The 247,491-nt window shown below is 40.8% G+C and overlaps 3 protein-coding genes and 1 long non-coding RNA gene across 10 annotated transcripts; 2 read left to right on the forward strand and 2 right to left on the reverse strand.

Annotated features, from left to right (window-relative positions):
• The first annotated feature begins 6,956 nt into the window (after window positions 1-6,956).
• Window positions 6,957-141,604, forward strand: cap2 (cyclase associated actin cytoskeleton regulatory protein 2). Of its 4 annotated transcripts, none has more exons than XM_052016565.1 (14): window positions 7,050-7,257; window positions 15,509-15,602; window positions 32,786-32,874; window positions 35,844-35,944; window positions 65,491-65,568; window positions 90,454-90,597; window positions 92,878-92,963; window positions 96,927-97,032; window positions 118,232-118,388; window positions 129,162-129,337; window positions 133,657-133,780; window positions 134,229-134,311; window positions 136,030-136,170; window positions 140,272-141,604. In XM_052016565.1, exons 3-14 carry the CDS (start codon window positions 32,796-32,798, stop codon window positions 140,353-140,355), a joined length of 1,359 nt encoding a protein of 452 aa, XP_051872525.1. In that variant the 5' UTR covers window positions 7,050-7,257; window positions 15,509-15,602; window positions 32,786-32,795; the 3' UTR covers window positions 140,356-141,604. The 4 variants fall into 4 exon arrangements, with proteins under 4 accessions (XP_051872522.1, XP_051872524.1, XP_051872525.1 ...); XM_052016563.1 differs by having other exon boundaries at window positions 7,051-7,257; window positions 32,786-32,919; XM_052016562.1 differs by lacking the exon at window positions 15,509-15,602 and having other exon boundaries at window positions 6,957-7,257; window positions 32,786-32,919.
• Window positions 129,136-167,137, reverse strand: LOC127570753 (uncharacterized). Of its 2 annotated transcripts, XR_007956389.1 has the most exons (4): window positions 166,922-167,137; window positions 133,432-133,535; window positions 133,173-133,269; window positions 129,136-129,307 (listed from the first exon to the last, which is right to left on the reverse strand). It is a non-coding gene; the product is annotated as an uncharacterized LOC127570753 (long non-coding RNA). The 2 variants fall into 2 exon arrangements; XR_007956390.1 differs by lacking the exon at window positions 133,173-133,269.
• A 298-nt stretch (window positions 167,138-167,435) lies between these two features.
• Window positions 167,436-189,537, forward strand: fam8a1b (family with sequence similarity 8 member A1b). Of its 3 annotated transcripts, none has more exons than XM_052016906.1 (5): window positions 167,436-167,928; window positions 179,783-179,903; window positions 181,546-181,669; window positions 182,836-182,975; window positions 184,257-189,537. In XM_052016906.1, the coding sequence occupies exons 1-5, from the start codon at window positions 167,481-167,483 to the stop codon at window positions 184,285-184,287; spliced, it is 864 nt and encodes a 287-aa protein (XP_051872866.1). In that variant the 5' UTR covers window positions 167,436-167,480; the 3' UTR covers window positions 184,288-189,537. The 3 variants fall into 3 exon arrangements, with proteins under 3 accessions (XP_051872866.1, XP_051872864.1, XP_051872865.1); XM_052016904.1 differs by having other exon boundaries at window positions 167,475-167,928; window positions 184,204-189,535; XM_052016905.1 differs by having other exon boundaries at window positions 167,480-167,928; window positions 184,411-189,537.
• A 2,784-nt stretch (window positions 189,538-192,321) lies between these two features.
• On the reverse strand, window positions 192,322-238,800 carry nup153 (nucleoporin 153). Its single transcript, XM_052017045.1, has 22 exons — window positions 238,416-238,800; window positions 232,328-232,532; window positions 229,040-229,291; window positions 227,703-227,842; window positions 227,470-227,598; window positions 225,888-226,004; window positions 222,543-222,587; window positions 221,818-221,871; window positions 219,558-219,704; window positions 218,717-218,772; window positions 218,483-218,603; window positions 216,359-216,496; window positions 215,155-215,247; window positions 214,883-214,958; window positions 214,663-214,791; window positions 212,544-213,152; window positions 206,052-206,231; window positions 204,171-205,028; window positions 198,885-199,250; window positions 197,618-197,896; window positions 194,205-194,367; window positions 192,322-193,418 (listed from the first exon to the last, which is right to left on the reverse strand). The coding sequence occupies exons 1-22, from the start codon at window positions 238,575-238,577 to the stop codon at window positions 193,325-193,327; spliced, it is 4,413 nt and encodes a 1,470-aa protein (XP_051873005.1). The 5' UTR covers window positions 238,578-238,800; the 3' UTR covers window positions 192,322-193,324.
• Window positions 238,801-247,491: the final 8,691 nt, after the last annotated feature.

A 247,491-nucleotide genomic window follows, 5' to 3' on the forward strand; every position in this document is an offset into this window, starting at 1 on the left:
ACACTCGTTCGTATGTACAGGGTGTCCATAAATCGGGTGTTCATAACCTGAGGAGGCCCTGTAGGTTAGATTCATTCTGCTCTTTCTTGTAGGAGCCATGCCTGAGCTATTTTCCACACTACTGGGGAAATGCCTACGTCATAGCTGGATTAGAACAGATTTGCCCAGGTGGTAGGTGGAGAGAGGAGTGGGTGGCTGGTTAATCCACTTCTGGTTCTCAAATTTGAAGCAAGATGAGATAATTTTGTCACATACAAGCACAGGATGCTGCAGCACTTCAGTAGAAAATAAAAGGATGCAAACAGATGGTAATGCTCAAAAAACATTTACTGGGAAATGCAAAATATTCTTTGTGCCTCCAAATAAAGAAAGAAAATTGCATTTATATACAGCATCTTTCACAGCATTGGGTTTTACAGCCAATCATTAATGTTAGCATATGGTCCCAGTTTTAGAAAATTCACCAGCCCTTAAAACAGATTAAGCAAAGCTTTGACCAAAGGTAGAGGTTATCACGTCTAAATCAACATAAAAATAGAAATCATCCTGTCAGCTACAATAAGTGGAGAGGCAATGTCATATGATTTGAATATCTGTAACTATGTCACGTAGTTCTATTCAGTTCTGCTTCCTTTAATCGATGATTTAATCCAATAAATTAGATGACAAACCCTGGAGTAAATTGCATTGATAATGGAAATGTCTTGAAGCCTTGGGTGATTTAAAGTCCTGCAAAGTGGCCAGAGGAAGTGCAGAGTGAATTTATCATGACTGCGATCAATTAAATGCTGTTTCAGGCTCCATAAAGAAAGTTTAGGGCTCCATTGCCCTGGATCTACCCTGCATCATTCTACTGCAGTAGTACAAGATACTCTGGAGCTGTGGGAGTACCAGCAGGCATCCAGGGTCTGCCTGAATTTGCTCAGGTGCGTACAGTAAAACTCTGATAACCTGTTTTCCTATTGCATGGAAATCTCAATGGTTGGCAATTTCCACACCTGGTTCTGTTTCCCACACTCTCTTTAGGCTCACTAGGACCCTGTTCCCACTCTTCTTTTAAACTCACCAGGGCTAGATTTATTTTGCAACTGTGTAACATCTAAAAAGAAGTGAATTGAATCAAATACCAGAGGACATGCATTCAAGGTGAGAGGCGGAAAGTTTAAAAGAGATGTGCAGGGAAAATTTTTTACATTGAGAGTGGTGGGTGCCTGGAATGGGCTGCCATGGGTAGTGGTGGAAGCAGATACGATAGTGGTATTTAAGAGGCTTTTAGATAGACACATGAATGTGCAGGGAATGGAGGGACATAGATCATGTGCAGGCAGAAGAGATTTAGTTTAATTCAGCATTGTGTTCAGCAGAGACATTGTGGGCTGAAGGGCCTGTTCCTGTGCTGTGCTGTTCTAAGAGTGTGTTGGTGTGTTGACAGAAGTAATATCCAGTAGTGTGAAAAATCTGCCATTCCACACCATCAAATTCCAAACAGTGCTGGATTATTGGATCTTCATTGGAGTCACTTAATGCTCACTTCCTATAGATTAGTAAAGTGATTGGCTGTTACTACCTTGCTGAGCTAAGTCACTTAACATTACAATGGTCTCAATCTACTCCTTTGTGTGCAAAAGTTTATTTTCATTGCTGTTTCTCTGAAATCCGGTGTGAGATAAAATCTGCCATGACACATTAACAATCAGTGACAATTCTGAGACACTGCAGGCTTGAACCAGATCTTTGCCAGTAGTACTAAATGGATGCTATCAGTGGCCACCTGTTACAGTCCCCAAGCAATGCTCACTTCCAATGAATATTGCAGTCAGCTTGGTAAACCCATTTTAGTGCCGTTACTCAAGATGAACTTCTGGCTTTTCAGATAAATAGGAGAAATGATGAAATCGATGACTTTCCAGCTGCATCTGACAGGACTGTGCAGCTGGACAATGATAGAGAGATACTGGAAATCAAATGTGCCAAATGCAAGCAGGTTGACAAGTACAAGGAAGGATGGATTACCCAGGGATGGAGTAAGGTGCAGTCACATCAAAATTCCTTATAATGGTTACAGTCATAAAGAAGTCCAAAACAAACTGACGATTCATTCTCTGCAACATGGGCCAGGTACAGCCACAACTGCCATAATCTGTTGCATCGCCAGAAGACCCCACCCAAATGGCAAACATTGCTCCTCCATCCACGTGCCAGATGCCACAATCCTTTGAAATTCAGTGAGTTGCAGATACTAAAAACCTCCCCACTCACCAGGACCTCATTGATGACTCAGGCCATGTTTTGTAATACTTCTGGATTCATGCACACTCAATCTCTTGAAATACAAATTCAACCCCAATGAAGACTGGAAAACCAACTCACAAAAGCTAACAAAAAAAAACACAGTGAAAGATCAACGTAGAGGATCCATGGCTTTGATCTTCTGCATAGATTGTAGTCACCTCTAAATCACATCTACTCAAATCGTGGAAATTAAGAACTTCTCCAATATGTGAATTTGACAATAAGGAGCAGACTATGGTGCAGTCATGAACAGTGATACACTCTGCTACTCCAGATGCAATTATCTGGCTTCAACATCTAAAAAAAAGTTGTTGGTCTACAATAGCAGTAGAAAGTCATACAAAAGAGAGAGAAAGAAAATACAAGTCAAGCTTATACAACCCATCCTTGTAGTTTAATCCTTTATGCCCAGGTCTCATTTTGGTTCATCTGAACTGGAACCCACTTGACACCAATGTATCCTTTGAGGTGTAGTGCCCAAAAGTAAATGCAGATTTTCAGTCAGGGCCTGACTAAGGCTCCAAGCAACTGAAACATAACAAACTGTCAGATGATGAGCACTTAGATTTAATGAACAATTTGGCTTGAGAAACATTTCCATGTAAAACAATAGACCATTGTGAAAATGAAAATAGGTTTCACACAATGTAATCTGCACATTGTCAGGCTGTAAAGAGTCAACAGAACGTCAAGACTAGTTTAAACTCTCCACAATTTGGGTGTTTGCTTTTGTCACTAATTATCCTTTCCTTTATCAGTTCTTTACGTAGTCTCATCTGGAAGTTGTGTGGAAACAAAGGGGTATTCATTTAGAGCCAAGTCTGGATCTCCTTTGAGCGTCTGTCTGCTGTAACTGGATCGATTGAATTCAACCATTCATTTGCATTTTCCAAATGAACTCTTGCTCAATGATATCAATAATTTGGACAGGGGGGGCTATTCGTAACGACTTAAACAGATACCAGTCATAGAAGAACAATTCCAATGATAACCGAATCAATCAGATTTCAGCCTATTTAGGGAAGTTATGGGATGGGGATGGTCAGTTGGTCATTGGCGTACCAGCATGAGCTGACTGATGGAGGTCCTTTCACACAATGACACCAGTTTCCTTCTCAATCAACTCTGGCAATAGTGAAAAATAGTTTTGCCGATTTATTATTATTGTTGCCTGCCATTTATGCCCTTCAGCCTACAGGAAAAGTCCACGGTATTACCCAGGCAGGGAAAGCTCACCTACTTTTCTTGTAAAAGGTGCTACAGATCCTTTTACAAGTATCTCAGAAGGAAGACAAGATTTTGGTTCAATGTCTCAACTTAAAAGATACAGTGCAGCATTCATTCAGCATTGCATTGAAAAGTCAGCCTGGATTTTGTGCGTAAGTCTTTGCAAAAGGACTAAACCATACAACCTTCTGACCCCATGTGAAAGAATGCTACCATTGAGGCATTGGGGTACAGCACGGAGTGGAGACAAATCTATTGTCGGATGGACCAAAGACATAAGAGATTTTGTGCTAATCCATGACCATGGCAAATTACTATTGCCACATTGAACACTATGATACAAAAGTAATACTGTACAAAGAAGGTGGTCCAAACCTTAACCTTTCCTAATGCAAGAAATGGAGATGATGAAACTTCAAGCAACTGGACACCGTCAGCCATCTCTGCAGTCAACTTTCTAAAGGTGTGTATTGTGTGGAATTTGGTAGTGTCTAGATCATTACATATTGGAGACCTGAGGTAAAAGCAACAAACAGGGCCACCCACTTCATTGAAACACTTAACCTCCCAAAATCTCTGAATTGAACATTTGGCCTTTGACTGAGCAGAGAATTTCAAGATGTGCACTTTTCATTATATGAGCAAACACACTCCCAACCTGTTCAGTTACTTTAGCTTTGGATGCTGTTTATGACTCATTACCTAGCCTTCAGAATGCCTTCTTCTCTCCAATATTGCCTACGCCTAACTTTCTAAGAAAGCCTCACTTATGGTCAGATCTAAGCAAGGAGGTATCATCTGAGTGGTTTGAATGATTCTGCCTAAAAGAATAAAGAGAAGAGAGAAATTTCATTGACTTGAATTATGAAATAAAGAAATAGCACGATAAAGTTTCCTAACATGCTTAAGTTTACACAAATCTGCCAGATCTAATGGTAGGAGAAAGGAATAAACTGTAAATGACTGGATCGGATCCTGAAATGAAACCAGCAATGGGGTAAACTAGATAGGTGGAATGATGCTTTTTTAAATCTCTATTCCTATCTTCTTGATCAATAATAAAGCAGGATTGAAATGAAATGAAAAGATTACATGCAGCAAAGGCATTAATTTATCCAATATCTGATTTTTCAGTTGAGGATCGGGGCATGAAAATTGATTTCCAAACAGCACTGATCCTTAGACAACATTTTAAAGCAGCATTGCACTTTAAAAGGTGTTAAATTGAAACTTTTAAAATGTTGGCCAATACTTGGAATAGTTGAACCTTTTCCTGGTGCAAAAGTGCAGGACCATTTTTTTCAACATTGCTTTCTTATTTGCTTGAATTTTGTGCAGCTGTTTGGACTCAGCCACATAGCTGTGAAATTGAGGTCCAACTCTTAAAGGGACCCATACAACTGATGCAATTGGTAGCCATAGAGGAAGCTCTGTCAGGCAGTGGTAGGACAGTGAAGCCAACATTGAAGCTCATTGATGGCCATTTTCCTTTGTGCAAAGTATGACTTTGACTATTAGAATGTTTTCCCTTGGTGTCTATTGTCCATTGACCTCAAGTCTTATCAGGGCCAGACTGGGTAAGAATGGCTGATTTCCTCCCTTGAACAGCTACTTGGTGGTAATCAATACTAAGATGGGATTCATATTATAAATTCCAGATTATTAATTGAATTTAAGATCCATAGCTGCCATGGTGGTACTTGAATTCATGTCCCTGGGTGTTAGTGCAGGCTTCTGGCTTGCTGATCCAGTAACTTTAATCACTCTAATAGCCTTGGGCCAGGGATTCCCATGAGTCAGTGAGGATGTTACATTTTCTTGAGGAGGTTTTGAGAATGTGCTTGAGTCTTTTCCTCTGTTCACCTGGTAATTACTTTCTGTGATGGAACTCGGAGTAGAAAGTCTGTTTGGGAAGTCTGTGTTCACCACGTCATGTCCTTGGTCTGCCAAATGAGTGTACCTGGAGCCTCGGTACTGGGGATGTTGGCCTGGGAGTGAATATTGATGTTTGTTTGTGTATCCTGCCAGTGAGGGTTTTGTGAGGATACATTGATGACATCTTTCCAGTGCATTACCATGTCTGTAGTAGGTAGACCATGTCACATAAATATACAGGAGGGAAGGGATTACAGTTGCCAGTAGATCATGACCTTTGTGCTGCTTTATATGTAAAGCAATGAGAATTGAAAATACAGTACTGGCTCGAACTGCGTGAGAGAATTATTGGACAAAAATGTATTGGTGGGATATTATTGTAAATTTGAATGTTGAATTGATATTTTAAAGTTTCAATTTAACACATGCAAATGTGACAGGAGGCTGAAGTATGTTTTGCAAAAGATCCATTGTTGATAGTGAGGATGGTAGTCATAGGCTATAGAATGATATTCATCAGCTGGAAAATTGGGCACGGCAATAGCAGATGGAATTTAATCCAGAAAACTGTGAGGTGATGTGTTTTGGGAGATCTATCATGAATGGTAGGGTCCTAGGAGGTACTGAAGAACAAAGGGACCAATGTGCACAAGTCCAAAGATCCCTGAAGGTGGCATGCAGGTAGATAGGGTGGTGAAGAAGACATAATTGCCTTCATTAGCTAGGGCATAGAGTACAGGAGCAGGGAGGTCTTGATACAACTTTATAAAACATTGGTTAGGTCACAGCAGGAATATTGTGTGCAGTGCTGGTTGCCACACTATAGGAAGGTCATGATAGCACTGGAGAGGGTGCAGAGGAGATTTACCAGGATGTTGCCTGGGAGACTGGATAGGCTGGGTTTATTTTCTCTGGAGCAGAGGAAGCTGAGAGGGGGACCTGAGTGTACAAAAATGTAGATAGTAGGAAACGTTTCCCTGTGGCAGAGGTATCTAAGACCAGAGGCCATAGATTTAAGGTGAGGGTTAAAGAGATCTGGAACACCCTGCCTGAGAAGGTAGTGGAGGCAGAGACTCTCGCAACATTTAAGAAGCATCTGGACGAACACTTGAGTCATCGAGGTTATGGATCAAGTGCTGGTAAGTGGGATTGGTATAGATAGATGCTTAATGGTTGGCATAGACACGATGGGCCAAAGGGCCTGTTTCTGTGCTGAACGATTCTATGACTCCCTGCTGATGACCCTATCATATTTCACTATTGGAGAGATAGTTTTCAACCTTCGGGTTCCTGGAGCAAAGTAACATTGCATTAAGGAGCCAAAATTGTAGTCATGATACAGGGATGACTCACAAGGAGTTTCGAGCTATCTGACCTCAATTCAGTGAGTAAAATGGATGCTAATATCCATTACAACGCCTTTTGCATCGTGCATTTAAGGCTTTGGCTGTAAGTGGTGGTTTCCATTTGTAGCTGCAACGCGAGTGCAAAAATAAAGGAGAGTGCAATGTAAATGATTTCTTTTACTGTTTGAACCAGGCATGGTCTGAAATGCTTTGGAATGCAACCAAGCAACGCAGCCAACACCTTTCCGAGCCTCGCTCGCCCCTTCGGCCCTTATTTGGAGACCGCGCGCGCTCCGGGCCCCAGTGCTCCCCCGCCAGAGCCGGGGACCGGTGCTCGTGCCTTTATTTGGAATGGAGCGGAAGAGCGCGCGCGTTCCCCTTGGATTGTTTCGTCAGACGCATCAATCACAGAGCCCGGAGCGCGAGCAGGGCTGCGGCTGTGTGAGAGACGCGAGCTTGGACGAAAGGCGGCGGGACCTGTACCATCTGTAGATACAAACTGCTCCGCATACGGCAGGTACTGCACCAATTTCGTGCTCTGCTTTTGTCTTTCTTTGTGCAAATGGGTATGGTAATGCTCTCCTCAAAGTGAGGTTTGATACGTTCCGAGCAGAACTGATTATGTAGCAGTGCGTGCTTGTTGATGCAGTGTCGTTTCTTCCTCTCCATCATTTAGTATTTGTTGAGGTCTGTTTGAATCCTTGCTAAAATTAGGAGATGGAAGTCACCATTTGTAATGTCATTTATAATATTAAATGATGTTTTGATTTGTGCAATGGATTGAAAATAACCGTTTCTTGCAATGTGGTACTTTGTAATGGAAGTGCTAAATGTGACCTACAGATCTCCACCTTCCTTTAAATAACGGCATTCTACATGCTTGTTACAGTGGGAATAATTATATGCAGGTAGCTTATCTGGGACTGAAGGCCTTGTCTACAGACGGCTGGTACTGGGAACCTTGAGAAAAATGCAAAGTTTCCGTTGCAAATCTGACATTTTTATGCAAATGTTCCTTTCATTATCCTTCTCTCTCGTTCCTTCATTCCCAAGCCTGCAGGAGCCGTGAATACACTTAACGCAATGAAATTTGGAAGGCGCGACCTTTCGAAATTCGGTTGCCAGTTTGAAGTCTTGTAAGAAGTGGTTTCAACTACTCCTAAAGTTCTTTAGAATCTTGGGGATGACTTTCGACATACTTCGTCATGGCAGTTTACATGTAAGAGCACAAATCTCATGGGAAACTTAAGTGGGCAATTTTGTGTCTCAAGAGACTAAGTAGCCTTAAAGTGACAAGCTGGTACGCTTTCATCTGGGTTAGTGTAAATGTAGTTTGCTTCAAGGAATATTGAGTGCATTACACTTTGTGAAAATTGTATAGCTTTACTATTGAAGTCTTAGATATATTGGATGGAACAAGTCTCTTTATGCAAAATGAAAATGCATATTTGCCTGATTTTTTTTGTGCAGTTTGAGGATTTCAAACCTACCTTGGAAGGAAAAACATTTTTTTTCTTTCCCTCTTTGATTAGCACATTATTTAAAAAACATTCAATTTTTTTGTACGGGGGTGTCAGTCTCAGGGTTTGCTGAATCTTGGTAGCCAGTGGTGATATTCACTTCTTGTTTTGGATCCTTTCCCCAAGGGAAGGTGGTTCCATGGATACACAAGCAATTCTGCAGGTGCTTTCAAAAACAGTGCAATGTAAGGCCACTTGTCTGATTTCTGGAGTGGGGAGATTGTCCATGAGAAGACTATAAGAGACCAGATCCACATTCACTAGAATTTAGAAGAAAGAGAGCCATTCTCATAGTTGCATAAGATTCCTCAATGCTTGTGTGGATAGCTCCTAGGAAGGTGGTTCCCCTGGCTGGATAAGTTAATACAAATAGTTTTAAAGTCTCAGGATTATGAGTCGGCCATGCAGGAGTGAAATGGGGTGAAATTTTAATGCAGATGGTTATGAATCTTCAGAATTCCTCTCCCCATAAGGCTGCGGATGCTGAATCATTGAGTAAATTCAAGACTGAAATTGATAGGTTTTGGTAATAACTGGAATCAAGCAATGTTGGAATGGTATAGGAAGGTGAAGTTGAGATAAAAAGATCTGTCATGAACTTATTGGATGTTGGGGTAAACTTGAAAGACTGTCCTAATCTTGCTCCTGTTTCTTATGGTTTGGAGCTGCCAACATTTCCAAATAACCTTTGAGAGATTTGCATTAATGCTAATCTTTTGAGACATCATACATAGTTTACCTGATCGTTACTATTCCATGAGCATGTCGCATACACACAAAATTACTTGATTCACAAGGTCCACCTACGTGGCAACCAAGTTGCTAATTTGTTACAGTGTCATATAGTAAACAAACAGCATCTGGAAACATCATTGAGTAATTTGTTGTGAGGTAACGCATTTATTTGAGGAAACCACAGACAAAAATAAAAACAAATGTTGTAGAGCAACTGATGGTGGAAGAAAAATGCAGTAGCTTTTGTATTTGAAGATGTTCTCCAGCCTTCTAAAATATGAGTGTTTTTACACAGCCAGCTGTATTGATCCCGATGACAATATCCAGAAAGGCTCTGAAAGCACGTAGGTCACATCCTTAAAATGAAAAAAATATGCAGGGCAGTGAGGAGGAGCAGGGGAGAAATTGGATAGCTCCTTCAAAGGGCAGGCATGTGTATGATCGCTGAATAGTTTCCTGTTGTGTGATTCCACATAAGGAAACAGATTTTAGACATTTTGAATATGTTGCCTTTTTAATGAACTTTATTGTTTTGTGCTTAAAATGTTGGGACTTTATCATGTATGTATTTTCAAGTTTTCACCCTGTCTGCCTAGTCTACAGTGGCTCACTTCCACTTGTCAATAACTAACACCTTGGTCAGTGCATTCAGAAGATCACTCATAGTCACATTTACTCCCCCTGAATTGCAGGTAGGCAACGTTACTGAATTCATTCATTAGTCCAGGGTGTGAGTGCACAAAATTCAGTCCACGTGATCCATCTTTCAACTGCTCTGGAGTCTTCAACTTGGCAGTGTGGGCCCTGCTTATGGAAGACTCTGCTTCCTTCCACATAAGTACTTTGAGTATTAATAGTTTAGTACCTAGGAGAATGGAGGGATATGGATGGCACATGGGAAGAGGACATTTAGTATAAATTGGCATCAAGATTGGGACAACATTGTGGGCCAAATGGCCTGTTCAGTGCTGTACTGATCTATGTTTGAGATGCATCTTTTATTTTAAGAGATTTGCAAACCTTCTACAATGTAGATGCACAGGACATCTGGTAATTAACAAAATCTACCAAAAGCCAACTTGCAATTGCCAATGATCGGTGCTGGTTGGAAGCACTTGGATCATGACATTTGTAATTTTCATTGATCCATTGACTATGTAGTGTCTGTAACTTGAAGCACATCTCCAAATAATTACCTATAAACAGCAGTAATTAATCGTGATAAGCTGTCAAGCATAACTCCACCCCATTGCCCCAGCAAAGAAAGAAATATGATTAGTCAAATTGGTTTCAGGCGTGACTTAGATGGAGGTCAGCTGAAGAACTCCTGTCCATTTACTCAGCGCAGGAAGGATATGTTGTAAATGGATTAGATGCTATTGGTTGGTGTCTCAGCAGATGGACAGGCAGTTAGAAATTGCAAAGGGAGTTGGAGAAAGATAAAGTAACATTGGAAAAAATTCCTTCTGGCTTCTCATAGTGCCAGCCTTTGAAAATTATGTTTGGTGTTTGGGCAGTTTGAGGTTTTGAAAGGGCTCTGGTGTGATGTTCTGGGGTGTGACGCTGACGCTCCTGTTGGGAATTTCAATGGGATGGGGGTGGTTCTTCCATTCGCCCCCTGCACTGTTGACATTAATTTGTATTTTTTTAAAAAAGTTGGCTTCTTGTCTCTCTGACCACAAAAAAAATTATTATTTAAGAGTCTACAAATCAAGCTGTAGCAGAGTCTGAACTTCCAGAATTCATATCATGGGGATATGCAATACAGAAACGGGTCCTTCAGCCCACCATGTCAGTGCCAACCATCAACCACCCTTTTACACTAATCCTACATTAATCCTGGTTTATCATTCTTCCCACATTCTCATCAACTCTTCACCTTCCCCCCCCCCCCCCCCCCCCCACCACAGATTCTATTATCCTTCCCAGAAGCCACAGTTGAAATTCTTTGTACTTTAGGTGGTGTATCCAAAGAGAAATCTTGAGGAAATTTCCCAGCTGTATTTTAATGAAAATGAACTCCTATTTCCAAAGTAAGTGGGTTATTCTGCCCTTTGGCCTTGCAAATTCATGAGTGCTGCACTGAAGTAAGATTTTTTTGGGGGGGTTAGTTGAACACCATTGAGCCCTGTGAATTTGTTTGTAATTTGGTGGGTTCTACTGAGTAAGCATGAACTGTCAGTTGGTAGTAATTTGGTTTTGATAGCAAGGAATCTGAGGATTTGTTGGGGGGGGGAGGTGGAGGAAGTGTACAGCATTTTGGACTGAAAAATTTTCAAGTTTTGATAGCTTTATTTGGAAACAGTCATGTTTTTTATAGTTGGACAGTTAAAGGGGCAACAAAACAAACTGAGATTGGGGTGGTGGCAGTGTACAATTTGTATTGCTTTAATCATTAAAGCCTTTAATCTCAAAGCAGTAATTGTATTAAAAATCAATGATAGTTTTTTTTAGTATAGTCATAAACTGATACCGATTTCCCCAAGACTTCAAATAAAACCACAAGTCATAATTTCTTGAATTTTAAATAAGGAAACTTCTTTTTGCTTGCTGTTGTTTGGTTGCAATCTGAACATAAACTATGCTGTTAACAAATTCTAGCAGCAACAAACAATCTGCTGGAGGAATTCAGCGGGTCAAGCAGCATCTGTGGGAGGAAAGGAATTGCTGACATTTCGGGTCGAAACCCTGCATCAGGATTTCAACCCAAAATGTTGACAATTCTTTTCCTCCCACAGATGCTGCTGGACCCGCTGAGTTCCTCCAGCAGATTTAGTTCCTCCAGATTCCAGCATCTTCAGTCTCCTGTATCAACAAATTCTAGCGCACATCCTTCAGACTAAATATATTAAAATATGTTTCATGTGAATGGTCCTCAGAAGTGATTAGTATTGTCACTATAAGGTGCCACCTGAAAAATAAAAATCAGAAAAAAATTCCTTTTACTACCAGTTGGGCAGGTCTGTGAAAAGCAAAACAGCAGATCCTGACATCTTGGTGCAAAGATCTGGAAACCCTTCAAAGACCTGTCTTCTCTTGCCATTGCTCTGCCCTTTTTTCAATATGTTTTAAATGTTTAATATTCAAATGTTGCTACTTCCCTTTTCAAAATGCTAAGTTATGCATTTTCTTGCACTAATTTTCATGGTATGATGTTAAATGTTCTAACAGGCTTCTGTCCAAGTATGTGTGCAGATAAAACTTCCTAACCTCTTACTATTCTTAAGTTCATGTTTTGTTTATGGAAATAATTCCCTTACAGTCTGAACATGTCATTAGATCAGTTCTTCATTCTCCAATGAAGACTGGTCCAATTTCCCTACTTGTTTCTTTATAACTTGGGCTTCCTTTCCATGTCCTTCCCACAGTCTTTGCATTCTTCCTGGATTTCTAGGTATGGCAGGGTTCACTCCAATAAATTATTTTCAGGGAGGGAGGAATGGATGAAAAGATGCTGGAGGGAAGAGGTTGGTTGGCTGGGGAGAGGGGAGGAGGTGAAGGAAGGGGGGGTGGGAGGTTATATAATTGGTTTATTTTTGTCACATGTACTGAGGTGCAGTGGAAAAATTTTGTTTTGCATGCCATCCATACAGATCATTTCATCACATCTGTGCAGGTGGTGTGATTTGGCAACACTGAATTGGAAAGTGTAAAATAGAGAACCCATCACTTTGAATTTAAGGCCACTGAGAAATGTATTTCCCCTGGCTTTGGACTAAAGTAGATTGTTCCTCGTGTAAGTCAGCTCCTTTGAAAGTCTTGACTAGCTGCACTGTGATTTTTCTTTGTAGATGGATTGTCTGTTTACATAGTTTTTCACTCTTTCAGCAAGTTTCAGGTGCAGCATACACTGGCATTGCCACTCAAAAGATGATTGGGAAAGCCAAGTTAGAACCCATGGTGCTGGGCCTTCCTACCTTTTATCAAAAGCTCTACTTGAGCTGTAAGGATTGTGCTATGATCAAGTGCCTGTGATAGCTGGGTTTCTCTGTAAGTGGTATCATGAGATTTTCTTATCACCAACTAGTATAGAGTACCAGACATTTTGTTGTTGCAGGCCATAAGAGTGTATGCCATGGAACTTCAGATAAGTTGATTGAAACCTGGATATTGTGATTTTAGTTTGTTCACTTTTCATCAGCTTTCATGGAATAGCAAGTGAGAAATAAGTACAAACAGGACTAAATTTCTCAGGCTTCAAGGGCTGCATTGCCAGGACAGAGGTCACATGTGACCAATGAGGTGCAGTGTGACAACTCCTGATCTAGCCAATTTCTGTTCTTGGTGGGGGGAGGAAATCCCATCAGGATGTTTTGTAAACCTTGGATGGTGATGGTAGTGAACAATGAGGAATTGTGAAGGGGTTACGGCCCTTTTCAGGTAGATCCCTCCTGAATGGAAGGAGACCATTTCAGTCCATCGAGTCAACACTAGCTCTTGATCAATCCTGTTGTTTTTTGTTTTTGCCCCCCCCACTGTTAACTATTGCCTCGCACCCCTCACCCATACCAATTCTTCTCCCCAGCACCTAGACTAGGAGTAGTTTACAGTGGCCTATTAGCCAACCATCCAGCACATCTCTGGGATGTGGGAGAAACTGGAACACCAGAGGAAACACATTCTCTCAAACTGCACACAGAAGCACTGAAAGTCAGGATCAAACCAGGATTGTTGTAATGTAAATCAGCAGCACTACCTGCAACACGAGAGTGCCACCCCAACTTGGACTGCAGGCACCTGAGTTTTCCCTTCACCGTCAGCTATGCTGGTAGGAGGATGAGATATACACATCTAAACAGCCACTGTACTTCAATTACTTAAGTGATAACATTTCATTTAAATGTATTTTTGTTGCTTCTCAGTTTTTTAGGTCACTTGGATTGATGAGTGCGGATGAGAGTTTGCTGCATTCTAGTTGTACCACTGTATGAGCCTGCACTTAGCAGAAACGCATGGCAGCAAGCTGTTCATCCTCTTCACGACTAAATTAATGGCCCTGGTAGATTTTCATGAATTACCTTGCTTGATATTAAGCTGTTCCAATCACTCTAATTGAAATGCAATTTTTAAAAACTCGGTAGTTATTTTAATTGTAGACTTTTACAAATCATTCTTGAAGGTGGGAAAATTGTAATTTATTTGCATATTTTCAGATAACATTGTAACTCAAGTATGAAAGGAGAAATTACAGTAAAACTTTGATAATGACCTACTGGAAATCCAGAAATTCTGCTTTCTTATCTGTTCATCAGATAATGTCTGCTGCATTCCCTTTTTGCTCTCCAGGGCTCTGGTTCCTGTACTCCCTTTCAACTTGTCTGTTTTCACTGAAAAATATATTATCACTGACTTTTTCTTTAAGATGTTACACAAAGAAAATACTGAGGTATTAATAGAATTAATATTCAACAGTGCAGAAAATCTGTCACTCTGGCACCACAAGTCTGCACACTGCCGGATTATTGGAGGTATACAGTTAATAACTTCCAGCAAATCTTTATTACCTCTTGTGGATCTCCTGCATGTGGGATCATAAGTCTGATTTTTGTTTTGCATTTCTTGATTAATGATAGAAAGAGTTAATCGAGTTGACAGTTGTGAAGAGAGGCAAGCCTTTTAAAATAGCTTGATCAATTCCCACTGGTGGTAAGTTCAGATCTAAAGTTATGTAGGCTTTTGATGTCCAGTAACTTGAACAATGGGGCAGGGTGAGGTAGCGTAGGAATATAGCTGTCTGCAGTTCCTCTAACTCCACACTGTGTGAATCTTCAATTGGCAGAGCTGCTTAAAGTTAGAATGCTATAAATGTACTTTTATAAAGTGGTTTGGCCATGCAGACATTGATGATAACTAACGATAACGCACTGTTCCTCCTTGAAGAGACTCTGGGGAAAGATATTGACTGCTTTGGTTTTCCACTGAAGTCCATTTTGATGTTGTGCATCAATTTCCTTGTAATATTTCCATGATGTGTTTGTTTGTGTTGATGCAAATTGCTTTGCAGCCATTGAGCATTTGATAAAAGGTAATATCTTTAAGCAAAACTCCGTTTTGTTTTAACAGGCCTGCAACAGTATCTTCAAACCTAATTTAGTGAGTAGATGTATTATGTTCTGAAGTATGGTGAAATTCTAGACCACTTCTTAGCCTGATGGTGTTCAGGGGTGACCTCATTCACTGTCACTAATGCTCTCTCTGTTAAATAATTAAGAATGTGGCAGATGTATGCTGTGCATTATGAATCAGTATCAACTTCTGTAACCAAAGTAAAATTACAAGGAAGGTTGAAAATTCTCTTGTGGTTTTGTTTTTCACTTTTAACATTGCTCCTCTTATCCTCTTCAAAGCCTTGGTCATTTCTGGTAACTTGCAGGGGTTTGTGAAAGCATAATGTTTAACTTTACTGGATTTTCACACAATTTTGTTTTACCAGTTGAAGAATGAGGACATCATCTAAATGTGTTCTTTTTCTTTCCTGTATCCCCATGCTTGCCTGTTTTATCCTGCTGCTAGATATTATCGTGCCACTTACGGCTTGTTATTCAGACAGAAAAGGAAGCAGCAGCAAGAGTTGCAGAGGCTTGTGCATTTTTACACCTGCTGTTAGGTAATTTGCTTGCTAATTACTTTTGGCTTGGTGGTATGTGTTTTAATATAATGAGTGGATAAAAGGGTATTTCTTTATGTTTGCCCAATTGTTAACAGAACCATGAGTGAGCTATGTCACTAAAATGGTTAGTGTAGAATCATTAGAGCACGGAAGGAGGCCATTCAGTCCATTGAGTCTACTCTCTGCAGAGAAATCCATTCATTGGTTCTGTCCTCACAAGGCAACAAATTATTTTCCCTCAGTGCTAATATCTTTGGATGTAAAAGGGGTCAAGGGGTATGGGGTTAATAAAAGAAAATGGCACTTGGGTGAAATACCAGCAAATGATCTTATTGAAAGGCATTTCAGGTACAAGGAGCTGAACATCCTACTCCTACTTCCTTTACGTGTACCCATGCATACATCCAATCCTCTCCTTAAGGCTTTGATGGACTCTGTTTCTGCCATTCTCACTCAGAGCTCCAGATCATAACCATCCTCTGCATAATAAGCTTTTTGTCACTGCCACCCATTGCTCATTACTTCAAATCAGTGGCTCCTGGCCCATGAGCCATCTGCAAAGGGGATGTATTGTTTACTATTTGACCCATCTAATCCTGCCATGATTTTTGTATTTCTCTATCAAATCTTTCATCTCCCTTTTTTTTTGGTTCCAAGAACAACCACAACTTCTCTATTCTAACCTTGCAACTAAAAATCCCTCAACCTTGGAACCATTCTAGTAAATCTCCTCTGTACCCTCACTAAGACTTTTTCACATCCTCCTTAAAGTTGGTGATCATTTTTGAAATTGATACTTGTAGCCTAACTAGTTTTTAAAGTTTCAACATAACCTCCCTGTTCATTGTTCTTTTTTAATGTTATTGGTTTAGTTACTGGTTTAGTGAAGTTGAGGCCTCAACTAATAAATACCAATAATGGGAATACAAACACTACCAGGTTACTTTGAGAATTTGTATTCAATTTCTATATTTAAAAAAAAATCTGGAGAAGTGAAGTTTGTCTAAAAGTCCAACTCGTTTCCTAACGTCACTTAGGGCAACATGAGAGTCCAATGTGCGAATCTTAGCTGTCTTCGGAAGTAATCTCACAATTTGTTCAGTTGTACACAGTAATTAGGTACTTAACAGCTGACCAGGCCTGTGGAGAGTGTATCCCAAGAATGATCTTGTAAGAACTGTAGAGTACAACATCTCCTGGTTCAGTCGTTAACCTGTGCAGCATTTGTTGTCCCTTCAAACCCTGCTTCTGTGTATGCTAGAACAAGAAGCTGTTAGTAAAATATGATGAAGGAAGAGTTTGAGTAGACTTCAGGAAGAACTTTACATAATGTGAAGGATTATAAGATGGGAATTTTCTGAATGGCTGAAAATAAGATGAGTTCATTATTCATTGTGAGGTAGTTTAGGATATTATTTTCTGGAGTAATACTGTGCTGATCTACTATCCAAATAAAATCAAGGTGTTCACGAACACCTTGGCATTATTAACTAATATGAAGCAAAGTGTTTTTTTCTGAGTCTCTCTTCTCCCACTGTGTAATAGAATTTCAGTCCCCTGATGTATGTTAGAGCCATTTGTGGTTTAACACAGAATATTCAGGGTGTACAGAGCTCAGTTGGAGAAGGTGTTGTCTGATGTAGTTTGGTGTCATGCAGTTTAGGAAGCTCCACAGTTAGCTCAGTGCGGTAGTGGGGTGTAACCATTGATATCTATGTTACATGCTAGGAAGGAGAAAGTCAGGTGATGTACCCCTCTCAAGAGGCATGGGCCGTGATGTACACGTTGAATTGGGGAATCCTGTGATGGGCTTTGATATCTCCATGTTGGCTACACTAATGATACTTGCTGTTTGGGATTATAGACTGCAAAGAGTCACCTGATAAAGTAACATGGGGATGTTGGAACTCTTTGATGCATATCTTGACCTGACTTATAAAAGTATACACCACAGAAGGATGCCACATGGCCCACAATTCCTGAGCCAGCAGTTTGCAAGAGCCCAGGAAGTAACCTGACCATGATCTTTAAGTCCTTGTCTTCCAAAATACAACCACAAGATTGATATAATTTATTGAAGATTTATTTTCCTTGATGAAATTGGTGTGGTTTCAGTCTTCATAATGAACTTGTATGAAATGCAATTCTTAGCAGCTTTTTTTTGGTGCTCATAAATAGAGATGTTATCATCCATTAGTCTAAAACTAGTGAACTGCTGTCTAGATAGGAATTTTTTTAAATTAAAGTTTATAAATGGAACTGTGTAACGTCACTGCCATCTGATAATCCAACCAGTTTGATACAAAGGAAAGGATATTAGATCGAATCTGACATAGAAATAACTTCTACTTGGTATTTTAATAATCACAGGAAGACTAAAATATGTCCCTGGAGTTTGTCTGAAATTGACCATTTTGAAAATGTAGTTCATTTTCCCAAGTTTTGCACAAAACAGAATTGGTGTGGAGTGGAAACCTGCATTGCTGACTACATCAGAAAAATTTCTGGTTTGTGCACACCTGCTTCAGCTGCTGTGGGTGATCAACTGCTTTAGAAAATTGTTGCAGTTTTTTGTGAAATGTCAGCAAACATGAAGTGTGGTGCTATTGATGTTCACTGTACAGTTCAGGGATATATGTATTGGATGTGGTCCCAGCAGAATCTTTATCAAGATGGGTTTAAACAGAAGGTTTACTTGAACAAAATCAGTTCTAAAGCTTTGGGATAAATGATATCAAGACTGCAAAACTCTGAATTAGTGCCGCTTCAAGTCTGTCAAGTTTGCCATTAGTCAGGTGGATTGGCATTACTCATATATTTCTAGTGTTTACAGGAGTGAGCTATTGAAAATATTGTGCTTTGTGTGCATAATGGGGAAAAATTGCAGCTTCTCTGTGCTTAATGTGCTGTTACTTTTAATGGCAGCTTTTTTTTTCCCCTCTTGTGGACTCCTGTCTTCACATTTATAATTGAAATTACCTATGTGCAATCAATGTTTATACTCCACTAGACCACTCCCACGTGGTAGCACTGCATCTCCCATGCAGGCTGTATGGCAGAGAGATATTTGTATCTCCCAAACCTTGGTTCAATTTTGCTTTTCTTGAAGTTGACACTTTGAGGTGCTTTCCTTTTGTGTAATGTGTCAGGAGATTTATTAGAATGTTTTTGGCTAATTTGTACTACTACTGCTGACTGCAGTGATTGAAATGATTAAAGTAAACTGATTCAACTGGAAATATTGAAATTTTGCCTTGAGTGTCTCTTCATAAAAATGCTAAAACATTTACAGAAGAAGACTCCAGGATATTTATTTATGGATACATTTTTTTAAAAGATCTCTTTTCACAAAAGATCAACCTTTAATTGATTCGGTGAAGATCTATGTGCTTTTTTTCCCCTTGCTATGTTCTTGCTTCAGGAGTTGCTTAAGGACTTTTCCTATTTTATTTCTTCATTCTATCCCTTAGTGAGGTCATCCAAAAGGATATTGATTCAACATTTATATTGGTGACACCCAAACTTAAAAATTGGATTGCTTCAAAATTGGTTCCATGTGGACTAAAACTCACCAGTGATTGTTTCAGGTAAAATCACACTAACTACAGAATTGGATCAGGCACTTCTGTGTGCAGTGCATGTTAATAGGCATGATTTATTCCTGCATCAGGTGTGGATTTAATGATATTATTCACTTAATGCACATTTCCGCTCACAGTCACATAATGAAGCTCAAAGCTCCACACAATAAGCATCATAGAAATGTCTCAGTAGAATTAGGAGCAAGTTGTGCTAAGTTCCTTTTTTTTATTTAAAGGGACACTGCCAACTTCAGGAAACCTTGCCTTACCATGTTTGGAACTAACTATAGACCTAAATGCTCTCCAGAGTGTCATAATAGATGGGGACTGTTTCTTTGCAGTGTTTTGCTGCTAAGACACTCATTTAATGGGTTCCTTGGGCTTTTTTATTAGGTGTGTTATATTGGAGCTTCAGGGAATTGGTGAGAATGGTAAAGATGCATACATTTGAGTAGAACCTCTTCCTGCAGATTCTTCAGAGACCCCACATTGTAACGGGCCTGTCTGGCGAGCAATGAATTCATAGGTTCAGGCTTTCTAAGGCATCGATCATTGAGGTAAATGACATCCTGTGATGTGACCTTAAGCTGCACACTCTTGCCTAGACTGCTCTCTCTGTGCAGCTCGAGGTGATAGTGACTTTCAAACTTGAGGCCACTTGACCATTCCAGGGTGGCTGCGAATGATCAATGCGGTTTCTCCCAAGTGCTTGCTCGGTGCACCATCCGAGAGATCACTTAGCTGCGCTACTTCTGAGGTAGTTATTGCATTTCACTGAGGAGAAGGCAACATGTTGGACACTGGGATTTGTCAGCATTGCTAGCAATGGAGGTAGCCATTGACTGCACTTGTATGTTTTCTAGTTGCCTAGATTTTTTCCATCAATTGAAAGCATTTCCACTTCCTCAATGTGTGCTGGCTGTTAATCTCAAGAAGAATATTTTGATTGTGGAAGCTACTTGTTGGCATCCATGACTTCTTCCCAAGTGTCCTATCTAAATTTCCTGATGATACAAAGCTGGATGCCAGTGTGGCTTGTAAGGAAGATAGAGAGAGGCACTTGGGGAAATATCAACAGGCTAAATGGGTATGGCAGTTGAAATATAATGTGTAAAAATGCAAGGTTGCCCATTGTGGTAGAATAGAAAAGTGGGGTATTTTGTTTTTTAAACAAAGTTTTTTTTTAGAGAGACTTGGAGGCCCTTGTGCACAAATCATTACAAGTTAACATGCAGGTACAGCAAACAACTAAGAAGGCCAAACAGTATCTTGGCTTCATTGCATAAGGATTTGAGTATAAGAGTCTTGTGCAATTATAAAGGTCCCTGATGAGATCACTTCAGAAATATCGTGCAGTGGGCTGGCTTCCCTAAAGAAGGAAAGATGCACATTTGATGGAGGGAGATGAATGAAAATTCACCTGGTTGATTACTGGGATAAAGGGACATTAAACAGACTGGACCTCCACTTTTTTTGGGTTCAGAAGAATGAGAGGTGGTATAATTGAAGCATGCAGAATTCTTCTGGGGCTTGACCAGATGGATGCAGGGATGATGCTTCCCCTGACTGGAGTGTCTTGAGCTGCAGGTCATAATCTCAATAAGAGATCAGCCTCATAGTGTGGTTACAGGAAGGGACCTGGTTATTGGGTCAAGTTGTACACTCTGATGAAACATGTAGGTTCAGGTTGGGTTGGGCCATATTTTGCTGGCCTGGCTTGGTACTTTATCAGCTTTATCAGCAGAAAAAAGTTCTTTGCAAAGGGGTTAGTGAATCTGGAGTTCTCTAGCCAATAGGTTTGTGAAGGGTGGGTCAAGACAGTGATTGATAGCTTTATAGATATTACAGGAACCAAACCAGAAGCCCTGGATGAACCAAGAGATTCGCAGTCTGCTGAGGGTTGGATCTGTGATAATCAAGACTGGCAATCCAGAACCCTACAAGAAGTCCAGGTATAACCTACAGAAGGCAATTGTGAGAGCAAAATGACAATTCTGCGTGAAGTTAGAGAGACAATTGGATGCACGACAGCTGTGGCAGGGTTTACATGCCATTACTTCCAATAAGGTGAAACCTAACAGCATAAATGGCAACAATGCTTCACTCCCTGATGAGCTCAACGCTTCTTATGCACGCTTTGAAAGGGAGAATAACATTACACCTGTGCGAATCCCCACAGCATCTGGCGACCCTGTGATCCCTGTCTCAGAGGCTGACGTCAGAACATCCTTCAAGAAGGTAAACCCTCACAAGGCGTCAGGCCCCGACGATGTAACTAGCAGGATACTGAAAATCTGTGCCGACCAACTGCCTGGAGTGTTCAAGGACATCTTCAACCTCTCACTGCTGTAGTGGGAGGTTCCCATCTGCTTCAAAAAGGCATCAATTATACCAGTGCTCAAGAAGAGCAGGGTGAGCTGCCTCAACGGCCATCGCCCAGTAGCACTCACATCTACTGTGATGAAGTGCTTTGAGAGGTTGGTCATGGCTAGAATTAACTCCTGGCTGAGTAAGGATCTGGACCCGCTGCAATTTGCCTACCGCCACAACAGGTAGATACGATAGATATTTTTATTAGTCACATGTACATCGAAACACAGTGAAATACATCTTTTGCGTAGTGTGTTCTGCGGGCAGCCCGCAAGTGTCACCGCTTCTGGCGTTGACATAGCATACCCACCTCGGACACAGCAGTCTACAGCGGACCCAATCTCACTGGCTCTCCACTCTGCATTGGAGCACCTAGACAACAGCAATACACACGTCAGGCTGCTGTTTATCAATTTACAGCTCAGCGTTCAACACCATCGTCCTCTCAGTACTAATCAACAAGCTTCAAAACCTGGGCCTCCATACCTCCCTCTGTGACTGGATCCTCGACTTCCTTATCGGGAGACCACAGTCGGTGCGGATTAGCGATAACATCTCCTCCTCGCTGACAATCAACACAAGCGCACCCCAAGGATGCATGCTTAGCTCACTGCTCTACTCTCTCTACACTCATGACTCTGTGGCTGGGCAAAGCTCAAATGCCACCTATACATCTGCCAATGACACCACTGTTGCTGGCAGAATCTCAGATGGCGATGAGGAGGCATACAGGAGTGAGATCGATGGCTGTTTGAGTGGTGTCACAACAAAACTTCGTATTCAATGTCAGCAAGACCAAGGAATTGATTGTGGACTTCAGGATGAGGAAGACGGGAGAACACGCCAGTCTTCATTGAGGGGTCAGCATTGGAAGGAGTGAGCAGCTTCAAGTTCCTGGGTGTCAGTGTCTCAGAGGGTCTCTCTTGGGGCCCAACACATTGATGGAATCATGAAGAAGGTATGCCAGTGGCTCTACTTCATTAGGAGTTTGAGGAGATTTGGTATGATATTCAAAGACTTGTAGATTTCTACAGATGTACAGTGGAGAGCATTCTGACTGGTTGCATCACTGCCTGGTATGGAGGCTCCAATGTGCAGGATCTAAAGAGGCTGCAGAGGGTTGTAGACTCAGCCACCTCCATCATGGACACATCTCTCTCTGCCATTGAGGGCATCTTCAAGAAGTGATGCCTCAAGAAGGTGGCATCCATCATTAAGGACCCTCGCCACCCAGGACATGCCCTCATCACGTTACTACCATTGGGGAGGAGGTACAGGAGCCTGAAGATCCACACTCAGTTTCAGGGGCAGCCTCTTCCCCTCTGCCATCAGATTTCTGAACAGTCCTTGAACCCATGAACACTACCTAGTTATTCCTCTTTTGCACTATTTATTTTTGAAACTTATAGTAATTTTTATGTCTTTGTCTTGCACTGTATTGCTGCCACAAAACAAAGAATTTTGTGAGATATGTCATTGATAATAAACCTGATTCTGCATCGGGGGATGTGGGTCAGTGCAGGAAAGTGGCACTGAAGTAAGAGGTAAGCCATGATATTTCCGTGAAGCATCTTGGCAGTATATGAATCCATATCATTGATGTAAACAGTACAGCAAGTATTAGAAGCATTTAAAATGGCCTGTCTTATCATTCATTGCAAAGTAACAGCAGCCAACTATCATTCACTGACCCCCAACACCCTTGCCCCCTCTCTCCCTGCATTGCAAGGCTATCCTAATGTGACCACAGGGCCTTGCTCTCCGTAAGCACAGGGAATGCTGTTGACTGTGCATTCAGGATACAAGTTGCAGTCAGTTCATGCCAAGTTTAACACTTTCTGTGAAAGCAGAGTACCCAACACAAGAAATGGAAACTTCTTGTGATTGCTCCTTGGTGTTATATCTTGATGCAATTTATTGTAATTTACAGGCGCTGCAGGAACTCCTTGTTGGCTTAGTGTGGCTGCAGGATGGCACTTGGCTATTTGGGTTAGATGTACAGTCTGATAGAACACTCAGGTTCAGATTGTGTTGGGCCATGTTGTACTGGCCTCGCTCTGTACTTTATCCAGGTCAGTATGACTTGCATAGTTTAAAAAAAAACAACTTCCAGAAAGTTCAAGGTTTATTTTGGAAGCATTTATTTCTTTCATCCTGTAGCACGTTTATGGTGCTGGTTGGGTCAGGTGTGCGAAAAGTTACAAGTCCTCAGTCTTGGGTTAGGTTCAGATTGGCTGTGGTTGGTTGGGTTGGGTTTATATTTTGCATTCTAGCAGATTTCTGCATTGGCTCAAATATGGGAGGCATTCCCCAATATTCAGTTTGTAATAATTTGATCATGATGAATTTCAATCCACAGGAGCTTTTTGAATTGGAAATTTTCCTTAGTGATACTGAACAATTCTAAACCATTAAATAACAATGCAAATGTGGCTTAACCCAGGGATGTCTCTTCATTTGTGCAATGCAGTGTTAAAAAGCAAGTAAAAACATAAGATTGCAAATATATCTGTGCACATACTTTGTATCAACTCCAGTTTGACTCTTCAAAATTAAATGATACTTAGTGAAAATGAAATGCTGAAACCATTTTGCTGGCATGCAAAGCTAACAACTGCAATGAGAAAGCTGTAATTATAACACATTGTCAGCTGATTCCCTGAAATAACTTGGGATTGTTAAAATAGGTCAAAGTGAAGTATCACAACTTTCAGCCAATTCAGGATTTTCAAAATAAAGCAGCAGATGTATAATGTGAAAATTGGACTGAATATTTACAGGTTTCCCCTAGTTAACAAAAGAGTTACATTTGTAAAGAATACTTTATTATGGAAAAATTCATAAAGGAGGACATAGGTTTCTATTTCTCAAGGATGTAATTCAGCTTGGTGCAACACAAAAAAACGCTGGAGGAACTCAGCAGGTCAGCCAGCATCTATGGAGGAAAATGGACAGTTGATGTTTCAGGTGAAGATCCTTCATCTGGACTTTCAGCAGAGATCAGTGAGAGAGGGTGTCACAGAACTCCCGTCAAAGAGAGGAGGAAAGCTTCTTCAACTTTTCCCTCCATAGGTGCTGCCTGACCCGGTGAGTTCCTCCAGTGTCTTGTGTGTTACTCCAGATAACAGCATCTGCAGTCCCTTGTGTCTCTAATTCAGCTTGGTACCTGGTGCTGTGATTTAATTAAACTGAAGTAAAAAGAAATGTGGAAAACAACATCAAAATCTTGGATTTAGTGGCCTAAAACTAACGCTTGGATGTAGTTTTTACACACTTTTGCATATTAATTACATTTAGAAGACACAGGGGGCAAAAACAAACACTTCTACCCCAGAAGGTGGTGCAAGAGGTGGAGAGATGATCTACAGTCTGGCATCAGACTTGGGGAATTTTGAGAGAAGCTTGCTGGAGTAGAGGATAATTAACTTGTGTTGCCCAAGGACTTGGATGAGGAACGTGATTGGGATGCTGTCGTGACCAAGCTGATGTAGATGCATTACAAGATGGTTAGCATGTTGTCAGGTCTGCCTGGTTAATTTTGGAGATGAGGAGTTTGGAGCAGTTGATCTCGATGCTCTCACAGGAGGTTGTGCAGAGCCAGGAGACTATAAACTCTTAATGGTTTTTACTCTGAGACTACATTTCAACATTGCTATTGTTTTGAGAATTGCTTATTTTAAAAAAAAAAGCAAAATAAGAACAGCACACAAATGAAAAATCAGGACATTTGTGTCTGAAGTTACACCAATATCTTTATCATTTGATAAACTTGGAGGTGTGTTCTTTTGTGTTAGGATATGACAGCAGTCTTGCTGCTGGAAGGCTGCTTCCTTTCACTTTGTGTCTGCAGCGATAACCTTGATGATCCACGAGCTTGTCCCAGATATTCCAGCATATGACAGCTGGGGGGGGGGGTAGGGGGAAGAGAGGTCATCAATATCTCGAATTTGCATATTAATGTTCACACAAGGAACTAGGTAGATTGGTGCAGCATTCAGACTGCATTATTCTTGAGATGCTGAAAATTCAAGTGTGTTCTCAGTTATGACAAGTGCAGGTAGTTCTGCTATAATGCGATTAATTTATATTCCTAAAGAAGCCTTGTGTTATAGAAAGTTGCATTGTAGCAGAACAGGCTGTAGTTGCCTTCAAAGCACAGATTTAAACAGGTTTTCTGGATCACTATTGCACTAGAACCAATGCAGCCCATATAATGCGAATAGTGTTCCTCAGTCTATCAATCATGTTATAACCAATGAGCATTATGGAAACGCATTATAGGAGAACTGCCTGTAATGCATGCCACTGCAGTGATGAGTAACACTGTTATGGTACTGCATGCAATGCAAACCTTGCAATGCCCCTCCTGCAGACTACACCTCAGGCACTTGGTCTGCGCTACACTCTTCCTGAAGCACCAGCTGTTGTCTTTAATCACTGCGCAACATAAAGCGCACAGCAATGATATCTTTCACCTGGTTGTCATCCATTGCAGGGTGATTCCAGATCAGGAATTAGTGTAGATAGGCAAAATGGGTGGTGTGGATATGGTGAGCTGAAGGGTCCGTTTCTGCACTGTACATCTCTGAATATGCGGCAAAAACAAGTCTTTAGACCACTGGCATTTTCCACTGCAGTTGGATGGAGTGTTGTTCGGTTGGGGCTTAGCTGCTGTGGTTGGAGTCCAAACTGGTGCGAGGAGCCAAGAGTTAGAGGTTCAAGCATTGAACTGTCTTATGGTGCTGACTGCTAGAAATGTATGGTAGTGTGGTCTACCTCTGGATAAGAAATAAAGCAAACCATAAATAATTACAGGGAGAGATATTTACTCTTGTGCGTATTCCTCTTGCAATAACATCCAATATTCCATTTGCCTTCCTAATTGCCTGTTACATTGCATGTTAACTTCCATGTACAAGGATACCCAGGTTCCTCTGATTACTAACTCTCGCAATTTAAAAAAATACTCCGCACTTTTATCCCCCCCCCCAACAAACCGGATGACCTTGCATTTTTCTTCATTAGAACACAGAACAGTACATCACAAGAATGGGTCATTCGGCCCATGACATTCTGCTGAATTAATTAAGCTAATGATTTATAATTACACTAATCCCTTCCTTCTGCCTGCGCTTGGTCCGTATCCCTCCATTCTCTGCATATGAATATAAGATGCACATGAATATTGGCTCAAAGAGCCTCTTAAAGGCCTCTATTGTATCTGCCTTCACCATCACCCCTGGCGGTGCATTCCAGGTACCCACCGCTCTGTGAAATTTAAAAAAAACAACTTGCCCCACACATGATCTTTGAACTTTCCCCTTCTTATCTTAAATGCATGCCCTCCAGTATTATACATTTCTACCTTGGGGAAAAATATCAGCTGACTCCTCTATCTATGCCTCTCATAATTTTATAAACTTCTATCTGGTCTCCCCTCAGCTTCTGCCATTCTAGAGAAAACAACCTTAGTTTGTCCAACTTCTCCTTGTAGCACCAAAATCTTTCAAATTCTGGGCTTTTATTGACTTTCAGCCCCATTTAATTTCTCCATTAAACTAATGCTAATTTCTTCCATTTTATTCATACCAGATCTTTTGCTCTTCACAATTTCCAAAATATTTGTTTAATTTCTGTTATTTTCTTATTCCCCAATATATTTTCCTGTCTCTGTAAGGAACCTACGTTAACTTTCACTATTATTTTTCTTTTTGTACTTCTATTGAAACTTTTGCAGTCTGTTTTATGTTTTGTGAATGATTATTCTTGTATTCTGTTTCCCTTATCAATTTCTTGGTCCTTTTTTCCCCTGAATTCTGAAATGTTCCCAATCCTCAAGTTTGATGCTCTTTTGGCAATACAGTTTAATCAAGTACTATCTTCTGTTAGCCATAGTTGGACCACTTTATCTGTTTTCTTTAAGTCTTACAAGGCTGTATATTTGCTGTAAGATATTTATTCTTTAATCCATTTTTAAAAATATCCTATGCTGGTAAAGGTTTGTTACTTGTCCAATGTTATAATGCAGCAGTCCAATTTCTTTGACCATATTACACCTTCCTTTCACACTTCCATGGAAGCTATTCATATACATGCCTCTTCTTCTATTGCCTTGGTGTTCTAATACAAGTAGGTCCCTGCCCCATTAGGTGCAAAGATATCCAAGAAAATGGGAGCAATTTTAGAGAAACATTGGTTCTTCTGTAGCACTGGATTCCAGCATCCCCCCATGTGCTTTTGTTTATTGCGGTTCTATAGATCACACCAATATATTGCCCCCAATTCCAAGTGCAGTAGTTTTGTGAAATCATGTTTGATGAGGTGCCATACAGAAGGCCTTCTGAAAGTCTAAATGAAGCACCAACACAAGTGCACTGTGTTGAAGTGAAATAATAGAAACTTTCATTTTCGCAATTTCTGATGTCGGGCCAGGTGATCTATAATTCCCTGTTTTCTCTCTCTCAAATAATGGGATGATATTTGTTACCTTTCAGTCTGTAGGAACTGTGCTAGAATCGGTGGAATTTTGGAAGAGGACAGTCAGTGCACCCATTATTTTTCATCTTTTAAAACCTGGCAATACAGGTCATCAGATCCTGGGGATTTAAATTTTCAGCCCCATTAATTTCTTTAATACCTTTCTCCCCACCCCCAACTAATGCTAATTTCTTTCTGCTCCACATTCGCTCTTGATCTGGTGCTTTTCTACATTCAGTCTTGTAATTGTTAATTCATAGAGCTGTACAGCACAGAAATGGGCCCTTTCTGCCTGCCTCATCCATGCTGACTGTGATGCTTATCTATGCTAATTCCATTTGCCTGCATTAGGCCCACACCCCATTACATCTTTCCTATCCAGGTACCTGTCCAAATGCCTTTTTAAACATTGTGATTGTATCTGCCTCCATCCCCTTTGGCAGCTTGTCCCAGGTAACCATCACCCTCCTGTGTGGGAAATCTTACTCCTCAGAAATTTCTCCCCTTTCACCTTAAACCTGTGCCCTCTAGTTCTAGACGCCCGTGCCCTTGGAAAAAGATGCTGACTGTTTGTCCTATCTGTGCCCTTGATTACTTTATAAACCTCTGTCACTCCTAGGCATCCTGTGTTCCAATAAGAGTAAACTCAGCCTCTCCAATCTAATTATTATTACAGCCTTCCATTCCAGGTAACATCCTAGTGAATCTCTTTTGCATTCTGTCTATTGTCTCCATATCCTTGCTATAGTTTGGCAATCAGAATTGCACACAATAATCCAAGTGTGGTCCAACCAGAGTTTTGTACAGCTGTAAATAATAGCCTATGAAGATAAACATACAAAATGCCCTTTTCACCAGCCTTAGACACCTGTGTCGCCACTTTCAGTGAGCTGTAGACTTGTGCCTCAAGGACCAAGCATCAACACTCCCAAGGACTCTGCCATTAACTCCATAAGTCCAACCAGAATTTGACTTCCCAAAGTGCATTACCTTGCACTTGTCTGGACTAAATTCCATCTGCCACATCTCTTAACTTTCTAGTTGATCTATGTCCCACTATGTCTTTAGACAACTTTCTTCCCTCTCTATGACTCCATCAATTATTATGTCAGACCTCTACCCACTGCAATTTGCCTACTACCAAAATGGGTCTATAGTGGATGCTATCTCCCTGGCCCTACACTCCTCTCTGGAGCATCCGGACAGTAAAGACACATATGTTAGACTATTGTTTATTGACTACAGCTCTGTCTTCAATATTATAATTCTAAGCAAACTCATCATCAAACTACTAGACCTGGGACTCGACTCCTCCCTCTGCGACTGGATCCTTGACTTTCTGACCAATAGACCGCAATCAATGAGGATGGGCAGCAACACATCCAGCATGATTATTCTCAACACTGGTGCCCCACAAGGCTGTGTCCTCAGCCCTCTACTCTACTCCCTATATACTCATGTCTGCATGGCCAGATTCTGCTCTAACTCCATCTACAAGTTTGCAGATGATACCACAGTAGTAGGCTGTATCTCGAATAACGATGAGTCGGAGTACAGGAAGGAGATAGAGAGCTTAGTGACGTGGTGTCATGACCTTTCCCTCAATGTCAGCAAAACAAAAGAGCTGGTCATTGACTTCAGGATAGGGAGTGGTGTACATGCAACTGTCTACATCAATGGTGCTGTCGTTGAGAGGGTTGAGAGCTTCAAGTTCCTGGGAGTGAACATCACTAATAGCCTATCCTGGTCCAACCACGCAGATGCCACAGCCAAGAAAGCTCACCAGTGCCTCTACTTCCTCAGGAGGCTAAAGAAATTTGGCATGTCCCCTTTGACACTCACCAACTTTTATCGATGCACCATAGAAAGCATCCTATCTGGATGCATCATGGCTTGGTATGGCAACTGTTCTGCCCGGGATTGCAAGAAACTGCAAAGTTGTGGTCACAGCCCAGCACATCACGGAAACCAGCCTCCCCTCTACGGACTCTGTCTATATCTCTCGATGCCTTGGTGAAGCAGCCAGCATACTCGGACCCCACCCACTTGGGTCATTCTCTCTTCTGTTCTCTCCCATCAGGCAGAAGATACAGAGGACACATACCACCACGCTCAAGGACAGCTTCTATCCCACTGATAAGACTATTGAATGGTTCCCTTATACAATGAGATGGACTCTTGACCTCTCAATCTACCTTGTTTATGACCTTGCACCTTATTGTCTACCTGCAATGCACTTCTCCGTAGCTGTGACACTTTACTCTGTATTCTGTTATTGTTTGTACCCTGTACTACCTCAATGCACTGTGTAATGAATTGATCTGTACGAACAATATGCAAGACAAGTTTTTCACTGAACCTTGGCACAAGTGACGATAATAAACCAAAACCAATCTGCAAATTTACTAATCTTGCCCCTACATTTTACAAAGGTCCTAGCACCAGTCTTTGAACTACACCACTTTCAGACTTCCAGTCAGAAAAACACCCATCCACCACTACCCTTTATCTCCTTTCATCAAGCCAATTTTGGATCCAGTTCGCCAGTGCTCCTTGGATCCCTTGTGCCTTAACCACTTAGACCAGTCTACCACGTGAGACCTTGTCAAAAGCCTTGCTAAAGCATACGTATACCACATCTACCATCCTGCCTTCAGTTTTCTTAAGTGGCTTTCATCAGTGGTCCTGATGAGCATTTGCCCCTTAAAAGGTGCAGTTGTGAATTCATCCAGGTCCACTTTGGTTGTAGTTGGTATTAGTGACTCCTGAAGTTAATCCTTGTATATACGTGGTAATGTGCTGTTGTTGCTGCCTGAATCCTGCAATCTGCTCTGAGATGAGGGAATTAATTTCAAATTTAAACAATACTCAAATCAATCTGGCAGCTGGGGTGGTGGTGAGGGCTCGTCATCAAAGTTTCAGTGCACGTTCCCCAATGTCATCAGATTTCTAATGGGCTTTGTTAGGGATAGTTGTAACCTGGTGATCTAGCAGATAAACTTCTCCAAACCTCTGCCTATAGTGCTATATGTGCGTCAGCCTCTAAAAGGGTCTCAACCCGAAATGTTGATTTGAAAGGTCTTGACCCGAAATGCTGACTGCCCGTTTCCCTCCATAGATGCTGCCTGACCTGCTGAGTTCCTCCAGTTTTGTGTGTGTTGCTCTAAAAATGCTCAATTTTGATGGAGAAGCAGTTGAATATTATGACAAGAGTGTCTTCTGGGGGGAAAAAAAATTGAACTTTATTCTAATGAATAAAACCTTTTCGTTAAAACTTCATTTATACAGCACCGTAATAGGCCCTTCCGACCCAACGAGCCTGCGCTGCCCAATTATACCCATGTAAATGCATGTATTCAGATTATTTTCATAAACATGGAATGGCAACTCACGGATGAAGGTGGTACGCTAATAGAACCCATTATCAGTTTCCAGATGCCTGGTTGGTAATTTCATGAAATGGTTTTTCAGAAGAAGTGTAACTAACTCAGATGATTTTATTTTTAGTAGGAGCCTTGATACTCGAGTGTGGACTTGCAAGCTGCACTGTGGGATACCTTACCTACACGTGATGAATGTGCTCAAAGCTGTCCAAATATTGCATTAGAGAGAGTGAATATTGTTTGAATGGCATTTGCGAATGTTCTTGGCTTCTGACTTGATCTGGGCCAGATTAAAGCTAACTAAATTCCTTATGAACATCTGGAGACTAGTAACAGTTAGTTTGCTGCATAGAATTCATTAATCATATTTTGACTCTCTTCTGATAGAAATGAATGCACAAAGTGTGTCAAAGAAGTGGCCAAGGTTTAAATGTCCTTTAGCAATGCTTGGTTTCACTGATAATAACCTTTCTTAATTTAAATGCATTATGAAGACAAATTTATTCATCCTTGTCACAACAGAGTCAAAATACAGTAAATGAATTCCAGGCAACAAATAAGCTAGAGCCTGTTACTGGTCTCAAGGATGTTAATAGAGTTTGGACAAACTACCAAGTTGTACAGATATGATGATGGACATCTTGTTTCCTCTGTTATTGATCAGAATTAGTTGTATAGATGTAAAGGTGGTGGGAGTGGACTAGAAGTGTCTGATTTATGAACAGACTTGCACTGTAAAGATGTTGCATGCTTGCTCTCTAAATCATTTACTACTTCCATTATTATCTATAACTTTTGCTCTTTAATAACCTACAAGATCTTAGCGATAACTTGTATCACAATTTTCTTAATTTTCCTTTTAAAGCAAGTCTTCAGATGAGAGTAATGCTTGGGTAGCTCTGCATTGGGTAATTCTTTAACAACATTTTCAGGTTCTCTTTAAATCTACCTTAAAATTAGATAATGTTATACTAGAAAATTATTTTTGAAAGAAAAAAATAATTTCCCATCAACTTAACATTGCATTTTTTTGGCTGTTGTTCTTATAATTTATACCTGAGGCAATGATGTGAAAAGGTTACTAATTTGCTCTTTCACTATAGCATTAGGTATCTGTTTAATAACTGAACATTTTTTTTTGCAGGGAATGCAACCTTCAAAATAATGCAAAATGTGGGCCCTTGCTATTCTCAGTCCATAATGCAAGGGGAGCTTCAAAACTGGGGCTATGAAATGTTTATCTTGAATATATTGGTCATCAATTGTGTTGCTGAACTTTATCCTTTACTACATAAGCATGACATCACAGGTTCCTAATATTAATTAATTGCTTACCGTGCCCATTTCATATTTTGTCTATTTCTTTCAGAATATCCATAATGTCAGAGTTGGAAGACTTGGTGGAACGTTTGGAGAAGTCTGTCGAAAGACTGGAATTAGCATCTTTAAAAGTACCAGGTGTTCTGACCCCGGGATCTGATGCAGTGAATGGAGACAATGGAAGTACTGTGTGCAAAACCTTACATTTGTTCTTGTACAATTGTTAGTGACCAGAGGACAACTACTTAAAATAATTGTCAAAAGAACTGGAGAAGCGAGGATCTTTTTATGACCAAGATTGCATTACTGAAAAGATGGAAGCAGCAGATTCAGTAGAAACTTTCAATAGGATGTTAGTTATATATTTGATAAAGAAAACTTTATAGGGCTATGGGCAAACAATGGGATTAACTGGATGGTCTTCTAAAGATGGCTAAGGCATGATAAATGTTTGGTTAGCAGCTTGGAAGTATGAATGACAAAATAGGATCCTGCTTAATTCCATTAAAAATTACTTGAGGGAACGGTAGAACATTGTGGCATACTTGGTGCCATTTAAGGCTGAGTGTAGTGTTGCCATCAAGAATACAGTATAGAAGGTTAAGCATGCAGAGCAGTGTAGGTCACCAGGCATTATCTACTTATAAATCCTGAAGCTCTTCCTTCCTACCAAAGACCCAGTCCCTGGGGTCACTATTCTTCATGATCTGCACTTCCCATATCTTTTGTGATCTTGCTACCATTTTGTCCACATGAATGCTGACCACTTCTGATATAAAATGCAGCACTTTTATACTTCACCAGATCGCGGGGACATCAACCTATTCATAGTCACCACAAGAACAAATCCTTTATTTTGCTAATCCTCAAGTACTATGTACAGTTCTGGTCACCACATTACAGGAAGGATGTGATAGCACTAGAGAGGGAGCAGAGATAATTCTAAGGATGTTGCTAGGACTGGATGTTAGTTACAAGAAGAGATTAAGTTGGTTGTACTGTAAATATCTGTGAACGGCACATTCTCTGACAAATTGCACATTAGTCCCCTTGCTGTTTCTAGTGGAGATCTGTGCTAAATTATGGGCTGGTTCTTTCTCTCTGTGATGTTTTGCCTATTTGTTTATATACTCTGTCTCCTATCTATCTTTCCACTTTAATGGAGCTAAAACAAAGATCAATTCTTCTAAAATGAGGCTGCTGGAACAGAAAGTTTGGGTTTCCTATGTAAGAGTACACTTTGCCAGTTTCAGCACAAATATTCATTGCTCCATTGCAAGATCTTGCTGATGCCTGTACTTCATCTTGCAGCTGTGATTTTCAGAGTTTACCCTTAAAATGACATACATTAATACAAGAGGTGCTCTTTGGGCTATTGAAGGGTGATGCTGTTTTAAGAGTGGATGCCACAATGATAGGAGAAGTGAGGGAAAGTGCTTCAGGGATCAGGTGAAACTGGGCAAACAGGTGGAGAATATTGTCTGGGGCATTTTTTTTGTGTAAGGGGCCACGGAGACCCTCTAAGGTTATGGCCAGAAGGTTTCCATGTAAGGCCTTCTTTAGGCTGAATGAAAAATAGATAAAGTCTGTTCTTCTGGAGGATTGAGCTTCGTACCTCCATGAAGCAGTAGTGCCAAAATATTGAGATGTGGCAGTGATTAGCTGCAGTAGCCTGGAATGATCTTGAGGATAGGAAGCAGAGAGACATTGACCTTGACCATCAAAGGCAAAGCAACCTAGGCCTATGTGTGAAGCCACGTTTGAGATTGCAGGAGTTCATAGATCTGTGCGAGGACTGCCTTATTTGAAACTTAATCTTCATAGACATTGCTCAAAGACTTTTCTGTGAGGTGCATAGGTCACTAAATTCTGAATGCACAAGGTTTTGAGTGATGATCCCTTCCTACACCTGCATGGCTGCTGTCTTCTTGACATGTATCTGATGCCATGAAGTATTAGGTGGAGTAATCCCCCTTTTGGGATTCAGTTTGGAATGCAAAAGATGCAAGCAAGGTCAAGGTTTTGAGTGATGATCCCTTCCTACACCTGCATGGCTGCTGTCTTCTTGACATGTATCTGATGCCATGAAGTATTAGGTGGAGTAATCCCCCTTTTGGGATTCAGTTTGGAATGCAAAAGATGCAAGCAAGGTTGGTTCTGAATGTCGCTGGTGGGTAGAATAAACAGAAAAATGCTGTGGAGCAACCTAGCAAAGAATGCAGTTGAGGTTTTGCTCTTCAAACAGCATGTTTTTGCAGCAATCTGTTGGTCAAAGCAGGTGTGCAGTTAAACAAGATCTCTTGCTTTTTCAGTCCAGCAAGGTTGACTATCATGCTGGAGATGAATATTAGACATTGCACTGTTACTAGTATTTTGGCAAGTCTTATGCTGAGCTATCTGGCTGGCACTAATAGACTTCCCTGATAGAAGGTCACGTGTTGTGTCCCATTGGGTACTTAGAATCCCAAAATGGGTGCAATTTTGCTCTACTCTAGATTGAACCCATTTTCAACAGCATGGCACATTTAGTGTTGAGAAGTAATTTCTAGGGTTGCATCTTTCATTAATCCAGCTATGTAGTTAAGTGTTTAATTTTTCTCACTGCATGTGTCCTAAGTATGAAAGGCATCCTCTATGACCAGGTATTGGTAAATTATTCCATAAACTTCCCACTGGCTCTTGAATGAAATGAATCAAACTCCTTTAACCTTAGTGTAATTGAGCTGGACAATGAGGGCCAGCCTTTGGATAGTTCCACTCTTGCCCTTTGCCTTATCTATCCCTCCCATCATCAACTCTGAGTTAAAATGACCTTTTTTTCATCTTTTTCCCAGTTCTGATGCAGAGTCTCTCACCTAAAATATTAACTGTTTTCCTCTGCACAAATGCTGCCTGACCTGCTGAGTGTTTTCAGCATTTTCTGTTTTAAGCTGAGAGGGAAATGCAGGCAAGATGAGAAAAGTTAGATGGTGAAGCAAGAAAGGAATGTAGCACTGCTGGTGGTTCTTCCACAGCAAAGCCTCTAAGTTCAATTCAAACAGTAATGTTTTTAATCAATGGAAAATAATTGAAGGATTGACTTTTTTTTTAACTTCTTGAACTTCAAGATGTGGCACCATATGTGGAAGCTTTCGATGTAATGCTGATGGGGGCTGTTGCAGACTATATGAAGCACAGCAAGATCCTTGGGGAAGATGTGGAGCAGCATGTAAGTAGAGAAGTCTGCATTATTCTCGAAGGCTGATCTTTTAATTGAACATCCATAGCACTTGGCTTAGTTGCCACGTATTATTGGCATTTATTTTAATAGTGTCGATCATTAACAAAATGAAATTCTACTGCATTCTAGGTACTTGGTGTTGGAATTGGTTTATTATTGTCACATGTACCGAGATACAGTGGAAAAACGTGGTTTTGCATACCATCCATACAGATCATTTCAAAACATAAGTACATTGAGGTAGTATAAGGGAGAAACAATAACGGAATGCAGGATATAGTGTTACGATTGCAGAGAAAGTGCAATGCCTATGATGAAATAGATTGTGAGGTCAAGAGTTCATCTTCAACGTACAAGATGTCCGTCATTGAATAGTTGTTGTTCCATTGTTGCTGAATCATAGAATTGTTCCAAATATATTATGATTTCCAATAATTTGATCTGTTTAATGATGTTTATTATCCAGAAACCATTATAGTTTTGAGTTTACCTGCTTCCAGTCTTCAGAATTAATTACATACTGAAGAAGTTGATTTGCATTTGTTAACCATTTAACACTTACGCAGAATCTACAGCATATTGAGGCCATTTGGTCCAGTGGTCTAAGCCTGCATCTATATATACCACACAGGAGCCTCTTCCACTTTAATTAGCAGAGTGGGATAACTTCACAGAAATCCCCTTGCATATTGCATGTTTTTTTTTGTATGCTACATAATTGAAATGTAAAGTCAGTTGTGAAATGCCCCTCCAGTTGTACTTGGTTTGCATTATAACTTTGAATTACATGCTTCTGTATGATGCTACTGGCATACAGCGACAACTTCATTCCTTGCAGAATCAGAATCATTATCTCTGACTTTCATGGTGTGACATTTGTTTTCAGGCAGCAGTACAGTGCAAATATGTAAAAATTACTATATTTTACAAAAATAGTGCAAAAAAAGGGCTAATTAGGGCGTGTTGATGGACTGTTCAGAAATCTGATGGCAGAGGGGAAGAAGCTGTTTCTGAATTGTTGTAAAGGTCTTCAGGCTCCTGTACCACCTCCCCAATGGTAGTAATGAGAAGAGGGCATGTCTCAGACGGTGAGGGTCCTTTAGTGATAGATGTCACTGCCTTGAGGCACCACCCCTTGCAGATGACCTCTGGTGTGGAGGATTGTGTGCATGATGGAGCTGGCCAAGTCCACAACCTTCTGCAGCCTCTTGCGATCCTGTGTATTGGAGCCTCTGTACCAGGCGGTGATGCAACCAGTCAGAATGCTCTCCACTGTACATCTGTAGAAATTTGTAAGAGTCTTTGGTGACTTTACAACATCTTCTCAAACTTGTAATGAAGTAGAGCTGCTGGTGTGCTGCTTTCATGATTGCATCAATGTGCTGGGCCCAGGATAGATCAAATTGCATATTGCTTGTTTGATGTTGCAACTGTAACTTTGGGGTGCAACTACATGCCAGTGAAAGAACAGGAGCATCCACCAGGAAAGGAGGCCTTAACTGCAAAAAAAAGGTCCAACAGTCAATCCTTAAAGTGGCAGTCCTTATCACTGTGGAGAGGTCTCTTACAGAGGGCAATAGTAGATTCTTTCCCAATGCATGGATAGATGAGTTTTCTCGGTGGTTTGCAGGGCTTTAAACTTTATTGGCATAGGATCTGATCCTCCCCTCGATCCGCATCACAACATCATACTGAGGACTGGAGAATTTCAAATGTTGATAACTTGTTGGTTAGTTTTTTGCAGAATTCTGTTGTAATCTCAGTGAATTATTGGAGAGATTTGCATAGTAATCTCCCTAAGTTCTTCACAGCACTCCTTCAAGGCATTCCTTAAAACTTGCATCTTTGACCAAGCTTAGACCATCTGTGTCAATGTCTCCTTTTTAATAGACACAAGAGATTCTGCAGATGCTGAAATCTGGAGCAATACACACAAAATGCTGAAGGAACTCAGCAGGTCAGGCAGCATCTATTGGAGGGAAATAATAGTCGACGTTTCAGTCGAGATCCTTCATCAGGACTGGAAGGAAGAGGGCAGAAGCTGGAATAATAAGGGAGGGGGAGGAGCACAAGCTGGCAGCTGATAAGTGAGTCCAGGTGAGAGGAGAAGTAGATGGGTGGGGGGAGGGGGATGAAAGGGAGTGATGCAAGAAGCTGAGAGGTGATAGGGAGAAGAGGCAAAGGGCTGAAGAAGGAAGAATCTGATAGGAGTGGACAGTCGACCATGGAATAAAGGGAAGGAGGTGGGGGGAAAAGAGGGAAGTAGTGGGCACGTCATGAGGGCGGGAGGGGAAAGAGAAGGGGTGAAGGGGTCACAGGAATGGAGGGAAAATGAAAGGAGGGGAACCCCCCCCCCTCCTTTTCGTTGAGGGGTTACTGGAAGATAGAAATCAATGTTGATATCCTCAGGTTGGAATCTACTAAGGCAGAATGAGGTGTTGCTCCTCCAACCTACGTCTGGCCTCAACGTGGCAGTAGAGGAGACTGTGGATAGACATGTCGGTATGGGGATGGGAAGTGGAATTAAAGTGGGTGGCCACAGGGAAATCCTGGCTGTTGTGGTGGATGGAGCAAAGGTGCTCAACAAAGCGGTCACCCAATCTGCGTCGGGTCTCACCGATGCAGAGGACGCTGCAGTGGGAGCACCAGATGCAATAAATGACACCCTCGAATTCACTGGTGAAGCGGTGTCTCACCTGGAAGGACTGTATTGGGCCCTGAATGGTGGTGTGGGAGGAGGTGTAGGGACAGGTGTAACACTTTGTATGGTTGCAGGGGTAAGTGCCCAGAGGGTTATTGGTGGGGAGGAAGGAGTGGACAAGGGAGTCATGGAGAGGGTGATCCCTGCGGAAAGCAGGGGGGGAGGGGAAGATGTGCCTAGTGGTGGGGTTCTGTTGGAGGTGGTTGAAGTTGTGGAGAATGATGTGTTTGGATGCAGAGGGTCCTTTTTATTTTAGTTTTGATTATGTTCCTGTAAATATTCCAATGTAGAGCAAAAATCAAAACATTGTGGCTCAGATCATGTTGTCTGAAATGTATGTTGACTTCACTCTCTAACTGGTGAGATTAATGTGCTAATGCAGCATATTCTCAAAAGTAAAGGGTTGATGGTGAAACGCTCTTTGTGGGAAGAAAAACAAACCACAGAGCAGCCTAAATCAACTGGCAAGTTTGGAGATCCATAATTTAGTATGTCTCTTAATCCACTGAATGTGCCAGCCAGTTTGCATTTTAATAAGTGTCTTTGCTTTTTTCACCAAGGTTTGGCTCATTGTTTGTATTTGTGCATTTATTATAATGCAATATCTACTGTGGCTGCATGGCAGATCAAGCACGGATCATCTTTAGACCAACCTGAAGCTTAAAAGTTTTGGAATAATTGATTATCATTACTTTCAAATCAAAGTAATCCATAGGATTGAATCCGTAGGATTGAATGATCATTACAACTCATCTAGGATGTTAATCTTTCTTTTAAAATTTCTTCTATCTGCTTTCGGGGAAGTTCTTCCTTTGATTTCAAATTGATGGATACAATCCTTGCTGTATAGCATGGTGCTCTTCAATATTTCAGGCCAGTTTTGGCTTTTGCACCAGCATCTGGTCTTGTTCACTCAGTAATCTTTCATTTTGGCTGTACGTGGACGTAAAAGAATAATTGTTAGAAGCAGTTCCAATGGTTACAGAGCCTTGCAGTGGAAACCAGCTAAAGCTGCAACCAGTTGCTTGTACATTTCCTTTTTCACACAACATTGAGAAAGATTTTAGTCTCTGGTTTTAATGAATTATTTAGGTGCATGTTAGTGATCCATCCACCCCATAGTTCATGTGGCTTACTTGAGACTCCTCCCAACTTCTGAGTCAGAATGTTTTGACGAGTAAAGTCCTAAAGCCAAAACTGGAGCTCAAAGTCTCGGCTGAAACTCCAGTGTTCCGCTCAATTGCCACACTTTCCAAAATGTAGTCTTTAGCAAGAGATCTTAACGTTAAGACCCTGCCTGTGTTCTCGTGGTCCTGTTTGAAAATGAACTGAGGTGTTCTTCCTAGTGTTCATCCCTGAAGTAAAATTATTCATAGAAGTAGATTATCTAATCAATGTGATTTTGTCATCTTGTGAATATATTTCCCATATTAGACTAGAGACTACATTTCAAAAAAAAGTTATTGCTTGCAGAAGTTGTCTGAGGTTTATTCCATGCTAGATAATTAGCTGTTTTGTTTTGTCTTTGCATATTGTGTATTGTTTAAGGACTAACTTTGTAATATCATTATCTTTTGGAGTTTGAATCAACATCGCTATTGCCACAAATTTATTCAAAATAATTTCCTAGATTTACTACTGATTTATCTTCATAATTATTACCTTTGACACCCTGGGTCAAACTTGTAACTCTTCTCCACAATGTTTCCAGTGCAAATTATATCACCAGGAGGCAGAAACTTGAGAGTTCAATTTCTGCAGGAAAAAAACTTTCAAATAAAATAAGACCAGAAGAGAGGTCCTCAATATAGGCATCTTTCAATCAAGTGTGGCTTCTAGGAGCCTATGTAACACTGCAACTAATAGGTGTTGAAAGAGATGTTACAGGCAAAGGCAGATAGTTGTCCAGACCAATTACAATTGAACTAGAACATTACCGCAAGTGTCCTCCGGGAAGCATCCAAGACAAAAACATCTTGTATGTCCAGCGTATAGGCCCTTCTGCAGAAAGGAGATCGATTCTCCTCATCTCTCATAGTGAAGCACCTTCTGGCAGTCAGGTAAGGTGTTCCCTTTGGTAAGTAGCAGGGTAATTCTAGTGCTACACAATGAGCCTTTTGATCAAGGGAAAGCTCTCACAACTAGGAGTTGGCAAGCTGAGTTAAAATCTGACAAGGTGTTTGCAAATCCAGACTAACACTGTGATCGGGCCACTTTAGTCTTGTGTATCCTTAATTTTCAGGACACCCTTCTCTCTTGAGCCTGTTTCCATGATCCCAAGTCAAAAGCAGGACCTCAAAGGTAGTAATCTCTAGATTGCTGCTTGTGCCACATGCCAGTGAGGGTAAGATAGGTAGATTTGGCAGATGAATTTGTGATTCAGGAGTTGCTGCAGGGGGGCAGGGTTTCAGATTTGTTGATCATTGGGATCCCTTCTAGGGAAGGTACGACCTGTACAAAAGTGATGGGTTACACCTGAACTGGAGGGGGACCAAAATTCTTGCGGGCAGGTTTGCTAGACCTGTCAGGGAGGGTTTAAACTAGTTCGGCAGGGGAATGGGAACCCTAGTGATAGGTCAGAGGTTGGTGCATTAGTGTACAAGTAGATGCAGTGTGTAGAAAGACTGTGAGGAAGGATAGGCAGTTGAAAGGACAAATTGCAGTTAGTTGGATGGACTGAAGTTTGTCTACTTTAATGTGAGAAGTATTAGGAACAAGGGTAAGTACGTGGTGGCCATTACAGAGACTTGGCTGTCACAAAGGCAGGAATGGCTGCTGGATATTCCGGGGTTTAGATGTTTCAAAAGGGACAGGGACTAAGGTAAAAGAGGTGGGGGAGTGGCTTTGCTGATCAGGGACAGTGTCACAGCTGTAGAAAGGGAGGACGTCCTCGAGGGATTGTCCACTGAGTCAGTGTGGGTGGAAGCGGGAAGGGAGCGATCAATCTATTGGGAGTATTCTACAGACCCCCCCCCCCAGTTGCAGCAGAGACACTGAGGAGCAGATCAGGATGCAGATTTTGGAGAGGTGCAAAAATAACAAGGTTGTTGTCATGGGTGATTTCAACTTCCCTAATATTGATTGGCACCTCCTTAGTGTAAAGGGGCTAGATGGGGCAGAGTTTGTTAGGTGAGTCCAGGAAGGATTCCTGACATAGTATGTGGACAGGCTGACAAGAGGAGAGGCCATTCTGGACCTGGTACTGGGCAATGAGCTTGATCAGGTTTCAGATCTCTCGGTAGGAGAGCATTTTGGAGTTAGTGACCATAACTCCTTGACCTTTACCATAGCCTTGGGGGAGGGATAAGAGCAGACTATATGGGGAAGTAGTTAATTGGGGGAGGGGGAATTATGATGCTATTAGGCAGGAACTTGGAAGTGTAAATTGGGAACAGATGTTCTTGGGGAAGTGCACAGTGGAAATGTGGAGGTTGTTGAGTGGTTCTGGATAGGTTTGTCCCATTGAGGCAGGGTAAGGATGGTAGAGTGAAGAAACTGTGGTTGACAAGAGATGTAGAATGTCTTGTCAAGAGGAAGAAAGAAGCTTACCTGAGGCTTAGAAAGCATGGATCAGACAGGGCTCTGGAGAGTTGCAAGGTAACCAGTAGGGAGCTTAAGAATGGACTTAGAGCTAGAAGGGGGCATGGGAAGGCCTTGGCAAGTAGGATTAAGGAAAACCCCAAGGCGTTCAACGTGTATGTGAAGAATAGGAGGATGACTGGAGTGAGGGTAGGACCGATCAGGGATAAAAAAGGAAACGTGTGCCTGGAGTCGGAAGAGGTAGGGAAAGTCCTCAATGAATACTTTGCTTCAGTATTCACCAGTGAGAGAGACCTGACATTGTGAGGATGGCCTATGACAGGCTGATATGCTAGGGCATGTCAACGTGAGGAAAGAGCATGTATTGGAACTTCTGAAAAACATTCAAATAGATAAGTTACTGGGGCTGGACAGGATATATCTAAGGTTATTACAGGAAGGGAGGGAAGAGATGGCTGCACCTTTGGCGATGAGCTTTTCATCCTTACCGGCCTCGGGAGTAGTGCCAGATGATTGGAGGGTGGAAAATGTTCTTTCTTTGCTTAAGAAAGGGAGTAGGGATAACCCCGGGAATTACAGACCAATGAGTCTTACTTCAATGGTGGGCAAATTACTGGAGAAGATTCTTAGAGGTAGGATTTGTGGGCATTGAGAGGCGCATAGGCTGATTAGGGACAGTCAGCATGGCTTTGTGAGGGGCAGGTTGTGCCTCATGAGCCTGATTGACATCCTTGAGGATGTGACAAAGCACATTGATGAAGGTAGAGCAGTGGATGTGGTGTACATGGATTTTAGTAATGTGTTTGATAAGGTTCCTCATGAAAGGCTCATTCAGAAAGTCATGAGGGATGGGATGGAGGGAAACCTGCTGTGTGGATTCAGAATTGGCTCGCCCATAGAAGACAGAGGGTGGTGGTAGTTGGAGCATATTCTGCCTGGAGGTCGGTGACCAGTGGTGTTCCGCAGGGATCTATTCTGGGACCCCTGCTCTTTGTGATTTTTATAAATGACTTGGATGAGGATGTGGAAGGATGGGGTAGTAAGTTTTCTGATGATACAAACGTTGGTGGTGGTGTGGATAGTAATTGCTGTAGATTACAACAGGATATTGATAGAATGCAGAGCTGGGCTGAGAAGTGGCAGATGGAGTTTAACCCGGAGAAGTGTGAAGTGATACACTTCAGGAGATCGAATTTGAAGGCAGAATACAAGGTTAATGGCAGGACTCTTAGCAGTGTGGAGGAACAGAGGGATCTTGGGGTCTATGTCCATAGATCCCTCAAGGTTGCCGCCTAGGTCGATAGGGTTGTTAAGAAGGCGTATAGTGTGTTGGCCTTCAATAGTCGGGGTTTTGAGTTCAAGAGCTGCCAGGTAATATTGCAGCTCTATAGGACTCTGGTCAGACCACATTTGGAGTATTGTGTTCAGTTCTGGTTGCCTCATTACAGGAAGGATGTGGAAGCTTTAGAGAGGGTGCAGAGGAGATTTACCAGGATGCTGCCTGGATTGGTGAGCATGTCTTAGGATAGGTTGAGCAAGCTTGGGCTTTTCTGTTTGGAGAGGAGGAGGACGAGAGGTGACTTGATAGAGGTGTACAAGATGATAAGAGGCATAGATCAAATGGACAGTCAGAGACTTTTTCCCAGGGTGAAAATGGCTAACACAAGGGGACATACAGTAATTTTAAGGTGATTGGAGGAAGGTATAAGGGGGATGTCAGAGGTAAGTATTTTTTTTCCCCACACTGAGTGGTGGGTGCATGGAACACACTGCCTGCAGAGGTTGTGGGGGCAGATACATTAGGGAGATTTAAGACAATTTTAGATAGCCCTTCATTTTTCTATCATTCATGTGGCTATGTGGGAGGTAAGGGTTAGATAGATATGAGGCTTAACCAAAGAGCAGAAGGCTACATGCACATTCTCTTATTCCAGATAGCTTTCTGCATTCTGTACTTCTTGACTCCAAATATGTTTTGGACTTCTGTTTATTTTGTTTATACTTCATTAATGAAAAAGCTCTTCTTTCCCTGCGTGGAAAATGACATCAAGAAGGATGTGGCAAGCACAGGTTAGGGCCCTTGGAGCTGGGCTGGTTATGCGATTAGATCAGCAATGCTGGAGAATCTCAAGCGTGAGATTTGGATCACTTAGTTGTACGACTGATTGGAGATGTTGGCTTGAGGAACTGTAAATGAAGGAAGAGGTCAAGCCTTTAAAAGTAGTTGCAGTTGTATCTGAGGTGTGGCTCCATTTGATAGGAAGTATCATTTTTACAGCAATATGTGTGTAGCCCTTTCAAAAAGAAAATACAAAACTGCAGATGCTGGAAATCTGAAATAAAGATACAAAATGTTGGGAATATTTAGCAGGTCAGGCAGCATCTGTGACACTAGTCTCAGATGTGAAACATTAGCACTGTTCCTCTTTTCGCAGCTGCTGAGTGTTTCCAACATTTACTATTTTTATTTCATTTACTGGTGTGTTGGGTGGGAGGCAACGATTTGAGGATACACTGCCCAATAACATCTTTCATCTTCCAAAGCCTTATTTTTATGACAATGCAAGTAGGATCCAGTTCAACACTTGGAGAACCATTCATTTAGGTATTGAACCAGCTTTAAAGGCTAGTACTGGGTGCCCTGAAAAGATTTTAGAAGGCTTTGATTTTCATTTGAAGGAAACTTAACATAAACTGGAAATGAAGCCATTGTAATAATTTCCATAAAAGCTCAAAGTTCTTGTACATCTGTGGAAGTATTTAAGCTTTTTGTTTTGTCCATATTGTAGTGTTAATAAGAAATAAAAGAATATTGGTGATATTTGGCATTTAACCTTTTTCCTTCTCTATTAAGTTCATCACTGATGTTACTGATGTACAGTATGTTGATAATATGTTATGTTAACATTCAGACCACATTTTTACCTGATATCCAGTAACACGTACGTTTTCTTTTCTTTATTGAATATAATATCTATTTAGTTTTAGTAGAATTGGGGGGGATAAAAAGAAAAACAAGAGTTTTGAAATGCCTTTTTATATTGTGGAGTCGTATAATAAAAACTCAATGAAAACATGAAGCAACCACTTTCTTAGTTTCTACATTTCCATTTTATCTTATTTAATTAGTTTTCTTATTACAATATTTATTTTAATGAGTTCCTCATATGGATGAATACTTTCTCTTTCACCATTTCTGTCTCCCGTTCTGTTTCATTTTGCATTTTCACATTTTTATGTTTGAGCATTCAATTACTGCTTTATTTACCTTGTATCTTGTACCATGTTGCTAAATCAGATATTTAGTCAATTGCAATGTTTAAGGTGAAATGAAAGCTTCCAAGTGAAGATGAGGCATTGGAAAATAAAAGTTGTTACTAGGCAGGGTATCTTGAAATAATCATCACCTCTCACCAATTACAGCAAAACATATATTGGTGTAAAAATGATGCTTCCTTTCAAATGGAATTGTATAGTTGACTTGTATAGCATTTTGTAGTCAACATTTTCCATGGTGCCTCTCAGGAATGAATTCAAAGACCAGTTAATTTTTTTTATCAAAATTATTTTTTTTGTGGCTCCCTGATTTGTCAATGCAAAGAGATCTGGAGGTGCAAGTACACAAATCTCTAAAAGTAGCAATCCAGATTAATAAGGCCTTCTAAAAGAAAATTGAGCACTGTGATTAATTTCCAAAGAACAGAATGGAAATGCAAAGAAATTTTGTTGTATTTGTATGGAATTTTGGTGAAGTCCACCCTTGGAGTATCATGGTTTGGTGTGTGTTGTAAAAAGAAGATTAAGGTATTTGTAGGGTACACAAGGCTCATACTAATGCTGAGATGTTATACTTACTAGAAAAGTTTTCGAAAATGATGCAGCTCTTTCTTTCTCAAATAGAATGCTAAGGGATGACCTGAAAGAGGTCTTAAAGATAGAGTTAAATAGGGTAGAAAATGTTTTCTCTAGTGCAGGAGACAAAACCTAGGGGCATGTTATATAATATAGTCACTATTAAAGCCAATAGGGAATTCAAGAGAATCTTTTATTCTCCAGCAAGTGGCGAGAATATGAAACTTACTGCTATAAGCAGTAATTGAGGGGTGTTGCATTGATGTATTTGAAGGGGAGATAAATAAACAGTATGAAGAAAGGAATCAACAGATATGTTGGTTGGATGGTGTGTTAATCCTGGTTTGGACTGTGTGGCTTTGGGTACAACAAGCTGAGTGTTGCATATTTCCATACTGGAAAATCGTTAACTGGTTCTCCTTCACTGAGCTGGGTTCACAAGCTCATTGGCCATGAAGCCATTCCCCTGGCCAGATGTTGGGGAGTAGTGGAGAGGAACATCAGAGAGAGATTGAGGAGTAGTGGAGGGGATGATCAGAGTCTAATATTTAGTGGGGTGGTGGGGGGAGCGAGCAGCATTTCAAGCTGGTGGATCAGTGTCAGGAGAAAGAAAACTGACAGAAAGAAAACTTGGGATTGAGGGGAGCCTTAAATCAGGGATATGGCTTGGATCACAGGGCCAATGTGGGTACAAATTGGTAGGGTGCTGAAGGAGGGTCCACTTGGAGGGATAGGTCAAAGGACAAACTTATCTGCAGACCACCCAGTTTGGTTTGATATTCTCTTAGCCATCTGGCATCCATGAGTGTTGGTTGCATGAGAATTGCTCTATTTTTCTTAAAAAAAACCTTGCTCTACATCACACACTAGTTTTCTATGCATAAACTTTTAAAACGAATTGCTGAACTATATTCATCATCTTACCCATGTAAATAACAATGTTTTACACTGCATTTCTATACTTTGAGGCTAAATAGCATTAATGAAAAATACAGCAAAAACAAATCAAACGGATGACTGACTGACTACTCACCGTCACATGAAGTGTCAAACCTTCAAAGAGGAGGATGCTGCTAATCAGCCTACAACTTCACTGCCCTTGTATGTAAACATAAACTTAAATGTCTTTTCACATTTATTTTGCATAACACTTGGGGGAGGTGGGGAGAAATTTGAACTTTTCATAAAAACACAACAATTTTATGCAGGCTCTGCTTAGAATCTGTATCCTTTATACCCATTTACTTGCATACTTCCTTCTCTCGTGCATAAAGTCTGAATGGAGAAGGTGTAACTGCATTACAGTTTGAGCAGAAATGCAATTTCATCGGTCAGCAAGTTTCAAGACATTTTCAAATCCTTTGGTATCAATTTTCTAAGAAACCTTTTCCTTGGGGTCACCGTCATCACTTTCCTCTCTTTGAACTTCAGGTTTGTCATAATTCAAAGCATTTCCTGAAATTTCATCAATACTTAATATCAGTGTAACACAGACCAGTACAGCACAGGAACAGGCCTTTCCGCCCGTGATGTCTGGCCAACCATGACGCAGATTTTAAAATGCACATCTCTATATCCCTCTATTCCCTGCCTGTTCACGTGAGTGTCCTTGTGAATTTCCAGCCACTCATCTAGTTCATCTCTAGGAAGTTTTTTTTCACTGGATTTTCAACACCTAATTCTATGATTTCATCACATGCAGTTGCTATCTGCTTACCTTTTACGCACACAAAATGCTTCAAAAACTTCTTCAAAAGTGACGAGAGGCCACAGTTTTCACCAACATCTTCGCAGTGTTTCACTCTTCACCTGTTTTCATGTGCAAGAATTAAAAATTGTGCCTTGGAATATTTTGACTGCAAATCTTGAATTTTCCCTGTGCATTTTGTGAACTTTCTCATAAAGTCACACCAGTGCAACATTTTTTTACGTATCATGCCCTGATCCAACAGTTGAATTAAACTTGTCCTATTGGCAGGAACAAAAATAACAAAAATATTTCCATTGACAAGTCCTTCTGTAGGAGGATGGGTGTGGCAGTTATCTGACAAAAACACAACCTTACTATCTTCAGGCTGTCCTTTTTATTCATAAATGTTCTATTACATTTGGTACAAAAAGTGATGAAACCACCAAATAAAAGTTTCTGCATCTATCCGGGTATTGCTGAGATTCATAATCAATGGGGAGATGAGTGACAAATTTAAAACATCTTTGCTTTAAATACTTCCCAACAACAAACAATTTCAATTGATGGGTTCCTGTGCCATTTGCACATATAAGCGGGCTTAAGCAATTTTTGTTTTGTTTAAAACGATGCACAACTTTTGTCATCACACCAGCTAAGGTTGTGTTTGGAAGGCAGCACCAGATTAAGAGAAGCAAAGGACTGCAGATGCTGGAATCCAGATGGAAAAAACAACCAGATGCTGGAGGAACTCAGCAGGCCAAGCAGCATCCCTGGAGGAAAAAAAGGCGGTCAACGTTTCTGGTCAGGACCCTTCTTCAGGACTGAATCCTGAAGAAGGGTCCTGACCCGAAATTTTGACCATCCGTTTTTCTCCATGGATGCTGCCTGGTCTGCTGAGTTCCTCCAGCATCTTGTTGTTTTTTCAGCACCATATTAACCCCGTTTCATCAGTACTATAGACTTAGTTGGCAGTCAGATCGTGTTCAATAACTAAATTCTTAAAAGTTTCACAAATTCCTTTACTGCTTTCGCATCAGGTTTGTGTTCGCTGGAAACAACTAGTGTTCAAGTCCCCAGCTGAATCTTGAAGCAGGTGAGCCATGCTTGAGAAGAGGCACATGGTTTTGCCATTTTCATTTTTTCATAGAATTCTTTTGCTTTTTCCGCTAGCATTGGCCCTGAGGTACATGTGGCCTCTGATTTCTTTAAGGAAACCAGTCATATAAAGTGTGATCGATGTCATTAAGCTTCGCTGAATGTGTTGTATGGAGCTTTTCAACACTTTGAGTTCAGAAAGAACTCTGAGCTTTGCATTTGAGAATTTAATGTCAAATCATTGAAAAACCAGTGTTGAATCCTTTCATAAGAATGTCACAGTTTTCTCCTTTTTCCAGTCTTCTACATATCTTCATTCCCTTTTTCAAAGTTAGAACAACACGTTTTCCCTTAGTACATTTTGGTCAGGAGTATTCTTATCCAACGTAGTGGATAGATGGGAGAAATACGGCACACTCTATGAAACAGAATTGTGCTGAAGGCTGATGGGAAATAGCTCATGATCCTCATCAGAACCTGGCTCTCAAAACTAAAATTTGTTTTTGAAAAGATTCCATGAAATTACCTGATATTCTTAGAAATTTTTACCAGTTACATGAGAATTCTGCGTGCATAAATAGCAGATAAATGAGAACTTACTGTACTGTGTTCTCCGAGGGGCATCAGAACCCTAGGAGAGGGTAGACCACCTGTTTCTCCAATAGTTCACAAAGAGCATGTCATCCAATTCTGATGCACAAGTCACATGCAAAGGTTGGACAAGGTAGGAAGTTCCTGGTCGGATTTTTTGAGTGACACCAAATGATGTAGAAATGACTGCAATTGTATTTTAATCCAGAAAAGTAAATTGATTTTCATCCATACGATGCTGAAGCAACATTGTCTTTCAGTTGAATTTCCAGCTACTGCATTTCTCCTCCAACGCAGAATTAACTTGATTTAAATATATTATATTAATTAAAGATGATTATGGTGAGAAGCTGGTCAGTTTGGCTATCCAGTGATTTGTTTGCTTGCTTTTCTAGATATTTGGAAACTATTGACTGTATAATGTGGAGAAAGTGAGGAAATGAGACGTGAAAAATTAGATTTGAAGCACTTGGAGCTATGATTGCATCAGTTTTGCCTTTATGTTCCAGGTACAAAACATATATGGTCAGAGCAGAAGCTTGATCAGCTGGTTTGGATCTTGCAACAACTTGAATCAAATCTTTGGCATAGAGATGAAATGGTGGAAAATGCTGTCAAGAGTCATCTTGACATTTTCTTTTACCACAAAAGCCCAAAGTGTGTTTTGCTTTGTTTTTAATGTTTTTATCCTTGTGCCACGTTCCCTGCTTAGTTGCTGCAGTAATTTAGAGTGGAGAATAGCTTGTCTTTTTGTTTGGGAAAACAAGTGCAGTCAGCAGAAGTGTGAACAAAAGGGTCAGAAGCTGGCTGCTCAGCTGAGTTATCATATGAATGCAGTTTAACCCAATCAGCTGTATTGGTAATGGAGGCAGCTGCTTTAAAAACCAGTGTGCAAAGGCAGTATCTAATTCCAATGAAAGGATCAGCTAATCCCAGTGCTCAATCCTCCTTGTAACAGACAAACCAAACCACAAATTACGTAAGTGTTCTGTGCAGAATAGAGCTGGTTTCACATTTCAGATAATAGTTTTGATGCTTTGTTGGATCGCCTTCACATTAGCTTTACATAAGCACCGATTTTGCATATATTTATATATGTATGAACGTGGACATGAATTAAGAGTTGCAGTAGACCATTCAGCCCCTCAAAACTGATTCTTTATTCAATAAAATCATGGCTGATCTGATTGTAACCTCAACTCTGCATTCCTCTGTACTCCCTGGTGACCTTTCGCCCCTTGCTTATCATGAATCTGCCTATCTCTGCTTAAAAAAAATCATTCTACTTTCATTCTCTGTTGAAGGAAGGATGTGATGTTGCTGGAGAGGTTGTAGAGGAGATTCACCAGGGTGTTAGCTGGGATGGGGCCTTATGGATATGGGGAGAGGCTGGGTCTGTGTTCCCTGGAGGGGAGAAGGTTAAGACAGGAAGTGATTGAGCTATATAAAACTGAGGGGGTATAGATAGAGCAATAATCTTTTCCCCTTACCAGAGGTGGATAAAACTTGAGGACGTGGATTTAGAGTAAGGGGTAAGAGATGCAGAGGGGATTCGGGGGGGGGACTTTATTCATCCAGAGAAGGGTTGAGAACTTGGAATGAGCTGCCAGAGAGAGTGGTGGAAGCAGATTCATGAACAGCTTTTAAGAGGAGAGCACTTGAATCGCCTTGGCATTGAAGGCCAAGGGCCAAGTACAGGAAGATGGGATTGATATGGATGAATGGCCGCTGGTGAGTGCAGACCAGGTGGGCTGAATGCCCTGCTTCCCTGTTGCATGAATCCATAACAGCACCTCTCAACAGTCAGAAGAAATTTCGCTTTCTCTCTGCTTTAAATGGGTGGCCCCTTATTTCTAAACAGTAACAACTAGTTTTAGATTCTCCCGCAATAGGAAACCCCCTTTCCACGTTCATCCATCCTGCCTAAGCCCCTCTGGATTTTATTTATTGTTCAAGGGTTTTATTGTTCAATGTGTTGAAATGTGTTCTGATATTTTCACTTTTGCTTGTGATATTGGAGAACAACAAGGACAGTTTTGGCTCAATTGCTGGAGCCTGAACCTTGGAATCAGAGAGTTAGGTGTCAAATTTCAAATTGAAGCTTGAGTGTTGTCAATCTAGAATGACATATCAATACTGTACTTGAGGGAGTTCTCTGTGGTCAGAGGTATCATCTTTTGGACAAGATGACAAAGTCAAACCATAGGCCAGAGTGTCCAATCTGCCATTTGCCACATTCTTATTTTAACAGCCCCAATGCCCACTACTTGACAAATCTGCTGAACTCCTGCAGAACTCAGTGCAAAGGGGCAAGGGCTGGTGGTAAACCAGAGGACTGGGAATTTTACAGGAACCAGCAGTGAGAGACTAAAATGTTAGAGGGAGGAAATTGATCATGAGAGAAAACTGGCAAGTAACATCAAACCAAGCAGCAAGGACTTCTAAGAATACTTCAGGTTAGTTTATTGTCACATATAGCAGGGTGCAATGAAATTCAGTGCTCGCGTGAAGCTCACAGTGAAAACGGTGTACATTGTAATAATAAGTAGAGCAATAAATACAGTGACAAGTGCGAAAACAATAGAATGGTGCAAAGTATAGTAGTGCATACTGAGGTAATGCAAAAAGAAATGCTGAAGTGACATAATGGAATGATAGAATTAAGGGTTTTAGGATGTGGTAGCACCATCAGGAAGGGGATGTGAAAGAAGTGATTGATTCAAAAATCTGATAGCGGTGGGGAAGAAGTTAGATCTGAGGGGGCAGGCTATCAGGACCCAGCAACTTGTCCACCTTTGATCTCGTTAGTTTTTCTAATATCTTGTACCTTGTGAGAGTGATTGGGTTGGGGTGAACACGACCCTGTCCTCGTCAGCAGAGCTGCTGTAGAGATGGTCGACGGCTTCAAGTTCCGAGGCACCCATATCACCAGAAACCTTTCCTGGTCCCTCCATACTAATGCGGTGATCAAGAAGGCACATCAACATATGTACTTTCTTAGGCATCTGAGAAGATTCAGCTTGTCCACAAGGATTCGCTTGAACTTCTACTGATGCGCTATAGAAAGTATCCTGACAGCTTGCATTTCAGTCTGGTATGGCAACTGTTCTGCTTTGGACTGTCAGAACCTGCAGAGAGTGGTAAACACAGTCCAGTCCATCACAGGCTTGTCACTTCCTTCCATCGAGTCTGTCTTCACAGTGTGTTGCATCAGGAAGGCTTACAGTATCATCGAGGATGCCTGTCACCCTGGTCATTTTCTTTTCTCTCTTCTACCTTCTGGGAGAATATACAGGAGCTTGAAGGCCTGGACGACCAGACTCAAGATCAACTTCTTCCCCACTGCTATCAGATGTGTGAATCAATCACTTCTTTCAGATTCCCTTCCTGGTGGTGCTGGAATTATTGGTTGACGTTTTTCAAAACTGAGTTCTGGGAACGTACCATTAGATTCGACAACTGCAAATGTGACACCATTGTTCGAAAGGGAGGGAGACAAAAAGGTAACTATGGGTCTGTTAGCTTAACATCTGTTGTTGGCAAGTTACTGGAATCTAATATACAAGAAAGAAATAGCTAGTGTTTTATAGAAGCGTAACGTAATCCAACCAAGTCAGTGTAGTTTCATGAAAAGTAAATTTGTTAGTTTCTTGAGTACAAGTTGATAGAGGTGAACCTGTATCTGTAGTGTATTTGGAGAAGACATTTGACAAGGTGTTATTTACAAGGCTGGTACACAAAATAAGAACTCATGGTTTTGGGGGAAGTGTGTTGACTTGGACTGAAGACTGGTTATAACATCGAAGACAGAGAGCTGGAAGAAACGGATCTTTTTCAGGCTGGAAGGATGTAATTAGTGGAGTGCTTGGCCCTCTTGGGCCTTGATTATTTATTCTTGGCCCATAATTATTTATGAATTATATTAATGACCTGAGGAGGTGCAGGATGCAAGGTATATATGTTTTCCAATTACATGAAATAGGTGGGAGAACATGTTATGATGAAGATATTTGCAACAGGATAGAGATGGGTTGAGTGAGTGGACAAGAACCTAGCAAATGGAGTTTAATGTGGGCAAATGTGAGATCATGCAGTTTGGTAGGAGGAATCTAAAGGCAGACTATTATCTAAATGGAGGAAAATTGCAGATGAGCAAAGGGGTCGAGGTGTTCTTGTGCACAAATTGGAAAAAGTTAACAGGTAGGTGCAGCAAGGCAAAAGACACATTACCCTTTATTTCAAGAGGGTTGTAGTTTAGAAATAAGAAAGTATTGTTACAATTGTACAGAACACTGGAGTACAATGTGTAGTCCTGGTCACGTTATTGAAGGTGGCATTAGAGGCAGTCCAAAAGAGATCCACTAGACTAATTCCTGGGATGAGATGGTTGTGAAATCAGAAAAGTCCTATTGGTTTGCTTCAAAATAGATGAAAGTTCAATGTAGGGTCTAAACGAAGAAGCCGAACTGCAAATGTAATAACCTTTGAATTGCCATGAGAGCCATGTTCACTTTGGCAAGGTCACAGACTTGAATATATAGTTGACAGAAATGGACTCAATTCTTGGAGCGCTGGCATCAGTACTGGAGAAAGAGGGAACTGTCTGTTAGGGGCAGACTACAGTTGAGCTGGACTGAGACCAGTGATCTGGTGAATTAAATAACCAGGCTGCAGATAAGGTTTTAAAGCAAATAATGGTGGTGTGTGGAGGGGGGGGGGGGGGAACGTTCAGGTGAAGGGGAAATTTAGAAAAGTAAAGAGAAAGGAGAGGCAATTTGTGTCAATTGTGGTATGGGTAATGGTTAGCAGAGTTTGTCAGGAAGGGACCGATGGGGAAAAATAGTAAGGAATCAAATGAAAGGTTCTTTATCTGAATGCACACAGCATCCGTAACAAGATAGGTGAATTTCTCTGACAGCAATTAGGGAATTGGTTGCAAGGTGACCAACTGAAGATTATGGGTTACTTTTCTTTCTTTCTTTCTTTTTCGATCTTTTTATTAAATTTCAAATTAATAAACATAGTAATTATACATATGATACAAAGATCAGGATTACAATAATATACAAATACAAAGAGTAAGATATATAATCTGAACCTCCCAATCTCTTGATAATTAAACATGAGAAAGATTTAAAAAGAAATTTGATTATATGAAAAAAACCCAAAATTAAAAAAAAGTAACAAAACAAAAATAAATAGTAATAATAAACAAAAACTAACCAAGAACTAAACAAAAGCTGGGCTGTCGTATTTCTTCAGTTAAAAGCATTATTATGTCATTAACTCCGCTCCTCTATATTCGAATAGAAAGTTATTGAAAAGGATTCAGGGAAAGGTCAACTTACATATGAAAATGCTGGCTAAATGGGCTCCAAGTTTCTTCGAATTTAACGGAAGGATCAATAGTACCACTCCTAATTTTTTCTAAGTTTAAACATATTATAGTTTGGGAAAACCATTGGAATGTAGTAGGAGGTTTAGGGTCTTTCCATTTAAATAGAATGGATCTCCTGGCCATTAATGTAACGAATGCAATCATACGACAAGCTGAAGCAGATAAATGGCCAGAATCCATCATTGGTAACCCAAAAATTGCAGTAATAGGATGAGGTTGTAAATCAATACTCAATACCACTGAAATAATATCAAAAATGTCTTTTCAATATTTTTCCAAAAGAGGGCAGGACCAAAACATGTGTCAGGGAAGCCACCTCAGAATTACATCTGTCACAGATAGGATTTATATGGTTATAAAAATGAGCTAACTTATCCTTAGACATATGGGTCCTATGAACCACCTTAAACTGTATCAAAGAGTGTCTAGCACACATTGAAGAGGTATTAACTAATTGGAGAATTTTCTTCCATGTCTCTACAGGTAAAAGTATCTGAAGTTCTCTTTCCCATTCGTTCTTAATTTTATCAGATATCCCTAGATCATGGGTTACTTGATATTTTGGAAAGATAGGCAGAAAGAAGACACAGCTGGTATAGTTCTGTTCATAAAGCATGAGATTAGTGTTTGAAAGATCAGGGCATAGAACCAATTTGGATAGAGCTAACAAATAGCAAGAGAAAGAAGTCATTGGTGGGAATAATGTATACACCCCCTAACTCTTGCTATACTGTAGGATGGAACATAAATCAAGAACTTTTGAGACTGCCGTAATTGTGGGTGACTAATCCCTGTATGGATTGGATAAATAAAATTGGCAGATTTAATTTTAAGGACTGTTTCATAGTGTATTTGAAACAGTTTCTTAGAACTAACCAGAGGACAAGCATTTTAAATCTGGTAAAATGCGATGAGACAAAATTAATGGTCACATAATAAATGATCCTCTGGGGGAAAATGGATCATAATATAACAACATTTCACATTTGAGAGTGAGAAACCTAGCTTTGAAACTGGTGTCATAAATTTAAATAAAGGCAGTTATGAAGTAATGAAAGCAGTGTTGGAAATTAAAAGGTAAACAGGTAGATAGGCAGTGGCAGACTTCTAAGAAAAGAGTTCGTAATTTGCAGCAAAGATTTATTCTGCTGAGGACTAAAGACTCTATTGGGAAAACTTTAGAAACCAGCAAAGAATGACTAAAAGATCAGAGGGAGAAAATAAATTATGAGAGTAAACTGGCAAGGAATACAAAATTGGATCATATGGGTTTCTACAAATTTTTTTTTAGAAAAAAAAAGAGGGTAGCTTCCATAAATAAAGTGGTAAATGCAAGAAATACTTAAGTCAGGCAGCATCTATGGAGAGAGGAGCAGAGTTTACATTTCAGATGAATGATCTTACCTCAAAACTGGGAATATTGATAAAATAGGCAAGCATAAGTGTGCAGTTTAAGTCAATGTTGGTGCTTTGACACTGGGAAATAAGTGACTTTGAGCAAATATTTTGGATTTCTTTTCATGGTACAAGATGCTAAAAGCATCACAAATAATGGTCAAAATCAGGGGTAAAAAGGAGGGAGGAACTTAAGACGGACAATATGACTAGAAGTCTGTAACAAGTGGTGTACCACAAGGATTGGTGCTGGGACCTCTGTAATATATATAGATGACTTGGATGAGAATGTAGGATATATGATGAGTAAGTTTGCAGATGACACAAAATTTGGTGGAGACTTGGATAGCAAAGAAGATTATTTAAGGATACAGCAGGACTTGGATCAGCTGTAAAGTTGGGCAGAGTGGTGGCAGATGGAATTTAATCCAGACAAGTGTGAGGTAATGCACTTTGGGAAGTCGAATTCTGGTAGGACATCTGGCAGGGACCTTGGGAGCATTGGTGTATGTAGAGATCTTGTGGTGCCCCTGAACGTGATGATGTGAGTGGATAGAGTAGTGAAGAAGTCATTTGCTATGGTTGCTTTCATCGCCTAAGGCACTGAGTATAAATATTGGGACGTCATGTTGTGGTTGTACAAAACATTGGGTTAGATCACACTTAGAGTACTGTATGCAGTTTTGGTTGCCATGCTACAGGAAGGTTGTGGTAGCAATAGAAAGAGTGCAAAAGAGATTCACTAGGATGTTGCCAGAGGGGAGAAAATTAAAGGATATCTGAATGGTGAATATCATGAACTTCCTGCCAGAGGAGATGGTGGAGACTGATACATTTACAACCTTTAGAAGGTGTTTGAACAGATATTTGGATATGAAAGGCATAGAAGAACACTGCCTAATGCAAACAAATGGGATTGGTGTAGATGAGCATCATGGCAGGCATGGATGAGGTGGGCCCAAAGGGCCCGTTTCTGTGCTGTACATTTGTGATTGTATAGAAAGCCTGTTTGACAAACTAAAGGCTAACAAATTCCCAAGATGACCAGCATCCTGGGGTCTTAAATGGATGCAAGTATTGTGGATTGTTTTTTGAGGAGAAATTAGCAGGTTCTGTCTATATTCAGTGGAGTTTGGAAGAATAAGAGGGGATTGCTGTGAAAACATTTAAGAATCTGATGGGTGTTCACAATTTAGATTTTGAGAGGATGTTTTCCCCCATGGGAGGGATTTAAAACAAAGGAGCATGGTTTCAGAATAAGAGGTTGTCTGTCCATTAAAGTCGGGGATGAGGAAGAATTTCTTCTGAGGATCTCCTAATAGTACTGAGTGGCAGAGCAGGCTTGGAGGGGGGGGATGTGTGGCTTGCTTCTGCTTGTATTTCTGTTTTTATGTTTCTGTGGAAAGGTGACCAGAGTTGGTAGAACTACCTAGCTATGTCGATTCCAAAAAGGCATTTTGTCACTATCCAGAAATTATAAGTTCCTGGATGTTAAAACTAGGCATTTGAAATATATGGGTTAATCAACTGAGGAATAATTTAATTTGCTTGCTTTTGCAGAATCATTCAGGGCACGTATTTACATTAAGACCAAGCAATATTACCGCATTGAACTGCTTCCCCACAGTGAGTTCTAGTGAACTCAAAGGTTGCTTGTGAAGTTCAATTCCATAAATTTCCATAGAAATAAATCATAGCTTTGATTTCTCAGCTTTGGAGTAATCTGAGATCATGGATCGGAAATGAACATCATCCATTTGTAACTTTGCACATTTAAGATCTGTTAAAGACTGTTTATTATGTTACTTAAGAAGTCTAGGTATTTTAATGACGTGAGCTGATTTTAATTTTTATTTAAATTTTTTACTTTCAGTAACTTCCCACCACTGTATGTTCTTCCTGAAGGCAAATATGTGTTTTAGACTTTGCACTTGAATCTGATGGCTTGGTTTATATTATCTTTCCTGAAAAGAAGTAGAATTTGGTATTTCATAAACTCTTTTTGGTGCATCATAAATAAAGCCTAAAGGGTAATTATCAAATTCTCAGTATACTGCCTCATTTATGGTGCAAATCACTTTACAAAACTGCATATCTGTGGTATTTAATTAAAATCAAATAGATCTTGACGACTGATTCAAAAGCAATGCATTAGAGCTAGGGCAGAAAAGCAGCCCTTGCTATTGAAATTTGCATTTCCATATTTTTCACTTATTTGCTGTTGTTCCCAATCCTTGTATTAAAGTGTGAAATTAACTCTTTAGAACTTGGATTGTCCCCAACCTCGAGACTGAAGTGGGTTTCTGGGTGATGGGGTGATGGATGGAATCCCTGATTGGGTATTTTTTTATATATAAAAAAAACTGCTGATACTAAAAATCTGAATTGAAAACAAAATGCTGGGGGGAAAAATAATCAATGGGTCAGGCAACATCTTTGGAGAAAGGGAGTTTAATATTTTGGGCTGGTGGCTTATCAGAACTAGGAAAAATTAGAAATCAAGGATGTTTTTAGTTACAGGGAAGGGTGGGGAGAATAAAATGTTTGTGAAACTGCAAGACCAAGAGACTGACTGATGCAAATAGTGGTGATGACTGCTGAGGAGGGGATGAAATCTGTTAATCGTATTGGATCTGTCTTCAGCAGGTGTAAATAGAGATGACTGAGGATGAAGGAGGGAGGAAGAATGCTGCTGGAACTGTGAAATACAGAAAACTGCAGCTGTTGAAAATATGAAATAAAAGAGAATGCTGGAAGTACCCAGTAGGTTCGGCAATATCTGTGTTAACATTCATCGGAGCTGGCCAGTTTTTTTTACACAAAATGAAAAGGCTGGTTATCTCATACTGTTGAATTCATTGAGTCCTGTAGGCTGTAATGTGCCTGGTCAGAAAATGAGATTCTGTTCCTTGAGCTTGCGTTGTGCCTTGTTGGAGCAATGCAAGATATGTAACTGTGTGAGTTTCCACTGGGTGCTGTGGTTTCCTCCCACGTTCCAAAGAAGTGTGTTAGTAAGATATAGGCAGTCCCCGTGTTATGAATGCCCAACTTTACGGACACCCCTACATATGAAAGACCTCCCATAGTATTATTAAATTCAGAAGTCCGAGGTGCATATCTGCGTTCATTCCTATGAACGGCAGAACTAGTTCCCCCTCACTCCCCTCTCTTTTTCCATTTTTAACACTTGTTCTTTCATATCAGTCTTGTGTTTTTGATGCCATTCATTACAACACTGGAGGTATGGTTAAAATATTGAGTGATTTTGTGTATTCTCTGTCTTACGGACAAAATTGACTACGAGATGGTTGTAAAATGGAACCCGTTTGTACCCAGGGAGGGACTGCAAGTGGCTACTGTGAATTGCCCCTGATGGTGGAATGGGATTGATCTGTGAGCTGGCATAGACTTAATGGACCAAAGTGATCTCCTTCTTGGTCATGAGGAAATATGAATTAGGTCAGAGTGCAAGTGGGATTGTGCATTAAAATGAGGGGCAACTAAAAGCTCAGGGTCCCTCTCGAGGACTGAACAGAGAGGTTTTCAAAGTATTAGTTCAATCTGCATTTTGTTTTTTGCTGTAGAGCAGATAACATCATGAACACCGACTGCACTGCACTAAATTGGAAGGGATGTAAGTGAATCATTGCTGCACCTGGAAGGACTGTTTGGGTGGGAAGGGAAAGGGTAAAAAGACAGGTGCTGCATCTCCTGGGGTTACCTGGGAAGGGGAGTGAATGAAAGTAGAGATGGGAGAGTGAGCCAGGGAATTGCAGAGGAATGGTCCCCTTGGAATGCTGAAAGGGGAGGGTAAGATGTGTCCAGTGGTGGAATCTTGCTGAAAGTGGTGGATGTTATGGAGGATGATCTGTTGAATGTGGAGGTTAGTGAGGTCAAGAGGAGTGAGAGCAGATGAGGGAAATGGAGCTGGTTCATTTGAGATTCCTGGTAACTACAGTGGAGGGGATGCCATTGTTAAGGCAAAAGGGAGGCATCACAAAAGCAATGGTGTGAAAAGTGTCATTGTTAGAACAGATACAATGGAGCTAGAGATATTGGGGAGATGTGATAGAGTCCTTGCAATTCCCTTTTACTAATTTTGGGGTGAAGGGTCCTGAGGCACATAATTGCAAAAACTTGCATTTTAAATAGCTCCTTTCAATGTAGCAAAATGTTTCATAGGGTCATTAACACGTTAAAACTAAGTCTTACAAGGTGATATTTGGACTTGTGACTGATGGCTTAGTTTAGTCCTTTTAACGAAGAGTGAGGGGTAGTGAGGAGAAGAGATTGAGAGAGGGGATTCCAGAACTGAAGACATTAACACGCAGGATAACCCAGAATCCTGTCCTTCTGTGCACCTCTGCTACTTGCTGGATAAACTCTCAGATACTTGGGGAATATTTTTACAGTCTGGGATAAATGTTTGGTTGAAAGCAGGATGCACCTATAGATGATGATTTACTTTTGGTTTCAAACAATTTAACACTGAAGAGTTGGATGATCCAAAAAAAAATTCACTTTCATTGCCCAAATTTTTGGAGTTGTTGTTTGCTTTCCTTCAGTTAATTTGGAAAGCTGTCTGAAGAGAAATTGGGATGGTTTCTGTTCTTCATAGCCCCAACTCAGTTTTTCTGTATTAATGTACTGTAGTCTTATAATTTCATGTGCATATTTATGTGAAATAAAACTCATGTCAATTACATGTAGAAAAGTCTAAGGGGTACATTGTTTTCAGTGTTAATTTACTTTCCAAATGCTAACCTGAATGGGATGGATACAACACAGAGGTGCAATTCACAGTTGACAATGTATTTAAGATAAGGCCATTATTGCATTAGGGTAGAAAACTGTGGGGTGTACAAAAAAAAATCAGACTGGCTTCTCAAGCAATTACACACTTGAAGCTTTTTAATTACATCTTTGACTCTCCTCAAACCCCACTTTTTTTTGGCTAAACTGTTAGTGCTCAGAATCAAATATTTTTTGCCGGTGGTTCTATGTACCATAGGTCACTTGCTGTGTCAGTTGCACAATATAAATTCAAGTTGTTGATGTTGTTACAGTGATATGTGAGCACAATAACATCAGAACTAGCAGGAGTAAGTTGTATGACCCTTCAAGTTTTCCTTGGCATTCATTCATAACTTTGCGGCTGCTCTGATCTTTGGCCTCAATTCTACTGTCTAATCTCTATAATCTTGATTTCCTTGCAGTTTAAGTATCTGTTTTAGCCTTGAATGTGCTTGATGACTCAGCATCTGTTATTCTCTGGGGTAAGACATTTCAAAGATTCACAACTCGATGAGAAAAGGAATTCTTCCTCATCTTAGTCTTAAACAGGCAATCCTCTACATGGAGACTGAACCCCCAATTTCTAGGCTCTCCAATGAGAGGAAACACGGTATTCACCCTGCCAAGCCTCCTCAGTCTCATATGTTTCAATAATATGTCACTGAAAGCAGAATCTTTAATGGCTTTTGAAAAAGGAAGTGAGTAAATATTTAACAGAAAAATTGTGGGAATTGTGGGAGCTAAAGCAGGCATGATAGGAATTCTATGCTGTTAAATATTTAACAGAAAAATTGTGGGAATTGTGGGAGCTAAAGCAGGCATGATAGGAATTCTATGCTGTAAAGTTCTAACTACTAACCAGCTGCAGGTTGCCAATGGTTGCAGGAGAACAGAAACCAAAAGTAAATGCTCATCTATCCATGCATTCTTCTAACTTTAAATTCTGCTTTCAACCAAACATTTATCCCAGATTTTTTAAAAGTAGCTCATATAGCCTTGACTATTAATGGTAGTCAACTCCTCATTCTCCAAATTCTTTCCAATACATCAGTGTCCCTTTGAACAGTGCACAAAATGGTACACTGGCTTCTAAATATGGTCTCAGCCATGAATTAGCAGCTAAAATAACGTTCTTCATCAGCAAATGCTCTCGTATGTCTAAGTGCTTGATCAGCTTTGCTGACAACGCTCACTGGCTGTTTTTTTTTGTGTGGCTAGTTGTTGATAGTCAGCAGGCATCCATTTCTTGCTAAGTGTTTTCTTTATCACGGCATGTTATTTTGCATTTGGCTAAGTTCAATTAATTGGACCCATGTAATTTGTCCCAGATAAATCTGATCTCATGAACTACCCTGTTCTCATCACCTGGTCATATACTTGCAACCATTCTGTAATATTATAGGAGCAACCTTTCTATGTGCTGCCTACACTGATTAAAAGATTCTGACAGGCTGAACCTGCACAGCTATGCCTGAAGACTTTGTGCCTTGAAGGTTAATGAAAGTTCTCTCGACTTAGTGTAGTCCATTTTTAAAGGGCCTAATTTTAAAGACAAAGATGGCACCTTAACCCTCTGACATTTTGAATAAGTGTAGGGGACATTAAAGTTAAAATTTTCAATCTCAACAATAAAACAAGGTACTGTGACATAGACTCTGAGCTCTGTGGAACTGATGAAATGACCATGAAGCCTACTGCATTGCCATATTCAATGTTGCTGTAGCCAAATAATTCTCCTATTCACACATCCCATGCATGTGAGGAAGAATTAAAGATCCTGATGCAAAATATTCAAGGGTGTCGTCGATTTAAAAAGTCATATAGGATATGAGATACAGGAGACCATAGATGCTGGAATCCGGAGCAACAAGATGCTGGAGGAACTCTGGTCAGAGAACTCATTTTCACATATTAAAATGGTGAGATTTGGACTTGTGTTTTCTGGGTTATTACTTTGGGCACCTAGAAGATTAACCATTGCATAACTTCCCCTAAGTGAAACATTTGGTCCAGTACCAATCAGATGGTAGAAGTTTCACCACAGAAACAAAGCCTTTACCTGTGCTTGGTCCGTATTGATGGTTCTAACCTATGACCTTACATTTGGCTGCCCTTTCACTGCACCCTTGAATACCTAATTGTTCCTCAAATGCTGGAGATGAGTTTATTTCATTAGTCACTTCAAATAGCAGTTTCCAAGTTCTATTAATCATTCCTCTTAATATAATTTTTCTGTACAAGCGGCACAGCAAATAGTGCTGCTGCCTCACAGCTCCAGTGACTCAGATTTGATTCTGACCTATTGTTGTTATAAGAGTCTTGAACAGACTTCTTGTATGATACAGATGAACTCTTGATATCTCAATCTACCTTGTTGTGGCTCTTGCACATTTGTCTACCTGCACTGCACTTTCTTTGCAACTGTAACATTATATTCTGCATTCTGTTACTGTTTTTCCCTTTGTACTACTGTGATGTAATTATGCTTGGAATTATCTGTCTGGATGGCATGCAAAACAAAGCTTTTCAATGCATCTTGGTACATGTGACAATAATAAGCCAATTACCTCTGCTGTCTGTGTGGAGTTTGCATGTTCTTTTTGTGACAATGTGGGTTTCCCCCAGTTCCTCCAAATTCCCCTCATGTCCCAAAGATGGGCTGGTTGGAAGGTTAATTGGCCACTGTTAATTACCCCAAGTGTAGGAGGGTTATAGGACAATTACAATATGTAAAAGAGAATAGATTACAGGGAAATAAGTTTGGGTATGGGGGGGGGGGGTGGAGGGGTGGTGGGTAGAGAGTGGGATTGCTCTGATGGCATAGATTCTATGGCCTGAATGGTAGCCTCCTACATTGTAAGGAAAGGTGAAAAATAACAAAACAAAGTTCTTTATAAATACCATGTTTTGTTTCCTTCTCCAAATTTGCACCACTTTTTATACTGAGTCACAGATTAGTGATAACATTATTTTCACCATTCACTCCCTAAACACACCGAGTTTGAAATTTACTGAATTCCCCTATTTATACCTCCTTTGTGTTGCAGTGAGCCCTGTACCAGTCTTTTCAGGTTTTCTGTCTTTATTGTGTGATTCAATAAATGAGGAATCGAGCTCTGTATGATGGGTTTTAAGAATTGGGAATATGAGCATAGAGATCCTTACGTCTGATTCATATACTCAACTAAAAATTAATGGAATTCCATTAATTCACTCACCCAATAGCTGTGGCTACCTGTGAATCCAAATGTGAGAAATCTGAACAGAAAATATGTGATGGGTGTTGACTTTGGTATGTGATCTCAACAATCATTCAGATGACCTACCCAGTTTAACTTGAATCACCTTGTGAATTTTTTCATAAAATGAAAAGACATAAAGCAATATGCATGCTTTATTTCCCTGCTTGCTTCTCACTGGTCCTCTGCTGAAAGTGTAAGTGATAAGGACTTCGAGCACCACAGCATCTTATGAAGAGTTGAGTTGCAGACATATCAGTTTGACTATTTGGAATAGTCACTCCAGGCCAGCAGAAGAAAGCAACCCCTGCTAATAGGAAGCAGCTGAAAATGGACACGTGTTGGCAATGGTCAGGCAGCAGTGTAGGTGGGTCTAAATGGGGAGCATTGGACATGAAAACACTCGGGAACCAATTGATTGGAATGCATCAGTTGTCTGGGTCAAATATATAACATCATCTACTTTGTGTCGGATATTTTGTCACCACAATCTTGATTTAGGCAATCCTGTATTAAATGGACAAGTTGGGCTGAGAGGCTGTTTCTATGCTATATGGCTCTATGACTCTAAATCCTAAATTTAGCGCTGTTCTCTCATCCCTGCTACATATATTTTTAACAATATTGCTGGCTGCTGACACTGCTTTCTACACTGACTTTTCAAAGGTGCATAAAAATGAACAAATATTCTTAATTATTATAAATCTAGTGATGTAATTCTTCTCACCTTCAGTAGAAACTGTAGAAGTATGACCTGTTCAGACAGACTTGCAGGATGAATGTTGTGTACCTATTTCACTGGTTCCCAAATATGTGCCAAGTGCTTGTTGTGCCATACTGTATCTGAAACTCATTGACTAAAAGCAAATGGCTTTAGTATTGAATCCAAATGAAAATGCCTTGTTCTTTCAGGGTACTGGTGCTGAAAGGTGCAAGTGTGGACGATGAGCTTTCACATTCCCAGCTGTTTGTGCAGCCTTTTCTAATCTCACTGCAGAATGTGGTATCTGGTATAATTATGCCCATCTGTGGTCCATCAAGAATAATATACCAGAGGCAGATGCACAGTAGCTTTAACTTTGTTCTACGCATCTGAAATGAACTGATGGAAAAATTGCATTGGTTTGTGTTGATAGGGTAAACAACTTAACCCATGATGATTTTTTTTTCTTATTATTACATTGTTTTTATGCTCCATTATTTCCTTTGTTTGATGTGCTTTTTTTCTCTCTCAAACAGGCAAAGATGTTTAAGGCAGCTTTTGATACCCAGAGAAATTTCCTGTTGATGGCCTGTAAGCACCAGCAGCCCCTGGAGGTGGGTAACTGTATGTGTAGAACGAAGTTCCAAAACCACTCATGTGAAAGTTAACTAAGTTGCCTTGAAACTGATCCACTGTAGCCATGAGATTTCCATGAATTAACTGACTGTTGAAAAGACCAATAGCATTATGTATGAAGTAGGTTTCTCTACATGTCTCTGACTGGAAAATGCAACTGAAGGTTTCTTCTGACAGCTAAGCTCTTTAAGTGCTTAATATTGAACCTTTCACAGTGTCTCAAAGTGTTTCACAGCTAAAGAAGTGCTCTTTGGAAAAAAAAATGACCCTGTAATGTAGGAAATGCAGCAACTAGTTTGCAAACAGCAAAGTTGCACAAGCAGTTAGATAATGACAAGATAACCTTTTTTTATTGATGCTGGTTGAATAGAGACTGGCCAGGTCACCATGGAAACTACCCCATCTCTTATTCTTTCCATCTCTTCCCACCCATCCCCCAGAGTGTAATTCTTGAAATATGTTCTGTGATAGGATATTGCAAGCACAGCTATATAAAAAGTTTTATTTTGAAATAGTGCCTCACATTGGCAGAAAACGAGCAGCAAAGCTGTCTACAGCTATCTTACAGAACAGTGTTTCATTGGCTGCAGCTAATTTACAAGACCCTTTGTTTAACATGTCATCTGAAAGACAGCGGTGCTGTCTGACTACTGCACTGAATGTCAGCCGAGATTATGTACTTAAGTATTTGGAGCGTGTCTTGACCCCACAACCTTCTGAATCAGAGGCTAGGGTGCTACCACTAAGCAACAAATGACACTTAAATTACATTAAGTACTGAATATGCTTGGTGTTTCATCACATGTGTTTTTGAAATTAGTGAACTCCCTTCTCCTAAACAGCAACATGACTGCTGGTTTTGACCTTGTGAAATCTATATCTTGACCCGGCACTGTTTTTTGCACCTGCTAAAGCATATGATGAGCAGCAGCAAATGATTTGAAGATCAGATGGCGTTTAGATCTGTCTTGGGCAGCTGAGTATAGATGGAGGGTGATACCATTGCAGTTCCATTGGTGAAAGTCCTCCTGTGTAGGAGGATAATGCTGTCTATATTTGCAGAAACTCTTGTAATATTTTCCATATTCATTGTGAGGAAGTTAAGCTATTGTTTCATGGTATCCAGAATAGTACACAACATCAGAGATGCTTACATTTCTGGAAGGGAGACTCAGACCACCTTGGTGGTGACACATTTATAACATGTACATCTGTCCCATAAGTATAACAATATTGACTATAGCATAACTTGAGACATCTGTTATTCGGGAAAGGTGCAAGTCATTTTCTCAGATTGGAAATTGTCTGAGCAGGGGCATTGCCAAATAATTCATGCATGTTTACTTGTGGACAACAAAAAGGGGAAAAATAAACTAGGTTTTGCAGTTCTAATCAAAACTCAAAGCTAGCCATACCTGCCGTAAAATGGCATCTCACTTGATTGTTTGAAATTTATGTTTGGATCCCAGATTTCTTTGTACTATTCACCCGGCCTTAGACATTTATGAAAACTTCCCTGGTGTCTGTATCTTCTTTTAGAGAGATGGTAGCCTAACTTTTACTTAGTATTCACTGCTTCACTTCAATAGAAATTTTATTTTATGACCTGTAACATGGGGAACTGTGGGTTTGAGCAAGTATCTAACATATGAATTAATGTGCTGTGGTTCCATTATCACCTCTGCCATTAAACCTTTTTTTTGAGTATCAGGGATAGGTCTCAATTTGATTCTTGAAATATGTTCTGTGATAGGATATTGCAAGCACAGCTATGTTAAAAGGTTGGCCAGAACTTGCAGGGGAAATGTGATGGTCTCTGTGATACAGATTCAAAGTACTCAGTACAACTTTTGGATCCTGTTTTCAGCTTCTGCAAAAGTTGAAAAGCCCTTAGAAAATAGACACTTACATACAATTTTTTTAGCTATTTTCATTGTGAAATTTAGAGCATCCGGGAAATAAAACGTTTGGATTAACTTTGAATGAGTATCCTTGTTGGATTGAGAGGATTAAGTTAAATCTTTTAATAATTTTTAAATAGAAAAGCAGAACTTATTTTGTTTCTTGCTGAATCATTACTATGACAAGTAATAATTTCTTTTAATCAAGATGATAATCACCTTGCTAGAGCAGTTTATGACTTTGAACACATCCATCCTTCTCTTAACCCCCTTTGCCTTCAGGAGAACAACCCCAGTTTTGCCACTTTCTGCATGTAACTAAAGTCCATCTTAGCTAGTGCCAATGTAGCAAAATGCCCTGACGACATCTCTAAGGTCTTGGTATCCTTCCCAAAGTCAATGCCTAGGATTAGACACAGTACTCTAGCAAACATGTGCCTGTGTTTTATTACCCTTTAGCATCATTTCCTTGGTATGTACTTTGTACCTCTAATATGTGGGGCCCAGTTTTCTCGACTTTTCTTGGACCATGATAATTTTGAAACTTACAAATCTCACTGTCTGCACCTACTTTAAAATTTGTATTATTTAATATACATATATTTCCCTTCCTCACTTCTTTGTCTAAAATTAGTCATTTCCTGGTTCTCTTTGCTAATTTTAAGATGCTATTATACACACCCGATTTGTCTACCATAGTTGGTGGAAAGACTGGGGGGGAATTGAGAGGAGAGTCACTCAACATTGAGCTCCCACTTGCTCACCTTGGTCTTTTTGCTATGGTGGTTCTTACTATTTCGTTTCTGGTAGTAATGCAAATATAGTGATATTCGATGATGGCAATGTGAGGGTGATTAGCCTTTCTGGCCTGGCAATTAAGTGGTACAAGTGTTATTTGCCGCTTGTCAGCGCATACCTGAATCATCATTCATATCTTGTGGCATCTGGGCATGGGCTGCTTCACTCTCTGAGCAGTAACGATCTGGTCTTGCTCCACCTTGCTGAATCTGCATATTGCCAGATTAAGTTCTTACCTGCCCAATCATAATCGGAGAGTTATCTACAATTCTTGGGTCACCTGCCATGGTAAATGTCACAGTGGCATGGCAGATAGCGCTGTTGCCACATGGCTCCATTGACCTCACCTGCTCGCTCTCTCTGCAGTTTGCATGCTCTCTCTGTGATCATGTGGGTTTTCTCTGGGTGCTGTGGTCTACTTCCATGTCCCAAGACCGTGCTGGTAGTCAATTGGCTTCTGTAAATTAGCCCTTATGTGGGTGGCAGAGGATTCAGTGGAGAGTTGATGGGCATGTGAGAGAATAGGTTTACAGGGAAGTAATCAGGAGAATGGGATGGATGGGATCGCTCTGAGAACCAGCATGGATTTGATGGGCTCAATAGCCTCCTCTTACACCATAAGAAAATATAATTAAGGGCTTCTCTTTGCACTCTCTTGCTGTTATCTCAGTCCACTGACAATCTATGTTTGACTCTTTTGTGCTTTTCATTGACGTGCTGTCCCATAGCAACATTATCTGAAAGTGTGTCATCCATTTCCATGTGGACACGGATACCCAGCTCTACTTTGCCAACTGTTCCCTTGACCCTTGCAACCTCTCTAAATTGTCAAATTGTTTGGTATCCAGTTCTAGTCCAGCACTAAAAAAAAATTTCCTACAATTAAATTCTGGGATGATCAAAGTCTTTCTATTCCACTGAGACCATCCCACTACCTGACAACTATCTGAGTCTGAGCAGATCATTTGCAATCTCAGTATCATATTTGACCTCATTGTGAGCACTGATCATTTCTAGTTCTATATCATCACCCAACTTTTCCCCTGCTGCATCCCATCTATTATTCACTCCTATTTGCTATTAACCATCTATTTTCTGCCCTTCAGAAACTGAAAGCCATCCAAAACCCTTTGCTGCCTGCACCCTATATTTTGATGCCCATTCATATCTCAGTAGTGTTCTGGCTCTTGGTTAGACATTGATTTTATATTACTCTTCTTTGTTTCACATTTTTCTGTGGTCTCAACTTTCTCACCTCAGTAATGTCCTCCAACTCTACAACCCTCTGAGATATTTCCACTCCTCCTCCAATACTGGACTCTTGATCATTTCCATTTTAATTATCTGTCCTAGCTCCAAAATTCCCTCATTAAAGCTCTCTGCCTCTATTTCCTTCTTTTAAGATGTTCCTTTAAACCTCTGTCCCAAGATCACCTTTTGTAGCTCATGTTTTGCTTTGTAAGATTCCCAATAAAGTTGACTATTCCCAATAAAGTTGACCCAAAATGTTGACTATCCCTTTGCCTCCACAGATGCTGCCTGACCCACTGAGTTCCTCTTTTTATTTGCTTCAGATTACAGCATCTGCAGTTTCTTGTGTCGCCATAAAAGCCTAACTGGTTCACTAATGTTCCTCAGGGAGGACATCAACCACCCTTCCCTGGACTTGGGGTATGTACAACTCGGAGCCACCCATTCCATGTGGTTGACTTGGAAGTGACCTGCAACCAGTCAGTTGTAGGTAGCTCACGTCCATCTTCTCCAAGGCAATTACAGATCAATAAATGTTGGCTTTGCTAGTGAAACCCAGATCCTGTAAGTAGTCTTGTGCTGTGTACTTTAACCAAGCAAGCAGGTTATTCTTGCATAACATAAGAATCCTGAAAGTAGAAGGAAGCCATTTGGCCTGCCTTGTGAATCTGGTTGCTTCCAATTTCTAACTCTCCTTCCACAGTCTTGTAGATTACAGCTCTTCAAGTCTGATGCAGGGATTCATCCCGAAACATCGACTGTCTATTTCCCTCCACGGATGCTGCCTGACCTGCTGGGTTCCACCATTAGTTTGGTTTTTGATCCAGATTCCAGCATCTGCAATCTCTTGTGTCTCCGCAGCTCTTAAACCACTCAGTCAGTTGTGTCATATCATGAAGAGCAGTTCTTCCTTCATCATTCTTTATGGCAGTGAGATCCAGACCCTGCTATTCATATTGTAAAAATGTTTTCCTCAACTCCCTTCTAATCCTCCTATCATTTAACTTAAATCTATGACGTTTGTTGACCTCTCTGCCAAGGGGAAGTAGATACTTTCCGTTCACCCTGTTTAGACGTCTCAATTTACACAGCTCATTTAAATCTCCCTTCAGTTTCAAAGAAGATGTCTCTGCTTGTAACTGTAGTTCTCTAACCCTGGCAACATCCACCACCAAATCCTCTGCACCCTTCCTGATGTTGTTGTGTGGTGACCAGAACTTTACAGAATACTCATTGTTGCCAGATTAGAGTCTTATATGGTTCTACCATGATCTTCCTGCTCAGCAAATATGCCCTATACCACCTTAACCACCTAATCTTTGTGCCCTGTTAGCTTCAGGGATTTGTGGACATGTATGCCAAGATCCTCTACACTTCCTGTTGCTTCTGGGAAACAGAACCTTTTATACTGTGCTGTTGACCACCTTCACCCTTGCATCACATTTAGAGAAAGAGTATGGTAACACTGGTGTCTATGCTGCAACGTATGTTTACTATTGGTACTAAGTACATTGAATTTCCTTTTCAGGACTTCTTGACCAAATATGCCTAATTCAAACATTCAAATGCTAATTTATTAGGGAACCTGTTTTTAGTTCATTCTTCTGATATGGCTGTTGCTGATGTGACTGGCATTTATTGCCCATCTTGAGTTGCACCTCAAAAGGGTTGACATGCCACTTGAGATCGACAGTAAGCATCCGTCAATATTCATAGGATAACTGATTTCTTTCCTTAAAAGTCATTAATGAACTAGTTGGATTGTCTGAATGATTCAAGAACTTCATGAGCAGTTTTACTAGTGCTATCTTTTTGTTTCCAGACTTCATTTAAACTAAATTCCAACGCTTAAATTGGTATGATGGGATTTGAATAGGATTAGGCCAAGCCTATGGATCAATTGTCCAGTAATGTAATCACTGAACTATTAAATCCTGTTTAAGCAGGAAAAAATGATTAGTTTGTTGTAATGCATACTAAGGGAGAAATGGCTATGAAAGGGTCAGATGTTACATGAATGAATGAGGAGAGAGCACATGTTACTCTCTTACTACTAGACTATTTTGCTTACACAAAGTTATAAATCAATAGTTTTGTTGTTATTAATGCAGAAGTGGCTTTGTAGAAAAAGCATTCTGCAGTCTGATAGGATTTGGATATTTCCTGTTACATTGTTAAAGCAATGACTATTCTGTAATAATACTGAAGGCAAAGGACAGTTGAGTGTGCCTTTTTATATTTTTAACAAGTGTTACTTTTCATTTCATTGGTTAGTTTGAAATCCTGCATAATGCAGAATCATCAAGAGTAGAGCCTGAGGTGGAGATAGTTCAGGATGATGTCTAAATCATTATCAATAGCGGGTGAAAGAGGTTCAGTCAGTCATAAATATTTAAAAGTGAATATAAACTTCTGAGGGCCCGAGAAGGTGAAAGTGTCGGATTTGTTTTTTGTGTGGTTGAACTGTGGCTTAGTTTTGAAGCTTTTTGATGTTGTTAATGACTTGTTGAGTTTTAATGAGATCAACCAAAGGACAATCAGCTTCATCTTTCATTGGCTGTGTTACCTGGCAGAGGTTGTGTTGCCCTGATATTGAATATGCACTCACTTTTTTCTCCCTCATCTGACAGATCTTCCTTAACAGTTCAAAAAGAACTTGGATGTGGGTCAGAGCCGAGGCTTAAGAGTCCAAACCTATGCAATATATTTGCGGAATTAAAGTTGTTTAATGGAAGATTCTCTCTTCTATTTGAGTCTATAACTCAATGACATATGCATGTGAACTGCTGCCGCACAGTCATTGTGAATTTTATTGCTATGTGTGCCAGCTAAACACGTATTACATTTGTTTGTTAGTTTGATTGAGTTTATATTTGGCTTTTGGGAGCACTTCAATTTTTATAACAGTGTATTTAAAGGAAAAAATTGTTGAGACCTAAACTTTTTAAACATTTGCCATAAAAGGATTTAAAAGGAAGGGAAGCTGTTTTAGTTGTTCACTTGTTGGATGTGGATATCACTGGAAAGGCCATCATTTAACGCACATCTTGCATTATCCTTGTGGCTGTGTTGGAGAGTTGCCTCCTTACACTGTTGCAGAGATTGACCTGAAGGTTCTCCATGATGCTGATGACTTTCTGATGCTGATAGGATCGTTGCCTAGCTGCAATGAAGGAACAGTGATACTTCCAAATCAGGAACATGTGTAACCTGGAGGAAACCTGCAGGTAGAAGCTTTCCCATGCATCTACTGCCTCTTGTCCTTCTAGGTAGTAGAAGGACTGGATTTGGAAGACGGTTAACAAAAAATTGGGATAAGTTTCCTTGGTGCATGTACAAACGTCGTCCTTTCTTGTGCCAGTGGTAAAGGGAGTAAATATTCAGGGTGTAGGCTGGTTTGCCAGTCTAAAATTGCCTTGTCCTGGTTAGTATTGAGGACTTTGAGCATTCTTGGAACACAGTCACCCAGGCAGGTGGAGAACATTCTCACTCTTGTTACCAGCTGAACTACTGGAGTACCTACTCCCTCACCCAAGGACCATTTCTGTTGGAACATTGTTTGCACCAAGAGGTGTGAGCAGACCAGTGTGGGGGCAGTGACTGGAGCATGGGCCACCATGAGAAAGGAGGCAGCAATGGAGCAGTGGGTGAGCAATGAGTGGCAGCAACTGGAATGGCGAGGAGGTATGGGGCGGCATTGAGTGTACAGGAAGGAGACAATGAGTGGTGCAATGGGAGCATTGGCATTTGTCTTTTAACATGACTAAAAACGTCACTTACGTACCGGTAAAATAAAATGCATTTCTCATGAATGACCTTTAGAAGGGTTTGAATTGTAAATCTGACCCCACAAAAAAGTTGTGCACCACAGTGTATGTTGATGAGTTGACTGTTACAATTTTTGCTCCAACTACAGAACTGTGTGTTGGATGCACATTGTGGGAAATTCCCTTTGACCTTGGTGCCCTTGATGAAGTTTTCTGCAATCCAGAATTAATGGGCTAAAAATTCTGGCATGAAATTGGGCTGTGCAACATAATTCCTGATCTGTTCCATGGCACTGCAGGCTCTTGTACCAAAAGCAGGAAATTTGTATAATTTATTACTTATTTGATTCCTCGTGTGATGGCATTATCTTCCTATTGATCCTTAATAATCTCTGGTTATTTTTAGAGCTGTTGATGTGCTGTCATTCTATATCACAATAAATTAATTAAAGTGTCTCACCAGCTGCTGCTCAGCACATCAACAACACCCGTCATATATTCCAGGCACTAGGTATATTTCAAGCCAGCAGAGTGTGGCATCGCTCAAATGTGTGGAAACGAGAGCCGTAGATCAAATACGCATAGAAATGATAGATGTGAAATTTACAGTCGTGTTTTACAATTGAATCTCTCAGTTGTACCAAGCACCAATATGGGTAAATGTAACTAGAGGAACAAATTATGTTTGTCATAGAGGGATAGCCAAGTGACACTAATTCTCTGTGCTTAGTTCTGTTTCTCACCCTCTTTCTCTGTCTTGTAATACAGGGGAGTAAGACAGCCACAGAAAGACAACTGTATCACTAGATGTGAACACTCCCTATTTGAAAGGAATGGGACCTATAATACAAGGATTTCTACTGTGATTCTGAATATTGGGAAAGCAACAGCCCTATGCATTTTCTTAGTCACTTGTGATAGAATGCCTCCATTTCCCAGGCTTTCTATTAAGGTCAACACCTGTAGGTAGGCAGGGTTAAGCATTAATCTCGTGCAAAAGAGCCAGTTACATAGCCATTCAGAGTGGCTTCTCATTCTATACCATTAAAAGCTGAACTATGTATATTAGTGTACCTTAATTACAATATACAAATATACAGTGGACATATAAACTCCATGTTAAAGTGAAGCAGTAAGCCTCTGGAGCAAGTGTTAACTTGCTAATCTGGGTCTTGGTGGTTTTCTGCATTGGAGTTTGGAGTATTTAGAGTAGTAATAATGATACTAATCATCTGAAACTTGATGGGCAATACAAACTGAGTTATGATTAATTGTTCCCTAAAGGAAAGTTATAAACATATTGTCTTTGAAATTGGATAAATGGCAGATGCTGGGAATCTGAAATAAAAACAGAAAATGCTGGAAGCACTCAGGAGATCAGAGAGCACGTGTGGAAGAGGGAAACGGAGATAAAGGAGGCTCTAAGTGGAGCAGCGGATGGGCAGTGAGTGACAGCAACTGGAGTAACAAGGAAGTATGGGGCAGCATGAGTACGACAGCAAGGAGACGATGAGTGGTGCAAGGGAGCATTGGCATTTGTGTCTTTTAACTTGACTATAATCATCAGTTACGTACGAGTAAAATAAAATGCATTTCTCATGCAATTGTTCGGATTGTAAATCTGACCCCACGAAAAAGATGTTGTTTCAGGTCTGAGATCCTTTGTTAAAACTGGGAAAGAGAGATTAAAAGATGATAAAATTACCTTTAATCTCTCTCCCAAATTCTGCAAAAGCATCTTTGATCTGACACATTAATTATTTCCCTTTCTACAGATGCTGCCTGGCCTGCTGATTTGTTTCTAGTATTTTCTGTTTCCATTCGCATTGTTCTTGTCTCAGTTGCCCTGTGCTCCAGATTCTAATAACCCTTTCATCTCACCACCTGGTATGTTTATTCCGTGAACTCTGAGCAATGTAGTAGAGGTCAGCTGGATGGGGGTGGAGCAACACAGTAAAACCTGGAACTTATCTGCAACATGGTAACTACGGGGACTGTTATTCGTACAGCATATTTTGGGTAAAGGAACACCAAGTTGCTCTACAAGGGGAGAGATTTGTATGGAGCACCATATTGGAGTTGAATTAGAGAAGGGTAACCAAAAGGTTAATTTGATGAGAACCATTTTTGAGGATAATTTTGAAGGTTGGGAGAGGGAAGAATCCAAAAATATTCAATATGGAAATTCCAAAGGCCAGAGAACAAAGACCTGAAGAGTTGGATTCTGTGATGATTTGGAGTGGTTTTTTAAGAGCCGCTGTTGGAATATGGGTGTGGTCAGCAGTTGTGAATTTATTGTCCACCCCAATAGCGATTGCCTTTTTGAGTTTCTGTGTGCAGTGAAGGTAATTCCACAGTGCCATTAAGCAGGGAGTTCCGGGACGTGTGGATAAGTGTGGTTATGTGGAACACGATATGGACCACGGAATTTTGAATGAAAGTTACTATAGGATAAAACTGGAGATTAGCCAGAGAATTTGAAATTTCAGATGATGCAGACATGGTTTGGTGATATGGAACTTTAAGTAACCTGTCTTGACTAGGGACTAAATACATCATTCATAGTTTGTCGAGCTGAAACAGGGCATGAAAATTAAGCATCTTAGCAAGCAATTGGGAAAGAGGACAGAATTGTCATCAATGTAGCTTTGCTGCTGCATCATCAGACTCCTAATGTAGATGACTAACAATAAAAATTCCTATGTATTTTTTACCCACTAAAGGTAAGCCTTGGACTGATGTATAACGGCTAAGTCCATCCATGAAAAGCATTGGGCTGGACAGCAAGGAACAATAAAGTCAATACTGCTAAGAGTAATAACGAGAAAACATCCAAGATCCTGAGATTTTCACTTCTGGCAGCAGCTTTGTTTCCAAAGGAGTTAAATTCTGCTTACTGCAAAAACCCATTCTGTCTCTAAGAATATCGGGTGCTTAGACAGTAAGTATAGCAAGAGGTAGCAAATTGAAAGAGAGCTTAAGAGAGGAACGCAGAAGAAATACTCCCTCATTTATCAACATTGTGCAAACATGGCTGTGAGGTCTGCAGTCTTTGTACAGGATACACAATGATGCAACATTTAACAATAATGCCTTCATCTGAATGCAACAAGTTTGCCGTTTGACCAACCAAGAACCAAAATCCAAAAGGGAGCCAATTCACTAATAATGGTTCCCAGCAATGAGTAGAATATTTGGGGAACCTGTAATGTTAAAAGGACGTTAGTGTAACTGCCAATCATACAAGCTGTAAAAAGACTTCCCTCGTTGTTCGTCGCCCTTTAACAAAATGAAAAGCGCAGTGCAATTCCCTTCAGCCACTGATTCTATATAAAAGATTTTCTGTGATGCAGTTTGTTTATCCTTACAGTCCAGCTGCTGCTCTGTGTACTGGCACCAGTAGCAAGTCATATCAGTCATGTGATCTCTCCCTCTCCCTCTCCCACCTCCAGCTATCAAGTATTTATATATAGAACATCTCCATAAAAAGCAACAGATGACACTACCCGTGGAAAGCTGTAATTCACTGCAGTTGCAAAAGGATTGGCAGAGCCCAGAATAACTGTGTACTTCATTTTCATTGCTGTTGATTGCACATTCTGTGCTGCATGCTGTTTACAATATATCCCATTCTTGAACAGCCAACTGTGCTCTATAAGAAAGTGCTAAAGTAAACCGGCAAGAAAAACAAGCAATGTGACCAAAACATCTTGTGCTCTGTGAGCTCCAAAAAAAAAGTTTCAGCTGGGTAGACCAGGAGAGTTGTGGTTTCCAGTATAAAAGCTGAAAGTGCTGTTCACTTCTGGTCAACCAGAGGAAGCAGAAGCTCAGCAACTGTAATTCTTTACAAGGTGTAACACCGAAAGCACTTTCTGGTTTTCATTTTCTCAATGCGGCAATTCTGTGTGACACTGTTTCCGTGACTACTTGTGACATAAATGTTTAAGAGCCTTTCTAAATTCATTTCTCTCCTGGTTGTAATTTCTCTTGACATCCTAGCATTTGTGAATTGCATTTGGAAAACATTATTTATGTGCTACAGAAGTCCATAGAATTAGATGGCGAGAAGACCTGGGAACAGGTTCCACTGGGCGAGCACAGTTGTCGACAGCCTTCTAAGCCACCCAACAGAGTTGACCATTTGCTAAGAAATTGGGTTTTGTTAGAATTCCTCTGTTTTTCCATCATTGTGTGAAGGACTGATGGGGTCATGCTCTGGTGATTTGTAAAGCCTCCGGTGCCTGGAATATTTAGCATGTGTGCAGCAGTGGGCGAAAGGACAAGAGTGGAGGCCTTTGGGTAGAATTCCTCCACAGTAACACGAGAATCTATTTGTCCACTTTCAGCCATTACAGGTGGTAGAGTGTTTTAAAAATTTAAGTCCTTTTTTTTGGTACTCTACAAGATAGAAATGTTGGACTTTAAGCAATTTATCTCCTTCACTGAGTTACCAAACTCAAGCCTCTGAATTGATCAAATTCACTTCCATATGCTCTGAGACCTGAACCAGTTCAGAATTTACCCACCCCCCCCTACATTGGTTTTCCTCTATTAGGTAGAAAGAATTTTTAAATCTCTTACAAAAATACTCACGTTGATCCACAGGAAAAGCCCTAATAATCCCAAACACAGAACATGTCAAAGGAAAAGTGATAGTTCTGGGCTTACCTGCAGTTTGATAATTTGAGGTCCTGCTTAGGGTTCTGGCCTGCAGTGACTGAATTAGAGTTTGAATCCAGGACCTTACTTAGGTTTCATCTTGTGAGGACTACCGTGGGTGTCAGGGTTGAAGTCTTACTGGCAATAAACTTGAGGGCTCACTGTCCTTTGAAATCCTGAGATAAGGAATTACATGAGATTTTAAGGTTCCTTGCTCAGTACATAAGTAACAAAATCCTATGCAGCTTAGAGCAAAATCCTTGAAGGTCAGTTGCTTGTTGTGCTGTGGCCTCTAAGATTGAGAAGGCACTGACTCTCTCCCTTTAGTCAGGGAACCTTCCTTCAAGTGGGATGAGCATCTCAGCCATGTATATTAACTCATATATTGAGTGTTAACTTCTACCTGTGTGCTCAGACCATCAGGTCTATCACTGGTAACTCCACCCATGTTATATGGTTTGGATGCTTTTCAGTCCAAGTCCTGTGTGAGGCCACATTTCTTTACTACAACTTTCAATTGTTCCAGCATTGCCGAGCTCCCCACAGTTTAATCCCATTTGACTAGAAGCTTAGTTGGCTGAAAGTTGTAGGAAAGAATCTGGATGGTCTGAGCACATGGGAGGACTGGCTCAGATCTTGACTTCTAAAAGCTGCTTAATCATTCACCAGCATCAAGAGTGATGAAATGGTGTGAATGGGAGCAGTAACATTCCAGAAGCACAGCACCACCTAGGAAGGAGTGATTCCCTTTTGATTTGCCTCCTACACTAGTGCATTGAGGCTGTAGTGTGGGACAACATGTCACCTCTTTCCCTTGTGACATTATCACCAAAAGAATTGCAGTGTTATCTTCAGTTTCTCCTCCAAATCTTATGCCAATTAGGTATGGGCATACTACAGTTCAATTGTCGTTGCTAGAATTCCTTATTGATGAGCGTATCATTGGTAGCAGGAGATACAATTGTTCACCTACCAGCTCTACCACTGAAGGAAATTTGGGATGCAGCCGTGTCACCATTGGCCATGTCCTGAGAACAAATAAATTATATTAAGTTCTCCCTAACATCTAAAGTTTATTCTGAGTTTGGAGAGACAAAAGACTGCAGATGCTGGAATCTGGAGCAATAGACAATCTGCTGGAGGAATTCTGTGGGTCGAGCAGCATCTGTGAGAGGAAAGAAATCATCGACGTTCCAGGTCAAAATGGTTTGACCCAAAACATCGACAATTTCTTTCCTCCCACAGAGGCTGCTCGATCTGCTGAGTTCCTCCAGCAGATTGTTTGTTTGTTCTGAGTTTTTTTTTTAGAAGAGTCTTGCAGCAACGAAGTGCCTTTAATGTGTGAGGATGTAGGCCACCCAGGATCAGCAGAACATCTCCTGACACTGCTGCTTATGTTCAGATATCACAGGGAGATGCCTAGCCGGGCTCTCCACTGAGGCAATAAAACTGATGACTCTAACTCTTCTGTGGTTACAATTCTTTTCTCATTAATTTGGGGATTCTGAACAAGAGGAACTGACCTCTCTCTCCCACATACTTTTCCTTTCCAACCATTTTATGCTGTTAATTAGACGCAAAGATGCGCATCCCTTTAAGAATAAGTGGAAGGTACGTTCATTCCAGAATACAGTCTGCATTGTTAACTGTTGTCATGGTAGTTAGAAACTTACAGTGGCTCCTTGTCCAAATTTCTTTTGCAGAAACAATGTCTTGTGTTGTAAGCCACTGAGCAATCTATAAACACTGGTGGTCCAGTACTACCTATAGCAAGACACAAACACTTATATAAGGGAAGGCTGTAGAAAGGGAGGATGTCCTATAGGAATTGTCCAGAGTCAGTGTGGGTGGAAGTCAGAAATGGGAAGGGAGTGATCACTCTATTGGGACTATTCTACAGACTTACCCCCCACACTGCCCACCCTGCCCCAGTAGAAGCAGAGATGCTGTGGAGCAGATCAGGAGGCAGATTTTGGAGAGATGCAAAAATAACAGGGTTGTTGTTATGGGTGATTTCAACTTCCCTAATATTGATTGGCACCTCCTTAGTGTAAAGGGGATAGATGGGACGGAGTTTGATTGGTGTGTACAGGAAGGATTCCTGACACAATATGTGGACAGGCCGACTAGAGGAGAAGCCATACTGGACCTGGTACTAGGCAATGAGCCTGATTGGGTTTCAGATCTGTCGGTGGGAGAGCATTTTGGAGACAGTGAGCATAACTCCTTGACCTTTACCAAAGCCTTGGAGAGGGATAGGAGCAGACGATATGGGAAAGTATTTAACTGGGGGAGGGGGAATTATGATACTATTAGGCAGGAACTTGGGAGCATAAATTGGGTACACATTTTCTTGGGGAAGCGCACAGTGGAAATGTGGAGGTTGTTGAGTGCGTACTTGCATGGGGCTCTGGATAAGTTTGTCCCGTTGAGGCAGGGTAAGGATGGTAGAGTGAAGGAACAGTGGTTGACACGAGATATAGAATATCTTGTCAAGAGGAAGAAAGAAGCTTACCCAAGGTTTAGAAAGCATGGATTTGACAGGGTCTGTAGAGTTACAAGTTAGCCAGGAGGGAGCTTAAGAATAGACTTAGGAGAGCTACAAGGGGGCATGAGAGGTCCTTGGTGAGTAGGATCAAGGAAAACCCCAAGGCGTTCTACATATGTGAAGAATAGGAGGATGACTAGAGTGAGGGTAGGACTGATCAGGGGTAAAAGAGGAAACGTGCATGGAGTCAGAAGAGGTAGGGGAGGTTCTTAATTAATACTTTGCTTCACTATTCACCAGTGAGAGAGATCTTGATGTTTGTGAGGATGGCGTACGACTGACTGATATGCTAGGGCAGGTCGATGTGAGGAAAGAGAATGTGCTGGAATTATTGGAAAACATCAGGATAGATAAGTCACTGGGGCCAAACAGGATATATCCAAGGTTATTACGGGAAGCTAGGGAAAAGATTGTTGCGCCTTTGGTGACGATCTTTGCGTCCTCACTGGCCACAGATGATTGGAGGGTGGCTGATGTTGTTCCTTTGTTTAAGAAAGGGAGTAGAGATAACCCTGGGAAGTACAGACCAGTGAGTCTTACTTCAGTGGTGGGCAAATTACTGGAGACGATTCTTAGAGACAGGAATTGTGGGCATTTAGAGAAGCACAGGCTGATTAGGGACAGTCAGCATGGCTTTGTGAGGGGCAGATTGTTCCTCACGAGCCTGATTGAATTCTTTGAGGATGTGACAAAACACATTGAAGGTAGAGCAGTGGATGTAGTGTGCATGGATTTTAATAAGGCGTTTGATAAGGTTCCTCATGGAAGGCTTATTCAGAAAGTCAGGATGCATGGGATCCAGGAAAACCTGGCTGTGTGGATTCAGAATTGGCTTGCCCATAGAAGATAGAGGGTGGTGGTAGATGGAGCGTATTCTGCCTGGAGGTCGGTGACCAGTGGTGTTCCGCAGGGACCTGTTCTGGGACCCCTGCTCTTTGTGATTTTTATAAATGACTTGGGTGAGGATGTGGAAGGGTGGGTTAGTAAGTTTGTTGATGATGTGAAGGTTGGTGGTGTTGTCGATAGTGTAGAAGGTTGCTGTAGATTACAACAGGATATTGATAGAATGCAGAGCTGGGCTGAGAAGTGGCAGATGGAGTTTAACCCGGAGAAGTGTGAAGTGATACACTTAAGGAGATCGAATTTGAAGGCAGAATACAAGGTTAATGGCAGGACATCCATTGTGGAGGAACAGAGGGATCTTGGGGTCCACGTCCATAGATCCCTCAAGGTTGCCGTGCAGGTCGATAGGGTTGTTAAGAAGGCGTATGGTGTGTTGGCCTTCAATAGTCGGGGTATTGAGTTCAAGAGCTGCCAGGTAATGTTGCAGCTCTATAGAACTCTGGTCAGACCACATTTGGAGTATTGTGTTCAGTTCTGGTTGCCTCATTATAGGAAGGATGTGGAAGCTTTAGTGAGGGTGCAGAGGAGATTTACCAGGATGTTGTCTGGATTGGAAAGCATGTTCTATGAGGATAGGTTGAGCAGGCTAGGGCTTTTCTCTTGGAGAGAAGGAGGATGAGAGGTGACTTGATAGCGGTGTACAAGATGAGAGATCGAGTGGACAGTCAGAGACTTTTTCCCAGGGCAACAGTGGCTAACATGAGGGGACATAATTTTAAGGTGATTGGAGGAAGGTATAAGGGGGATGTCAGGGGTAAGTTTTTTTTTTACAGAGTGGTGGGTGCGTGCGGAATGCACTGCCTGCAGAGTTTGTGGGGGCAGGTACATTAGGGACTCTTAGATAAGAGACTCTTAGACACATGAATGATAGAAAAATAGGGGGCTATGTGGGAGAGAAGGGTTAGATAGATCTTAGAGCAGGATAAAATGTTGGCACAACATTGTGGGCCAAAGGGCCTGTACTGTGCTGTAGTGTTCTATGTTTTATGTTCCATGACATTTGTGGTAAATACAGTAGATATTCATAGCTGTGTCAATGGAACAGTGCAGTTATTTCAGTTGCAGCAAGTCATTCTGAAAGCTGCAAGTGACATTGTCAATCTCTGTCATAGCCAGCTGCAGATTTCACCCCCTGACTTCCTTTCACAGTGGCATTTGGGGGTCTGTTACCAGGCAAAATATGATCGTAACTCAAACTCTGTGCTTTGACCTCAGGCATAATGTCTGTTCACAAGTTTGAGCATTTTCTCAAACTGCTTTTGGGATTCCAGCCCAAAAGAAGGGCAAACATGTTGACATTTAGCTACGTGGAATAAGACAGCACACTGAACCAAGAACAGTCGGCAGAGATGCAGAATTAGTTTTATTTTTATCTTTAAAGTGCTGCCTCTGTACCAGAAGAGATTTTGAGCAGAAGGTTTTATCAGCTGTAAATGGGAGATTTCCAAACTTTGAAATGAGAAAGTTATATTAATTTATGTGAAGTGCTTGTAAGTTGCATGAATATTGTTTGTCTAATCACCATGGCCACCACCATCTTCTCCAGATGCATTTAAATGAATTGGTCTGTTTTTATTCCACTCTTTGCAAGGATTTTAAATCAGATCAACTTAATGAATGTTAAACAACAGTTGGCTGATGGGGTGGGGGGGGTGGAATCAGTAGTTCATTAAATGAATGGGGAGGGGAAGATTCATAATGGGGAGTGTGGGGAAGGAATTAATTCTTTCTCTCAAAGTTGTGCCTCCTTCCTTTCAGACAGGCTTGTAACCTTACTGGAACATTGATGTTGAAATTTTCACTTGCACCAGAATGACTCCCGCTCTATGATTTATTAAAGAGACCAATGATTTTCTTTTTGCTGTTCAGATGCTTTTTAAATGCAGACAAACTTATTTCATCAAAGGCCAAAACTGGAAGAGTCATCCCTGAGAAAGCAAGCATTATTTCTCAGTGAAAGTAGTTTTGTTTTTAAACTCGAATGATTCAGTTGACAGCCATGACCACGTTTCTGCATTTTGTTGAGATGGACACTTGTGGCAAAATAAAAGGCAGAACTGCCATGAAGTGACTGACTGCTGCCAAATCCATATCTTCAACCATTTAAACAGAAACTGCTGCTAATTTTAATTTTCAGTTTATTCATACATTGGGCAGTGCTTGGAAAATCATTAGTAGTAACTAACTCTGCAGCCAAGCTATGAGAGTGGATCGCCTCCCAAACATGTGACCACTGCCATCGGCAAGGGCAAGGCCAACTGGCACATGGGAGCAACAACACTGCAAGTTACCCTCCAATTCATGGACTATTCTGACTTTAAAAATATATGGCCATTCCTTTGTCTTAGGGCCAATATCCTGAAAGTCCTACCCATCAGCATTGTGGGAGCTCAAAACAACCCATGCTCAATTATAATTGTATTGGCTATGAATATTGGTCAGATGGTGTAAGCTTCTCTACCAGTTTCCTGCTCAATTCATGAGAGTGGAAATTACCTCAGTTTTCAGTAGCAGTAGACCATAGCACAGTGCTAGCTCTGTCAGATAGTTTCAGACACTGAATAAAAAAAAACGATATAATGAAAATGTAGATTTGAGCAAAAGAGGGTAGGCTAATTATGTTCATTCTTTGTTCATGAAAAGAATGCAAGAAGTCATCTGTGGCTCAAGGATGGCACTCTGTCTGAGTCAGCTGATCGTGGGTTTGAGTCCTGCTCTGGGGCACAGAATTCATACTGGCGTCACAGTGCATTAATGAGGGGGTGTTACACTATCAGAAGTGCTGTCATTTGGATGAGATGTTAAATCAAGATCACATCTGTGGCCTCAGGTGTGCATAAAAGACTCCCAGCAAGTGAAGAGTTTTGGTGTTAATCAGCTTTTAAAAACTTTTTTTTTATTTCCAAAGTTTCAATTTGACAAATAATCCAATTTGGTAAATAAATTGCCTGTGGTGTTGCCCCTGGTTAGTTGAATGTTTTTTTTAATTACACAAAATTGTAAAAGGGATGAGGGAGATGCTTTAGAAACTCCGGCATGAAGCCAACAAATGGACAGAGCCTACAATGACATGGAGATATGAGACTGCAGAGGCTGGAATCAGGAGCAACAAACAAAATGCTGGAAGTTTTGATCCAAAACATTGATAGTCCATTTTCCTCCACAGATGCTGCCTGATCTGCTGAATTTATCCAGCATTTTATTTGTTGTGCCTGCAACTACATGCTGATTTAGTAACTTCCTATGTCGAGGGAATGATCATCAAACATCTTGACAGCTGTCAACTTCCTCGTGGAGACTGCACAAGAGCAGTTTTATTTCCTATGATTTTGAAAATGGGAAATCTAGACATATAGTCTATAAATAACCTGTCTTAATCTTTATATAATTCTTTGATATATTTTGTTATTCATTTTTGGGATGTGGATGTTGCTGGCAATACTTGTACTTGTTATCCATCCCTAAATGCCCCTGAACTCCGGAGGTAGTTAAGAGTCAACTATAATGGTGGGTCTGCTGACGGCTGGTTTCTTTTTCTGAACCAGGTGAGTTGTTGCGACAATCCAATTTCATAGTTACGTGTACTGAAACTAGATGCAGTATCAAAGAGCTTTTGGTAAAATTGAAGTTAATAGACATTGAGAGGATAAAGTTCTCTTGAGGGAGTAGATGTGGAGTTGGTTTCCTCTGGCTGAGGACCAGGGGTCACAATCTGAAATATGAGGGTGGCCACTCAGGACAGAGTTGAGAAAAAATTTCTACCTCCGGGGGAAGTGAAGCATTGGAATTCTCTCCCCAAGAGAATTCCCTCACTCCCTCTTTTTTTTTGCACTATTTATTTTTGTAATTTATAGTAATTTTATGTCTTTGTACTGTACTGCTGCCACAAAACAAATTTCATGTCATATAAGTCAGTGATAATAAATCTGATTCTGAAGAGGGCTTTGAAGGCTCAGTCACTCAATATATTCAAGATGACGGTCGATAGATTTTTAGTTATTAAGGAAATCAAGGTATATTTGTGAAGGGAAGATCTTGCCTCTCAAGCCTGATTGATAAGGTTCTTTGAGGAGGTGACCAGGAAGATTGAAGGTAGTGCAGTAGATGTGGTCTACATGGATTTTAGTAAGGCGTTTGACAAGGTTCCACATGGTAGGCTTCTTCAGAAGGTCAGAAGGCATGGGATCCAGGGAGGCTTGGCCGTGTGGATTCAGAATTGGCTTGCCTGTAGAAAGCAGAGGGTTGTGGTGGAGGGAGTGCATTCAGATTGGAGGGCTGTCACTAGTGATGTCCCACAAGGATCGGTTCTGGGACCTCTACTTTTCATGATATTTATTAATGACTTGGATAAGGGAGTAGAAGGGTGGGTTAGCAAGTTTGCACACGACACAAAGATCAGTGGTGTTGTGGATAATGTGGAGGGCTGTCGAATCTTACAGAGGGGTATTGATAGGATGCAGAGCTGGGCTGACAAGTGGCAGATGGAGTTGAATCCAGAGAAGTGTGAGGTGGTACACTTTGGAAGGACTAACTCCAAGGCGGAGTACAAGGTTAGTGGCAGGATTCTGGGGAGTGTGGAGGAGCAGAGGGATCTGGGGGTTCATATCCACAGATCACTGAAAGTCACCTCACAGGTGGATAGGGTAGTTAAGAAAGCTTATGGGATGTTAGTTGTGGGATCGAGTTTAGGAGCTGCAAAGTAATGATGCAGCTCTACAAAACTCTGGTTAGACCACACTTGGAGTACTGTGTCCAATTCTGGTCGCCTCATTATAGGAAGGATGTGGAGGCATTGGAAAGGGTGCAGAGGAGATTTACGAGGATTCTGCCTGGATTAGAAGGTATGGATTATGAGGAGAGACTAAAGGAGCTAGGTCTTTACTCATTGGAGAGAAGGGGGATGAGAGGAGACATGATAGAGGTATAAAAAATATTAGGAGGAATAGATAGAGTGGATAGCCAGCGCCTCTTTCCCAGGGCACCAATGCTCAATACAAGAGGGCATGGCTTTAAGGTAATGGGTGGGAAGTTCAAGGGAGACGTCAGAGGGAGGTTTTTCACCCAGAGAGTGGTTGGTGCATGGAATGCGCTGCCTGGGGTGGTGGTGGAGGCTGATACGTTTGTCAAGTTCAAGAGGTTGTTAGATGAGCATATGGAGGAATTTAAAATAGGGATATGTGGGAGGAAGGGGTTAGATAGTCTTAGGCGTGGTTTGAAGGTCAGCACAACATGGTGGGCCGAAGGGCCTGTATTGTGCTGTATTGTTCTATGGTTCTATATTGGGATAGTGCAGGGAAGTGGAGCTGAGGTAAATGATCAGTCACAATCTTGTTCATTGACAGAACAGTCGCAAGTAGCTGAATGGTCTGCTGCTTCCATTATTTATAGTATGTTCTTATGACCTACCTCCCAAGTGGGATGTTCATTGACTGTATAATGCTCAATTCCATTTGCAAATGAAGCAACCCATGCTTGCATTCAGCAAGACCTAGACAAAGTGAAGGTGTGGGCTTATACAGGAAGTGGCAAGTAACATTTGTATTACAAATGTGTCAGATAATAGTGTTCTCCAGCAAGAGAGAGTCTAGCCATCTACCTTTGATGTTCAATTTCATGACCATCACATTTTCCACCATCATCCTCCTGATAATATTGACTGTAAATTCAACTGAACAAGTCACAGAAATGTTGTGACTACAAGAGCTGCAAGTGTCCCTTGACAAAGGACCCCCCTCGTCCCAAATGCTTTTAATCATCTGCAAGGCACAAGTCAGGAGTGCGATGGAGTACTCTCCACTTATGAGGCTGAGGGGTGATCTGTTGGAAGTGTATAAAATTATGAGGGACATAGATAGGGTGGACAAGCAATATCTTTTCCCATTTATTGAGCAATCCAGTACCAGAGGGCATGCATTTAAGGTGAGAGGGGGTAGGATCAGAACAGACTTCAGGGGCACGTTTTTTACTGAGAGAGTGGTGGATGCCTGGAATGCGTTGCCTGATAGGGTGGTGAAGGCAAATTCACTGGGGCTTTTAAGAGGGGCTTAGATGGGCACATGAATGACAAGAAAATGGAGGAATATGGGATTTCTGCAGGTAAAAGGGATTAGCTATGTCGGCACAAAATTGTGGGCCGAAGGGCCTGTTCCTTGCTGTACTGTTCTATGTTCTATATGGACGAGTGCAGCTTCAGCAATATTCAAGAAGCCCAACAACATCCAGAACACATGATGAGAACCCTATTCACACAGTCTGACCATTCGTTCTCTCCAGCACTGGCATACATTGCTACAGTGTGCACTGTCTACAAAATGCACAGCTCTTTCTCAACTGGGCTATCTGATTACAGTTCTGAAAGCCATGACCTCTATCACCAAGATGAACAAGGGTATGGGAACAAAAACAGAAATGCTGGATAAGGGCATGGAACACCACCTACAGATTCCCCTCCATGATACACTGTTTGTGACATGGAAAACATTATTGTCATTTTTGTTGGTTATCAGTGAGTCTGAGCCCTACCCCAAGACACTCTGGAGTATCTTCACCAGAGCAACTGCAGCTGGTCAAGAATCTCAAGGGCATTTAGGGATGGGGAATAAATAGTGGTCTTGCCAGCAAGGCCTGTATCCTAAACTTGAATAAATTATAAAAATACCCATCAGTATTGTATCCTAGTGTGATTGTGACAGACCTGTGCCACCATGATTACACATTGTTATACAGCAAGGGATCTTTATCCACAGCTGGTATTCCTGTGTTGTACACTGACAGGTCTACATCCAGCAGTACTGTGACCAGACTTCTTCATTTTGAGTACACCTGGGTCAGGGATTCCTGTGAGCTGGTGGGGGTGTTACACTTTTTTTAAGGAGGCTTTGAGAACATTTTTTTTGAGGAGTTGTCCCTGTTCACCTGATAATCTCCTGTTATGATGGAGCTTGGAACAAAGTATCTGATTTGGGGGTCTGCTGTCAAGAATGAGAGTGATGTGGCTTATCTATTGGAAATAACTGACAATAGTTAGGGTCCCATTGCTGTGGATATTAGGTCTGGGAGAGAATGCAGGTGTCAATTTGCTTATCCTGCCATGGATTTGGATTATTTTGCTTGGAGAGTGTTGCTAGTATCTCTCCAGTGCATTGAGCTTTCTGCTGTAGGTAGTCCATGTCTCAGCAGCATAGGGGGAGGCAGGGATCACTGCTGTCTGGTGGACTATGAGTTTGAAGCCTTGATCTTGAAACACTTCTCAGGTGACCAAAGGCTACTCTGGAGGTAACTGTGAATTACATCACTGATGTCAACCCTGTCAGTGAAGATATGGAAGTGGACCATGTTTTCCAGGGTCTCATTGTGGTCCCTTGTTGTTGGGTGGTGATGTTGCAATGAGGACCTTTGTCTTTTGTGTGTTAGGTGTCACTCTCCATCAACTTTACCTCGCCCCTGCCCCCACAACTCCAAAGAAAGCAGAAGGGCTTAAATGGAATGTGCAGAGGCATCTGGTCCATTATAGAAAACTCCTTAGTGGTGGACTATCCAGAATTGGCTCAGATAAGGATCATCCCTTTAACTAAGGGATTACATTGGGCAGTATAGTGGCACAGCTGGTGGGCCTGTTACTTTGCAGCTTCAGTGACCTGGGTTTAATCTGGACCTCTAGTGTCAAGACCGTAAAATATAGGAGCAGAATTAGGCCATTCAGCCCATTGAGTCTGCTCTGCCATTCAATCATGGGTGATTTTTCTTTCTCTCAACCCCATTCTCCTGCCTTCTCCCTGTAAACCTTATCCCCCCCTTACCAATCAAGAACCTATCAATCTCTTCCTTAAATACACCCAAAGACTTTGCCTGCATAGCCCTCTGTGGCAATGAATTCCACAGATTCACCACCCTCTGGCTGAAGAAATTCCTCCTCATTTCAGTTCTAAAGGGATGTCCCTTTATTCTGAGGCTGTGCTCATGGATTCTAGACTCTCCTACTAATGGAAACATGCTCTCCACATCCACTCTATCTAGGCTTTGCAGTATTTGGTAGGTTTCAATGAGATTCTTCCCTCATCCTTCTGAACTCCATCGAGTACGAGCCCAGAGCCATCAAAAGCTCCTCATACGTTTACCTTTTTCATCCCTGTGGTCATTTGAGTGAAGCTCTTCTGGACCCTTTCCATGGCCAGCACATCTTTCCTTAGATATGGGGCCCCAACATTGCTCACAATATTCCAGATGAGATCTAGTATGTAGATATTCCAGTGTAGTCTGTATAAATATTTGCATGTTCTCGCTGTGACCACGTGGGTTTTCTCCAGGAGCTCTGGTTTCCTCCCACATCCTAAAATGTGCAGGTTGGTAGGTTAATTGAGCATTGTAAATTGCCCTTGATGTGTAGGTGGCTGGTAGAATCTGGGCGGATGGTGGGGGGTGGGTGGGGGGGCGGTCATTGGGAATGTGGGGAGAATAAAATGGTTTAGAGTAGGGTTAGTGTATTTAAGTTTTTTAAAAAAAAATGGGTGTCTGTTGGTTGGCATGGACCCAGAGGGCTGAAAGGCCTGTTTCTGTATTGTATCTTTCCAAAGCTTCAGTAGGTCTTCATGCTGCCTTAAGCCTGCTTTTCTGGTCAAGGCCCACAATACTACTTTGGGTGAGTATGCGAACTTTGTTGTTGTAGCATCAATTAATTAGGTTGCTTAATTCAATTTGCTGCTTAATTTAAATTTGTTTCACTGAGAATTGAAATTAACTGGCAAACGGTAACATTATTTCTGAGTCACGTAGCAGAACTCGCCTCTGGCAGTTGTATACATTCAACATGTGCATATTTATGATCAGAATGAAGAGCTATTACACCAAAGTGGCCAGAATTTAAACTCTGATAACACGAATATTAGATTCTACAATAAGCTGCATTGAATAGGTACAGTCAAGGATTTGCAAGAGAGGCAGATCACTCTAAACCTCGGGAGGTGTGGTGTTATATCAGGTCCATTGTGTCAAATAATTTACTTTTTCCCACTTGTTTTGTCTTGTTCTCTCCCCCAGAATGAGATGAGTGTGCTCCTCAAGCCCATGTCTGACAAAATGCAGGAGATTCAGGACTTCCGGGAGAAGAACCGTGGTAGCAGGATGTTCAACCACCTGTCAGCTGTTAGTGAAAGCATCGCAGCACTGGGGTGGGTTGCAGTGGTAAGTGGACAGATTTACTATTGAATGAATGCTGCAGTGTCAGTCGGTGCTATTCAATGGCTTCTAGTTCCTCCATGACACAGTAGTGATCTTGAGCTCCACTTGATTAGTGATTTGACTGCACACAGTGAGACTGTGCAGAAGTTTTCAAAGCTCTTTTTTTTTTACAAAAGTGCAGCAAATACACCAGAATATGCAACCACATCTCAGTGGCTTTTTAAACCAAAGTAGCAAAGCTGAAGTTGTTCTAATCATCTCTGAATATTGAGATTAGACTGCAAACAATTCCATGGGAATTGTTTATGTGACAAGCATGGTTTATAATCCTGACTGTATAGGAAATGGAACAGGCTATTTAACTCTTTAGACAGTCTGCCATTCAATTGTGGCAATCTGAAACCACTATTCTTGACATGTTGCATCTTACATTATCAAGAACATTATCTTTTGGACATTCACAAGTATTTTCAGTAGCATTTTCTGCCGAGGAGCTGGATCAGTACAAGTTGGAATAAATGGTAACCAGAATCATTGTAGATCTAATTCTCAGGGCATTTAGGATTTTCACATCCCAAGGTTTTGCCTGCCTGCCTCTGTTATGTATCCTTTAATAATTTAACTGACATAATTCTGTAAATTTCAATTCGGAAATTTGACCTAGCTTCAACAGTTTATTGGGAGAGTAACTATTAGGTTTCCTTATTTTAGGACAACTTTTCAGTTTAATAATCTGTACTGCAAAACACAGTGAGTTTAGTTTTATCTGTGCATTAGATTCTTGCATGTTGGTATGTTCTGTCTGCACATTGTGAGGTTAGAGGGTTAGAGTGGGCTGTTTTACAACCTGGCCTCATTGATGGATGATCCTGAGCCACAGTAAGCACAAGCAGCTTGAAAGTTGATGGGATTCATGGCCTTCGAAACACTGGCACACAACTTTGGACAGGTACATGGATGGGAAAGGTTTAGAGGGATATGGGCCAAATGCGGGTAAATGGGACTAGCTTAGATGGGCATCTTGGTTGGCATGGACGAGTTGGGCAGAAGGGCCTGTATTTGCATGCTGTATTAACCTTATGACTCTATACACCCACCAAACACACAAGCTCATTTGCCAATATTGTAATGATGCTTCGTACTTGTACTTAACCTCAAAATGAAAATTTTGTTTGAAATCAGCTCCAGAAGCAGAAAACTGAGTTTATAGAACTCAAATGTTGGCATGAAGTGCTGGAATCCTTGGATATGCAAAGGAACAGTCAAACTAAAGTGTTATTGACCTGGTTTTAGCTTAATGGCAGGTATGGAATTTGAGAGACTGGATAAACAGTTATCTGTTATCTTACAAAATTCCTTTGAACAATTAAAAAAAATGGTACTGTACAGTTTAAAAACTCAGCTTAACCCAGAGTCTAGCAATATTCTGACCATTTCTGAGTGTCTGAGCACCCATTAGGAAATTGGATTCCAGACTTTTAGGCAGAATTTTCATTTGCCAAGCATATTGTTCTGGCACTAAACTCGGTCAATAATAGTATAACATGCACAAATCAACTTCAGTGCAATTTTCAAACACACCAACCTGAAACTAAGCCATTACTAACAACCAGGTTTTACTTTCCCCTGAAATCATGCCAGTAGAAGGGCCAACGTTGTTCCCATGCTTTTAGTCCTCGGTGAGATCTGTGTGGCCTTCTGTGTTCTCTTGTACAGCCTCGTGTCCCTGTACTGCTTTGCCTGAAGAGGTCATGGTCACTCTCAGCTTCCTAGCCTTGTTCCAGGCTGCTGCTGCTCTTCTCACAGGCTGCTGCTGCATACTTTTGACCATCTCCATTAGATTAGCCACTTTGGAAATTAGTTTTTGCTATGGGCACAGAGACTTGGGAACCAGTGTGATAAGCTCCTAGCAATTAGTAATGTAAAGCTCAAATATATTCATTTGTTCGGTCAGATATGAATGGAGTCCTAACAAGTTAGATTAAGTTTTTAATCTGATCTTGCATTTTTGGTGCTTATATCACTGAGGGAGCTCACTCTGGGTTTAAAATGTCTGGTTTTTTAGTCTTTTTAAGAGCTGGCATCGGTATGATGGGTCAAATGGCCACCTAATATTCTGCAGCATCTTGTGACAACATCAGGGATTATCGACATCTGCTTTACTTGCTTTTTAACTGGGTGATACTGATAAACAGTGGAATCTAATGTGTTTTCCCTTTCCAACTTCCTCTCTTCTCTGCATCCATCTTCTTCTGATGCTTCGCTGTTTCGTCGTGGGCTTAGACCCCTAAGCCAGGTCCTTTTGTTAAGGAGATGAATGATGCTGCCACCTTCTATACTAACAGAGTATTAAAGGAGTTTAAGGACATGTAAGTTTTCTTTTTTTTTGCTCTCCTATCCACACTGTGTGCTCTGTTTAAATTTGCTGTTTGCCTGTTCTACAAGGCTTAAAATTAGAAATAAATTCCAATACAGGAAAATATTTTGAAGACAAATTTAAGTGGAGTTCAGCAGTGAATGATTACTTCCTGCCAATACCGTGTCTAGTGAAAAATCTTGAAAGATAACATTTGGAGGTCAATACATTTAGTGCCTCTCTTGGGTCTTGACTGCACCTCACGTCACATCTACTCCCAACTTGCAAGTCTTTTTTCCATTGTCTACTGCCCCCTCTGACTGGATTCCTCCTTCTTTGGCCTTTTGCCTCTTCTACCTATCGCCTCCCTGCTTCCTACATCACTTTCATCCACCCCTCCCCCACCCACCTTCCTTCCCCCCTCTCACCTGTACTCACCTATCCTGGCTTCTGCCTTCTTCCTTTCCAGTCCTGATGAAGGGTCTTGATCTGAAACGTCGACTGTTTATTTTCCTCCATAGATACTGTCTTACTTGCTGAGTTCCTCCAGCATTTTGTATTGCTGCAGATTCTCAGCATCTGCAGAATCTCTTGTGTCTCCACCATGCTAATTGTATGTGTCAACTGTTATTGCAAAATGTAAAGATAGTATTGGACGTCACCCAACATTAATCTAGGCGCCGAATCTATGCATGACAAAGGTATACCCTGCCCAGGTGACCTTCCAAAGTCCTCTTCGTGAACTTGTTGGGTTTTAGGCCTAAATTAGAATGTTGAATCCTCTACCAATGACATACCAGGTGGCCACCATTGAATGAAAACTTAATACTAGAAACTGCAAAGGCAGAGTATCCCATGATGAATGACTCCTTCCGTGACGAATGACTCATCCCCTGACCTCAAAGCCTTTCCACCGTCTACGAGGTACAATTTAGGAGAGTGAATGGAATACTCTCCACTTGCCTGGACTTGCAGCTCTGCTCAAAGAAATTAAATACCATTCAGGACAAAGCAGCCCTCTTGATTGGCACACCATGGCTGCAGTGTGTAGTTTCTCCAAAATGCAGGGCATGACTCTTCAGTGTCTTCCAAACCTGCCAGGAAGGCAAAAGCAACAGATGCATGGGAACACCACTATGTGTAGGTGCCCCTCACACACCATGTTTTGCCACATCAAAATCCTGGAACTCTCTCCCTAATAGAACTGTGGGAGTACATTCACAACTGGTACTACAGCACCTTCTCAAGGGTAACAAGAGAGAGGTGTTAAATGCTGGATTTGCCAGTATGCATTAAAAAAAATCTTTTAAAAGAAATAGTTTTTGGATGTTTCATTTCCTGGTAGAGTAATTAAACGAGGTTAGTTTTTGTTGTTTCACTGACACCCCAGTGTTTAGTAAGCAAAAACTCTTCTTACAATTCCTGAAAATGTCTTGTTGAGAATCAGATTCCAAAACTGCTGTTTGCTAAGAGAATCCTAATTCTGCTTGTAGACAAATCTCAATCATTTTAGGCTCAAGATCTTGATACAAGTGCTCTTTTGTTTTGAAATTTTTATGCATGCAGCCGAGGGTGTGGATTACATTTTTCATTTGTACTTAAGACAAAGGAAATGCTGTGTATCATTCTGGACTGTCTACCATATGACACGCGCTTAAGAACTCGGCTGTCTGAACCCTTTCGAACAAGTCCCTCTAGAGCATTAGTCATCTCCTGACACTCTGTACAACAGGTGCAGTTGGCAACCAGTTAGAGAGCCAGCTGAGAATGTCTCAATACCTTATTTCAGCAATTAGAGAGAACTTTTTAAAACAAAAATTCCTCAGCCATTTCCTGCATTGGCATTTAACTGTATGTGCTTCTGCGTGTGTGTGGGGCTTTGTTTATAGCCTGTTGAGATCAAAGGTTTTTCCGAACACTAAATGCACCACATAGTTCAATACTAAGCATTGAGGTTCATTACTGTGGCAGGAACTTTCCCCTCCTCCATTGTATGTGGCACATATGGTTTCATGGTTTTCCATGGGTGTTTTTAGCTGTGGGCAATGAAAGCAATCTGATTTGGGGCAGTATTAATGTGGTTTACTGCCTTTAATATTCCAGGGCTGACTGGGGAGGATGTCTTTGTGTCCTAGGCTATCAGACCCCTGCATTAATCACCCAGTGCACTCTGCATATCAGGAAATTAAAGTCATTTCTGCAATGAACTTTCTTTATTTTTTGATTCTAATTGTGTTCTTTCTTGCACAGTTCTTGTATAATTTATATTTTTCTTCTGAATGTGCCTCTAATGCCATGTACCTGTGATGCTGCTGCAAGTAAGTTTTTCATTGCATCTGTGCAATGAAAAAGTTTTTCATTGCATCTATGTATTTGTGCATATGACAATAAACTCGACTAGGCTTGTCAGGCCACTTGGGCACTGATTGTATTAGTGTTTAGATGGTTCTGAATGCCTTTAGTGTAGCTTGAAACATCCCTTGCACCCCAACCAGCACAGGAATAATATTTATGGACAGGTTGATACTTCCCAAATTCAGACTATTTGGTTCCTTATTGTTATAAAAAGGGAGAACTGTTTCATTCCATCCAAAAATGCAAAATCATGAAATAGATACTGCAACCACATGGGAGGAGGGGAAGCTTCCCCTGGCAGTAATGTGTATGAACAAGTCAGTCCCAAGTCCTGTTGGTGAAGGAGGAAGATTCTGACCAATGGTGTAGTGCAGTATATTTTACTCTAGGCTTGTAGATTACAAATTAATCCTTCAGGTAATGAGAGCTGAAACAATTGGCCTCATTCTGAAAATATTCTGGTTATTTTTTCCCATAGAGACCAAAGAAATGTAAACAATTTCTTCAGAGAATTCACAATAAGAACCTACTATTTTCCAGCATGAGTTAAGTCTTTTGATCCCAAGTGATGGTAACGGATAATAACAAACTGTACATTTAGGCTTAGTTATCTTGCTCTGAACAGGATTCCCAGGTATCAAACACTTGAATCAGCCCATAACTCTTCAGAGATCTTCTTGTGGAGATTAGTAAATACAATCTATCATTTGCAGGAGTTAATATTTCTAATTGGCATGGATATCCAGATTTCACACTGTCTAAATAATGGTTTCTACTATAGAATTTTTTTGTAGTTGCTTTATCCAGGAATAGCTGCTATACTTGGTTTTAAATAGGTTTGGAGCAAAGGGTCATTTTGCACCTATAACTGCAGTCGTATTCGTGATCCAGTTAATCAGCCTCTCTCTAATCTCTAGATCTGGTGATTAGCCTGTATTCACAGTTTCCTACTCTTTCTGCTTATCACTTTGTCCTTCTCCATTTTCTCTTCCCTCACTTCTAATGCCCTTTGACATGTTATCTCAACAAGGGAGAAATTTTTATTCAACAGGGCAAAACCTTTTGCTCCAGGTGACAGAAATGTGGCATCTCTTACTCCATTATTTGTACTTCTTCAGCAACCCCTGCCTTTTCTTCATTTGTAATCTGTACAACAAATATAATTCCCTGTTATGGAGGGCCATGATCCCCATGAAACTTTCCACCATTGCATATGCTGTACAGCCTTGTTGCTGCCTTCCTGCACATGCATGCATAGACGCGCAATACATCTAACTTAATTTGCTGATTCTTTCACTCGCCAATATCTGTTTCTAAATTTTTCCCTACCCCGCTTCTGGAAGTGTTGTCACTACACTTGGATATTATCAGTTAAGGGCCAGGGTCATCTTTAAAAATGGTCATTATTTTTCCCTCTAATGTCCATTTATTTTACAACTGTGCTTTTAAGACGTGCTGTTACCAGGAATTTGAAAATTGTGTTCATTATCTGGTATTGTTTCGATATTTTGTTTGGTATGAAAAGGGAAGTTTACTGCCATCTAAAGTCGATCTTCACGTTAAATAGTTTCAGCTAAATTCTCAATAAATTAATCTCCATTGTTCTCTTCTTCAACTGCAGTGACAAGAGACATGTAGAATGGGTCAAATCCTTTCTCGGTATCTGGACAGAACTTCAGGCTTACATCAAGGAGTACCACACCACTGGGCTCTCGTGGAATAAGGCTGTAAGTATCCTTAATGGATCCATGTCTTCATTGGCATCCTTGAGAGGCCTGGCCCAATTCTATCTTTTGCTTACTCCCTCCTCCATTTTAGTGTGCCTCTTCCATTTTAAACAGCATTCTAATTCCATTTTAAAAGGCTGTAATAGTAATCCATGGAAAGGAATTCCAAATTCTTGATTCTCTATGTATATTCATGTGTAACAATATGATTAAGAAGACATGACTATGTTTGTATGATGCCCTTCATGACATCACTAACCTTTCGACAACCAGTCAAATGCTTTTGAAGTGTAGACACTGTTGTGGGAGATGTGGCAGCCAGTTGTGCATGCAGTAAATTCCCATGAGCAGTAACATGATAATGAACAGACAATCTGTCTTACTGATGTTAGTCGGGGAATTAGTGCTGGCCAAGACATCAGCAGGATCTCTGCTGGTCTTTGAAATAATGCTGCCAGAGAAGACAGACAGTGCCTTTGGTTTAATGTCTAACCTGAAAGGCCCAGGGTGGAAAGTCGTCCTTGTGTGCTACACAGAGAATGTCATCAGTTTGATGCAGGACGGCAGGGGAGTAACTTCCACGTGTACATCAGATAAGTGCTTCATGTGTAGTAGAATGTCAAATTCCAGGCCCTTTGAAGTTCAGTTTATAAGCCTTGAGTTGACAGCAGAGCCATGTGTGAAACCTGCACTTTGCTGCTCGATCTCCTGTCACAGCAACAGCTCTTTAAGTCTCTGAGATTACTTTTCCCAGTTGTCGGGGATGACCACTATAAACCTCTGACAGCCAATGAGTTGTTGCATGGTGGGAGGTGAGCACCTGAGGCAGGAATTGTCCTGGTCTGCAAGATGGACCATCTCGGGGACATTCAGATTTGTTTGAAGGCTTTGCTGCTCAACCAACTGAAAGATGTCAGGCCAGGTAATGATAGTGCCTTTAATAAAAGTCTGTTCCAATGTCTTGAGGCCTGCACCATGGGCAAGATGCGTATGGATTGTGTACTTTTGCAAGATTGATATCAATCATCCACTTTTAATTGATTGATGTCCCTGCCGGTGCCCAGCAGCCTCTGTACAAATGCATATTATAGGCAATGGGGAATACTTTATAATTTTTGAGTGCACAGAAGTGCAGATTGCATTCAGTAATTGCATTTATCACTTAACAATTGAAAGTGTTGCTTTGGGCAATAGAAATTCTAGCCTGATCGATGCAAGACTGGACTGTCAGCTTGATTTCATGCTTACATGCTTGAAGGGGAATCGAACCCATGCACAGCTGACACAGAAGAGAGTGCTATAATTGAGCCTTATGGAGTAAAGCAGCCCTTTATATAGGCATGGAAGTGGGTAACTTGTAATATGCAATACTCAATAAATGCCAACATTCAAAACACCTGGATAAATGGATAAGCAGTCTGCTTGAAACATGACTCAATTTCACTAAAAGGTAATTTTCTATGGAGTATGGGGCTTCATACAGGAGTTTATTTAATCTTTCTTTAAATGGCAGGTCAAAACCATGCTTGTATTTTGTATAGTAGGTGCATGTTTCCATTTTAGAGATCACTTCCCCTTCTAATGACACTATTGTGCATTGAGTGGTAAAACCTAGGTTTTTCGTCTTTCCCCATTCTACTTTCCAGAATGTCATTTTTAAAAACAAGCTGTAAAACAGTGCAGAGTGCAATGCCAGAGATTAACTTTTATGTTCAGCATTAAGGGATGAAAAATTGGTTGACTGTTGCTGGAGGGAATTTGTAATGACTGCTGACCTTTAGCACTTGGGTACATGGGCACTGACTCCTCTTTGACGTATTCTGTGTTTATTAAAATTTAGCAGAAGAACAGGGAGAACATACACTGGAGTAAATTTCAATTACATACGACACATGGTTGATACTTCCAAGCTTGGCAGCAGAGATGGTCTTAATCATTTTCAGAGATGAAATTGTTTACTGGAAGGTGAGCTGCTTATGAGAAATTGTCTGCTCACTGTGAGGTCAGCAAATGTCTGTCATAATTTGGTTCATTTGCCCTTGATTGCTCTGGGAAAGCAATATGGTTGTGTACTAAAAGATAATAACCTAGGTTTTCTGGAGCAGATTTTTAAAAGATTATGTTTGTGGCCCCATCCCAGCATATTCTATGGTCCTCTGCGTGCCAGTAAATGAAGTTGATAGCAAGGACCTTTGGTTACACAATGGCCTCAGTTCATCTGTACAACTCCATTAGAAACAACACTGTGTTATTGGAAGAAATCAGGTTAACCCCAAGTGGAACATTATCATGTATGTTTCTGGGTGTCTTTGCATCTATCAAGAAATTAAACTCCTGACTTTTTGATAGGATTTTTAATCATAGAACAATACAGCACAATACAGGCCCTTCGGCCCACCATGTTGTGCCGACCTTTAAACCACACCTAAGACTATCTAACCCCTTCCTGCCACATATCCCTCTGTTAGATAAGCATATGGAGGAATTTAAAATAATCTCTTGAACTTGACCAACGTATCAGCCTCCACCTCCACCCCAGGCAGTGCATTCCATGCACCAACCACTCTCTGGGTGAAAAACCTCCCTCTGACATCTCCCTTGAACTTCCCACCCATCACCTTAAAGCTATGCTCTCTTGTACTGAGCATTGGTGCCCTGGGAAAGAGGCGCTGGCTGTCCACTCTATCTATTCCTCTTAATATTTTGTATACCTCTATCATGTCTCCCCTCATCCTCCTTCTCTCCAGTGAGTAAAGCCCTAGCTCCTTTAGTCTCTCCTGATAATCCATACTCTCTAATCCAGGCAGCATCCTGGTAAATCTCCTCTGCACCTTCTCCAACGCTTCCACATCCTTCCTATAATGAGGCGACCAGAATTGGACACAGTACTCCAAGTGTGGTCTAACCAGAGTTTTGTAGAGCTGCATCATTACCTCGTGGCTCTTAAACTCGATCCCACGACTTATGAAAGCTAACATCCCATAAGCTTTCTTAACTACCCTATCCACCTGTGAGGCAACTTTCAGTGATCTGTGGATATGAACCCCCAGATCCCTCTGCTCCTCCACACTCTCTAGAATCCTGCCACTAACCTTGTACTCCACCTTGGAGTTAGTCCTTCCAAAGTGTACCACCTCACACTTCTCTGGATTGAACTCCATCTGCCACTTCTCAGCCCAGCTCTGCATCCTATCAGTAGCCCTTTGTAAGCTTCGATTTTTGTTTGCCCAAGCACTGATCCAAGGGCACAGCCTTGGAATAAAGGGATGTCTCTTTAAAACTGAGATGAGGAAGAATTTCTTCAGCCAGAGGGTGGCGAATCCGTGGAATTCGTTGCCACAGAGGGCTGTGGAGGCCGTTATTGAGTGTATTTAAGGCAGAGATTGATTAGTAAGGGTTATGGGGAGAAGGTAGGACAGTGGGTTGAAAAAAAGATCAGCCATGACTGAATGGCCTAATCCTGCTCCTATTTCTGACGGTCTTATGATGTTCCATCATAAAACTTCACCAGAGGACCCCAACAGTAATGCAAAAGCAGAACTTGTTTTGACCAAGAAATTGGCGATGATGTTTTATTTTGGTCATTCTGGGTCATCCCAACACTGCTTGTAAAAGCTGCACAAAGGGCAATGACTCCATTTGCAAGGTTCACAGAACAGGATTGTAAGGTTTTCCCTGTATGATACTTGAAACTAATGCTTTGTCAGTTTCAGTCTGGTGTCCCTTAATGGTGTGTTGTGTGTTCTCCCAGTTGTCGTACTGTAACCTAACATGTGATCTTTGCAGGCAGCTCTTAAAGGAACATAACATGATGCAAGCAGCTCTCATCCAGCAACAGGGCAGTGTTGCCACTAAATGAGTGGATGCTGCAATGGTGGGATAGGATGGCAAATTGCTTTGGGTCAAGACCATAAGATACAGGAGCAGAATTAGCCCATTCAGCCCATTGAGTCTGTTCCACCAGTCAATGATGGGCAACTTTCTTTATCTCAACTGTGTTCTCCCCATAACCCTTAACCCCCTCACCAATCAAGAACCTATGAATCTCTGCCTTAAATACACCCAATGACTTGGCCTCCACAGCAATGAATTCCACAGATTTACCACCCTCTGGCTGAAGAAATTCCTCCTCATCTCAGTTTTAAAGGGACGTCCCTTTATTCTGAGGCTCTGCCCTTGGATCCTAGACTCTCCTACTACTATCCTGTTCATGTCCATTCTATCACGTCCACTCTTAGGAGGGATTTAGTCAGGCTAGTGAAGAACAGTGACGTGTTCTGTGTGCAAGGAGGGTGCAGATAATGTCCAGAGTTACAATCAAGTGTTCCTAGCAGGAACTTGTCAGGGCGATCTCTAAGTACATGAGTGCAGCTGGCCCCAAGGTGCTAGTTGCACTTGTGTTTTTACAGAGATCTCCCTGTGGGCTGAAGGGAAAGTTAGATGAAGTCTCCTCTCCTTGGTAATGAACTTTGGGTGATGTCCCTCATGCATCAGTGACCAGCAAACTGTGAGATATGGCAGAGATCACAGCAGTAGCCTGAGCTAGGAATCTGAGAAGACCATGACCCTGACAACCACTTCATCTATGGCTAAGACACAGGTGAGTTTATAGTTGAAGTCGTTGAAGGTCATAAGATATCTTTATTTGTCACATGTACATTGAAACACAGTGAAATGCATCTTTTTGTGTAGTGTTCTGGGGGCAGCTCACAAGTGTCGCCACGCTTCCGGCGCCAACATAGCATGCCCACAACTTCCTAACCTGTATGTCTTTGGAATGTGGGAAGAAACCGGGGTACCCGGCGGAAACCCACACAGACACAGGGAGAACGTACAAACTCCTTACAGACTGAATCCAGTTTGAGTGTTGGCCATTTAAATAGCACGGTTTCAGAGGGAAATATTATTCTATGAATAAATGAGTACTGTTCTTTAGACCAGTAAAGTTGGAGATCTCACTATCCAATCATTATTATATTGTTTGTTGTCCTTGCTGTGTCCCTTACAGTGCAACAGTGAATTTTCAAAAGTATATCATTGGCTGTGGCGATGTAGGACAGAAATACATTGCATGGAACAGCTTTAGTTTACACCAGGAACTTCTCTAGTCTGAATTGGCAACCATCTCTAACTGTGGAAAGTGGGTGGGGATGGGAATTGTAAAAGAGAATTGCTTCGTACAGTACTTCCTATTTGGCCTGCTCACCTCCTTTAAACCAGCCACGATTATGTTGTCAAGCCTCATTTATGCAGTGTATAAGTGGAAACCTATTTTAACATCTTTTTTTCAGCTGTTTGAGTCTCCTGTTTCCTTTTTGAAAAGGAGAGGTTGCAAATACATACCCTGAGAAGTTATGAGCAGCTGTATCCATATTTCCATTTGATGGTTGCTTTTAACTGAGGTGCAGTCGGGAGAAACATCTCAGGGTGATTCAAATTCCCTTTGCCTGTTTAACTTCAATGTATAAAGCCTGGTTAAGAGCAGAACAGTTAGCTGCAGGAAAGGAATTACACAGTGTATGTAATTACACACCTGGTGAGGAATTGTACCCTTAATAGAAAATTCTACACTGTACAGTACCCACTTCAGGAAAATATAGTGAGTTATACTTTCCTCAATGTTTCATCTTTTTCAAATGCATAAGTTATAGAACCATACAGCACAAAACAGGCCCTTCGGCCCACCGTGTCGTGCCGTCCATCAGACCACCCTCACACTACCTAACCCCTTCCTCCCGCATATCCCTCTATCTCACATTCCTCCATATGCCTATCCAACAAGCTCTTGAACCTGTTCAATGTATCTGCCTCCACCACCACCCCAGGCAGTGCATTCCATGCACCAACCACTCTTTGGGTGAAAAACCTCCCTCTGACATCTCCCCTGAACCTCCCACCCATAACCTTAAAGCCATGACCTCTCGTCTTGAGCATTGGTGCCCTGGGAAGGAGGCGCTGACTGTCTACTCTATCTATTCCTCTCAATATTTTATATACCTCTATCATGTCTCCTCTCTTCCTCCTCCTTTCCAGTGAATAAAGCCCTAGCACCTTAAGCCTCTCCTCATTCAATACCCTCCAATCCAGGCAGCATCCTGGTAAATCTCCTCTGCACCCTCTCCAATGCCTCCACATCCTTCCTATAATGAGGCGACCAGAACTGAACACAGTACTCTAAATGTGGCCTAACTAGAGTTTTGTAAAGCTGCATCATAACCTCGCGGCTCTTAAACTCAATCCCGCGACTTATGAAAGCCAACATCCCATTGGCCTTCTTAACTGCTCTTTCCACCTGTGAGGCAACTTTCAACGAACTGTGAATATGAACCCCCAGATCCCTCTGCTCCTCCACACTGCCAAGTACCTTGCTGTTTACCCTGTACTCTGCCCTGGAGTTTGTCCTTCCAAAGTGTACCACCTCACACTTTTCCGGATTGAACTCCATCTGCCACTTGTCAGCCCAGCTCTGCATCCTATCAATATCCCTCTGTAAGCTCCGACAGCCCTCCACACTATCCACAACACCACCTATTTTAGTGTCGTCCGCAAACTTACTAACCCAGCCCTCCACCCCCTCATCTAAGTCATCTATAAATATCACAAAAAGTAGAGGTCCCAGAACCGATCCCTGCGGGACACCACTAGTCACTGCCTTCCAATCCGAGGGCACTCCTTCCACCACAACCCTCTGCTTTCTACATGCAAGCCAATTCCTAATCCACACAGCCAAGCTTCCTTGGATCCCTCGGCCTCTGACCTTCTGAAGAAGCCTACCATGAGGAACCTTATCAAACGCCTTACTAAAATCCATGTAAACCACATCCACCACACTGCCCTCATCAATCTTCCTGGTCACCTCCTCAAAGAACTCTATCAGGCTTGTGAGGCAAGATCTTCCCTTCACAAAGCCATGCTGGCTGTCCCTAATCAGTCCATGATTCTCTAGGTGTTCATAAATCCTATCCCTTAGAATCCTTTCTAACAGCTTACCCACCACAGACGTGAGACTCACCGGTCTATAATTCCCCGGCCTATCCCTATTACCTTTTTTGAATAAGGGGACCACATTCGCAATCCTCCAATCCTCCGGCACCACCCCCGTAGACAACGAGGACTCAAAGATCCTTACCAGCGGTTCAGCAATCTCCTCCCTAGCCTCTGGAAGCAGCCTGGGGAAAATTCCGTCAGGCCCCGGAGATTTATCTGTCTTAATATTATTTAACAACTTCAACACATCCTCTCTCTTGATATCAACAACCTCGAGAACATTACCCCTACCAGCACTCCCTTCTGCATCATCAAGACCCCTCTCCCTGGTGAATACCGAAGAGAAGTACTCATTCAGAACTTCTGCCGCCTCCAGGCAAATTCTCCCACCTTTGTCCTTAATCGGACCTACCTTCACCCTAGCCATCCTCCTACCCTTCACGTACTTGAAAAAGGCCTTGGGATTTTCCTTAACCCTACTAGCCAAAGCCTTTTCATGTCCCCTTCGAGCTCTCCTCAGCCCTTTCTTAAGTTCCTTCCTCGCTACCCTATATTCCTCACGGGCCCTGTCTGAACCTTGCTGCTTATACCTCACATATGCTACCTTCTTCTCCCTAACAAGTCGTTCCACCTCTCTCGTCACCCACGGTTCCTTCACCCTGCCATTCCTTCTCTGCCTCACCAGGACATATTTATCCCTAACATCCTGCATAAGATCCCTGAATATCGACCACATCCCCATGGTACATTTTCCTTCAAAAAGGACATCCCAATTTACACTCCCAAGTTCTCTCCTTATAGCCTCGTAGTTAGCCCTTCCCCAATTGAAAAACCTCTTGTCCTCTCTGCACCTGTCCCTGTCCATGACAATTTTAAAGGTTATGGAGCAATGGTCACTGTCCCCCCAAATGCTCACCCACCAATAGATCCTTCACCTGTCCCGGTCCATTTCCTAAAACTAGATCTAACATGGCATTCCCTCTAGTCGGCCTGTCAACATACTGCGTCAGGAATCCCTCCTGGACACATTTAACAAATTCTGTCCCATCTAAACCTTTGGCACTAAGCAGGTTCCAGTCTATATTTGGGAAGTTGAAGTCTCCCATTATAACAACCCTGTTATTTCTGCTTCTCTCCAAACACTGCCTGCCAATCTGCTCCTCTATATCTCTACTGCTACTGGGGGGCCTATAGAATACTCCTAGTAGAGTAACTGCTCCTTTCTTGTTCCTTAACTCCACCCATACGGACTCTAGAGATGATCCTTCTACAACATCCATCTTTTCCACAGCCGTAACAGTGTCCCTGACCAGTATCGCCACCCCTCCACCTCTTCAAACACCGAAAACCAGGAATATTCAATATCCACTCCTCTCCTGACGTCAGCCACGTATCAGTAATAGCCACGATATCATAGTCCCCCATACTTATCCAAGCCCTGAGTTCATCCCCCTTATTCCTGACACTTCTTGCATTTAAGTAAACACACTTCAGTCCATCTACCTTACTACTTTTACAGCCTGTATTCTGCTTCTCCTTCCCCAAAGCCTCTCTACCTGTTTGATCTAACTTTTCCCCATTCCCTTCTTCCTCTGACCTACTCCTCCGGTATATTTTTGTAATTAACACCACTTGGAGGTTATACCATTTCCTTGCATCATATTTTAGTTTATCCAATGAAATTCTGTGTGCTGTTTGAGTGTACTCTCTCAAAATGAATTTTCCAGAGATTCACTAAAGTTTACATAGTCATCATGTCCTTTCTTTTTGCGCGAGCAACAAGGTTCCATGGTAGGTAACGTGGAGACATAAGAAACTGCAGATGCTGGAATCTGGAGCAGCACACAAAATGCTGGAGGAGCTCAGCAGGTCAGGCAGCATCTATGGAGGGAAATGGACAATTGGGGTTTCAGGTCAAGACCCTTCATTTGGACTGAAATCTGCTGATATCTGAGTTTATAGGTGCTGCCTGACCTGCTGAGTTGCTCCAGCATTTCGTGTTGCTCCATTGTAGATAATGTTATTTGGTAGCATGGATCCAAGAAGACCAAAGTCTGAGCACTCTGGTTCCTGACAAATCCTTGGTAAAACAGCCCTCTCATCCTGGTAGTAGAGTCATCTACTGTGGAATGAGAGAGCCCATTCTAACACACTGCAAAGGTGGATTACGTGCCCCTCAAAGACTGCAAAAACCCAGAGTAAGCAATGAGTAAATGAGGATGATAAACCTGTAGTCTAATGTAGATTAGCTCAGATTATATTGCTTTAAAACTTGCCTTTTGGCATACTTTTTGAACAGAGTGCAGGAATATTTTTTGAGTTTGGGCAGTAGGGTAAAATGAGTGATACTGGACGGCCTAATTTTCATTACTGTTGGTTTTTGCTGAATGGGTTGTTTACAAAAGTCTGGTCTTCAGCGGCCTTGCCAGTGAGATTCAATGAGAACACCTGGCCACCACCAGGAGATACCTCCTTACCTCCACTCTCAGCTGAATGGACTTTCATCCAGGCGGAGGTTCAAAGCTAAACATTTGGAAGTCCCATTAATGATTCTGAGGTCAGCCCAGCTGGTGGTTAGACCAGAAGATGCAGAGAGAAATAACTTGGTTATTAATTTGTAATATTTGCCAAGTGTAGGATGTACTTGCCATTACTTCCTTACATGAAACTGGCCAGATCTCTCTGATGCAAACTTACAATGACTTGTCAACAGAAGAAGTAATATGAAAAAGCTTCCTTTGGGATCAACATCCCCAATAGAACGAAGATGATTTTAAAAAAAAATGCAAAGGTAAAGTGCAGGGGGAAAAAGCAGGCCTGTTCAACTAATGCAATATATTTCCAGCATTTCCAGTTGGAGTCATAGAGCACTACAGCACAGAAACAGGCCCTTCAGCCCATCTAGTCCGTGCTGGCCTGGTTTTCTGCCTAGTCCCATCTACCTGCACCCAGACCATAGTCCTCTGTACCTCTCTCATCCATGCACCTATCCAAACTTCTCTTAAATGTTCCAAATGAACCCGCATCCACCACTTTGGCTGGCAGCTCATTTCACACTCATGCTACCCTCTGAGTGAAGTAGTTCCCCCTCAGATTCCCCTTAAATATTTCACCTTTCACCCTAAACCTGTGACCTCTAGTTCTAGCCTCACCCAACCTAAGGGGAAAAGTCTGCATGCATTCACCCTATCTGTAATCCCTCATAATTTTGTAGACTTCTGTAAGATCTCCCCTCATTCTCCTGTGCTCCAGGGAATAAAGCCCTAACCTATTTGACCTATCCCTGTAACTCAGGTCCTCAAGTCCCAGCAACATCCGTGTAAATATTCTCTGCACTCTTTCAAGCTTATTAATATCTTTCCTGTAGGTAGGTGACCAGAACTGCACACAATACTCTAAATTTGGCCTCACCGATGTCTTATACAACTTCAACATAACATCCCAACTTCTGTACTCAGTGCCCTGATTTATGAAGGCCAATGTGCCAGAAGCTCTTACGACCCTATCAACCTGTGATGCCATTTTCGAGGATTATGGATCTGTATTCCCAGGTCCCTTTGGTAGGGCACTGAGGTGTGCAGTAGAACATTCACTTTGTAAGCCTTACCCTGGTTTATCCTCCCAAAGTGCATCACCTCACACTTGTCTCCATTAAATTCCATCTGCCATTTTTCAGCCCATTTCCCCAGCTGGTCCAGATCACTTTGTGAGCTTTGACAGCCTTCCTCACTGTCCACTACACCCCCAGTCTTGGTGTCATCTGCAAATTTGCTGATCCAGTTTATCACATTATCATCTAAATCATTAATATAGATGATAAACAACAATGGACCCAGCACTGATCCCTGCAGCACACCACTAGTCACGGGCCTCCAATCAGAGAGACAACCATCTACGACCACTCTCTGGTTTCTCCTGCTAAGACAACATTGAATCCAGTTGACCACTTCATCCAGAATGCCAAGTGACTTAACCTTCTGGAGCAGCCTCCCATGGGGGACTTTGTCAAAGCCCTTGCTAAAGTCCATGTAGACAACGTCCACTGCCTTCCCTTCATCGACCTTCCTGGTAACCTCCTCAAAACTTATTAATTGGTGAGACATGACCTGCCACGCACAAAGCCACGTTGACTATTCCTGATCAGGCCCTGTCTATCCAAATACTTGAATATCTTGTCCCTCAGAATACCTTCCAATAATTTACTCATGACTGATGTCAGGTTCACTGGCCTATAATTTCCAGGCTTATTCTTAGCCTTTCTTAAACAACGGAACAACATTAGTTATCCTCCAGCACCTCACCCGTGGCGAAGGACATTTTAAATATCTCTGCCAGGGCCCTTGCAATTTATTCACTAGCCTCCCACAAGGTCTGAGGGGACACCTTGTCAGGCCTTGGGGATTTATCCACCCTAATTCACCTCAAGGCAGCAAGCACCTCCTCTTCCGTAATCCGGATACGGTCGATGACCTCACTATTTTTCCTCAGCTCTATAGACTCTGTGTCTGTCTCCCGAGTAAACACAGATGCAAAAAATCTCCCCCATCTCCATGCATAGATGACCACGCTGATCTTCAAGAGGACCAATTCTGTCCCTTGCTATCCTTTTGCTCTTATTATAGCCATAGAAACCCTTTGGATTCTTGTTCACCTTGTTAGCCAGAGTAACCTTATGTCCTCTTTTAGCCCTCCTGATTTCTCTCTCAAGTGTTCTCTTGTATTTCTTATACTCCTCAAGCACTTCATTTGGTCCTAACTGCCTATACCTGATATGCACCTTCTTTTTACCATATAATTCTTATCATTTTCTAGCCTCACGCCCAGTATCAGCCTTGCGCTCTACATTGTTCCTATGTTCTATATCAGACTCACTTGCCCGCCCTGTGTCAGCCTCACACTATCAGTCTTGCGCATTTTATCTCTCACTCCACTGGAGTCCACAGGTCCATCTGGCTGCTGTCACCAGAGGTGCTTCCAGTCTTGCAAACTTCCATAGGTCAAGCTTAGAGTGGCCCAGCAGGTGTGCACAGCTCACTAACTTCATGTAAGGAGACAAAGGTACCATTGTCCTAGATTTGGCTGGGATTACGTGTTAATTTCCAGGGCATTTCTTTGCACAAACTCAGAAGGTAAATGATAGGGATTTTGCAGCATCTAATAATTTCACGTTTATTCAAATGTAGGAAGGACGTTGCACCCAAGGATGAATGTGTGGGACATCCAATAACAGGAGCATGGGGTATTTGGTGGCTGGAGGTCGGGTAATAAAAGCTGCAGAAACTTGTCCAAGCCTATACAAGGCCCAATCTAAAATGCATTTGAAGCCTAAATGTTCAGAGAAACTGTTAGCAGGCACTTTCCCAGGCCATGCACCCTTCACCACTGAGGAACAGTGCACAGTGGCATCTGCCCAGGTCACTTCAGACCCCAGCCCAATCTACCCAGCCTTTAGAGCCAGTCCTTGCCCTGCAGCTACGGACTTCCCTTCTCCATATTGTTCCAACATGCTTGATGTAGAACGAGCTACTATATAGATTGATAATTATTAAGAGTCCTGGACATAGAAAGCACTTTGTGTGTTCCACTTCCTCCTTGATGCTCTGCAGATGCCACATTTTGGTGTGCTCTTAGGCCACAGTCACCAGTGACTGCAGGACTGCTGATGTACATAACAGAACAGAAACTTTGGTTAAAATGAGAATTAAAAGCATGGGGTTCCTAGAAAAACTGGTAGGTTAAGTGGCTGCTGTAAATTACCCCCTACTGTAGGTTAATGGCAAATAGAATCAAAGGAGAGTTGATGGGCTTGTGTGAGAGAGCGAGATTAGGTGGCAGGAAATGTAAGGAGGCAGTGGGACGAATGAGATTGAACTAGCATGGACCCAGTGGGCTGAATGGCCTCCCTCTCTGCAGTTACAGCACCTGTAAAAGAACAATGATGCAGATTGCTGCAGTTTTGATTTAATGGCTCCCACTTGATCCCCTGGGGTCATCTTTTATATCATCTACTCATCTCTTCTTTGTGGTGTAAACCATGTAGAACCTCTTTATTTTCCAATTTCCACAAAAGATTTGTCCCCAGAATGTAGTCTTTTGTTTTGCTTAAATGGGAAATACTAGAAGGTCATAGCCAATGAAGTTTCTAATTCTTCCAGTGCTGTTTTTTGTTTACTTGGATTTGCATCAGTATATTTTTGTGTGCACAGTTTATGGCTTTAAACATAACACAATAAGAACTTAGTATTTCAGACTGAGTGTGGGAATAGCACTAATAAAGGACACACTTTATTCCTTTGAATCTTGGAACTGTAATAAAGTTTTTGAATGGTGTGATAGTCCTAGGTGCATAAATTTGTGTATCCTGTGTGGAAATCAGCACAGAGTTGAAAACTGTAAAGCAGCAGACTATGTAAACTGGTGTTGTACAGACTGTCCCCTGAGGGTGATGCACAGGGGCTTATCATTTGGAGTTTCCTGAATTGCCTTAGCAAAGCAAACAGTTGATGTAATTCTCATAAAATCCCATTAACAATAGAAAAATGAGCAAGCATGCATCTTTCCTTCCTGTTCATTGGTGCAAACTTTACAGTGACTTGACCACAGAAGAAATAGTATGGGGAAAAACTCTTTAGGATCAAGATTCCCAAAACAGAAAATGCAGAATTTGCAATAAAAATGACAAAAACAGAAAATGTCCAGCATTTTCTGGCTTTTGTATTTGGTCCAATCCCATCCAAGAAAAGCAGTGATTTGACACCTCTAAAGAAGGCTGAACTATAAAAAGAAAATGCCTTGAGAGAGAAACAGAATTACTGTTTCAGGTCAATGAACTTTCATTTGGCATAAGATCCATGGACCTTTGGACCACAAAGAAGCCTTTATTTTTAGCATGTTTTATTCTGTTTTGAAACAAAATAACTAGCTTTTAAGCTAATCTAGCTTTTAAAAGCTAATCACAGCTTTTTTATTAAGTTGTGATTAGCTTTTAAAATGACACATTAATGAAAAATACAAAATTGTTTACTTAGTATTGCCCTTTGTCAGCTTAACTCAGTTTATCGCTTTCCCATTTCTTTGGTCAATGCTACACGTTAAATTCTTTCTTCTCTACCTGACTGACACATTCTCTGCTGGTGTTTCAATGCGGAATCCAAAAAGTGAAACATCTCTGGAGATGCAGAAGTATAGATGACATCCTGTATTCAGACTGCTTTTTCTAGTGGCAATTCAACGAATGGAAGAACCCTGGCCTTCCAACCAATGACCATCCCAATCCAATATCATGGGGAGAGATTAACTGGTCTGTAATTTCCTTGCTGTTTGTGGGGTTTTGAGGAAGAATGGCTGATGCATTTGTGAACAGTTACTGTGCATCAGCAGCAACTTGTTAATGACAAAGACCTTTGGTCCAATTGGAGGACATGGAAACTATTATATAAACGTGGATGTGCCTTATTGAAGGCTGCTGAGCCGGCCATTTCATTTCAGACTGATCATCTCCCTTCTTTAGGATTTAGCAATTTCACTATCTTTGAAATGTCTCCAATAGGACAGTATCCCATCCTATCTCAGGATATATCACCATCTGCATCATTTAAAAAAGATACAATCAAGTTAACAGAATATTGAGAAGCAGAGGGAACCCATGGTAAGAAAGGCATTAAGGGAACACAAACAGCGGTGATATATAAATACAACTTCCTTATTATTCTATCAATGCAGACTGTCCCTTTGTTTGTTCATATCTTTCACCTTTTATTTGTATGCAATCAATTTCCTGATGGACTTTAGTGAACAATCTATTCTGTGCAAGTATACTTCATTAAAATAGTCCAGTGCAATGGAAAAGAAACAACCAACCAGAAGCCTGCATTGAGATGCTGGATATTGTTAATTGTATAAAGCTAATGTGGTTATGAACACCTGGGGACCTGACAATACATGACAGACGCTGATGAAGAGTTTATGTTCCTGGTAAATAATTCCTACTGAGCAATTCTTTGTTTGCTTTCTAAAGTCCTTTTACAGCCCCAAAAAGTAGTCGGCTGCTGTTCAGCTGTTAACTTGCAAGGGTTGTATGTCACCGGCTGATGTGCTCAATTAAAACAGGTGGTCTCATAATGGGACAGTGAGTGTGTACTCACTTCATTTTGTTTTCGGTGAAGAAATGGCTTAACAAAAGATCCAATGTCGCTCTACACCTGCTCAGTGAGTGTGTGTGTGGGGGGGGCGAGGGGAGTACTAAGCCCCTGTTTCTTCTGAAAGACTATAATTTTCCAAAAGCACCGAGAATCAAGATAAAACCTTAATATACAAAAGCCACTTGGATGAGTCCAGAAACATTAGAGACATTTTTAAAAACTCTTAAAGTCAACATAAATAATTTTTAAAAACTCTAAAATATAAATAATAACATAAATTCATAACAGTATAATTTTTTAAAAATTACTTCTAAAGCAAAAAAGCTTACCTTTTCATTTGCCTCCTTTCCTTGAGTGTAGAATCCCCATGGATGAGGTCTCACCTGGTGTGGGTTCAGAGAGGGAGCACCCCTGCATAGTGCTGGGGAAACTCAAGTGTGGACTCCACCAGTAGACTCCAATTGGAGTCAGGCGACCGAGCTTAGTGATAGATGTGCCGATGTCTGTTACTCAGTGGACTCACAGTATGGCTGTATAGGTCCACCTCTAACAACATTGGTGTGTGGAGCCACCAGTGAGTGTTCTGTTTGCAGGTGTACTACTGAGATGTCCAGCTGTGTATGAGGTTCGAATTTTGTTGAACAGGCCTTGGTCTCACACAATTTGTGGGAAATCAGGTAAGTCTGGGCTGGGACTTGCTCACTTGAGGGAAGTGCTTGTGGGGTCATGGAGGAGGGAGGCTCGGTAAGGATTAGAAGAGTAGTTAAAGGACAGGAATCAGGCTGGGAGCCTGAAGGGGAGCAGTCAAGCTGGGATTGAAAGGTAGGGCTGGTTGGGTCTGAGCTTTGGCAGAGAGTCTGGTCAGAGTGAGATTCAGTTTCCAGGACTGGCTGGGTGCCAGGGGCAGGATGTGCCAGTGTCAGTTATTGTCATGGAGTTGGGGCACGGTGGGAGAGTGGTTTCAGATTAGGTAGGCAGATCACCAGTTGGTAGGGAGGAGGTGTGGTAGGGTGCTGGCTGGCAGTCCAGTGATTGGGAATGGGAAGGGGTTATGGTTGGGTTGAAAATTACAAGCAACTGATGGGGGATTAGTGTTCTAATAGGATGTCTGATGTCCTAGGAAGACCTGAGGGACTCCACAACACCTGCTGCACGATGCATCTCCCCTTTAAGTGGTACAAGCTGGCCTTGAATACTAGGTGAGCTTTAAATGGATCTGGCCACTCACGTTATTGGTCCCCTGCCGAGGCATGCAGACCAGTTAATGCTGGATGCACAAAACTATCTGGGCAGATAGGAGGCAGATTTGGGAGGCCAGCAGGGAGTGTGGGATGAGATTGGTGTTGGGGAGCTGCTTGCAGTGGAAACAATGGCCGTCAGTGAAACCTGTATGGCCATCCTATGACCTGTTGTGGAGGGTCTATTGAATTTAACTCTCATCACCCAGATCCCAGGAACATAAAGAAAAGAAACCAGTCATTGTAAGAAAGTTAAAGCACTACTGATTGAAGTTGTACAAACCGCTTGGTGTAGTAATGCCTTCCTTTCCCTTTGAGATTCTCTTTAAAACCTGCCTCTAACTTATGGTCATTCAATCCACAGTTCCTTTTATTTGGTTTGGTGTCAATATTTTATTAATAACATTACCTCGATGTTCAGTATGCTAAAAGTACAGGAAGCTGAAATTCATTGCCACAGGGGAAGGTAGGCTGAAGGATCATTGTTAATTGTGCCAATGAGTGCTTTGGTCCTGGGGTTGCCACCACAAATGTGTTACCGAGTGCCCATTACATGACTTCCCTCACACACCGCACCATGCAGCAGTGTGTGGAGAAGACTGTCTCGGGGACCGGGACTGGGCGGGGGTCAGGGGACTGAGTCATTGACTGGGTTATGGTTCATTGTTGGATCAGGACCTCAGTCAGGGTTCAAGGTGCGGATCAGTCCAGGGCTTCAATTGGGGACAGAATCAAAAGACAGTCGACAGGCAGATTTTGTAGGCCAGTAGGGAATATGGGGTAAGATTGGTGTTGGGTTGCTCTACTTGGTCAGTACCATCTATGGTGGGGCTTGTTTGAAGGAGCAGAGGTAGGTGTGAGAAGGAGGGGCTCCCGGTCCTAGCCTGGGGCCAGTTCAGGGAGCTGCACCATTGAAGTATGGATGTTCAAAGAGTGCTCAATGGCAAGTGCTTGTCAGAACAGCATGACTTGACTTTCCCAGCATCACCCAGGGAATTTTGTTCATAACTGTCTGATGCACATGTTGCATCATTGACTGATGCATAATCCAGCGTGGCACAGTTTGACACAAAAACTATGGTAAACTGGTTCCATTCTGGAAATAGTGGGGTAAGTTCAAATTTCTAGGCCTATATCAATGCAAGAACTTGTTTTATATTTGATATTCCATGTGGTCTTTCTTTCCTCATGTTATTAACAAGGGGTACAAAATTGTTCTGTAATCCATGCATATAACTGAGGATGATTAAACCAGCTAAGTGTATAAATTGTGAAGCTGAAGTTCAGCCTAGGACATTGTTCACTCACCATTTCACACCAAATTCTGTGGCCTTTCAGATCAAGAGAGAACTTTGATTTTATAGCCAGATCCCTTTCCACAGAAAAAACACAGGGTAGCCTATCGATAGCCCAGTGCACTGAGTTGTCAATAAACCTGGAGCACTTCAGCAGTATCCCAACTGAATCAGAAATGCTTTCTTAATTTATGAAAATACTTGCTTTGAGCCAGCCTCTGGTGTTTAAAAATAGACGTAAATATAAATGGGACTTGTGCAAAATTTCATACTCAGCTAACAATACATGCTGAAGGTTCTAGTATCACCAGCATTAACATATCAATCTACCTGCTGAACTTGCAAACCAATTTCAGTTTTGAGCTCCTGTGGGCACCAGGTATGTGGGAGAGGAATCCTGAATTTAGTTGGTATCCTAGACCTCAGAAGAATGAGGAGTTATCATATTCAAACATATAAGATCTTACGGGGGCTTTACAGCGTAGATGTTGAGATGTTTTTACTAGTGGGGTTTCTTGAACAAGGGGCACAGCTGCAAAATGAGGTGGGTGGTCATTTAAAACTGACGTGCATTGAAATTTCTCCTCAAAGTAATGAATTGATGGAATTCTCTGCCCCCAAAGGTGGTGGAGGCCAGATTATTAGATATATTTAAGGTGGAGATAAGTATTTGAAAGATTGAGGAATTGTGGGTATGGTGAACTGGCACAGAAGAGGAGTTGAGGCTGGCATAGATCAGCCATGATCATATTGAATGGTGGGGCAGGCTTGAGGGGCCTGGTGGCCTACTCCTCTATTTTCTTGTGTTTTTGTAGAGGTGTAACTGACAGATATCTTGTAGATTGTAAAGGGTGCCGAGTATCCTCGTTCAAGAAGTTCACATTTTACAGCTACAGACACATCTTGTGGAGGTAGTTTGGCTCTTCCAACCGCTAACTTCATTCTTCAGTCAATTTGAGTGTTTCATGATGCTCTTGCCTTTAATGTTGTAACTGTGATGGGATGAGGAAAAGAAAAACAGAAGGGTTTCCTCAGTGTATGCACCTTGTGTGGTGGTGAAGGCGCAGCTTCCCAACGCCACCGTGGGTGGGATAGAGTTTAGTGGGGGGTAAGAAAATGTAAGCTTCAGATGAAAACAACTTTGTTGCAGGTGTTGGGACAGCTAACGTCATGTGAAGAAATTTATCAGTTGTTGCTTGTGTTTTTATCACCCTGTTAAGGTGAGCAATTCCAAATAAGTTCCTTTAATTGATAATATTCCTTTGTATCCGATATTGCACATATCCCAGAATATATAGTGGATGAGGAGCATATCGGGTCTAGTCCCTCCCTTTGGAGGGCCTCCTGAAATTCTTACAAATAACAAATTAACTGACAGCTTCTGTGAGCATTGAGATCAATCTGGTGAACAGCTGTTGCAGACACAAACAGCTGAGGTAATCCTGTAAAGCCATGGCTTTTGCAGATGACGGTACACAGTCGCCTGATAAACCCCAGCTATTCTTTCTATCAGGGCCTTCAATTGTTTTTCGGCCCCAGGCACCAAGCTCTGATTTCCATGCATCAGGGCCTTTTAGGAGTCAGCGAGGGACAGCTTGATGGCTGCTTCCAACGTGCTAACTCCCAGAAAAAAAAGACTGGGCACTTGCTGCTGATAGACCGATGGTTAGTTTGTCTGATGCCTAGCACACGTCAGTTTTAAATTAGTTTTGACACTGAGAGGAAGCCAGACCTTTTTGTCATTTGGAGTTGGCGACAGAATGGTGGGCCAGAAGTAGCAGCCTTCAGCATGAAGAAATTCTGGGAGCCCTTCCACTGCTCTACCTAGTAAACATCCTGGTAACAATATAGGTGTATGAAATATTTATACACAATAATAAAATGAAACATTTAACAATATTAGAAGATTTAATAAAACTAGCATTATATCACAATGTGCTGGTCTGAAATTAAAGAGATTTGTAAGTGGCCTCCCTTTGATTAGGCCCCTGGATACAGGTTCCATTGGCAGAAGTGAACTTTCTTACTGCTACAGTTATAAACATAGAGCCGGCCACATTCTTACTGGTATACTGTACTGGCTTGTCCTGGCTCATTTTAAAGGACATGCATTTAAGGTGAGAGGGGGGGAATGTTTAAGGTAGATGTGTGGGGCAAGTTTTTTTTCCACACAGAGAGTGGTAGATGCCTGGAACGGGCTGCCAGGGGTAGTGCTGGAAGCAGATACGATAGTGGCATTTAAGAGGCTCTTACATAGATGCATGAATATGCAGGAAATGGAGGGACGTGGATTGTGTACCGGAAGAAGAGACTTAGTTTAATTTGGCATTGTGTTTGCCGCAGACATGGTGGCCCTGTGCTGTACTGTTCTATGTTCTATGTTCACCTCCACCCATGTTACATGCAGTGTTGGTTCCTGACCCACCTCTGTCAAAACTGGAAGTGGGCAAGTTTCAAAAGTCAAAACTTGAAAATTTCACTTCCAACTCATGCCTTCGTTAAAGGATTGTGAATCCAGTCATCTACCTTGGCAGAAAACCTGAATTTTGCAATGGAATTACAGAGGCTATCAGTGCTTATCTACAGGATAAACTGCTGAAGTCCTCATGTGCAGGAGATTGCAGGAGTTGCTGCCTAATTTGCCCTGCTCCTTTGCTGCTTTGGAATCAATGAGGGGCCAAGAAGCTGTTGTGTCTACATATCATTTCTTCACTAACCATGGTGGATAAACATAGGTTTGCTGCATTGAGGTTTTGTGATTTTTTAAAAATGTGATATATGATAATTACTGTAAAACAACTCTTGCATGAAAATCTGTTTTCACAAGTCGTGAGCTTCAACGTTTACAGTCTTTTCAAGTAAACTTTTTTCTACTTTCATCACTTCTCCTTAATCCTGCTTTTCCTTTCCCTTATTTGCTCTGTGTATACGATTTATATGCAGGTTGTACATCCTGTTTTACATTTCCTAGTTTGGACTCAGTAAGGATTTGTCTGTATGACTGGAGAACCGCACTGGTTGTTTCTGCTGTTCACAAATATGACATGTCTCCAGTAGAGGGTGCCACATTAGATTAGCCTCCAGTTTCAGCAAGTCTCTGCTCGAAAGTTCTGTCGCCTGCTGTCAGCAGAATGAACAGCAAGTGCAGTTCCTTCATCAATGTCTATGAATTTTGGGCCAATACTTTGCATTTACTTGATATCTGGCATTTATACTTCCCAATTTTTGGTTTCTAATCAGCCCCTGTGGATGCTCACTTCTAGTTTATGTAAAAACCATTGCAGTTTGAACCAAAAGGGTAATTTCTATTCTGTATGGGGGGAGAAAAAGTGATGATCACTCTGCCAAGTATTTCTATAAAGAGAATTTTGGGCCGTTGCTTGCATAATTTCCTCTCATGCAGTATGTTTTAAACTTCTTAAGTTCAGATATCAAGATATTTGTTGAATGTTGGTGCCTGTGTGGTAACTGCATGCCAGTTACCAATGTGATCAATGTCATAATTACAACTGAAGGGTCTTTCTTTTTTTTCTCCCAGGGCCTCTCAACATCTGCACCATCTTCTGGTGCTTGTCCCCTGGCTCCACCTCCTCCTCCTCCTGGACCCCCTCCTATCCTGCCATCAGAAACACCAAAGGATGAGGCGCGTTCCCAACTGTTTGCTCAACTTAACCAAGGGGAAGGCATTACTAAAGGTAAGCACATCAGAACAGCTACGCATCTTCGGGTGCACACAGGACTAGGGTAGGACAGAAGTCCCTAGTCTCTGCCATTTCTCATTATTAATGTATCTGACTTACCTTTAGAAGTAGATAACAGGTAGAATAATTGGTAAATACCAAAAAAACTCATTATAGACAATAGGAGCAGAAGTAGACCATTCGGCCCTTCGAGTCTGCACTGCCATTTTGAGATCACGGCTGATCCTCAACAATCAATATCCTGTTCCTGCCTTGTCCCCATATCCCTTGATTCCCCTATCTATAAGAAACCTATCTAGCTCCTTCTTGAAAGTGCCCAGAGAATTGGCCTCCACTGCCCTCTGAGGCAGTGCATTCCACAAATTCACAACCCTCTGGGAGAAGAAGATTTTCCTCACCTCTGTCCTAAATGGCTTAGCCCTTATTCTTAAATCATGCCCCCTGGTCCTGGACTTCCCCAACATCTGGAACATATTCCCTGTCTCTATCTTGTCCAATCCCTTAATAATCCTGTATGTTTCAATCAGATCCCCTCTCAATCTTCTCAATTCCAGCGTGTACAATCCCAGTCTCTCCAACCTCTCAGCATAAGACAGTCCCGACATCCCCGGAATTAACCTCGTAAACCTACGCTGCATGCCCTCTATAGCCAGGATATCCTTCCTTAACCCTGGAGACCAAAACTGTACACAATACTCCAGGAGTGGTCTCACCAGGGCCCTGTACAAATGGAAAAGAATCTCTTTGCTTTTGTACTCAATTCCCCTTGTAATACAGGCCAACATTCCATTAGCCTTCATCACTGCCTGCTGCACTTGCTCATTCACTTTCAGTGACTGATGAACAAGGACTCCTAGATCCCTTTGTATTTCCCCCTTACCTAACTCCACACCATTCAGATAATAATCCGCCTTCCTGTTCCTGCTCCCAAAGTGGATAACCTCACACTTATCCACATTAAACTTCATCTGCCAAGTATCTGCCCACTTACCCAACCTATCCAAATCACCCTGAATTCTCCTAACTTCCTCTACACATGTCGCACTGGCACCCAACTTTGTATCATCAGCAAACTTGCTAATGTTATTGACAATGCCTTCATCTAAATCATCAACATAGATCGTAAACAGCTGTGGTCCCAGCACCGAGCCCTGTGGCACCCCACTAGTCACGGCCTGCCATTCTGAGAAACATCCATTCACCCCTACCCTTTGTTTCCTATCCGCCAACCAGTTTTCTATCCATGTTAATACCCACTCCCCAATTCCATGAGCCCTAATTTTACCCACCAATCTCCTGTGCGGCACTTTATCAAATGCCTTCTGAAAGTCGAGGTATACAACATCCACTGAATCTCCCTCGTCTATTTTCTTGGTTACGTCCTCAAAAAACTCCAGTAGATTAGTCAAGCATGATTTGCCCTTGGTAAATCCATGTTGACTCGACCCAATCCTATCATTGCTATCCAAATATGCCGCTATTTCATCCTTAATAATGGAATCTAGCATCTTCCCCACCACAGATGTTAGGCTAACTGGACGATAGTTCCCCGTTTTCTCCCTCCCTCCTTTCTTAAAAAGTGGGATAACATTAGCTATTCTCCAATCCTCAGGAACTGACCCTGAATCTAAGGAACATCGGAAAATGATCACCAATGCATCCACAATTTCTAGAGCCACCTCCTTTAGTATCCTGGGATGCAGACCATCTGGACCTGGGGATTTGTCAGTCTTCAGCCCCATTAGTCTACCCATCACCATTTCTTTCCCAATGTCAATCCACTTCAGTTCCTCTGTCACCCTCTGCCTTTTGTCCATCCTCACTTCTGGGAGATTTCTTACGTCTTCCCTCGTGAAGACAGATCCAAAGTACTTATTAAATTCGACTGCCATCTCCCTGTTTCCCGTAATAATTTCACCCGATTCGGTCTTCAAGGGCCCAACATTGTTCCTAACTAACTTCTTTCCCTTCACATACCTAAAAAAGCTTTTGCTATTCTCCTTAATATTCCTGGCTAGCTTGCCTTTGTACCTCATTTTTTCTTCCCGAGTTACCTTTTTAGTTAAATTCTGCTGCACCTTAAAAATTTCCCAATCTTCTATCTTCCCACTCAGCTTGGCTCTGCCATACTTCTTCCTTTTTAACACAATGCTATCTCAGACTTCCTTTGTCAGCCATGGTGGCCCCTTCCCCCTCTTTGAGTCTTTCCTTCTCTGGGGAATAAACCTATTCTGCACCTTGTGCATTATTCCCAAGAATACCTGCCATTGCTGTTCCACTGACAATTCTGCTAGGATGCCCGCCCAGTCAACTTTAGCCAGCTCCTCCCTCATGGCTCCATAGTCTCCTTTGTTCAACTGCAAAATTGACCCTTCTGATTTGCCCTTTTCCCTCTCCAATTGCAGATAAAAACTTATCATGTTATGGTCACTACCTCCCAATGGCTCCTTTACTTCGAGTTCTCTTATCAAATCCTGCTCATTACACAGCACTAAATCCAGAATAGCCCTCTCCCTGGTCGGCTCTTGTACCAGCTGCTCCAAGAATGCATCCTGGAGGCACTCTATAAACTCCCTTTCCTGGGGTCCAGTACCAGCCTGATTTTCCCAGTCCATTTGCATATTGAAATCCCCCATAACTACTGTGACATTAACCTTGCCACATGCCAACATTAACTCACTATTCAGCTTGCACCCAATATCCATGCCACCGTTCGGAGGCCTGTAGATAACACCCATTAGGGTCTTTTTGCCCTTACAGTTCCTCAGTTCTATCCACACTGACTCTACTTCTCCTGATTCAACGTCCCCCCCTTGCAAGAGACTGAAACTCATTCCGCACCAACAGGGCCACCCCACCCCCTCTGCCCACCTTCCTGTCCTTACGATAGCATGTATACCCTTGAAAATTCATTTCCCAGGTCTGATCTCCCTGCAGCCATGTCTCCGTTATCCCAACAACATCATACTTACCCATTCGTATCTGAGCTTCAAGCTCGCCTACCTTATTCCTGACACTCCGTGCATTCAGATATAGGATTTTTAACCCATTTCTCCTCTCTCCATTCGTATTAATGTTCCGAAATTGTGTAGTTCCTACCTGTCTTCTACCCTCCATCTCGCTATCCCCTCTGTCATTCTGTTGTCCATAGTGCAGGAAAATACAAAATTTGGCACTGAATTGGAGGGTGGGGTGGAAAGGTACTCAGTATATTGATGGGAGTTCTGAAAGTTGTCATCCTTGTGTTATTAAGTTAGTTGCTGCATATTCTTCTGACAAATATTTGAAGTGCAACCAATTCAAATGTAAAAGGCATGTGGCTGAATTATTCTACCACATTGTTACAATTGGTAGTTTTGCAGGCTTACCAATACAGTCTTTAAGCCACCCAATTAAAGAAGTTTCCTGGACCTTAAGCATGTTTAAAACTTACAGGTCTGTCGAGCTGGTTTGACCTATTCAAAAACCTGTGTGAACCTTTGAATACTTGTGACCACCATTATGGATCTCAAGGGGCAGCTGTGTTGAGTGATACAGGTGTTTAGAGAAGAGATGCCCAGATGTTTGCATTTGGAAGGCTGTATTCAGGACCGAGCAGAAGGCTGTGGGCCAAAATTGTTGCTGGCATTTCCATGTAGTGAAGCTGTAGTGCATGGAGGCTGATGGACAGTTGCAATGATATCAGACAGCCCAAACTTTTACCTTGCACATTGAGTCTTTGAAGACTGAAGTAGGTCTATTTGGCCCACTGCTGGAGAGTCTAAGCAGCCACAGTCCTGCATCTTCCACCTCATCAGCTTCCTAACCCTCTGACCATATCTCTCCTTCCCTCCAACTCTTTCCCTGCATTCTTGCTAAAACTATGGAATGTAGGTGAGGCCACACCCAGATACTATGTAGTCCTGGTTTTATTTCAAGTGAGATTTAATTGCTTTAAAGGGAATTCAGAGATCACCACTAGGTTTGTGCCTGGGGTGAAGAGGTTGCCTTATGAGATAAGATTAGGCCTATACTCACTGGAGTTTAGAAGAAATAGAGATAATCATTCAATTTCTGAGGGGTTTCATGAGGTGTGTGCTGAGAGGATGTTTCCCGCTGTGGGGAGAGAAATAAGTGGTCACCTATTTAAGATGGATGATGAGAAAGTTCTTCTCTGAGGTATTGCGTCTTTGTTGCTCTGTATCCCAGTGAGCTGTAGTGGGTGAATTGTTGAATACAGTTAAGGCATATCTTTAGTCTAAAGGAGAGCCAAGGGTTCTGGAAATGGGCATGGAAATTAGCCATGGTGTTACTGAATGAAAGAATAGGCTCAAGGGCCAGTTTGGCCTTCTCTTATTTAATGTTTAATGGTGGAAGATAAAGGGGGAAGGGACTGGTCAATGGTTCCTGATGCCTTAATATGTAGTAACATATTGGAGGCCATTCAGTGGATCAAACAAAAAATCACCTTTGACTGTATTTCCTTATAATTTGGGTGTTCCTGGTTTAGAGGGTTAAATTATTAGGAACGATTACATGAAGGCCCCCAGCAATGTAATGCAATCAACTGAAGGTGGTCAGAACAAGCCCTGTCCACAGAAGGGCTGGAAAAAAATAATGGGATAGCCAGATAAGTCTGGCTTGCCAGAATTGGTAAAGCTGTTAGACATCTGAAAGTTAGAAACATTCAGATGTCCTTGGAATATAAAAACACTGTGTCATTAAAGGTGAGCAGGCCCACATAGTGGGTGCCAAGCTGGATGTTTTGTTTTTACAGCATGTTAAGTCCACAGCGATAGAGATGTAGTTTCGTCTGTGAGTGGCAAGTAAATGGATTGCATAATCACTTTACACCTGATTACCATACCGGCACAGGGAGTGGTTTAGGAAGGAAAGCAGGAAGAATAATAAATTTTAACAACACACACAAAATGCTGGAGGAACTCAACAGGTCGGGTAGCATTTATGCAGAGAAACAAACGTTTTGGGTTGAGACCCTTCATCAGGACTGGTTTTAAGTTTGGATTGCTGAATAAAAAAAATGGAGATTTTTTTTTCTGCCGTGACCTTCATACCCAGGACTGGAAAGCAGCAAACTTTGCATTTACCCAAACCAACCAAGCTTGAGGGAATTTCAGGATGCACTCTAATTACGTGTAGGGTGAGCTTGCAGTTGATGAATTTGGTGATAATTTTTAGCTGTAATGAGATCCCAGTGACCAAAAAGTTAACCATAAAAATTTTCTGAAGAAGCCATCTTCCTTTTTAAGAAATTAATTACATATGGAGTACTCCTTGATCCAATCCATTTGGATAAATATAGTGCACAGTATGATCCTAAAAGCATTAAAATAACATTAAGTCTTTGCAAATGTGTTATATTTTAAAGCAATTTGAATCATCTGTTGGAAAGTTACAGAACACTCAATGAAAAGGTTACCCAAACCACTCATTTGGAAGGATATATACAACAATAAGCAATTAAAAAGTATTAAAAAACAAAAAGAGGTTAAGTGGATGGGTAAAACCAAGGAAAATTGAAATCACTTAACTTGAACCTGAGAAGTAATGGAACTCTGAAGAGGCATAGAGGTTCATGTACGCTGATAGTTTAAATGTCATGGGCAAGTACAGAACATAATTCAAAAGGTGAATGCTAGACTTTGTATTCAGAGAGCAGGATGCATGTGGAAGTCGAAGTTATGCTACAGGCGTATGAAGTCCTAGTTACACCATACCTGGAATACGATGAGTAATTCTGACACCATCACAGGAAAAATATAGATTTAGCAGGACAATTCCTGGACCCCAAGGGTTAAATTACAAAAAGAGATTCCACAAACTTGGGTGGGATTCCTTGGGATCAGATTCTAGCCTTGAGACATAAAGAGAATCTCACAGGATGGTTAGAGAGAAATTATTGCCTTAGGTTGTGGAGTCTGGGACTTATAGTCAAAAGTAGTAGGGCTGTTCAGGAGTGAAAATTCATTAAGAGCTCTCTTGCAAACAACAATTTATATCAGATCAAAAGTTAATCTTAAATTCTAGTTAACCAAATCAATATAGAAAATTGGGTCAGAGGTGAACATGTGCGCCTATAAATTGGACTAATTTGTTTTTATGGGCAGGTTACACCTAGAAGTCTTTTTATGCATCTTTTCATGTGATACTGACTTTTCCAATGGAACTCCTGCCCATTGGGAAATCAGACCAGGCACATTCACCTCAACAGCTGATGCTTCCCTAGTGTTGTTTGCACAGGTGATGATATCATCAATTGGTGTGATGCTCATTACAGAAATTACAGCAATAACGTGCAACCTATGACCATTGTTGGAGTACTCTGCTTTTCTACTTTTTTCCCTAAGTGGTGAGTAACTAACAAGGTGTTAGATTTTCAGAGTGACCTGGATATTCCTGTCTATGAATTACTGGAAGCTAAATTGCAGGTTGAGAAACCAGGAAGGCAAACAGAATCTTGGCCTTTACTGAGAGGATTTGAGTACAAGAGTAAAGACTTCTGCAGTTATAAGGGGGGGGGGCAACACTTGGCACACTGTGTACCAATCTGGTTTCTGTACATAAGTATGTACTTGCAAGAGGGAATACAACAAAGATTTGTCATACTGACTCCTGGCATGGGGAATTTTTCTATCAGGAAAAGACAAGGAATAAACTCTTGAATTCAGAAATATTAGAAATTCACAATACGCTTACAGAGCTCGACAGAGAAAATATAGGTATGATGGTCTCCATGCAGGGTTACTCAAACCAAGGTCACTAGCTCAAGATAAGGACTTGACCACTCAGGACTGAGATGAGAGGAAACTTCTTCACCCAAAGAATGGGGAATTGATCTGTACCAAAAATCACAGCAGGGGCAGACTACACTCAGTGGAGAGCATTTTGTTTCCCTAGGAAAGGTCACACAATAAACATTGGTAAGGCAACAAACAATGTACATTGAGAAAGTTGCATGCAATGCATATTGGGAAGGTCACATACAGCATTCAGTAAGTTCATACAAAATGCACAGTAAAATAGTTAGACACATTGTGCTTGGGTAAATGCATCCCCATTTTGTACAAAGCAATACAGTCATGTTGGCTCAGAGACATGAATGTTAGCCAAATTGGTCTCTAACACCTTGCAGATGGAGCCTTGGTTTACTCACTCATCTGTAGGTTAACATACCACTTATAATGTAGCACTCCCATCACATGGCATCAAAGCTAAGCGTAACACAGGCTTAATTTGCTGAGTACAATATTATTCTATATTCTAATACAACTTCTGTAAATTTAATCTTCTGAATCTGAGGCAAGAGTGCTTTTCATCATTGAAATTAGTACTTCATTAAATCATTTAGTAACTAAAACTGAAGGAGACTGATGCAGCCCCACTGTAATGTGGGGCAGTGTGAGGTCATGTACTTTCGTAAGAGGGATCAAAGGATGGATGATTATCTAAATGGAAAAAGACTGCAAGTAAGTGAAGCACAGAGGAATTAGAGTGTTCTTGTGTATGACTCTCAAAATGTTGGCAGGTAGGTGCAACCAGAAGTTAAGAGGGCAAATGGCATGTTGGCCTCTTACAAGTTTAAAGCCCAAGGTAGATCAATTATGATCATGTTAAATGGCAGCACAGGCTTCAGGAGCCAGGTCTTACTCCTGCTATTTTCTTGTGTGTATGGCAGAGAGTTGTAAGTGTTGTATTAAAAAAGTAAAATTTGGGCCATTGCAAAGTCCAGTTGTCCCTGGTATACAAAATACAATGGCTGCTCTGTGTTGTGTTTCACCTTTAGTACATTGTAGGACTTTTGGGAACTTTAGAAAAAAGAATTTTTTTTCCAGAGAGCTGTGCAGTTGTTCACTTTCAGATATATTGGGTGAAACTGATAATTTGAGAGTTGGATTTGAAAGCACATGTGTAAAACTGAACAGGACAATTTCTGTGCACGTAGGATAAATGCTGGCAGAGCATGAGTAACAGTTTCCTTCTAGTACATTCTGTGTGCAATGCAGAAAACAGCAAGCCTATTAACTATTTGTGGACAGCTAGTAGAATCACCCCAGCAGTTAAGATTACTACACAGGTTTGCCCTCTAGAGGCCAATGTTTATGGTGGATATTGTTAGGTTGTTGAAATACTTGTGTAAAGATTACCTAGAAATTCCAGTGTACTCTAATTTCCACCACATCAAAACTCACTTGCAACTAATACCCAAAAATGTCCTACAGGGTGCCCTTCCCCCAAGCCTGGGTTCAGGAGAGTGGTTAGAGACGAGGGCAAGCCAGTAGTCAGTTTGGGGATAGAGGGGGGTGGTTTGGGGCAGGTGGGCCATGGAAATTGAAAAGAAGTCTGGCCAAGGGAAGGGGAGGGAAAAAAATTGGCGACACTGGTGGAAAGGGTTCTGCAAGCTGCATTAGGGGAGGGGGAATCAGCCAGCATTAAGCAAGTAATGTATCACAGCCTTTGTCATTGGAATGGAGAATCTGGACAGCAGGGGAAGGGGTAAATTGGCCAGTATCAGTGGAGGGCGAAAGTCAGTCCAACATTGGCGAAGGGGGGTGGGGGGGGTGGTGGAATGGGAAGATGGGTAACACAGGTCTGGGAGATTAGGAGTACTGGCATTGGGGTAAAGATCCCTGAAGGTGGCAACACTGGTAGATAACGTGGTTAAGGCAGCATATGAGATACTGGTGTTCTTTAGTCAGGGCAATGAATACAAGAGCAGGGAGGTTATGCTCCAACCTTAAAACCTCAGTCAGACCTTGGAGTATTGTGTGCAGTTCTGATTGCCACACTATAGGAAAGATGTGATAGCAGTGGAGATTTACAAGGAAGTGTTTCAGTTAAGAGGAGAGATAAGTAGAGGAGGTTAAGAGGTATATACATTTGAGGGATATAGATAGAGTGCAGGAAACTTTTTCCCATATCAGAGGTGAATAAAACATGAGGACAAGGATTTGGGGTAAGAGGCAAGATAAATAGAGGGGATCTCTTTCACCCAGAGAGTGGCAAGTACCTGGAATACACTAGTTGGGAGAGTGGTGGAAGCAGAGTTGCTGACAGCATTTAAGAAGTGTCTGGATAAGTACTTGAATTGCCTAGGCAATGAAGGCTTCAAGCCAAGTGCTGGAAGATGGATGCCACTGGGTGGTGATGGTCTAGTTCCTTGTAGTATCACTTTGTGACATCTGTTTCAGATTTGTTTATCAATTTGAAGTCATTTACCAAAGTGGTTTATCTTGTTCACAGACAGCGTACTCTATTTTTTTCTTACTCAGTTTCAGGATTGGCACTGCTAGCATGCCAGCATTTATTGTCATCTCTAATTGTGGCTTGCTGGGCCATTTTGGAGTTAACCATATGGGTTGGATCTAGATTCACATGTACACAGCCTGAATGAGGATGTCAGACTTGAAGGATATTAGTGAATGAGATGGGTTTTCACAAAAAGCTGGTAGATTTCATTGTTATAATTATTAAGAAACTGCAGATTATTAGTTGACTAAGATCCAGTGGATTTCTAGTCATGTACATGGATTATTGATCCAGGCCTCTGGATTAATATTACGGTAACAACTGCTATGTCACGATCACATCCTAATGTGATATTATATTCATCAAAATTCTGATACTGGCCAAAAGGCAGTAATGAGAAGTTATGTGGTTAGAATAGGGGAACAGATTATTCTCTTTAGGGCAGAGACAGTAAATGGAGATGTAATAGAGATATTTAAAGTTGTAATAGTGTTGGAGGTTTAGAAAAATTAGTAACTTCTTTCACTGGCAGGTAAATTTGTAATCACATATTCAAGGTAACAGGCAGAAAAAGAGTGGAAGTGATGGGTATTTTTGTTAACATAGTAAGTTGCTATGATTTGGAATACCTAGCTTGAAAAGGAAGAAGAAGCAGATTTGGTAGTAATTGTCAAATAGACTTCAGTACTGATCATGAAAATATTGGAGGATCTTAAGGCCATAGCAGAGAAGCAGGACAAATTTGATGGCTCTTTCAAAGAACCAGTACAGGCCAATGGGCAAATCAATATTGTATCCTTATAAAATTCAGGTTCTGTAGCTATTGAGAACCTTTACTCAATGCTCCCTTATGTTCCTTTTGGAGCATGCATGGTACTTGGCTGCATGGTTTTCATCATATGCTCCTTAATTTAATGAACAAAAGAATGGAGATACAAGAGACTGCAGATGCTGGAATCTAGAGCAACAAGCAACCTGCGGGAGGAACTCAGTGGGTTAAGCAACATCTATGGGGGGGGGGGGGGGGGGGGGGGTGGGGGCACGGTGGAAAGAGGGGGAGGAATTGTTGACACAGGACTGATGCTGGTTGACCCACTAAGTTCCTCCAGTAGATTGTTGCTCCAGTACTTAATGTTTTACCCAGGCTTGTATGGCAAATTCAATCAATTTATTCATCAAGGCCAGCACAGTGATGCAGCAGGTAGTACTGCTAGCTCACAGATCCAGCCTTCCAGGTTTGTCTTGATCTCCGGTGCTGTCTGTGTGACCGTATGAGCTTTGCCTAAGTGCTCCGGTTTCCTCCCACATCCCAAAGATGTGCCGTTTGGTAGATTAATTGGCTGCTATAAATTGCCCTTTGTGTAAGTGGGTGTTAGGAGAATTGACGGGAGCTGATGCTCTGGTGAGGGAGAATGGGATACAGGGAAGTAAGTGGGGCAATAGGACTGATGGGATTTTCATGAGAGTTGCCGTAGACACAATGGTTCGAATGCCATTAAAATATGAATATTTATTCTGTAGGTCTTCGCCATGTTGCTGATGACCAGAAGACTCACAAGAATCCGAATCTTCGTTCGCAGAGTGGGCCTGTCAATTCACCATCAAAGACTTGCTTGGCTAGTCCTACATCTCCCATGTCTCCTCTGCAACAGCCAAGAACACCTGTACTGGAGTTAGAAGGAAAGAAGTGGAGAGTGGTAAATATAACCAAATAGAAGATCAGGTTTCCAATGTAACAAGGAACAGATGCAATGTCTTATAGTGCCCTACCCTCCATGCCTCTCCCTCTGTCAGTCAACTTCCCCTCTCCTACCCATTAGTTTTCTCCTCATCATCTCCCTTCACCTCCAATCTGCTCTTCACATTTCTTTTATGGATCTCTACTCTCCACAGTGCTGGGAAATCACAGAGGGTTCTTTGTGTGTATTTATATTCTACCATGCATAGTGCCTTGAACTTCACACACTGGAATATTGGAACCAGAAGCAATGCACAGAACTGCTGTGGACCTTCCACCACCGCAAAGGTTGCCCTTTAATACTAGTTTTTAAACTTCTGAACCATAGACTGGGGTCTTCCATCAAATAGGGTGGAACAGGGAAGAATGAGCGTGCGTTATACATAACCTTTCCAGATCCCAGAATAAATCAAAGCCAACAAGTAATATTTGAAGTGTAACTAATGTTGTAATGCAGGAAGCACAGCAGCTAAGTTGCAGTTGGATATTGACCAACTGATCCATTTTTGGCAATGTTTTTTGAGGGATAAAGCTCAAAAGGATAACTTTCGATGATCTTGGACCTTTTTTTTTTACATGCACCTGAGAGGGCAGATGGGATTTCAGTATGGCATCTCATTCATTGGACAATACCTGCTTCACTTAAGTCTTCTTGAGTACTGGACTTAATATGGTTTCTTGACACATTCAATGCCTTTTATTATTTTTTTGGAAGCCAGCTAAGGCAGTAAAAGCTGAGTGGGGATGAGACACTAAATATTACTCAGATGCAAGTTTCTGAAAAAAAAATCAGCATTCTCAAATTAAGACCACACAATTCTTTGTGAAGTCCCAGGAGGTTAATGAGTGTGTGATATTTGACTTTTTGTTGATATCAGCAACAAAAAATACTAACACAAACGATGAGGGTTTCACTATTAACAAAGGCATTTTTTAAGTAGATTTGTGTAATGAATGTCGAGTCTATACTGAGAATGGAGCAGAGTATCTTTCGTTGAGTAGATAGCTTTTATTACATGCAGAGTGACCAACTGTGGACCAGTGGCTGATCATTTATCAGATAATTTTGAATTTCTTCCTTTGACCATTGTGTATTGAAATTAATTAGTTATAAATTTGTTAGATGTTAAAATAATCAGCAAGGTAGGTGGGGCATAAAAATAAATGCTGGATTTAATGAACTGTTTTTGAGCATTGTACTAGGACTACTTAAACCACACAAGACTTTTCACTGACAAGCTTCTGCACACAATTTTCACAAAAAAGTAACATTTTAAAACACAAGCCTTTTACTCTTGTATAACTTTTCTTATTTTGGGAACTTAATTTTACTAAAAAAATTAATGTCCTTTGATCAACAGAATGTTTTCAAAGCATTGTACAATGGTGACATCTGCTGTTAAAGGACCATCTCTAAATCATTATATCATCTGAAACATTTTGTTCATGCATTTCAAGAGTTTGATGTTTGCTTTAAAATATATGGGTATTTTAGAAGTGGTGTGCTTCAACAGTTTGTGGAGTCAGTTGAGGGGTGATCTGACAGAGGTCAAAAAAATTATGAGGGGTATAGGGTGAATGCAGTCTTTTTCCCAGGGTTGGGGAATCAAGGACTAGAGGGCGTAGATTTAAGGTGAGAAGGGAGAGAATTAATAGGAACCCAAGGGGCAACTTTTTCCCCACAGTATGAATGAGCTGTCAGAGGAAGTGGTTGAGGCAGGTACATTAAACCTTTCCTATTACATTAAACCTTTCCTATCCATGTACCTGTCGAAGTGCCTTTTAAAAGTTGTTAGAGGGATATGGGCAAAAGGGACCAACTTAGATGGACCGGTTGAGCTGAAGAGGCTATTTGTGCCGTATGACTCTACTTTTATGTTCTATGACTTGGCTAATGATGGCACGTATCCTGTATGCCGCCTTCACCACCTTATCTACTTGTTGTGCAACTTCCAGAGATCCTTGGACTTGTGCATCAAGGTCCCTTTCAATACTCCCTAGGGTCCTACCCTTTATTAGTCCCAAAGTACATCTCACACTTATCAGGATTAAATTCCATCTGCCATCACTCTTACCAACATCATCCTCCAGCCCACAACTACCCTCCTCATTATCAACGATACCACCAATTTTTCTTGTCATCTGCAGATTCACTAATTGAACCTCATACATTTGTATCAGAATCATTAATGTATATAATGAACAATAAATGTTCCAGAATTGATCCCTATGGTACAGCACTGGCCACAGGCTTCCAATCACAGTAACAACCATTAACCCCTGCCTCCTAATACCAAGCCAACTTGTCCTTGTGTCCTATGGACTCTAATGCTTTGGACTGCCTCCTAGTTGAACTTTGGTTTATGAGATGTGCAATAACAATTATACTTTTCCTTTTTACTATATTTCTGCTGGGATTAAACACTTAGACTGTAGCAAAACATCATCAGTACCTTGAGCATGTAAATATATGGATACTAATACAATATTAGGGCATCACAGTGGTGCAGTTGCCTTCAGTGACCCAGGTTCGATCCTGACCTCCTGTGGTGTCAGTGTGGAGTTTGCTTTCTTTCTGTGGCCACGTGGGTTTCCCCTGGGTGCTCTGGTTTCCTCCAGCATCCCAAAGATGTGCAGATCAGTAGGGTAACTGACCACTGTAAGTAGATCCTAGTGTGTAGCTAAATGGTAGGATCTAGGGGGATTGGTGTGGATAATCCCTACAATCGGAATGTGGGGGAATAAAATACCATTAGCTCAGATGGGTGCTTGATGTTCAGCATAGTTTTGTTGGGCCGAAGGGCCTGTTTCAGTGCTATATTAATTTGATTTGTTATGATTCTGTTAATAACAACACTAGGAATGACTGGTGAATGAGGACTACTATACTAAGAGGCAATGTCACTGAGGCATTTCAAGTACAAGTATTCCCTCCTCCCAATTTTAAAAAGAACATTTGATTTGCTTTGTTAATTAGAGATCAAATCTGTTTCTAGGAGAGGGAAAACAGCTACCTCTGTACTAAGAGAATTGATGTACTCAAAATGATTCTTCACCTGGTGAAAATTCTTCCTTTGGTGCACATCTACTGCCTTCTAATAGGCAAAGACCTCCATGGTTTGCACCAAGGTAAAAAAGAGTTTTCGTATTTGAGAAAAACAGAAAATGCTGGAAATATTCTGCTCCCCGTACAGCATCTGATTATGTCAAGCATTATCTGTTATTATTTCTTACTTTGGGATGTAGGCTACAGCATGAATCATAATGCAATGTAAAAACATGAGTGAGTTTTAAATTTCCATGTCAGAGTTCCTGAAAAATGCTGCTGTTATACTTCTGCATAAAATTCATCGAAGAGAACAACAATTCATTATATCCAGCAACCAGATCAAAATGCTTTGCTCTCAGTGTACTTCACTGATTACAGGCATTTCCAATGATCTTAAGTACCTTTTCTGTCTCAATTGCTTCCAAAGGCTGTAGATTGCAAGAAAAGACTAGGGGTGTAAAGGTAACCAGTGTTGAAACACTAGGAAAGAAGCAGTCAGACTCTGAGCAGAAGTGACAACCTTAATTTTAAGAGCATTGATGAAAGAAATAGTAGGTGGGCTAATTTCTTGGAACATGGAAGAGAGATCGAAATTGGTCATTGCTTAGGCTCATTTTCCAGGTGGAGAAAAGGGCTGGAAGGACCAAGGTAGGAGCACATGGGCTCTGCAGCAGATCTACACTCAGAATTGGGACCTGCCTTATTTGTAAAGGTACCTTTCTTGGCATTAAGATTAGCTGCTTACCTCTGTGAGGTGTTGGAAGCACCTCTTTTAGGAGCTCTTGCCAGAATCAGAGTAGGACCTGCATCTGCTTTACTTAGAAATCCTGCAGTCGTTGTCACTAAATGGAAAGGATTACTTTTTAAAAAGTTAAAACTTTTGACTCTTCCCTGACAATGTTGTCCTTGTGACCAATCCTTCACACTGCTCTTTCAAAACCCACCAACCCCAACTTCTCAAAGTATACAGCCCGATATTCTTTCGAGGGAAATGATAAACTTACAGTGGAAGATAACGAGAGAATGTCTGGTGTCCAGTTTTGAGCCAGGCTCCTATCTCCTGGCACCCATTAGGTTGTGTTCATCTGCCATGCTACTGGTTGTGGGCCTGAAAGGCAGAATTCAAAGTTACATTCACTTTAGTCCCCAGATACTTGAGGTTGGTGGATGAGGGGCAGGGAGGATGATATTTAAACTTCCCAGTAAATGCTTTCTTATTTTTATTTTAGGAATATCAAGAGAATGAAAAAAGCCTAGTCATTTCTGAGGCAGAACTGAAACATGTTGCCTACGTCTACAAGTGTAATAACTCCGTGCTGAAAATTCAAGGCAAAATCAATTCCATTACAATTGGTAAGTAGTTAGTAAATAGTTAAAGAGCTGATAGGATTCTGTACCTCCCGCTTGACACTGCTATCATCAGGTAGGAGGTACAAAAGCCTGAAGTCCCATGCCACCAGGTTTAGGAACAGCTACTTTCCTACAACCATCAGGTTCCTGAAAGGACCTGCACAACCCAGCCTTAACAATGGAACACTGTGGACCGCCTCTTGCACTACCATGGACTTTGTTCTTTTTGCACTAATGCCTTGCTTTGCACACTCTTCTTTACTGTCTCATATAATTTATGTTCTGTGTTGTCTGAACCTACATGCTTGTGAGACCACTAAGTTTTTCACTGTACCAGTACGTCACTGTACTTGTGCACATGACAATAAACTTGTCTCAACAGAATCTGCACATCACTGCTGTCTTTTTGCATCACAGAAGCTGCCCCTTTAAGTAATTCTTTCCATTTCAGATTCCTGTAAAAAGCTTGGCCTTGTGTTTGAAAACGTGGTGGGAATAGTTGAAATCATCAATTCACGGAATGTGGAAATTCAGGTAAGGAATAATTTGCCTTAACACAAGTAAGTACTTAGTGTTAAATTAGCTGGATTATAGAAATTTAGTAGAAAATGCATGAAGAACATTTGCATAGATATTATCCCAATTAGAGTTTTGCATTGCATTCTAAAGTTATTGGATATTAAATGAACATAATACACCAGGTTTTTTTCTATTTGGTTTATCTGATAATGTAGCTAGCAAAGAATCCCCTATGTGCACAACGCACATCAGATTCCACTGTCGTTTACTTGCATTCAGTTCTAACCACTATTTTTGTAAATGAAGATTACAAGACTGACCTGTTTCTCAGAGCCATTCGCCGATCAATATTTTTCTTTGAAAACTATTAAGTTTATAATATTTTGAAAATATTATATTTTGATATATTGTATCAAATATTATATACTGTTTTGAAAATGATTGCTGATAAATAGGTTCAAACTCTTCGGCTGCAGAAATGTTAATAGTGATGCAAGGCTGTGAATTGATATCACACACAGAAGTTTTCGCAATGTGCAACATGCATTCTGCCTGCATTTTGCTTTTGCCAGTAGGGGGAGAAACTTGATGAAAGAAAGTAAACTATTATTCACCACATACATAACTTCAGGATATATAGATTAGGGATTGTAAACAAGAGTATATAGATACAATATACGTACCAGGGTCCCTTTGAGCATTACTTAATATCAACTTCCTTGGGTCACATCTGAGATAAAAAGTTGCATTTATTAAATTTAAATTTTTACAAAGATTGTCTTGAGGCTTGAAGATACAATCCATGACAACCTGATAGTACCACCCTTAAACTTGGAAACTATCATTGTTTATAGGTGCCAATAGTGTATGTATATATATTCCAAGATTGACATGAGAGATTTGATGTAGCATACACTTCAAAGTTAATGTATTACTGTAAATGAAAAGCAAAAAAACTGTAGATGCTGGAAATCTGAAATTAAAACACTGGAAATACACAACAGGTCAGGCAGCATTTATGGAGACAGGAACTGAGTTGATATTTCAAGTCAATGATCTTTCATTGAGTACTGCTGAACTGAAAAATTAATTCTATTTCACTCTCTCTACAGCTGTTGTCTGACCTGAGCATTTAAGACACTTTGTTTTTGTTTATTAATGTACAACAGTTCTATTTATGAATAAAAATCAAATATTAATTTTGTAATGTTCTAAATTAAAGAAGCCCTGACCTTGTGCTGTCAAGTCTTTGGCACACAGCTCTCCATGAGTTAGCACTCAACAGGCTCTGAAGGGGTGATACAATTATGTATTCCCATTGATGAAATGGAATGTCTAATATGAGCTTGAGTATATTCTGTGGCATCCTGATTGCAATCTGATTGTCCATTTGTGAAAAGTCAAGATGATCACTCGGGCTACAAAACAGGCAGATACTTTACATAACTGAATCCATTTGGTAGCAGCAATAGTGGGTAAGGGGAGTCTCAAATGGGATGAGTTTCTGTCTGCAGAAAGGGATATTGTTCTGAAGGGAGGTTTCCAATTTCCACATGTAAATTTTTCATAATTCTGCAGTCCCTTCTTACCTAAAGTTTACTGGCTGTAATCCCTATAGTGTGGATTGTTTGCTCCTTTTGAAAATAATAATGAACTTTCTAACAAGCATATCATCTTTAAATGTTACTGCTATTTAGCTAGACTATCAATACAGTTGTGCATTGAATTTGCAGGTGATGGGCAAAGTACCAACTATATCTATCAATAAAACAGAAGGCTGCCACATATACCTCAGTGAAGAGTCATTAGGATGCGAGATTATCAGTGCCAAGTCTTCTGAAATGAACATCCTAATTCCTCAAGGCGAAGATTATGTAAGTTTTACACATTTGTAATGTCAGATAAGTGTTCACAAGTTTCAGGCTTTCATGTGATTATGAACTGTTACAGATTGGACTATCAGGAGTCTATTTTTTTCTTCTCTATTTCCTAGTGTAGAGTTTAGTTAGAACCATATCCAGGCCACCCCTGCGTTACAGCTGATCAGGTAACTGAAATTCACCCTTTCAGAATCCACAAACACTACCCAAAAATTGAGACATGAGAAAAAATTGGCTCTTTCAGAATTTGTGGGGAGAAAAAGTAAACACATACACCTCCTCCTCCTCCTCCCCCACCCCCATAGTGCAGAATCACCCTTGTCTAATTCCTGATAGGCAAACCCCTGCACAGGAAAAGCCCAAAGTGCAGTTTTGTGCTTTTGAAACTTGAAGCAGCCAGCAATGAAAAAGGATTTTTATCTCAAGGGAGTGGATGGAAGCCTCAGCTGGGCAGACTCATGGTCAGACTCCTGTGGGAGTGTACCTCTGCAAAATGGTGTTGGCCTCCAATGTTCACTTGAAGGATCCTAGGACCTAGAAGATCAAGTTATTGGACAGCCTAGCCTTATTTTCCCTTGAGTTTTGGAGATTAAGATATGGTCTGAGGCCCAGAGCTTTGTTTTACCCCAACAGACTTACTGCCATTTAGCAATGAATGGATTAAAAATCCACACAGACCTTCAGGTGAAAGCTGTGCACATTTCCAGAGGATAAAGCTCTGTGCAAGCAGCCCTAGTTACCCCCACAACTTTAAAACTCAACTGTTTTTTTTTGTTTAAAGACCAACTGACAAAATAGCATTAAACCATTTAGCTTGATGTAACCACCAACCCTTGGCCAGGATTCAAGCTTACAGGCTTTGTTAATTTGCCAGTGTTTTTCCAAAGAAATATACATCAAGTTCTTCAGTACTTTTCCTTTTTGGCTAAGAATTTAGTTACTTGGGATGAAATGAAAACAGCTTTAAAATGATTTTCAATGAAAGCTTCTCATGTTAACAGTTTTGCTCTAGAATTCAGTAGTTGACATCCTGCTGTAACTCTAGAATAATGAACTTCAAAACTAAAACAGGAAGGGTCAGGTGTTCAGCCAGTCAAGCTTGCCAAATGTAACAGTGTGCTTCTATGATTGGTACATACAGTTTCTTCTCTCTTTCAGAGGAGACAATAAGGATTGATTATTGAGCAAGTCTGTTTCTTTCCACCAAATTGTCTTTTAGTTTGGATAAGGATTAGGAATGTAGAAATTAACATTGGTTATGTTTATTAAAATCACATCCATTCTTTACTAAGGAGGATGGTTTTGTAATAGATGGTACTAAAAAATTTCAGCTGCAAAAATTACAAAAAAGGACTTGGGGGAGACTTGGGGGGATGCTTGGAGCAGTCTGGCATCATAACAAGTGCCCAATATTAGCTTGCAAATGTAACAAAAGTTTGGTGCCTCAGACCTCTTTCCATTTTTGAGTGTATTTGGTGATGATCCTATACCAATGGAATTAAATGGAACTTTCAGAAGTAAATGAGGCAAAAACTGTTGGCACATCTGACTTTGAACCAGGAAGTACGCATTGTGGGGATTAGTTGTATCTGGAATTTGTTGGTCTGTAGAGATTAAAAAGGTTATTTCACAGCATTACATTTTCATTCGTGAATCAGTCCCATATCTGAGCAGTAAGTTACCTGTTAAGATACAACATTGGAAAAAGGTCCCTGAGCCCACTGTCCATCCATCAAGTACCCATCTAACCGTATCCCAATTACCAGCACTCTGATGCTTCAAGTGCTCATCTAAATTCTTAAACCCTGTGAGAGCACCCGTCTCTACCCTCCACTCAGGAAGTGCATTCCAAACTTCAGCCACTTTCTGGGTGGAAAAAACATTCTTCGTCATGTTCCTGCTAAATCTTCTACCCCTTACTGCTAATTATACCCACCTCTGTTAAGGGAGAAAGTCTCCCACTATATATCCTATCTATGCCCCTCATCATTTTGAATACCCCAATAAGGCTCCCTCCCCCAACGCCCACGGCCTTTGCTGCTCCAAGGGAATCAAACCCAGCCTGTCCATTCTCTCCTCTAAACTGAAACTTTCCATCCCTGACAACATCCTGTTAGTCTCCTCTGCACCTTCTCCAGAGCATTCACATCCTTCCAACAGTGTGGCTTAACCAATGTTTTATAAAATTGTACCATAACCTCCCTGCTCTTACATTCCGTGCCCTGGCTGATGAAGGCAGGTATCCCTTATGCTGCCTTAACCACCTTATCCATCACCTTCAGAGATTCTGGGATTTGTACACCAATGCCCCCCAGTTCTTCAATACTCCCCAGGGCCCTGCATTGTGTATGTAAAAGCCTTTCAGAATGCATCACATTTTTTTTAGTATTGAATTCCATCTTCCATTTCTCTGCTCATGAGAAATGACCAAACATCAGAGTACTACAGCATAGAAACAGGCCCTTTGGCCCATCTAGTCCATGCTGACCTGATCTTCTGCCTAGTCCCATCTACCTGCACCCAGACCATCTCTCTCCAAAGCCCTCCCATCCATATACCTATCCAAACCTCTCTTAAATGTTACAAGTGGACCTGCATCTACCACTTCCACTGGCAAGCTTGTTCCACACTCACACCACCCTCTGAGTGAAGTAATTCCCTCAGATTCCCTTTATATATTTCACCTTTCACCCTAAACCTATGTCCTTTAGTTCTAGTCTCTCAACCTTAGGGGAAAAGGCCTGCATGCGTTCACCCTCATAATTTTGTATACTTCTATAAGATCTCCCCTTATTCTCTTGTGCTCCAGGGAATAAAGTCCTAACCTATTCAACCTTTCCCTATAACTCAGGTCCTCGAGTCCCAGCAACATCCTTGTAAATTTTCTCTGCACTCTTTCAAGGTTATTGACATCTTTCCTGTAACTGCTGAAACAAAAGAAATGATAAAAGTACATGGACCACTTGGCATCGACCAAGGCATTGAATTCAGCTTCAGTAAAGTTGCTCCCAACCCACTTGACCTTGCAAAGCCCTCCTTCATCACAACTAGTGTCTAAACTTGGAGAGCCCGTATAGTCCAACTCATAGAAGAGCCTGATGCTGTCAGACTCTCAGAATCATACCTTAGCAACACTCCAGACTCTTCTTGCACAACACCTGGCTATATCCTATCCGCTGGATTCACCAGTGAAGTACAAGTGGGAGGGAAAAGACCTTTAAGTCCTCAATGTTGGTCTGCAATGGATATCATGCAAGCATGGGCAGGGACAGCTCCTCCTGATTATCACCCACTAATTATATTAAACCCATTATATCTCCATGTTGAACAACACTTGGCAGCAGCATTGAAAGTAACAAGGGCACAATATGTACTCTGGATGGGGGAACATCAGAGTCTGTCACCAAGAGTGGCTCCAGACTGGATCTGGGGCTAAGAGTGAATGAAGCAACACAAGAGATAAATTAACATTAGGGTGGCACAGTGGTGCAGCTGCCATCTCTCAGCTCCAGTGACCCGGGTTCAATGGTGGTGCCATCTCTGTGGAATTTACACATTCTCCCTGTGACCACGTGGGTTTCCCTTGGGTGCTCCGGTTTCCTCCCACATCCAAAAAATGTGTGGGTTAATACGTATTGTAATTCATATTATCATCATTAATTGCCACTAGTGTAGTGAGTGGTAGTATATGTAGGGAGTTAATAGGAATGTGGGAAAATGTGTTTCAGGGAAAATTAGTGGGGAATGGCATGCTGTGATTCAGGAAGATGGCTGGCAATTACCTTCTCAAGGGTAAACAGAGAAGGGCAATAAATTTGGCCGTGGCAGCAATGTCCGAAAAAATGAATAGATAAAAGTACACAATATTAAACCCAGAAAGAGGCTGAAAAACCAGATATTTACTTGTCAGGTATTTGCAAATCTATGGGGACTGGAACTCATTGGATTACCACTACAGAATAACCTCCTCCAATGCGGTACAATTTTATGCCTATGCTCTAGAGTTAAGAATAAGTAATCTATAATTTTAAATGTTAGTCCTCTGTTTCAGGTATAAACTTCTATCCACTTACACAAGTTGTGTTTCCTTTACAGAAAGAATATCCGGTTCCTGAACAGTTTAAGACCACATGGGATGGGACAAAGCTGTGTACTGAAGCAGCAGAAAATGTTGGCTAACTGTTCATTCTATGAGCTGTTCCACAATTCACATGTGGTATTCTAGAGTTACAAATCACCATAATGCAATTTTACACTTTGTGCAACCATAGCATACAATACTACAGTAGTCAGACACCTTGCAGTAACTGCTTTACAAGTAGGGGTGCAATGATTGGCAGTCTTACTGACTCTGTATGTCTTTAGTAACACAAGAGTTACAACACATGTACATATGAGTGTAATTGCCACCTTTGTACTTATTGTGCTTAGTTTGACAACATTTCACCTAGTTCTTTCATCAGTTTAAATAACAGTATTTCAGTTCATTTGAGAATTAGTCATTGCAACCCTTTGTTATGGTGAGTTATATAATTGTGCATCTCATTTTCTGCTGTTCTTTTTAAACAGGGAAAAAAGCCAGACTTGTCCTTTTTTTTTAAACAAAATGTCTCAATTGAAGTTTAGTCCAAAGTCAGCAGGAACTCCTGCAGGAATAGTTTCAGGTAAAGTTCCATACATCTCCCTTTGTACTTAAGTAAAATTGTGCCATCACTACATGACAGTCTGCTTTATTTTCTTGGTCGAACTACATGTTATTTTGGAGAGTAACTGAACATCAGATTATGGTTTTTAAATCAACCTTTTTGTTTTACACAATATGTTTGGTTTTCTCAGTTTTGATTCATCTATTAACATTAGATTTTTGCCCAACAATATCAAACCTCAATTCTTATCAGGGAGAAGGATTCTTCATTTACATAATGAAGCTAACATCTGCCTTTACGTAAGGTGTCAGTATAAAGTGATGTAAGCAGAAGCAAGTGTAATAGTAGCTGTTAAATCTTTCTCTTCCCATGCTCCAAGCTTTATTTTGAAATAGCCTAACCCTTTAAATAACTCTAGAGTATAGTTCAGAGTTTCACACTTGTGGAGATTTGTATTGTTCAATGTTTTATATATGCAGCAATTGGGTCCTGGTAGTGATATTACAATGTAATGACTTGCTTAAATCTACATTAAGCAGGACCACAATGTGCTCACACATCACAGCAGCAAGATTAATGTAAACTTTTACTGTTCAGAGTTCCAAAGTTTGTCCTTGACATTATCTTAGTGTAGAAAATGGATACAGTCTGTTGCGATGTAGTATTGCGGTTGTTACTGTTAATCACATTGAGGGATTAGTTACTGTAATTTACAATATCACTAGATGGTTTAAAGACTTGTCACACAAGGGGGATGTCCTGAAAATAAAAGTGGAAGTGTTGCAAAATGTGAAGTGATTGATGTGGTGCTTTAACATTCTCTAACACATTACTGATTACTTAAATTCTACGTCATAACATTAAAATAGTTTCAGAATCACCAAATGACTACAGCAGTGATAGAGACCATTCAGCCCATCAAGTCATACATTATGCCAGAAGCAATTCATCTAGCTTCATTCCCCTGGCCTCTCCCCATGCCCCGCATATTCTTCCCTTTTACATATTTACCCAGCTCCCTTCAGAGTACTACAACTGAATCTGCATCTACTATTCCTGGCAGTGTATTCCAGATCCTAAACATTCACTGCTCCAAACAATATTTCTTCATTTTGTATATTTCTCCAGCCTTTTTTGTTTTAAAAAGGCAATAGATTTAAGGCTGCACAAAATTTTCTATTGAGAATATGCATTTTAAATAAAAGCATATGGTGTAAAACACTCAGTCAGACAGTAGTGGTGGAGAGAGTGTTAACATTTCAGCAGAACTGGATGAAGTTTACTTGCATTTCATGAATAGTACAGCTGCAGTTTAGTCTCTCTGCAGAGCTGTTCCAGTAGCTTCTCAGTGGACAAGTACATTGCTGGTTAGTTACATGCTCTCACAGACAGAGCCACTGGATCACCAGCCACTGTCGCTGTAGAAACAGTGGAAATATTATTTTAAATCAAAGTAAGTTCAACTGAGGCAAATATTTCATAGAACAGTACAGCACAGAAACAGGCCCTTTGGCCCATGATGTCTGCTCTGCACATGGTCCATATCCCTCCATTCCTGTAAGCGCCGTGGTTGAGTATAAGTGCTGAGGCTTTCGTTCAGGAGACTTCGGTGTGAGGAGGCAAGTCCAGGTAAGGTCTTCCTTAGAATTACTCTATGAGAGTAGCTGGGATGGCATTAGGGCAGTGGCATGCCCCTCCTGCAGGATAATAAGAGACCAGGGAGGCTACCAGTGTTCCTGATGACTTCACCTGGAGGAAGTGCGCCCAGCTGTGCAGCTCCTGGCTGACCACATTAAGGAACTGGAGCTGGAGTTGGATGTACCTGGGATTGTCCAGGATGCTGAGAGCATCAAAGACAAGAGCTTTAGTGAGCTGGTCACACCTGAGCAGCAAGCTGCAGATTGCTGAGTGACCACTAGGAGAGGTAAGTGGCAGACAGTGCAGGGTCCCCCTGTGGCTGTTCCCCTCAGCAACGTATACCCTTTGGAATACTGGTTTGGGGAGGGGGGGGGGCGGGGGAAGGGAGGAACAACCTTTCTGGGCGTAGCAGCAGCCGGGTTGATGGCACTGGCAGCGATAGGAGACTCGATAATGAAGGGGACAGACAGGAGACTCTGTGGCCACAAAAGAGACACCAGAATGGCGTGTTGCCTCCTGGGTGCTAGGGTCAAGGATGTCTGTGTGGCTCTAGAACATTCTCAAGGGGGAGGGTGATCAGCTAGAGGTCATGGTGCACTTTGGCACCAATGACATAGGAAGAAAGGGGGATGAGGTCCTGCGCAGTGAACGTATGGAGTTAGGAGAGAACCTAAAAAGCAGGACCTCAAGGGTAGTAATCTCTGGATTACTCTGTGCTATGTGCCAGTGGGGCCCTGAGCAGTAGAATGGCTGATGAGAAATCAGGGGATAATACTGTAGCCGATGACAGCAAATTTAGTCATTGGGATAGCCAGGAGCACAGTAAAAAGACCAACCATTGGTTTAAACTGCATTTACTTCAATGCAAGAGGTTTGACAGGTAAGGCAGATGAACTCAGGCTGTGGACTGCCTCTGGGGACTTGGGATATCATCGCCATAACAGAAACATGGCTGAGGGAAGGGCAGGACTGGAAGCTCAGTGTTCCAGGATACAGGTGCTACAGAGTACAGTTAACAGAGAGGGAGCAGTTGCCTTCTTGATGAAAGAAGACCTAACAATGGTCCTTAGAGAGGATATTCTTGGGGGATCATCCAGTGAGGCCATATGGGTAGAACTTAGAAAGGGGATGGTCACTCTGATGGGACTGTATTATAGGCCCCCCAATAATCAGTGGGAATTGGAGCAGATATGTAGAGAGATTGCAGCTAGTTGTAAACATAATAGGGTGGCATTAATGGGATTTTAACTTGCATAATATTGACTGGGCCAACCATCGTGTGAAAAACTTGGACAGTGGAATTTGTGAAATGTGTCCAAGAAAATTTCCTTGATCATTACATAGGAGGGGCCTACTGAAGAGGAATCCCAGCCTGGAGAATGAAGTAGGGCAAGTAGCCAAAGTGTCTGTTGGTGAGCACTTTGGGTCCAGTGACCATAGTTCTATTAGTTTTAAAATAGTTATGGAGAAGGATATGGCTGGTTCACAGGTTAGGGTCCTGAACTGGGGCAGAGCAAATTTTGGAGCCATTAGGTGAGATCTTACACTGGTTTATTGGGCGAGATTGCTTGTACGGAAAGGAATGTTTGCCACGTGGGAGGCCTTTAAAACTCAGGGCCTGCATGTTCCTGTTAGGGTGGCAAGTTTAGGGAACCCTGGTCGACAAGAGATATTGAGGATCTGGTTAAAACAAAAAAGGGAGGCACACTCTATAAGCAATTGAGAACTAGTGTATCTCCTGATGACTACAAGAAGTGTAGAAATGCACTTAAGGGAGAAGTTAGGAGGGCAAAGAGGATACGAGAGGATCTCGCAGGCAGGGTGAAACAAAAATCAAGAAATTCTATAAGTATATTAAGAGTAAAGGTGGCTAGGGCTAGAAGAGGCCCCCTTAAAGATCAGCATGGCCATCTATATGTGGAACCAAAATAAATGGGTGAGATTTTTAATGAATATTTCTCTTCAGTTTTTACTGTGGAGAAAATGATGTAAGTTGGGGAAATGAGTGGTATTGTCTTGGACTACATACAAATTAGCAGGGAGGAGGTACTGGAGGCCTTAAGTGCATTAGGGCAGATAAATCCCCAGGGCCTGACCTGCTGCATTCTCAGACCTTGTGGGAAGCTAGAAGAGAAATTGCTGAGGCCCTTGCAGAGCTATTTGCTTCATCTGGCCACAGGTGAGGTTCTGGAGGACTGGAGAGAGGCTAATGTGGTATCATTGTTTAAAAAGGATAGCAAAAACAAGCCAGGAAACAACAGGCCAGTGAGTCTGACATCGGTGATGGGTAAACTGCTGGAGGGGATTTTGAGGGGCAGGGTCTACCAACATTTGGAGAGATGAGATCTGATTTGGGATAGTACAGCTTTGTGTATGGGAAGTAGTGTCTGACAAATCTTGGAGTTCTTTGAGGAGGTAACCAAGAGGGTAGATGAGGCTAGGGCAGTGGATGTTGTCTATGTGGACTTTAGCAAGGCCTTAGACAAGGTCCCTCTTGGTGGGCTAGTCTGGAAGGTTAGATTGCATGGGATCTAGTGAATTGGATTCATAATTGACTCAGTGGTAGGAAGCAAAGAGTGAAAGTCAAGGGTTGTTTCTCAGACTGGAAGCTTGTCTCTAGTGGTGTGCCACATGGGCCAGTGCTGGGACCTTTGTTGTTTGTAATTTATATAAACAATTTGGATATAAATGTACAATGCAAATGATACTAAAATAGGTGGTGGTGTAGATAGTGTAGAAGGTTATGAGAAATTGCAGGGGGATCTTGATCAGCTAGGTATGTGGGTTGAGGATTGGCAAATGGCTTTCAATCCAGATAAATGTGAAGTATTGCATTTTAGGAGATCAAACCAGGGTAGAACTTGTAACTTGTACAGTGAATGGTAGGGCCCTGGGGAGTGTTATGGAACAAAGGGACCTAGAATTGCATAGTTCATTGAAAGTGTCATCACAGGTAGATAGGGTGGTGAAGGTGTTTGGCACATTGGCCTTCAGCAGTCAGGGCATTGAGTAAAGGAGTTGGAAAATTATGATGCAGTTATGTAAGATGTTGGTGAGGCTGCACTTGGAATATGGTGTACAGATTTGGTCACCCTGTTATAGGAAAGATGTTATTAAGCTAGAAAGAGTGCAGCAAAGATTTACCAGGATGTTGCCTGAGTTATAAGGAGAGGTTCCATAGGCGAGGACTTTATTCCCTGGAATGTAGGAGATTGAGGGGTGACCTGATATACCTCTAAGATCTGAGGGACATAGGCTCTGTGCTTCCACCCTGTCTTTTTCCCAGGGAAGGGGTGCTAAAAACCAGCGGGCATAGGTTTAAGATCAGAGGCAAAGGGACATCATGGGCAGCTTCTTCCTGCAAAGGGTGGTATGTATTTGGAATGAGCTGCCAGAAATAGTGGTTGAGATAGGCACATTAGCAACGGTTAAAAGTACATGGATAGGAGAGGTTTAGAGGGCTATGGGCCAAACAGAGGCAGATGGAACTAGCTCACTGGGCAACACAGTCGATGTGGACTAATTGGGCCGAAGGGCCTTTTTTCATGCTGCAAGACTATGACTATTTCCTGCATATTCATGTCTATCTAAAAGCCTCAAATGCCATTATTATATCTGCTTCCAACACTACCCCTGGCAGCACATTCCAGGCACCTACCACTCTCATTTCCTGAACATTGCCTTTTAACTTTCTCCCTCTCATCTTAAATGCACGGCATCTAGTATTTGACGTTTCTATCCTGGGGAAAAGATTGAGAGGCATAAATAGGGTAGACAGTCAATTTTATAAATTTCCAACAGGTCTCCCCTCAGCCTCCATTGATCCAGAGAAAACAACCCAAGTTTGTCCAGTCTCTCCTTATAGCTCATACACTCTAATCCAGGTAAACCTCATGTCCCCTTTCTGTAATGGAGTGACCAGAATTGCACACAATATTTTAGTGACAGACAAGTCAAGAAAAATAGCAATTAACAAGTATCCAAGTTCCAAAACACAGGAACCTCAGAACTACCCAAAGCATTTTACAGTCAATGAAGTACTTTTGAAGTACAGTTATGCTTACAATATAGTCAACATTATCATCAGCAGGTCCCACAACCTGTACCTTGGCAATGACCAAGCCATTTTAATATTATTGGTTACATGTATTAACTGTTTTGTCTCAGATTCAATCCTGGGGTAATAATGGGTACCATGTAATTGAACAAGATATTAGTGTGCTAGGACAGAGGTTAATCAGAGACCAGCTTCTGACTGCTGTCCAGTGATTGCCAGAGGGATGGTGCAAGCTTGGACATCAGCAAGGATTGAGCTGCCCTCTGGATGTACAACTAATCAATGCTTTGCTGTCTGAACTCGTGCATCGAGAGTGTGCAGATCCTGGAATTCCAGCACAGAATCATGAAAATTTATAGCTCGGAAGGCTAGTTGACACACCTTGTTGGTTGTCAGTTAAAAAGAACTATCTGTGCAAGTTCCACCTCTGAGCTCCCTTTCCATAGCTCTGTAGGTTAGTGCACTTATACAAATACGGTTTAAACGTAGAGGGTTTCTGCTTCACCCACACTTTCAGGCAATAGGAACTTTCAGGGGGAGGTGATGGTGCATTGGTATTATCACTGGATCAATAATCTAGATACCTTGGTCAAAGTCCTGGGGACCTGGGTTTGAATCCCGCCACAGCAGATGGTGAAAATCCAAATTCTGGAAATAGTCTAATGATGACCACAAAAAACAGTCAATTGTTGTAAAGACCCATCTGGTTCACTGCTGCCTTGCAGGGGAGGAAATCTGTCATCCTTATCTGACGTGGCCTACACATGACTCCAGAGGCACAACACTGTGGTTGACTCTTTACTGCCCTCTGAAGTAGCCTAGAAAGCCATTCAGTTGCAGTAAAACCACCAGAAAGCCACAAAGAAACAAAACTGGACACATTACCCAGAATCAACCAAGGCACTGGAAACAACAGCAGCAAAAACTGCCCTGTAAAGAACTCCTTACCAACATCTGGGGGCTTGTATCAAAATTGGGAAAGCTATTTCACATACTGGTCAAGCAAGTAAACATGTAAGGGATTGTACCTTACAATCAATGTCCCAGACACCTCCATCCTTGGTATGTCCTATCCCTCCAGCAGGGCAGATCCAGAGGTGGTGGCATAGTATATACAGTTGGGAAGGAACTACCCTGGGAGTCATCAACATTGACTCCACATTCCTTGAAATCTCATGGCATCAGGATAAACTTGGGCAAGGAAACCTTCTGCTGATTACCACTACCACACCCTTCCCCGCCTTCGGCTCATGAATCAATACTGCTCCATGTAGAATACCATTTGAAGGAAGCACTGAGAGTGGCAAAGACACACAACGTACTCTGGGTGGGGGACTTCAATGTCCATCACCAAAAGTAGCACCACTAGTGACTGAGCTGGCCGAGTGCTAAAAGACATTGCTACTAGATTGGGTCTGTAGCAGGAGGTAAGGGAAGCAACATGGGAAAAACCTACTTGATCTTGTCCTCACCCATTTACCTACTGCAGATGCATCTGCCCATGGCAGCATTGGTAGGAGTGACCACTGCACAGCCTTGTGGAGATGAAATCCCATCTTCACAGTGAAAATACACTTCATTGTGTTGTGTGGCACTACCATGCTAAGACTGCAAACAGATCTAGCAACTCGGGACTGGGTTATCCTTGAGATGCTGCTAGCCATCAGTAGCAGAATTGTACTTAACCACATCCTACAGCCTGATTCCCCGGCATATCCCCCACTCTACCGTCAACATCAAACCCAGGGTATCACCCCTGGTTCAATGAAGAATGCAGGAGGGCATCCCACGAGCAGCATCAGGCATACCTTAGGATGAGGGATCAACCTGGTGAAGCTTCGAGACCCGCATGCCAAACAACAAACCATACTCAATAGACAAGAGTTAAGCAACACACGACCAATGTATCAGATCTAAACTGTGCAGTACTGTCACATCCAGTCATGACTGGTGGTGGACAATGAAACAACTCACTGAAGTAAAGGGTCCACAAATATCCCCAATGATGGGGGAGCCCAGCACATCATTGCAAAAGAGACAGTTGAAACGTTTGCAAGAATCTTCAACCTGAGATGCCAAGTGGATGATCCACCCCGGCCTCCTCTAGTGGTCCCCAGCATGATAGATGCCAGTCATCAACCAATGATTCACCCCACGTAATATCAAGAAATGGCTAAAGACATTGAAAAAAACATTCCGGCAATAGAACTGAAGACTTATGCTCTAGAACTTGCGGTGTCCTTGGCCAAGTTGTTTCAGTACAGCTACATTTACCAGATAATGTGGAAAACTGCCCAGGTATGTCCCACCCCAAGAAGCAGGACAAATCCAACCCACCCAATTACCACCCCATTAGTCTACTCTTGATCAAAGTGATGGAAGGGATTATCAATAGTGCTATCAAATGGCACTTGTTTGCCACAACCTGCTCACAGAAGCTCAGTTTGGGTTCTGTCAAAGTCACTCAGCTCCTGAGCTCAATACAGCCTTGGTCCACACATGGACAACACAGCTGAACAACAGAGATGAAGTGAAAGTAACTGCCCTTGACATCAAGGTAGCATTTGATTGAGTATGGCATCAAGGAGGGCTGGCTAAATTGGAATCAATGGGATTCAGTGACAAAACCGTCACTGGTTGGAATCATACCTAGCAAAAAGGAAGATAGTTGTGGTGGTTGGAGGTCAATCATCTCAGCCACAGGACATCTCTGCAGTACCTCAGGCCCAACCATCTTTAGCTACTTTATCAATGAACTTCCTTCAAGTGCAAGGTCAGAAGTAGGGACGTTCAGCACCATTCTTGACTCCTCAGATAATGAAGCGGTCCACATCCAAATGCAGCAAGACCTGGACAATATCCAGGCCTGGGATGATAGGTGGCAAGTAACATTCACGCAACACAAGTGCCAGGCAACTATCACATCCAACAAGAGAAAATCCAGCTGTCACCCCCTGACATCCAATGGCATTACCATCACTGAATCCCCCTATCAATATCCTGGGGGGGTTATCCTTGGGCAGAACTAGAGCATCCACATACACAATGTGGCTACAAGAGCAGGTCAGAGGCTAGGAACCCCATGGCAAGTAACTCACCTCCAGTGTCCAGGCTCCCATAATTTTACACCCTGAAATCTGCCCTCAGCCTTTGTTCCAAAGCAAGGAGGTAGAGAACGCTCGGAGGTAGTCCCAGCCTCTTGACTGAAGAAATCAATAGAATTTATTTTCTCACCAAAGGGAATTATTTTCTTTTCCCTTCCACCCTAACGTCCATATATTCACATCTCCCTCCTTGCCATCATCCTGCATTAAAACCTAGCACACAGGCTGCTAAAATCCATTTAGCTTTTGTCATTTAACTTACATCAGCATTGACTAAGTGAGCCCTAACTTTAGGCTATACTCTGATCATTTTCAACCAGAGCAAGCCTTGGGCATTCTGCATTTGATGAATTGCCATGGGTTTTGGAAGCATTCAGGCAGAAGGGAGGGAAGGGAGCTTAAAAGAACTTTGAAGGCTGTCACATACAAAGGGATTCAGTTGATCTGAAGCCATTCAACAGAAAAGTTATCAGGACAAACCGGAGGGAAAGGAGACCTCCCCTCTAGCCACTCACCCGACCCTTCCCAGTTCTGTATTTGCAGCATCAGAGGCCTCCTTAGTTTGACCAACTCACCTGGCAGTTCCAGGAAATATTAGAAACAGGGTGTTTGGTGGGGGGGAGGGGGTAACTTGTCCTTAATTCTAGCCTCTGCCTCTGTTTCCAAGCTGCTTGCAGAGCTGGTTTAGCTAGCAATAGTCCCAGCTGGGATGGGAGTTGGGACATGGAAGGCAAAAACAGAAGCTATTGTCAGCATTTCCACTTGAGTTCTACCATGTGCAACCCCACTAACTGCTCCCCTTGATATTATTTAAAGGATAAAGTTGACCCTGATGTTCCAGCCCATACCATTCCCTCAACCAGCATTATTTGAAGCAGTGTCTGGGAAAGCACTGACACAGCCTGAGGTGGTAATGTATTTATAAAGGCTTTATATTAAGAACATTTGCTGGAATTTCAATGGAGCAAGTCTGATTTTCTCAGTGGTAACCACTATTTTCAGGCTTCTCCATGTCAATCCAGACTGGACACCTAATTTGGAGCCCTTTAACAGGCAAGCTCAGAACAACAGAGGAGGAACAGGAGGAGATGGCAAATAAATGCATGGCTGAGAAGTTGGTGCAGGAGGGAGGGTTTTAGATTTTTGGATCATTGGGATCTCTTCTGGGGAAGGTGGGACCTGTACAGAGAGGAGAGGTTACACCTGAACCTGAGGGGGGGGGGGGGGGGGGGCAATATCCTTGCGGCCAGGTTTGCTGGGGTGGTTCAGGAGGGTTTAGGAGGAGATTGCGAGGGGGATGGGAACCAGAGGAGTAGGTCAGGGGAAGAAGGGGATGGGGAAAAGTCAGATCTGACAGGTAGAGGGGCTTTGAGGAAGGAGAAGCAGAGTACAGGCTATAAAAGTAGTAAGGTGGATGGGCTAAAGTGCATTTACTTAAATGCAAGAAGCATCAGGAATAAGAGAGATGAACAGAGCTTGGATAAGTACATGGGACTATGATATTGTGGCTATTACAGAGACATGGCTGACATCAGGGCAGGAATGGATATTGAATATTCCTGGTTTTCAGTGTTTTAAAAGGGATGGGGGGGGAAGAAGAGGAGGAGGGGTGGCGATACTGGTCAGGGACACTATTACAGCTGCAGAAAGGGTAGATAATGTAGAAGGATCCTCTCTAGACTCAATATGGGTGGAAGTTAGGAACAAGAAAGGGGCAGTTACCCTCCTGGGAGTATTCTATAGGCCCCCCCGGTAGCAGTAGGGATACTGAGGAGCAGATTGGGAGGCAGTTTTTGGAAAGATGCGAAAATAACGGTTATTATAATGGGAGACTTCAACTTTCCAAATATTGATTGGCACCTACTTAGTGCCAAGGGTTTAGACGGGGCGCAGTTTAAGTGTGTCCAGGACGGATTCCTGTCACAGTACATTGACAGGCCGACTAGAGGGAATGCCATATTAGATCTATTTTTAGGTAATGAACTGGGTCAGGTGACAGATCTATCGGTGGGTGAGCATTTTGGGGGACAGTGACCATTGCTCCATAACCTTTAGAATTGTCATGGACAGGGATAGGAGCAAAGAGGATGGGAAGATATTTAACTGGGGAAAGGCGAATTATGAGGCTATAAGGCGAGAACTTGGGAGTGTAAATTGGGATGACATTTTGAAGGGATATGTACTATGGAGACATGGTCGATGTTCAGGGATCTGTTGCAGGATGTTAGGGATAAATTTGTCCCGGTGAGGCAGAGAAGGAATGGTAGGGTGAAGGAACCATGGGTGACGAGAGAGGTGGAACAACTAGTTAGGAAGAAGGCAGCATACATAAGGTGTAAGCAGCAAGGATCGGACAGGACTCGTTAAGAATATAGAGTAGCAAGGAAGGAATTTAAGAAAGGGCTGAGGAAAGCAAGGAGGGGACATGAAAAGGCTTTGGCGAGTAGGGTTAAGGAGAATCCCAAGGCTCTTTTCTCGTAAATAAAGAGCAGAAGGATGGCTAGGGTAAAGGTAGGTCCGATTAAAGACAAAGGTGGGAGGATGTGCCTGGAAGCTGTGGAAGTGGGTGAGGTTCTCAATGAATACTTCTCTTCAGTATTCACCAAGGAGAGGGGTCTTGCTGATGCTGAGGACAGTTTTGGTGAGGGTAATGTTCTAGAGTATGTAGATATTAAGACAGAGGATGTGTTGGAGTTGTTAGAAAATATTAGGACAGATAAGTCCCCAGGGCCTGACAGAATATTCCCCAGGCTGCTTCGTGAGGCGAGGGAGGAGATTGCTGAACCGTTGGTTAGGATCTTTGAGTCCTCGTTGTCCACGGGGATGGTACCGGAGGATTGGAGGGTGGCGAATGATGTCCCCTTATTCAAGAAAGGTAGTAGGGATAGTCCAGGGAATTACAGGCCGGTGAGCCTTATGTCTGTGGTGGGTAAGCTGTTAGAAAGGATTCTAAGAGATAGGATCTATGAGCATTTAGAGAATCATGGACTGATTAGGGACAGCCAGCATGGCTTTGTGAAGGGAAGATCTTGCCTCACAAGCCTGATAGGGTTCTTTGAGGAAGTGACCAGGAAGATTGATGAGGGTAGCGTAGTGGATGTGGTCTACATGGATTTTAGTAAGACGTTTGACGAGGTTCCGCATGGTAGGCTTCTTCAGAAGGTCAGAGGCCAAGGGATCCAGGCAGGCTTGGCCGTGTGGATTCAGAATTGGCTTGCCTGTAGAAAGCAGAGGGTTGTGGTGGAGGGAGTGCATTTGGATTGGAGGGCTGTGACTAGTGGTGTCCCACAGGGATCGGTTCTGGGACCTCTACTTTTTGTGATATTTATTAACGACTTAGATGAGGGGGTGGAAGGCTGGGTTAGCAAGTTTGCAGATGACACAAAGATTGGGGGTATTGTGGATAGTGTGGAGGGCTGTCGAAGCTTACAAAGGGATATTGATAGGATGCAGAGCTGGGCTGACAAGTGGCAGATGGAGTTCAATCCACAGAAGTGTGAGGTAGTACACTTTGGAAGGACTAACTCCAAGGCAGAATACAAGGTAAATGGCAGGATTCTGGGCAGTGTGGAGGAGCAGAGGGATCTGGGGGTTCATATCCACAGATCACTGAAAGTTGCCTCACAGGTGTATAGGGTAGTTAAGAAAGCTTATGGGATGTTAGCTTTCATAAGTCAGGGGATCAAGTTTAAGAGCCGCGAAGTGATGATGCAGCTTTATAAAACTCTGGTTAGGCCACACTTAGAATACTGTGTCCAGTTCTGGTCGCCTCATTATAGGAAGGATGTGGAGGTGTTGGAAAGGGTGCAGAGGAGATTTACCAGGATGCTGCCTGGATTAGAGAGTATGGATTATGAGGAGAGACTAAAAGGAGCTAGGGCTGTTCTCATTGGAGAGGAGGAGGATGAGGGGAGACATGATAGAGGTATACAAGATATTAAGAGGAATAGATAGAGTGGACAGCCAGCACCTCTTTCCCAGGGCACCAATACTCAAAACAAGAGGACATGGCTTTAAGGTAATGAGTGGGAAGTTCAAGGGAGATGTCAGAGAGAGGTTTTTCACCCAGAGAGTGGTTGGTGCATGGAATGCGCTGCCTGGGGTGGTGGTGGAGGCTGATACATTGGACAAGTTCAAGAGATTGTTAGATGAGCATATGGAGGAATTTAAGATAGAGGGATATGTGGGAGGAATGGGTTAGATAGTCTTAGGTGTGGTTTGAAGGGCGGCACAACATGGTGTATTGTGCTGTATGGTTCTATGGTTAGAGGGAAAACAGACTTCTAATCACCTTCCCAGGCCATTTTTATTGAAACACCAGTTTGACCGACTCACCAGGTAGTTCCAGGGGATGTGAGGAATAGCACATATCATGGAGTAATTTGTTCTTGGTTATACTCCCTGCCAGTATTTCCAAGCTACTGGCAGAGATGAGGCAGCAAGCAACAGTCACCAAGCATCCCTGGTGTGATTGCCCCTTATAATACTTTTTGGATTATTGCAGAGGAACTTGAACTAGGTGAGCTTGGGAGACACCACTATTGGGCACTCCTCTGACAAATGGATCCTTCATCTGCTATGGTGGATGACTTCCTGATGGTTAAATTCCTGGCTTGCCTTCAATTGTTCAGCCCATCATCTTCTCTCCCCATCCACTGTCCAGAGGTACCCAGAAGACTGACCCCATTATCCTGTGATGTGGGGATCCTGCTCTCTTGACCCAACAATTCCCCCAATGCCTAGGCGACATTCAGCTCAACACCACATTCCTGGTCCCAATTCTTTGTTCCCGATTCCCACTTCTTCCTTAAGATGAGCTGAGGCCCAAGGCACCTATCCATTTCCTCCCCCACCGTCACTCCCCACAATTCTCACACACACACACACACACAGTGCAAGGTTGCATGTGGGCCTTTGGCCAGTTGCCATCCCACACCCAGAACTAGTATAGACATGGCCAAGTCTCGCAGGCAAACAATTCAAGGTATATAATCTCAATTTCTCTTTCGCATGCCTCCACATAGCATTTTCAATTTATATTCACACAATTATAACATAATTATGTCTGTAGATTCAAATTAAATGATATGTATTTTGCTCATTAGATGTAAGGGATAAATCATATTTTCTGTACAATTTTCATGAGATACAGTCTATAATTCCCAACTATTGTTTAGACTCCAAAATCAGGCCAAAGTTAAACTGGAATAACTTTAAAGAAATTAATTTCCCAGATTCTTTCACTAAGCTTGAGTGTCACCACTGTTCACTCCAGGGAGCTGCAACCAGACAGCTTGAACAGGAAGTGGCGAAAGCTGCAAGCCCACAAAGAAGGATGGAGACAGGCCAATGTGGAGATTTGGGAGGGGTGGGGGGAATTTACGAAAGAGGTGGAGACTGGTGAGTGAGGTAACTATGGAATGGATTAGGGAGGAGGAACAAAGACTGGAAAATGGAGGCCCATGTGGATGTGGGAAAATGGGAGTTCTGGAAGAGGGATGAAGGCTGGAAAGTTTGGGCTTAGAGGGATGTGGGGAATGGAAGCTGGAGGAAATGGAGACTGGGAAATAAGACTCAAGCAGTTGGAGATTTGGACATAAAGATCAATAGACCTCATCTCTGCCACAGCTAATGGTAAAATGTGAGCCAAAATAGACCACATTTTCTCTTGAGAATTCAAAATATGGCAAAAGTACTTGTTTCCAAAAGCAGAAATGGCAACATATACCAGGCCAAAGTTGTACATGGTGACATCTCGTAACTAAAATTCGCAATGAAGAAGGGAAAGCTAACTCTAATAGAGGCATCCTCTCAATGGAAAGCTTGGAACATGGTGGCTTCACTCGAGAAGCTTAGCAGCAAATAAAAGGGAAGATGAAAAACATGATGATGCTGGAGGAACTCAGCAGGCCAGGCAGCATCCGTGGAGAAAAGCAGGCGGTCAACGTTTTGGGTCAGGATCCTTCTTCAGGACTGAAGATAGGAAAGGGGGAAGCCCAATAAAAACAGAGCATTGATAGGTGGACAAGAGGAGAGGCAGGGTGGTCACAAGGTGGTGGTAGGTAGATGCAGGGAAGAGATAGTGATAGGCAGTAGAAGATATTAAGGGAGGTGCAGGTAATTCTGTCTCACCTGAAAGGATCGTTTGGGTCCCTGGCTGGAGGTGGTGTAGGGGCAGGTGTTGCACCTATGGCAGGGGCAGTGGAAAGTAATGGGGTGGGTGGGGGACAGAGTGAACTAGAGTGTTGAGGAGAGAGCGGTCCCTGTGGAGGGCGGTGAGGCCGTCATGATGGGGAATGGAGATATATAGGGACTGGACGTCCATGATGAAGATGAGGTTGTGCGTGCTGGAGAACTTAAAGCTATGGAAGAGTTGGAGAGCGTGTGATGTGTCACGGACGTAAGTGGGAAGGGATTGGACCGGGGGAGAGAGGATAACGTCGAGCTACGAGGATACAAGCTCTGTGGGACAAGAGCATGCAGGAGAAAGGGACAGTCCATCTTGTGGATTTTGGGGAGGAGATAGAAGCAGGCAGTTCTCGGTTGCGGGACTATCATGTTGGTAGCTCTGGGGGGGGTGGGGGTGGGGGGGTAAGAGATCTCTGGAACCCCCATCCCTCTTGGACCCCACAGGGATAGGGTCCCCCTTGTCCTCACGTTTCATCCTACTAGCCTACATATCCAACACATCATTTTCCACCACTTCCGCCATCTCCAATGGGACCCCACTACCAAGCCTATCTTCCCCTCCTCACCCCTTACTGCCTTTTGCAGAGACCACTCCCTCTGCGACTCTGGTTCACTCCTCCAGCCCCTCCCCTCCCTCTCCCCCCCACCCCCCCCCCAGCCCATCCTGCTGCCACCCTGGGAACTTTCCACTGCCCCCACTATAGGTGCAACACCTGCCCCTACACCTCCTACATCCAGGGACCCAAATAGTCCTTTCATTTACCTGCACCTCCCTTAATATCATCTACTGCATTCGATGCTCCAAGGGTAGCCTCTACATTGACGAGACCAAACGCAGACTTGGTAACTGTTTCGCAGAACACCTGCGCTCCGTCCGTAACCATGATCGGCATCTCCCTGTTGCCAGTCACTTCAATTTCCCCTCCATCACAGATATGTCAGTCCTTGACCTCCTCCACTGCCAGGAGAATTCCAAGCACAAACTGGAGGAACAGCGCCTCTTTTTCTGTCTTGGAACCTTGCAGCCTAACGGCATGAACATTGAATTCTCCCACTAAGTAATCTCCACCCATGTCTCTTCTTCCCTTTCCTAGCCTCTCTCTATTTCTACCCCCTTTTTCCCTCCTTACCTTTGACCCATTCCCTGGTGGATCTGTTCTCCCCCGCACCTGCCTATCATTATCTCATTAACGTGGATACATCCCCAGGGCCCAATGGGATCTGTCCTAGGTTATTGAGAGATGCAAGACAAAAGATTGCTGGGCTGTCAGAGATCTTTGTACCCTCTAGCCACAGGCCAGGTCCCAGAGGACTGGAGATAGCCAACATAGCTTTATTTAAGGACAATAGGAATAATGTAGGAAATTATAGGCAGATGAGCCTCACATTAGTGGTAGGGAAGCTATTGGAGAAGACTCTTTGGAATATGCTTTTCTCACATTTCGTAGAGCATGGCCTTATTAGGGACAACCAGCAAAGCTTTGAGAGAGGCAGGTCTTACAAATGAGTTTTTTTTGAGAAGGTGATGAAGATGATTGGGGTATGGCAGGAGATGTTGTCTACATGGTCTTTGGTAAAGCATTGGACAAGGTCCCTCATAGTAGGTTGAGCCAGAAGATTAAGATGCATATGATCCACAGTGACTTGGTACATTGGATTCAGATTTGGCTTGGCCATTGAAGACAGAGGGTAGTAGTGGTGACCATAGGTGTCCCGCAGGGATCAGCACTGGGACCTCTGTTCTAACGACTTGGGAGAAAATGTAAATGGGCTGATAAATATGTTTGCAGACAACACAAAAATTGGTGGAGTTGTGGATAGTGGAGGTGGTTGTCAAAGGATGCAGCAGGATATAGATCAGTTGCAGATATGGGCAGAGAAATGGCAGATGGAGTTTAATCTGGACAAGTGTGATATGTTGCCCTTTGGGAGGTCAAATGCAAGAGAACATATGCAGTAAATGGCAGGACCATTGAGAGCACTGATGTACAGAGGGATCTTGGAATACAAGTTCATAGCTCCCTAAAAGTGGTGACGCAAGTAGATGGGGTGGTAAAGAAAGCATATGGCATGCTTGCCTTAGTCAGTAGGGGCAATGAGTACACGTCAGGAAGTCATGTTACAGCTGTATAAAGCTTTGGTTAGGCAGCATCAGGAGTAGTGCATTCACTTCTGGTTGCTCCATTATAGGAAGGATGTGGAGACTTTGGTGAGGGTGCAGAGGTGGTTCACCGAGATATGCCTGGATTGAAGTGTATGATTTACAAGGAGAGATTGGTCAGACTTGGATTGTTTTCTCTGGGGCATCAGAGGCTGAGGGGACACCTGATAGAAGTTTATAAAGTTATCAGAGGTGCAGATAGGGTAGATAGTCTCTTTTCCAGGGTAGATATGTCAAATACTAGAAGACATAGCTTTAAGATGGGGGGGGGGGGGGGGGGGGAAGAGTTTAAGAATTCAAAGGACATGTGTAGCAAGTTTGGTTTTTACACAGAGTGGTAGGTGCGTGGAATGTACTGCCAGGGGTGGTGGTGGTGGAGGCATCATGGTTGGCATAGCCATCTTGGGCCAAAACGCCTGTTTCTGTGTTATACTGTTCTATGTTCTACACCCTTTTCATATCCAATATCCTTCTCGAAGTAACCACAAAACCTCACGGCAGCATGATGATCCAGCTATTGACACCTCTTGTCTATGGGTAACCTGACTTGAGTGAGAATGCATAACATAGGGTGAACCAAAATTGATTGAAGATTGTCTGAAATTTGCATCCAAAGGTGCTGTGGAGGACTTTTTTTTTAAACAAGCCGTCAGTTGGAAAGGAAATCCTGAAGACTGTTTAAACAAACAATAGCTTTTCCTCTGGATCTGGAGATCTGACCACCAGATACATCTTCCCCTCTCCTCCCCTTTCAGCATTTCACAGGGATCATTCCCTACATGGCTTCCTGATCTACTCTTCCTTCTTACAGTGCTTTCCCTTGCAGCTGCAGTGATGCAACACTTGTCCTTTCACCTCTTCCTTTTCCACTATTCGAACAGTCTTTGCAGGTGGAGCAGTGATTCACTTGCACTTCCTTCAATCGAGTGTACCGCATTCTGTGTTCACGATATGGTCTCCTCTACACTAGAGGACCAAACACAAGATGGGTAGCCGCTTTGAGGAACACCTGAGTTTTGTCCATAGAGGAACCCTGAGTTTCCCGTTGCCTGCCACTAATTCCCCATCCCAATCCAACCTGTTAGTTTGTGGCCTCTTGTACTGTCACAGTGAGGCCCAATGCAAGCTGGAGGAACAGCAGCTCATCTTCTGTCTGGGTGCATTGCAGCCTTCTGGACTCAATAGTGAATTCTACAACTTCAGGTAACTTGATTTCTCTGTCTGTACGACTCACCCATCTGTGATATTGGCTCAGCTCGTTTGTTTTCTTCCCCTATTTTTCTTTCCCTGGAAGTTGAGGACACTCCCAGCCTGACTTGCCGGGTATGCCTTCCTGCTCTGCATTTCACAACTCTCACATTCTTTTGTCTACGTTCTCACTCTCTAACTGCTCCCATTCACTCATTGACCAGACAACCTTGTTTACAGCTTATACAAATGGTCACCCTGGTTTTATCAGAGATGAACCCTTCTCCCACCCTCCCTTCAGCTTAAACTTTTTTCTCCTCCCTAGTTCTGATGAAGGATTTTCGATCTGAAACATTAACTCTGTTTCTCTTCCCAAAGATGTGGCCTGACCGACTGTTTATAGCATTTTTTTTGCTTTTATTTCAAAATTACATTGACCTCTTGGGGCGTACAGGATGGATGGAGAGATGTATGTCAATGTGTATGCCTAAGATTACATTTAATGGTTAATACTGTATAGGGTATACAATCTAGAGTAATTCAGTAATTTTACCTTCAGTAATTTCATTTGACATCTTATGTCATATTATTCGTAGTGCTTGCATTCATATTAACTTCTGTAGCATTCGGTCAGTTTTAATAAACTTTTTAAAAAGAGTTCTGGGTTGCCTTATTCTGTGTGTTTTGTTTCAATTTTCCCACCAGGAGAAGTTCATACTGAACTCATGACATAAATGCAAAAGAAACCACCTACATTTCAATGAGACTGCAAGAATTTTACATCACCCATGCCATGGCAGGTGCTTCTGACTTGTGGAATGACCACTGTTTAGTCTGGTCTGTTATCTCCATCAGCCCAAAGACAACAAACTATAATGTTGCTACAAGAGTTTCAGTGCTGAATGCCTCAAAGTTGCCACAAAGAAAGCTCTTCTCAATCAGTCTAATGGGACGTCATGTTACAACGGTACAAGACATTGGTGAAACCACATTTGGGATAGTGTGTGTAGTTCTGGTCGCTGAGTTCTAGGAGAGATATCATTAAGCTGGAAAGGGTGCAGTAAGATTCATGTGTATGTTACCAGGACTGGAGGGCTGGAATTACAAGGAGAGGCTGGATCAGCGATCTAATAGAGGTACATAAAATCATGAGGGACATAGATAGGGATAATGGTGGCAGTCTTATTCCCAAGGTAGGGGAGTCTAAAACTGGAGGGCATAGATACAAGGCGAGGGGAAACATTTGAAGGGAACTGTGAGGGGCACTCCCCCCCCCCCCCCCCGCACAGACGGTGAGTACATGGAATGAGGGAGGAAGTGATTAAGGTATGTAAAATTACAACATTTAAAAGGCATTTGGACAGGTACATGGATAGGAAAGGTTTAGAGTGATATGGGCCAAACACAAACAAATGGGATGAGCTCAGGTTGGCAACCTGGTTGGCATGGACAGGTTGCCGTGCTATACAACTCTTATGACACCTGATCAACAGGACCTACAGAGTGACCACAATGCCCTGAAGTCTTGGCACCTGCAGATTCCTGGTCTATGAGAAAAGCTAGAAAACACCCAGACTGGTTTGATAAGAACAACCAAGAGATCCAGCAGTTAATTACCCCTAAATATACTGAGAACTCCACCATACCCATAGATGTGCATGCCTTTGACTCCATTTCACAATACAGTTCAGTCATGCCACAAGCCAAGACCCACAAAAAGTTGAAAGGCCATATGCCAACTGAAAAATAACAAGATTATGGAAGCAACTAATATCCCTGCTAAAATCTGCCAAAGAACACAAGAAAATAGGAACAGAAGTAGGCCACAGGCCCCTCAAGCCTGCCCTGCCATTCGTGGCTGATCTATGCTGGCCTCAACTCCTCTTCTGTGCCAGTTCCCCATAACCCTCAATTCCTTAATCTTTCAAACTATTTATCTATCTCCACCTTAAATATATCTGTCCTCCACCAGCCTCAGGGGCAGAGAATTCCAGAGATTCACCATCCTCAGAGGTAAAATTTCTCCGCACCTCAATTTTAATTGACCATCCCTTATTTTGAAGCTGTATCCCCTTGTTTGTGACTCTCCCACTAGTGGATCCATCTCAACATCTACCCTGTCAAGCCCCCTTAATTTGACTAAGGTCACCCTTCATTCTTCTAAACTCCAAGGAATACAGACTCAAACTGTCCAGCCTCTCTTCATAGGACAGCACTGTCATCCTTGGTGACACTCCAATTCAATATATCCTTTTTTATGTATGGGGATCAAAATTCTGCAGTGTTCCAGGTGTGGCCTCACTTTACAACTGTGACAAAACCTCCCTATTCTTAAACTCCAACCCCTTCGCAATAAAGGTCAACATGCTGTTTGCCTTCTTAACAACTCATTGGATGTGCCCTGCTAACTTTTTGTGATTCATGCACTAGGACACCTAGATTCCTCTGTATTTCACTTGTTTGCAGTCTCGCTGCATTTAGATCTACCTCTGTCCCTTTGCAGAATTACAATGTCCTCATAACAACATGCTCTTCCACTTATTTTCACATCATCAGCAAACTTGAATACCTTGCATTTCATTCTCTCTTTCAGGTCATTAACGCAAATAGTAAATAACTGATGGTCAAGATCCGACCCCACTGGTTACATCCCGCCAGCCTAAAAAGGACCTGTTCAGTCCAACTATTTGATTTTTATGTAATAGCTATTTTTCAATCCATGCTAACATATTTTTTCCACTATCTCAGGCTCTTAAGTAATGTACCAACCTCTACTATGGCACCTCGTCAAATGCCTTTTGGAAATCCAAATGCTCCATCAACCCTCCTGTCACATTCTCAAAGAATTTGAGCAAATTTATCAAACATGATTACCTTTCATAAAACCATGTTGACTAGGTTTGATTATATTAGGCTGTCCTTAAAGAAGAGTTATTTCCTCTTTGATAAATGATTCTAGCATCTTGTCAACCATAGATCTTAAACAACTGGCCAATAGTTCCCCACCTTTTATCTTTGTCCCTTTTTAAATAAGGGAATCATGTTGACTGTTTTCCATTCTTCTAATATCCTTCTGGAAGTTAATGAGTTTTGAAAAATTTCACACCAAATTGGTCACTATCTCTGTAGCCACCTCACTGAAAACCCCTGGGTGCAGGCCTCCGGCTCCCAACAATTTATCTGCTTTTAGCCCCGAGAGTTTCTCTAATACTTTATCCCTTGTGATTGAGAATTTTACAAGTTCCTTCATGTTATTTGAAATTAGTCCATCTGATAACTTAGGGATATTTGCTGTTTTAGACTGATTTAATATATTAGTCACTTCTTTGTTTCCTGATATTAATTAACCAGCCTCACTGGTGCCACACCAACCTCAGTTGCCTTCTTCCCTTTACAGTACATATCCTCAGAAACTCTTACCGTTTGTTTTGATACTATAAGCAGTTCTCTCAAAATCAATTTTCTCCCTTCTTATAATTGTCTTGGTCTTTCACTGGTGGATTCAAAAAGCTTCTTCTAATTAGGATAAATTCGTGCTATAGATCAGCTGCTTGAATATCTGCTACTGGTCATCTACTGACCTGTCTTCTTAGTTTGTTTACCCAGTCCACCTTCATACCATTATAATTGTCCTTATTTAAGTGGTTAAGTGGACAGCGGTAACACATAAAATGCTGGAGGAACTCAGTAGGTCAGGCAGCATCTATGGAAGGAAGTAAACAGTTGAAGTTTCAGGTCAAGACCCTTCATCGGGACTAGAAACAAAGAGGGCAGAAACTAGAATAAAAAGGTAGGGGAGGGGGGAGGAGCTGGCAGTTGATAGGCGAGTCCAGGTGAGAGGGAATGAAAGGGAGTGATGCAAGAAGCTGAGAGGTGATAAATGGAAGAGGCAAAGGGCTGGAGGAGGAGGAATCTGGTAGGAGTGGAGGGTAGACCATGGAATAAAGGGAAGGAGGTGGGGAATGAGACGGAGGTGATGGGCAGATTGTGAAGGTGGGGGAGGAAAAAGAGAAGGGGGTGAGGGGGCCACAGGAATGAGGGAAAACAAAGGGGGGGGGGGTTACCGGAAGTTAGAGAGATTGATGATGAGGCCGCCAGGCTGGAGACTACCAAGGCAGAATACGAGGTGTGGATTCTCCAACCTGCGTCTGGCCTCAACGTGGCAGCATAGGAGGCCGTGGATAGACACGTCAGTATGGGAATGGGAAGTGGAAATGAAGTGGCCGGTCACCGGGAGATCCTGGCTGTTGCAGCAGACAGAGCGAAGGTGCTTGATGAAGCGGTCACCTAATCTGCGTCGGGTCTCACCGATGTATAGGAAGCTGCACCGGGAGCACTGGATGCAATAAATGACACCCTCAGATTCACAGGTGAAGCGCTGCCTCACCTAGAAGGACCTTTCAGGGCCCTGAATGGTGGTGAGGGAGGAGGTGTAGGGACAGGTGTAACACTTTGCATGGTTGCAGGGATAAGTGCCAGGAAGGTGATTGGCAGGGAGGGACGAATGGACAAGGAGTCATGGAGAGAGCAATCCCTGTAGAAAGTGGGGTGGGCGAGAAGATGTGCCTGATGGTGCGATCCTGCAGAATGATACATTGGATATGTTGGATGTGGAGGCTTGTGGGGTGGCAGGTGAGGACAAGGGGAACCCTGTCCCCGTCACATCTGGGGGTTGGGGGGAGGGAATGGGCTGAGGGCAGACATATGGGAAATGGAGGAGATGTAGGTGAGGACTGCATTGATGGTGGTGGTAGGGAAACCCCGTTTACTGAGAAAAAGAGGACACCTCTGATGTCCTGGAGTGGAAAGCCTCATCACGGGAACAGATGCAGCGAAGGAACTGGGACACTGGCATCCTTACAAGTGACAGGGTGGGAAGAGGTGTAGTCAAGGTAACTGTGGGGTTCTGTGGTATGGTTATGGTTCTGTGGTGTTCACACTCAAATTGTTTCTGGAATTCTATCATATTGTGGTCACTCCCTCCTATAGGATCCTTAATGACAAGATCTCTTATTAATCCTTTCTCATTACTTGTGACCAAATCTAAAATAGCCTGTTCCCCGTAGGTTCCATAACATTCCATTCTAAGAAGCAATCCCTGACACACTCCACAAATTCCTGTTTCAGATACTCTTGCCAGTTTGGATCATCCAATCAACAAGTAGATTAAAAACTAGCATGACAATTGCAGTTCCCTTCAAACGTGCCTGAGATATTTCCCCATTTATGCTCCACCTTATCTAGAGGTCACATTGAGGGGGCCTATCGACTACTCTCAAATCTGTCTTCTTTCCCCTGCTATTCAACCCAAACTGATTCTATATTACTACCCACTGCCTCTATACCACAACTCAGCACTGCTTTGATACCTTCCTTGATTAACAATGTTACCCACTTTCTTTCCCTTTTCATCTCTTCTTTTGTACCATCGTATAACCTGGAAAAATGAGCACCCAGTCTTGGTCACCCAGAAACTATGTTTCTGTAATAACTATTAGATCTTACTCATACGTTTGCCATCGGTTCTGTTAACCCATCTATCTTATTGGGAAGATGACATGCTGGGGGATCCTCTGGGATGCATGTGGTTATGACCACCTTCAGGAAAGGAGATATCTATCTGTCACTGCTTCTCCCCAGTGGCTGAAAAGCTGCTCTCCAAATCACAGTGCGGATTCCACCCATCAAGCGGTACAATGGACATGATCTTGACCAGGATAATGCAGAGAGCAGATTCAACCACTGCACTTTGCCTCTTTGTCCCATACATAAGCTTTCAACACAATTCAGAATGACTGTGGATAATTCTTCTCAAATTCAACAACTTAAGATAACCAGCCTTTCCAGTTTGTATCAGAACCCATTTGTTCTGACAAATGATATCAACTTGTAATGCTAACTGCATTTTTCACGCTCTATAAATGCAATCACTTCCCCTTGACAAGAAAATTTGCTGCCATCAGAAATTTGTCTGTATAATGTGATGACATACATACAAGCCATGATTCTAACCAATGGATCAATTTCGGTGAAGAGTGGGGTCAAGCAAGGCTGGACCATTGTTCTAATTCTTTCCTCAATCTTTCTTGGTGCAATATTACCTCTCACCTCAAGAGTGCAACTAACCTATGGAATGAAATGGAACTATTCAACCCCTTTCACCACTTCAGAACTAAGGTCACTCCATCCTCAGTCAGTCATCAAGCTGCAGTACAGACAAGAGACTGCAGATGCTGGAACCTGGAGCAACAGTCTGCTAGAAGAACTCAGCAGGTTGAGGAGCATCTGTGGGAGGGAAAGGAACCGTCAATGTTTCAGGTTGAAATGTTGACAGTTCCTTTTCTCCCCCAGATGCTGCTCAACCTGCAGAGTTCTTGCAGCAGATTGTTTATTGATCAAGCTGCAGTACACAAACAACACTAGGTGTGCATATTTGGAGGCTGATTTGGAGCTCAAAGAATACGAGAGAGTGAGCCTTATGCAATTCATTGGCAAAACGAAAGTTGCCTACCAATGATACACCTCACTCCTACTACACCCTGACAATAAAGGCCTGCTTCAATATTTCCAACCAAGCTCGAGAAAGAGCACCTCATCTTCCAGACAAGCACATTACAGTCCTCAGGACTCAACTTTGAATTCAACAACTTAAGATAACCCACCTCTCCAGTTTGTATCAAAACTCACTTGTTCTGAAATAGGTCATCAACGTGTAATGCTAGCTCCATTTTTCACTCTCCATGAATGCTGTCCCCACTGTAGATCACTTCCCCCTGACAATAAAAGTCCATAACAAGATGCTGAAAATTATCATTTTTCCACATTTCTGGAGTCACCTCTTTGCAGAGGCAGACATCGGTGATGACATTTGCCATTGCCTTCTATGAGCCAGCACTTCCTTTGGCTACTTGAAGAAAAGATCAAACCTAGCACTAAATACAGTCTACCAGGAAGTGATCCCTCACTCCTTTATGCTTTGGAAACGTGGCGTCCCAACACCAGGCATCTCAAGGCACACAGCGTCAATGTGTAACGTTAACTCCCTTTTCCTCTGCAGACATGGCCTGACTTTCTGGGCATTTCCAACATTCTCTATTTCAGATATCCAACAACTCCAGTTTAATACCTCGCAGTCCCAGTCTGCTCCTCCCCCCCCCCCCCCATTCTCTTTCATCTCCCTTCTATTTACACCTCTTGCAGACACATCAGCTACAACTGAGACACCTTCACCACTCTCTCTCTCTCTCAGCCAGTAACACCACCACATGTAATTCAGTCTCCACCTTATCACAAAATAAAGAACATTACAGCATAGGTATAGGCCTTTCGGTCCACGATGCCGTGCTGAACTAATTAGGCTAATGACGACTAATAAAACTAATCCTTTCTAATCCTGGTCTATATCCCTCCATTCTCTGCATATTCACCTGCCTATCTAAGAACCTCTTATCATTTACACTTCCATTGTTATCGTCACCCCTTCTCCTCTGCAACTTAAAACGTGCTCATTTTCAAACTTCAACCAGTTGTGATGCAATGTCATCTTCCTGATACGTTAATTCAATTTCCTTTTCCACGAATGCTGCCCGACTTGTTATTCGGCGAATGATTTCATTTCAGGTTTCCAACGCCTACACTTTTTATATATTCCGACGGAAACAGGCAAGTTTCTACATTTGCATCTCATTCAGCAATTTCAAACGTTTACCACGAGCAATGAAAAATCTCTGACCTTGTTTTTACTACAACATTTTGCACTTACCTTCATTTTCCAACAACGAACGTGCAACCTGCACAACTTTGCAAATGGGATTACCTCTTTCTCAACGTCTCCTTAAAAGCCACGGAAAGGTTCGGGCATTTAATGCACACCCGGCTACGTTTTTCACCTTCCAGAATAAATGTTCCAGCCGTGAGGGAGAAAACCAAAAGCAGATTCCCAGCACGCACGAAGTTCCCCTCCATCGCACGCTGTCAACCCCCCCACTCAGCAGAAACGCCCCGGCTCCGGGCCGGCGCATGCGCCCTGACGCTCAGACCGAGTACACGTCACCCACAGACGGACTCATCCATCCCAGCCTGCTGGGGGAGGATGAGGATCTCCTCCCTGCCAATGCCATTCTATCCTTGTTCAACTCTGAAGCCTCTGTCGTATCCAAGCAGCGTTCTAATTATTATATTTAAATATAACTCTGCTGATGAATGTAAGTTTGTCGTTATGAGTCAGCTATTGGAGACTTCATTTAACTGCACCCCCCCGGGGGTCCCGTGGCCCCGGTGCCAAGGGATCAGGGCGGAGTTCCAGCCTCGGTATCTCAGTCATGGCGAACCGGCGCGGTGGAGGGAGGCTCGGGGGTGGCTCTTGCTTCCCTGCGCAGGGCCTGGGTGGCAGCAGCCGCGCAGCCGCCGGCGCTGGGGAATATTGCAGGCGAGTGCAGGAGTGGTTGTGGCAGTATTACGGCTACGTGCAATGGCAGAGCTGGATGATGATGGTGGCCCCGCTGCCTCCTTACTACCCTTTCCCCGCCGTCGCCGGCGGCGCGACTGCAGCCAGGCAGGGTGAAGGAGCCGAGGCCGCAGCCGTACCCGGGGCCAACAACACCTACGGCCCCTTCTCGCTCTACGCGCCCTACTTCGGGGCTCCTGCAGTGGCGCAGGCTCCGGGCGAACAGCCTCCACTACAGCAGGAGGTTACAACAGCTTCGGCCAACGGCGTCAGGCTGCCAGCCGCCGATGCACCACAACAGGCGGGGAACGTTCACCCGGGAGGTAAGGAACGGTTGCAGGACGTGGGCCATTCAATGTACAGTACTCTGCTCCAGCTGGAAATATCTAGTTCTTCATTGCTGTCATAAGCATCCATAGGGTATAAATGTCATGAAAATCAGCCTTTTGCGGCGGCAGGACAGTGCATTGCAAGATAAAGACGAATGTAAGTTAACATAAACTTAAATTGACACAAATTTATACATGCACTGTGCAAGTTATCTAGTCATCTTAATACCAGTTCAAACTGCAGGAACATCTAAATTAGAAAGTGTGGCTGTAAACTCTAACGTGTGCACCTAGTTATCACTGATCAAAAAACAGCAGTGGTGATAATGTGTGATCATCTTAAATGCACAGTCTGGGATTTCTGAGGGGGTTAAAATTATGTACGCAATGGACATTCACACTAAATCACGCTAAAGAGTCATTTAATACACATCGTATTACCACAGTTTCCACTTTACAGCAACTGCTTGGTGGTTGAGAGGAAATCGCATCTAAGCATACAAATTTCATAGGAATTTGACAGACTTGTTGCAGGGAAGATGCTTCTCCTGACTGAGGAATCTAGTACTAGGGGATACAGTTTCAGAACAAAGGGTAGACTGGTTAGGACTGAGATGCAAAATTTCTTCACTCATGGGTTCTCAACCCTCAGTCGCTGTGTTCATTCAAAACAGATGGATAGATTTCTGATCACTAAGGGAAGCAAACAAAGTCCTGAGATGCCATCAAAACCTGTGTTTTAAGAATAACAATGAGTCTATTTCCAGTTTTCCCCTTGCTCCGTGCACCCTATGACATCCCACCCTGTCTAATCCGGTGTCCTGTTTAAACAGTGTAAAATAACTACATGTAGTCCTTTTGGGACACAGCCGTCTGTCAAGACACTCTTTCTGCTGCTGCCGTGACCCACTCTTGCTTTTCCCATCACTGCTGCCTTTTCGAGGAAGCCACTGGTGGGAAGTGTCTTGTGGGCAAATGCTGTGTTTCACACAAACAACATTATATTGAATTTGAATAAAACGTTCTGTGAATATAATGCAGAATTCTGTGTTTTAAAAAAAATCTTTGGGAATGCTGCAGTTACATCCAGGAAATCAAATACAGAATTGAAAGTAATGAATTTATGTATACAACTGAATAATTGTCAATGGATTAGAGCAAAGTAATCCACTCAAGCTTGTGTAAACTAGTTGTGCTGTGCACTTCTGATGTATGGTGACAGTGTATTCTCATCCACTTGCACAGAAATGAAGACTGAATGTTCTCCTGCTCTGTAGAAATTTTCTATTTTTTTTTTCAGTTGTTGCTCTGAGATCCATTCCAGAGATTTAATCACAAAAATTCAAGTTTCGGGGAAGTTTATACTGTTGACGGTGCATCTTTGAGATGTGACAATAAACCAATCTAGCTGAAAGAGATTCCACGGCACTGTTTGAAGCAGAGTAGGCAAGTTATTCCTAGCATCCAGGCTATTGATGGTTAAGTAACCTGACTAATGATCCTGAGATAACTTGAGCCAAAATTGCCACCACAGAATCCAATGAATTTAACATTAATGAAATAACTATTTTTAAAAACTAAAATGTTGCCTTGGTAACCAGTGACTGTGAAACTATGCAACTGGTCTAAAAATCCAGCTGGTCAACCAAGGAAAAGGATAGGGTGGATTGTACCAAGTCTGAACAGTTTGTGACTTCAGGCACACAGCAATGTGGTTAACTCTGAAATGGCACAGCAAGCCACTCAGTTCTATTAACTATAACAAGAACAAAATGAACTGGATCTTGCAGGACCCTCCTCATGAACATCCAAATCTAAATTGTTCGATGAAGCAAGAGCCTGACATAGAATTATACCTTTCAACTAACATTCTACTCTCTTTCACCAGGCACTGGTAATAGTGTCCCTCTGAGCCCTCAGCATTTATTCCAGATGCCATGAAATCTTATGGTATCAAGTCAAACTTGGGCAAAGAAATGTGACCACCACTTACATCAGCTGATGAATCACTACTGCTCCATGCTGGACATCTTGCGGATGGACTGCTGAGAGCAACAGGAATGTGGAACATACACTGGGTGGGAAACTGGCTCAATCTTGAAGGACACAACTGCCAATCCTAGTCTTGTGGCATGTGGTGAAAAAACTAGCTTAAGCAATTCCTCACTGAACAGCTTGTGGCAGGTTCATCTGGCCATGACCACTTGCAGAACTTGTGGAGGCATAGTCCTGTCTGCTTATTGAACGCACCTTCCATTGTGTTGTGTGGCATTACTTTTGTGTTACATAGAATAGATTCAGGGCAGAGCTGGCAGCTGAGAACTGGGTGATTGTGAAATTCTGTGAAGCATTGGTAAAAGCAGAATTTCACCATAATATTTAATCTTGTGGCCAGTTATTATTCCTCGCTCTATTAGAATTAACCAACCATGAGATGAATCTGGTTCTGAGAGTAGCAGAGCGTGTTAGGAGAGGGCCAGGAGCACCTCAAAGAGAGCTGCCAGCCTGACTGAGTTGCAAAATGGCTTCATATCAGCTAAACAGTTTTGTTGTATTCACTCCAGAATCAAGATCACCCCAACATCTGTCTTCAATTTACAATACACAGACAATGCTTAGAAAAGTCAGAGGCTGAGTTCCAAAACATCGAGTCTTTCACTGAAGTGTATGAGAGGATAGGTCCATATGATAAATGTCCATAAAACAAAGGTCCTGTCTTCTTAACGAAAGCACCTTCCAAAGTCTTTGGGTACCACATAAGACTCAACTTCCACTTGGAGTGGAAGAAAGTCAGCTTTGACTTTTAAGGGATAAGAAGATGATAATTAGCAAAAGCAAAGTGCTATAACTGGCCAGCGGATCATGTCAAGCCATGAATGGTTCTGGACAACTAAACAGCTAACAGGACGAGACTTCAGGAATATTTACACTCCCATTGAGTTTGGAGCCCAGAACTTGAGTGCCAAAGTCGAGGTTGAAGCATTTGCAACCATTGTCAGCTAGAAGTGCCAAGTAGATGATTTATTATGAGCTCTTGGTCATGACAGAGCCAGTATTAAGCCAGTTTGATTAGCAAGAATACAAGAAATGGTTGAAGCAAAAGCTATGGGATTAGATAGCATCACAGTTCTAGTGTATTACGTTAGTGTGCCTGCATCTTTAGCCAAGCTGTTTGATGTGCATTAAATCTAGAAGAATGCTCCCAGCTCCTTTAATCTCTATACTAAAAGAGAAGTCTCCTCTTCCTGGTATTCTGGTATATCTTTGCATCTTTTCCTGAGCATTGACTTCTGTCCCAAAATGAAGTTGACAGAATTGGACACAATAGTCCAGCTAAGGGCTAACTGGAAATATAAAAAGATGTACTTTTTTTTAAACAAACCTTATGGCACTTATTAAAACCAGGGAACCTTTTTTTTAAAAATAATCATCTTAACCTGACTTCCAGACTCTTAAAGATTTCTCAATGAGAACACCTAGTGCCTGTTCTTGCACCCTTTAAAATTATTGGCAGTTCCCATTCCTACGCAATTGTGGTGTTAGATGTTTGAAGCAATTATAAAATTCTTTGCACAGTAAAGTGGAAAATCCTCCTCGGAGCTGCTGCCTGATTTTTTTAGGGCTAGTTGTGCTGTGGTCCATCTGTATAAATGTACAGAATCTATGTACAGCAGAGAAGAAACAGCACTCAATGCTGACTTTAAAGGCTCCCTGTGGCAAGAACCACCCCTTTCCCAACCCCTGCTGCTGTTAGGCGTCAGTTCAGTGGGACCCTTGGTGTCCAACAACCATGATGTTGTCAGGCTGTCTGATCAACCTATCACATTAAATAATTCAACAGTGTTTCAGAAGTCAAAACTGCTTTAATTTTAATTTTTAAATTCTATGCAACTTGAGCTTAAGCTTCTACATTTTTTTCCAAAGTTTATAATCAATTTAAAAATCTTTGAAATAAAAATGTCAGGGAATTATAATACATCAAACTGTTTTGCATCCTCTGATGGTTTGCCAGGAATGGTAGTACACCATAAAATCTCACTTGGACTTTGTGCAACAAAACACAAGATTTTGAGCAGGTTTTGTCACATGGTAAATTTGCATATAGCTTAAATTTGCATGAGTTCAAGGAACTTTGTGCCCAAGTACTGACCAACTTTGGATAACTCCAAGCAACATGTGCAGAAATATCAAAGCTGCAGTAGATTTCACAGTAATGGTGAACACTAACATTTTTGCCATTATGCTAAATCCAGGCACGTAAGCATGTTTTGAAGTACCAGATGCAAAAAGTCTGTATCACTGTTGCAGCTGACAGCTCAATCATTAAATTCACAGTAAATCAGAACTGAAGAGATTGGGGAGCCTGCCAAAGCAAAAGTAACCACTTTTTTACAAAAAAAAAATCATTTGGGACAACTGAAAGAAACAGTCATTTCACAGCTGGTCTGCTGATCTTTTTAACTTGGACAAGAGCTGAAAATCTGTGGATTTATCTGAACAACAGAAATTAAATTCCATCTGCTGCTTTACCACAGTTAGAGGTTGGGTTGCCTTATCATTCTATTTTAAAGTTCAAAAACAGTGAGGAAGGGGGAGACCATGTAGAGCTGATGCCTCACAGCTTCATTGACCAGGGTTTAATCCTGACCTCTGGTGATGTATGTATAGTCTGCATGCTTTCTCTGAGACCATGGGTGCTCCAATTTCCAGGGGAGTTGATGGGGATGTGGAAAGAATAAAATAGGATTAGTGCAAGTTGGGGCTTGATGGTTGGTGTGGATTCGATAGGCTGAAGAGTCTGTTTCCATGCTGTATGACTCTGATTGTCTTTTTAATAGAAAATATATGAAACAGAAGGCGGTCATTCAGCCCATTATGTCCAGTGTGGTAAAAGAAAGAGTTACTCAGCTTCCTCTCCTCTTTCAGCACTTGGTCCAACCCTTTAATTCCCCTGCTGCTTTGTCCAGCTGTAACAAATTATTCCAAGCATCACTTCTTCAAGGAAAGAAGAATCCTCTGGTAGCAGAGGCGTGTTTAATATTCCATTATTTCCTGTGGTCCTAGTTTTGTACCTAGTCTTGAAACAATTTGGAGACTGTCAGTATTTAAGTGAGACCCTCCTTTTAACCACTTTTATGAGAGCATTAATGTTTCTTCATAGGTCAACATGTTTACGTAGAATCAGTTTTGTGGTCTCTGTTATGAACTAGGTGAATGTTCCTTTAAGAGAGAGCGCAGTGGTGTGTGTGTGTGTGGCGTGCTTACGTCAACAGAAGAGAAAGGACGTAATGACATTGTTGAAGAAGTCAGTCAGAGGAGAGAGAGAAGAGAGAGACACCAGCCTGCTAGTTTCTCTATCGATGGATGAGAAACAATAACTGTCTGTTACTACAATCCACGTATGGAAATTGGGAGTAATCCGGTGGAGTTCACTTTGTTGCTGACCTGTAGAGGGAAACAGGTATTTGTGTGGACGCCCACGATTCGGATGCTTTTCGGGGTGAGGAAGTCACTACCGAGTAGACACTGAGGTGTTGTTTGGGTTCCATTATGGAACATTTGGATTTCATAATTACTCTATGTTCTGTATACATCTACGTTTTTTCTTCAGACAACGGTGGTTGTTGAAGAGCCTTTGCTCATGTTTCGCCTTATGGCTTGCTGAACTGAACTTTAAGAACCATTCCTGGACTTGGAGTTTGGGACTTTGCCACACACGACGAGTTTAGTTTTGGGGTTAATGTTCAAGGTTTAACATTTTTACTTCTAACATTCTAACTTTTACTTTTATTTTTCTTATTCTCATAAGTAGTTATTAATAAAGTAGTTTTTAACACTTATCACATGACTCGGAGTGTTTCTTATGTTGCTGGTTCGTAACAAAATTGGGGCCTCGTCCAGGATCGTTCCCCAGATTGACGAGATTCATCCGGGATCGTTCCCCAGATTGATGAGATTCATCTGGGATCCAATCCGAAGATTGATGAGAGTGGTCTGAGGTTGAACAAATTGGGGTCTTAGTGGATGACTGATTGTGGTTGGTCTGATAAATTCTTTTTAATTGGCTTGTGTGTGTGGAAACCAGCAGCAATGGATATTAAGGCATTTTTGGAGTCACCAACCCTAAAGGGATTGGAGGTGGCGAAAAAGGATGATTTGGTAAAAATTGCTACAAGGCTAAACCTTAAAGCAGTAAAGCGGTCTATGAAAAAAGCAGTTATTCATAGAATGATAGTTGACTATTATTTGGAGAAGGAAGTGTTTGAGTTGAGTGAGGTAGTCGAGTTTCCTGAGATTAAACCAGTGATTTCTGATGTGACTTCTCAACCAGTGGAGTTGGAGGATTTGGAGGAGGAAGAGTTAGAACGGTTTCCTGGGAGTGAGTCAGAGATTCCTGATGGCCAGGTGCAGTTAGCAAAGATAGAGTTAGAACAAATGCGAATGAAGTTCGAGTTGGGACACAGGAAACTAGAGGCAGAGCAAAGGAAGATAAATGCTGAGATGGAAACGAAGAGAATGCAGTTAGAGGCTGATCTAGCAATGAAGAAGGTGGAGTTGGAACAAAAAAGGATGGAGTCAGAAATGAAACGAAAGAGTTCTGATTTCTGATGGTTTTGAGGATGCAGCTGATTATACCAAGGTAAAACAAGCTGTGTTGAAGGCCTACGAATTGGAACCTGAAGCTTATAGACAAAAATTTAGAGACTTGAAGAAATCTGCAGATCAGACGCACATGGAATTTGCCAATGGAAAGAGAATATGTTTTGAACGATGGTGCATGGCTAAAAATGTAGATGGGGATTTTGATAAATTGAAAGAATTGATGTTAGTGGAAGACTTTAAAAGATGTGTCCCAGCTGAAATAACATATTTAAATGAAAAGGAGGTGGAAACTTTACAAGAAACTGCTAGGTTGGCAGATGATTATGCTTTAACCCATAAATCCAAATGGGGACAACCTAAAACCTTTCAAAAAGGTTATAAGGACAATCCAGGTAAACTGGAGATTAAATTGGGAGGTAATCAAAAAGGGAAGGATGAAAAGAAGCCAGTGCTGGAGAAACCTGCTGAGCGTACTTGTTATTACTGTAAGAAACCTGGCCATGTGATAGCTAATTGTGTCGCCTTGAAGAAAAGGAAGGAAGCCGTGCCCAATGCTTGTTTTCAGGTAATTAAAAATCAAAAAGGTTTAGGGCATGTTGTTAAGGATCAGTCCTTGCCAGAGGTAAAGGCTGAAAAGTTGGAGGAGGTGAGGAAGGAATTCCATTCTTATGTATCAGAGGGTTTTGTTTCACTGAATGACGGGTCACCCCAGGTGCCAGTGAAAATCCTTAGAGATACTGGGGCTTGTCAGTCTCTCTTGCTGGACAGTGTTTTAAATTTTGGTGAAGAAACTGACACTGGTGAGGTAAATCTAGTGCAAGGTGTTACAGGTGATTTTAAAGTCAAAGTTTGTAGAAGGACCTGTCGAGATAGGGGTACGACTTAATTTACCAGTGGAAGGAGTTTCTTTGTTATTGGGGAATGACCTTGCGGATGGAGAATTTGTCCCTGTGGTACAGTTAACGACCAAACCAAGGATTGATGAGTCTGAGAATGATCCAGATGTTTACCCATCCTGTGCGGTGACTCGAGCTAGAGCTAAAGAATTAGCCAAGGCCGACAGTCCTGTGCTGTCTGATGACAGCCCTAAACAGGAAGAAAATTATGATGCCTTGTCTGAGGCTTTTCTGTCTTCACTGGAGGATCAAAATCCTTGTATTTAGCCTGAATTTAAAGATTTGTCTTTGTTGAGGAAAGAATTTATGGTGGAACAGACGAAAGACCCTGAGCTTACAGAATTGAGAGAAAAAGCATTCTCATGTGATGAGATTGAGAAAGTGCCAATTGGATATTATGTCAAAACTGGAGTGTTAATGAGGAAATGGAGACCTCCTCACATCCCTGTTAATGAGGAATGAGAAGTTATTCATCAGGTTGTGGTTCTTAAAGTTCATAGGAATGAGATTTTAAACCTGACCCATAGTATGCCTTTGCGTGGTCATTTTGGTGTAAATAAAACTGTAGGGGAGATCTTGAAACAATTCTATTGGCCTGGTTTGAGAAAGGATGTGTTGATGTTTTGTCGAACCTGTCACACATGTCAGATGGTAGGTAAACCAAATCAAAGACCCCCGTGGCTCCATTGAAACCTATTCCTGCTTTTGGTGAACCCTTTTCGAAGTAAATGGGCTGTGTTGGCCCATTACCAAAGTCTAAGGCTGGAAATCAGTATTTGTTAACCATCATGTGTGCAACTTCTCGATTTCCAGAGGCAATACCACTTAGAAATATTAAGGCCAAGACTGTGTCAAAGGCTCTTTAAAATTTTTTACTTTGGTTGGTTTGCCAAAAGAAATCCAATCTGATCAAGGCAGTAATTTTATATCTAATTTGTTTCAACAACTAGTCTGAGCTGGGAGCAAAGCAGATTGTATCATCTGCATATCACCCAGAATCTCAGGCAGTTCTGGAGAGATTTCATTCTACTCTCAAAAATATGCTGAAGACTTATTGCTTTGAAAACACAAAAGATTGTGACGATGGTGTTCATTTACTTTTGTTTGCCGTGAGAGAATCAATACAGGAGTCATTAGGATTTAGTCCGTTTGAGCTTGTATTTGGACATCGGGTGAGAGGACCTTTGGAATTGTTAAGAGGACAGTGGGTTAATGAGGAAGTGCATTTGAGTCTGTTGGACTATGTCCAAAAATTTAAAACTCATTTGGAGATAGTCTACCAGCTGGCGAGAGAGAATTTGAAAACCAGCCAGATAAGAATGAAGACATGTTTTGATAGATGTGCTCGGCCAAGGACATTTGCAGTGGGGCAGAAGGTGTTAGTATTTTTCCCTAGCCAGATCAATCCATTGCAATCTCGTTTTTCTGGACCATATGTTATTGACTCCTGAGTAACTGATGTGACATATATAATTAAGACCCAGATAGATGCAAGAAAACACAACTCTGTCATGTAAACATGCTTAAGCCTTATTATGAGAGAAGTTCAGTTGTGGCCATGGTAGACGATATGAAGGTTGTTTCGAGAATGTCTGACATTGATATTGAGGAAGACCAATTTAGACCAAATATTGTTCCATCAAAACTAAAAAAACAAAATATCCTGGAGAACCTTGAAACGAAGTTGGACCATTTACAAATTTCACAGAAACAACAGATGAGAGAATTTAAAATTTAAAAATCTGTTCCCAGATGTTCCAAACAGAACATCGATAATTACTCATGATGTTGACGTTGGGGATGCAAAACCAATCAAACAACACCCATATCAAATGAATGTGGGGGAAAAAAAGTAAACTTGTTGACCAGGAGATTGAATATATGTTAGAAAATGATATTATTAGACGTTCTACTTCAAACTGGAGTTCGCCCTGTGTTATTGTGCCTAAACCTGATGGAACTGTTAGATTTTGCACAGATTACAGGAAAGTGAATGCTGTAACAAAGTCAGATGCTTACCCTATTCCTAGGGTGGATGATTGCATAGACAGAGTGGGAAAGGCCAAATTTCTTAAAGATTGACCTATTAAAAGGGTACTGGTGTGTTCCATTAACAGATAGAGGAAGGGAAATTTCTGCCTTTGTGACCCCTTCTGGATTGTATGAATATAATGTTTTGCCATTTGGAATGAAAAATGCTCCAGCAACATTTCAAAGAATGATTAATTTGGTGATTCATGGGTTAAAACATACAGATGCCTACATTGACAATTTAGTGACAGGGAATGATACATGGGAGGATCATATCTCTGCGTTAGAAAGGTTGTTTGAAAGACTTTCCAAAGCTAACCTTACAGTTAACTTGGCTAAAAGTGAATTTGGCCACGCCACTGACGTATCTTGGTTATGTTGTAGGTCGAGGCAAGTTAGCTCCTGTTCAGGCAAAAGTTCAAGCAATATCTGAGTTCCCTGTTCCCACGGGTACGAGAACTGTTAAAAGATTTTTGGGAATGGTTGGATACTATTGCAGATTTTGCTGATATTGCTCTACCCCTAACGAATCTTCTGAAGAAGGGAGTGAAGTTTGTTTGGACAGATTCTTGTCAAGAAGCATTTGAAAAGCTGAAAGCCATTTCATGCTACCATCCTGTACTCAAATCACCTGACATTGAAAAGCCATTTTCATTAGCAGTAGATGCCAGTGATGAAGCTGCAGGAGCTGTGTTGTTGCAGAAGGGTGACCTTAATGATATTAACCATCTTGTAGCTTTTCAAAGAAATTTAATGAGCATCAAAAGAATTATTCCACCATAGAGAGAGAATTACTGTCACTTCTTTTAGCCTTGCAACATTTCAGTGTATATGTTTGCAGCACTCAGAAACCATTGACTGTGTATACAGATCAGAACCCATTGGTGTTTCTGAGCCGAGTGAAAAACAAAAACAGAAGGCTGTTAAACTGGAATTTAATTTTGCAAGAGTTTGATCTCATGATAACTCACATTAAAGGCAAAGATAACGTGATCGCTGGTTGTCTTTCCCAATGTTAAATGGGAAACATGTATCTTTACTAGTCTGATACTCTGTAATTGTGTGGAATGATAATGATTAACATTACTAACTGTATGCGTGGTTAAATTTTTTTCTTGGAAAAAATTTCTTTTTAGGTGGGAGGTGTTACGGACTAGGTGAATGTTCCTTTAAGTTAGAGCATAGTGGTGTGTGTGTGGCGTGCTTACGTCAACAGAAGAGAGAGGACGTAATGATGTTGAAGAAGTCAGTAGAAGTCAGTCAGAGAGGAGAGAGAGAAAAGAGAGAGACACCAGCCTGCTAGTTTTCTCTATCGATGGATGAGAAACAATAACTGTGTCTGTTACTACAATCCACGTATGGAAATTGGGAGTAATCCGGTAGAGTTCACTTTGTTGCAAACAGGTATTTGTGTGGATGGCCACGATTCGGATGCTTTTTGGGGTGAGGAAGTCACTACCGAGTAAACACTGAGGTGTTGTTTGGGTTCCATCGTGGAACATTTGGATTTCGTAATTACTCTCTATTTTCTCTCTATGTCTACGTCTTATCTTCAGTCAACATTGGTTGTTGTTGAACCCTTTGCTCATGTTTCACCTTATGGCTTGCTGAACTGAACTTTAAGAACCATTCCTGGACTTGGAGTTTGGGACTTTGCCACACACACACACACACACACAGAGTTTAGTTTTTGTGGTTAATGTTCAAGGTTTAACAGTTTTACTTATAACATACTAACATTTTTACTTTTATTTTTCTTATTATCATAAGTAGTGTAATTTTTAAATATTTATCACATGATTCAGAGTGTTTCTTTTGTTGCTGGTTCGTAACATCTCCTACACCTCATCAATTGTCATGTTTCATAGACTCATACTTCATTCTAACTGAAGAAGTATCTGGTCCAAAATAAGTGTGAGAATGTATTCATTTTGTGCAAGCTTCATTTGGCTGGGTGCCAGTAATCAATAATTGACCTCGAGCAGTTACATTAAATTGGAGTTGCCCATATGAACTTATTCCCCACAGGGAACACCTGAGCATGTGCTTGAAAGAGAAAAGTCCACGTTAAGCACAACTCCGTACTGCCAGCCAAACATGAATGACAGTTCAGATTATTTGATCGTCAGCTCTTTCCCCACCCACCACTATCACCTTTGTATAAAGTCGATAGTATATGCAGTGTCACAAGAGGAGGGGGTGGAGTGATGGGGGGGGGGTGTCCCCATCCCTCTTGCATATTTTTAACTAACCTCTTGAGGACGTGTTTTCTCCCAATCAAAACGGTCACAAAAGTGAAGCTTTTCTTTCCCTCACAGGACGTGAATATACCATCCCCTCACTGATGCATCGATTCCTTGCAGAAATGGTGGATTTTCTAATCCTGTTCCTGCTGAAAGCTATTGTGGTGCTGACAGTAATGCACATTTGTGGGATCAAGTAAGTTTGGAACTCTCATTTCAGTCAAAGCACTGTATTGCTGTGCAGGTTTTGTATACAAGCAGCTGGTTAAAATCCAGTGGGAAGAATCTCTAGCAAGTGAGTTGCTGCCAATAAATGTCAACTAAGTTAAGCCAAATGACATGAAATTGACGGACTATAATATGACCTGGGGTTGCCTCAAACCTTGGTTATGCTTTGTCACTGGAGATCTGATCTCATGCCGAGGTTGTGATTTCATGCAGAAAGCAATTGTTGTAAGTGAATGTGTTCATTACTAATCCTGTGCATTGCTTATAATTGTTCCATGCTTTGCCAGCCTAATTAGGTGGAGCAACAGATGTAAGAAACTGAAAGCGCAGGGAGTAATTGGAGATGTGTCATTTGTAAATTAATTGCTGAATTGGACAGTCATGCTGAACTGCATTCTGATTTAAGTGAAACAAATGAGCTACATTATCACTGAAGTCATGTAATTTTGTAACAGCTTTCTTTTGCACTCTCTCCTTTCTTTTGTTTTCTTTAATGTAGTCACCAGAGGAAAAGAAACATTCTCTGCAATTTAATGTCACTTGGCAGATGCTGCAATAATCTATTTGCAATAATCTATCTAATTATTTGTGGGGGGAGGGGAGCAAATAAATCTTAAAAAGCCTCATCAGATTCTTTAGAACTCTGCACAGGTTCTGCAGTTTCTATTAACTCTATAGGGTTCCATTTGTTGTTGCAGATGTTGTCTCTTGTTAGTCTAAGGGACAATGTCCTTAAAGGCCAATAGCGTTATAAACATTGTCCCTTGTTACTCTAAGGAATAATGCTTTGTGATACCATTATGTGAATTTCCATAGATTAATCCTGGGGTGATCAATAGGAATTCGACTAAGTTTTGTAGTGTGTGATAATCTATAGGCTGCCATAGTGCTCATATATGTAGTGATCTATAAGATTCCATAGGATGCTGGAACGTGAGCTCTAGAGATATTGCTCTGCTATAGCATGTAACATGCAATGCTGTTGTATGTGATGACCAATGTGGAACTGTAGCAGATCTGTAGTTTACTAATACTTGAAGGCATTCTCTTGGGAAAATTGAATTATCCAATCATTTAAACTTAATGTTATAAATAAAACTGAGCTGTTTTCAGATCAAAATTATCTGTTAGTTCACATGAAACAATTTGACATTAAAAGGTGCCATTGGGCACCACAGAAACTTTGTTTAAACTAACTTGGAAAATAAATGCTGATATGGGCTGTGGATAAGGACTGTTCGGTTATTAACACCATGAAGTAATGATTTTAAACTTGTTAAAATATTACAAAGCAAAATTTGTAAATTCCTGTATTCCCGAAGATTAAACCAAAACTATAAACTAACATCCATAAAAGCACCTCACCATGTTATCGTGACAATTGTAGAGGAATTAACACTTGCACACTGTTTTTAATTTTCGGTTGTTTGAATTATGTCCTATTAATAGAAAATGCTTTGAGAAGATTGAAATGTTGCTGATTTCTTTTGTAGATGGATTAATGTTAGATTTTTCATTAGTTGGAAGCACTTGTCTTGAATGTGGCAATGCGCTGCTGAGTTATTTCAGTGGTTGTTGACTCACCATTGTGTTTATGTTGTGATGTGCAGAGATCTTTCTAAGTTTGCGCTTAATTATATAATTGAAGAAATTGATGAAGACACCTCTCTAGAAGACCTTCAGAAAATGATGGCTGTTGCACTGATGTACAGACTGTTGGTTTGTTTCTATGAGGTAAGTGGTTCCTTGGAGTAAGGAGTTGGTATTACCATGGATTGGAGGTATTAGAGAGTTGGGTTGGACTGGTTGTATATGGAAGTTCCTAATCCAAACTCAGTATGGAACCCTGCATTTAAATACTAATTTCCCAGTATACAGCAGCACTAGGTAAGTCTTGGAGTTACCACAACATGCCTTTTAATGTCCAAAATGCTTCGCATGACCATTATCGGTCAAACATGACTGCCCAGAGATTTTAGAACGGGTGACTATAAGCTTGGTTGTAAAAGTAGTCTTTGCCTTTGGAGAGGGAGCTGCAGAACTTGGAGTTGAAGGCATGACTACTAACAGCTGGGATTCACAAAGTAATAAATGCATGGATGTGTGCTGCAACAGTAGAGGGCTGAGGTTGTGAATGGATATGTATGATGTGGAGACAAAAGGCAGTCATGACTCTGGAGAGGCTAATGAATTCAGAAGGTCACCTTGGGGGCCAGACAGCATGCTAAGGCTGTGACCCATTGGGTTTGGCCTCGGACAGTGATTAGGGAGTAAAGTCAGTGGCCAGGGAAGAATGCTCTTGGTTGCGATTGACGTGTTTCCTAATATTTAACTGGAAGAAATTTCTGAGTCCATTGCTGAAATGGAGGCGGGTACGATAACAAATCAGATAGCACGGAGGTGAGAGACAGCTCAATGTCAGCAGTGGATGTGAAGAACCCAGGGTTGTTTGTTCAAATTCCAACCGAAATGCAAGAATGCCACAGAGGAACAGAAGCTGATTAATGCTTTGAGAAGCAGCTTAACTGATGGAGACTGCACATACCACACCTTTGACTCTTGAAAACTGACCACATAAACCAGGGAAGAAGTTGAGTTAAGCTTGATTGTCAGAAGTGCCATCTTTCAGGTGACCTCCATCTGCCTTCTCATGAGGACATGTAAACTAAATATTTTTTTGGAGCCTTCCTTCGTGCAATTTATCTGCCACCTTTTTTTTAAACTGAAGACTCCCCAGCTTACATTTCAAGGTCACTAGAAGTGCTTTCTAGTGAAATGTGAAAGGCTCCGTTTGTGTGTGCCCAGTGATTTGTTCAGGTAATGAAATTGTCAGCAGCAGCTACTTGGAAAATTATTTAAATTGTTCTAGGTAACTCCAATTTTGTTGCCTTCTCCATTAGATTGTCTGCCTGTGGGGAGTTGGCGGGGCTACACCTGGCAAGTTTCTGCTGGGGTTACGAGTCGTTTCCTGTGACAGCTCAGTGCTAGTTGCTCCTAATCGGGTGTTGGTTGTCCCGGCACAAAACGTCAGCATCTCATCGTAAGTAATTGCAGCAGTTCAACTGGAGAATAGTCAACTCTGCTCCCTCATTTGCACTCAGTTGCAAAGTACCACACTGCCCCATGTTGTCTGTCACCTTGCTCAAGGTGTCATGTCATGAGATGTTCATGCATTTGTAATTGGTGGAAAGCAGTGAGCTTAATTGGGTTCTGAGCATTATTTAAGTAGAACATGGGATTAAGGAATGGGGCCACATGTTTTTAGGTGCCAAAAGTAAGATGGAACGAAGATGTATTGTGTCAAATGTCCTTGTTCACTGCTGTTAAGGCCCATGTAACTTCAGGTATATCCAACAGAGAACTTGCACCAAGGTTTTTCATCTATTTTAACAGCTTGTTGTATACACTAGGGGCAAGTTACAGTGGTTAATTTACTTATCAACCCAGACATCTTTGGGATGTTGAAGTTGTTGAGCTAATGAATTTTGTTTTTACTTCTCTCAATACCTGATTGATGAAATTGGTCTGACGTTTTAACCAGCAAAGAATGTTAATTTCCCTTTACAGTATCTCCCTGTATTGTTCAGAATACACTTGTGATTTTCAATAGTCTAAATTTTGATATTACAATTAAATATCAAAGGCAGATGAGCCTGCGTTGACATTGCAAGCTCTGCAGTTCAATTAATGCAGTGGTTGCTTTCTCTTGTTTGAGTTACATGGGCCTGGAGAAAGGGGCTTTTCTTAATGCTATACATTAGTTGGCATAAGCAATGATTGGTATGCAAATAGCAAATAAAATTTTGTTGTATGCCCTCAGCTAAGTGTTCCTGACATGTTGCCCAAAAGGGAAAAGATTGCCCTTTTATTAAAGCCTTAGAATGTGTGCAAAACTTAGTTGGATTTAGTCAGGATAGTCATTAAAAGTCATGAACTTTACAAAATCATGTTCTAGGCTTTACTTGATGTTGTAAACTTTACCATAGATACAAGCAGAAATATGCAGAAACTATAGTCATCCAAGAGGAAGACGGGGTATGATTAAGTGAAGTGTAATAACATTGGCCTGGATAGTCCAGTGACTGTTTCTGCACTGCAAATTCTACGTAACTAATGAGCTGAAGCATTAATCTTCAGGCAATACAGATGCGGTAGAAATATAGTATTTACTTTTTTTTAGAAAAGGTGAAGTTGTGCTGGAATGGGTAAACCCATTTTTAAAAGGTGATCCAAAATTAAATTGTCCTTTTTATTGTTGTTCACAACAGGTCTGCAATAAGAGCATTGATCAAGAATTTTTCAATTGCCTTCTTTTTCCCAGCCTTTGTTACATTGCTGTTCTTTCAACATAATCGCACTGCCTATGATATTGTAGCTGGGACTATTGTAGTCAAGCGAAATGGAGTGAGATGAGGACAATGCAGAAGTCTTGTAATTTTTTTCAAACTACTTTGCTGTGGTTCTGCATTATTCAGAAAATGGGGAGAAGAAAACACCTGTTGCTGACTGCACTCCATGATCTTATGAAAGGCTGAATTGAGAATGAACACGTACCTGCCACTGTCACGACATTCCAGAAATGACTTGGGAATTAATCTGTTTTGATGGTTGACACTGCGGTCCTTTATGGATCATGATTGACTCTGGCGCTCCACATCAGAAATTTGCACAACTTTGAAATTTGTCTCAAAATTATTGAAAAAAGATAGTACCATTAATATCAACTTAAAATTGATAAAGTTACACAGAATCATTTCATTTTTTGCCAGTTTCTGTTTCATTTTAGTCCCTTGCTCATTGCATGTCTACTTGTGTGTCTGGATGTGAGAGAGAGAAAATCTGCTTTAGTTGTGCCTTTGGTTCATCTGAAGTAAAACACTACAGGTAATCAACTGATGAAACCAAAACATGCACCAGTGTTCTGATGATAGTTATTAGCCCCCACCTGAAGTAATTGGACAGTTTGGATGTGAAATTATTTTGCATCTTAAAGCATTAGCTAAATATTCTGGAGAAAATATGTGGGGAAAAGAAAATTTGAACTTTGACACTGTATTTGACTTTCTGCAAATGGAAAGTATATTTTGCCTCTAAAGCCGATACCTATTCCACAATGATAAATACAAATGCTCAGTATTATTTTGACTTCTGGATTATGAAATGTTTTAGGCAAAAAAATATTCAATGACATGTATGACTGATTCAAGAAAATGTTCTAATTGGGTATTGTGTGTGTACTTGAGTGCTTTGTTTTCTTTATAGCATGCATGCACAATTGCTGTTGTAGTTTTAAGGTATACTGTGCATCATGCCATACTGGCTCAGTGTAACACATTTGTTGTACTACTCCAGACTTGACTTTTTTCTCCCTTTATTATGGATGTGCCAGCCAGAAATATTGTTTTAATCAAAAATATTTGCAAAGATTGAAATATATAAAAGATGGTGTTTTGTTTTAAAGGAGCACTTTCCTTGTATGCAGCCATTTGCCACATCCTGCTAAATGTTTTCCTGTTTCTGCCAATGCCAGCCCAGGTTTGTGTAAAATGAAGCTGAATTCTGTACCAGGTGAGGTCACTCCACTGAACAGTGATCACTCAGAGGCCTAATATTACCCCCATTAACTCTACCCTGTCTGAGCTTGAAAGGGTGACCAAGGTGGGAATTGTTTGCAAATATTGTGCCTGTATGTTAGTGAAGGCATATAGTCCTACAAAAATATTACAAATGTGAACCTTGTTATTTCACTTCATCTTCCTGGATTTTTATCATTTTTTAAATATTTTAATTTTTTCCATAATGTTGAGAAGTTATTGCAGTTATTTCCATTGACACAATGTCAATATTGAGGAATCAATATTGATGTTTCAAGTTTCTCAGTTTGGTGAGAGGAATATTAATTTTAAATTCTAAAATCAAGTGTTAAACCTGGTGGTGTAGCACAATTCTGAGTTAGCATGGAATGGTATGTTTTACCAAATTGCAGATATTCTTTAAAAGAGTAAGTGGTGAAATGCAGGGCCAAAAAAGTTGTGCAAATTGGAGGAACCTTTGAGCTGGAGTTGCAATAACGGGTATAAAATCAAATCCTATAATGCTGATCATTCTGGCATGCGCAGTATTGCACCTGTTCTTATCACCATATTTCTTTAGAGAAGTTCAAAAATCTTTTTTGTTATAACTTGTGACCTAGTAACAATTTTTTGTTTGGTGCAGGATCTGGATATTCATGCCTTAAGGTAGGTCAATATTACTGGTATTCAGCAAGTGCCAAATAACTTGTGTTCAATTAATTCTAGATGCTATCCAAATTGTTTTCAAAATGACACTTAAAGTAAACACAGAATAACTGATTCAGCATACTTTCATAAATTTTGTTAGTGGATTTGCTGCATGGCTAAAATTGCACGGTGTGGCCACCAGTTTAATTTGGGGTTGACTTTCTTTTTAAAGTCAAAGGGTTGTCATTTTATCTGGAAACCACCACCACTGGCCCCTCGCCACCCCCCCAATCCTTTAACAGAGATCTTTTATTTAGAGCCCTTTGGGGTAGATTCAACCATCTTATCACTGCAGGCAATTTCAAAAGCACAAAAAAATTGTTTATCGGGGTGATGTACATGTTTGAATTACAGGGTTAATTAATTTTTCCTATTAATTACCAACCAGTACTCAATACTGATCCTGAAAATGCTATATTGTGGTAACCTAAACAGTTGAATCAAACCAGAATTTTGACAGCTAGACAGATTAAAAGAAAAATTCATTGGTCTGCTTGAGAACCTTAGTCTATCATGTAGCATTAAGGAAGCCACTGAAGAAAAGGAGACTGCCCTCTTTAGAAAGGATAGCAAACTCTGCTTCGTTTAACCGAGCAGATTAAAAAAAATCCACCAGATCAATAACTTGCTAGTTATGCAGCTGGTAAAGAGAGATTTTTTTTGAACTGCTGCCACAGGTGTGATGGGTTCAGTGACCTACTTCTGTACTGTAAGCACGAGACTGAAGTTGCCCTGGATGGCAGTGATGAGACATGTCAACAAGAAATGTCTTTGACATCTGTTTTAACAATGTAGCTGGCCAATTGTAAAACAGCATTGGTGTGCTGAAATAATGGAGGACTGAATTTAATAATCTTTGCTGATACTGTAGTTTCAAAGCCATTTATGGAAACAGTTACATCTGACACTTTTTAAAATTGTTCTATTAATCAGCAAGATATGAATCTGGTGTTATACTTGGCCTTTGATCTTTTAAACCTTTTATTCGTTCATTTGGTATACCAAGTTTTGGTTAAAGTAAATGAAAACAGCATGGTCAAAAGTTTAAACATTACATATGGAAAAACAAATTCTAATTTGAAAATCTGTTTTGGTTTGCAATTTCAATGGAACATAATATGGAGAAAAATAGATTTGTGACTAAATTGCCAGTGGCAGCCTGAATTGTTATCCTTGAAATCACACTGAGTCAGTTGGTTGGTTTTGATGCTGTGAAACTGCCTTGTGTTTAATAATTTACATAACTTCCTTTGGACAGTAAGTATATTGAGAAATAGTTCCTTAAGTGATTGGGTACTGTTAATAGCCTTGTATTTCTCTGGGAAACTAGGCTTGGAGGTATGGTTTGAAAGAGTTAGAACACAGATTCTGAGCTTGCCTCTTGGGATGTAGAACAGCAAAGTTTACAGTGCAACCACATATTTGGCACATCATGTCTATGCTGCATTCTTTAACCAGAGCAAAACATTATCCAATAATACCATGTGTGTTAATCACACTTCTGACAAAATGATGAAAACCAATTTTAGCAATTAAATATGGATTCTTGATCCACATTTGAGGTCACTGACTTTCCTCAGCATGAGGGTAAATGTGAGGGGGTGGGGGGGTGCATGTGAGAGGATTTATAAATGTACTATCACAATTGTATTAATGTTTGGTTTGTGTAATTGCAGACTGGACATTGAATAGTATGAGAGGATAGGAAGAAAAGTGGATTTTATTCATTTGGCAGAAGTATGAAGAGTAGGGGATTGATAAGGACATTGGAAAAAATCCTTGACTGAGGCCTGATTCAGTGTTTGGTGACTGGCAGATCCTCTTTAGTCTTTGTGAATGCATTCAAAATTAATAGCTAAACCATAGCCTGGCAGTATTACTAAGTATGCAGGATTCAGATGCAAAAATTTAACCATTTAATTAGACCTTGGGTCACATACCTAGTTATTAAACATAAGTTTTGAATTTTACACTGGGACATGAACATTTCCTGAAGATTAATTCTACATAAATTTAATCGGAGCAAAATAGGTTTGGTTTTGTAGATTCAATTCCATGGCTTTTAATGAATGAATATTGTTTTAAAGCAGTAACATTCTAACTTGTAAAATTCAAAATGGATAACTTTGTTTAATATTGCTTTTTTAACCACTTCTGGGTACATTTTTCCAATTAAACTTTCATCTTCCACCTGTTGTCACAGCATTGTGCTAAGGGTCACAAGGAACAAACTAGCTGGAATGTAAAAAAAATTCCAATCTTTACAAATTTGGACCATGGTTGTTGTTTTAATATTATATAAACAAACATTAGAGAATTACAACTTGGGCAGTCCACATATGCACTTTCTTAGGCTGCTGCTGGTCAAAGGACTTGATGCTTTGTATTGGCCCCATCTTGAGTCCACTAATAAACATGAACAGGAACACCCAGCACCATGAAGAATAGCTAAAAGTTGCAGTGTTAATGGGGTCAGGAAATTAAAAGATTTCTATATACAGTCTGGATTTGAATATTGATTATACTAAACGTGCATTGATTGTTGCCTGCATGCATGGAGAATGTATACATCTAACATCAATAACCTCAGATTTAATATTTAATTAAATTTAATTTTAGTTTCACTTTTTGATCTTTGTCTGATGTGTTTACTTCAACAAATTGATGCATAGTTCAGTCAGTGGTCAAGAGGAATATGATCTAATGTACATAACTATAATAACATGATACAAGGTTCCTGCCCAATAGAAAATGCAGAGGCTGGTTTGAATTGGAAACCTCCTAATGAGGCCAGACTGCAGTGTTGATGCTATTGAAATGGATCTAAATTTGAATGCCTCAATCAGATGGCATTTGATTTTGCCCCAAACTCTAAACTTACCTGCAGATGAGGCCTGGTCTCCTCAAACACTGAGCATATTATCTAGCCATTTAACATCTGCTGCCATCAATAAAGCTTTTTAGTCCAAATATATGTTCATTCAAACCTTGAAAGTAAGTTTCTAAATTTCAAGGTACTGTCTAACATGCTGAGTATTTTACTTTTCAGATTTCCATGATCACCAGAATGTGCTCAGAATATTACAATAATACCAAATATCTCTGCTTCAACTTTTATACTGAATTTTCTTGTACAAACATTTATATTCATAACTGATATTCCTTGTATGCATCCTGTACACCATCCTTGTTAAATTTAACATTTCTCAAGTTTAAATAACAGTTCCTTTCTCAAGTGCCAGGTATACCCCTGGGGAATACCAACGCAAACATCAAATCTGAAAAATCACCATTCACTATTAGTATGCTTTCTGAATCTTAAACAATTTTATGTTGACACTCCCAATGTTGTTTAATCTCATGAAATCTGCTACCCATTGTACTTTTACAAATTACACAACAGCTGCAGTGCCTTCATCAACATGTTACTTCAATGAATCCAATCTGTAACCTGTTAACTCATTCTTTCAAACACTGATGTGTTCTGGATTACTATCTCAAACATTTTAGCCAGTATTGTCATTAGATCTATTAGATATATGGAAACCAGGATTGAATTTTTCCTCCTTTTTGAACAGATGTATAAAATTTGTGATCCAATAAAGATTAGAACACTGGCTGGAGGTGCTAGTATTTACACACTTACTACCTTCAGCAGTTCCATCTAGACTGAGATTGATTTGAATTGAGCCATTTTTCAGACCTATGACATGTAAATTACAACTTCATTTTACATACCAAACATTCCTGAATAACTCAAGGCTAAGTGACTTATCCTTTTATTCCCTTCATTACTCTATCAATATTGATGTCAACATTTTACAACTAACAGTAAGCAAAGAATTAGTAAATGCATGCTTTAATTTACCATCACACGGCAATAAGCTGAAGAATTTATTTTAAACTCCCAAATACAAGTTGGTTTTTAGCATGAAAAGTTTAACACACACGATCTCAGTCTTTACCTGCCCAGTCATTTTTCATGGAATTGTTTAAGGCAGCTGCTGTTGGGAATTCTAGCTCTGGAGTTGACCAGGATGAGAGCCGTGTGGCAAAGGAATCAGTGGTGACAGACAACAAGGGTGGGTCTGGAACTCACTGCCTTAAAAGGGATGATGGAATCAACTATGAGCATTTTAAAAAGTACTTGAGTACTGTAACTTGCAAGGGTGCAGACAAATGCGAGAAAATGTCGTTATAACAAAAATCTCAGTAAGCCTGCATTTAACTGGCTGAATGAATTCCTCCCACACTGAGCATTTCTTTTTAATGCAATGATTTAGAATACATTGCCTGTTAAAATGGTGCAAACAAACTCGATACCAACTTATAGGGGAATAAATCAGACTTGGGGTCTATTTCTCTCAGTGTCAGAGAGGGTGCATTGTGATTAATATCTGCAGGAAAATTATTTCTGCGACTTTGGTAGATGAAATAGGTTAAGATGCACACCAAATCATATTGGCAAGAGCTATTTTAAAAGAGAGTAATTACTCATGTACCTCCACCACCTACAGTGATGAGCATTACCAAGATTCAAATCGTATATGATTTTTCAACAGATGCAACAAAACTGGCAAAATTATTGTACTTATTTGCTTTCAAATTTTTGATGCAAAAAATCTGGAGAGATTCAAAGAATAAAATGGAATCAATTTCTCCACGTCAACTAAAGTCAATTTAGGCAAACTATATATGTAAATGTCAGCATTTTTAAGCACTTAATGAAATCCCTTAGTGAAAACTGTATTTTTCCATAAAACATACTTATAACCAATTCACACCCATAGCAAAGTGAGGAATTGCCTCCACTTTATTTCAAGGTATGTCTTCCATTCTTTAAGCTGATGATCCAGCAGTGACAGCTGTATGAATACAGGAACACGAAAGCCTGCTACTAAAACAATCAAATCATTGCGGAATACAATCTAAACAGTTCATCTTTCATCATCTCTCCAAAGAATGGGCAATGTAAGCATTAGACACACTGGTTCCTTTAAGACAGTTCCCAATGTTGATTGAATCATTCTATTGAGACCTGTCAGCATTTTTCCTGTTCAGAAATAAGTACATCGATCAAATAATAAAGACTATGTAGAGGCACTGGCAGGTAACTTTATTAAATGAGACAGCTCAGCACCATGATTAATCCTGTTGAAATTTTGTGCCCAGAGATTTTGTAAGGGCTGGTGCTTTGTTCTATAGCAGAACATGTCATTTCAACATGTATAAGATCCATGGGAAGATTGTGCATCTATATAGTTCTTAAAAGGAAGTTTGGGACCTTAGTGGTACAGTATCCAAAGGCAAAAACCAGAATGATAATCTGGCTCACTTAAGTGGCTATTCAGTAACCTCTTAGGACAGCATAGAGAATCTTTATAGAACAAGAAATCTGATTCTGCAATGCCCTTGCCACAAAGAACTAAAGGCAAGAGCATTGGAACTGCAAGATTGAATTACACCATCTGTGGCCAAGTTTACCCCTCAGCCAACACTATTTGGATTATCTGCTTACTTATTGTGTTGCTATTTTCAATATAGTAGTGATCACACCTCCAAAACAAACACATCAAATGTTAAGTTTTCAAAAACCCTTTAAGACAACTTGCAAGCTAAAGTACAAAAATATTTACAGGGACAATGCCAGAACAAGTTAGAACTAGTAATAAAGGTACTGAGACTTTTCCCCCCACCAAAAGAGAAGGCTATTACAACTGATGAAATTCCTTACATTTATGAAAGCTTTATAGGCTATACATAAAGTCCAAAACTACTAAACCTAGAAAAAAAATTCTGGGGAACTACTTTACTCAAAGAGCAGTTTAACTTGCTATAATAAGGAGTAGATGACACTGGATACATAAATGAGGGCACAAAGGAATAGAAGGGAATGGCAACAAGGTTTGGTAAAGCAGGAGGAGGAAAGGATCAGGAGCATAAGATCCAACATAGATCAGATGGGCAAATGATCCACTTCCATGGTATAAATTCAATGCATTTTGATAGTGTTCTTCTGAAAGAGACTAACAAATTTAAAGTTTGTGGTATAGTAAAAGGCAAGAAAGAATTAAATGATACAGAAGAAAAGATTCCACTGAAAATTCAATGATTTTACTATTTCTTCATTTTTATTGATGGCATTTATCCCATGGTTTTGTTAATCATACAGTAATAAACATGGCTTTAATATTAAATTGTTCTCCTTATTATCCAAAGTCACCATAGTCCATTTAAATGAATATAAAAATATATAGTTAATACTTTGTACAACACTGTTTTGGTCCAAACAAAAGTGGATCACAAAAGCCAATACGCAAACTTTAAAGGGTTCCCAATTTTGTATATCAGAAAAGATGTTAAATGGATTCAGGCAACTTTGAATAATGAGATTTACATAATAAAATCTTCTAATAGACAATACTGAACAAAAAACATACTGCTATAACAAAAAAATAATTCAAGTTCACAGATTGGTTTTCGTCCAATAGTAGATTGACTGAAAAATCATAGGATATGTACATAATAGTTTGTAATAAAATGAAAAGTCAAAAAAGCAAAACAGAATTAAAAAAAGCACATGTTCTATGAAATGAAGACAATTCATTTGAAGTCCTCCAAGTATGATTCAGCAATCATTCTGCAGTCAGAAAACATCAGTGCACAATAGGCCATCCATTTAACATCTACACATTCACATACTTCACACGTACTGCGATGAAACCTTTGCAATTATCAGCCCTATTTTCACCGATGCTCTTCAGTCTGTACAACCTTTCAGTAGAATTAGGTGAGTTATGAACAATATCTAGTGGTGCGGATGAAGAGGTATCAATGTACAAAGCCATTCACTTTGCAAGTTGTTTGTAGCCAGACCATGCCAAGTCCTGAACTAATGACACTGCTGGGTTCTCACAAAAAAAAATCTACAGTCCACCCATCACCAGGCAACTAAAAGCAGCGACCAATTATATGCATGTTCAAATGGTCCTAGGTAGATCTGATAAAGCCCAGAGGAGGTACAACTCAATTATTAATGCAGGGCACCAGCTCTTTATGGAAAATACACTTTCAATAATTAGCTCTGCTTTTTAAACAGCTGTAACAATTACTTCTTGCGTCTAACAGCAGTCTTTATCTTACGACCAGCAACGGCTGAACGGCCACCAGATGTTGCAGAAAAAGGATTGGTGGCACCAACCCTGTCCAAGAGAAAAGAAAAACAAACCAGTTACTGACTGAGTTACATATGAATTACTTTTGTAGAAAAAAAATCTGTACTTATGTTTTGGAAATCAATGTCACATAGGTGCTGCTACTTCGCATTTGCAGATGCTTGCTGCTGATTTTCCAAAAAACTAAAAAAATTATAACCCTTTGTCTTAAAGTAATCCAAACATTTAAAAAAAATTAGGACATCCAGCTTTGTTTCAAAATGTGAAAAGAAAAAGCAAATTTAGATCTGGTGCTTTGGCATTATGAATCATTTAAAGAAGTCCCAAGAATTTCAATCTTATCTCTCAATAATTTCTGACCAACTGCATAATCCTATGTTGCCTTGTCAAAGACAGTTATTTTGTTTCATGGCGATTGATACACCAGGGTAAGTACAATTCACCAACTGGGTAGTCAAACCACTTACTCACCTGCCAACAGTGTGCAAGTTCACTGCTTCAAACTACATGAAGGCAATTGATATGATATGTCTGACCATAAAGAATGTTGCAAGTCAAAAGGAAACGAAATACCAGAGCCAAATATTGCCTTATTTACAGATATCCAACAACAGGTTTGAAGTGCAAAACAGAACTTTCCATTAAGCCTGGATGAATGCAATATTCTTTTGCTGAGTTTTTAAGCAAAATGTGCTTATATAATTCCAGGTTTCTTACTCTATGACAATACCTTGTTTCACATCACCCAGCAAATGTTGTCAAGCAAGAACAATATTTGAGAGAAGCGTTCAGAAAACATTCACAGGCTCTTACCCAAGAGAAAATCCAGTAGTAGGATTAAACTGAAAGCCACCAGCAGGGGCAGGTGGCTGTGTTGCTCCTGTTGAAGCCAATCCAAATTGAAATACCTCATTTGTTGAATTGGTGGCACTGAAGTTAAAGCTTGGCCCACTGTTTCCAAACTGGAAGCTGTTATCTGTAGATTGAACATTATTTTATGGATACATTATTTAACCAAGTAATACTTTTTAGAAATGTCAAGTACTTTCTGGATTACTAGCAACACATGGTTTAATCAGCACAAGGCAACAATCTATCTGTTCTAACAATTTAGTGCACAATCTTTAAAACTGCAATCCATTTAGCTAGAATATTTTGACCAAAATAAGAACTGAACATTTTTTGTGCATTATCCTGGATTTAGATAAAAAACCAGTCCAGTTGATCAGGTTTGCCAGTTTACAAACACCACAATGCGCAGATTAGAGGTGAAATGTGTGTAGTATATTGAACAGCAACCAAATGCTGACCACAAATAGTTCTACTATCATGACAGCGTTTTGTTGTCGTCAAGATCAAATCACACCTTGGGCTCTTGCCTCTTTGGTCATCATTTGAGATCATCCCACCTTGTACCACCTTTGATTGCACATGCTTTAAAGACCCTCTTGTCCTTTGCTCTCCCAAAATATCCACTCAATATTCTTCATCCGTTACACTCTGCAGTGATTCAAACTCACCCCAATACACCATGTCCCCTTCTCTGATTTCATTTCCAACTCCAAATCACTTCCCACATATAAACTATCACCCTCTATTAACTATGACCATCCTCATTGCTGCATTCTTGGGCCTCCACCGTGTTCAAATCAACACTACCCACATCCTATTCTGCACCCCACCCTGTACATTCTGACCTTGCTGACCCCATCCTTGTGTAAAACTCTAACTTAACAATTGTCTTCCAATGACCATAGCTTTGCCTTGCCATTAGTTGTTGCACTTTAACCTTGACCTTGCAATCCAGAAACACTCAATTTTCCTTAAAATGCATTTCTTTGACAGTTAATCATCTAATCACGCACACCCTTTATATTAGCATTTATTTTATTTAAAATGCACTTTTATTAGTGAGATGAATTGAGAATTAGTTGACAGACAGGAAGTAGAACAGGAATAAATGGGTCTTTTTCTGGTTGGCAGGCAGTACCTAATGGGATGCTGCAGTTTGGGCTCCAGCTAGTTGAAATACAGGGGCTCCATTAGTTTAATTATAGGTAGTGTTAGGGTGAATATTCAATGAAATGAAATTATAGCAAGTGTATGTACAGTGATACAATAGGGGTAGCCACAGAAAATAGACGTTTCTGACATGGAGAAAATTGACTTATGGACAGCTCTCAGGAATGGAACCCTTAGGTAACCTGGGGACTGCCTGTATTTACCTATGTTTTGGTGGAGAGAAGTATAACATCTCCAAGTTTACAGTTGACACAGAGCTAGCGAAAACTATGAACTGTCAGGAGGATGTGAGGCTCCAATGTGATTTGACAGGTTGGGCAAGTAAGTAAACGCATGGTGGCAGCAGTTTAACGTGGATAAATGTGAGGTTATCCACTTTGGTTCTAGAAGCAGAAAGACATCATCTAAGTGGTGAAAGACTGGATAATGGGAAGTTGCAGCTAGACCTATCTGTCTTTGCACACCGGAGTGTTAACCTCACCGCAAAAAGATTCGAGTACAGGAGCAAGGATATCTTTCTACAGCAGTACAGGACCAGGAGTTTTGGTCTCTTTATCCAAGGATGGATGTTCTTGCTATCGAGGGAATGAGTTAGTTAGGCCTATAGTCACCTGAGTGTAGAAGAATGAAAGGGGAATCTGATGGAAATCTATCAAATTTGAACAAGAACAGAGACTAGATACTGGGAGGAGCCCAATGGCTGGAAAGACCAGAACCAAAGATCACAGCCTCAGGATAGGTGTATGCCATTTAGACCCAAGATCAGGAGAAAATTGTTCACCCAGAGAGTGATGAACTTGTGGATTTCTCTACCACAGAAGGCAATGGAGGCCATCATTAAATACGTTTAAGAATGAGGTGCATGCATCTCTTAATGCTAAAGAGATGAAGGGTAGGAACAGGGTACTGAAGTGGATGACCAGTCAGGATCATGTTGAATGGTGGAGCTGGCTCAAAAGGGCTGAATAGCCCACTCCTGCTCCTATTTTCTATGTTTCAAATGTTTTTAAATTTATCCAAGTAGCATTTAAAAGATCACACAAAATGAAACTTAAGGGAAAGTATGTGAAGAAAACGTATGGCATGCTTGCCTTCATAGGTCAAAGCACAGAACATAAAAGTCAAAATGTCATGCTGCAAGTTTACAAAACACTCCTTAGACCTCACTTGGAGTATCATGTGTAGTTCTGGTTGTGCTGGAGAGATTGCAGAGGAGATTCACCAGGATGTTGCCTGGATTACAGGATTTGAATTATGGGGAAAGATTAGATAGGCTGGGTTTGTTTTCATTGAAGGAGGATTGAGGGAGTGATTTGATAGACTTATAAACAACATATCATTCAAGCTATGCTGGCTCACCATTTTCGAGAAATTTCCTTTGTCCTATTTGTCCCTCCCCCACCCTCTCTGCAAATTGTAACTAGCTTTTTTCCCAGTTCTGATAAAGGGGCTATGACCTGAAACCTTAACTCTATTTCTCTTTCCACAGATGTTGCCCAACTTGCTAAGTGTTTCCAGCAGTTTGTTTTTGTTATGACATTTCAGCTTGGCTTATGATCAATGTGTAGGGTTTCCTGAAAAAATATATTGGTACATAAAAGTAATTCTCCGTTTTCCACTTAAGTACATATTTCGTAGGAACCAATATACTGTTCCAGGGAAGTGTAGATATGGGAGCTATGAACATGGGCTCACTGCTAATTGAGACAGGCCAGATAGAACCATCCTGTAGTCTGGATGCAGCTATGTTGGCCCATCAGGTGTTGGACAGAAGGAACATGTTATGCTTCTAAATTTACTGACAAATTTGAAATAAGTGTTTACTTCTAATTATTTAATCCCACTTGGAGTCTCTCATTATTTACCATTAAATAAGGCAATTAACATACAAACAATTGTCTGTCAACAGGCTATTTACTATAATGGTAAATTTTCTACTTCAGTCCTATTTTAAGAACAGCAAGGATCCCCGTGATTTTGTGTTGGCGTACTTTTACTGCAAGTACCCTATTACAAACAACTTCAATATACTACAAATCTTCTTGTTTTAATACATACAAATAAAACTCATTGCTATAGAATGGCATATGTTAAACATGCAAGTAACCTGAATGCCACTGCATTACTTAAAAAAAAATAGTCTCAAGAGTTATTACTTGGGTATGGTCAAATTTAGAGCAGTTACTGAATTAGAAGTTACTTACTCGAGGTAGATGAAGTTGAGCCAAATGTAGGTTGCTGCTTGGGTAACTGTCCTCCAAATAGAGATGGTTGACTATTGGTAGACTGCGAACCAAAGGCAGGCTGCTGGCAACCAGTTGAAAATGCAAAAGTAGGTGCACTAGGCAAACCAAAGGCAGCAGATGGCTGACTGCTGCTTTGTCCAAACACAGGAACCGGGTTTTGTGTACTACCAAAAGCAGAGGCATTTGCTGCAGTTGTAGAACTTAATCCAAAGGCAAAGATGGGGTTTGAGGAGCCACCTGTAAACCAGATCAGACAGCAAGTTCCATGGCTAGAAGTTATTTTAGCAACTGAACCTACAGCTAATTAACTCCTTCCAGTTATTCTCATGCACCATCCTAAAATTTATCTTCAAACATATTTTATGACTAAATGTTAGCCAAAGGATTTTTAACTTTCTGCACTCTATATATAAATACAAGACTTTTTTTTCCAAACTAATGGAAACTTTGTTAATAGAAATTACTGCCAGCTGAGATACATCCTGTCAGTCATAAAACTGCATGAAATTATCTACTATACCAGTAGAGCTTCCGGCACAAAATAAATCTTACAAGAGCACAACATTACATAATCTAGTAGTTAGTCTTATTCATTCTCAGAAAGAAAATGAATCGTGAACCACAAATCAGATTTGCCCAAGTTCCTTCCCAAATTGAATGGGGGACTGGTGAAAAAGAAAAGACAAACATATCAGCTAAATACTTTTAACATTCCTTTTTAAATGATGGCCTAGTTTGATGGTTATAACAATAGGATCTCTGATCACAAAGTTACTCTTTTTGGTATGTGGAAAGCTTCAGAACTGGGAATTGTTTATTCAGGCAATTCTATAACTCTAAGGACCTTTATATGGTACAGAAATAAACTTCAATTTGCCTATTACATTTCTATAGCTTACAAGCCTCGAGAGTGGTAGCACGGTAGTGTAACAGTTCGCGTAACGCTATTACAGCTCCAGCGACCCAGGTTCAATTCCGCCACTGTTTGTAAGGAGTTTGTACATTCTCCCCATGTGTCTGTGTGGGTTTCCTCCCACATTCCAAATACGTACAGATTAGAGTCTGTGGGCATGCTATGTTGGCACTGGAGGTGTGATGACACTTGCGGGCTGCCCCAGCACATTCTCAGTAATGCAAAAAGATGATTTCATTGTGTATTTCGATGTATGTGTGACTAATAAATAAATATCTTATATCTTATGAGAAGGAGTTTGGAAAGATTTACCTGTGGAATTAGAAGTTGTAGTTGAAGCTCCAAATGTAAAGACAGATGATGTTGCAGTGTTATTGCTGGGTGCTGAACCAAATGGGAACGGTACAGTTGGGGCCCCTGTACTTGATGTACTGGCTGCTGATGTAATCTCCTGTGAGCCAAATAAAAATGGCTTGGTTGTAGGAACGGTTGATTCAGAACTGCTTCCAAGGTTGCTACCCACTGGGGCACCAGCCGGTCCAAACAAAAATGGTGTGCTTGTTGTGGGTGCAGAACTACCAAATATGGTTGAAGACGTGGCATCCCCCACATTTGTTCCAGCAGACGTGGAAGAACTATTGCCAAATATGCTGAAAGGTGGCTTTGTAACACCTTGTTCTACAGCATGAAGGAAGAAAGAAGTAAAGTTCAACTCATAAAACCATCTCAACTACTTTTGCACAATTGTTACCAAGTTGTTCATACTATTGGGATGTAACAATGCAGCACATAATTATTATGAGGATTAACAACAAAGCTGCTCACTAAAAAAAAATATACAAAGCACATTTTATTACTGTACATGCACCTAAGCACGCTCAATTTAAACAAGTACATTTGGGCAGCACAGAAGTGCAGTTAATAGAGCTGCTGCCTCAGCTCTATTGGCCTGGCTGCAATTCTGATCCATTTCCACGTTGCATGACATGGTACAAGATCTTTCTATAGCAATAAAGGTGCAAGTATAGATCAATTAAAGTAACCAACCTTTAATGTTAACCCCTGGTAAACAAGAATGTTCAAATGAAATTAGTGAAAAGATTACCTACTATTAAGAATTAATGTCAACAACTGGGTGAAGAAACTAAAAATCACAATTTCACCCAACGAAAGTATTACTATCAACAAAACAAATACTTTATGTTACAGACCAATGAGGAACCCAATACATAATCCTATATTAACAGTTCATAATTCATTTTTACAGAGGCCATAGAGTCCAAATGCAAGTATGAAAGTCCCAATTTCCTGAAAAGTTTCCCTGGGAAATCTGGGCACAAAGTTCTCCAACAGGTTAAATCTGGTTCAGCAATTCTATAAATATCAATGGAGAGGAACAACTCCAAGGGAGGTGGTCATGTTTTATGTCCTTGAATTATGGTAATTTAAATGTATTAATCAACTTAAATGTATTTGCATTTAAACACTCTCTAAAGTTTAAGGGTTTAAATACATTAATTTTTATTTTTTAAAATTCAATATTTTAAATTTGGTTCAATGCCTGTAAACACTTAATATATTCAAAGACATGACAGTCTCAACAACTGGTAAGGCTGAGGAGAGGCTTTGCCAACATCAAAACATTTCTGGGCACAGGGCTTGGATTTTTGGCAGGAAGGCTCTGATCAATGCAGGACCTTGCTGAATAGCAACTAGCTTTGGAATCAAGTGTCCATTGCAGACAAATGAGTGTAGAGTGGTGAATATGACTGGCTGGCCACACAGTGAGGCTAATGGTGGGCCAAGCCAAACCATTCCAAAAGCCACAAGTGGGCAGTACATTCTGAACCAATTTAGAAAATGCCTTACACAAAAGGCAAGTTAAGGAAAACCAGCATGAAGAACAATAGGAATAACCAGATTTCAAAAATATAATGAACAAAAAAGGAGAGAAGAAAGAAATTGATCATGTTGTTGAAGAGTGAGAGAGGGGAAAATGCAATGCTTCTCTAGTAATTTTCAGGCTTACTGAATTAATTTCAAATCAAACATCTTTAATGCACTCTCACCTAAACCTGATTGAATTGCACATTTCAAACAAAGGGAAAAAAAAGAGGCTAAGTTTCAGGTGGTAATAACACAACAACTAGCACTCATGTTCATTGCTTTGCAACTTTGTTATTTCCATGCATACAGAGTTTAACAAAAATCCAAAGTTGGTGATGCAGCACATCTCCACTGGCTGTGCTGTTTATTCATCTCCCATGGAATCACAAGAACTGATGTGAATTTAAGCTGTTCACTAACTGGCTGTTATTTAAGATGCCCTTTGGGTCTCTAAAATTTTTTAAAATGACATATTTAGCATAATTGTTGCTCAACACATTATCTGACCCAATGTGAATTGCAATTCCTTTACAGAACGATTTCAAAATATAGGATTTTAAAATAATGTAAAATATTCTGTTATTTTAGTTACCATCTTAATTATATTGTGTTTGATTAGTTTGGAGGAAGGGGTTTGATTTATGGCACCATAACTGTGAAAATGTATTGCACCTCCATAAATGCCTTTTGCAAGATTCTGCAGGGGCACTCCTGCAGTCATATGGCTTCCAAAACCCTGCAGGCCTTGCACTATTGATGTTCCTCAAGTCAGGACAGGCCTTGAGAAGTGATCTGGCTGCATGTGGCAGAAACAAAAGGCTGGGTCCACGTGTCACCCCGATGGCTGATATTTAAGTTAAAAAAACACTAATTTAAGACCACACTCAGAGCATGTAATTAAAGTGAAAAAAAAATATTTACCTATTTAATGAAGGTGGGCATTTAAATAAACAGGATGTGCTAAACCTGCCAGCTTAAGGGAGAACATGATGTGTATTGAGCCTCCGGGAGCAGATTGGGAGGTCAGGTGCACCTACATCCGATCTCAGCGTGCTCTGTACTTATGTGCTACAATGCGCAAGGAAGGAAGTCTGGAATGCAGACACGCACAGTTGGCTGTCAGCATGATTCAGACCATCCTGTGGTGGCAGGTTCACTTAAACCACACAGGGCCTACTTGGAGAGTCCGATAGCTTGGTCAACAACTTAAGCAAGAGTTATAAGTCTTCAGAATTCTACCTTAGATGGCTATGGATGTCGACTCTTGATGCTATTCATAGCTAAGATTAATGGACTTTAAGACACTAAGGGAATCAGAGGATATAGGGATTGAACAACAATGGGCCGATGGCACAAGATCAGCCGATCATCATCTTGTCCATGCAGTGATTCTGTGAGCCTAAACTCCAAAATCTCGTAGTTTGTTAGACAGTGGAGGCTACAAAGAACAGAAATATTATTAAATATAAATTTCTCAAATAATATAATTACATATAGATTGATATTTGCATTTTGCTAACAGGTTTAAACTGAGCGAAAACTGATTTCAGCTTGTTAATGTTGTTTGAGGATATTAGCCAAAGTTGTTTTTAAAAATACTGGTGGTCTTCATTTTTAGTTTATTGAAAATCAATTGTTCTAATAAACTATGCTAAATCACTGAGTATGAAGGCAACCTACATCTGCCAGTTTAGTTGTTAATCAATAAACTAATTTTAGCAGCTGAAGATCCTAAATAGCTAGGCTAATTTACACCAAAATCTGTGCTAGATTAAAGACTAGCAGCTACGTTCTATCTCCCAAAAACAAGCTACATTAAAACAGCCTATAGAACTGAATTATTGCCACAGGTTTATGCAAGTTGAAATGGAGAGTACAGGTCCTCTCAAGGTTATGGCAAAGTTCTGTTCCTGTGAAGTATTTGTAACGTGGACAGTTTGCAAGTTGGAAATGAAGCCAACAACTGGGTTCCCAGGTGGCAGAAGATGCCTGCGGCTCTGCAGCAGCCGGCAATCCATTCCGCCGGTCTCCCAAACGCTCACGTGCAGGCTGTACACAAGTCAGGCGTTCATAACCTGTCATGTCCACATCAAATCTAGTACAAGTACAGATCATGTCCTTGTCAGCTTGGGTTGCATTATGACCATTGAAGACAGGGAATATGCACAACTGTGAAGAGGTTTCCAATTAGATACAGAAAGGCCAAAGGCAAATTAATAGATTATTTGGTAGATATTGATGAACCACAAGGAGAATGTGAAATAACAGATTTTGGAAGGGAGGATCAGAGGACATATGTACCAAATATAAAGTTTTAAAAGAGCAACAAAACATAGGGATATAGAAATAAAGTTGCAAGAGGTGAAGAAAAAGCTGTTAAAGATCAGATCCTAGGTCTTATCAAGATCATGCCAAATGCGAAAACAAGACAGCTAGACAGTCTGGAGACTGAACAGTAAAATCTATTCATCCCCACCCCTCTATGCAATTTAAATCTAATTTATTTTGATTGCATTCATAATAATTCCATTTCTCTTTACACATATGCTGCCTAATCTGCTGAGGCTTTTCCAGCACTTTTCACTTTTATTTCAGACTTCCAGTTTTTTGATAGAATGTCAGACAGGCTGGAGCTCTACTTTAGCATGGAATCTACAGAAGAGATTTACCAGCCTTCTTTTTAATTCCAGATTTATTTCATTGCTTAAATTTAAATTCTCCTGCTACTAGATCAGACTCCTATTGCTGGATCAATGGTCCAGAACTCTAACTGTTAACCTTGGAATTTAGCCAGTATCCTCCTTGAATCCAGTGATCCTCCAGTATCACACTCCTTGAAAAACAATGGCTATCAGAATCAATGGAGGCAGAATATATAACGTTTTAACAAGCCATACGTTTTTGATCATCAGTATTTTTAAATGAATATGGAGGAAAAAGGCCAACCAAGGACATCGTACTCACTCTTACTGAAGTCAGTTGGCAGTGGTTTCAAGACCCATTCTAGAGCTCTGAATACTCAGTAGTGTGACACTACAGTACAAAAATGTTGCATGGTTGGAGAATTCTTCTTTCTGATGAGATGTCTATCATAAGTCCCATTTCCTAGTTACATGGCACCAATTCCAAGAGTAGCACAGGAACTATTCAAGAATGACCTGGCCAATATTTTTCTTTTAAGCTATTATTGTTCCAGATAACAGATTAGGTGGTCCTCATTTCAAAAGGTGGGACTTGGCTCGATACAAGTTTCCCATGTTAGAACAGTGATTTATTAAAAAAATCATTTAAGAGATTTGAGCACTGCTGGCAAGATCAAACGTTTATTCGCCCAATGGTTTGATTCAGAGTGCTGCTAACCATTTAGATGTGGGTCTAGAGTCATACCAACCAGACTTGTTATGAGAAGCAAAAGGGTATTAGTGATTCACATGGGTTAACAATGATTGTCTGATAGTTTCATGATCATTGCTATTAATACCAGTTTTTATTCTAATTTACTTAACTACCTGAATTTAAATTCCAATCTGCAATGGTGCAATTTCAACCAGGATCACTAGTTCAGACTTCAGGTTTACCAGTTCAGTAGTATAACTATCAAGTTATAACGTTCAAAGTGCCTCTTTGACTGCAGGTTGCTTTGGAGTATTCTGAAATTCCCGATACTACCACAAGTTTTACCATTTCAATGCTGAATTTATCATTTCTTACCTGAAGTATTTATTGTAGCTCCAAACACAGATCTTTGTTGCACAGGCTCTGTCACCTCTGGCTTCTCAGCTGACTTAACCACATTGAAAGTAAATCCAGATTTGGCTTCCGGTTTTGAAATATCAGACGACAATGCTGATTCTTTGGTTTGCTCAAGATTTTTAAAAGAAGGTTCAGACTGTGGTTGTGTCTCAACATCCTTCTTACCAAATGTAAATGGTGCAGAGCTTAACGAGTCCTGTTTCTCATCTGGTTTCCCAAACATAAAAGTTGAAGCAGCTACAGGTTCCTTTTCAACTGTCTTGCCAAATATTGCCCGACTCTCGATTCCCCCATCTTTTCTCTCTTCTGTTTTATCAAGCTCAAACTGCACTGCTGAGATTTCTTTCTTTTCCTCAGTCCCAAACTTAAAACCACTCGGTGTAGTCTTGTCTTCAGATTTAGCAATTGTTCCGCTGGCATCAAATTTAAAACCCCCAAATAGCACATCACTTTTCTTATTTTGCTGACTTGTATCCGAGACACCAAACTTAGTAGCAGTTGAAGCTGAAGCTGAGGTTGGGTTGGTACCAAAGGTAAAGTTATACCCAGAAGCAGTTTTAGAATTATTCTCTTTGTTTCCATCTGGGGCTTTCTCTGTTGAATTAACTCCAAATTTGAAGCCTCCAGTGGCCTCAAACTTAAGTCCTCCAAAGGCACTAGTTGATGAACTAGAATCAGATGCACCAAATTTAAAACCACCCTGATTTCCAAACTTAAATCCTGTAGCATCATTGCTACTTTGCGAAGAGTCTGTCGTTGAGGACTGGATGCCAAATATGAATGTCGAAGTAACTGCAGGTACCAAAGAGTCAGGCCCTGCACAAGAAAGAAAATGATATGCAAGCTATTAAATTATCCACTTAAATTCATCATGGGATTCAGGAAAATGGCAGAGCTATTAAATATTTTAGTTCTGACTTCTGAAAGGTCAAAGCCAAAATGCAGTGATTGGCAGATTTTTTGTTTTAAAAATCGGCACCTTCTTCAACATCAGCAGTAAGTGCCTTCCCGTCAGCACAGATTGCAAAGTCCAGGCAGTGAAACAAACAGTTACAACAATTTAAAAAAAATCAGAGCAAATACCTCAACAAATCGAACAAAATCAATCAGAGCTAGCATATATCAAGGAAAGAGACCAGAGCACTTTAACCTTAAGTACTGATTTTCTTTTGGAACTTGCTTATTTTGTTAACTGTCAAATCAGATTTTAACAGCTCAGCTGTACAGCCAACAATCTCTATTGCATAACAAATTGAATTACAATATTAATTTGCATGAATCTACTTCAGCCATTAATAAGTTAGAAATAACCAAACCAGACCTATTCAAGAGGTGTGCTTTGGGCCACACAGTTGCCTCTAAGTCAGCAAGTTGTGTCATCAAGTCTTACATGAGTCTGAGCACAAAAATTAGACAAATGCCTCATTGATCTAACTGGGTAACCCTGATCTCTTCCATGGATATAAAATATTTGAAGAGATTTTCAAAAAGCAGAGAAATCATCCTTGGTGTCCTGACCAATATTTAACCCTCAACCATTATATATTAAATCTGATTATCTGGACATTATTCTGTTGGTATCCATGTGGATTTGCAATTTAAAAATCAGCTGTTGGACTTCCTTCAACAGCAACAGTAATTATGTTTTAAAACTACTTCTTTGCTTGTAAATTACTTTAGGATGTCATGATGTCCCTACATTTTAATTCAGGAAATGAACTGTATGTTTAATAATACAATAGCAATCCTAAATGCCAAATCTTACACAACATCTTCTGTATACATCCAAATTAGACAGCATCCTCCGTTCAATACGACAATCAGTAATATTGTTAATACCTTTAGGTTCAGTCTTGCTGCCTGGTTTCTCTGTTTGACAAGCTACACACTTATTTACATTTGATGAGTTTTGAACAAAGCAAACTTCACAATCCCAGAACCCTGCTGGCTTCTTAAATTTGTCACCAAATCCTAGAATTCCTCCTGCTGGCGCTGAAGCAGGAACACTGGATGAAACACCTAAAAGCAAAATTCATAAGATAAGAAGAAAGAATTCACTGTTATCTTTGTTGAAAAATAAGACTATCCTGCAGAATAAAATTGGGGGAGACAGGAAGACAGAAGCATAATTTACCATTTGCAGACTATACACAATTGGCAATTAGTGATTCTGAAATAACATTTAAAAGAAATACAGAAATTTAAAATCAATGTCAGTAAAAATAACCATGTAAATATCAGATCATCATAATTATGTCAAATAGTACACCAATATCTTTCAGGGAAGAAAACCTGTCATCTACAAATGCCTTGCTTCCATGTAATTCCAGACACAGAAATGTGACTGACACTGCCCCAAAACAGTCTAGCTAGATACCCCATTGTAGCCATGGCATTGTCAGTGACGTAACCCAAGAGTTTTTTTTAAATAAACTGCCAGTGCCACATGATAGTGAAGGTAAGAATAGGAGGAGATGGCAGATGAATGCGTTGGTGCAGGAAGGAAGGTTTTAGATTTTTGGATCATTAGGATCTCTTCTGGGGAAGGTGGGACCTGTACAGAGAGGACGAGTTACACCCAAACCCAAGGGGGACCAATATCCTTGCATGCAGGTTCGCTAGGGTGGTTCGGGAGGGTTTAAACTAGTCTGCGAGGGGGATGGGAACCAGAGGAGTTGGTCAGAGGAAGAAGTGGATGGGAAAAAGTCAGATCTAACATGTAGAGAGGCTTTTAGGAAGGAGAAGCAGAGTATAGGGTATAAAGGTGGAAAGGCTAAAGTGCATTTACTTAAATGCAAGTAGTATCAGGAATAAGGGTGATGAACTGAGAGCCTGGATAAGTACATGGGACTATGATACTGTGGCTCTTGCAGAGACTTGGCTGTCACCAGGGCAGGAATGGATATTGAATATTCCTGGATTTCAGTGTTTTAAAAGGGATGGGGGGCGGGGGGGGTAGAAAAAAAAGAGGAGGGGTGGCGTTACTGGTCAGGGATACTATTACAGCTGCAGAAAGGGTGGATAATGTAGAGGGATCCTCTCTGGAGTCAATATGGGTGGAAGTTAGGAACAAGAAAGGAGCAGTTACTCTACTGGGAGTATTCTATAGGCCCCCAGGTAGCAGCAGGGATACTGAGGTGCAGATTGGGAGGCAGATTTTGGAAAGGTGCAAGAATAACAGGGTTATCATCATGATTGGCACCTGCTTAGTACCAAAGGTTTAGACGAGGCAGAGTTTATTAAGTGTGTCCAGAACGGATTCCTGTCACAGTACATTGACAGGCCGACTAGAAGGAATACCATATTAGATCCAGTATTAGGTAATGAACCAGGTCAGCTGACAGATCTCTCGGTTGGTGAGCATTTGGGGGATAGTGACCACCGCTCCCTAACTTTTAGCATTATCATGGAAAAGGATAGGAGCAGACAGGACAGGAAGATATTTAATTGGGGAAGGGCAAATTATGAAGCTATAAGGCTAGAACTGGCGAGAGTAAATTGGGATGACATTTTTGAAGGGAATTGTACTATGGAGATATGGTCATTGTTCAGGGATCTCTTGCAGGATGTTAGGGATAAATTTGTCCCAGTGAGGCAGAGAAAGATTGGCAGGGTGAAGGAACTATGAGTGACAAGAAAGGTGGAACACTAGTTAGGAAGAAGGAGGCAGCATACATAAGGTGTAGGCAGCAAGGATCAGATAGGGCTCATGAGGAATATAGGGTAGCAAGGAAGGAACTTAAGAAGGGGCTGAGGAGAGCAAAAAGGGAACATGAAAAGCCTTGGTGAGTAGGGTTAAGGAAAATCCCAAGGCATTTATCACTTATGTGAAGAGCAGAAGGATGACGAGAGTAAAGGTAGGACCGATTAGAGACAAAGGTGGGAAGATGTGCCTGGAAGCTGTGGAAGTGGGTGAGGTTCTCAATGAATACTTCTCTTCAGCATTCACCAAGGAGAGGGGCCTAGATGAAGCTGAAAACAGTGTTGATAAGGTTAATGTTCTGGAGCATGTAGATATCAAGAGAGAGGATGTGCTAGAGCTATTAGAAAATATTAGGACAGACGAGTCCCTGGGGCCTGACAGAATATTCCCCAGGCTGCTCCGCGAGGCGAGGGAGGAGATTGCTGAACCGTTGGCTAGGATCTTTGAGTCCTCATTGCCCACAGGAATGGTACCGGAGGATTGGAGGGTGGCAAATGTTGTCCCCTTATTCAAAAGAGGTAGTAGGGATAGTCCAGGGAATTACAGACCTGTGAGCCTTACGTCTGTGGTGGGCAAGCTGTTGGAAAGGATTCTTAGAGATAGGATCTATAGGCGTTTAGAGATAGGATCTATAGGCATTTAGAGAATCATGGACTGATTAGGGACAGCCAGCATGGCTTTGTGAAGGGAAGATCATGATTCACAAGCCTGATAGGGTTCTTTGAGGAGGTGACCAGGCAGATTGATGAGGGTAGTGCAGTAGATGTGGTCTACATGGATTTTAGTAAGGTTCCACATGGTAGGCTTCTTCAGAAGGTCAGAGGGCATGGGATCCAGGGAGGCTTGGCCGTGTGGATTCAGAATTGGCTTGCCTGTAGAAAGCAGAGAGTTGTGGTGGAGGGAGTGCATTCAGATTGGAGGGCTGTGACTAGCAGTGTCCCACAAGGGTCAGTTCTGGGACCTCTACTTTTTGTGATATTTATTAATGACTTGGATGAGGGGGTAGAAGGGTGAGTTAGCAAGTTTGCAGACGACAAAGGTCGGTGGTGTTGTGGATAGTGTGGAGGACTGTCGAAGATTGCAGAGGGATATTGATAGGATGCAGAGCTGGGCTGACAAGTGGCAGATGGAGGTCAATCCAGAGAAGTGTGAGGTGGTACACTTTGGAAGGACAGAGTACAAGGTTAATGGCAGGATTCTGGGTAGTGTGGAGGAGCAGAGGGATCTGAGGGTTCATATCCACAGATCACTGAAAGTTGCCTCACAGGTGGATAGGGTAGTTAAGAAAGCTTATGGGATGTTAACTTTCATAAGTTGTGGGATCGAGTTTAAGAGTCACAAAGTAATGATGCAGCTTTACAAAACTCTGGTTAGACCACACTTGGGAGTACTTTGTCCAGTTCTGGTTGCCTCATTATAGGAAGGATGTGGAAGCATTGGAAAGGGTGCAGAGGAGATTTACCAGGATGCTACCTGGTTTGGAGAGTATGGATTATGAGGAGAGACTAAGGGAGCTAGGGCTTTACTCTTTGGAGAGGAGGAGGATGGGGGAGACATGATAGAGGTATACAAAATATTAAGAGGAATAGATAGAGTAGACAGCCAGCACCTCTGTCCCAGGGCACCAATGCTCAATACAAGAGGTTCAAGGGAGATATCAGAGGGAGGTTTTTTACCCAGAGAGTGGCAAGTGCATTGAAATGCGCTGTCTGGGGTAGTGGTGGAGGCTGATACGTTGGTCAAGTTCAAGAGATTGTTAGATAAGCAAATGGAGGAATTTAAAATAGGGGAATATGTGGGAAGAAGGGGTTAGATAGTCTTAGGCGTGGTTTAAAGGTCAGCACAACATTGTGGGCCGAAGGGCCTGTATTGTGCTGTATTGTTCTATGGTTTTACATGTTTGTTCACAATTACTATTTGGGAAATATTGTACCTGATAAACTGAAGCTGAAAATTAAGATGACCACTAGCATTTTCACACAAGGCACTACATTGAAATAAATCAACAGTAAATAAAAGTAGAACGAGCTTTTACCTATATAAGAAGTGATCAGTGAAAGCAAAGAATGAAATATTGGAGAACTAGAAAACAGCAGAGATATTATATGATTTTTTGCTTGCCTCCACAGAGGAAGACAACTAGTTGATGGGAAATCAAGGGGCACTGGGTTCTTGTAGAGATTGTTGAATATAAATGTAAAGGAGAGATGTACTTCCAGGGAACAAGTGGTCTGAATAATGCCAGCAAGGATATGTAGTTAAGGACCTTGTAACCAGTAACTGTGGGGGCAGGGAAAGAGGGAGAAATAACACGATTAAGCAGAGTCACCACAATTTAAAGCAAGTCTAAAGCTTTTGTGAAAAGCAAACCAGTGTTTGACACACCTATCTGAATTTTTTGTGACACAGGTAGCAGCTTGAATCTGTTGAATCAGTGGCTGCCGTATAATTGAATTTTCAGAATACGTTTTAGAGGGGTAAGAAATTGCACACAAAGATCGGCTCATGGGCTTGAGGGTAACAATCGGAAATTCTGGAAATATGCAGCACACCAAATGGCAAGAGAATGAAAGAGAATGCTGGAAATGCCTGTTAGGTATTTCCATTTTCAGCCAGCACCAATAGCATTGGTGTCATTCAGTTTTTCTTGGTCTGCACTGTTGGATTCGACTGTTTTACTTAGTTTTTTCTAAAAAATATAGTGTTTAATACACCTCAAGTGGCTGCACAAGGAATGGCCGCTTCCTAGCTTACTGGTTCGTCCATCAGGTGAATGTGTTTTCTCCTTGGTTGGTTCGGCCACAGGTATCTAATAGGTTTCCTGATTGGACTATCGTTAGCTAAGGAGTAGCTCTTATCTCAGGTACAAAAGGTGTTGTTAATTTGTTAATCACTCTCTTTTTCACTCCCCCACCCTGGCCCCAGCTCATCTTTTGTTCCTTTTGTCTCGGCTCATCTCCTAGTAGTAAAGCTAGTGCCATGTGCTCTGTGACTGTTCCTTTCTTTTAAACTTTTCCAATAAAACTTTGTGAAGCACCAAATTGTTTTCAACTCATTCCTGGACTCCTGAAAGAACCTGCAGATTCGAAAATAACCGGATCCAACAGCACTTTATGATGGACATTCCCTTCCCATCTTCATCTGAAACATAAAAACTTGCCCATTTCCCAACTTCTAATTATCATGAAAGGTCACTGATCAGAAATATCAACTGTTTCTCTCTCCGCACATGTTGTCTTGCCTTGTATTTCCAGCATTTTCTGTTTTTGTTTCAGATTTTCAGTACTAGCATTTTTTATTTTTCCAATTATGCATAACATGCTGAGTTGCTGAACTGATAGGAAGCAGAACATGTCATTTTCAAGATGATAGGGTATAACTATATGGGGATCAGTGCTTTGGGCATAGCTATTTACAATCCACAATTACAACTAGGATGTAATCTATGCTAGTTGATCTTGGTAAATGTTCTTGCAAGGTGGTAGGCATAATGTACAATTTGGGGGATGTGTAAAATTTGCAAAGGAAAAATGGAAAAAACAATCTTTTTCTCAAAAAAGATGAGACACTCTTCAAAGGAATGTGGGTTTTTTTTTTGCAAACATTTTGCACATTCACATGCATGCATAGAGCAATTAGGAAGGCAAACAATGTGCTAGCCTTGAAATAGAATTATGCTGATGCAAGGGAGAAAGTACTACTGCAATTATTTTCATGGATTCATAAACCTTAACCATACGTACGGTAGTTTCCATCCCCATTAGAAAGGCAAAAATTATCCTTGCTGACTGGATACATCAAGATTGTTCACCAGGATGATCACTGGATTGAGAGGTCTACAAAGTGTGAAAAATACTGGAGGACAGTAGAGGTTGTTTTACTCAAATGGAGAATCTGGGTTACAATCTCAGAGTAAGGGAATTTAGGACAGAGATTAAGGAAAACAAAACTCTTCACTCAGTCAGAATCAGAATCTTGGATATTTCTACTCCAATGCACAATGTATGGATTGTAATTGGTAATTGGTTTATTATTGCCACGTATGGAGACACAATGAAAAGCTTTTGTTTGCATGCCATTCAGACAGATCATTCCATACACAAGTACATTGAGGTAATACAAAAGGGAAAAAACAATGCAGAATAGTGTTACAGTTACATTGAAAGTGCAGTGCAGGTAGACAATTGCAAAAGCCACAACGAGGTAGATTGAGAGATCAAGAGTTCATCTTTAGCGTATAAAGATATAGGGTTTAGTAATATACAAAGTCTTGAGACTGAAAGCTTTGAGTAAAAAATTGAGGGAGATAGGGAAATGGAGTTGATGCAATTCAGTCTTGATCATAATGAATACCAGACCAGGCTCAAGGGGCTCCTTGTCTTATTTCATATATCCTTAATTGCAAGCTCAAGCCAGGTACACAATGGATGCATGCATATCACACAACAGCCTAATTTGAATGGATACCAACATTCCTTGATCATTGGGATAAACCCTGTTATTCCTTGCATCAAAGATTAAGAGCAATCCAAGGATAAGGTCCATTACTACTTTCTGAAGGAGCAACAAATGAGGCCTTGACAGCCTTGGACATACTGTAAATAATATTAAAAAAATTCATCACATACCTGGCTTAGCACTCTGACAAGCCACACACTTGTTGTCCTCAGCCTTGTTTTGAACAAGGCAAATGGCACAGTCCCACACTCCTTCGGGTTTCTTAAACTGATCCGCCAGTCCCGTAGAGGTACTGCTGGAAGTGTCGGATTCTGTTCTTGTTCTTTCAGTTACCATAGGCAAAGTCAGTGCAGGTTTAATTCCAGCTCCAGGTTTTGGTGTTTCACAAGCCACACATTTGACAGCTTCTGAATTATTTTGAACTAAACAGCTATCACAGTTCCAGGTACCCACTGAAGGTTTGAATTTTTCTCCAAAACTCAATGGAGTCTCTATAGAAGCAGCTTTGCTACTGTTGGCTGACTCAATAGTAGTCTGTATGGGAGGTGCTGATTTAGCAGTCTGACAAGCTACACATTTGCTATCTGTACTTTTGTTTTGTAAAAAGCAGGAACCACATTGCCACGAACCTTCAACTGGTTTGAACTTATCTCCAAATCCAAATGTGCTGGAGTTCTCATTATTTTTTCCAGTAGTTGATGGTAAAGATTTCACAGTAAATGGTGTACTGGTCAAGGAATTGACAGCACTTTGAGTGGAAGGCGGAGGTGAAGTAAACTCTTGGAACAGATTTAAAAAAAAGAAACAAGTTTGTTCATTATTTTGCCAACATTACCTAGACAGGATAAACAGCACTTCAACACTTTTATCTCAATACCCCTATCAACTTGCCCAAACACAATTCAATTTTCCAAATTAAGCTAAAATTTTCCAAAAGCCCCCAAAACAATGTAGCTTCATGTGCGTGCACGCGCGCGCACGCACACACACACACAATTAAACACAAGTATAAAAATTAACAGAAGCAATACGGGAGTACTGTTGAAAGATGATAATTTAATATGCAATATTGCCACTTGTGCAATCAGCTTGATCCTTTTCATTTTCATACACGTACATTATGTAAATGAAAGACACCACGTCAGCTTGGTGCCGCATTTGGATGTTACTGCCAAAAGCATAATTATCTAGTAAGTACCACAGTTGGAATTTAAAAGCTGCAGATGCTGGAAATACAAAACAAACAGAAAACACTGGGAGAACTCAGTAGGTTGAGCTGGAACAGAACAAAAAAAAGATTCTGTGCATCCTCACCTTCCAACCCAGCAGCCTTCACATTCAACAGATCATCCTCCATAATTTCCACAACGTTTAATGGAACCGCAGCAGCAGACATCTTCCTGTCCCTCCCCTTTCAATATTCCGAAGGCAGAGTTCCATCTGTGACTCCCTGTCCACTCTTCCATCTCCACCATCATTCCCCTTCTCAATGCACTTTCCCACGCAACAGCGTGTGATGCAACATCTGCCCTATTACCTCTTGCCTTCCCACCATCCAGGGACCTAAACTGTCTTGCCAGTTGAAGCTGCAGTTGACTTGCATTTCTTTTTAGTGTTTTGCATTCGGTGCCCTTGGTGTAGTCTCCTCCACACAATGGAAAGCAAATGCAGTTGGGTAACCACTTAGCAGAATACTCCATTCAGTCCACAAGGATTACCCAGTTGCCTTCTATTTGAATTCTCCATCCTATTCAAACCTCTTGGTCTTTAGCCTCTTTATATTGTTCCAATGATGCCTAATGCAAGTTTGATGAACAGTACCTCAGATTCCACCTGAATTTAACAGTTTCAGGTAACTTGTTTTTTTTAATACCCAGGTGTGATTGTACCTTTGTTTCAATTTTATTTTGTCTCCAACAGCTGGTTTTTAAAGTAATTGTTGCCTTGACAATTTTGGTCTGCATTCCACTGTTTCCTCTACCCCCACTGCAAATTATAACACACCTGTTTTCTCACTTTTCCAGTTCTAATGCAGGGTTCTTAACTCTACCTGTCAACTTTTTCTCTCCCCAGTGAGATCATTTGATTTGCTGAGTGCATCCAGCATTTTCTGTTTTTGTTTTGAATCACCATAATTGAGCTGTTATATGTTAAGAGACCTAATAATTAGTTAGAGAGTCATACTTTAGTTACCCTTGGATATTGATCAAGCAAAACCTAAAATAGGAATACTGCTCAGGAGAGAAACAGCTGTTTTTAAATTATCTTTTCAAAAATAAGAGTACTTACCAGGACCTTTTAAGATGTCCAGAACACTGCCTTGCTTCAGAGCTTTAGCAGGTTTTAATGGCCCCTCACATTGTTCATCTTTTCCCTTGGTTGGTGGTGTAGAAAGAGAAGGCGATGATGTGCATTTTGCTAAAGGATTGCATAAAAGATTTTAATTATTGACATTGTCAAGTTTTAGGCTAACATTTGACCAATTTAGATGTTGTGAAATTGTATATACCTGTATTAATGGAGGGTCTAGCAGATACAACGAATGGAACAGACTTGTCAATCGGCTCGCTAAAGGTAAATCCAGTCTTTGATGGTGGGCAAGAGGCGTGGAAAGAGAATGGGATAATTACAAGTGCAGACATTAGGAGATACTGTTGCCATTTTACAATAGTATTAATTACTCTAAATTGCAGAAATAACTTGAATGGAAATTTTGTTTTGAATTAATGTACCCCAAATCATGGTACTTTACAAAGATGTTAGCTCAACAAAATTACTTACAGATACTGAAACAGGTTGCAGATTTGCTTCTGTTGCTTTTATATTCGGTGTAGAAAAGGTAAAAGCAACACTGTTTGGACTGGATACAACTGCCTATACAAGAAAAATAATATTCAGATACACATACATTGGTTTCAGGACTGATCTTTTCCACTACTATCTTAAATGTTTGTATGAGACAATTGATCCATTCCAGATGTTCAGTAATTTTTCTCCACAGAAGGTAAAAACCCATCATAATTACCACATCAGAATGCATAGTATCAAATATTCAGAAGGCATATTCTCTCTTGCAAGCTTGATTTGTTAAACAGCTGTCCTAGAAGTTTGTAGACAAATATAAATGTTTGCCTTTTCAACTGTCTTACTTACATATGAAAAATAAACCTCAAAGTCAACTGCTTTGCTGAGTAGAAATTAAGAACATAAGAAATATAAAATGGGAGTAGGTCACACAAGGCCTCAAATTCTGTCCCTCATTCTGCCCACACCACTCAAACACATTTGGGTTAGAAATCCTTCTTCTCCCTTCATCAATATTTTGATTTTAAAAAATGAATAACGTAAGGTTGATGAAGGGCTGAATTGATTCAGGTCTATTATTCTTCCGGGCAATATTTTAAGCTCCTTTTAATCTAATATGATCTTTGGTGAGCTGTTCAAGGACTATTTTTATAAGGAGTTTTTAATTTCTTAATGAAATATAGATTCATAGAGAATATTTAATTAAATGCTTTCCATTGTTTGCATATCTCAGTCTAATTCCACTTCTACCATACTAATTCACTTTATATTTACATAATTAGCTTTATAAGTTCAAAACTAATTTCCAAATGAACTGGTGTTCCTCTCAAACTGCAAATTATAGTCTATATGAACACTTTTCTCTAGAGAGTTCCTTACTGTTATATTACTAATTAAATCAATGTCATTACACAAGATGAAATCTCTTCTTCAAAGAGTTACAAATTTGATGTTCTTTGATTCTGATGGCAAGAGAAATAAGGTACTTCAAAGTTTAAATGTACAACCGATTTACTTATAACATTGTTGAGATGAGAAAATGTCAAAGGAATTACACAAAAAAGGTGCTGAAGTAATCATGAGATATACTACCAGTAATTGCATATGATCAGCATCCTCTGCAGTGGGTATTTTGTGAAAAAGCTTGCGATGTAAAAAGCAACATGCAAAACCACTCTACCTTATTAGGAGGAGATTTAGTTACTGCTGGTGTTACAGGTAATGGTGCAGCAGAAGGGGAGCCAAAGTTGAAGGTTGGCAACGCTGTGGTTTTAATTGGTAAAGATACTTCGGGAAGTTCTGGAGCTGGGGCCTGGACCTGCAGAGGGCACAATATTGCAGTTATAATTTTAATACACTGTCATACGGCAATCTCCAAACAAACTGCATTGCTCCTGTAAATAGCAAGTGAAAACGCATCTTAAAATGTCACATAATAAGTCATGTATGCAACATGAAACAAGAAATAGAAAGTTAAAGTTTTCAATTTAACTCCAAAGTTCAAAACCACAAAATCACTAAATAGTAACGTCTTAACTTGAAGAACTTTATATTTTCATATTTCCATATTTTCATATTTGGCCCCTACGTCCTGCAATATTGCTGAAAAAGTTCAAATTCCACCAGATGGATTCAGCTACTGCTATTGTTTTGTCTAGCTGTTGATCTCACTGCAGCTCTAGGTCAAAATCCTGGACTGCTAAATTGAGTTTGTTTTACTCTTCGTGAACACGCAGAGCTAATGACTGATTTTCATCTCACCCTTCCTTCTGCACCAATAAGAGGCAAGAACCATTTGAAAACAGTCAACCTTCTCCATAGTACAAGTTGCTAAATGAAGAATAATTTAGTTGTTTAGGAAATATTTAACAAGTCAGAATAAAAAATGGGAAGGATATGGAACTAAAAGTGACAATTCTTTTCTGGCAACTAAAAGCTTAAAAAAAAGTACAAAAACTTAAAGGATATATGGGCATGACTTATTAAGCAGCAGAGTTTAGTCTATTAGAGTTTAGATTAATTACATGAATTATTATTACACCAAATTAATGTTACGTTATTAATCTTTGATCCTGTCTTTTTCAATTTTCAACGCCATAAGTGAAAATTAATATCAAAACTCAGAATGAGCAGTGAGGTGAACTCCCAAGAACTCTTATACTGATTTTATCCCGAACTGCAGTCTCATCAACTACCTACCTGATGTCTGATGCTAAAATTCTATGTAAAGATAGAACTAATAAGTTTATATATCAGAATGGACAGGAAAGAAAATGTCCCGCATGAATCATTTCACTAAGCATCACCAGGGTCTTGATAGAACTTTGGCTACCAGAAAATGCAAAATAATGTACAATTATAAAGCTAACGAAAAGTGCACGCACATGCTAGATAGAAATCTGAAACAAAAACAGAAAATGCCCGAAACACTCAACCAGGTCAGTAGAAAGAGACACAGAGATAACGTTTCAGATCGATTGTCCTTCATTAGTATTAGCAAAGATAGAAGTCAAACATAATTTAAGTAGCAGAAAAGGGGAAGGAGTGATGATTATAAAGGAAGTGTCAGTAATGGGATGGAGGCCATAGGAGACAGAGTGGTGGTGTTGACTGGGTGTGGTGAAGGTTTTCTAATCACAGTGGATCTGTCTGGAGGAGATGCAAGAGGTGAATGAAAAGGAGAAAAAAGGTTCTGGGTCTGAGATATAGAACAGTTGCTAGAAAACCGAAATAAAATCTCTAGCTCTATGGCAATCCTTACTCTGTGCAGTTTCAAACAGTCAAAAAAAATAATTTTTTTTTTTGCTTTGAGGTCCATGAAAGTCGGGCTTTTCATTATTACAATTGAGTGGTCACACATACAAATTTCACCAATACAGTCAATAAATGCATTTTTTGTTACAATCAAAGTTTTTCTGTAATTTTCCAAATACAGATTATTTTATTTAATTCTAGAACAAATCCATAAATTTAGCCTTGCAATGTAATTCCATTCACTGTTTAATAGCACTGTGAGTCCTGCAAATGTCAATCAATAAACTAGGCACTGGGAAAGCTCAAGTGCAGAACGACACATTCTGTATCATTTGGAAAGCTAAAGAAATTGATCATTTAGAAAAGAGGACCAAACCAACAATGCTCTTAAGAACACAAGTTAGGAACACTGCACAAATGGAAGAAAGGGAAAGCTCAATCATTTAACAGTTACTCAACAAAACTACTTGAGCAGAGATTTAGTGCTGATACACAAGACACAATAAAGCAATAGCCAGAATCCAGTAACATGGAGACAATTTATTCTAACCTCCAGTGCAACTCTTGATGAGTAATGCCCCTTTTCTCTCTTCATTTTTCCTCCAGCTCCTCCAGACACAAGGCCATTGGTTGCATGAGAAACAGTTGCTTGATATGAGCAGCTGGTATCACTACAACACAAATAAAAAGGGAGAATGCCTCGGAATAGCTGTCTAGTGAATGATAAAATATTTCAAAATTCCTATCTGACATAAAAATGATGTGAGAATTGCAGGCACCATACCTTTTTGTTGTTTGAAGGCTTACTTCAGGGGGGATAGGTGACTTTTCCTTTGGTCTCTGAAATCACAGATGGATTAGAATTAAATACTTGGCCCCAATGTTTTTTCTAATATAACTTTTCAAACTTCTTAATAGTATTTTTATCTTGCCCAAGTTTTTTCGTATGTTTCTGAATGACAAAGAGATACACGAGCATTTAATGTAAATGACAGCATAGTAATGACTTCTTTCTCCATTGACCTGCAAAATGCTTAAGCCTTGAATGGAAATGATCAAGGGAAACAACCCCAGTGAAGTATTACTGAATTACTATTTAAAAAGCACTCTAAAAAATGCACTAAAGACCATTTAAAACTATTTTCTACATTTTGCAATACTTCAGAATTTTCCCATTCAGACTATTTTCAGAGTCCAACAAAGCAGTAACAGCAGTAAAGTGGAACATATTTTAATTGTACCACTGGATCAACTTTAGAGACAGAACATTTCATTAACTGCATCAGCAATCACACAGCGAAACCAAAGTACAGAGAAATTGTTCGTTCAAAGCCCAGATTTTTACAAATCACCTCCATTATCAAAGGGGAATTATCACCTCTGCTATCAAAGTTATTTTATTCAGATAGTATTAAGAGAAAAAAATTTACAGGATAAGTGAGCAACACTGACTTTAAGCAATAAAAATGTTCAATCCCAAAGTGTCCACTTCCAATTACTATAAATTAATTTAAACTCAATGGCTGGCATAGATTAGAACTATGAAAAATAATGAGCATTTAATCATAACTAATTAAGCTGTTAAACAAAAAACACATGGATATTTCAAAAGATTTATTTCTTACATTGTTTCGGATTTCAGTCCTGTTAATATGTCTATTACTCTGCCATCCAGGGGTCAGAGATGGCTTGTAAAACATGGATCTATTTGCAGCTCCAGAAGCAACTGTAGGTGTCTGAAGTTTCTGCACAGGAGGAGACTGGATTTCTACCTGAAAATAAAAGTAGGAATTTAGCTATGTTTGCAACTGCAAATTGATTAAGTTATTATAACATTACTTGTGCAACAAATTAGTAATCATGAATTAAATGCTTTTGCTGTAGAAATATTTGAAAGGACCAAATAATTTCAACAAAGTAAAATCAAAACAAGCAGTTACAAGTTTACAAAGAAAATCTGCAGTACAGAGGCAGTCCTTTTTCCCCCAAAACCTTCTCCTTCCTTTTGCCAAATCAAGCAGGAAATGGTTTACTGTACACACAGCTCAGTACTGTACATGGACAGTTGAACTACTTTTGTCCAGTAACAGCTGAATGTAGTATCAACAGTTGCTCTGGCAGTATTGTGCTTTTGCAATTTAAGCTAATTTGGCCTCTGATGCCACTGTTCTATTCCTGATCACAGCTGCAGTATTCAACTTTTATGAACACTGTAGAGCTTTTCAAGTAGCTATCTCTGGGCACAATATCAAAAAATGCTGCTGGATCAGATGTTTGCAATACCACCATAGTTAAATATAAAAAAGGGGGAGAAGTTGCCACAATCAACATGAAATTTTCTTTTGCTTATGTGCAAGCTAGATTACTCAACAATTATACATAACTACATAATAGGAGATTACACATTTTATTTTTATTGCTTGTGTTCCTTTAATAAATTTATATCATCAACGTCTGCTTGGCAATAATGTTTAAATATATATATACACACACACACACACACACACTCACACAATCTCTCATCCTAGTCCCTAGTCAGTTCTTCCATTTGGCAGGGCAAGAAGTCATTAGGGATAGTCAGCATAGCTTTAGGAATAGGAAATTATGTCTCACAAGTTTGATTGAGTTTTGTTTTTGAAGAGGTGACCGAATGGATTGACGAGGGCAGGGCAGGGGACATTGTCTACATGGACTTTAGCAAGGCCTTTGACAAGGTCCCGATGATAGGCTGGTCCAGAAGGTGAGAACACATGGAATCCTGGGACAGCTAGCTAATTGGATACAAAGTGTGCATATTGATAGGAGGCAGAGGGTGATAGTGGAGCTTTGCTTTTCAGATTGAAGGACTATGACTAGTAGTGTGCTGGGTGCCCTGTTGTTTATCATATATATTTGGATGAGCATACAGGTGGCATGATTAGCAAGTCTGCAAATGACACCAAAACTTGTGGTAAAGTGAACAGTGAAGGAGGTTGTCTTAGGTTACAACAAGATATTGATCAACTGGGAAAGTGGGCAAATAGCAGATGGAATTTAACTTAGACAAGTGCGATGTGATGCAGTTTGGGGAGTTAAAACAGGCCAGGACATACACTGGGACTGCCAGGCACCCCAGGATTGTTGTTGAATGGAAAGACCTAGGAGTACAAGTAAATGGCTCCCTGACAGCAGTAAAAGTAAACAGGGCAGTGAATAAGGCATATGGCATGTTTGCCTTCATCAGCTGGGACACTGAGTATAAGAGTTGAGACTTCATGTTACAGTTGTACAAAACGTTGGTTGGACCACACTTGGATTATTATGTGCAGTTCTGGTTGCCACACTATAGGAAGGCTTGAGCTATTAAGGAGAGATTAGATAGGCTGGGACTGTTTTCCCTCGAGCAAAGGATGCTGAGGGGTGACCTTATAGAAGTTTATAAAATTATAAGGGGTATAGATTGGGTAGATAGATAGAGGGCATAGGTTTAAGGTGAGAGGGGAAAGATTTAAAGAGGATCTGAGGGGTAAGATTTTTCACACAGGTGGTGGGTATATGGAATGAGCTGCTGGGGGTGGTGGTAAAGACAGGTACAATTACAAATGTCTAAAAAATATTTGGACAGGTACATGGATAGGAAAGGATTAGAGGGATATCGACCTAAAGCAGCCAAATGGGATTAGCCTAGATATGCATTTTGGTCTGGATAGACAAGATGGGCCGAATGGCCCGTTTCTATACTGTATAACTCTATGAATCCATAAGGTTAAACATGCAACTTATTGCCAGGTAATATTTCACACATGCTATAATTAAAAGATACGAGAGCACAAGTTTTTATGTGAAAAGAATGCCCCTGGAGTTAAATTTTTAGATTTGCCAACTGTGATAAAGGTTTCACTATACCTTTCTCATCTTGGACTGCCATCCAGTAACATCTATAGTACTTCTCTCCAAAGGCTGAAACAAAATTCAAATTGCAAGTATCAGCAAAGATTTGTGAGGATCATTAAAATATTAATAAGTACAATCAAGAGGGAAGAAAGAACACAACTTGCAGAATACGAAAAAGACAGTTAATAAAATATTTTAATGCAAAGTATTCATAGAATTACGCCTAATTTTGAAATATTCTACCTCAACTTTAAGCAAGGTATTATGTAAGCTTTGAAAGATTTGTGTATGTGGGAATATGCCATTTTTCTAAAACAAAGGACAACAGTTTTATATTTGGTGGGTTGGTGCCCAAATTTATGCTTTATACCAGATGTTAAATGCATAAACAAATACTGTGATTGTGAATTTTCTTTGTTTCTATTGTACTGAGAATTGAAGTTCTATTAAATTTTTTTTCAATGTCTGTAAAATCTACAGTATATTCATTTTTATTAAATTAATGAAGTGCTATTCTCATCCTCAGAACATTTTACAATGAACTGATCAATGCCCATTATTAATATATTCCATCTTATAAGAACTGTGGGAAGGATGAATTTGCATAGGACAAAACATATATTAATGATTAGCATCTTTCATAAAATAGATGGTTAACAAAAATCAGAAATCAAAACGTCTCAGAACAAAGCCTTTTAAGTCTGAAAGAATCATCAATGACAGCTATTTTCACTTACTGTAGACACTGGAGATTCCACTGAAGATGGAATTCTTTTAGCATCCTGAAAACACAGTACATTGGATGTTATAAAGTTTTATACTTAAATATCTTTATTTTTGCTTCCTTTCTTTCCTTTCATGTTTCTTTATATCAATGACCAGTCCGGTCTCAAGGTGCCATCGTTTGATATCACAGAATGCCATCTCATGTACCTTCACTGCAAAATGTTATGTTCTCAACAGTATGCTTGTTTCTTTAATTCTGCATACATTTAAATACATCCTTTACTACAGATTCTGAAATCCAAATTATGTCCAAGGAATAGGATACTCCACTTCAAAAGGTACGTCAATTTGGATTTGGTGCTCAAACTGCAAAATGGGGAACACAGAATGTTCTGATTCACAGTTCTTCCACCAAGCCAATATTGGCCTCTTATCTGCAATTTTACTCTACATATTTTAAAGAGGTGAACATTCCCAAACATTAAGTAGGCTCTAAGAGTGAAATGTACCCGGTTTGCAGAAAAAGCTACCTGATAGCCCAAATGGCATTTTCATATTCATGTACTTCTTTTTAAATTGTTCCTATTAGAATGAATATCAAAGGGCATCTGCATGAATTACCTTTCATCTAAATCATTAAGTTTCAGAGGTGAGTTCTGATCAGTGCTGTCAATCAACTGCAGTTAGTGGCCATTTCTGATTCAAAGGGGAGCCAATGTGTTAATTTTGGTTTAAGCATAATAATCACATCAGTGATGTAGAAAAAAAAATCCTCTCCTCACCCTTCCTCCATGGAATCTGCAGGCATCCTTACTAAGATGATTTCTTTAACCATGTTTAGGATCAAGGAACCTGGGTATCCTGAACTTAATTAAACAGCTAATTTCTTTAACTTGTCCCAATGAAAAGAAATCTGATTTTTGATGGTACATATCCCACCTCCACACAACTATCACCATCAAAACTGTCAAGTTCTAAACATGGGAACTATTTGTTACCAAAATGAATCTACAATGGGGGTAAACGACTGTTGCTTAACAGTGCCATTAAAAGTGATTAACTTGCAATTTTATTTTAAATCATGATAGACCAGGTTCAGTTCAAAATGAAAAAGTAATTTAGATATAGGTTATGAAATTGGGCTGTTAATGCATAATTGCTCCTTTCCTATTGTAAGATTTCCAATGTCACTGCCGGTATGTCTGGATGGTAGCTTAAAATAAATGAGAAACAAGACAGGTCAGAACATCCTTGCTTCCTTTTCATCAGTGAGTCTGCTACCCTTTAGCTTCAAGAGTAAAGTGACTGAAGTTGGAAAACTTTTAAGATTGATATAATTGTCATTATAAGAAGTCTTAAAAAAAAATGTTATAACCTATTAGAACAAGCTGGAGCAAAGATAAATATCTGCAATGTCAAACAGGTGTATGGGAAATTATAATGGACTGAAGGAGCAAAACACCAATAAAGTTTCTGGGTACAAGTTAGGGCTCTCATGACACGAAGCCCAATTTATCATCAGAACAATGTCTTTAAAAAATGATGTGCTGTTCATTAAGAAATAGATGAACCCATGATTTGCTTTCCTTCTTGAAAAAGCAAGAGAGCAACAATGTTTCATTTCCCCCTCTGCAATACCATCAATCTATGTAACCTCTATACAGTCAGGATTGGTTGCTCAATACCTAGCCCCAGATCAGAAGTGTTCTCTAATTGGAACTATTGCCTCCTCCCACCCACTTGCCATAAAGTCAGTTCTCAACCACCCAATGTCTTCCTTCTGCCACTTACTGTCTCAAGCATCATTTTTTACTTGGATCTGAGCTTCTGACCCCAAATCCTCATCTTGATTCTCTATTTCTTTATCCACAATATTCTCCAGACCAGCCTACCCTCTGCATTCGCTAATCTTGAGCAACTTCCAAAATTTTGTTCCTGTTTCCTAACATGCACCCATCAGTGCTCACTGTTTTGTTTCCTAATTCACTAAAGATTTTCACCCTCATTCTCAAAATGGCCTCCCACCCCATTGATTCCATTCCTCTGTAAACTCCAACAGCTCTGCAACTGCACCGCATTCTTCTAATTTGGACACGAGTTACGTTCTTCCTTTACTCATTCAATGAGAGCTGAACCTTGAACCTTATAGGCTTTAAGCTTGGTACTTCTCTCCCATCCCCTATCCTTCCTTAAAATCTCTTCAACCAACTTTTGGATCTCCTATCTAATGTCTTCCTTGGCAGTATACTTAACCTGACTATGCTCACTTCAAGCACTTTATAGTAGAGGAAGTCCCCGGGTTACGAACGAGTTCCGTTTTTGAGACTGTTCGTAACCCAATTTTGTATGCAACTTGGAACAGTGCCCACGCATGCGCACTTGGGCTGGGGATCACGGCCGCACATGACCCCAGCCGCACATACGCACTTGGCCCGGGGTTGGGCCAAAGAAGGTGTACCGCTGCCATGGTAGGATCGGGGGCCGGGCCCGCTTACGAACCGACCACGAAGGTCGGTTCGTAAGTAGGGGCGTTCGTAAGTCGGGGACTTCCTGTATTACACAAGTGTTACTGTTGCAATGATGGGAACTCCAACTACAGCAATATTGGAGCTTCTATTCTGCCCTAAGTGACAGTGAATGAATGTTGTACACATGCTTCAAAACACTATCAAATTGCAAAGCGTCACCATGCAAACAAAAGCTCCATTAAAGAGATTTAGTTTGTAACAATCTTCTTCAGTGTGTGGTGCTCATTTCTTTTGGAACAACAGACACTCCTCAAAATGAGATCCATACCTTCTCTTTCAACAGACATCAAGGTTGACTAATATGCTCCTTAGTCACATCATGATTGAAACAGGATGTGAAATAAAGTCAGATGCCCAAAAGAAATCAATTTACCAGAGTCAATCCACTACATTAACTTTCAATACCTTCAATGTGATAAACAAAGTTACTAGTACTATGCTAACTTCTAATACCTTGGAATTTAACAGGTCAGCATGCATTAATTATTCTTAAAATAAGGCATATTTTGAGCCAAGTATTTTAAAAGCAAACACAAAACTAGCAAGAACAATGGTATTTTATTAATACCCGGAAACACTGGTGAAATGAATTCTACCACAAAAGAAACAGGTTTTGTTATAGAAATGCCTCACCAGAGACCTTACTTGCAAAATTACATCCAATACAGAAAAAAGTTCACAATAGAAAGATGCAATTTTACTATATAGTTTGCCATAAACTAATCTGAAACTTCTCCTAAAAGATCCACCTGTAGTGAAAGGTTTTTCTGATGTCAACAACAAACAAGCTTTTAAAAGAAACCAGTGCAACAAACTACGAAGACTTACTGCTATGGGGCTTGACATCTTTTCTAAAGACTGGAGAATGCGTCTGGCAGTGGCACTTGTCACTCCATAAGATGTTGAACTTGCTGGTTTTGCTTTCATCTGCCTCCTTATTGGAACCTAGTGGTCAATAAGATTAGAATTTATTTCAATAATGCATCAGGGTACTGTTCTTTATGTAGAGAAAGATGAGCAGAGAGTCAAAGAACTGATAATGCGATGACTCTCATTTTAACCTTCAACATGTTAAGTCAATGGAAATCAAATGCATGAAGTATCTATGCCTCTCAGTGCCTACCATAATCACAAAAAGCTTGGTTTGTTCTATTGCTATAGTTAAGAGTAAGGACAAACAGAACCAAAGTAGGCCATGCATCTGATTAAGCGTGTTTCACCATCCTAAATGTCAAATCCAATTTTCCACCTAATTTGCAAGGATTAGGCAGAAAATTGGATTTGAAGTACAGAATCCAGACCCCAATGCCTTCACCACTGTTCAAAAAGATCATGGCCTTTTACCTTAGCTTCAGTTTCCTGCAATAACCCTAAATACCCTGTCTAAAAATCTTAATGATCCTGGTTTTGAATATATGAGAAAATGAGAGTTCCCAGCCTGAAGAAGATGTCCATAATGTCAATCTGCTTCAGAGTCTTGTATCATACAGAACACTTGTAAAACAAAAAGTTTTGTTAATAATGAGAGTTTGTGTACTTATCCTTCCAGCTGCCAAATGACTGCTGAAAATGCCTCAGTATCAAACTGCTCTGTACAAGTTGTGCTGAAAACAAGGATCTCAGCCACAATGTTAGTGAGTTGACTGGCAGTGAGCAGGTGCACTGATCACTGGAGGCAAGAAATTGAATCCTATCAAACTGCTACATTACTGATCGACTTGGCACATGGTGTGTGGCATATCACTACTCAATGCCATACAACTTGGGAGAAAATGAAAAAGCTATGCAGCAATTTACTCAGCATGGTTACAAAATAATAACATTTGCCTTTTATCTGATTTGCTCAACAAGGAAAGCAGATTTAAAACAAATTTAGGCAAACAAAATTCTTATGGATTCATGCTTACGTTTTTAATGTCCATAACTACATTTAGAACACTGCAAGTTGTACTATCCCAGTCACTCTGCCTAAAAGTCAATAAAATAATTGAACTCTATGCACCCACTATTTGGGCTTCCTGGATACAGAATTTCATTTGTTAATCCTTATGCTGCTGCAAAAGGCCAAATTGAGGATTCATGCTTAAAAAGTTGACGTTACTTGTTACGAAAGCGACAAAAGCACACGGCTCAACCAAGATACAAAAGGACCAGTGCATCCCTAATTTGGCTCCATATCGGTGGCATTCCAAAAAAATATTCGAGGAACTAAGGGTTTACAGTTCTTGCACTGATTACATCTACATGAACCTGTGGCTTAATACAAAGTATCATAAAGCATAATAATGAAATCTTTCAGATTATACTTTTGTTGGGCTCTCAAAACTTAAAAAATTCTTGCCAATGTGAAGCATACTTTAAAAGAGTGCAAAATTAAATGAACAGAACAAAAACATCCGATTATCTTTACCTGATAAGGTGTACCTCGCATTTGAGAAGTTCTTCCTGCTGCTGCAGCCCCACCATATGTAGTCTTGCCAGGGTAGAAAGGGGAATCCCCAAGTTGGCTTGAATTTAGCAATGATGTACTAATAAAAGACTGCAAAAGGCATGGCCATTTTGAATTTCAGTTTTACAGTTTCACTTATTGTGTGCGTGTAATGATTAGACAAAGTAAATTCTATCTCATATTACTACACTTACGGGAGATGAACTGCCAAAGGCTGTGAGATTAAAAGATGGTTTTTTCAAGCTTGTAGCAGGTTGCTGAGGAACTGATTGAAAGCGATCCCCCTCTGGAGACCACAAAGGTGGCAAAGAAGCATTCCTTGAAGTTATCGCATCTGCATTATTGAAGCAACAAAAAGCTTTATCTATAAATATACCTTCGATAAAGTTGAGCACAGTTTGAAAAAGAGTTCAACATTATTAGTGAACCAAAACCTTAGCTATAATATTTTTAATCATTCTTGACTCTACAAATGCATAACACTTCAGATATCAAAAAGGTATTATTTCTCACAAACACCAATTTAGCTGAGCAAATGTGTGGCAATGAACTATTCAGATGAGGAAAGTCCCCAAGTCAATTCTAGCCTGCTCGAGTACAGAAGGGGTAATGTTATAATTGATACTATCTCCACTCAAAAGGAAAATGAAACTATAAAAGCATCATAAATGAACAGGTTAACCTGAAACAAACAAGATTGTGAATAGGATTGGGTTTTTGGGAGGTGGTGTGGAAGAGGAATCTAGCCATGATCTCAGAGCCAAAACCCAATGCTCATCCAGCCAGGCCTGGGCATTAAGTCAATTTGACTAGACTACAAGTGTTTCTGGTGAACAGCATTGCAGACATGTTGCTGAACGAAGACCTGAATACTTGGTCAATTCAGACATTATACAGACCTAACATGCTCCTTGAGCTATTTGAAGTTTCAGCATTCTGTAGTTTGTTATTAAAAGAAAAACATAATTAAACATTCTTAAAAACATTAGTTAGTATATACTTTTGTGCACAAGCCAAGAGGAATATAGGGACATCAGTTTCCAGAATCCAATCTTTGCAATTCAGCCAGATCTGGCAGCAACATACTACTGATATCACTGGGGTAAAGAAAACAAAGCAAGTGCATCTGTTTTACAGTGTGAAAATGAAATACATGATTTAATCATAGAATTAATCTTTCACAAAGATCGCCTTCCGATGCAAAGTCATTGTCCCTTAACTCTAACTTTAACCAAAAGATGCTGTGTGACCTGCTGAATATTTTGGTAATTGATTTATCACATGTACTAAGGTACAGTGAAAAAACTTTGTTTTGCAATGCCATCTATACAGATCATTTCATCACATCGGTATATCAAAGTAGTACAAGGGAAAATCAATAACAGAATGCAGAATATGGGGTTACACTACAGAATATTTGCAGAATTTTCTAGAATTCTTTGGTTTGAGTACAGTTTTATCAAAATTGAAATGCTTCCAACTGTATGACAGTTATTTTTTTCAGTAGCAATATTTTTGAAGAATCCTTTACCTTTATCAGAGGCTCTGGAAGAGAAACCACTTGTTGTGGAGATGTTATCATCTTCATGCATAGAACCAGAATCTTTGATTTCCTTAACCAGTGAAAATCCTGAATTGCCAATAGGAAATGAAGAGGATGTGGATGGCTGACAATCATGTGCTGGTGTATCTACTGCAGCACAATTAAAGTGTGTTCGATTAAGAGCTGGTCGCAGTAGTAGCATGTCTGAGAAATTTAAAGCAGTTTTGCTTGGTGTGCTTACTGTAAAGAATAAGAAATGAAAAACAGATAATTTATTCAGGAAGTTAGCACATAAATCACATACACAATTGCAATGTAACCTTGCTCATTCTTTCCCCACCCCCTTTCATATCATGAATTATTATAGATCCAAGAGAACCAGAGATCAAAGTTCACATGAGTGGAAAATAAACATTTTAAGATATAATATTCTTTGTGGAATAGCAGTTTTGGCCAAAGAGGGAAGAAGTGTTCTAGAAAGTATGGACACAGAAAATCATGATAATATCAAGACTATGAAAAAAATTACGAAACTGCAGAAGAAATATATATCATGGGAGGTTACTTAAGTTTCAAGCTAAGATAAATAAAGGTCGGGAAGAAACCAACTGAACAGATTAATCTATAAATATGAAATCTATAAAAATCCAATTCACTAAGTTTTTAGGAAGGGAATTAAATGGAAACATGGTGAGAATCTGAAAATAATAATAAAAAGTAAGGTAAAATGTAGCATTAAATTGGTCAAAAGAAAAGCTTAACTATGAACACAAGAAAATAGGAGCATGAGCCAGCCACTTGACTCCTCAAGCCTGCCTCACCATTCAGTATCATGACTGATCTATGCTGGCCTCAATTCTTCTTTCCCAGTTCCCCTTAAAGGAAACTGAATTAACAGAAAAGGGACAGATATTCTGTACTTGAATGAGCTCATTACTTCAATGTTCACAAGACAGGGGACAGTGAGGAAAAATCAAATTCCAAGCTGACTAAGAATGAGATGAATTAGATTATATGTAAAAAGATAATTTGAGGAAAAATAAATCATGGGTGATGAACTTAGAGTCAGAGTGGCAGAGCATAGAAATGGGACCTTCGGCCCACCACGTCCATGCCTACACTAATCTCATTTGCCAGCATTAGGACCATATCTTGCCTATTTCAGTGTCTGTAATTGATATGATGGATGGATGAATGAATTTTAGTTGAAGTGATCTAACTGGTTAGACAGTAAGAAACGGAGTTAAGAACGGCTTCTTAGTGATGTTGGAATTAGATAGCAGCATTCTACAGCTTCCATTTTAAAACTTTCTGTTCACAATGCATATCAATGATTTATATACTTCGGAAGTGGTGTTCAGACAATTGGAATTAATTTATTTTGAAAAATGAAAGAAGCTGTAAGGCACTAGAAACAGGACAGTGAAATGCAAAAAAAATAAAAGACAGATAACATTTTACATGATTAAAGTGGGAGTGATTGAGATGTGATCACAGCAGCAGTGAATTCCAGATCAGAAAAGGCAATGGGTCAGATCTCACTGGATCTGGCCACATAACATGATCACCCTGTGGCTCCCAATGAATTTTGCCGCTGTGCACATTCTGTAAGGTGGAGAGGCCTGCAAGCAGCAACTGGGCCATAGGCAGTGCAAAGCAAGTCCCTGCCTAACTGCTCCTGATGCCAAAAGCCCTTTCACTACTTCCCTATGTCTCTCAGGAAAAAAAGTGAAAAGCAAGTTATTCAGAACATTACTAATGCACATAGGTTAATTAAAAACATTCACATTAAAGTTAAAAATAACCTTTTCAATTCACACCTTTTAAAGAATATCAGTTGCCTCATTTGAAAGAGTGAGGTTGTGATAGACATGCTAGCCAGGGGCCAGGTACAAAGTGTATCTGGCCCTCAGCACAGGCCATTAAAAAGATTCCTGTACTCAACAGCCAGTCCAGCAACATAGCAAGAGGACAGATGCTCCAGCATCTGAATATCTGGTGTGTTCTGTACCTCTGCACTATAATGTGCTAGCACCAAGTCCAAATCAAATTGATTTGCAGACTATAGCTATCTGGCATCACTCTATAGACGCAACAGCCAGTTGTTATATCAAACCGGCACAAGAACTTGAAAGGATATGGGAAATGAGGGTAAAGTTGAATGAAATGGATTGTGTGCATACTACATTAAAAACAGAATCTCAAGACGGTGAAAGACTAAAACATTATTGCATTTTTTTGTACAAGATGTTAAGCCTTAAATTTATAAATAACTTTATGAACATTGCTGGAATACTTAACACTTGTGGGCTTCACAATAAGCATGTTTTAAAATACATGGCTGACCTTTTCAGACAGAGATGAGGTGATTATTTTTTCCCCCCAAGAGGGTTATGTGCCTTTGGGACTCTCTTTCTCAAAGGGCAGTTAAAGCAGGCTCTAAATACTTTTTTTTATGTTGAGAAAGCTACATTCTTGATGAGCAAGGAGTGATAAGTTGCCATGGGTAGATGGGAATGCAGAGTTGAGGTTACAATCTCATTAACCAAGATCTTATTAAATGACAGAGCACACAAGTGGCATACTCCTGCTTCTCATTCATATGCTCTGTGCTTACAATACAAAGACCACCTTGAAAAAGTGGAGCTGTTATTTGCGGAGGAGGAGACAGGGTACTTTGATACAAGACTTATAAACAAAGCAGATATGGCTCTGAATACATAGAAATTCTGTTTTCACTGACTAAATAATTCAGTGTATGGGGATTTACAAATACAAGATAAATTTTCAACTATGAGCCAGAGAACAGAAGTGTTATTGGATACAACAGTAGCAAGTTGTGGAAAGCACAACCAGACAATGGTCAACAATTAAGAATAAATTTGAGACACCTCAAATAAAAGTTCCATGGCCACGTAACTAGTAATGTGGAAAAATCCTTTTCTGACAAGCACCAGAATAAGCATATAATTGCAGTTAACCAAAAACTATGTTTAAAAGGATCCAACACAAACACAGTGTGCAAGCTATAAACCCTGAAAAGCATTCTTTGCTGTTAATGTTAATCAGATTCAATTTTCATGATCACAAGAGGCCCAAACTTGCAGGCAGTAAAATGAGTCACTTCTGTAGGAGACTTTTTAAAAAAAACTTTTAAAAATGACTACTTTCTTCCCCTAAAGAATATTTTCCGTTGAAAATTATATTGCTAATATCCATTTTCTACATATATCTATCTCCCCACAAACTTATCCAAGCATTTGATTATATACGCACCTGCTGTATTATTGGTTGCAGATGTTGAATTATGTCTTCTATTATCAAATGGTGGGGTCTCATTTACAAGGGCTGAATCATTTTCATGATTGTCTATTGATCTTTTTGCTTCAGCTGGTTCTACCTTGGAAGCTTGCCCAAAATATCTCTGCAGCCATCCAGGTACTATATTCTTCACAGTGTCTGTAACTCTGCCAATGAGTCCCTGTGGATAAATTTGTTTTCAAATTAAGAAAATATCTATTACATTTCAAAAATAAATTACAATGAATCGAAAAGATCCTCTGTTCCCCTTAACTGGCTTTCATAAATATCAAACTAGACATGAGCTGAAAGACTAAACAATTAATGATGATGTGACATGGAGCACAGAAGCAATGTTAGCTGAACAAACATCAGAACAAAATGAGATGAAACTGACAAGCTGCCAGTGAAGTTGCTATCCTTCCATGTTAAGATATTTAATAAATTACAATGTCAGAATTTAACATTCTCAACTCAAAACGGAAGTCTCAAATGTTATTCCCACTGAAATTATACCACGTATTACAAGGAAGAATAACGTTATAAAATAGGAAATCATAAAATTCTATGCCTATGGAAGTCATTCAGCTCTCTGTGCTGCACCAAAGCCTTGGCTGAATCAATTGGTCCAATTATCTTTTCCTATTCTCTTCAGGAAAGTACCCCCTTGTGTTTTCGCTCAAGATGTTAAATCTGCATCCACTAACGTTTTCGACACTGCATTCCAAATTTGCATAAAGAAACTTTTTTCTGATTGGCTCACTAATTACCTTAAATCTATGTACTCCATAAATGATCATAATACCACCAGAAAAAAAGTTTCCCTTAATTACATGATCAGAGTTTTCATGTTTTACATTAAATTCCCCCTTAAACCTCTGCTCCAAGGAGAAAAATTCAGCTTCTATAGCCTCCCCAAATACAAGTACTCTCTACACCACAGCACTGGGAGTACCACAGAGGACTGCAGTGCTCAAGGTGGTAACTCACCACCACCTTCTCATTAGGAACAGACAATAAATTCTGGCCATGTCAGTGATTTCCAGATTCCAACACCTCCCCACCCCACCACACACAAAATAAAGAATTCCATTAAATCTCTTCTACATTTTGTTAAAGCATTACAATTCTGTCTAATGGTGACACCCAGAATAAGACACAAACCCCTTGCTGGGCATAACTAATGATTTTTCAAAACTCCCCATGTACCTTTAAGGCTATGGGAGTTTAGTGTATTGTTTTCATGAGAAATGGCTGCATCCAACATAAGGGAAGGAGGACACAGTTATGTACCTATAAAAGGTAAATTGTTCCAAACAAATATGGCCTATGCAATTTGACTGCTTTGAATAAACCAACAAAATTATCCTCCACCCTGCCAAGAAAAATCTCAATCCAGCTGCCATGGCAATAGTGAGGGGCAAATGTCTGGCTATATCATATCGCTAATGGTCTTGACAATTAATCAACGACAAGCTCACAAGACAAAGCATCAGACTTTTTAAAATGATGAACATGTATAACAAATGTCCAGCACACCTTCATAACTAATGCTTTGGATTGGAATGTCAAGGCATTGATTTGTACATATAACTTCACAAAGTGCTCATTTATAAAGAAGGAGAAATACTTTGTTATCCTTTGAATGAAGAACATGTAATGTTAAAAGACAAAGTGAAGAAGCAAGTTTTAAAGGCAGGTGAACTATACTGGAGATGCTGTCCCCAATTAACAAAACGTTGGTTTACACAAGTTCCTTTGATAGATATGCAACAATTTGAAACATCAGGACAAAAAATAAGTTTCAGTGCTTCTAGCCTTATTCATAACAGACAATATTCAGGATAATTCAGTAAAAAGACTGGACTAGAAAAAAAAATGCTCCTCAACAACCATTCCTTTTAAAAGAATGATCAAGTTAGATGAAAGAGGTAAAATACATAAAAGATACTACTGCTCGTACATTAGATTGCTCAGTTCCTTTAAAAATTACCTATATTACCCAATTATAGAAATAACCTTAAAAGGTCTCACCACATGTTCCCTAGCTCCAAAGATTAAAATGATAGAAAACTGAAATACATTTCAGAATCTCATTCAAAAAAAATCAGTCAAAATTTCTTGAAAATGACATGCCCATTTGTAATTTTCTATTTGTGAAGTTGTATGGTGGAGCAGAGTTAAACTTTAATGTCTTTCTTGCACTCTCACAGTTGGGACCCCTAGAATGTTTTCTCTTACATATTCCTTTTTTCAAAACATCATTAATCTAAAAAAAAACATTTGGTTGCTTGTTTTTCTTCCCTCCTGCAATATGTCCTGGGACAATTTTTAAGTCAGTAAATGGACATGTGTGATAGTGCAGGTTGAAAGAGCAACATCAATTTCTATCAATGATCTTATTAATAATTGATGTTTCCAAAACAACCATCACAATAATATTAAAAGGTGCACTCAAACAGTACTACTCTTGGATACATTTGATAGGCTGATCTAGTTAGAATCAACTACTCCACACCATCTTTGTAATGAATAAAACATATTAAAGTCATCAGATTTGATAAATTTCTGAATGGAAAGCTGGTACAGTCACACCCCACTGCTCCAAAGTCCCAACAATAACTTCAGTAATATAGCTGCAAATCTTCACTTGTTTCTCTCAAACTCCAAATAAGTTGTCTTGCATATATTTCCTTGCTCCTGCATCCTTGGACTCTTCCTTTCATTCATCATTTCCCTAAACTTAAAGAACTTCTACTTTTCCTGTTTTGTAGTATCTGGATATAAAATCTGCCCTTGATGGGCCACATTCAACTTTGGTAGAATCCTGAGAAAATTACATTTTTCCACCTTGACAGGAATAAACTGAGATAAACTTATGACAATAAACTATAAATAATGTAGAAAATTCTGAATAATAAACTAAATTGTGACAAGAAATTAACATATGGAATAGACACATTGCAAGAGTCCTATGTTGCATCCCAAGAAGACTAAAAGTTATGAAGTGATACTTCAAGATGAACCTTATCTTTCTTTCTTGGAGTACAACCCTCAGTTTCCCACCAGTGTAATGCAGAAAAAAAAATCAACAAATTACACAGAGAATTTTCAACACAGAAAAGAATTCTTTCTAGGATACTTCAAAGAGACAGAAGGCACAAATGAACCCAAGTCAAAGAAGATATTAGAAGAACAAGCCAAAAGCTTGATCTGAGAGAATGACTTTCAAGCAGTAGTTATTGGAGATTTTGAGAAAAGGACTTGCAAAGGATAGAAGCTGAATAACTGAGGACACAGCTGACAACAGTATGACACAGATTATCCTAACCACATGATGACTGTTCAGGGAAATGTTATTACTAACAAAAAAGGGAAACATTTACAGAGATGAGGAAAACAACTTAAAAAGGGACATATGGATGTTGGTCAGGAACTAATTTAGGACAGGGAAATAGGATGGGAAAAATAGGTAGCAGGATGGATAATACAGACAAGTCTGGTTGAGTATTGGTGATGGAGAAGATGGGGAAAAAGAAATTCAGCTCACAGTAATAGAGAATGCCGAAGTAGCAATCAGCCCTGCTTAGCCAGCAAGTGCAAATGGAATTAACATCTCAGGTTTAAGTTTGAACTGAAGGCCCAAAGCAATTATTTCAATCTTATCAACTAATATTTAGTTGGAAGACACTGTGGCTCATCCACAACTAGCAATCTGGAAATAGAGGGCACAAATGGCTGAGTTGGTTTTTGTTGGCAAACAAGTGGAAGATGACTTGTGCCTAATGTCACCGATGTGCAGCATAAAGATAAAGCAGGTCGCCATATATACTCAGTGGATTATTTGATTATGTTGTTTCAGAATGAAAAGACAAAGTTAGAGATACGCTGTTGACAAACGTATAAGAATGGAACCAGGGCTAGTGTATTTCTGATTTCCCTCACCCGTCTGGGAGCAAATGAACTTTATTATCATGCCTGGCCTGCTGAGTTCCTCCAGCATCATCATGTTTTTCTTCAGTCATCTAAGCCCTAAGCTTGGGAATTCCTTTCACAAACCACTCAGTGTTCCTCTCCCAAAACTCTTTGGTACAACATTCTTGAGGTAGTGTCAAGTTTCATCTACTGAAGCTCCTGCAAGGCACCCCAGAGTGGTTTACTATCTAATGAACACTGTACATAAGAAACAGGGGCAGTAATGGGTCATTTACCCTTCAAATCTACTCCACCAATCAACAAGATCATGGCCGATCTTACTGAACATTTTCCTGCACTATTCCCAGATCCTTCCATTCCTTTAACAAACAGAGGTCTATGATTGAGCCTCCACCACTCCCTCTGGTAGCAAATTCCAAAGAAATGTTTCATCTCAGTCCAAAATGTCCTAGCCTTTAATCTAAAGCCATGACCTCTGGTACTAGATTCCTCAGCCAAGAAGATATCCTCTACGTTGTTGAGTTCTCAAATGTTTGTATGTGTCAATGAGGTCATACCTCATTCTTATAATCTTTAGAGAGTAGAGGCATAGCCTACTTAGTCTCTTCTCATGTGACAGACACACCAGCCTAGCAACCAATCTGGTCAACCTTTGCTGCCTTCCCTCTATGGCAAGTACATTCCTCTTTAGATGAAAATATATTTTGCAAATATAGCTTTAAGAGCTGCAGCAGAATCTGTATACTACTACAAAAAATCAATGTGCTGGTCTGCCAGGAATCAAAAGAGATCAGTAAGAAACAAAGGAAGAAAAGGGAAATGGATGACACAACAAATACATGGGAGGCCTGTAATGTATTACTTATGTAGTACATGTAGCAAAGGTGACTCAACACAGCTTCACTATATGCATTTTGGTTACATTGATAAATGAACATGATGCTTTTAAGCTTGACAAGTGAAATTCCATTTGGACATCAACATATCATGCCTGGACCCCCGAGTACAGATGGACTGAGAAGAAATTCACGTAACCCAGTCTGTTTATTATTGGTACCAATTTCACTTTTATAAGCAATCCAAGATCATAATTCACTGCTCCATTCACAAGTAAAAACATTTTTATGAAAACCAATGTCGAGAGACGTTTGAAATTAGACATATACCAGAAATACAATAATATTTCAAGGAGATTTCCTTTAAAAAGCGGACAGGAGATCTAAAATTCAATAAAGAGCATTTTGTTTTTAAAAATATGCTGACTGTTATAATTAATACATTATTTGATAAACTTTCTTTTATGAAGTTCAGAATTAGCATTGAAAAAGTTTAGAAAAAACTAAACTAATGCATGTACTGTGCAAATGTATATTTCCGAATAATTCCTCTGGCTATAAATCTAGCACTCCCGACGCTGCTGGGCTCCCAGAACAGAAGAAACAAGAATTAAAAATTTAACACGGGAATGCAGGAAAAAAACGCGACGCCGCAAAAAACAAACTTCCAATAAAAATAGTGGGCAAATCGGAACGTTGTAAAAGATGTGGCGTTTAAACACTAATCGATCAGCTCCGCGCCAAAAACCCCCATGAGAGCATGCTGACAGGACGGGATAAAGTGGGAGCAAGCGAGGGCCTGCACCGAGAGGATGTGAACAAGGCCGGGAGACCGCAAAGCGGAACAAGATGTGATCGTAGAAGAACGAGGGCGGGGGGAGGCGAAGGGAAGGAGGGGGGAGGCGAAGGGAAGGAAGGGGGAGGCGAAGGGAAGGAAGGGGGAGGCAAGAGAGGGAGACTCGTTTCTCCTGACAGCGATCAACGTGCAGCCGGAGCCACCGGAAGCGAGCCGACGGGGAACGCAGCAACAGCATTTCTGATGGAGCAAACACAATGAAATAAAACCCAGGGCAGGAGGCGGACCGGGACCGGGACCGGGACCACGACCACCCCCCCTCCCTTCCCACCTCTGGCCCCGGCTGATACCGATCCGCCCGTAAGGCGGCCGACACCAGCGCTAGGCCGCGGGCTCGCCGCCGCACACCACCAAAGGTAAGCACAGCCCCGACGCACTCCCCCCCTCCTCTTGCTGCCACCGCCGCCGCCTCAAATCCAGCCTCCGGACTCCTCACCTGGTTCTTGACGTAGGGTTTGCTGATGATGTGCTGCCTCTTATTTCTGATTTTGCCACCACCACCTCCTCCTCCTCCCGTCGCCGCCGCCATGTCTGCCTCTTCCCGGCTGCCCGCCGCTCTGCGCCCGCGCCGCTCGCTATCTCCTAGCAGCCGTGTCATGAAACGGGAGGGGGGGGGAAGTGGGAGTGACGGGGGGGGGGTGTTCACGTACTACGTCACGCTGCCTTCGTCTTCCGACTTCTTCCCGCAACACGCACCTCACATGTCGTCACACGCAAGCGCCTTTTCCCTGCGGGGCATTTTTTTTCCGTCGTCTCTCTTTCCTCCCCACCCCCGCCCCGCGCTGTTGCGCTCGCTCCCTCCTCACGCGCGAGAGTGCACGGCGGGCTACGTCATCGCGCCACCGGACCCGCTCATTGGCTCAACCCGACAATCGGTCTGCGTCAGAAGGGGGGGGGAGGGGGAGAGTGGACTGCGTCTGTGTTTTGATGGTTGTCAGGGCGGAGAGAGCGGGTTATCGGCCGGCGAGCGGGACCGTCGGACGGAGCAGTTGGTGAACCTTCCAACCTTGGTTAAAGCGAGGGTTAAGATAGAGAATGCTCATCGGGGACGTTTTGAGTAGCGGAGTACACACTTCTGACGGAAGGGTTGGCACAGTGACGCAGCTGCTGCCTCACGGAGCCGGGTTTAGTGCTAACCCCGGCTGCCGGCTGTCTGTCTTGTCTGTCTGCTCCGCTCCGTGACTGCCGTGGGTTCCTCCACCCCCACGGTCCCAAAGAACTGCGGGTAGGTTCATTGGCTGTTGTGAGTTGCCCCAGCTGTGCAGGTGGATGGGTGGGAATGTAGGGAGAATAGAATGGGATGAGTGTAAATGGGTGCTTGGTTAATGGTGTAGACTCGGTGGGCCGAAAGACCTAGTTCTGTTTCATCTTAAATATTATTTGCATATTATAAATTTCTAGATTGAAAGTTGGCACCTCAACAATCTCGTGCCAAAAATGGAAGCTATTGGAAACAAACTCCAACCACTGTAGAGGAGTGACTAACAGTATTGAACAGGACAGTGTATTTAAATAGAAATTGACTACCTCCATGTTACAGTATGGGATGCCTATTTTCCTGCTTCATGTTCCCAAGCTGGAGACTTGACCTACAAGGATGAAGCTTGAAGCCTGTTCCGAATTGAATGTGTCATGGAATGACTCAAAAGGGTCCAAGATGTTGTTGCCAGCAGCAAGCATTGCAGACTAATCATTTACCTTTAACTTAAATTCATCTTGGTGAACTTTTGTTCCCAGCAAGTACTTAAGGAATTAGCAGAATCCTTATGACCATGCCCTGTACCATATTTTAAATACACTACCCTACTCTATTCGTGGGAGAATTAATCGACTTCTCCTAGAATGTTCTTCTTTCTTTTGTTGTAATTTGGTAGGGACATCCTGAGGTTATGAAAGACACGAGAAATATTTCTGTTTTTAAATGATAACTGACCTGTATGATTCCACAGTTTCTTTTAATTTAACACAGTTGGATATGCATTCCAGTATTTGGCAAGACCAGATATCTAGGAAAAGCAAAACAAGGGTAGGAATGAAAATGAGCAATTTTTATTCTGTTGTCAATTCAAGGTCAGATTGCAGTGGCACAGAAGAAAGTTTACTTTTGTAATGTACAGAAAACATTATGTTGCAAGTTCTCTACAAAATAGTAAGTCTATTATGGAAAATTAGCAGTCTATAATTTGAGGTTGAAATGTCTGAGAATTCAAACTGAGAATGTAATTTTTTTTAAAAAATTGGATCACTGTGTTCATCTTATATTTTTAAAGCATAGGTCAGCCTCAAATGAACCTTCCTGGACTTTTTGAAGGTATTTGATAAGTTCCCATATGAGGCAATGGCAGATCTGAAGACAAATTATCAGCCTGGTTAGTTAATTGGCTAAGTTGGTGAAGAAAGAGTAGTGATCATGGGCAGGTACACTTATTAACCCCAGAAAGTGACAAGGGTCTGAGTTGGGGCTTTAACACAATTGTGTGACTTAAAATAGAATCATAAAATTATAAATGAAATGGTAATTGATTACATAAATATGCAAATATGGCAAATGGATTTCAAAGGTGAAGTCATCAGAATTAGACCCAGATATAATCTTATTTTCTGTACCTGATCTAAAGGCTAATAGAATGCTAATCATAAGTTGGAGGAGTATAGTTTAAAGGATGCAGAAGTCATCCTAAAGGTAAAAATGTCATGGATAAACCATGCCTACAAATACTGTACGTTTGTTCTGAATACCATGTTGTGGGATCTATTGACTTCAAAAGGTGTACAGAATGGATTACAAAAGTATCTAAATTATAAGGAATAATTACACTAGCTTATTCTACTGTTTAGAGATTTGAGGATCTGGGGGACAAAGCCGATCAATTACAGCCAGGCCTTTAAGGTCTGAAAATACGAAACATTTGTGCACACAAAGCTTGGTGCAGTGGGGCAAAATGAGCTACCCCTGGCTTAATCTTGCCTGTCACTTTTCACTCAAGGTGACACTGTCAATGTCAGAGCACTAATCGCTGCAAAATCCTCCAAACCCACTCATGAACCAACATCAGCATCTTCTTGCAGGATAAATAGGCCCAGCATTGAAATTTTACTTACATCATAGGCTTCAATGGGCAGGCCACAACATATACATGACTAACCACAGGCTCTTGAAAGATACTATTAAAACTTCAGTGAAAAAAATGTAATATCTCCATCAACCTTTTAGCTACAGCTTTCCATTTCAGACAATTCTAGTGAATCTCTTCTGCAGCCTCTTTATTGCTACCACATTCTTCCTGTTGTGTGGCAATGAGAGCTCAATCAGATTATTACCAACTTGTATGACGTGAAATTTGTTTTGTGACAGCAGTACAGTGCAAAGATAAAATTATTACAAATTGCAAAAATTATTAACAGGGTAGTGTTCATGGAACAATACTCCAAGTGCAGCTTAACCAATGGTTTGTACAACTGCAACGTGATATCCCAAATTAATGGGGTCTTGGGATTTTTAATCATTAGTCAATTATCTCAGTGTAAATCCTAGGGAACCTTAGCAAGACTGGGCTATGCTGCAGATCTCTTTGTGGTATCTAATAGAACTGGTATTCTACTATGACAGCACATGTTCTGAAAGTCCAGTCTACTTCCATATAAATGGTAAATGCCATCTGTTCCAAACAGAATCATCAGCATTTATTTGTAAGATTCAGAAATTATATTGATGGATGGAAGAGGGGATAATTAGAAGAACTGTATTGAGGAAGAGTGCTAAGTTGAACTGCATCACAGGGTTGAAGAATGCCAAGTTGAATATGCGACAACTTAATCACAAATCTTTCTTGACTCTCATTTTCCTGTCTCCAGGTTTGCAAATCAATTTTTTTTCCAGGTTGGCATAGGAGCATTTTGTTTTAAATAACTCAGTCCCTCCAAATAGTGTTTGAGCACAATTTATCTTTGTTCAAATTAATAGATAGCAGCTATGGGGCACAACATTATTTGACAATTCCCCTTCATCCATTCAGCTTTGCCAAACCTCAAGTTAAAAGAACAGATAGTTGCTTTCAACGCCAGTCACAGAAACTGAAGTCTCAAATCCAGAATGCCAGGGACTTTTTAGCAGAAGCTTTGAACCCTCTCTCATGATTTTGCAACAAGCCTTGCAACAAAATTGGAACTTTTACAACTGTTTCTACATTGTGCTGAAATGATAATCAGAATTATAACACAAAGGGAATATGCTTTTAAGCATCTATCACACAGATTTAGAGACATTTTGTTTGAAGAATAATTTGGATTTTACTTTTCATCTGGTCATTTCTATGTTGAGATGTTTCTATCACCTTCAGAGGGAACTGCAATTCAATGGTCAATAGAACCAGAAGTTATTAACATGGAACTTTCTCGCAAGTAGCCAATGGTTGAGGTTCCAGGCTGTATCGAATACATCACTACATTCAGAGCTTTTCTATGAAATATCAAACACTTCTGCAATCAGCTGATTAAAAATATCTCATGAGGTTCTGAAAGCTGTTCCATAGAAAGAAAGCAGTTAAACTGAACTTTCATTCCTTTGCTGATCTACCAAGGCAAAACTCCAATAACCTGGAATGCTCAGGGCTTTGTTGGTGCTGGACTGGCAGATTTTCTAGACTGTTGGATGTTAGTAAATATTAATACCCCCCCCCCCCCAAAAAAAACACTTTTAAACATAGAACAGTACAGCATAGGTACAGGCCCTTTGGCCACCTTAAATAGATTTTTTTTAAAATGTTACATAGTACGGATCACACTACAGGGAGTGGGTTGTTTCTAGAAAATGATCTATATCATGATTTTCCTAATTTGAAGCTGCATCATCTACATTAAGAAATGAGTTGGAAACAAAAGTTATTAAAGTAAAAAAAATTTCCTTTCATAAATTCCATAAAAGCAAATTTTATTCTGTATCTAACATTTGTGAGTAGTGATTTATGAATTCTGTAAGGGTGAATTTCCATTACCTGAATGGCTGTAATGCACTGGTTGTTTGTATTATAACAAATTCTCCAGTGAACCTGGCAAATTTCAGGGCAATGTGGGAACTGGGGACTGGGTGAGTCTTGGGGGAGTGCAGGAATCAAGGACTCAGTGAGTCTTGGGGGCGGGCGGGAACTAGTGAGTTTCAGAGGAGTGTGGGAAGCATTACCTGGTGATCCAGATGCTGAACTGTTGGGAATATCAATGGTTGGATAGTGGATTATTGGAGTTTTGAAAGATGGGCACTTGTGTGCCAATTCTCCTGAATATATTTGTTGAGAGCAGGTGTTTTAAATTTAGGAACTGATCCCGATAGCAGTTTACTAAAGGCTAGGTGGGATTTTGATTCCAGTTAGGGCAGATTAAGAGTACATAAAAAGCTAGCATTTGAAAAAGTAAAACTAAAACAGAAAATGTTGGAAACACTCAGCAAATCAGGCAGCATCTGTAGAAAGAGAAGCAGAGTTAATGTTTCATGTTGAAGACCTTTTGTCGGAATCAGTTAACAAGATGGTTAACAGGGGAAATGCAGAACTTATTATAGATCCAAGCTATCTTTCATTAGTGACCCCACATTTTGTGTGCATTGCTCCAGATTTCCAGCATCTGTGGTCTCGTCTCTATATTTGTCCCACATGCTTAATTTGAAAAGAATTATCAAAGCTAATAACTTTTTAACCCAGATTTAAGTGAAGATGCCATAAAACCCAATATCTGTTTAGACAAGCAATGCATTCCTGATCATTCTCAAAAATCCATCTGGAACATTTTGTATCCATCATATGTTGGGCCATTTGAAGTGCAGTGTCTACTTATGAATTAAAATGAAACTTAAAGAAATAAAATGAAATTCTTTAGGCTTGCTTAAAAAAAAATTGCATCAGTCTTCTTGACCGATAAGGCATCTGAAGCAAATTAAAAGTCAATTAAGTAATTTACTAAACAATCTTATTATTTTTTAAAAACAATACAAATTACATACCTAAGAACTTCCATCTATGCATTCCAAAGTACAAAGAAACTGGAAGAGATGCAGAAGATTGTCCTTTTGGATTGGAAAATTGCCAGTGTCACACCATCCAAGAGGATTTGTAAGCCAGTTATTTAACATATGCTGTGAGGAAATTGCTAGAACTTGTCATCAGGGTAGAGTCATTGTGCAGTTGGATGAATATAGACTCGTCAGTGAGAGAAGCATGGACCTGTAACAAGTTCTGCAATTCTCTCACCTGTGGATAGTTTCTCATTAACCATCTAAACTGGTTAATCATCTTCACTCTTCAATTAGTTCAGTACTTAATTTTCTATATTCTTGGAGGTGCAGCCTCTTCTGATCACAGGTGTCATGCTGGTGAATCTATACCCCACAACCAATAAGGACACTATTTTCCTGATGTGCAGATAATGGAACAGATTTAAGGGGAAATCGGGCTACAAATGTATGTTCTGGTTTGTTGTATTGGTTAATGGTTTAGCAGGCATTGAGATATAAAAAGGACCATCATTGTTTTTGCTGCTTGAACTGAATAGTTTTTTTTTGACAGAAAAAGTGAATGGAGAGCACATGGACCTACAAAAAAAAACCCACTCCATAATCACAATCTCAGAATAAATTTGAAAACGGCGTAGCTATCTTGCAAACTAATGCTTCAGATCCAAGACTCTCATTGGGAAAAGAATGCAAGGAACTTGCTGACAATTCGCATTCCTTTGTACCAGTAATCTTTGACTTGAATGCCAAAATCCAAAAATTACTGGCCAAGCTCTAACTTCCTGTCTGCCTCTATTACTAGCTATTTGTACAGGGGGAATCCACTCCAGGGTCCTACACAGGTTTAGATTTGGGACAGGATCCACAAGTCCATTTATTTGAAAGTATCTGAACCTGACTTGGACTCCTTTGTCAATTTACTCAGAAGAACAGGTGTACTAACTATCAACTTTTTTTTAAAAGGTTCCAAAGAATGTAGAATAAACTACATTTTTAATCATGTTTATTGTTTGAATTATTGATATACAAAATCATTTGAAGTTTTGATTGAAATTGACAGTTTTGGCAGAAACTAAAGCTTGGCCAGGGCCTTGATGTCTAAGGCTTCCAAAGTAGTGTTATGGACAGGGCTTATTTCCCAATTACACTTCAATGCATGGCTGTAACTCATTGTCTCACCTCATGGCTGAGACCTTCTGGACCAGTGAAATTGGCATTCTTGATCTGGCAAAGCTAACACCAGGGAAAGTGAGTAGCGAGTGCTGAGAGCAGGTCCAGCTCGGGAAAATATAGGCCACTAAGGTAACCAGTTTGATATTCAGTGGTATGTGTTGGGCAACATGTTGGCTCTGAAGAAACAATGCTATCAATTTTAACATCTACTGTTTGAAATTGCATTGCAAAGATGAAAACCCATTTTCTTATGGCACACTTTAAAATAAGGAAATAGCCAATTAAAACTGCATAGAAAACACACATTAGCTGGAAGACTCACACAGAAATCATCCTTTGAGATCAAGATAACTATACCTAGTCTTAATTCTACATCTAAAGTGTTCAATTACACTTGTTTGTTTCTCACATAACTGATACACTCAAATATATTTCAGCGGAGATATCATCTGTATTCACAGATTACCCAGTCGACCTTGTTTAAGCAGGGATTTGAGTGAGTTAAGTAAATTATATTTTTTTTTAGAAAAAACAAGCTCTTCTGCAATCTTTTAGGAAATCCTAGCCCTTCCTGCAGATTCATTCCCAGAAATGTTGAAAATATTCTATCCAACTTCCAATTTTGAACATGTAAATAACATAAGATTTGTCTTGTATCTTAAGGAAATAAAGTTAGGTAAATATTTCTATAATAGTTGAGTAGATCTTAGAATACTGTACTCACGAATACAGTCAGACGAGTAAACACTTCCTTTAGTTAAGAGGATTTCTGTAGGAGCAACGTTGCCTCGGCACATTTTTGACATCTTGGCTTACAAGAAATCTGGAAGGTGGCTACACTAAAGTAACTCATTGAAGCAACAGTTTGAGTTTGGTTGCAAACACCAATGCATAATCTGCAACTGCTGTATAAAGGTCAACACTGGTTCTACAACAAAAGTACTCTTTAACTGGTGTTGTAAGAAAATTATTGTGATGTATTTACCAAATAATATTGTTTCTCTCTAATGGTAATTCAGTATTTTTAAATTTATTTTAAAGTTGATTTTCCCAGTACTTTAAGATCTTATTTTGTATTAATGTCCAATATTATCCTTATGCATTCATCCATTAAAAATCCTAGTGAAATCTGCTACTCTTTGCATACTACTGAATATATCTCAAAAAGCAATGTAGTCCATCGAAATACCAATATATTTCTTGCTGGTCTCCATGGTCTAGTTCACACAAGTTTATCATTCAGTTTTCTTTCACCAGTGAATTCCCACTTTATTGTGCTATTACTTGCTCAGTTAATTTTTCAAGCTGCAAAAAAATTAGGAGTCATCCTTCTGATATGCCTAAAACTTGGACAATGGATGTGCTTTTAACAATGTTCTTTGGAAATAGCGTCTTGAAAGCAAAATGCAGTTTCAGCTCAACTGTCTTAAATGCACTGCCCCAATTATTTTCCTGGGTTCAGTCTAGTCTTTGATTAGATGACTATGTAACACTATATTTACATAAAACAAAATCATTAATTCAAGCTTGATGTAGAATTACCAGCAAGATGCTGAAGAAGGGCCCTGACCCAAAACATTGACAGTCTGTTTTTCTCCACGGATGCTGCCTTGCCTGTTGAGTTCCTCCAGCATTTTGTTTTTTTTCATCCAGATTTGAGCATCTGCAGTCCTTTATTTCTCTAGGAGAATTGCCAGATATCCGTCTGGAAGTTGTGCAATGTGTTTAGCTGCTGCACTTAATGGCGCACATCCCAATGGCCGTGGTTGGATGTTAGCAGTTGAAGTCTGTTACTGCTACTGTTACAACTGTTACAGCTAGTCATTTTAAGTTGCAGATCAGTGACTGGCATTTTTTTTAAAAAAGATTATAGGTGTGTAACTACATGACATGAAATGCACTATCTGGCTGATAATGGGATTGCACTGCTCAAAACTTGTTCTACTACTTGTTGATATTTTATATTAAAAAAAGCTAAATGTAATCATTGAATGAAGAGGGATTACGAGACAAGAAAAAACTAGATCAGGATACATAGCAAAACATATGGTAATTTGGAAAGTAGAGATTGGCCAGTTAGAGAAAAGGCATTTCTCCAAACCATGGGTTAAGAAGCTGAATTGCCATACGAATGAACGACAACACTCCAATGGCATTATGGAATTAGAATCAAACACATTTACGTAAGCAGCTTCCATTAGAAAGATTGGTTTGGATAACAAAATCTTTCAACAAGTCACAAATACAATGGGAAGTTAGATTTTGAGCAAAAAGCACAATTATGAACATGTTTAACATGACATTACTAATATTCTGGTATTATGTTTCCATGTATGGA

The sequence above is a fragment of the Pristis pectinata genome, chromosome 5 (assembly GCF_009764475.1).
Source record: "Pristis pectinata isolate sPriPec2 chromosome 5, sPriPec2.1.pri, whole genome shotgun sequence".
Taxonomy (NCBI): domain Eukaryota; kingdom Metazoa; phylum Chordata; class Chondrichthyes; order Rhinopristiformes; family Pristidae; genus Pristis; species Pristis pectinata.

Excerpts from the sequence above, each read along its gene's own strand:
- fam8a1b (XM_052016904.1), top strand. The coding sequence starts at position 167,481 with ATGGCGAACCGGCGCGGTGGAGGGAGGCTCGGGGGTGGCTCTTGCTTC. Across the intron at positions 179,904-181,545 it reads ATGCACATTTGTGGGATCAA|AGATCTTTCTAAGTTTGCGC; the intron begins GTAAGTTTGGAA and ends TGTGATGTGCAG. Across the intron at positions 182,976-184,203 it reads CAAAACGTCAGCATCTCATC|GTCTGCAATAAGAGCATTGA; the intron begins GTAAGTAATTGC and ends TGTTCACAACAG.
- nup153 (XM_052017045.1), bottom strand. The coding sequence starts at position 238,577 with ATGACACGGCTGCTAGGAGATAGCGAGCGGCGCGGGCGCAGAGCGGCG. Across the intron at positions 227,843-229,039 it reads TTCCAGAGCCTCTGATAAAG|ATGCGATAACTTCAAGGAAT; the intron begins GTAAAGGATTCT and ends TCAATAATGCAG. Across the intron at positions 215,248-216,358 it reads CTAAATCTCCTCCTAATAAG|GCAGTTGTATCCAGTCCAAA; the intron begins GTAGAGTGGTTT and ends TTTCTTGTATAG.
- cap2 (XM_052016562.1), top strand. The coding sequence starts at position 32,796 with ATGTCAGAGTTGGAAGACTTGGTGGAACGTTTGGAGAAGTCTGTCGAA. Across the intron at positions 97,033-118,231 it reads GGCTCTCGTGGAATAAGGCT|GGCCTCTCAACATCTGCACC; the intron begins GTAAGTATCCTT and ends TTTTTCTCCCAG. Across the intron at positions 133,781-134,228 it reads AATCAATTCCATTACAATTG|ATTCCTGTAAAAAGCTTGGC; the intron begins GTAAGTAGTTAG and ends TTTCCATTTCAG.